This window comes from Xyrauchen texanus, chromosome 35, assembly GCF_025860055.1.
Source record: "Xyrauchen texanus isolate HMW12.3.18 chromosome 35, RBS_HiC_50CHRs, whole genome shotgun sequence".
In the NCBI taxonomy this organism is placed as follows: domain Eukaryota; kingdom Metazoa; phylum Chordata; class Actinopteri; order Cypriniformes; family Catostomidae; genus Xyrauchen; species Xyrauchen texanus.
The window spans coordinates 32,308,447-32,551,639 of record NC_068310.1 but is presented as its reverse complement, the minus strand read 5'-3'; the positions used below and the strand labels follow the sequence as shown (position 1 = coordinate 32,551,639).

The following is a 243,193-nucleotide window of genomic DNA, read 5'->3' as shown; positions in this document are numbered from 1 at the left end:
CACAGCCAGGATAACCAAGGAGTGGCTCTGTAAGAAGCATATCAAGGTTCTGGCGTGGCCTAGCCAGTCTCCAGACCTAAACCCAATAGAGAATCTTTGGAGGGAGCTCAAACTCCGTGTTTCTCAGTGACAGCCCAGAAACCTGACTGATCTAGAGAAGATCTGTGTGGAGGAGTGGGCCAAAATCCCTCCTGCAGTGTGTGCAAACCTGGTGAAAATCTACAGGAAACGCTTGACCTCTGTAATTGCAAACAAAGGCTACTGTACCAAATATTAACATTGATTTTCTCAGGTGTTCAAATACTTATTTGCAGCTGTATCATACAAATAAATAGTTAAAAAATCATACATTGTGATTTCTGGATTTTTTTTTAGATTTTGTCTCTCACAGTGGACATGCACCTACGATGACAATTTCAGACCCCTCCATGATTTCTAAGTGGGAGAACTTGCAAAATAGCAGGGTGTTCAAATACTTATTTTCCTCACTGTATATTCAAATTGCTTATTACATCTAATGTATCTGGAACGACCTCATGTGTTGTGTATTACTGTAACATGTTTATGGATAATTCATACTGATGTTTATAAGTTATATGCATTTCTCTGAATTTCAGTCCTTTTTGCTACCTCAAATCAAATTCAGGAATTGAAACCGAGTTTAAAATGCATTCTCCATGCATGAGAGAGAGATAGAGAGAGAGAGATGGCTGCTGTTAGCAACTCCCCATCACAGACCATCTCTCCCTCTCTCTCCGTTTCAGTCCACTCTTGAGTTTGCTTTTCAAACTTCTAGTAGGACTTTTGCTATCTGCATCTTGACAGGTGGTTAGCCCTGTTTGGGCATATGGGCATTCATGGAAAGGAGAGAGAACTGGCAAGTGGCCCATCCCAGAACCCGAGTGTGCTGACAGGATGGGGGTTCGCTCTGCTGAGCACGTCCAGAATCCTGTTGACCGGAAATTCAAGGAAAGCAGACACCTTACAATGCACATTTTACTCACATGAGTGTGCTAAAAACAACAACCTACAGTTCAGAAGAAAAATCTGAGCCAAGTAAGGCCAGACTACCGTTTAGCATATTAGACCAGCTCCACTGGTAGATTTGACATCTAATTTACATGATCACACAAAAATGTATTTCCTTACATTTTAAATTCAACGGATGACCTACAAAGCGCTTTCAGAACTACACGATCCATTTATTGTGGCCACTTGTTACAATAAATGATGTGCAAAGCTCATCAGTGTAAACGTTATGACTTGGATATTATAAGGTCATATGAAGAAGCTGAAAAACAGAATAGAATATATTTAACTACAAGGACAGTTTTGGACCTTTTTTGTATTCAAACAAATTAATCAATATAGTCATTGTGCTAAAGAGACCGCTTTAAACCACTGAGGATGATTTCACGCATGACAAACATCAACATGAGTTCGAGCATAAAAGATCAACTAGATAAGTGAAGTTGCTCAAGACAAACTTTGATGTTGGCTTGACAAAGCCAGTTTCTGAGAGTTTTAAAAACAAACAAACAGACAGATAGATCTTTTAGATGGATATATTTTGTTCTGTAACCTAAAGCCATGTTATGGCAGACCATGTTTGTGTTTGTTTACATTTGATTTTTTTGAAATTAGTTTGAATTTAAAAGCATTCCGTTGGCCTTTTTGAACATTGTGTCAATGCAAATAGGATATTTGATGGCCTGCTGTGCAAAAACTGTCATTTCAATCAATTAGAAAAGATACAGCAACTCAAGTCAGAACAGTCTGAAGGTCTGTGCCAAGTTTGATGGATGTAGCTTAAAACTAGGAGGATTTAGGAAGAATAGTCTGTAGAATTACAATAAACATAATTAGTAAACCTACAGCAGTTAATTGAAATTCTATTAAAATGCCAGTTTAAGAGTGAAAATACCCTCACTTTATAATTTCCAAGACAAAAATTGGGTCTTCTATTTTGATAGTATGTTGCCTTTAAGACATTACAAACCAAAGTTCACATTTGCAGCAACCTAACATATGTAGCGTATTGTCTTTCACTAGGGGAATTGTTAGATAGCACTATTTACAGTAAAGCATTGTTTTGACACAGTCATTTTACACATCCGACTTAACCAAGATACATGACCAATGAAAGCAAAATAGTTTACAAGAATATTAAAGCTTTAACACTGACAAGTGAGTGGTCGTGAAGTTATAGTACTAGGATGGAGACTGAGAAAGAAAAGAGGATTAACATCATGTCATAAGTCACAGATTATTAGCTATCAAAGTAAAATGGTGAACCACTCATACAAATACATTTAATCACATAAACATACGGTTGTCTGTTGTTTCAACAAGCTTGTTTTGCTATTCTAATCCAAAGTATGAAACTGTACAACACATATTGAGTGCATTTACATGCATGATTTTACACTGATTCGTGTGTGCTCATGCAAACGGTTGTCCTTCATAAACCTTTTAAGCATAAAACGATTGGCACACAGAGATTTTTGCCATTACCCTGATTTCACATTGTATGTAAACACCGTTACCAGGTTCTTACAGGCTTAACCAATGTAAACATGCCCGACTACATTCTGGCATATAAAGCAGGGACTAATTTGATCATTTCAAATGTCATGTAAACAAGGTTTCGAAGTCCATTTTTGGTAGTTATCAGCATACTGACATGCTCATTTACTTTCTATGATTTTATTCTGTCTTACCAATTCAAAAATAAGACACGCACAGGTATCGATCTAAGAAAGAATTTTAATTGGAAAAGTCTGTTTCAAAAATACAAAGCGAATCCTGGGAAAATGGTGCTAACAGCTCACCATGTTGGGTACTGCGACTTTCTCTCAACAGCAATAAATAACTACTATAGCACTGACATCGATTTCATTCCTTCAAAATCCATCAGTGAAATACACATGACCAAGTGAAGCTGAACACATTTGAGCTGTACTGAGTGATGCTCGAGTGTTCCCATTTTCTTTATTCTGTGGAGCGGAAAATAAAGCAGTTAAGACGGAGAGTGAAAATTAACAAATGGACATATTGGGAAGACGGAGGAGAGGAAACATAAGTAATGAACATATGTACATATACATAAGGTTTTACAAATGATCTACCTACCATAATAACACATTTCAACATAAAATGTAAAATAAAAAGCCTCACTTGAATGGCAACTTAACACTATTAAACAAAAAAGAAAACGATTGCAAAAATAACAAAAAGGACTTAATGTAAATAGCACATTATTTAAAGGTTAAAGGAACATAATGCAGATAGTATTTTCAAAATAGCTTGAAACAAGCAACACTGGACACATCATGAAGCACGGAGCAAAAAGCACAAGCAATTAATGTATGCAAATGATAAAAACTAATTAAGTGCATGAGTGTTTTGGCTCAAAGCCATCAGATAACTGAGTAAATCTTGCTTACAGCACTGAAATAAATGGCACGCTGAGATTATTCCAACACAAATGTCCACAAAACAATGCATAAGATATTAAAACATTAAATCAGTAAGTAATACTAAGCTTCAAAAGACATCAAGAACCAAGGAATAGTTTACCCATAAATTGAATTTTTATCAACATTTACTAATTTAACATGATTGACTTTTAACATCTAAGATCTCCTTTTGCGTTCCAAAGGAAATAAATGAATATGGGTTTGGAATAACAAAGTTGAGCATCGGTAAATGATGACAGAATGTTTTGGTGTACAATCCCTTTAAAAAGTCCAGTGAAAGTATCAAGACCCGGCTGAGACAGTAGGATCTCTGTGGTATAAACAAGGCTGGAAAAGAAGCTGTAAATGCGTGAACATTGACCCCGTCACGTTAAAGACTATTTACAACAAGAGGGCTGCAGTCCGTCGGCAGGGAAAATCCTCCCATTCGCATGGCTCAGTTGCACAAGTTCTTAAATATTTTTGTTCTAAGTCTAATTCCTAAACTAATATCCCAATGTCTGGACTGGTCACCTCATTGAGACGGATTTCATAGGCACTGCACAAAACACAGATGTTTATCAGGTTGGCACTAATTCTAGGCAGACCTGGGAGATGAATTATGTGACAAAAATTTCCCCCTGACTACTTCATTAACAACCATGGATGCCAACTAACTTTATAAACTACTGCTATACACTATATAGCCTGAGTGGTGCAATATCCTTCAATTAGACTGATCTAAGGATATGAACATGCAGACATCGATGACGTTTACGTTCCAGGTTCTTGATTTGCATACACAGAACAGGAAGTCTCTCAAATCAAGGATGGGGGAGTGTCAATGTAATCATCCTATCATACATGATGTTTCCTCCATCCTCTGCTGGTTTAAATTTGCCTGTCTGCAGACCTTGGAAAATGGGTCAGATCTAACATTAAAATGGATGGGTTTGTGTTTATGCTGCATTTGTTGCACAATAATTCAGTTCTGAAGCATGTGAGCGGATTTGAATCTGTTGAAACAGTTGAGGATCAGTGCTTGTGTTCTGTGTTTAATGCCTGAATGTCTTTCGGTGAGCTCCACTCTACCTGGGCAAAAGGGATCTGGGATAGCTGGACTACACTACACGTAGTTTAGGAAAGAGGGTTGGAGAGACTATAAGAAAGCACTGGGGTTTGCGCTAGGGTCCTTTTGGTTCCTGTAGCGCATGGCTAGCCAAACCCCTAAGATCTGAAAGAAAAAACAATGTATTATAGAGTGTAAGATGCAATAACATAATTAATAATAAGAAGAAATAAGTCATGATTGGCCATGGATTTTTTGCTTTTAAAATATGGAGGCAGTGGCAGAATGTTAAAAGATCATCTGACCATCATTTTGAAGCAAATTGACTGCAGTCCAGTATTTGTTTGAATATTTTTACATTTAAATGATATATGTTTTATATTTCTTCACATTCAGATACCCAAGTATGGGGTAGATAAATTTGTGACTGTGGAATGATACTGTATGGGGGTTCTGGGGTATCCCCTTATATAAAATTCAGAAAATGTAGAAGTCTGAATGGACCATTTTGTACCAGCTAGTAATTTTATTGTCTTTCCTTGTCATCCATGCCAGAGATGATGACATCTGATTAGTGTTCACAAAATCCTTTTGTTTATTATTAAAGGCTTGTAACATACTGATTAATAAAGCTAAATTTAAAAGGAAAAAACATTATGGTCTAAAGGTGCTCTGGAACTACGTTACTTATGCGGCGCCTCATGTTTACGCACACGCGTGGAAAAGAGGCAACGCGTGCGGAGTGGGACAGGGCATAAATGAAGCACGTTCGGTGCTACAGAAACATATTCAAGAATACAGTGCAGAAAGATCAGAGCTGTTGTACACATCACTGTTATTTTGTCGTGCTGCTCTCTAGAGATGATGAGAGGGTGCAACTGTCATCATGAAATCTAAACCGTTAATTGGCATAGCCTAACTGTTAGCGACAGCTAACGTTAGCAACTTCATACAGTCTGAGAAAGCCGAACTGCTTGCATTTTTTGTGACATGTACCTGACTGTCTAGATGTAGAACATTGGCTAAATATCGAAAGTTACTCAAAAGCTCATAGTTATCATGGATTTCGCTTTATCACGCTAGGCCTAAATATCGAGATTGTTGAAATTATTATTATTATTAGGGCTGAGCGATAAAACAAACACAATTCTGCCAAATAGTGGCTTTTTGCTTTTATAAAACGGAAGCATCTTCAATATGATTGACAACAATGTTCAATAAATTACTTTTTTTAAATAAAGTTTTCAGCCAAGTAATTCTAGTAGACTCTAGGCCATTTAATTTTTCCAGTATCGCAGCAAATATTATTATTAATTTTCCACTGACTTAAGGTCACAGATGTGTGTATATTCCAAATTTAATAGGGTTGGGAACTGAAGATCGGTTCTTATTCCGAACAGGTTCCATTTAAAAAAAATTATAATTCAGGAACTGCGAGACTTTCATGACATTTAGTTCTCGAACATGTGTAACAGCATGATAAAATACTGACAGTGTTTCCTGTTACCACACAGCAGCACTGCAACACCACTATTGAATCAGCAATTCATTTGTATCTACAGTGCGAAACATACAGTGTGAACAGTATAGTCCGATTCTCGAACAAATGATTCTTATGATCCAGTTAAATTGTATTTAAAGTGCAAAACAAACAGCGAGACCAGTATAGTCTGATTCTCTAATGAATTACTTTTATGAGTTGGATCTTTTGAATCTACAACACAAAACATACTGTGCTTACTACAGAGAGGATGACTCTTCCCAGACGATTCTTTTTAGTGAATCAAAAATGTACTAAACCGCAAGTCATTAATTTCATCATGTCCGACTTGAAATGTACCAAGAATTCAAAGTATTTACTGGATGGCTGCTGATTTGATCAAGTGTTAAGATACAAATAATGAGTTTTGTATTTTATAACAATGAATGAATAAATACAATATTTTAATATGAATTATTGTAAAAGTAATCACTTATAAAAATGTTAATAGCTTAATAATCATCACAACAAACAATTATTTCGCCAAGTAATACAGTTCACTTTCCCAAGAAATGCAGTGTATATTCTTGCACAATATACTGAGTTTAGATGGTGTGTCACAGGTGTGCATATATTGGCATTTTACGACAGCTTCATACTTGGCTTATCCGATCAGAATTTAGAGCCGGAACAACAGTATCTGTTTTATAAGATAGTATTTTGTAGCCCGTGGCTTGAACTTACCTCTGTAAAGCTGAAAAAGAGACCAACTCCTCCCAGGATTTTCAGAGACTCTGAGGCATGCTGGAGCATCTTTTGACCACAGGTGATACAGGTGTTTTTTACACATGGCTGCAGGAAGAGAAAGGAAATATTCAACATGTCATTCATTTCAAGTGTGGAGATGCAATGTTACTTTTAACTCAACATCAACCACAGAGGCATATTTATCAGATATAAAGACAGGAAACAGATAACAGAAATGCATATGCAAGCAGAGAAAAAGGCAGAGGAAGGTAGACAGGACACTTTTATTTTAAAAACACACACACACACACACACACACACACACACACACACACCCACCCACCCCCTTCAAAAGAGTAGCTTGCTCAGAAAATTGTGTCATCATTTATTCACCCTCATGGTGTTCCAAACCCATATGACTATCTCTCATGGAAAACAAAAGGAGAACGTTAGCTTCAGGCACTTAGTTTTGGAACTCAGTTTTGGATTTATGATGAACTTCTGAGTCTGGAATGATCAATAAAATGAGTTTTCACACAAGTAATTCAATATAACAGTCACTAGCCTAGTTTCCATCCACCTTTTGCACTATTTTGTTATCAACAAAGCAAAAATGCGAAAAATAAAGTTGCGACATTTGCCGCTTTCTGCCCGTTTCCATTCAAATGCCTTTTATCAATAAAAAGGGTGTGCGTGATGATGTCATAGGTTTTGGTTTAGTGCAAAAGAAATCAGCCCTGAAGCCATTTCAATTCAGAAACGTGTGTTTATCGCTAATTCACCTCCCAGATGTCCCTAATTTTTTCCTCCAAAGTTTTGGTAAAATGGGGAGAGTATTGAGACAATTCATTAAAATTAGCCAGTTTACTATAATTTTAATTTCACAAATAAATGCAATCAGAAGAGGAATTGCTATCAAAAGAGAACAGTCTGATAGGACTGTAATATTGGTCCTGATGTTGCACCTATCGCAGATTGGCACCAGTTCAGACCTGAAAGCAGATCGTCATGGCCCCGTTCAAACTGGCAACCTGCACCAAGAAGTGGGGGAAACTTTCTGTCTCAGTATAAGGACCATCAATCGATGTGTATATGCTGTGTGCACAGCTATTAAAGAAAAATAAATGTGGTGTAATATCAGGGATTACATGATACATTCCTGATATTCAATATTTTGAACAATCATCAAATCAAAAGCATCGTCATCACAACTACATTATGTCCCACAAATTTGTCCAGCAACTTTTAACGACCAACTGAACTTGATTATCATCTACAATTGATTTTAGCTTCAAAATGCAAATTTATATTTTCTGAAGCAGCAGTAAATGTGATCCAAGTTAAAGAAGGTTAGATTTAAAATATTTAAATGTTTTAAAATGTTCAAAAGCTCGTTTTCTGAAAGTGAACTTAGCATTGGACAAATAGTTTGGATTTTAAGTTTATAGTCTTGAAACAAAGTGCTGAATATTCTGAGAATGTCAGTCAGCCGACTGTTTTCATCTACAGAACAGGGTACATACAAAGGCATATTTAGGTCTAAAAATATTTTTTTTTTTTGTTTGGTAAATTATATATTGTTTTAATTGAATGCTTTTTTCGTTTGGTCATTTATTTTATTTAATACGGAGTATTTTGCCGTCAATTTTTCTAAAAGTAAAACTAAATAATAGTTTAATAGAATTGGACTGCAAGTGTGCTAAAAAAAATTTAAACACATGCCTTTCTCTTAGTATAGTGTATTTAGTCTTGATTTAAAACATCTTTGTGCACATAAATGATATGTTTTATGTTTTGCTAATTCCATGACTGCTGTCTATTTTTTTGAATGGTGTGGAAATGAAACTTTAATAAATAAACGGATGGATACTGCGATTAAATTAATCGCAAACAGTGGCCATTCATTTGTTCAACGTGCACGAGATATTTGTGTTGGCACTCCTGGAAGTTTCATATTTGCAGATCGGCTCTATATGCCATAAAGATCAATCCATAATCACGTACAATAAATTGGCTTTCAATAGTGTCGTCATGATTAACACAGGCTAACCATTGTGGCAAACTCTGTCATGTGACACAACATTTTTGCGTTAATGCCAATTTTATCGACAAAAAGTGTTTCCAAACCAGATTTTCACGACATTTGATGTATCGACATATAGTTTATGCGCTCGAGTTAAAAAGAAAAATATAATGTCGACATTTTAGCGATAATGTGCATTTCCATCAGCTTTATTTTGATGCGTTAAAACTTTTTCGCAAAAAATCCTTGGATGGAAAAGTACTTACTGTTTACTTTCATTGAATGTAAAAATTTGCAATGACAGTGAATGGTGACTGAGGCTAACATTCTTAACATCTCATTTTGTGTTCCACAGAAGCATGGGTTTGGAACAACAAGGGGGTGAGTAAATGATGACAGAATTAAAATGTTTGTGTGATTCTTACGGCCTGACAGAGGACGAGGTCAGACACAAACTCTTCGTTGTGTTGAGTATTGTTGAACAGGCCACAGCAGTCCAGCTTCTTCTCCAGATTGTCTCTGGTTTCGTTACTCATTATTCCCCAGGATGAGGACAATAGTTTCTCCTGTTTGATAATGTGACAAAAAAACAAAAGTTTTCAACATATAAGCATGCAACATCAACAAGCGTGCTTTAGAGATGGTTAGGCATACCTGCTGACCCTGATTCATTGCCAGACACGAGCATGACACTCCAAACTGGAAGAGGAACACGATGAACAGAATGACCATGTACTGTGAAAAAGATTTGGGGTCAAGGGCATAATAACTTTCAAAGGAAAGAACCATAAAAACATAAATAATGGAGTACAATCATAACTACATTTTCTATGAGCAGAGAAAGAGTACAACAGCACTGCAAATGAGAGCTGGAAGACACCAGAAAAACTACCAGTGATGGATCTAACTGAAATATTAAAATGCTAAACTAAACAGTGTAGTGGGGCTAAGATCAGAGAGCCTCAAGAGTCAATTAAATCATTATAATTAAGTTACCTGCGAATAACACCATGCGAATCCATCCCGCTCCCACGAGTTTCAATCCCGCACCCTCCCACTGAATTTTACTCCATGTTTTCCCGCCCTTTGCTCTTTTAATATACTAAATTATCTATATTTGGGGGCCTTTCTCGTAAATACTGGTATATGTGATTATTTCGATTCATTAATCGGCGCATCATAATCGATTGACAGCCCTAGTATTTAACCTGGCGTATTTGTTGTCCTTCCTTCAAATATTTGATTACGCATTGTGAAATGTATGCTTGGACAGACAGCTGAAGATTGTAGCTCGACTATAGCTCGATTATGATTGCGCTTGTAAAAGTCAAACTGTAAAGATTTGACAATACTGTCAAAATGTACTGTATCTAGCACAGATTAGTGAACACCTCAGAATCTGAAAAATGGTACAGAGTGCATATGTAATGCTTTTAAAGGATACAAAGAAGAGCATAACTTGGTGATGGCGGACGGCTCCAATGAGCCCCACAATGGCGATGAGTAGGAGAAAGAATCCCACAGCGATCACGCCGCCAATGATGTGAATGCTGGAGACAATCCCAAAGCCTTTACCCCATGCTGCTACGACAATCAGTAAGAGGCCAACCAGCTGAGGAAGAAAGAGAAACCAATCGGACAGAAGCAAACAGAAAGTAAAAGTTCCTGTAATTACTGTGAAACAATTTACAATACAGACAATAAATAAAATATATGAGAAAACTCTGCATTCAGCTTAATTACACTTAAAAGTATGAAATGGCATTCACAACTAATTTTACTTTAAAAATAAAATTATGTATTTCCAACTCTCCAACTCAAAACAAGATATACACACATTTAAACAGAAAAAGTAGGACGGAAGTTGATTTAAGCCATCAGGAATGGATTGGATGGTGAAAAGTGGGCTAGTGCAGCTAGCTGGGTGAAATCTTTATAGGGGAGGGGCAGGAAAATAAGAGGACTTAGTGATGTCAGCCTAAAAGAGAAGTTGTTTCAGAGGCAGAGCAAGTTATATATACTTTTACGTTATTAAATTTGTTTATGTGTGTGCACTAATGAATTGAGCACAATAAGACTAGGTATGTGTACTAAGAATGTTGTTACGGTAGATTCGATTTCATGTTGATTTTAGTGACTTCAACAGGTTAGAAGACAAAATGAGAATTGTGTATACCAAGATGACAACACTTTATTGTAGAGGTACAGATTAATCAGTGCTGAAAGTTGCTTTTTGGAACTATCGGTTATTGGCAAAAATCAACGCCGATAGTTGCAGTCTCGCAGTAATTTTTTTATTCCTCTGTTATACTGTTTTACAGTATAACAGTAGCCTTTAGAAGTGAAATAAAAACATGACACCATGCAGGGATTTATTTGCTGTCTCTAAATCTTTCACCATTGACAATATTCATAATTTTTTATTATCTTAAATTCAATGCATATTTTGTCATTTTGATTAGATTAATCAAGTGTTCTAGATTGAAGTGAGGGCATGCAAAGAAAAATAGGACTAAATGGAAACATGCTCCGTCAGCAAATACATTGTCTCCAACTTCATATCTTATAAATAATAATTCAAAAACACATCAGCTGATTTATATTCAAAGTTCTTAATCTGGCAATTGTATAAGTTATAAAAATATTAATTTAGAAAATACTTAAAGATGGGCATTGTAACAAGCCATTGTATGGAGCCAAGTCTCCTTAATTTCAAAATAAGAGTCCCCCCAAAAAATTATTTTATAGCTTAAGTTACAGTATGCAACAAATCTTCATTTTTTTTCTGTTTACTATTGGGATTTTGGTTGCTTACTGAACTGTATCAGGGATTTTATTCATTTTGCAGTCTTGTAACCTCTATGTCTGTGCCTGTCACAGTATGGAAAGACTAAGATTTGTTTTGTTTTTTAACAATCTTTAAATCGATTTTAAATACTATCTGCAAATTGATCAGTTAACGGCATTTTCCACTACCTTAGACATCAGTATCGGCAAAAAACACTATCTTCCGGTCAACCTCCAACCTCTGTGTATAAACAAATACATTAAAATAGACTAAAAACAATAAATCTATTGACAGCTCATGGGACACCTACAGTGACTACAAATTTTAAGCACAAGCAATACATAGTATAGTGCGTTACAGTCATCAAGAAGTCAGCAACATATGGGCAATAGTGCTGGCCAAGCCCTGAGCCAACTGAACAATGTACATACAGTCCCTCCTTAAATGTCAGTATGAGGGCTACAATTATGATTGTACATTGAAAATCAAAAGCACTTAAAAACTAAAACCTGGTCAAATATGCCACAAAGTGCCCCAATAAGATGGTTTTTCCATTTACAGGACATTTTTGATTTAGCCAATACTTTTATCAAAAATGACTTGAAAAACTGTAAAATTACAGTAAACTTATTACAGGTTCAGCAGCCCTGGAGTAACATGAGGTTAAAGGAATAGTTCACCCAAAAATAAAAACGCTCTGATCATTTACACACGCCTTCATGCCATCCCAGATGTGTGACTTTCTTTCTTCTGCAGAACACACATTAAGATTTTTAGAAGAATATTGCAGCTCTGTAATATTCGGACAGAAAATTGAAGCCAAAAAAGCACATAAAGGCAGCATAAAAGTAATCCATATGACTAAAGCCATATTTTTAGAAACTATATGATAGGCATGAGAGTGAGTAACTTATGTCAGAATTTTAATTTTGGGGTGAACCATCCCTTTAAGAGTCTTTATCAAAGGCACTGTGCTAATGGTTCAAAGAGCAACCCTTGCAGGGTTTGAACTTTCGATTACTAGCCCAGATCATTAACCACTAGGCTACACCACCCAAAGTAATTTTGCGAATTACTTTTCATTTACAGCCAGGTTGTCTTACCCTGTTCAAAGTCTTTTATTTTTGGCTTAGTATGACTATCACACCATGATGACACTAGGGCTTATTTTTCTTCAGCACACTCATCACATGTAAGTCATAGGCAGTATGGAAGCATGATCAGTGACACAGTCCTTCTCAAAGCATGCAATTTATCATATTAGACTAGTAAGCATAATGACTCATTCTGAAGCATACTGAATAATACTTGTATTGTCATTTGAACACTTAACCTACATTCAGCTATTAAAATTAAACAAATGAAGCTACAAGCGAACAGTCTGCTAGATGAACAGGGTAAACAATTGACACGGAGAGGTTCGTTGATAACAAGGGTGTATAGTTTATACACGCACTTAATTCTTAAAAAAAAAATACAACAAATAAGTGTACATAAATATGTAAACACAAGTGATTACACAAACACATGCGGTTACGCAACTGTAGATGACGAAACTTAATTTACGAGATCAAGCTACAAACAATTCACAACAAAAATATGTTCACGGTTTATTCCTTTATCATTTAAAATAATTAAAATACAGCAAGATAATTTTCTTCAGCTAGTATAAACCAATGAAGAACAACAGCTAGCCGATACATCTACTGATATATAACAAAGAGCTCACCTACGTACCGATCAATGAATGCCTTTATATTGATGATAAATACAGCTAAACTATAATTATAATAATAACCCTTAAATTGAGTCAATCCCCTTAGATAAAGTATTCGTTACTACTGATGCTTGATTAGCCGCTGCTAACGGGTTAGCTGTATTCATGTATTTGCGCGTGACTCACCATGTAAACTACATTTAGCGAACAGATGGCGTTTTTCGAGCACGTAAATCCTCCGCAGACCATGTTGAATCTTCAGTCATTTACCGATGAAATGGAAATGATTTGTTATTGGTGATGGTTTCACTGTAGTATCTATGCTAACGGCTGCTCTTCTTCTCCCGGCTATCGAACTTGCCGGTGACGTCACCACAGCAACACATTTCCTCTCGCGGCGGTCGAGATTATTCACTCACGTGCTCTGCTTGTAATACATGGAATTAGACGCTAGGAGATACAATTTCCTAAACACAGCCTTACTACGAGGCGCCATGCTCACTCAGAGTGAGGAGGTACGGCACATGCCCATACGGCTACAAACGAGTGTGGCAGAAATCTTTATTCACATGTTTAAAATGTGTCAGTTAAAATGTAATTGAGTCAAACATATTCCTCTATACGCGACGGCCATTGGCTACTTCAGAGATCAAATTTATGGGGAAGGTTGAGCACCACGGGAAAGTGCAGTGTTATGGTGATAAAAACTAATTAGCAGGTGGCAACTGCCTAGTTCGCCTATGCCTAGAAACAGCCTGGGTGCTGAAATGCATTTTTGTCAGGTTTTGTGGCATCTTTACACTCTCTTAAGATGTAAAGAAAGCAGCAGCTTGTTCTCTTTTTTCAGCATGAATCATCTGTTTTTCAGTCATGATAAAAACGGTAGCCGCATGTTCCATATTCTCAATGGGAGAAAGTCGACGTGGGTAGCTGAACTGATCGAAGCAGCAGCGCTTGTGTTCACCAGACATCAGCCACTTTGTTTCATGACTGCTTGGCACACACGCAAGATAAATCCTCCTATAGTACATGATTGGGTTTATCATGGGAAACAAAGACAATAAGGCATATTATTAATTGCATAATTATACTGGGCTGGAAATTAGTTTTTACATAAAGCTAAATTTACTATATTTGTTTTGTACTTCATTGAGATGTATTAAGAAGAAGAAAGCCAGCTAAGCGAGTATTGATGCTGACTACCACCCCTGGGGGTCATGCTCTAATTTTGTTAAGGTCAGCCACTGCAACCCCAATCCAACCCAACTATAAATCAAGGGAAACAGTATCACTTTTGTTAATAAATATTAAATTTGCAGCTGTTTGTCAATAATTATGTATATGAAATGGATATATTTTGTTACATGGTGTGTGTTGGCGTGCGTGTCTGACATCTTCAGGCGGTTGCATGTACTTTACATACGTGACAGACAACAGCATAATGGTAAAAGAGGACAAAAAGAAGAATGTAATTCCAAGGCTTTCTAATAAATTAAATCATTTAGTGGCATTCTTCTTTTTTTATTTATTTATTTACTTTATCCCTTTTATCTCCCAATTATGGAATGCCCAGTTCCCACTACTTATTAGGCCCTTGTGGTGATGCGGTTACTCATCTCAATCCGGGTGGCGGAGGACAAGTCTCGGTTGCCTCCGCTCCTAAGACAGTCAATCCGCGCATCTTATCACGTGGCTCAGTTGTGCATGACACCGTGGAGACTCCCAGCATGTGGAGACTCCTTCTACTCTCCGTGATCCACGCACAACTTACCACGTGCCACATCAAGAGTGAGAACCAACAATTGTGACCATGAGGAGGTTACCCCATGTGAGGTAGAGACCCTCCCTAGCAACTGGGCAAATTTGGTTGCTAAGAAGACCTGGCTAGAGTCGCGAGTTTGAATCTAGGGCTTGCTGAGTGACTCCAGCCAGGTCTCCTTAGCAACCAAATTTGCCCAGAGTAAGGCCCCTGGCCTTACTAATACATTCAAATAATTGATTTTAATCATAACACAAGATTTCACAAACAACTGACAGAGTAAACAAAAAGTGATCAATATTCAAGAGTTTTCTTTGCTTCTTATTTTAATTACTATTTTATCATTCTCGTGATATCAACACTTCTGCTGAATAGCTTGTGTCTGTTTTCATGATGGGGTTCACAATTAAAGGTGCAATCTGTCATTTTTTCCTTGTTTAAAAGGTTTTACTTCTAAAGAAATTAATTGCGATTTTAAAACATATGAATAAAATCATGATCACTCACATGAGATGAAGACTCCAGTCATATCAGTAACCTTATAAAAGCTGTTTTATTCTGCATCGAGAGTGTTCCCCTTAAGGGGGCTGCCATGTTAGGATCACATGACCAGCCAAACCGACTTGTTATTGGACACTTTCACTCGTGGATTAATGTGCCCTTCAAGTGGAGTCGGAAACATCATAATTACAAGTTCCGAGCACATGAATGATCAACTGAAGTCGTACTTACAGTTTGGGAAACTCAGAAATAGATGATATCAGAGTTAATGTTTGAAGGGGAATATTGACATTAGAGATGATGGAAACCAATGATTTTTGGAAGTTATTTTGATTTCACTGCTTTATTTCAATAATATTAATATGTTAAATGTGACATTCAACAAAAGACTCGCACTTCGTTGTTTGTTTAACCCTTGTGCGACTTTCGGGATATTTTTGTCTTTTTCATTTTCGTTTTTTCGATCATTTTGGCTGTGTTAATGCCAAAAGCAAAGATTTTGCCAAAGGTGTTTTGTGGGGAATTTTGATATTTCAACTTCAGTTCCTATAATACATCTATAATACACTGTGTACACAAAGTAGTTACACTCAGGACTTTAAGGACAAAAACCCTTGAAAACCATTAAAACTGTATTATTTGATCCTAGTGCCATTAAAACATAAAATCATGAATTCAATGATATTATGCTTTCATTCTGGAGCACTGGCTTCAAAATGAATTAATATTGTCCACCAGATGGCGCAATTTCCCTCATGTTTAGCCTATGGAGCAAATACATGCTTTTTTCTATTTTCTGTTTGTTGTATTATAGAGCACTGCAGGCCAGAAGAATTAACGATGCACCTAAAATTGTGTGGATGTGTTGGTATGAATGTCAGAGTGTGTTTTTCTTATGTGTGTATTGAGAAATTTGTGTTTGTGTGTGTGTGTAAAAAACAACAGCGGCATTATATAAACAAACTGGTATTTAAAGGGTTAAAATCCTGAAAATGAATGAATATTTGGTAGTTATGATCAGGACTGATGTTGGTTAAAAAATATAAAGTCTGCGAAAGTGTAAAATAATACTAATATATAATGTTACGGCAGTTTTTTGACGCTGACATTTTTGTCCTTTAAGGACATCCGAGTAAATTTGTTATTGACACACAAGGGTTAAAGGAAGTTTATTAATAATTTGTTCCACAGCATGCATTAATACATCATATAAGTCGTGTAAAAGTGATGCAGGTGTGATCAATTATTCTTATCACTGGAACAAAGGAAAAAAAGCTTTTGCCATCGTTTTTGTGTATTTGTTTAAGTCTGGCGTCTTCCGTATTTTGTTTCCCACTTGAATGTGTGACGTCATTGTGACGAATGCCCGACTCGGAGGTACGAGAGTCCCTCGTGCACTTGAAGGCAGGATAATTTAATCATGACTGACTGTGAATAGTGATTTTCTACTACAAAGGCACCAATTAAGTGAAAACTATCGCATTAAAATAATTCTGCACACATACACACCCACCCATAGGTGTCAGTGTTAGTCCAAGACAACCTGAAAAACTTACTGAGTGCACCTTTAATTAGTCCACAACGAAAAACATCCTCAATTAAAAACCTTAGACTAGACTAAAGACTTGAGATATAAAGGGGTGTTCTGAGACGATTTCAGAGTAAAACTGTCTTCCATTATTCCCAAATATGATGATGATCTTTAAACAAACATGCTCGTCCATCACACTGAAAGAAGGTAAGTTCATCTTTATCGTTTGCAATGTGTTTAAATAGTTTCAGGTAGACAACGCGATCATTTTATTGCTCAAACTGAATCTGTTTATCATACCTCTGGATATTATCATGGTTAGGTGAGATGGGCGGGGCGGGGGTGTTTGACAAGTAAATGCAGATATGTAAATGCGTAGGTCTCTACTTAAAGCGTAATTGTGATGATAAAGATGGTGCGGATTGAAATAGTACCCTACAATGAATAGAGGGGCCACTCTGCTCCTCGTTGACTGACTCTGCTTGAGCATCTTTTGGCTGAGCGCTGTAGCAACAAACTACGTCACACTTCAGTCCGCCCACTGACGTCACACAGGATGCTGCATTTTGGACTGATCGATTAAGACCCACATTCATTAGACGCTATGAAGCTTTCAAAACATTTACACATTATCATTGTAATTATTAACACATTTGACAATGCTGCCTATAATTTAACATGTTTGGAATTTTACCATATAGAGATAGGGGAGGCTGGGGCTAATTGTAACACTCTAGTAAATACCTCTCAGGGTTGGTTTATTTTTGATAGTCAGTATAGGCACATAACTAGCCCCAAACTTTGCCTACAAAACAGCATTTGAAATGTTTACTGTTCTCGACCACGAAAAAAACTACAAGTTCATTTAGCATACATTGACATCAGTGTGAGAGATTAACACTAAGGGGCAATACCTGCCCACTGAATGTGATTGTCATGGGCATTGTTTACCTTTATGAGGGCAACTTTGTTTGTAACCATATAAAACAAACAGTGTTTCATCCGTTTACATCAAATCTGCTTTAATCAATTAATAAATACAAATTCTCAAAATTTCGAATTTATTAACTCTTACCCTTAAAATTAAATCAACATTGACTACATGCTATAATATGCATAACTAGGACTGTAATAAAATACTAAAAACTGTACCAGACTAAAAAAAACAACAACAAAAAATGTGCCCATTTTTAAGATTTTCTCATTTCATTTTCATAACAAAATTCTATCAAACTGAATTGTGTAATGTTTAACAAACGTTAAAGTAATAAAACAGTATTAAAGTCCTTTTTAGTATAAACTCCGCTAAACACCAGTAGGTGGAAATATGCGCGATAAAAAGTGAATCGCCAGAAACAAAAGAAGAAGAATGTGAAAGTGAAAGGGGAGATTTATAGTAGTAACAAAAGGACTTAAATACTGACCTGTTTCTCACCCACACCTATTATATCACTAATGAAGAAATTGGTTTAACCACTGGAGTGGATTACTTTTATGCTGCCTTTATGTGCTTTTTTGGAGCTCCAATATTTTTGTCTCCAATCGCTTGTATTGTGAGGACCTTTAGGAAAGAGATATTGTAAAAATCGTTATTTGAGATGAGCAGAAAAAATGAAAGTCAGACACATCTGGGATGGCATGAGGGTGAGTAAATGATGAGAGAATTTTCATTTTTGGGTGAACTATCCCTTTAATTTCTGTCACTGGATGACACAATGCGAACCTGCCATTAAATAGCCTAAAATGCTAAAATGTCCAACAAATATTACAATAAATAAACAGTAAAAAAATAAAATAAAAATACAATATTTAAAACACGTTTGACACCTTGCCCCTAATATATGTGACAGCCTACCCCAACCTGAAATTTATGAGAAATAGTCAGGCTAGGTATTTGACAACTAGCCCTGCTCTCTCTATTTGTATAATCATAATAATCAAATTATTTGTTTTGTTCATATCTACAGTATGGTTAGTTTCACCATTCCCAGCTCTAAATCTGAAAATAAACTTTAGGCTGCCTTCTTGCAACCTTATCTGCAGTTTGAAACCAAGGCTTACTCTTACCACAAAATCCTGTTTGTGACAGAACAGCCTATGAGATGGTGACACTTTTTAAAATCAGGAAGTGAATTCATAGAGACAGAGGAAATACATGCAAGCAAAACTACTTCTGCTCGTGAGGCTTTTTGCTTTAGAGTTTTACACGACTATCTGCTGTTGTACGTGACATTGACATGAAAGAACGTGCAGGAAATGCTGATGTGTTACAGGAGAGACTCCGTGCAGTTTGAACAGTCTCATTGGTTTAAATATGAATAGCACAATTAAAGTTACAAACTCAACTGCAATTAGAGCAGAGGTGCGAAGGCATGAAAGCTTGCAAAAAACTCTAAATAGGTTTCTCAAACAGCTGGAAAGGGTTGAAGACCAGCAGATCAGAACAGGACTAAAGGTTTTTCTGCATAGCATACAAGGTGAGCTTGGCTGTTTATATGAACAGTACATAAATACTGTACAGTGGGCTTATTCTTGTTGTCCCCTGGTAGAGATAATGATTTGCATATTGTTTTGCGAGGTTGAATGTTTACTTTAGAGATGTTTAGGGTCTACACTTACCAAAGAGAAGCCCTGAGTGGCAAAGATATTGTAAACTCATCTCCACATAAACAGCATGATGTTTGAAATGTTGGAGCCAATTTCTTCTCAAAAAAGCATCTGTTTTCTAATCCTACTGGAAACGGGTTTGACACAGCAGTGCTTCATTGTCTTATTATTATTACACCTTGTTTTAATGTGGCTTTAAACCGTAAGAAAACTATATATAAATAATGGTTTAACCGCAATTGATTTCTCCATTTACGACTATTACATTTGTTATGTCCAGCTTTGCTATAATGTTGGCATTTAAAATGGCATCATACCCTCAAAACGTTTATTTTATAAAAAACGGACAAATAAATCTGTTTTATCTCATTTTAAATTAAACGATACATCCAGCATACATCTCCAAATACCTATGCTCCTCCCATTAGACCGTGATAATGATAACTGTTACTACAGTTTGAATGTACAATAAGAATCATGGATGTTACTTCAGAGAGGCCCAGGTTTAAACATTAGCACCATCTTAGAGACGTTGTCATGGTGGTAGGCTTTTTGAACAAGAAGTGCTGGTCCATTTCCTGTCTGACGCTGTTTTGCTGCCCACGAAAGCCACATCCTCTGCATCTCAGGCACCACCTGTCAACAGTGCTACACTTAAACTCCGTATCTGACCTAATTATTTTTAGTTTTCCACAAGATTCCTCTTTCTCTGAAATGATCAGTATCAGTGATTAATTAACAGTAACTGATAATGAATCTGTCATCCTTGCAAATGGGATAGTTTACCAAGAAATTATAATTCTGTCATCATTTACTCTACCTCACTCAAACTTGTATGACTTTCTTTTCTCCGTTGAACATAAAAGGAGATGATAGTCTCAGTCATCATTCACTTCCATTGCATCTTTGTTGCATACAATGAAAGGAGACTAATGCATTCTGCTTGAAGTCATACAGGATTGGGATAACATGTGATGACAGAAATTATGACAGGAATTTTCATATTTAAGTGAATTATCCCAAGTTGACATAAAGGTAAATCCTTATTTTAGGATGCAACATATACAAAATGGTCCAAAAAGTGTCCATGCTGTGCATATTCACAAGGTTGAACTTATGGTGACAGTGACTAATTCACTTTTAATATAGTATTTGTTTATACTCTGTATAATTTACTTCCTCCTCATACTTCCTCTCGAGAGCGATTATGAGTCCGTTGATCTAGATTGCAGCTGAATATTAAGACAATATGAAGTGAATCTTATGCTCTGTTTCTTCAATGCACAACATTTAAAACTAGATTTTTACATTTTTTTGATAGTACATGTCTGTGTTTATCTGTGCAAAACTCACCGCCATGATGCTAGGATGTTATGAGTGGTTGCTAGGTCATTGCTAGGATGTGCTGGGTGGTTGCTAGGTGGATTATTACATCCCCATGTCAAAAGAGCCCATCCCCAAGTCTCTATGGTTGCTTAATATGCGGCTTGGGTCCCTTCTTCAATGTAAGTTTAGAAGATTTTGACACCCGTTTTATCGTCCCCCAGGCAAACATCATAAATCTGATTACTTTTCTTAGCAAGCAACGCTAATCCTTGAAGAACAAGTTAAAAACAAGATATTAAAAACAAGTGCATGGTCTTTGAATATCATTCATTAGCCCAAATAGTCAAAATTGTATATGGATTAAAAGGCAGAAAGGATGCTTGATGGGAAAACAAAAAGTAAAGAAAACTGGAGAGAGAAAGACTTGCTGTTGACTTCTGAGCACAGAGGTTTGGGAATAGGACTGACATATTTAAATCTTGCTCACTGCAGGGTGCCAAGAGAGTGGGAGACTGGCAGAGTGACAGCGATTTAAGGGGGAAAGAGAGACAGGGAAAAATATGTTTATGAGTGTGAGATCTCCAAGACAGAAATGGGCACCATGAAATTTCAGCACACAGAATATACTACAGTAGAACATATATATGTGTGTGTTACAGAAAGAAATAAGCTAGATTTTTATATTTTCTGAAGATTTGAGAGTTGCTTGCCAGATAGAGTGTTCTGTGTTGTTGCTAGAGCATTGTTGTGCAGTTGCTAAGGTGTTCTGAGTAATTGTTAGCATGTTGCTATGCGGTTGCTAGGGTGATCTGGGTGGTTGCCAGGGCATTGCTAGAGTGTTCTGGGGGTTGCTTACTGCCCCAAGTTAAAAGTCTCAATTTTATTTTGATCCTTAGATATGATTGGGGTCCATTATTTTAATGTATATCTGGGATTTTGTTCACCTGTTCGATCTCCACAGCCACCACCATTGTCTCCTTGAGTAAGGCACTTAACTCCAGGTTGCTCTGGGGGGATTGTCCCTGTAATAATTGCTCTGTAAGTCGCTTTGGATAAAAGTGTCTGCCAAATGCATAAATGTAAATCAATCAATCTATCTATCTATCTATCTATCTATCTATCTATCTATCTATCTATCTATCTATCTATCTATCTATCTATCTATCTATCTATCTATCTATCTATCTATCTATCTATCTATCTATCTATCTATCTATCTATCTATCTATCTATCTATCTATCTATCTATCTATCTATCTATCTATCTATCTATCTATCTATCTATCTATCTATCTATCTATCTATCTATCTATCTATCTATCTATCTATCTATCTATCTATCTATCTATCTATCTATCTATCTATCTATCTATCTATCTATCTACTCGGGTTGGGGAGTAACAGAATACATGTAATGGGATTTCGTATTTAAAATACCAAAAATATAAGTAACTGTATTCCACTACAGTTACAGTTTAAATAATTGGTATTAGAATAAAGTTACATTCAAAAAGTATTTTGATTACTGAAGAGATTACTTTGCATTTTATTGTCATTTGTTTAATTTAATATTTAGTCCTTTCAGATGGAAAACATTTATACATATAAATGATGCGATCCAAAGTGCATTTGAACAGCGGTGAAACACTTTATTATGATGTGTTACATTCATACGAGCAGACAGAGAAGTAAGTTTGAAGTAAGTTTGGAGCAGAAGAAATAGAAATAAACCTTGTGTAAATTGTCAGCTTTACGCTAAGCTAAAATGTTATTTCTAGCCATTTTACATGCCCATGTTACCAGACACAATTATATTTATTTATCAAGAAAATTCACGTTACATCATAATTAATTTTTTTCTAGTAAGACCTTTGATATTAGGGCAAAAATCATATTCTTGATAATAATTTTTGTATTGTTTTCCTATAAAAATATCAAAAAATCCTTAAAACATGATCAATTTGATTCATCTTGTTTTAGAAACAACACTGCATTAGATATATAGGTTTTTCAGAGAATTTTTTAACATGAGAATTTTGTCTGTACTGTAGAGATTTCATAGTCAAAACAAGTGAAAACATCTACCAGTGCTGAAGAAGTAATCCAAAGTATTTAGAATACATTACTGACCTTGAGTAATCTAACAGAATACTTTACAAATGACATTTTAGAGCATGTACTCTGTATTCTGTAAAAGTAACCCTCCCAACCCATATAGCTGGACAATTTGACAAATCATTCATGTTTGTAGTGCAAACAGAGTAGGGTGAGTTATGTGACAACATTTTATATTTAGAGATTTAAACAAACTATTAATCTTGAAATATCTACAATAGTAATACTTAACCACTCATAAATCAATTGAAAACGTTTTCTCTAAATCTTATATTGAATTGTGTTCTGTATGACAACTGTCCTTATGAATGAAAGCAATCAATATCATGCATTATTGATTTGCCCTAAATGGCTTCTGATTAACTTTTTTAAAGTAATTCTTTCCGCTTCCAGATGCTACCAAAAATCATTGACAAAAAAAGAAAGTCAGTGTTCTGATACTCACTTCCTTAGTTATTGAGTCAATTCAAGTTTAGTATTACACTAATACAGCCCACTTGACAAACAGATCAATCAATGAAGTCATCAATAATATTGCATGCCCTCACACACTCATTCATACACACCTTAGTGAGGACAGTGAATACACAGTTCTGGGGTTAGATATGGAGGAGATAAGCAAAAAAGAGGCAGAGACTAGATGGAATCAGTACACGGAGGAGGTGGAGTTAAGTCTCGGAATACCCTGGTAACAAGCAAGCTCAGTGTCTGGGAAGGAAACGGTGGGGGGACTCTTGAATCACTGTACTGACTGTGACTGTGATATGTGGCACATTGCTGCCTGATACAGCACTGGATCCAGTGCAAAACTGCCTCCTTTTCTGCATTGACATGACTTGATCAGCTTTGCACATCACATATTTGTGTTTTTCTTGTGTGGTTGACCTCTCTTTCTCATCAGATCTTGCTAGCTTTATGAGTCTGCCTTTATTCCTCAACACATCACTGATTCTTGCTTTTTAAGCAGGGGAGAGAGTGTGCGAGTGAGAGAGAGAGGAGAGAGAAGAGGGGAGGGGGTAGCAGGCTGTGGAAAGCAAGGGCTGGGAGCTGTCTGGCTGGTGACAAGGGCAGAGAGAGAGAGAGAGACAGAGAGAGAGATAGAGAGAGAGAGAGAGAGATAGAGGCGGGAGATGGAGAGAGAAGCAGGGTATTCCTGCTCTGTGCTGTTCTGCGTGGGTTTGAAGAAGACCTTCCACTGGAGAGATCCGTGAAACCCCTGTTCATCATGCGTGTTTCAACTGAACCTTTGGCATGAAATGCTGCTCTCTTGAATGGAGCATGATCGTTTTGGTGTCTGCTTTATTGACATCCCCTACTGCTTGACGCACAGATCACTGAAGGCGTGATGGATAGACTCTCTGTGAGGACATTAGGATTTCTGTCTGTGGACTTGCCAAAACCATCTCCACTGTTCCATGTGTCATCCAGACTGACTTCTACAATTCACTCTTCACAGGTGGAGCAGGTTGGTGATATGCCTTGATGTGAGGGTAACAGCTCTGCACGTCTCCCAGATATAATTCTACTCTGTCTCGCCCTTGACGTTTTTTGTTTCTCTTCTGATTTCTATTGTGTCATTGTCATTTTTTGCCTTTGAAACGGCATCTTGTTGAATGTAGTCAAAGAAATCGGGAGCATGCTTTTCATGCAGGTGACGAGACGTGGGCATATGTCTGCATGCTTAAAATAGGTGTGAGAGGAATCGAGAATAGCAATACGGACAGAATGACATGGAACCTGAGGTTTGAGAAGAAACGCAGTAGTTTGCAAGAGCAAAAAAGACATTGAGATAATTTTTGTTCAGTCTGGGGAACGGGGTCACGCTTCATCACTTCTCATTGACATAGTTGCCTGAATTTCTCTCCATCTGATGGATTTGCTGTAGAAGCCTTTGAACAAGTGATTGTTTTGTGCTTTAAATTAATTTCTGTCTGAGATTTGTTGGGAAATTCTGGACCACATGAACCGAACCGGCCCATCCCAGTCAAAAACCACCTACCTTATCTCCCTTACCCTTGTAAAAGTAGAGACCACTGAGGAACATGAATTGGAGAAGTCCAGGCAAACTTTGGAGGAAACAGGGTGTGATGCTGGTGGAACGAAGCATCTTAAACACACTGAATCCAATAATGAAGGCCAGGAATGCCAGAAAAGGGGTGAGGCTGTGGAGCTGGAGGCTGGAGAATCCATCAAATTCTCAGTGGAACAGGAACTACTCCAAAGCCCAAGTGAGGATAAAGCACTTTTTACAGATGGCGTTTCCCCCAGTGATAATCAAAAATCAATAATTTCACCCACCACAGAAAATGGAAGAGCCAGAGTATCCACTGGAATATCTAAAACCAAGGTTCCTCTGCATCTTGGTGATATCCCAGTTCGTGCAACCCAACGACCTGTGTCTCTCCTAAAAGCTCATGGTAGTAGTCGTGAATTCAAGGAGTCCAGAGAGAGTATCCATGCCTCCTCGAAGAGCCTTGACCATAAGGACAGTCGGACCAGGATTCAGTCCCCGAACAGCCCCACTCCTGGATCTTTCCGGGCATCATGGGCTGTAAGTGAGGTCAAACCCTGTGATGAAGACATTAAAGGAGGTGTTGGAATGAAGAGGCCCACTGACGGTGATATAATAGCCATGCGAATCCAAAGTCCTCGAGCCGAGAGATTAAAGGCAGGATCTACATCTTTGCCAAACCCTGTCGCATTGATATCCAAGCCGCAACGCAAGGGAAAGAGTCGAACCTTGGACAACAGTGATCTGAATTGTCTCTCAGAGGACCTCCTGAAGAGCAAAGCTGGCCAAATGACATCTGACTTTAGAACAGCTCACTCCCAGGGGGCTTCGGCACGTGATCGCAAGATGCTGAGATTTATTAGTGGCATTTTTACTAAGAGCACTCCAGTGGCAACCAGTACAACCATTGTGACCCCAATCTATAGCTCCATTCAGAGGGAATCCAGTGAGGAGGAAGGTAGGAGAATATTACTCTCCCATACACAACTCAACATCTCAGATCTCTTGAAAATGAGAGGGGGGTCATCTTTAGACTCATGCTCAATCCATAGAGTACTACATTTACAATAAGCTCAAGTTTCTATCTTGATTTACAATTCACATTCATTTTGATGTGGGAGATTTCACACCATTTACAGAATTCTGGTATTATTTAAGGCCAAATGATACTTTGGGTTTCCATGTGCTGCTAAGTCTTGCACACATTGCGCATGACACAAATGTCATCATCAGCACTGTACTGTCTGTGCGCAGCCCAGTTTTTCTAGACATGCAGAGAGAGTGCATGATCTGCACATGCACCTGCTGTTGACTGTGCTAAAGTGGATCATAAAGCATGCGTAGTGTACATGTGTCAAGCGTGTCCGTAGGCGCTCACAGCCAAAAGCGTATTCATTGAAAAGCTGAACGCTCCACACCACGCCAAACAGAATGGCATGCGGAAAAGAAGCCTTGGGTTGTAGAGTTAAGAGGCTGAGAAGATCCTGGTCTTTTCTTTACAGCCTACCCCTACCGTTTCTGTTTCTGAACTGGTATAATTGGAATGAGAAACAAATTTGATTATACCTACGCCACAGGCAACATGATTTTACCAAATGTCCTAATCCCATCTTTGATGTTCCACCCACTTCCTGTATTCTGATCTCATTCTTCCACAGACACTTCAATCCTTTCATCACCAGCCTTATAATTCTGAAGCTTGTCCACCACAATTTTAACACCCTCAACTGCTTTCATTTTACAGTGGAAAAACTCACTCTGCTTGCTTTTTTGACATCTCATTTTGGAATATCTGAATCTACATACAGTTAATTGATGAGCTTTACCCTGACCATCCTACATTTTAAGAATAATGTCTGAATATTTGGATTAAATCTCAAGCAAAACAAGCATAGTTTTTCTAGCAATCAATTCTAATTAGGACCTGTCAGAAGAAAATGAAGATACCGAGGGTGCCTTCAACTCGTTTGTGTGCATCAAGAGAACATGATTTACTCTCTTTAAAGGGATAGTTCATCCAAAAAATGAAAATTCCTTTATCGTGTCCTCCAAAACCTGTAGGACTTTCTTTCTTCTGTAATGGAAATAATTCTGCCAAAAATCTTTTGTGTTCCACGCAAGACTGAAAGAAAGTCACACGGGTTTGGAGTAATATGAGGGTGAGTGAATGATCTCTGAATTTTGGGGTGAACTATCCCTTTAACATCATGGACAAAGGCTTTTTTTGTAAGCTACATACGTATTCTGCAACAGTACAGATTTTAAGAGTAGTCTTTGAATACCATTGCGGTAAAATAGTATCAGTCCATTTTCATCATCATTGGTAATTTTACAAGTGGTTTTATATTGGTGTGCATATGTGTGTGGTCTATATGCTGCAAGCAAAAGGTCTGATGCGTCTGTACACACAACGCATGCGTGCACAATATTTACGTATGTGTTCTCCGAGTGAACAGAAGCAGCGGCTGGAGGTGGGGTTGTCATGGCAACAGGGAGGTCTGAGAGAGTTGCCTGTTGTGTGGCTGTGTTATGCCAGGGAGCGAGCCACAGATGAAATGAATGGGAGTGAGGGTATGCGAGGAGGGGTCCTTTTGAAAATCTTTTGAAAAAAAAAAAAAAGAATGTGACACATAGAGCATCCTTTTAGAGGGGGGTAGTGTGCCATATATGAAGGGCTTCAGAGAGCACATAAGGATCGCACTGTCTGACCTCACTGGCTTGAGACCTGATGTGCCCTGGCGTACAATGACCTCATAGAATTGCGCTGAATTCGGAGGGGTTAAACCTCTTCCGTTATGCCGTGGGTGGCGCAAGAGAGAGGAAACTGCTCATGACATGAGTGTCAACTCAGATCGTACTCTATTCTAAGCTGTGAACTCTTGCATCTGTGTGGCATGAGCTGCTTTAATGCACCCGTGCCCAAATGCAACAAAAGCAGCATGCTCTTCTCATTCGTCGCTTGATGCCCTAATAGGGCGGCACAGCTGTGCGGCCTCACAAGATGCAGAGAGAGATCTGAGCAGAGAGTAACTTGGTGCTGACAGCATTGCTGGGTATGAAACCCTGCAGAAAAATAGTGAGAGGACGCTAAGTTTTCCAATAAAATGCAGAGAGGGGTGTGGATGCTCCATGCTCGCTGCTGCATGGATACACCTGCAGTCCTTCACACCCTGTGAATTAATAGAGATGTATAGCACTACAAGAAACTGAATGCAGCATAGAAATGTGCAATTTGTGTTGAAATTTGGTTTGTGTTGAAATTTTAATGGTCTTGAAAAAAAATGTGTCTTGTCATATGAAGAGACAATAATGTCATTTTTCTGATCGTTGTTTAAAGGGATAGTTCACCCACTAATGAAAATTCTGTCATCATTTACTCACTCTCATGTTGTTCCAAACCTATATGACTTAGCCTTTTTCCCTCATAGAACACAAAAGGCAGACCGTTAGTGATTGACAGCCTTAGTCACCATTTACTCTCATCTTTTTTTTTTCTGAATGCAAACATCATCTTTTGTATTCCATGTTCCAAGTTTGGAATGATTTGACATTATTTCCATTTTTGTGGTGAACTATTCCTTTAATAGATCTGAGAGTTGTGTTCAGAGTTCATAAAATGGTGTTAAACTCCCTCTTCCTGTATGTGACTCATCTGACGTTCATATCACTGATGTCAAGTCAAGAACAAGGGGATTTGAACTGTAGATCAACATCTAAAAGATCTTTTTTAAAAAGGGATATAATTATTATAAATCAGCACATAATCTTGTCTCCATTCTGTGCTGGGATTCATTCATTTATTTTTCTGCTATGAGGTAAGCATCACCATTACTATTGCTCAAACTTAAGAATTAGTTATATGAACACACTCCTAACTGTAAGAATTAAAATATGTTCTTGCACCAACATACATTTTTTTTGCCATACAGTGGGTGAAAAAAATCCTATTGACTTACATTGAAGTAGGAACCAGAGCTATCAGTGACTAGAATATTAAAGAGACGTTGGAGGATTATTTTGACTTGGTCTGTAAGCAACCACTTAGCCACCAGAACACCCTAGCAACCACCTAGCAACGCCCTAGCATTCTAGTGAATTTTTTGTTTTGTTTGCTTTTTTAATGTAAAAACTCTAGTTCTATTACACCACATTTGAGGCCTAGACTCTGAGTAATGACATTACTGACTTTTGTTCTTCAGCTTCATGCGCCAATAGCCAGGAATGGACCCTAACCCGTACTATTCCAGAGCTGAGATTGGTAAGAGCTAGCCAATTCTTTTAGTATTCTTTAATCATCAATATAAAATCTTTCAAGACACTAATTTATGAAACAACATTTCAATGCATAAGAGCACTGAAAGAAGTTTTCATTTAAATTGGTGCCATACTTTTAAGTGTATGTACTGTATATGCCCATAGGAAAGAAAAATCACAATTTTTTTTCATCAATCTTTTTAATATCTAATTTTTTCTCTCTCTTAGACATCAGTTACATTAAAAGAGAGCAAATGTCTCAAGCTTTGCTAACATTTGTGAAAATATTAAATTTGTCCGAGATTAAATGATCTAAGCTATGCTATCAATGTTAATTTTCTTAAATATAACACAATTATAACACTGTATGTCTGTCTGTATTTTGCCTAACCCTCAGAGACTCAGAACTGCAGAAATGCAATGTTTGTTTGCAGCAATTAAACAATTCCAATTTTTTTTTTAATTAAAAATGGAGAGAAACTACACAAAACTGTAGTTGGCACTCTAAGCAATATTAAAAATATATATTTAATTAAAATTAATATTACAGCTTGCTTAATTCACACAATAGTCTCCTCTAAGCAAAATGTGCTTAAATATCAAGGTTTTTCCCATAGACTAACATTGTTTTCGGAAGTCGCACAAAAGCGATCCCCCAAAACAATATGTAAAATCAATCAAATCAAGATTTTATAATTAGTGGCTTCCTAAAATCTAACCCTAAAATACATCATTAATCACTGTGCTTGAGTCTCTGAGGGCTAAGGAATTTTGGGAGAAACATTTGAGTCAAAGTTGAAACATGAGTAACCTCTGATCAAAACATTTTCTTCCGAGTACTTGTAATTATAGCATGCGGAATAACAGCAGAATAAAACAGGTGCACTTCATGCATAATCACATGTGAAAAGACGATTAAAAATGTGTTTCTGGCACTTGCAGGGGGTTCTGGGGAGCCTTCGCAGTGGAAAATCTGCACTGGTAAACAGATTCATCACAGGAAGTTATCTTCCTCTTGAATCGCATGAGGGTGAGAGACTTGTGCTTATTTTCATTGCCTCTTTTAAGAGTGTCATTTTAATGTTTTTGCTGCATTAAAGCTATCTTATCTTTGTCCTTTTTCTTCTCTGTAAGGTGGAAGATATAAAAAGGAGGTGTTGGTGGAGGGACAAAGTCAGTTATTGCTGATCCGAGAGGAATCTGGCCCTCCGAGTGCACAGGTGTGTGTGTGTATATATATATATATGCAAGTATGCAAATGCAGACGAAAATGTACTTGTTGTGCATACGGTAATAAACCTCAGTACTCAAAGTTATGTTTTCTTTTATCCTTTATATTTTTACATTATTCTTTTATTACTGAGAAGTAATTTGGGTAGCTAGCTATAAAGTTGGTGACAGTTAAGTATTCTCAAATTTTTGAGCACATTCTGTTCAAGCTGTTGCTGCTCTTGACAGTAATTGACCTGAAATAGCTGTACCGTAGAAGCTATAGTGGCAATGCTGAGAATGCAACACGTATTTGCGTTGCGTCATGAATTACGTTTTGACACATTTTGGAAAGCAACAACCAGGTATGGGGATTGATCTTGTTTTAGAAACAACACTGCATAAGATATTTAGGTTTTTCAGAGAATGTATTTTTAACATGTGTATTTTGTCTTACTGTACGGGCAGAGTTTTTAGAGTCAAAAGAAAGTGAAAAAAATCTACCAGTGCTGAAGAAGTAATCCAAAGTATTTAGAATACATTACTGACCTTGAGTAATCTAACAGAATACATTACCAATTACATTTTACAGCATGTAATCTGTAGTGGATGCATTTCAAAAGTAACCCTGGCAACAACGCATGAGCTTGTTTAGCACAAAGCATCTGCATTTGTGTAATTGTGTAGACTAGAGCAGGGGCTTTCCAACTTTTTGATGCCAAGGACCCCCCAAATATGACAACCACCTTGCAAGGGACCCATTTCTAAAATATACTAAGGTCACTATACATTTTTAAGTATAAAGACCAGAAAAATATTTAAAATGTGATTTATATAAAAAGACAATTTAAATAAATAGCTTTTAATTTTGTTATTGTAGTAAAGCCAAAATAAATTCTTAAAATTATTATATGTAGGAATGTATTATGTATCGGCCAATTATTGACCAAATAGCCATCGGCTATTTTTGCCGTTGGCTATGCCGTTGGCTATTGCCGTTTTCATGCCTATGACTGCAAACGCATGAAAATTGCAATATCAAAAAACTGATGGTTTATTTATAAATAATTACATAAATGTATTGCGTTGCATTACGTTTATAATCATTTTTCTGTGTGGAATCTTAAGAAATTCCTACCAAAATAAATGAAATCCAAAAAAGAATAGCATGTCAAAAATAATTATTTATAATAGATATTTCTAATGTTCTTTCATAATATGTAAAATGTGAGTTCTGTTGTTTAGAACTGCAAAAACAGAAGTGCAAAATAGCCTCTCTCTCTCTCTCTCTCTCTCTCTCTCTCTATATATATAGTTTTTTTTAAATCAGTATTGAATCAGCCAAAATTTTTTATTTTGGTGCATCCTATTATCTGTAATAATTTAGCAAACTTTTTTGTTCGTTGACAGCAATCCTTTTTCTACTCAAGAATTGAATAGTTAAATGTAAAAACCTGAAGAGAAACATTTCGATTAAACTTAAAAGAATGTTTTGGGTTTAAAACGAATCAACAGCATTTGTGGCATAATGTTGATTATCACAAAAAAATTTTTGACAAGTTCCTATTTTTCTTAAAAAAAAAAAAAAGGAAAAATCAGGTCCTGGCTAGCTCAGCGAGTACTGACGCCTACTACCACCCCAGGAGTCGCGAGTTTGAATCCAGGGCATGCTGAGTGACTCCAGCCAGGTCTCCTAAGCAACCAAATTGGCCCAGTTGCTAGGGAGGGTAGAGTCACATGGGGTAACGTCCTTGTGGTCACATTATAGCGTGAAGCCTCCACATGCGCTATGTCTCCATGGTAACGCGCTCAACAAGCTACATGATAAGATGCATGGATTGATGGTCTCAGATGCAGAGGCAACTGAGATTTGTCCTCCACCACCCGAATTGAGTCACTAGGCCACCACGAGGACTTAGAGCACATTGGGAATTGGGCATTCCAAATTGGGGAGAAAAAACAAAGGACATTTTACTTATCTTTTCCTTATTAAAAACATCTCTGACATGCATGAAATCAAGCTTGCTTAGCATGAAACCTTTGCGTTTATGTACTTGTGTAGAGTAGAGAGTTTTGGGCTGTATTTAAAACAATATTAAAAACATCTGTCTTTGCTTCTTATTCCCAAATTTTGGAATGTAGTTCTGCAACTGGCTCGATGGCATCATCCTGGTTTTTAGCCTGGAAAATGAAGCAAGTTTCCAGGATGTGTACAAGAACTACAGTGAGCTAAGCACACATCGTAACATAGTAGAAATCCCCATTATAGCGGTTGGAACACAAGGTAAGAGCTTCATTCATCCAGCCTTTGTTTCAGGAATGTTTTATTGAGTAAAATATCGTTGCCTAAAAACTGTGAACATTTTTCTCTCTACAGATAAGATTAGTAGCACTAACGCCCGTGTGATTGAGGACAAGAGAGTGCAACAGCTCTGTATAGATGTGCGCCGCTGTACTTACTATGAGACCTGCGCCACCTACGGACTCAATGTGGACAGAGTATTTAATGAAAGTTAGTGGCATCTAAAAATAGTGGCAAAAATAGCACATAACCTCTAAACGGGATGCCAGTGTTTATTGGACAAACTTGTTTCCCCTTTAGTGACCCAGAAGATTGTCTCAGCCAAGAAGCAAGCCGCCCATCTGGCCTCCTGTAAATCGCTCCCAAACTCCCCCAGTCACTCTGGGGCCTCCACTCCAATGTCAGGTCCAGGACAGGTATTAGGGATATGGGTCTCTATGCTACATGAAAACTGTCAATGCATATCACTGTCAATGTATATGTCTATATAGTCATATTTCATAAATATTCATCATATTTCACCCCCAAATATTTTGAGACCTGTACATTTTTGCATTGATAAGAAAAGATGTAATAGTAATCATTTAATGTAGTACTATATAGTTATTTTAATTATTAATATTTTTGAGTAGGGGTGTAAATATTTGCACTTACAGTGATTCAGTTAAATTACATTTCTGTAATTTCGATTTTGAATTGATTCGGTCATTTTGGTATGATTCAGAGTTCTACAGCTGAAAATATGTCATTAAGAAAATGAATGCATAGTACAAAGTGTATTAATAAAGTAATTATAGTCAATATTAAATACTGTAATCAGTGCATACATTTTCATTTACACCCCCATTGTGTATTATTTTCAATGATTGTGAAATAGTTTTTTGTCTTCATCATTATGTCTGCCAATCAACATTCCCCATGGTGTGTGCTGTTTTGTCTCTGTGTGTCATCATCCTTTCTCAGGCCAGTAATGGTGCTCAGAGTAGCGATTATCCCTCCTCTTTGCCATCTACCCCTGTCATAAGTCACAAAGACGTAAGGGGTGGGGCAGGTGGAGAAGGGGGCTCGCAACGAAATCTGCCCCGACGACGGACCTCTTTATTTGGGGTTAGTTCTTTGATTGTAATACTATGAGTGTCGAAATATTGCCATTTGGATTATTTATGTCCATCACATTTAAAACTGGATGTGCAAGATTTGAGACTGAAGATTCATATTTTAAAATATAGTTGGCCTATATCTAAAGGATTATAATTAAAGGTGGTGTGTGGAATTTTTTGATGTTAAAAATACTTAAGTGAGCAATTTGTAGGTCAATTCCCCCAAATCCCCATGAAAACCTGTATATCAGGGAAGTTTTAAATTGTGATTTCCAGGACTGATTAATTAATTCCAGAAGGATTGTTACTTGAAATACAAACAGAAGACCGCCCCAGAAATTCTTCTTAAAAGTACCAGAAAGGTTGTATAAATTTGTTGTTCAAAATGTGTGGGGAGCCTCACTGTTGCTCTGTGGCTTTAAACATTGCTCTGTTTGAGCATCCCATCCAGCCCGACACAGCAACATTGGCTCAACCAATGTCCTGAGCTTTAGGCGGGACTGTCTGTTTGTTCAACCAATGAGTGTTTGAGAAATCTGTTTAAAAATAATCATCATTCTTCCAGTTCCATTCGGTGATGCTAGTGGCCTAGAAATTACACACTTCACCTTTAAGAGCTCATTTTCTGTTTGTGAACTCTGTTTGTTACTCATGTTCTCATGTCATCTCACAAATCACGTCTGTCTTCCTTCCTTTTACAGTTTTCACCTTCCTTTCATCTGTACTCTATCTAATGCATGTGTTTTAGAACCGTCGTGGGAGTGACTCAGAGAAGAGAACGTCTGATAGCAGAAGTGACATGAGCAGTCGATCAGTTCTTATAAAACAGGTGTGTGCAAGATCTCAGGGTTGATTTGAGGAAATAAAGTGAATGCTGATATCTCCTTGAGTAGAACCGGTGTTGTGCCAAAGTTTTACCTGAATGGTCCTAATACTTAAAGCCCACCCCTGAACATAAGGCTACTAGGGAGTCAAATTTCGGCACGACATTGGCAACTGGTCACTTAAAATGCAGTGTTTTAAAAATATTTATTCTGTTAATTTTATTGTGTTGTGGATTATTTCTGTGGTGTTGTGGCTCATGTTATTGTGTTGTGGATTATTTCTGTGGTGTTGTGGCTCATGTTATTGTGTTGTGGATTATTTATGTGGTGTTGTGGCTCATGTTATTGTGTTGTGGACTATTTCTGTTGTGTTGTGGCTCATGTTATTGTGTTGTGGATTATTTCTGTGGTGTTGTGGCTCATGTTATTGTGTTGTGGATTATTTATGTGGTGTTGTGGCTCAAGTTATTGTGTTGTGGATTATTTATGTGGTGTTGTGGCTCAAGTTATTGTGTTGTGGATTATTTATGTGGTGTTGTGGCTCATGTTATTGTGTTGTGGATTATTTCTGTGGTGTTGTGGCTCATGTTATTGTGTTGTGGATTATTTATGTGGTGTTGTGGCTCATGTTATTGTGTTGTGGATTATTTCTGTGGTGTTGTGGCTCATGTTATTGTGTTGTGGATTATTTATGTGGTGTTGTGGCTCATGTTATTGTGTTGTGGATTATTTCTGTGGTGTTGTGGCTCATGTTATTGTGTTGTGGATTATTTATGTGGTGTTGTGGCTCATGTTATTGTGTTGTGGATTATTTCTGTGGTGTTGTGGCTCATGTTATTGTGTTGTGGATTATTTATGTGGTGTTGTGGCTCATGTTATTGTGTTGTGGATTATTTCTGTGGTGTTGTGGCTCATGTTATTGTGTTGTGGATTATTTATGTGGTGTTGTGGCTCATGTTATTGTGTTGTGGATTATTTATGTTGTGTTGTGGCTCATGTTATTGTGTTGTGGATTATTCATGTGGTGTTGTGGCTCATGTTATTGTGTTGTGGATTATTTCTGTGGTGTTGTGGCTCATGTTATTGTGTTGTGGATTATTCATGTGGTGTTGTGGCTCATGTTATTGTGTTGTGGATTATTTATGTGGTGTTGTGGCTCATGTTATTGTGTTGTGGATTATTTCATGTGGTGTTGTGGCTCATGTTATTGTGTTGTGGATTATTTCATGTGGTGTTGTGGCTCATGTTATTGTGTTGTGGATTATTCATGTGGTGTTGTGGCTCATGTTATTGTGTTGTGGATTATTTCATGTGGTGTTGTGGCTCATGTTATTGTGTTGTGGATTATTCATGTGGTGTTGTGGCTCATGTTATTGTGTTGTGGATTATTTCTGTGGTGTTGTGGCTCATGTTATTGTGTTGTGGATTATTCATGTGGTGTTGTGGCTCATGTTATTGTGTTGTGGATTATTTCTGTGGTGTTGTGGCTCATGTTATTGTGTTGTGGATTATTCATGTGGTGTTGTGGCTCATGTTATTGTGTTGTGGATTATTCATGTGGTGCTGTGTCTCATGTTATTGTGTTGTGGATTATTTCTGTGGTGTTGTGGCTCATGTTATTGTGTTGTGGATTATTTCTGTGGTGTTGTGGCTCATGTTATTGTGTTGTGGATTATTTCTGTGGTGTTGTGGCTCATGTTATTGTGTTGTGGATTATTTCTGTGGTGTTGTGGCTCACGTTATTGTGTTGTGGATTATTTCTGTGGTGTTGTGACTGATGTTATTGTGTTGTGGATTATTTCTGTGGTGTTGTGGCTCATGTTATTGCGATTTTGGATTATTTCTGTAGTGTTGTGGCTCATGTTATTGTGTTGTGGATTATTTCTGTGGTGTTGTGGCTCATGTTATTGTGTTGTGGATTATTTATGTGGTGTTGTGGCTCATGTTATTGTGTTGTGGATTATTTCTGTGGTGCTGTGGCTCATGTTATTGTGTTGTGGATTATTCATTTGGTGTTGTGGCTCATGTTATTGTGTTGTGGATTATTCATGTGGTGTTGTGGCTCATGTTATTGTGTTGTGAATTATTTCTGTAGTGTTGTGGCTCATGTTATTGTTTTGTGGATTATTTCTGTGGTGTTGTGGCTCATGTTATTGTGTTGTGGATTATTTCTGTGGTGTTGTGGCTCATGTTATTGTGTTGTGGATTATTTCTGTGGTGTTGTGGCTCATGTTATTGTGTTGTGGATTATTCATGTGGTGTTGTGGCTCATGTTATTGTGTTGTGGATTATTTCTGTGATGTTGTGGCTCATGTTATTGTGTTGTGGATTATTTCTGTGGTGTTGTGGCTCATGTTATTGTGTTGTGGATTATTTATGTGGTGTTGTGCTCATGTTATTGTGTTGTGGATTATTCATGTGGTGTTGTGGCTCATGTTATTGTGTTGTGGATTATTCATGTGGTGTTGTGGCTCATGTTATTGTGTTGTGGATTATTCATGTGGTGTTGTGGCTCATGTTATTGTGTTGTGGATTATTCATGTGGTGTTGTGGCTCATGTTATTGTGTTGTGGATTATTTCTGTGGTGTTGCGGCTGATGTTATTGTGTTGTGGATTATTCATGTGGTGTTGTGGCTCATGTTATTGTGTTGTGGATTATTTCTGTGGTGTTGTGGCTCATGTTATTGTGTTGTGGATTATTTATGTGGTGTTGTGGCTCATGTTATTGTGTTGTGGATTATTCATGTGGTGTTGTGGCTCATGTTATTGTGTTGTGGATTATTTATGTGGTGTTGTGGCTCATGTTATTGTGTTGTGGATTATTTATGTGGTGTTGTGGCTCATGTTATTGTGTTGTGGATTATTTATGTGGTGTTGTGGCTCATGTTGTTGTGTTGTGGATTATTCATGTGGTGTTGTGGCTCGTTATTGTGTTGTGGATTATTTATGTGGTGTTGTGGCTCATGTTATTGTGTTGTGGATTATTTCTGTGGTGTTGTGACTGATGTTATTGTGTTGTGGATTATTTCTGTTGTGTTGTGGCTCATGTTATTGTGTTGTGGATTATTTCTGTGGTGTTGTGGCTCATGTTATTGTGTTGTGGATTATTTCTGTGGTGTTGTGACTGATGTTATTGTGTTGTGGATTATTTCTGTGGTGTTGTGGCTCATGTTATTGCGATTTTGGATTATTTCTGTAGTGTTGTGGCTCATTTTATTGTGTTGTGGATTATTTCTGTGGTGTTGTGGCTCATGTTATTGCGATTTTGGATTATTTCTGTTGTGTTGTGGCTCATTTTATTGTGTTGTGGATTATTTCTGTGGTGTTGTGGCTCATGTTATTGTGTTGTGGATTATTTATGTGGTGTTGTGGCTCATGTTATTGTGTTGTGGATTATTTCTGTGGTGCTGTGGCTCATGTTATTGTGTTGTGGATTATTCATTTGGTGTTGTGGCTCATGTTATTGTGTTGTGAATTATTTCTGTAGTGTTGTGGCTCATGTTATTGTGTTGTGGATTATTTCTGTGGTGTTGTGGCTCATTTTATTATGTTGTGGATTATTTCTGTGGTGTTGTGGCTCATTTTATTGTGTTGTGGATTATTTCTGTGGTGTTGTGGCTCGTGTTATTGTGTTGTGGATTATTCATGTGGTGTTGTGGCTCAAGTTATTGTGTTGTGGATTATTTCTGTGGTGTTGTGGCTGATGTTATTGTGTTGTGGATTATTCATGTGGTGTTGTGGCTCATGTTATTGTGTTGTGGATTATTTCTGTGATGTTGTGGCTCATGTTATTGTGTTGTGGATTATTTCTGTGGTGTTGTGGCTCATGTTATTGTGTTGTGGATTATTTATGTGGTGTTGTGCTCATGTTATTGTGTTGTGGATTATTCATGTGGTGTTGTGGCTCATGTTATTGTGTTGTGGATTATTCATGTGGTGTTGTGGCTCGTGTTATTGTGTTGTTGATTATTTCTGTGGTGTTGTGGATTATTTCTGTGGTGTTGTGGCTGATGTTATTGTGTTGTGGATTATTCATGTGGTGTTGTGGCTCATGTTATTGTGTTGTGGATTATTTCTGTGGTGTTGTGGCTAATGTTATTGTGTTGTGGATTATTTCTGTAGTGTTGTGGCTCGTGTTATTGTGTTGTGGATTATTTCTGTAGTGTTGTGGCTCATGTTATTGTGTTGTGGATTATTTCTGTAGTGTTGTGGCTCGTGTTATTGTGTTGTGGATTATTTCTGTAGTGTTGTGGCTCATGTTATTGTGTTGTGGATTATTTCTGTAGTGTTGTGGCTCGTGTTATTGTGTTGTGGATTATTCATGTGGTGTTGTGGCTCGTGTTATTGTGTTGTGGATTATTTCTGTAGTGTTGTGGCTCGTGTTATTGTGTTGTGGATTATTTCTGTAGTGTTGTGGCTCATGTTATTGTGTTGTGGATTATTCATGTGGTGTTGTGGCTCATGTTATTGTGTTGTGGATTATTCATGTGGTGTTGTGGCTCATGTTATTGTGTTGTGGATTATTTATGTTGTGTTGTGGCTCATGTTATTGTGTTGTGGATTATTCATGTGGTGTTGTGGCTCATGTTATTGTGTTGTGGATTATTTCTGTGATGTTGTGGCTCATGTTATTGTGTTGTGGATTATTCATGTGGTGTTGTGGCTCATGTTATTGTGTTGTGGATTATTTCTGTGATGTTGTGGCTCATGTTATTGTGTTGTGGATTATTTCTGTGGTGTTGTGGCTCATGTTATTGTGTTGTGGATTATTCATGTGGTGTTGTGGCTCATGTTATTGTGTTGTGGATTATTTATGTTGTGTTGTGGCTCATGTTATTGTGTTGTGGATTATTTATGTGGTGTTGTGGCTCATGTTATTGTGTTGTGGATTATTTATGTGGTGTTGTGGCTCATGTTATTGTGTTGTGGATTATTCATGTGGTGTTGTGGCTCATGTTATTGTGTTGTGGATTATTCATGTGGTGTTGTGGCTCATGTTATTGTGTTGTGGATTATTCATGTGGTGTTGTGGCTCATGTTATTGTGTTGTGGATTATTTCTGTGGTGTTGTGGCTGATGTTATTGTGTTGTGGATTATTCATGTGGTGTTGTGGCTCATGTTATTGTGTTGTGGATTATTTCTGTGGTGTTGTGGCTCATGTTATTGTGTTGTGGATTATTTATGTGGTGTTGTGGCTCATGTTATTGTGTTGTGGATTATTTCTGTAGTGTTGTGGCTCGTGTTATTGTGTTGTGGATTATTTCTGTAGTGTTGTGGCTCATGTTATTATGTTGTTGATTATTTCTGTAGTGTTGTGGCTCAAGTTATTGTTTAGTGGATTATTTCTGTAGTGTTGTGGCTCATGTTATTGTGTTGTGGATTATTTCTGTGGTGTTGTGGCTCGTGTTATTGTGTTGTGGATTATTTATGTGGTGTTTTGGCTCATGTTATTGTGTTGTGGATTATTTATGTGGTGTTGTGGCTCATGTTATTGTGTTGTGGATTATTTCTGTGGTGTTGTGGCTCATGTTATTTTGTTGTGGATTATTCATGTGGTGTTGTGGCTCATGTTATTGTGTTGTGGATTATTTCTGTGGTGTTGTGGCTCATGTTATTGTGTTGTGGATTATTCATGTGGTGTTGTGGCTCATGTTGTTGTGTTGTGGATTATTTCTGTGGTGTTGTGGCTGATGTTATTGTGTTGTGGATTATTTATTTGTGTTGTGGTTTATTTACATTGTGTTTTGGTTAATTATATTGTGTTTTGCACTTCTGGACCAGTGTTGGTTTTGTTATATTTCTTTAAAGTAAAAGCTATTTGGTTTAATATTTTGTTATGTAATAAATACATTATTTCACATTGTATTCAAATAAAAGAATCATGTGTTTTCTTCCTTTTTACTTAATTAGGGGACTTTGTGGAAACGTAGTGAGCGCTCTTTAAACAAGGAATGGAAAAAGAAGCATGTGACGCTGTCAAACAGTGGTATGCTGACGTATCATTCAAATATAAATGTAAGTATTACTTTCTTTAAATACATTTTATCAGTTTTCATCAGTGCATTTGTGTATTTGTACAAATACAATGTGTTTCTGTTTTTTATAATCATATGTTGTGTTGTGGGTTTTTGATTACAAAAATAAATGTCTCTAAGATGAAAATGCATGATAAGAAGATACATTCAAAACCTTTCAACATTAAAAGCTTGAATGTATTGCTTTTTTTTTTTTTTTGCCTTAACCAGAGAAGACAATAGAGTGGCAACTTTTTCATTGGCTGTGTCCAGGGTTGGGAGATTTACTTTTGAAATGTATTCCACTATAGATTACAGATTACATGCTGTAAAATGTAATTTGTAACGTATTCCGTTAGAATACTCAAGGTCAGTAACGTATTCTAAATACTTTGGATTACTTCTTCCTCACTGGCAGATGTTTTGACTATAAAAACTCTGTTAAACAAAATGCACGTGTTAAAAATACATTCTCTGAAAAACATAAATATCTTATTCAGTGTTGCTTCTAAAACAAGATCAACTCGTCTTGTATGAATGTAACACATCATAATAAAGTGTTTCACCGCTGTTCAAATGCACTTTGGATCGCATTATTTATATGTATAAATGTTTTCCATCTAAAAGGACTAAATATTAAATGAAACAAATGACAATAAAATGCAAAGTAATCTCTTCAGTAATCAAAATACTTTTTGAATGTAACTGTATTCTAATTAGCAAATATTTAAATTGTAACTGTAGTGGAATACAGTTACTTATATTTTGTATTTTAAATATGTAATCCTGTTACATGTATTCTGTTACTCCCCAACCCTGGCTGGGTCTAATAGTAATTTGTATATTCTGTATGTATTTATGTGATTACAGGAGTATTTGCAGAATGCTCAAGGGAAAGAGATGGATTTATTGCGAGTAACAGTAAAGGTACCAGGAAAACGTCTGCATCGCGCAGCTACTCCTGGTGGCCCGTCCCCTGGTCCTGCACTTGTTCCTGTGGCCGGGGTTAATGGACTTAGTAAAGACAAGCAGCCATCTGAAGGGGGCGCTACATGTAATTGAAAGCATTTTATTTTATTAAGGTAGAAGTTAATATGAAGTCAAAATTTAAGCTGTTGAAGGTAATGTAGCCTTTCTAAAATCTTGCCAGTAGTTATTGCACCAGTAATGTAATGCCAGTTAATGTTAATGTGACAAAGATTACAGCAATAATAGCAATTAACAATAAAAACAGTATATTAAAAAATTATAAATACTGGGTGCCGGCAGTATTTGACAATTGACTGGAAACTGAAATTCAGATTCGGCTTCATTGTAGTCTGGAATACCCATTTGTTCTTGATCCAACCACTTCCCAATGCAATTTAGTATTTTTTTTTTCTTTCTCATTAAATATCTTGTTTCAGTCTGAAATACATTACATGTACATTAAGGCTGTAGCGTGCCATGGGTGTGCCAGGGAGTGCAAGTGCCATCCAAAACGTCAGTTTGTACACTCAAAATACCTTTTTGACAATTTTTTTTCCTTTTCTCCCCAATTTGGAATGCCCAATTCTCAATGTGCTCTAAGTCCACGTGGTGGGGTAGAGACTTGCTCCTGCATCTGAAATCGTCAATCCGCACATCTTATCACGTGGCTTGTTAAGCACGTTACCGATATAGTGCGTGTGGAGGCTTCACACTATTCTCTGTGGCATCCATGCACAACTCACCCTCCCTAGCAACAGGGCCAATAGTTACTATTAATACTATTAATAGTAGTATGTATGAGTGTAAAAAATGCAACGATATGATGCAGAAATTATGATGCATCAATTACGGAATTTAATAATTGATTTTAATGATTGTAATAATACCCAGTGTGTTACAGAGGCCATCTCAGATTAGACACACACTCTTGCACAGTTTTCTTTATTTACTATCAATTTTACTAAGACCTGAATCAATACATAAATGAATTAACATTAAGTTATTAGCATGCTCTTATCGAGATTTATTTAAATATCTTTTTAAAAAGAAAGAAAAACACTGAGTGTATCCTCACTGGGTACTTTCTATCACTGTTACAAGTGACCCAGCAACAATGATTTATTTTATTTTTCATTTCGATAAAATTCTTCTAAAATCAGATATTACACCCATAGGCTCTATCTGAAAAACAGCAAACGCGTGTCATAGAAATGGCGGCGAGCAGCTATTGCCAAGGCAGGATTGGTCAGAAACTCTTTTAAGGTGGGGCTTAGAGAAGGGACACTTACGATATATTATGTATATTATGGAACATTTTAATGTGCCTTTGCTTGCAATGTTTGTTCATAACGTGCTATAGTCTCTCCAAAAAGTCCTTGAAAATTGTCCCTCCGTTTTCATTTGTATCTTCAGCAAATTTTGGAAAATAATTATGAACCACTCCAAAATAACTACTAAAATAATGACTAAATATTAAGCCTATTATTTGGAAACATTAGTCATATTTTCATAATTTTTTGCAATTTTCTGTTTGTTCACAGCAAATCTACTGACTGTAGAAGAGACCTCCAGAACTGGTTTGTCATTTCATAGCGACCAAAAGGTGAAACGTTGCCCATCATCTGTGTCTAATAAAGGGCTAAGTGTGGGTACGTAAATATTCCATATGCAGCACATCTTAAGCCGGCGCCACACTAGCGGACTCCAAACAACTATAGATTTTGGCCGAGGGTGTCACACTTTACGACCGATTTGCAGAGACTTCGCTCTCTTTAGTCTGAGGTATAACGCACTTACGATACAAAATGGTGGAGGGGTGACAGACATACCAACTCACTGCAAATCTTTCTCTCTGACTTCTGCATTGAAAAGTACCTGTTCTCACGGTCACATAGCTCTGTCTCTCCCTCTCGCACATACATACACATCAAAAGAGTGAAGCCCTGTTTTTATCTGTCAAAAAGTTATCTCGCTATCCAAAGAGAGAAGTGGTCGGGAATCTCGCTATCCAAAGAGAGAAGTGGTCGGGAAGATACCCACCGCCAAAAGTCTATTTCTGCATTTTGATGATGAATTACAGTGACAAGCTGACCTGCAGATTTCTTCTTCTTCCAGGTGGTCTTGAACCGATTGTTTTGGTGCGATTGCCGTGTTTACGTATGTACGCCTATACGAACGAACCATGGGAGAAAAAGCACCATGTTCCGAAACAAATGCTACAAACGAAGTGTGAAAATGCACTTAGGAAGCGATTCATGGAGTGACTACCTTTTGAAAGGGCGTGATTGTATATTTACCCCCTGGAGCCTTGCAGTAGAACCCGTATGTCCATATGCAGCTTTCAGTGAGTAAAGAAATTACATTCAATGAAAACAGACTGTTGTGGCTCTGCCTTCTGATGTCACTTTAGTGTTGGCAAAAAAGGCAGGAAAAAACGCTTGGTGACAGAATCACTTTGGATTACAATCACGTTTGTGATGATATGCAGCTGAGTGTGATGAAAACGTTCAGAAAAGCTTGATGTCTTGTCAGTTCTTCAGTGAATTTAGCCCATTGGTCAATTGACGAGAACGCAAGAGCCCGCCTTGGCGACAGAATGATTTTTTCAAGCAAGCCTGATGTGCTTTTGCAGTTTTTGAAGCCATTAACTCAGCAGGGAGTCCAAGCGGTCAAGTGATTAATGACCTCTCACTGGCAGATGCTAATGCTCGTTTCGTCTCCCTCCATCTAGCTGGCGATTATGTTAATTAAGTTCACATATGAAAATTACAGGGAAACATTGTCTTGTGTGGTGCCGGCTTTCCATGAATGAGATTAAATGGTTCTAGAATCACATTTTGGGTCAGGTCATGTCATCAGATAAAGTGTGCCTCAGAGTTTTAAAGATTGAGATCAAAATCATATGCAAGACATTTTTTGACTAAGTTCTGGCCTCTGTATTGAATGCTTTCAAAAGACTCGACCGTTGAGGGGGCTACAAGTCCGCCTTTAGGAAAAGACCACATCCCATCTTCTCCAATGACTGACAGGAAGAAGAAAAAACGAAACAGGAGTATTAACTTGAAAGGAGACGCAGCGGCCGGGCAGGCTGAAGGTAAAACATTAGATTTATGAAAGATTAACAGTTGCCATATTGATCCATTTTTCACTTGCGACACAATTTCAACTTATTTTTGCAAAGAGTTTAGGCGAACTTTTTTGTGACTCTTTTGTTTCTTTACGATTCCACTGTGGACCTGATGATAAACTGCTTTCTCTAAGGTCCTCTTACAGTCTCTTTCACTTCTCTCCCCATTCTTTCTTCCTTCCTTCTTTTCTGCCTTTCTTTCTTCTTATCCTCTGCTGCCCTGGACTAATTTCTTGCACTACAAGCCAAGCGCAAAATGTGGAAATTAAAAAGCTTTGGTAGCTTGAGAAACATTAACAAAACAGGTAACTTGAATGTATGAAGAGAGTGGCTGAACTGACTCCGGGTGTGTTAAGAATGCAGGACAAGCTTACTATTTACAGTACTGAATAATGCACAGTATATACTCTATACTGCATACTTTATTCCATGCTAGATGTTTTTAAAGCATGCTATATTGTTGTCACATGTCATATTCCATCCATACAGAAAATGCGCTTACTGCCCTGCTTAAATAAACAGTTTAAAACACCCTAAGCTGCTTTACTGGTTTACGATGGTTTTAGCTGGTTTAAGCTGGTCTCTTAGCCTGGCCTGCTAGCATGCTATTCCAAACATAGTCTTGCTGTCTTTTCTGCAGTATGTGTCAATGTCCATCTCTTGTCACATTATTAGATTAGACCAAATGGATGTGAGGATTCCTGTCTTTGTTCTCTGTCTCAAAAACACAATTATAGTGAGACTGATACATTAGGCTGAGCACACAGTGGGTGTTTTTATTGATTACTTCCTCTGGTGTAAATAATTGTTGCTCTTGACTATCAGAAGAGGAGAGTGCAGACTTCATCATCATATCGAGTACAGGACAGAGCTGGCACTTTGAAGCCCAGAGTCAAGAGGACAGAGATGCTTGGGTTCAAGCTATTGAAAACCAGATCCTTGCTAGTCTACAGAGCTGCGAGAGCAGAAATAAGGTGAGCCTGGGAATATACATGAAACACGAGCATTATAAATGTGTGTGTAACTAATTCATGAATATTCTTTCATAAAACATCAATTCAGAAAAAGTTAGGATAGTTTGGAAAATGGTAAAATCAAAAAAGAAAGATATGTAAATTCTATTCACTCTGTGCTATATTGAAAGCATTACAGTAACACATTATTTATGTTTTACCTTGTGAATTACATTTTATTTTATTTTTTTATATATACACTAATTTCAAATCAGATTATTGCAATATGCTCCAAAATGGTTGTGACAGTCAAGTGTTTACCAATGTGTAACATCACCATTTCTTCTAATAACACTTATTAAAGGAATGTTCAATAAGAAGGTAAAATAGTGACTAAATGATTTGCAAGCACAATGTAAGATTTGTAAAAGTGTAAATCAAATTTCAAGTGTAAGAAAAAATATTAGTAATACTTTAATGCTTTCTTAAGTGTAATTCATGGAATGTGTAATTTTGTATTAACACAAAGTAAATGTGTTCTGTATTCTTCTGACTTCCTTTTTCTCACGCTTACACTTTTGGCATTGTTTTTGCGACATGGCCAAAAACATTACAAACCTACAATCAGCAAAATGGATTGACCGCGTAGAATCAGCCTGTATGTGTAAAATAAACTTCTGCAAACATGTAAATGACTTGTGTTTGTGGCATAAATATTTCCAGACATAATCTGATATACATGCCAATGATAATACACAGGGACGGATTATGACTTGCAAAGGCTCTGGAACCAATTATCTCCAAGGGCCCCTCTCCACCCAAAAGTTGTTGAATATGGCCATCATTGCCATATTGTTTTTTTCATAATGCAGCACACATTCTCAATTGGAGATAGGTCAGGACTGCAGTCAGGCCAATCTAGCACCTGCAATCTCAGCTTCCGGATTACAAGTGCGTGGCTGCGTAAGCAGTAAAATGTTGCTAGATTGGCCTGCCTGCAGTCCTGACCTGTCTCCAATTGAGAATGTGTGCCGCATTATGAAACAAACAGTATGGCAACGAAGGCCCTGTACAAGTGCGCAGATGAAGAAATGCATAATGGATGAATGGGGGAAAATTCCACTTGCTAAACTTAACAAACTTGTGTCTTCAGTGCTCAAACTCTCAGTAAGTGTTATTAGAAGAAATTGTGACGTTACACAATGGTAGACACTTGACAGCATGTTGCAATCAACTGATTTGAAATGCGTGAATATAATATATATATATATATATATATATATATATATATATATATATATACATTTTCCATACTTCCCCCACTTTTTCGGTATTAGGATTGTACATTGTCCCATTGAATTCAATATAACATTTGGCAATATACAAATAAAACGTTTGCTCTGTATTTGTCACATAATACCGATCTCGATTTACCTCTCAGGCTCGAAGGAATAGCCAAAGCGAAGCTGTTGCTCTGCAGGCCATTCGTAATGCCAAAGGGAACGACCTTTGTGTGGACTGTGAAGCACAAAGTAAGTGTACCCCCAAAATGACACATAATCAAAATTGAAACAACTACCAGTATATGTAGAAAGTGATTGTATACCTCTGTAAAGAACATTATGGTATAAATGAATAAGGGGAAATCCTTTTCTTTAGATCCAACATGGGCAAGTCTTAATCTTGGGGCTCTGATCTGCATCGAGTGTTCGGGTATACACCGGAATCTAGGGACACACCTGTCCCGTGTCCGCTCGCTGGACCTGGACGACTGGCCAAGCGAGCTCACAAAAGTGCTTACAGCTATAGGGAACCATATGGCCAACAGTATTTGGGAAACATGTACACAAGGATGCCAAAAGTTGACACCTGAAGCAACAAGGTGAGCTGAAATGTCATTTCTGTTAAATCCTGTAAACTTTGTATTTCATGAATACGTTTTTGTATAAAGTTAATTTGACACATTATTGACTGTAAACAAAGCAACTATTCATTGATCAACAGATGTTAACTATGTCCATATAGAATCGCCAAAGAAGCATACACTGCATAAATGGTTGCTTAAAAATGAGAAATAATAAAAATAAAATAAATAAAATACAATATACTGTATATATAAAAAAATGTAACTTTAATTTTATTTTAAATATTTAGATATAAATAAATAAATAAATAAATAAATACATTGATATGAAATAGAAATGGATAGTTTATGCTATTGATGTTGTTTATATAAAATAACCTATTGAAATATAACATAAAAAAATAGCGGACTCTGCAAATGTGGCTGTTAAAAATTTGATTTATGGCTTAATAGTGAAATAAAACTGCCATTAAAACAAAATACTTTTTTCCAAGTTTATTAGTATTTTATACTGTATGTTATGCTCAAATTAATCTTGTTTTGAGGATGTGTTACAAAGATACTGATTAGGAATATGATTTTTGCAGTGTTGTCATCACAACGCTTTAGCCTCATGAGGTCACAGATGTAAACAGATCTTGGTCGATGCAGTTAACCAACTACAATAATAATGTGGTCTTTGCTTTGTGTTTATCTCAGAGAGCAGAGGGAGTCGTGGATCCGTGCCAAATACGAACAGCGTGCATTTGTGTCGCCCTTGCCCGCTCAGTGTACAGAGGACTCAATGTCAACTTGGTTGCTGAGAGCAGTGATTGATCGGGACCTACCAAGACTTCTGCTGCTGCTTGCACACAGTAACAAGGAAGTGATCAACATCCCACCTGATGGAGCAGCACAGCAGCATCACAGCGCATTACATGCAGCCTGCCAGCTGGGTGACGTGGTCATGACACAGCTGCTGGTCTGGGTGAGGCTGTAATTTGCTCTCTTTTACAACAAAGATTCATTCCACAGTCATTCATTTCTTCAGCATGAGTTATAAAACAGAAACGAAAGCCAGATTCATACTGTTGAGTATATCTAACAGGTTAATTCTTTGCTCAGTTGTGCTCTCTCTTTCTCTCGACAGTATGGGAGTGATGTGAAATCAAAGGACCCGCAGGGCAGAACTGCTTTGACGTTGGCACGCCAAGCTGGGAGCAAGGAGTGTGCTGAAATTCTTCTGCAACACGGCTGCCCAAATGAGATCTCTCCCACCACCCCTACACCCGTTCTGTCTCGTAAAAGTAGCATCAAAAGCCTCGGACGTGTAAATTCCAGGAGGATGGTCTCATAACCCATGTACATTCATGACAAATTTTGCATTTTGACAAAAACAGGGCATTTTTATTTCTTCATCCGAAGTTGTGTGTTCTGTGCGTCTGTGAATTTCTGTCCCAGGGCATCTCCAAAAAACGCTGTATTTATATACATGTATCCTTACGGATTCCTCAGATAGGGATAAATAAAAAAGATGGAAAAACTCTTAATAGTCCATACTAGAACAAGCTTAGAACGACAGCTACAAAAATGCCTTTTTTTAAATATGGAAACTGTTTTAACAACTAAAAAGCAATATTATTTATAATATGCTGATTATAATGTAATATAGATGCATTACAAGGTCAAATGTAGCTTGAGAGTTTCCCAAAGCAATCTGAGGGAATGTATTTACCATTATGACTTTCATTACCATTGTTCTTTAAATTTACATCATGGCTGAGGGTAATGTAATGTAATATCATGTTTATATGCAGAAGAAATAGTATTTGTCATTGTACATCATTTCTAAATACCATAAACAATAAACTCTGATCAAACTCCTGTTGTCGCTACCTGTGAAGTTCCCCTCTTTTCTGATCAAACAGCCAGTGAAGCTTTTCTACATTATAAACCCTGAAAGGTTCGTGTTCATTGAAAACGTGTGAATTCAGCAATCTCTTTCCCTGTCTCTCTTTAAATTGCCACAATATGGACTGTTATTAAAACAGGTAAGCAACACAGAGCACTAAGGAGCTTGGGTGATTGCATTATAATTTCAAAGCCACAGAATATGCAGAAATGTACTTAGTTTCCATTCATTTATGCTTGTTGCATTATGCAGTTACCTGAACGTTTTTACCCATATTCACATCTTTGATCACACATTAGCATATGAAGTAGGTCAAATAAAATGATGTACCTAATAGTTTTTCTTTATTCAAGATAATGTTTCTTAAATGAGGAGTTAGGTATAAGGAATTTTACGGATCATATTAAACATTATACATGGATTATATTACATTAAATATATTATATAATACTGTATGGTGCATTAAATATATTATATAATACTGTATGGTGCATGAATTAACAGCAGATAAAAATAAATTAATAAGAGGTGATAGGTTTTATTAAAGGAATGTCAAATTTTATTAATAAAGGTATCAAAAATATATTATAATGTATTATTTTATAGATGTCATAACGTGATCCATGAAATCAGAGCAAGTCAATGCCCAGTGTCTGTATGTTTCTTATGCATTTAGATTACTTAGTAGGTCCTCGTGGTGGCATGGTTACTCTGTTGCCTCCGCTTCTGAGACCGTCAATCTGCGCATCTTATCACATGGCTCGTTGTGCATGACACCGCTGAGACTCACAGCATGTGGAGGCTCATGCTACTCTCCGCAATCCACACACAAGGAGGAGGTTACGAGGAGGTTACCCCATGTGACCCTACCCTCCCTAGCAACCGGGCAAATTTGGTTGCTTAGGAGACCTGGCTGGAGTCAATCAGCACATCCTTGATTCAAAGTCGTGACACACCCACCCTCCCATGCATTTATTCTTTAAATATTACATTTTATAACAGCACAAAGTAAAATGTGAAAAATAAGGATGGATAGATAGATAGATAGATAGATAGATAGATAGATAGATAGATAGATAGATAGATAGATAGATAGATAGACGGACAGAAATTATAATAAATCATCAAAAATTAAAATTGTATAACAAAATAAAAAAAAAAATACATATAATATCTAACAATATTAGATATAATCAAATAAATTTGAGTTTTAATAATTATATTCCACAATGTTGCATCTGATTAGTTAAAGTGGGGGCATCTTATTTATTTATTTATTTATTTATTTATTTATCATATTTCATACCGGGGTGGGAGGCGCTCCCTCGCACACAATGTCTTAAAAAGCTAGTGAGCTGCCTACGTAGACATCATTTTAGGGCATTATTGCCGCGTCCCGACACAACTGATCTGACTCAAACACACATTTGATAACCAATAAAAAAAATACAACTGTTCTAAAATGTTTAAAAATGCTACTAAAGCCTATGATGCCTCAAAATATTGTCTAGTAAGGCAGCTCGATTAGTTTTGAGACACGCCCGTGTCTCCTGTGTGCATGGACGACAGTCTGGGCTAACAGGATCCGAGAGGACTTGTCAATCTTCCGTTCTCTGTCAAAAACCAGCAGCACTCTATGGGTAAACAAACATGTAACTACTACTTAAGCGGTTAAAATGGAGTAATGAGCCAGCACGGTGGTTCATTGGTACATTTGGTGCTAATGTGGTAGTTAGCCTGACATGCTAATGGAATCCAATGACAACTAGTTAGCTTCTGCTAACCTAATGATGCTCTAACTAAGGATTGTTGAACATTTTGGGTCCATCCTAGATTTTGTAGTGCACATATAATACATTTTCATGGTGTAAAGAGGGGTGGCAAATGTTGTCTTAATGTTGTAGTCTAATTTAGTGTCCTGTGCTGTCTTTGTTAGGACTGCCATTGTTTTGAGTCGTTTGTGAACACATTTGTGGATATATGAATGGTGTAATGCATTTGTGAATTGTTTTTTCGTCGATATATGAACATAAATGTGTATTTAAAGTTGGTGTGATGCATTTGTGACCACTAATGTCTTGAAGCTTGTCAAACTTATACAACAAGTGATAAACGTGAACATTAGTTAAAGTCACTGTAATGTCCTGTTATTGTGGAGGAGTGACAGTTAGAATGCATTGAGGCTATTCATTTCTATTTTTTTTTATTTTGTTGTTGTTAAATAAATCAGTTGCTTCATTTCAGGTTTTAAGGTGCAGGGTGTGTTTTGTGGACAGGCAATCCCATGTCTACACGTTTTCATTTGCAACTTCAATGACACGCATACAGTTTTGCAATAAGCCACGAGAGGCTGTACATTACAGTGATTTTAACACATGTAATGGGTACTAGAAGATGCAGAGTGGAGTACCTAAAACCCTGTTACCATGGTAAAATCACTGTAATGTACGGCCTCTCGTGGTTTATTGCTTGAAGCTATAAAATGGTGGTAATATCAATATAATAAAAGACACCAATTACATTTAATACTGATAATTATCAAAATAAAAAAAATGTCTGACTAGTAAGGGGTCATTCAGACCGAACGCATCCTTGCGTCAAATAAAGCTAGACGCAGCACAATGTGTAGAACTGCCTCGAGATGTGTTTTTTAACAGTTAAAGTTCTTTTTAACTTGACACAACATCAATAAAAAAGTGACTCTTGTGCGAGACACTGAAAAAACAGCTAGGTGTGAAGCAGTGTTTGAAGACGTCCAGTTAGCACATGTTTACATAGAAAAAACATTAAAAAGCCAGCACAGATGGATGCAAAAATGCTCTAATGTAGTTTATTAGCTAAACTGTTTGCGGTTGCCTGGCAGGTACATTTACGTCAATTTGGAATTACCATAAATACACTTCTTCGTTGAACTCGTAAAAACTCAGAATTGTATGAAAGCTCCTACTTGACAGTCCGGACGTCATGTAAAAAAGAACCAACATGGCAGTTGCCTCAATAGTTATAGTTAAAGATGCACCAAGTATGTTTTTGCTAATGAAAAACATTTTACACATAAAGACATGAATAGCATTTTTTTTATATATATAATATTTAAAATAATGTACACTCACATGAGATGAAGACTTCAGTCATATCAGTAACCCAATAAAAGCTGTTTATTTTTACATGACCTTTTAGATGGTCGCCCCCTCATGGGTGCTGCCATGTTGACGAACATGACTCTGTACAATTCAGTTGACTGGGTTATCAACACCACTAATCTGACAATAATAATAACATGTTTACTTAATATAGTGCTTTTGGCCAATGCTCAAACATAAAAATACAACAACAGAGCCCAAGTCAACCAGAAGTGTGATCCACCAGACAGTCCAAACAGAATGAGTGAAAGTTATACTAGTCCCTGTTGGAGTGTAGAAACAAATGGATATGAACTGCAGCTCTAACAGCGCAGATTATGGACAAACGGGTTGACCTCAAACGCCAAGTGCGAGTTTATGGCAGTGTTCAGATGCTGTTTACAGTCTAGCACACAACAACGTGCAACAATTTGTTTGAATTAAAAACAAGAATGTCCATAATAATGATAATAGGTATATGACACAGAGAAAAACACAGACTAAAAGTAATAAAACAGAATATAAACAAACAAGTGTAAAACGGAAGCGTTTAATAAACAAACTACTAATATCCAGGATGATAGGTGTCAGTATAGAGTCCAATACCACAAGTTATATTGGGACTGATGGGATGAATAAGAGCCAGCTAAACTCTTACTGAGTGCAGTGTGCACCTTTAATAGAGAACACAGTTGTGTTTGATATGCCATGCTATTTTGCCATTGTTACCTAGAGCTTTTTCTTTGTTCTTAAACATTTTGCAAGAACATATAGAAGTGAATTAATGTAGTGATAATTGTTTTGCTGTTGTCAGCAACAAATAAATTTTTCCCTTATGAGTGTTTCCAGAATCTCCAACTTATTATAATTACAGTAATTCCGACATGATGTGAACGCAGCATTAATGTAGTGATTAAATATTGTGCTACTATCAACAACAAAGCCATATATGGATCCGTTTTGGCATTGTAAGTGTTACCATAAAAACGAATAATTTCTCAATCTGATGATGTGAACACCTCCGAGTAGAATCTTTAAATTGTCATCTTGTAATCTAATTACAGTAATTCCAACAGGACGTGAATGCAGCAAAACATAGAATGTGTGGTGACAGTTGTTTATTTACAACAGCTTCAAACATGACTCATCCAATCAGAATTTAAAGTCTCTGATCTGTTTTGAGATGATCTGTTTTATTAAGTCGTAGTTCACTTGAAAAGTACACAATATATGAAGTGCATCTAATTATTTTAAATTGATACAAATCATGTTATTACCATGTTTTGATTCATGTTTTCATCATTTGTCTTTTAGTCCAATTCCTGGCTTTTCTCGGAATCGCCAGGCATGCGGATCCGGCTGCAGCGCTCTGGCCATGCGGCCCATCTCCTTTCCGAGCTTAACCGCTGCCGGCTGTCTCGCCTCCTATGTGACGTTGTCCTCCAGGTTGGTGGGCGATCCTTCCCCTCTCATCGCGCAGTGCTGGCGTGCACTTGCACATACTTTAAGAGCCTCTTCTCCAGAGTTTCCCGCAACCAGGGTGGTTTTCCCACCACCTTCTCTTTGGACTTTGTCTCTGCCTCCAATTTTGAGAAGGTGTTGACGTTCATCTACACTGGTGAAATTTTCACGGACTTGATAGATGTGGGTGTGCTTTATGAGCTGGCAGAAAGACTTGGAGTGAGGGAGCTGGTAAGTGCTTGCCATGCCACATTCCCAGACCTGCAGAGCTCAAATTCTGGAGACCCGGTGACCGATGAGGATATTGAGAGTGAAATGGTGTCTGCCAATCCTGTGGTTACATCTGTTTGCTCGTCCTCTGCAGCATCTTGCTCTTCGCTGTCTTCTTCAGCCGCTCCCACTCCTGTCACACCTTCTCCGGTTTCTCAAGTCCGGAACAGCAGTTTGAATCGGTCCCACTTAGCCACTCTTTCCCTCTCCCAGTACCCTAAAAATGACTTGCAAGTACATTTGGGGCACAGCCAGGAGACAAACGACAAGCCAAGCCCCTTGGACACTAATCGTTCCGCAGAGGTTCTTCCTGGTCTTGCTTTGCAGCTCAAGACCGAGCAGGAAGAAGATGGAGAAGATGGAGGAAACAGCTCAGAAGATCAGGTTGTTGGAAATGGTTGCAAGTCAACGTTTGGACCTCACGGTATTCAGGAAGTGAGTTCCATTCCTGACTCTTCAGCCCAGCTTGGAGCAGAAACCTGTGCTCCTTCGTCATCCTCCAGTGACCCCTTGGACAATTTGCAACTAGGGGCTGTTTCAGGTGCAGTAGGAGCAGTCAAAGACTCAGGGTTTTTTGAGGACGAACTTTCTAGCAAGAGGCACCACCTACAGGAAGAAGATCCAGAAGCTGTCGATCAGTGGAGAGGGCTTTCAGTTGACATCATTGAGCTGAGCGATGAGGAGGAGCACTTCATTGTGGAAGAAGAGGATGACGAAGACTTGTTGTGTATTGAGAATGGTGAGAACGGGGCATCTATTGGCCAGTTAGCGTCAGCACAGCCGTGCAAAGCTTGTGGAATGCTGCTACCCACCAAAAATGACATCATTCGGATCCATGCGGAGACGCATCTCTCCGAAACGGGATCCTGTCAGGTGTGTGGTGCTTCCTTTTCTGATCGCGCCGCTGGTGTCACGCATGCCCTCACACACGTTGGCATCTTGTTCTTCTCCTGCGATGTTTGTGAGCAGCAGTTTCGGAGTGAGTCAGCACTTATACACCATCGACGTCAGTCGGCAGCAAAATGCCTCCCTCAAAATCCTGAACAAATGAACGGTACCACCCAACGACAAGGAGGGGAACTGCAGTGTACTGTTTGTGTTAAATCTATGGCAAATGATTTCAAGGTTTGTGAGTAAACTTTTGGTCTATTGTTTTTTGTTTGTAAGCCTTAAATGGTCTCCTAACCAGGTTTGATACGACAACATGACAGTGTTGTGTAATTTGTCTGTTTTCACTAGGGTTGTCATGATACCAACATTTCAGTAGTCCAGTGTTTCCCAACCACTGTGCCAAGGCACACTAGTGTGCCATGGAAGAATGTCAGGTGTGCCGTGGAAAATTATCAAATTCCACAAAATATTTTTTTTATTTTGAATGAGGGTGAATGAGTCACAGTGTAAAGCGCTTTGAATACCGTTAAGGCTTAAAAAGGTGCTATATAAGTGCAGACCATTTAATAATAATAATAATAATAATAATAATAAACAATTATTGGTTACATGCTGCTAATAAACAAGTTAAACTGCTAATTTTACAGATTATATACTAGCACACAATAATCATTAGTTTATCTAGCCTCAATGCCATAGTTTTTGGACAAATACTGTGGGTGGAACTTCCCAGCATACATAAACATAAATAAAAATTAAGCCACATATAAAATATCTTGTTGCTACGGGGCCCCTTAGAGGACAGTGTGGTAATATATTTTCTGAAATAGTTTTGTGTTCCCTCACAATAGTTTGCATTCCCTCAATAGCTTTAGTCTACCCTTATGAAAATGAATCATAGTTTTACTCCAGTAACCATAGTTGAACAATGATATTCATGGTAAAACCATAGTAATAATACTGAAAAACCAAAACTGCAGTAATAAAAATCATAATCATTATGCCAAAAAAATAAATAAAGTTTTACTATAATAAGATCATGGTTAATTTGTGAAACATGTACTGTTTTGTTTTTTTGTTTTTGTTATGATGATGAATAAATATGATTTTTATAAGCTATACAATAGTTACTGTAGTAACTATATAGTAATTATATTCTGTATACAGTACTGTAGTAACTTTATACAATTATAGTTATTGTGGTGAAACATTGGCCAATTTTGTGGTTACTATGGTTTTACTACCAATAACATAATTCAACAATGGTTACTATAGTAAATCCATCGTTAATTTTAGTAAGGGATGGGTAAAGCTATTGCCCATTGCGGCTGGTTGTGACCAAGACTTGGATTAACGTATGAGATTGTGCCTGGTTAGGACACTGTGATCTATTTGGGTGAATCTCTCAAAACCTGTCAAGAACATCTGGGGAATATTTCACCCCAAAATCAAAAGAATGAAATAAGAAATTTGATTTTGCATAAAGAAAATGAAGCCTATTTTAGAAGTATTATGACATTTTAGATTTTCCTGACATTCACCCATTTTATTGTTTTGTTTATATTAATAACTGATTATTATTTGGTTTTCACCCAGGCTGTCAGGGACCACATTCAGAGCCATGCTTGCTTGAGGACATTACGCTGCGGAGTATGCCAGCTGTCTCAGCCCTCTCGATGCGCCCTCCTGTGGCACACACTGACACACCTCTTTCCTATTTACACTTGTCCGCAATGCGCCAGCCCCTTCCTGGAGAGTCCACTGCTAGAAAAACACCTGGCTCTTCACGCAGAAGAGGGAGGGCCCGCGAAACAGGACGAGGGGAGTCCAGAGACCAGCGGAGAAGGCCAGGGCGAGCTGCGCTGCTTCCTGTGTCCTCAGACCTTCCGCTCCGAAGCTGCTTTTCATTACCATCTCAGCGTGCACTCTAATGAGCTTCAGGGCAGCCAAGTATGGCCAGCCAAGCGCAAGGCAGACCAGCTCCTGGATTATTCCTCATCATCTTCCTCGCCGTTGGAAGCAAGTGGGTCAGGTAAAGCAGGAAATGCAGGTTACAACATGGGCCTGGGTTTTAGCCTCCAGGACAAAATGGTGCATGGTGGGCTTTCGTTTCCTGCAGGACTCGTCATGAACGGCAACTCCTCTGGAGCCGCTCCCACCGGTGCAGGTGTCAAGCAAAAATGGTATCGCTGTCGGTACTGTGGCAAACACTTTGCACACTCAGGCGAGTTCACCTACCACCTCCGCATCCACACTGGCGAAAAGCCCTACCAGTGCAAGGTATGTTCGCGCTTTTTCCGTGGCCGTTCCACTATGATTTGCCACCTAAAGACGCACTCAGGTGCCCTAATGTACCGGTGCACTGTCTGTGGACTGTTCTTCTCCACACTCAAGATGGTTTCCTCACACATGGAGATCCACAAAGACCAACTGCCACCTGATTTCAACATAGAGGAGACCTTCATGTATAACGACCACTCCAAAGAACCCGTACCCAACCTGGAGACCTGAACGTCAAGCTCCAATTGTTCCGTTACACTGTGTGCACACGTTTACTTGCTCAGTATCAGCCACTGTTGTTTAAGACAGGTGACGGTAGACTTAGAATGTAACTTAGTGTTTAATGTGATTGTCTTTGTGTCAGTGTGTACCGAATGAGAGCGATTATTGTTCTTTTTTTTTAAAGACCAAATTAACTGTAAAAATGTATTTTAAAAACGTAGTGTTGTTACTTGACCACTTGATGGCAAGAGAGACTGATCAATATTACATTACCTGTCAAAAGTTTCAACACACCTACTTATTCTTTGTTATAACTATTTTTCACATTTTAAACTAATATTAAAATCATGGAACCTATGAAATAACACAAATGGAAATATGGGAATTATGTAGTGACCAAAAATATCATATATTTTAGCTTCTTCAAAGTAGCCATTTTTTATCTAGATTAAATCTCTGCACATTCTGGGCATTTCCTGGAATTTGAACCAAATTCATGAGGTTTCCATCTGCAACCCTTTTTTTAAACAGTATTGAAGAAGTTCTTATGTATGCTGGACACTTTTTCTGATCCTCTTCCATTTCAAAAGTGTATTTATTCAGTAACAATTTTAGTTTTTAAAAGGAATTCATATGCATGGACTGCATATATTTGTCTACAAAACTAATCATTAAAGCATTTAGGCATATCAGTTCAATCAAGTGCATCCAAACTTTTGACTGGTAGTGTATGTAGCCTGGGATGTTGTTGCAAGTGCTGATCTGTGATTATACCTCTATATACTCTTCTGGCAACTCTATCATAATAAGCTAAACATCTCTGGTTTTTCTGAAGAAGCACAAAGTATTCTTTGTTCTTACACAAAGCAAGTGCACACTAAGAACAAACCAAGACTTTTTCTAAAATATAAAGCAGTGCTCTGGGGTAAGGATATAACAAATGGTCCATTTTTAAATGAAGGTACTTTTCTTTTGCAGAGTAGACGTTATTCTTATAGCAGTGTTGTGTATAACTTGACAGACTAAATTAGAAATAGTTACTGGTTTATGAGATATCACATTGTTACATAAAGGAACCACAAAATACTGCAAAGTTCTGTTATTGTTGCATTTGGAATATTAGGGGGAAAGAAGGGATTTCGACTAAGGTGCTATTAAATCAGTTTAAACTTTTCTTTCTCCGGTCATATCAGAGTATTGCAAAGCATTGTTAGGAATAATCAAGTGTTCTGAAAGCTGCAGTGCCATTTTCCCAGAAGTTCTATAACTTTTGTTTCTATTCTTGTGTCTATTGTTTGTATTATTGCTATACTGTCTAATGTTTTACTCCGATGTCTTATATGATACAACTCTACATTTTAAACATTTAATTTATATTTCTTGTTCACTTCAAAATCAGTTTCATTAGCCTTATTTGCTATGTAGCTCAGAAATTAGACTAAGCAACATGGCCTGATTTGATTAAGATTTTGATCATTTCATTTTTTTGGTAAAACAAGGACTTCATTTTCAGTGCTTTGCCACGGTAAGCTTGTAATAGAGCTTGAGTCTCTCAGTTATGTTGAATATACGATAGGAAATACCATTTTCATAATACATTTTATTCAACATAAAACAATTGCCTTATATCACTTGAATGTTATTTATATGATTTCAAAATGTTCAGTGTTACTACCCACAGTCTGTTGCCTTTTACTTCAGTTGTACTTGTGTTCTGATTAAAATCGGTTTATAAAACTTGTCAAGAGGTTCTTATATAGGAATGGAATTTTGGTCACTAGGGCCTCGTAGCAACCGCTGTTGACAGCACACGTTTATGCGTTCTGCGTGCTATTGCGCATGCGTGACTAAGTTATTACGCGTATAATTGCTGCTTTTATGTAGTTGGTACTACGTAAAAGATTAGGTATGTAAATGTAACGTTTTTCAAGAGACTATGCAAAGGGAGCACATTACTTAGCCTACACATTCTCCTCAAAACTTATAGACCATTTCAAAGATGTAAACAATAACAAATTAATCGGAACAATTAAATTGTGTCATAGTTAAGATGCTCACAAATATTTCCTTAGCAGAAAGATCTGTAATATTGGATCGCTTCTATTATGAAGCCGATTAATTAAGCTGTCTGCGTAACCTGCGTACAAGGTAAAGGTTTCTTTTTTTTTTTTTTTTTTGTGCGTTCCTAATTTATAAGTCGTTTTGGATAAAAGCATCTACGAAAATATTAAAAGTAATAAGCTCATCTTCATTCATTATATTGGGAGCGCTGTAGTCACACGTTAAGCTCTGCCTCTCAAACTTACAATAGTTTGCAAAAGCCTAGTTCACTTAGCAGAGATAATAAGATGTGTGCTACAGTTTTTAATACTGTACTTATTGTAACGGTTGGTAATGTGACTCACATTCGTTTATGCGCTGCGCCTTTAAGACTCTAGCCATTGTCATTTGCATATTACATGCAGGGTATATATATATTAAGTGACTGTTTACAAACAAACCCTCCGCCGCTTCCGGTTATTTTGGTTGTCCAGAAAATAACTGCTGTCTATGGGCGCTTCGCTCAAATTGTGCTGAAACTACCTAAACAGTGCTATTTGTTGTGTTCAAACACCCCGATGTCCACAGATTAAAATTCTTTAAATTTCCACCAGGTCGTTGCATCAGGAAAAACTCAGAATTTTACATAAATGATGATAATTCATGGCTCACCGTCATTGTTATCGCTTAGGCTGAGTTCACACCGCTAGCTACTTTGTAGCTGCATGTCGCCAGTGGCTGGCGGTTAGGTCGTTAGTGGTGTGTATCGAGTCTAAACAGCAATGTTTCTTTACCATTAATATTATTATTAAAATATTAGGATCACATGAGCTCTACCATCTTCTCTCGTATTGGCTGTCGTTCCCGAAAGTCGCTCTTCATTTGCATAAAGTTAAACATTTCTCAACTTTGTCGCGTCGCTGGACACGCCCACATCCGGTCGCCGTCGCGCGTGTTGCCGGAAGTCGCCAGCTCTCATTGAAAATGAATGAGATGATGTCGTTTTTTCGCTTCATGTCGATGGCAGTGTGAACACAGCTTTGCTCTATTATACACAATTGACCCGCAGCTGCTGTTGGTGGATATTAACTTTTTTTTAAACGTTAACTCTGATTGCAAACTGCTTTTTTAAATGCCCTAAATGTTGTCGCTGTGACAGATATGAGGTCAAATAGGATCGAACAATCGTCTTATCTGATCAAGATCACCAAATACAATTTAACAGGAAAAACAGATCCCGTGTCCACCACCGCAGCACATGGTCTACTGTTTGTGAAGGGATAAGTGAATACAAATAATCTCATACTGCTAAAATGATGTATTTGCTTATTTTAATGCAGTAAATAATATTGTTAAATTTTAAACAGCTGTTATTAAATTATGATATGGTATATGATCATATTGAAATACAAATATTATGTTTATTGTATGTGGGTTAATAATATAAGCAGTAAAGACATGTATATTGCATGTCTAGTGGTAGTTCTTATTTGTATATCACATATCTTAGAATTTAGAAGCATGTTGAACATGTGAGGATGTGTATTCATCAACCTGTTACATATCAGACATAATCATACAGGCTCATTGAACCAAGTTTAAACTTGTTTTGCTGATATTTCAGAAATGAACCCACATAGTTGCTTCACTGTATACCATAGATAAACAATTTACAATAACTTTCATTAACATTAAAATACATTATTACATTCTATAAAGCTTAAACGATTATTAAAACTGCAGTGCTGCCTATTTCCACCATTGAAATCTGCTGATCAAAAGAACATGGAAACGCCGTTTCCTACAGTAGTCGGAGTAATTTCATCTATTGTAATGCTTTTTGTGTGTCTGTGCCCAGAACGTGCACACAGGTGAAGAGTGATGGCCACTGATCTGTTCTGATGCACCCCCTTTTATTTCTTTATTTTATTTATAACACTCAGTGCCTTTTACTTAACTCTCTTGCCAGCCATTAGATGTGTGGATTACCAACACCTGCCAACAATCATCTTTCCCCTGGGTAAAAGCCTTACTGTATCCAGCCGTCTGGCTTCAGTGCTGCAGGGGTTCATTTGTGTTTGCTTTTTCAAAAATCTAAGCATTTTAATATCCGTTGGTTCCAGGCATACAGGGAGCATCCAAACGCTGAACAACATGGGCCACGTTTTTATTATGAAATTTTATGACAATCGTGTTAACGTTAGTAACGTTAATTATGTTAAAGTTGCTATGAATGAAGCACCTCTCCCGCTGTTGTTTTGAATGAGTAGCAGATCAGTGGATTTCATTTCCATTTGTGAATATCCCAGGAGATCAGCAGTTACAGAAATGCTAAAACCAGCCCGTCTGGCACCAACAATCATGCCACGGTCGAAATCACTGAGATCACATTTTTTTTCCTCATTCGAATGGTTGATGTGAACATTATCCGAAGCTCCTGACCCGTATATGTATGATTTTATGCATTGCACTGCTGCCACACAATTAGCTGATTAGATCATCACATTAATATGTAGGTGTACAGGCTTTCCCAATAAAGTGCTTGGTGAGTGAAAACTGTATACTGTTGACAGAGATCATTTCTCTGTCAGAAAGCAATAGGATGTCCTCCAAAGGAATGGCATGGGCCATTTTCCTACCCTTGCAGTTTGCTGGACAAATGTACCCCTTTCACAAAAACAAATGTTAAAACACTGTTATTCTATTTATATGATTTCACTTATCTATCCAACAATATGTACAAAGTAGTAGAGCTCAAAAGCCATTTAAATAGCATTCAATGTTTCATTTGAGCAATTAGACACTGATGGAACATGCATGAACGTTTATGAGTTTAATAGAACAATCAAAACAGTCTTGAACAATGTGGAAAGAGCTTTTATTACATATTTCAAGGAATTCCTAGATGTGATCCGAGGAACTGGTGGAAATGAAGGTTATGAGAGGCTGACAATATTTCCTTCCTTGTACTCTTAACAATACTGAGGTAAGAAAAACAGGAGACGATATAGCTAGTTACCAGGCAATTGGCCAAAAAACATGATCTGTTGTTGTTTGGCACCTTTAACATGGACATTTTAGAACATCCTTTTTTCCTAGTAATTTTAAGTGTTCATCAAATCAGCATTCAGGAAGCACTCTACATAATTCTATTGGAATTTCCCTCTTCAAGCTCCAATTTCTGAGTGACTAGTGCTGGTATTACTGAGCTTCCGTTCTTTTTCATTCGCGGCTACATTGTTAGTTGGAGTACTAACTGCCGGTGAAGAGATACGGCTGATCACTTCATTTATTAGATTATTGCAGAAGCTCTTACTGAGGAAATTGTAGAGGATTGGATTGGCGATGCAGTGAAAGAGCGACAAGCATTGCACGACACTAAACGAGAAGTATAGCACCCCCACCGTGTTGCAGGAGAACAGGTGTGGATCCATGTCATCCACTGTCAACATGAACACCACCAAATGGTACGGTAACCAGCAGGCCACAAACACCAATGAGTACACGTGTACCAACCAAACGTCCCGGCGATTTTGGACCTCTGGAGCTGTGCGGACGGCTCGGGCAATCAAAGCATTGCAGGTTATGATGACAGATGCTGGGCCCAGGAACTGGAATATGAGACACAGGAAAGAAACAGACACAAACCATTCCGTGTAGTAATGCTCGGGAATCATGTAGCAGCCCGGCTCATCCCATTCCAAAAGATCAACGTGTACGTTCTCCAACAAGGCCAGCACAAGGGACAGCAGCCAGATTCCAGCACAGAGCAACCAGCGACGTTTGTTCTGTGGCGGAAAGCAGGCAGGCGCGTTGGGCCGTGTTAGGGACAGGTACCTCTCCAGAGTCATGAAGGCCAGGAAGAAGGAGCTACTATAGAAGTTGATGACGTATACGAGATGCGTGACCTTGCAAAGGAAGCGTCCCCACAGCCAAACCTTGTTCATGGTCACCTCCAGCATGAAGAAGGGCATGGTGAAGACCACCATCAAGTCAGACAAGCTCACATTGATAATGCAGAAGAGCACACCGTTTGCGGAATGTCTTCTTCGCCAGTTCACCCACACCACCAGGCTGTTCTCGGCCAAGCCCACCATGAACAGCACCAGATAGAGGAGGAAAAGTGCAATCCGACGATTGTCCTCATCCAGCTGGATGGTGCAGTCGTAGACAAACCATGGTGTGCCGTTGTAGTGGTCAAATGAGGAATTGTGTAAATCAGCAGTCATGTTCTGTGAAGAAAAAACATTTTAAGAAGTTGCTCAAAGATTATTCACAAGGATCACCTCCTGAGGCATTATACAAGTTGTGTCAAATTTGCTGAGTTTTATAGTGTGGAAAAGTGTGAAGTTTATAAAAGAATGTTCTTGTGAAAACAATCCTCAATAAAACAATGCTCCTGTGCTAATAAGATTTTTGGCCCACAACTTTTGTCCACTCAAGTCACACTTTAGCATTAGATAACAATCCCAAGTATCCAAATGTCAAACCAAGTGGCTTCAGCAAACAAAGATGCCAAACTTTTTCTCAGAAATTTGTTTCCACTAAATTATGAGTACTTTTTTAAGTGCTTAGATTTTAAGTGGATGTACTGTATTAAGTCAGTTTCCCTCAATTTCACACAGGTGTAGGACACCAAATTACCTATGACATGTTCCGCTAACGTTTGACAGCCAGAAAGCTTCAAGATTATTTTTGTCTTAAAAGAATATTCTGTTTCAAAGTTAAGCTCAAATGACAAAATTTGAGACAATGTTGATTACAACCACCATTTTTTAGAGTGAGGTACTTAAATTGGAATTGAATGGGGCCAATTTGTGCAGGGCAAATTTTTGAAGTGATGCTACTGAATTTAAAAGTTTCTCATTTGAAATTTACTGATCAAACATTAACTTTAACTGAAAAAAAAAAAAATCTTATTCTGTGAATCAAAAAAATACTTTTGTCAACATTTTATTGACCATACATACATTCCCAAGTTTTTTTAAGTCTCAAATTAGATATTCAAATCAGGAGACCACAGCAATTGAATCAAGAATCAATACAAATCTGAAACATTTTTGGAGACTCACCTTGCTTTGTGGAACGTGTTAATAAAGCTCTTGGTGTTGACTCCTATGAAGAATCAGTCCAGGAAAAATAGCACTTCAGTGCTTTACTTGACTGGAAAATTGTGCAGGCTCCAGCCATACATTGGCTTGTGGGGCAAAATAAGCTCTTCCCTCTCTCACGCGCCTGGATGCACTATCATCACACTCACAGGACATCCTCACAGGACAGGAGGGGGTTGAATTCGGCAGGAAAGATTCTGAGATTGCTGCCTTGTTTGCAGATAGTATCGAGTGTAGGACCGGGGAGATTGTTTGTTTTTTGCAAGTATTGGTCTAAACAATGTGTGGAGCCAAGATGGAATTAAAGAGGTTGCATGAGGGTGTGGTGCAAGAAGTAAATAGGGATAATGCCCAAGCCCCAGGGTGTATATGTTACACATCACCCTATGAGCTGCAAATCTGTACTGGTATTTGCAGAATCTGTGCACATTCTTTGAAAAACTGTGTTTACGGAGAAGAGAATTACACTGTTTTTGGTAACTGAAAGCATGCTCAAATTTGCATAAATATGCAATAAACAAACATACAATGGTGCTGGGGTTTGTGTAGAACTTTGTGAATGACATGTTTTTGCAAACATCCGTGGAGCTTTCTGGGGACTTCTGTGGGTGCAAATCTGCACAATGTTTCATGTGCTTTGCACCGATTCTGGGGAAAAACATCTGCAGAATTCCGTGGACCAGTAAAATGTGTACAACTGAGCTCAGAGTTATACATTCTTAAGGCCCAAGTATACTTCGGGTTTCTACTTCCGCGAACAGTATGCGTGATGTAAATTTCATCATCAGCACAGTCCACGCAGTCTTTCTAGACAATTCTCGTCTGTGCGTGTCGTCGGCACATGCGCCTGCCATTGACTGTACTTAAGAGTGTACTTAAGACAAAAAGTCATAATGCGCATGCTTCGAATGTGTCCATATGCGCTCTCGGTCAATGTCTGAGTGCTCGATTGTGTGCAAGACAAAAACAAAGTATGCCCCAGCCTTAATTGGTAGCTAAAAGCATATCAAATTTGCCAAAATATGACAATGTTAATTTCAGATATATATATGTTATTGTAACTACTGTAGTAAGAAAGCATTTTAAGATATCTTTAATTACTCTATCCAAATCCATTTTCAGATATCTGAAATAAAATGAAAAGAAATTCCAGATATAAACAATTTGTATTTTACTGTAATATATATATATATATATATATATATATATATATATATATATATATATATATATATATATAATTATAATTTAATTGTTGATATCAGGAATTGACTCTTTCCACACATAAATATGTGGTCTCAAAATTGGTGTCAAAAGGGATCATTTTTACTAGTAAGAAATATATAGCTGATATGTATATTTAGAATTCCAACAAAATTCATTATAGATATGAAAATGCAGTTACAGATATCAATAATTATGTTTTTTACTAGTTGAGATTCCATTTTTGATATCAAGCATGATTGGTACTAGTGAAAACCTAATTACTGATATCAAATATATGCACTTTTACTAGTAATTCCATTGCTGATATAAAATAAATTAGTCTTTTAAATACAATCCTTATCCAGCACGATTAAATGTTGAAAGGGCTTGTAAATTTGCACTGATTTACTCTCATCTACACATGATGAAGCTGAATCTGTATCGGTGCTGATCAGTGTTTAGTTTTTCACAGAATATTTTCACAGTTATTAAAGTTTAAAAGGAAAAAGAAACATTTTGCTGGATTGTGCCTGATATGCTGAAAAAACATAAACTCCACTAGGACAATAGCAGGAAATTCTTCCACCCCCCCCCACCCCCACACACCCCTATTTATTAAGTGATATGTATTGGTTGGGTTCTTTATTTAGGTTAGCTTTAATGTTGGTTTACATAGCCATTTCTATTTCAACACCCTCTATCATATGCACCATATGATATATATGCATCATATGAAATATATATATATATATATATATATATATATATATATATATATATATATATATATATATATACCCAGTGACCACTTTTTTAGGTACACCTACTTATTCAATGAAATGCATAAAATCATGCAGATACAGGCCAGGAGCTTCGATTAATGTTCGTATTATCCGTCAGAATGGGGAGAAATGTGATCTCAGTGTTTTCAACCGTGGCATGATTGTTGGTGCCAGTCGTGTTTGAGTATTTCTGTAACTGCTGATCTCCTGGAATTTTCACTACATCAGTCTCTAGTGTTTACTCAGAATGGTGCCAAAAACAAAACATCCAATGAGCAGCAGGTCTGTGGATGCAAATGCCTTGTTGATGAGAGAGGTCAACGGAGAATGGCCAGACTGTTTCGAGCTGACAGAAAGGCTATGTTAACTCAGATAACTCCTCTGTACAATTGTAGTGAACAGAATAGCATCTCAGAATGCACAACATGTCAAACCTTGTGGATGGGCTACAACAGCAGAAGACCATGTTGGGTTCCACTTCTGTCAGCCAAGAACAGAAAGCTGAGGCTGTAGTGGGCCTACCATCTGTTTAGCAGAAATACAGATTCATCAGACAAGGCTGTTTTCTTTAACTGTCCAGTTTTGGTGAGCCTGTGCCCATTGTAGCCTCAGTTTTCTGTTTTTGGCTGACAGAAGTGGAACCCAACATGGTCTTTTGCTGTTGTTGCCCATCCACAAGGTTTGACATGTTGTGTATTCTGAGATGTTATTCTGCTCACTACAATTGTACAGAGGAGTTATCTGAGTTAACATAGCCTTTCTGTCAGCTCGAAACAGTCTGGCCATTCTCCGTTGACCTCTCTCATCAACAAGGCATACAACATTCCACACAATTATGCTGATCATCATCCAAGTATTTAGCAGGGTATTTAGCCAAAAATCTGATATACTCAAAGCGTATAATTAAAATGTACCCAATCTTCTCTGATGTATCATTCTCATATGGCCTACTATGGATTTTACACTTGAAAATGTTAAGGTCAGTTTTAACCTTGGGTCAGTGTAATCCTGTTATCTTGTTCCATGTTTCACACTGTTTAACCCTGGCTTTTTAGGTAGGCTTCAGGATTTGTACATTAACTGTTGATTCTAAACCCTTGGTTGGCTTATTATAGAGTTAACCCTTCTCTGAAAGATGTTACCATGTTTAAAAAAAGTGTGAAATGTTGTTTAACCAAATGTATTGGGTAATGCCTTTTAGAGAATAACATGATTTTCTGAACTCCGTGTTCCTGCTACACTTAGTTTCTCAAGAGTTCGTCAGCAAATTGCTGGACGTTTGTTTTTCTCGTCTGATTTTTCTGCACACTTCCCATTGTTATGAGCACATCTTTTCGTCAGTGCAACAGGAAAGAGATCGTCAGCAAAATCATGGCTTCTGGAAAAGGCTAGGTATCCTGTCCTCAACCCCTCTCTATGTAAGGTCTAGACCTCACTGAGGCCCAGGCTTAACTCCAATGACCTCAGTTCTACTTAATTATTGGGAACTAAATCAACTTTGACATGAACAGGAGAACTGTGTAGATATTATAAGCGTGTTTTCCATTCACATATTTTTATGCACATTTTGGGATATTGGGATGAAATACCAAGATGTCCAAAATGTGCATAAAAAACGTCTACACTGGCTTGAGGTGGATACATTTTTTATTCAAAAATAAATGCGGATAAACTATGATGGAAACACATTTACCGAATAACCCCTATTTAATTTATCTGGAATACAAGACGTGCATTAAAAACATCATGCGTCTGAATAAATCGGACCAATCATTGCATCTGAAATGTTGATCTGGTCATCCTGAAATAATGGTGTCTGGGAAATCCAAAGCCTGCAAAGAGTTTGCAGAGTAAATAAGTTGAATACAAATGTAAACTCTACCGAACAGCAGGTTTATTATATCTTTGGAAAAATATCTTATAGATCCGCACGGTATAAGCCACAAGGATGGGGGACCGCACGCACGTAGTGCTCCCAGAACCGTGAAGCACTGTCGCTCCCAGACATGACAGTGTGTTTTGTCTGCATTTTCCAAACCTTGAGTATTTCATTAATAAAAGTCACAGTGACTACAACTTCTCTGGAAGTGATGATTTTGTTCTTTTGAACACATGGGATGAAAATGCAGCTTTGTTTTTGTGATATTATGGATTTTCACATAAATAAAATTCCAGGGATGCAAACTAATGAGCGGTGAGAAGGTCATAGTAGATGCTCCAGATGTGTATTTTTCCTTTGATTTGTTTGTTTTATTTAAAGCTTTTTGTTATAATTAAATGTGCACTCAGTAACTTTTTGTGTCATCTTGGACTTACAGTGACACCTAGTGGTGTGGATGCAGCATCATTCAAAGTCAATAGTTTTCAGTTACAGATGACATTGTAGAAATTCACTATTCACAATCAGCCATGATTCATTTAACCCAAGAGTGAAAGGGTCCAATAACAAGACAGTTACTGAGATTAAGGGAGTAATATTCAACTGGTTATGTGATTCTAAAACGGCAGCACCCATTAGGGCCCCAAGTAGAATAAAATATCTTCTATAAGGTTACTGATATGACTAGAGTCTTCCTCTCATGTGAGAGGTCATTTTTTTTATTTTATTTATGCATTTGGCAGATGCTTTTATCCAAAGCGACTTACAGTGCACTTATTACAGGGACAGTCCCCCCAGAGCAACCTGGAGTTAAGTGCCTTGCTCAAGGACACAATGGTGGTGGCTGTGGGGATCGAACCACCAAACTTCTGATTAACAGTTATGTGCATTAGCCCACTACGCCACCACCACTCCATCATGATTTTTATACATTCATTTCAAAATTACAATTCATGTCATTCTGAGTGCACTTTGTTTTTTACAAGCGTTTAAGCTTGAAGTAACCATTTCAAGTGAATTTAATTTGAAAAGCTTCCAAAAAGGTGACATTAGCTGAAAGGTGAGTAAGTTTGCATCCCTGAAATTCACAACTTGGTTGGAAAAATAGCTATTGGCAGTATCATAAATACATATAAACTTAGTTATACAGTGTGCATTTCATGAAACCAAATTTATATATGAATTCAACTGCTCTGTGTTACCCAACATATAGATAAAAAATGTGTTTTATTGTACATTATTAGTAACTGCAGTTGGTTGTTACTTGCATTGTTAACACAATGTAACATTGTTTCCTAAAGTAAAAACATCTTGAGGTGTTAAAACAACTCTAAAAATACCATTTAAATTCAAAACTATTATGGACATACAGTAATTGTGCCTGACAAGCCTAAAATGAATAAATAACAGAACAATTTGTTTATATCTCTGGAAAATATAATCCAGTGACCAAAAGTTTGGAATAATGTACACTGAAAACCCTAATAAGTTCATTACACTCATTTGATTGAATAAACTCATTCCCTCAATTCCATTGAGTTATGGGATCTCCCAAAACTTGAGTATTTAATTTCAATTAACTTGGTTTTCAAGTAGAGTGAAGTTAACTATTTAAGTTGAGTTAACTACATGCAAGTAGTCTGTGGCAGAGATTTGGGTGGCCCCTAATCAAGCCGGAGAGGGATAAAGGCGACAGGAGTCAGCGGTTCGAGAGAGAGTAACGGGAAGCTGTCCGGCATGTGTTTGTCTTTTTGCTTAAGTTAATCATTAAATGATTATTTATGTTAAGCCGGTTCTCGCCGCCTCCTTTCCCTAATACCTCGTTACATGGACTCAGATTTGAATTTAAATATTGTTTTTTCTACTGTTGTACATTTTAGTTGATTCAATTTTAGATCAAACAACAGCACAGCTCAAATAAAGATGATAACTGATTATAGGTCAGTTATTAAATAATTCTTGACAGAAATGCATATATGCACGTCAGCTGCACATGCACAAAGAGAACTGAGATAGTGTGACCAGGGTCCAACTTGACCAAAGAGACACAGTTCGCCCTAATGGTGACATTACACCAAACATCTATTTGCAACAAAGCATAAATAATAAAGCTTAAACATCTATTAATTTTTAATAACAATTATTTAAATTCCCCAATCTGTTCCCCCGGACCAAGAAAACATAATTCAAGAAGCAAGGGATTGTGGGTATTCTCCATAGCCTCAATTTTGTACTCAATAGTTTGAGTTATTAACAATCCAAATCTTAAGTCTGAATATTTAAGAAAAATAAGTTCAATGAAGTTAAATATTTGAGTTTTGAGTCCAAAACGACATTTCAACAACTTGATTTTTACAATAATGACAACTTTAAGGTTTTGATCTTATGTAAAGAAATTGGTACTTTCATTCACCAAAATAGCATTCAACTGATCACAATGTAAAGTCAGGACATTGATAACGTTAAAACTTACTATTACAATTTGATTTAAGCACTTAAACAACTTCAAAGAGTTTTCATCAAAAAATCTTCCATGTGCAGCAATGACAGCTTTGCAGATCCTTGGCATTCAAGCTGTCAGTTTGTCCAGATACTCAGGTGATCTTTCACCCCACACTTCCTGTAGCACTTGCCATAGATGTGGCGGTCTTGTCGGGCACTTCTCACACACCTTACAGTCTAGCTGATCCCACAAAAGCTCAATGGGGTTAAGATCCATAACACTCTTTTCCAATTATCTGTTGTCCAATGTCTGTGTTTCTTTGCCCACTCTGAACTTTTCTATTTGTTTTTCTGTTTCAAAAGTGTATTTTTCTTTGCAATTTTTCCCATAAGTCCTGCATCCCTGAGTCTTCTCTTTACTGTTGTACATGAAACTGGTGTTGAGCGGGTAGAATTCAATGAAGCTGTCAGCGGAGGACATGTGAGGCATCTATTTCTCAAACTAGAGACTCTGATGTACTTATCCTCTTGTTTAGTTGTACATCTGGTCTTCCACATCTCTTTCTGTCCTTGTTAGAGACAGAGTCCTTTGTCTTTGAAGAACATACCTTTGTATGAGATTTTTGGCAATTTCAAGCATTGTATAGCCTTCATTCCTCAAAACAATGATTGACTGATGAGTTTCTAGAGAAAGTCATTTCTTTTTTGCAATTTTTGAACTAATATTGACCTTAAGACATGCCAGTCTATTGCATACTGTAGCACCTCAAAAACAAAAACAAAGACAATGTTAAGCTTCATTTAACAAACCAAATAGCTTTTAACTGTGTTTGATATAATGGCAAGTGATTTTCTAGTACCAAATTAGCAATTTAGCATGATTACTCAAGGATAAGATGTTGGAGTGATGGCTGCTGGAAATGAGGCCTGTCTAGATTTGATCAAAAATGACTTTTTTCAAATAGTGATGGTTTTTTTTTTTTTTTTTTTTACATCAGTAATGTTCTGACTATACATTGTGATCAGTTGAATGCCACTTTGGTGAATTAAAGTACCAATTTCCTTCCAAGACAATCAAATCTATACATTATTCCAAACTTTTGTCTGCCAGTGTATTTGGTCCAAACACTGATTTGCACAAGAAATAAAATGCAACAATAAGGCATTTCTTAGTAAATCAGCTCAGTATTACTGGAGTATTTATACTATAAACTACAAAATTCTACTTTTGCGCATTAAGGCTAACTGCTCACATGAGAGAAAATAAGATTGTGTGCTCCATTCATCCATACAGTCAGCATTCATAATATTTTTAAAACAAGACCCTTACTAAGGGGCACTGGTACCAATTTTAACAAAGTTTCTTTCATGCCTCCCCACATAACATTCTAGTGCAGCATTTATCGAGTGAAACAAGCATGCACTTTAAGCATTGGACAACATGAGTTACTGCTATTCCTCCATAATCGGTTAAGACTGTTTCTCTCTCTGCCATTCCAAAGTCCAAAGAAAGAGAGAGAGAGAGGGAGGGAGGGAGGGAGAGAGAGAGCACACCAATAACAAGTTATGTCATTGCTACATGTTCGGAGTCATATCTCCTTAAAAGATTAGGAAATGTTCCCATGATTGTGGGTTGTGTCACAAGGTGATTCATATGAATCTAGTTCTTTTCATTTGTGAATACACAGTTCATAAGTGTAGTGTGGATGAGAATGTCAGGTTGGCCACCATATAATAACAAAATATCAACCTATGTGAACTGTGAAGATCTTTTGGGTAAATCTCAGGAAAACTGTCAAGTACATATCCGAGTTATATTTCAGCCCCAATTCAAATGAAAGAAATTATACTTTGTTTACAGTAAAAGAAGCCTATTTTTAGAATCACAATTTTTTTGCATTGTGACAAGATTTTCAGGACAATTAAGCATATTTCCCCCCATTTCTCATTACTGTAATGCAAAAAAAATATTAAAAGTACTAGTGCATCAAAGTATAATTTGTCATACTGCTTTTAATATATGGTGATTTAAATCAAATCAATGCATTACATTATTTTTAATGTAGCAAAAAACAACTAGTACAGTAAAGAGAATAAGGAATGATGAGAATTACAAAAGTAGAATTTTTTTGGGATAAAAACATGCTTAAATTGTCATGAAAATAATATCAGATTGTAAAATATTGCAATGTTCCTAACAATAGGCTTTTTGGGTTTAAATGCAACCTGGACATGTTTTTGTGAGATTGGCCCTGTTAGGTGTAGATAAGGATACACAGAAGTGGTTATGCAAAAATGTTGGAGATGAATTCACGGAACCGTTTGGCATACTGTTCTGGATGAACCGTAGATATTTCAGCACCAGCCTGAAAAGAAAAAAACAGGATGAATCGTGTTGTTTTAACCTCAAGCAAAGTATATTGGACAAGTGTCCATTAAAATAATTTTCCACTCACGCCATGTTTAACGGTCTTTGCTGCATGGGCAGCTTTCTTCTTAGTGTCATACTGCGTCAACACATCAATGAGGCCCATGAAGTACACTTCCCTCTGCGGTGCTCCTAGAATCCAAAGAATCACGCATGTGATGCAGTGTTATTATCGCTAACGAAAACTACAATGAAAAGTAAATGGTAACATTTTCGTTAAAACATAATTGGAAAAACTGAAACTAAACTAATATATATTTTCACAAGTTGAAAATGAACAAAAATCTAATTAAACGGACAACAAATTAAGTTTAGTTCTAGTTTTTTTTAAACCTGTACAACTCGCCTTCATTAAACAGGAAAATAACACTAAATAGCGATAACACTATTAAAGGGATAGTACACCCAAAAATGAAAATTCTCTCATCGTTTTCTCACCCTCATGACATTCCAGATGTGTATGACTTTTATTTCTCTGCTGAACACAAACAAAGATTTCTAGGAGAATATTTCAGCTCTGTTGGCCCTCACAATGCAAGTGAATGGTGATCAAAACTTAAAAGCTCAAAGGAAGCATAAAAGTAATCCATAAGACTCCAGTGCTTAAATCCTTATCTTAAGAAGTGATATGATAGGTGTGGGTGAGAAACGGATACAGTTTGAATTTTTTTTTTACTATAAAACACTTTCACATTCTTCTTCCTTTGTTTTTGGCAAATCCTTTCTTTGTGTACTATCGCCACCTACTGGCCAGAGAGGAGTACTTAGAGAATACTGATTGAATATTGATCTGTTTTGCATCCACACTTCTAATCGCTTCTGAAGACAAGAGAGGCATGGATTACTTTCATGTTGCTTTTATGTGTTTGTGTTTTTTGGAGCTTCAAAATGTTGGTACCCATTCACTTGCATTGTATGGACATACAGCTCTGAGACATTTTCTAAAAATCTTCATTTGTGATCAGCAGAAGAAAGAAAGTCATGCACATCTGGTATGGCATGAGGGGGAGTGAATGAAGAGAATTGTACATCTTTGGGTGAACTATCCCTTTAAAACTAATTTAAATTCTTTCAGCGAATGCATGAACTTTGGCAGCTTCAAAACTAAAATAAAAATGAAATGTACTAATACACTATAAAAAACTGAAACTTAATGAAAACAACAAATTGAAAATAAAATAGAACTACAACTTCAATTAAGAAATACCAAACAATAGTAACCCTAATATGATGTTCTATTCAATTTCTCTCATCCGGGTGTTTCCACTACACTTCCTCAGTGACAACTCTACTTCCCCTTCCCCGCTAAAACTTACCTGGGGCGCTTTTGACGGCGTAAACGTCAATGTAAGGGTCAAATTCTCCAGGGCCCAGAGGCTTGAAGGAGTTCATGTAACCGGCGATGCCCTCTGGCGATGTGCCATAAGAGCCCACCTGTGCGGCCGAAGTGAGGCCGTTCTCAGACTCTGCATCCTCTTCACAGCTGGGCTCCTCTGCCTCCTCCTCGTCTCGCTCGGCACGTGCAACATCATGGATGCCTAGCAACAGGCTGTAGTCCATTATCTTTAGCTTCACCAGGAACTAGATCACAATCATGTAGAACAGGCATTTTAGCATCCTTGCGCAAGAACAGTTTAAAAGGAATTGTTCACCCAACAATTAAAATTCATACTGCTCTGTAGGTCCATACAATGCAAATGAATGGTCACCAAAACTTTGACGCTCCAAATAGAGTTTATCAATTGAAAATGAATGTTAAAAGATCATCTGTTTGTTCTGAAGCATAGTGACAGCAGTCCAGTATTTGATGGAATATTTTTATATTAAAATGAAATATTTTTTATATATCTTTAGATTCAGATACCCAAGTTTGGGGTATAGAAGCCCTTGTGACTGTGGAATGATGCTGAATGTGGGTTCAGGGGTGTCCTGAGAGAAAATGTAGAAAACGTTTTTAAAAAATATTTTTATATTTTCATTAATGCGAGAGACTAGTCTACCAATTTTAGTCTTTCCTTATCCATTCCAGACATCTAATTAATTTTCTCAAAATTAGAACAGAAATCGATTTGTTTATTATTAAAGGCTCGTAACATGCTGATAATAAAGATACATTTAGAAGGGAAAAACGTTTTGGTCTAAAAGGTGCTTTGAAACCACGTTAACTCATGCGGCGCTTCATGTCTACACACATGCAGGGAAAAGAGGCAACGCGTGCAGAGCGGGACAGGGCAGAAATGATGCATGTTTGGTGCTAGAGAACAATATTCAAGATTACAGCACAGAAAGATTAGAGCTGTTGTCGCGCTCTTCACTAGAGACGATGAGAGGGCACAACCGCTGTCATGAAGTCTTGCGGTGCGGATGGAATCAATCTGACGTAACCTAACCGTTAGCAAGGCAGCTAGCATTAGCAAGTTCATCCAGACTGACCTTACGTTACCACTGGCGCGTTGTGAGCGAAGCTGAGAGCGTTTTCAATTCATTCCTATGAAAGCAGAGCGTCATGCTTGCAAGGTGGATCTTAGGATTGGCAGCGGTGCGGAGCAAGCTCTCTCCTAGCGCTGTGAGCGCCTTTGAGTGGATTCCGTCCGCCCCATTGGAAACGCAGCCTGAAAAAGCCGAACTGCTTGTGTTTTAGCGACAGGCAGTAAATATAAAAAAATTCCTCAAAAGCTTATCGTGGGTTTTCTTTATTGCGATAAATATTAATATTGTTTTATTGCCCAGCCCTAACGCATAATAGATGATCGCCAAGGAGACTACTGATCTCAAGATTTATAACAAAATAAAAAGAGAGTAAAATGTTGGTTTGTTCTTACCAAAGACTGACTGAATCATTTCAGAAGACATGGATTTTACCACTTGAGACTTTTATGCTGCCTTTATGTGCTTTTTTGGAGCTTCAAGGTGTTGGTCACCATTCACTTGCATTGTATGGACCTACAGAGATGAAATATTCTTCTAAAAATCCTTGTTTGTGTTTTTCAGTAGACAGAAACTCATACATATCTGGGATGGCATGAGGGTAAGAAAATCATTATTTTTGAAAGAACTATTCCTTTAAGTTCTTTTTAACTTGACTCCAAAAAAACAGTGCTCCAGCACAAGACACACAAAAAAAGAAAAGCAGAGATGCGGTGCAATGCATCCATCTAACGCATGTTTACATAGGAAAACAACTGAAAAACAGTGCCGATAGATACAAAAACATGTTTGGTGTGAACAGCCCCTTCCTCCTCCCTAAAGCACAATCTGGTTGATGAATATTTTTAGAGCAGAGTGTAACTTTAATGACATCTATTCAAAGAAATGTCGATGATTTTAAAGATTTTATTAATTTCCTTGACATTTTTTATGAAAAATGTCCTGATTTCTCTAGGTTTTTCCTTGACCGTGAAAACCAAGAATCTTTTTTCTGAAATTCAGAAGCTCAATCTTCAGTCTTTACCTCAACATCTCGGTTCAACTTCTCCATAATCTTCTCCTTCTGTTCCTCAGTCACATACACCTTCTGCATGTTGTTTCTGAAATCCATGTCCTTAAATGTGGGCAAATCTTTCACCTGCCATGAGTAGAAAGAATTTTTCAGCTGTGGTATCTGGCATCTTTGAAATTCTCTTAACAGTTCTTGGAGTGATATCTTACCTTCTCTTTGTCGCTGGCCTCACGAGCTACCAGGGATCCCTGGATTAAAAAAAACACAAAGTTAGTGCAAACCTTATCAAAACAGCGTTCAGACTCTATCATGGAATGTATATCCGATTCTCCGACAGACCAAAATAATAATGGAATATCAATTTGTTCTGCACATGATGTGGGTAAATCACGCCCCCTTGTGGCATCAAATCAAAATGGCAATAAACACATGACAGTGGGTGCAATGGCCTGTTGACAAAGTGTTTGTCATTTTGGTCAGAATGCTTAATTGCTTTCATTGAACAAACAGAAAGAAAAAAAACACCTACAGGATGAAAAACAACTTGCTTTGTTATCAGATGCATTTCTGACATATTCATAGCAAACACTTACTCATTGTGAACAGACCTTTATTTCTTTGAAAGCAAGCCTCAGCGAATGGTTCCAGAACTGTCCCCAATTATAGATGCAAATGAGCTACTATTTATAAACTACTCATTAATCATGTCCACCAAAATCTCCTAAACCTGGTCTAACAGGATGTTGCACTTGATTTTGGTGTGGTTCGCTCTTAGCTTGAGAAGTTAATGATGGGCGACGAAGCAAATATCATTTATGCCAAGTCCACAGTCTCATTAAAAGCCAAAAACGTTCTGATAATATACAGTATCTTAGAATAACTCCTACCTTCAGATCGTATTTTCTGTAGACCATAAGTCTGTGGCTGAACATGTTCCTCATGATGATCAGGTACGTGTCCTCACTCTCCACAGTTACACGATACATGCCCAGAAACTGAGGGAGGAGAGTATTGCCATGGCACTTCACTATATGCTGCAAGAGAGCAAACACAAACTCTATGAATAACTCCTAGTATGACCACAAGCATACACAAGCTTCAAGTTGAATTTCAAGAAAACATGTTCCGGTAACAATACAAAGTCAAAGGGATAAATAAGGGAATGAAATAAGAAATGACATTATGTGCAAAGTAAATTAAGCCTATTTTACGAGCATTAAAGGAACATTCCGGGTTCAATACACGTTAAAGGGGACCTTTTATCCAAAATTCACTTTTACAAAATTCTTTTAATCAAAAACAGTGTGTCAAAATTAACGGTTTTCGTTTCTGCTCTAACGTGACGTCAGGTTAGAGCAGGCCTCGCCCACGACTGGTGATGGACTCCACCCAATATCATAGAGATCCTCCCCTGAGTGATCTACACACAGTCCGCCATTTTTTCTGCGCTGGAGCAGAATAATGAGAAGAATAATGTCTCAGCTTCGTAAGCGTCAGAAACAGTAAGTGTTCTGTTGTTGGCTGTAAAAGTGAATGGAAGAGTCTTCATGTACTCCCGACATGAGAGCCACTGAAGTGGACAAGCTGTACTGTTAATCTGGCATACCGCGCATTTTCCCGATGGGCCGACGCACTTTGGCCGATCAGGGGCGGACTGGCCATCGGGAGAACCGTGCGGTCCGGTGGGTCGGCCATGAAACGGGACGAATGTGTCATGATAAACTAAAAGGATCCACCGCGTTTTGCAGAATAGACCACAAAACGGTGCCGCGATATGCAGAAAAGGACAGCAAACAACTTTAGGTAGTGTGTGGTATTCAGTCATAGGCCTCTTGGCTTAATAATTACAGTACAGTATTTTGTGTTTTTTTGGGGGATAATCTTTGATACTTTTGGGTGCCTTTTTTTTTCTTTTAAGTCACTATGCTCTGCCATTGTATTTAAAGACTGACCAGGATATTAATTAAAACACCTCCTTTTGTGTTGTGCATAAGCAAGTCAGTCATACATAATTGGAATGACATGAGGGTGAGTAAATGTTGACAGAATTTTCTTTTTTTTAGTGGACTATTCTTTAATTAAACCCCCAAATCAACAGAGCTGACCGTCAGTATAAGAAAAATGAATTTTCTTATTTCAAGGAAGTGAGATGAAACATGAAAATGATTTCAGTGATGGAACAGGTTTGCATGACAGCTAGAGGAGGAAATTAATCACAGAGCGTGTGAACATCAATTGAGTATTTAAATATCACAATAGGTGGAGAGTGAATTCTTCAGTCTGAAAACTTGTCCAAGACAAGCAAAAAATGTTTTAATTTTAAATAAAATAATTTCCAGACCAGTATTTTTTATTTTTTTTTAAATACCTGGTGATACTCGGTCAGAATGTTATGCATGTCGGCTACATCTTCACTGTTAATCTGCTTCACTACCAGTGTTCGGTCGTAGGACGTGAAGAGAAGACCTTCACCCTGTCCCTCACCTCTCGTGGGAGGACTGCGAGCCACTGACACCTGATGACTCCATCAGACAAACACAGGCATAAAACTTCAGATCAGATTTGCTCCAATAATAATTTATATACTTATGCATGTACATTCAAATCTTCTAAAAACATTACCTGTCCAGGTAAGGTAAGAAACAAGAAATTAAATTATTCATAAAGGAAATAAAGTCTTGTTTGCTTTATAAAGTTATTTTTTTTTTTATAAAAATGGAAAATTAGGCCTATTTAATAAATACGTTTCATTTTAAAACTTTAATTTTAAATGAAGAATTATAAAACTTTTAATTTGATTGTCATTTCTGTTTTGTATTTAGTGCATTTCAGTAATCAATCTGTAAATTTTAACCTAAGGTGGTAAAACTATTATGATATTGTTCATATACTATACGTAAAGTTGAAGTCAGAAGTTTACATACACCTTACACAAATACATTATGGCGAGTTGTGCATGGATGCTGTGGAGAATAGTGTGTAGCCACCACACGCACTATGTCTCCACGGTAACATGCTCAACAAGCCACGTGATAAGATGCGCAGATTGATGGTCTCAGACACGGAGGCAACGGAGATTCGTCCTCCGCCACACGGATTGAGTCACAACGCCACCACAAGGACTTAGAGCACACTGGGAATTGGGCATTCCAAATTGAGGAGAAAAGGGGAGAAAAAAAAGTGAAATGTCAGAATAATAGTAATTTATTTCAGCTTTTTTTTTTTCCTTTCATCACATTCACAGTGGGTCTCAAGCTTCTCACTGTAAGTTGCTGGAATTTTGGCTCATTCCTCCAGACAGAACTGGTGTAACTGAGTCAGGTTTGTAGGCCCCCTTGCTTGCACACAATTTTTCACTTCTGCCCACAAATTTTCAATCGGATTGAGGTCAGCGCTTTGTGGTGACCACTCCAATCTCTTAACTTTGTTGCAAACTGTAGTCTGGCCATTTTGTAGTGGTTTTGGAGCCGTGGCTTCATCCTTGCCAAGCAGCCTTTCAGGTTGTATCGATATAGGACTTGCTTTACTGTGGATATAGATACTTGTCTACCTGTTTCTTCACTAGCATCTTCACAAGGTCCTTTGCTGTTGTTCTGAAATTGATTTGCACTTTCGAGACAGAATGCGTCTCCTTGCTGAGCGGTACGATGGCTGTGTGGTCCCATGGTGTTTATACTTGCGTACTATTGTTTGTACAGATGAACGTAGTACCTTCAGGTGTTTGGAAATTGCTCCCAAGGATGAACCAGACATGTGGAAATCCACAATATTTTTCTGAGGTCTTGGCTGGTTTCTTTTGATTTTCCCATGATGTCAAGCCAAGAGGCACTGAGTTTGAAGGAAGGCCTTAAATTACATCCACAGGTACACATTCAATTCAGTACACCTCCCATCAGAAGCTAATTGCCTAAAGGCTTGACATAATTTTCTGGAATTTTCCAAGCTGCTTAAAGGCTCAGTTAACTTAGTGAATGTAAACTTCTGACCCACTGGAATTGTGATAGTCAATTAAAAGTGAAACAATCTGTTTGTAAACAATTGTTGGAAAAGTTACTTGTGTCGTGCACAAAGTAGATGTCCTAAACGGCTAATCTATAGTTTTGTAATATTAAATTTGGAGAGGATAAAAATGTGTTTTAATGACTTCAGCCTAAGTGTATGTAAACTTCTGACTTCAACCTCATATACTGTATAAATATAAGTCAGGCCACCTGGTAGTCAAGATCTTCAATTCCAAATCTCTCCCTGAGGTTCCTGAAGACTTGCGGACAATACTCCTTAAATTTGAAATGGCCTGGAAGATTCTCCCTGTAAGAGATATAAGGGTAATTTCATATCTGTTGCTGTTACACCTGACAGATCTAGCAAATATTCCTATCACCTGAAGGCAAAAAAGCAGGGTGCTTTCAGAGCAATTCCTTACACATCCTCTATCATTACAAGAAAGATAAACATGTCCATACTTATAAGATCAGGTTTACATGCAACTGTAGAATTACAGCACACACAGATCCAACTGTGCAATGAAACAGAGTGTAGAGTAATTATGTGCTTTTGATAAATACTTGTTGAAGAGGTGATTGTTCACTTTGATTTTGGTGTTGGCTTTGAAGTCATCAGGAAGCAGCATGACAGGCACCGGAACTTGATTTAAATCATTTATCTGGAAAAACAGAGAGGAGGGGGGAAAATGACTTTTTTCTTTTTCTTTTTACATATGAAATGAACTTTGCACTTGCAGTTTTCCCAAATCCCAAACAGTTATGCATGATTAGTTCCAGTCTCTAATTGTGCAACAACCAAAGCTTTAGACAAAAATGTAACACTGACGCTTTTACTTCCCCAGAATCCCCTAATAGAATGTCCTAAATTAATTTGGAACAATCGTAATGTAATCAAATAGGCACATTCCAAGGATCAAGTAGGATTCTTTGGCAAAAACTGAAATTAAATGTTTTTGTTTATTTTTTTTTTAATTTTCAAAATGTCAGTTTATCCAGTAGAATCTTATTTGATTATTAGAGAATTAAAAAAAATATATATGTGATTTTGTTTCCAGATTTATATGGCAATTGCAGAAGAAATGGCTAAAAGCCTAAAACTCCCATCGATTTAATCATGTCCAATGTAGTTGTTGTGTGAGGTAGGAAGTTAAACACATAACGCCCTACCGAATGATTCACTCCCCACATGAACACGCTGAGCATCGGATCACTCGCGCGGAACACTTTCACCTTCTGCTGCACGAAATGTTTCTTTTTGGTCTTTGTTTTGGGGGCGAGAATGACCATCGGGCTAGAGGCGCTGCCGGTGTTACCGATGGACGCCATCATCGCGGTCGGTCGCTGCCCTGCGGTCTGTTCTTCCTCTCGGATCCGCTTCTCTCCTAGTTCCTGACAGACGATTAAAGGTCGCAAAAACACAAGCGCCAAGGCACGCGGGCCTGTTTTCCGCTGAGTGTTTTCTAGGGCCCGATGGAGCGATACTTCCTTATGGAAGAGAACTGGACTAAGTTGCTGAAGTTTGCCAGTGATCCAGATGCTCCTCCCACGAGTTCAGAGGAACAGCCTGCTCCATAATGACAGCTCAGAATACGCAAGAAGAATGCGTGTCGCGCGATTGTGGGTCATGTGCTTTCTGGATAGACAGGTGAGATGGGACTAGAGGACATATCTCTATTTATCCATTATTTATGGAAAACACCATATTTAGTACACAGAAATTGGCAAATGGTAAGCATATCCATGGTATTGCTACAACAAGAATAGTTTGCCTATTCTGTCAGTTACTATTTACTCACCCTCGTGTTGTTCCGAACCTGTTTGCTGTTATTTTAACCTCCTGTGTAACATTCAAAGAGAATTCAATATTTCACCTAAAAATGAAAATTCTCTCATTATTCACGTACCCTGATGCCATCCCAGATGTGAATGACTGTCTTTCTTCAGCAGAACACAAATTAAGATGTGTTGGTCCTTATAATGCAAGTGAACAGGTGCCATCAGGCTGCTGGCTATTTGATGGCCCAAAGGCATATTTAGGCAGCATAAAAGTAATCCACATGACTCCAGTTGATCAGTTTAATTCTTCTGAAGCAAATCGATGGGTTGGTGTGAGAAACAAATCAATAATTACATTTATTTTTAACTTTACATCGTTGCTTCACGCCAGCACTGGGATGCTGTTTGAAATGAACTAACTCTCGCTTAACGTTCGTTCCCCGTTGTATACAAAGCACAGTTCCATCTTCTCACATGAACGCGCCACTGCGTTTATGTTACTGATGTGTTACTGAAAGTGATTTTTAAAGTTAATAAAGTTTTATGGAATGCACAATTAAACGGAATGCATTTAATTGTGCATTCAGCCTTATGTCATTCCAAACCCATTTTTCCATTGATCTCATAACTTCACAGCTATTATCCGTACAAAGAGAATTCATAGTGACTGCCACAGTTGTATGGCTTCAGAAGAATGGTAATATAGTGCAGAGTCGTATGGACTACTTTAATGTTTTTGGGGGGTTATTCGTTTTTGCTTGCATAGCAATAGATGCCTTAAATTCAGCACACATACATACAAAAATAAATAAATAACGTATGTTGCTTACTTTAAAGAGTGAAGCCACTTTAGTCTATAATTCATACTGAAATATAAAGTAGGGCATGATAAAAGCACTGGCAAATGCTATATTCTGCTATATGTTGTTACCTTGGAAACAAGCATAAGTTCTTGTTATCGGAATATTCATACTGAGATACAAAGTAGGGCATGATGTGCATGAATCTGATACGATCCATAATCTCCTGTATTTTACAAATTGAAAGTAATAATCTAGGTTCAATACAAGCTAGGTACAATCAACAGCATTTGTGGAATAATGTTGATTACCACAAAGATTAATTTAGACTCGTCCCTCCTTTAAAAAAAAAAAGCAGAAATGGAGGTTTACAGTGAGGTACTTACAATGGAAGTGAATAGGGACAATGTTTGGAGGGTTTAAGGCAAACATGAAGCATATAATTTTATACAAGCACTTACATTAATTCTTCTGTTAAAACTCATGTATTATTTGAGCTGTAAAGTTGTTTATATTGTAATTTCTACCGTCATTTTAGGGGTTTAGAGGTGTTGACATTACATCATCATGGCAACAAAGTTGTAAAATTGGTTATAACTTTACACAGAAAAAGTTAGTGAGTTATTTTATCACGCTAAAATCATTTTAACACATTGTTGGGGCTATACTTTTTAAAAAGGGAGCGCTTTTAACATTCAAAAATTGGCCCCATTCACTTCCATTGTAAATCTGGAACCCAGATTTTTGCTATTTTAAAGAAAAGGAGGGTCAAGTCCAAATAATTTTTTTTAGTTAATTAATATTATGCCACAAATGCTTAAGCTCAATTGTGCTTAACTTGTACTGAACCCTGAATATTCCTTTAAGATTTCTATTTGCAGGCCAAAATCAAAAGAAGACATATGTAACCACTAGATATACATGTAAACCACTTATCTTTAGTCATAGTAAGCAAAATATGTTCTGGGCTGACAGAATTGCACCATCACCATATAGCTAAATTTGTTCAAGACAATATTTGTACTTCTAGTTTGGCACAATATGGCTGTATTTTTGCAGCCAACAGCAAGGGACATCTACTCTTTCTTATTGTTAATTCAAAGCAAAAAATAAATAATATATATATATATATATATATATATATATATATATATATATATATATATATATACACACTCACCTAAAGGATTATTAGGAACACCTGTTCAATTTCTCATTAATGCAATTATCTAATCAACCAATCACATGGCAGTTGCTTCAATGCATTTAGGGGTGTGGTCCTGGTCAAGACAATCTCCTGAACTCCAAACTGAATGTCAGAATGGGAAAGAAAGGTGATTTAAGCAATTTTGAGCGTGGCATGGTTGTTGGTGCCAGACGGGCCTGTCTGAGTATTTCACAATCTGCTCAGTTACTGGGATTTTCACGCTACAACCATTTCTAGGGTTTACAAAGAATGGTGTGAAAAGGAAAAACATCCAGTATGCGGCAGTCCTGTGGGCTGAAAATGCCTTGTTGATGCTAGAGGTCAGAGGAGAATGGGCCGACTGATTCAAGCTGATAGAAGAGCAACTTTGCCTGAAATAACCACTCGTTACAACCGAGGTATGCAGCAAAGCATTTGTGAAGCCACAACACACACAACCTTGAGGCGGATGGGCTACAACAGCAGAAGACCCCACCGGGTACCACTCATCTCCACTACAAATAGGAAAAAGAGGCTACAATTTGCAAGAGCTCACCAAAATTGGACAGTTGAAGACTGGAAAAATGTTGCCTGGTCTGATGAGTCTCGATTTCTGTTGAGACATTCAGATGGTAGAGTCAGAATTTGGTGTAAACAGAATGAGAACATGGATCCATCATGCCTTGTTACCACTGTGCAGGCTGGTGGTGGTGGTGGTGGTGTGGGGGATGTTTTCTTGGCACACTTTAGGCCCCTTAGTGCCAATTGGGCATCGTTAAATGCCACGGCCTACCTGAGCATTGTTTCTGACCATGTCCATCCCTTTATGGCCACCATGTACCCATCCTCTGATGGCTACTTCCAGCAGGATAATGCACCATGTCACAAAGCTGGAATCATTTCAAATTGGTTTCTTGAACATGACAATGAGTTCACTGTACTAAAATGGCCCCCACAGTCACCAGATCTCAACCCAATAGAGCATCTTTGGGATGTGGTGGAACGGGAGCTGGATGTGCATCCCACAAATCTCCATCAACTGCAAGATGCTATCCTATCAATATGGGCCAACATTTCTAAAGAATGCTTTCAGCACCTTGTTGAATCAATGCCACGTAGAATTAAGGCAGTTCTGAAGGCGAAAGGGGGTCAAACACAGTATTAGTATGGTGTTCCTAATAATCCTTTAGGTGAGTGTATATATCCCAATTGTGCATATTCTTGCAATTCATTGGAATGCTGCCATATTATTTAATATAGTTTTCAGTTTTCCACATTCCGTTTCATTCATGTGAGCTTTTAAACAAGATACTGCACATAGTCGATTGTTATATTAACATATGCTTTTATTTGTCTTTGTATCAGTTTATTTTTTTCTCATAGATCTTGCACACTTTTTTGTTTTTTGCAGATCTTCCTTTTAAAGGGCCCACAATGACTGGCACATTATAGATACAACATTATTTTGTACTTACTCTCAATGAATTTGTGGGAATGAGTAAATGCTGAATTCTGAACAAAACTGAAACGCAAAACAAGATTAAGCTATATAATAACACGTTCAAATACTGAAGGGTCTACAGATCAACATAAATAGTGAAACAGTCGTGAAATGAAATAATCATTTTATAGAAACAAACACATGTACAGCAGTAATTGCTCTCTAAGGGATGTGCTTAATTTGTGTATTTGTCATAGTTTGCTATCTCTTATTAAGGTGTCACAAATACATGGCGCTCACTCTCTTAGCAAATCAAATAAACTCTGTTAACAATGAAAAACTGCTGACAATATAAAAATACATGGCATTATAGTTCATTAAATAAACCAGCAATTTATATTTATATATATATATATATATATATATATATATATATATATATATATATATATATATATATATATAAGCAGCATATTGAAATATATAAAAATATGCCTTACAACTTCTCAAAAAAGGTAACAGCCATCAGCATTCAATAATAGTTCCACCTTATGACACAACCAACCACGAAAACCTCACTTATGTACAAATAATCCACAACACGTATTTGCAGTCAGAGTGTCATAGTAATGAAATTGAATAGAGTTCCCAAATTATTTGAACACATGATAACATTTTGATGTCTTGATATGTCAATGTGTACGATTTAAAAGTTATTTAAAGTCTTCAGTGAAAGTATTCAAGGGAATTTTGTAATAGTTCAAAATAAATTAGATCAAAAGGTATATTCCATTTTCTTAAAGGAATAGTTCACCCCAAATTGAAAACGCTGTCATTATTTACTCACCCTCATGTTGTTCCAAACCAAATACTGTTATTTTTCCATGGAACACTAATGAAGACATTTTGAAGAATCCAATGACAAAAAGTGGCCACATCATGAACATATCAAGCTCCAAAAATGACAAAAACACCAATAAAAAAACAACATAAAAGTAGTGCATACTAAAAGTATAGTTCATGCACTATATTCCAAGTCTTCTGAAGCCATACGATAACTTTGTGTGAAAAATAAGTCTTTTTCAATTGAAAATCTTCACTTCTGCAGCTATTAAATCTCATTCTGCATCCTCAAATTGGCGTGTTGTGTTTGGTTATGACATATTCGAGAATCAATGATGTTTTGGCATCAGTAAGCCTATGTTTAACTAGCACAATTCATCAATGTGGCATTTTTGACTCTGAACTCATACATGAATGAGATTTCATAGTGACATAAAACAAATGTAATATTATATGGTTTCAGAAGACTTGGAAAATAGCACATGAGTCACATGGACAACTTTTATGGTGGGTTTTGTTTTCCTTTTTTTAATGGCTTGAAAGCTGCGATCAATTAGAATTTCTTGGAATGGAGCTGCACAAAGATTCTTCAGAATGTCTCCTTTTGTGTTCTTTGGAAAAATAACAGCATACAGGTTTGTAATGGCATGAGTAAGATGAGTACATAATTAACTATTCCTTTAAGCATAGTCAGTGTATTGTTGGAGAGGGGAAGAGGGGACGATAAGGGGATAGAGGACATCATCGCCCCATCTGCGTAAACGTATTAGAGCCCACTGAGAAAGAAAAAACAAAGAACATAATGAGAGAACATGCACTGAAAGCTATCACACACAAGATGTTGTACTATAGGGCCCCAGATTCAATAGCTCTCCGTAAAAGCCAACCTATCTCAACTTAAACTTGAAGTGGTTATTGTTTCTATGTGCTTTTACTGTCTGTTTGTGACATTGAGGACTTTGAGGTTTATGGCAGTGATGTGAACCTTCCATATGAAGGTCTGGACAGTCTGGTGAGGGCCCTTTCCATGTGAAGTGGTTTATCCCTGGTGTGTCCTGGTCAGGCAGTGTTTGCACCGAGCTGAAGTCATCCCCTCTCCCTGTACTCCTCCTCGTCCTCTTCCTCCAGGCTCAGAGCTGTGGAGCCGTCGCTGACCTCACTCTCCATCACATGGTAAAATGCCATCTTCCCCAGCACGTGATGGCACAGCGTTGCCCAGCTCGTCGACACACCAGCAATTTCCACGCTGCATACCTTTAGAGGACCAACACTGGAACACAACAGGAGAGTGTATGTTCATAAGCTTTTGTTTCATTCAGTCATTCTTCAACATTTTAAAGGATTAGTTCACTTATAAATGAAAATTCTGTTGTCAAGAAGAGATTTTAATGAAGAATGTTCATATTGCTTCTTTCCATACTACAAAGGCACATTCTAATATTGCAGATTTAAAGGAATACAGTATTGCGGGTTCAATGCAAGTTAAGCTCAACTAACAGCATTTGTGGCATAATGTTGAATTCCACAAATAAATAAATAAACTAGTTTCTCCTTTTATTTAGAAAAAAGCAAAAATCGTGGTTGCAGTAAGGCACATACAATGGAAGTGAATTGGGCCATATATGTTAAAATAAAATATTTTTAAAAGTATCCCCACAAGATGGAAACATTATATATTTTAACATGATTTCAGTGTGATAAAATTGCTTCCTAACCTTATCTATAATTTATATCCAATATTACAACTTGTTGTCATGACAACGAAACCCTGTAATCCTGGTATTGGATGTAACTTTACACAGATTAGATTATGTAGTGATTTTATCACACAAAAATCATGTTAACCTGTATATGTTTATGTCTTTTGGCTATACTATTGAGACTAAAAACTGAACATAGTTGAGCCAAACCCATCTGTCGCAGGTCAGATCATAGTGAGATCTGATTTCGCTCAAAACTCAGTACTGACCAAATGCGTAGTTACAGCATCTTGCCTTGGGAGGCTAATAAAGTATTTTATTCGCATTGGTCCGTGTTGTTTTGCATCTGATTCCTTTTTTCTTTTTTTAAGGACAAGTCAGACTTTTTTGGTAATCAACATTGTGTCACAAATGCTGTTCAAGTTTTATTGAACCCGGAATATTCCTTTAAGAGCTGTGAAAGGGAAAGAAAATCAGTGAATAACTACTTACATTTTGGTCTGTTCCTCACACAAAGCTATCATATTGCTCCTAAAGAGTTGGAATATTGCACACAAGTTGCATCGACTTCTTTTATGATACTTGAATTATGCTTTTTTTTTTTTTTTGGAGCTGGGTGACAGCCCCACTCACTATTCATTTTCATTTTATGTAAAAGAGCAGCATGAACATTTGTTAAAATTTCTACAAAAATCTTCTACAGAACAGAGAAAGTCATACATGTTTCAAATGACAAGAGTGTGCATAAATTATAACTGAATTATTATTTTTGGGTGACCAATCCCTTTAGAATCAGTTTGCCACTAAAAACTATTTCTTTTTGATCAAATACCTGCTTTTTCCTGTAGAACCCTCGAGTGTCACAGTTGGGGATGTAGATGTCACGATCGGACTGAAAAATGGTAAGCTCAAGACCTCGCAACACAGTGTTGAGCCGCTTACGACATGGAGCCTGGTAAAGAAATGAACGTGTACAGAGAAAAAGATGAAGGAATAGCCCATATTACATCTTTCGAGTTTGTAGGATTATAAGATACAATAAAAATTTTCCATTTAGCACAGACTTTATTCTACACAGCACAACCCGAAGGTAAATAGATGAGTTTTGCCCAAATAATATCATAACATATCATTTGCCTTGTGACGTTACTGAATCAGAATCAGGTTACTAATCCGACGTGCCATTAACATTCATCTGCCTAATGGCAAGACTTTAAAAAACAAAATATGTTTTACAGTAGCTTTTTAAGTAGGTTAAAGGTTTAGTTCATGCAAAAATGAAAACTCTAATCATTTACTCACCCTTGTGTTGTTCCAATTCCATGTAATGAAAGTCAATGTTGAGTCATATGGGTTTGGAACACATGAGGGTGAGTAAATGATCATGGATTTTTGGTTGAACCATCCCTTTAACTTTTTAGCAGATTTCCCCCTTGTTCTGAGATAGTCATGAGAAACATTAATGACAGTACCCTAAAACCAAAAAAATGAAAGACTTACCTTTTCTATTTCACCACTATGTGAAGGATGGGGCCCTGTGAAAAAAATTATTGAATTAAAACTAAAATATGTCCAAGCATTTCAAGAAAAAGACACATTAGATCAAATAGAATTAAAACAACTGAATAAATGCTATATACGGTATGTTTCCTGTGGTGGCTTACTTGGGGAAAAAACAAAAACATGTATATAAATCAGGTAATTTAACTATTCTCAGGTATTCTCTCATGCAAGGCCCCTTGAGTTGCAGTTACCTAAAGTAAACAGCAGATGGAGAAACCTGCTATGTGAAATGTCACTACTGGAATTTGGGTGACAGTGATATACGCTCAAGAACACACACATATAGACACATTTTCTAGCCTTCTATTTCTGCTCTCATTTGCTCATATTTTCACATTCATACAAGCACATATTATAACAACAAGTGATGTGTTAATCATCTGCATATTTACACTATGTGAAATCACTGCACATAGGAATTTACAGGCATTGCATGCAAACCGGCAGCTATTCCCGGCACTTTATGCACATGTCCTTGGTTCAGTTACAATTCTGTCATACTCCCAAGCTTTTGATACAGACACTGCAGTTCATTCGCTTGCCAGCACATCCCTGGAACCTGAAATACATCCTTGTGCTATTTCGCCGTGGTACTTAAAGCAGATTACCTATCGCATTCTATTACAGCATGCGGCACGGCACGAGCGCAACAGAAAAAGGGCACACCGGGAACGTGCCACAGATGAAGCTATGGAGGAAATGCTCCCAGGGAGCCCATAGGCATCCGAAGTCTTACCTGTGGGGCGGGGCCTGTCGGTGGGACTGAATTTGCTCTGTTTGGCGCAAAGCCCTCTGCCCTGCAGCAGAGCCTGGAGGGGGCTTTGCTCACGCGGAAGGGGCACGCAGCGAAGCCCCTTGGCACAGCTCATGGTGTATACCCCGCAGGGTTCCCCTAATGCCAGGATGGTCGTGCTGGCCGCCCCGGCGTGGTCTCTGGAGGCCCTACCCACACCCAAGGAATGGCTGTCTTTGCAGGTCAGGCAGTTATTGTGGGGGCCCATGCGGCTGGCCAGGGACCAGGAACTGCAGTGGACGATGAGCAACAGGACAACAGACATCAAGTTAAAGAGGAGAGACATCTTGCGTCCGGGTCTCTGGTCCTCATGCACTGTTCGGCCGTACGTGGCTGCTGATGCTATTTCTGGAAGTCTATTTCTCTTTCCCCTTCTCTGTTTTCTTTGCTCGCTTTTCAGCTTTGCTTGGTGCTCAGCCTGTGCAGTGGCGAGGCAGCCAGGACTCCCCTGCAGTGCCAGAGGATACAAACGGAGAACGAGTGAGAGACAGCAAGCAGCAGCTTTTAAAGATCTGAAAGGCGGTGATAGAGAGCGATAGGGAGAGAGAACAGTTATGACACCTTCAGGGGCTGGGACTGAGGGAGAGAGAGAGAGAGAGAGAGAGAGAGAAGGAAGGAGAGAGAATGGATGGGGGGGTGGAAAGAAAGCAAGAGATTATTTTTCCTTTTATAAATGATCAAGCTCTGGTCTTTCTCTCAACCATTATTGTATCTGGAAACATTCCTTTAGCCAGGATACTAACTCTGGCTATGTGAAGCTTGCCGAAAATCCTGTCATGTGTACTTATTATTCATCTTATGTGAAAATGATAGCGCATTCTACAAATGTTAACCATGGTAACAATGAAGGTGAGGGATTCTATTTCTCTGGTGATTTGCAGAGTCACTTAATTTACCTTTTTGCTCCTAAGAATGCAAAAACATTATCAACAGATTATCTGACCTTTACAACTGTAAGAAATACATTGATAGAATACAATTCAATAATGTGGCTTTCTGAAAATACACAGGACCTGGAGTAAAGATTTTTAATGTACCATTTTATTTTTAGCAACTTTTGAAGCTTTTTAATTCTTCAAATGCACAGAAAAACTACTCCGCATATTTCACCCCAACATCAAAAGAAATAAACAAATTCTATTTTTTTAGAATTACCATTATTGGGACATTATTTTCATGACAGTTAAGCACATTTCTACCCAAAAATCTCATTATTGTAATGTGTCTGGGGTGAAATGTGACCTGGACATGTTTTGATGAGATTTACCCTATTACGCATTAGAGAGGTTTCAGTCTTTAAGGGCCCAAACATTCCCTACGCAAGCTCGATTTCACGCGTCGTCGTGTTGGAAAATGTGTCAGTGCTCAATTCATAACCCAACACAAGTCATACTCAGCGTTGCGCAAGGGGTGCTAGAGCAGATTTTCTTCTTTCAATCAACAACTGTCATGGCGGACTCAGGCAGCAATTTGAATTTAATCTTTTTGAAAAATATATACGACTTTTTGTCCCCAGTCCGTTCAAACTAACTTGTTTTTTTCTCCATGTCACTCCCCACTCCTCAACTATCAACTCATCTACTACATACGGGCTTCATCTGAAATTGTAGGCAGCTGACTTGCTGCCTAATCAGTTAATGGCTTAACTGACAGCTGTTTTGAATGTATGGAACTCTTAACAATTTGAAAAGCAACTTATTTTCATCCTGTCTCCGTAAACAGCCTCCGAAGACAGCATTTTCCTGGTTTCGGACATGGAGCTATAAAATACAGGTTTTGGACGCAGCACTGGTTTCGTGGTCACGCCTAAAAAATCTATTGCCCTCTTATAGTCTGAGGTTTGTTACCGCCAGCAAGAGCACACGTAATGTACAGTATGTACAATGGGATAATGTGTTGGCCATGCATTGGCCAAGCGCTCACATCTGCGTTTGCGTACTTGTGTGAAAGATGTTTCGGCCTTAAAGGCCCAAATATACTCTATGAAAATCATGTATGATAATTATATCTTTCAGCTTTTATTTCTTTCATCACATTCCAAGTGGGTCAGAAATTTACATACACTTGGTTAGTATTTGGTAGCATCGCCATTAAAATGTTTAACTTGGGTCCAATTTTTGGGTAGCCTTCCACATCCTTCTCACAATAATTTGCTGGAAATTTGGCCCACTCCTCTTGACAGAACTGGTGCAACAGGGAAAGATTTGTAGGCCTCCTTGCTCGCACATGGTTTTTCAGTTCTGCCCACAAATGTTCTATTGGATTGAGGCCACACCAGTAACTTGACTTCGTTATCCTTAAGCCATTTTGCCACAACTTTGGAGGTATGCTTGGGGTCATTGTCCATTTGGAAGATCCATTTGCGACCGAGCTTTAACTTCCTGGCTGATGTCTTGAGATGTTTCTTCAATATAACCACATAAATCTTCTTCCTCATGATGCCATCTATTTGTGAAGTGCACAAGTCCCTCCTGCATCAAAGCAACCCACAGCACGATGCTGCCACCCCCATGCTTCACGGTTGGGAAGCTGTTCTTCAGCTTGCAAGCCTCACCCTTTTTCCTCAAAACATAATGATGATCATTATGGCCAAACTGTTAAATTTTTGTTTCATTAGACCAGAGGACATTTCTCCAAAAAGTAAGATCTTTGTCCCTGTGTGCACAAACTGTAGTCTGGCTTTTTTATGGTGGTTTTGGAGCAGTGGCTTCTTCCTTGCTGAGCAGCCTTGCCGGTTATGTCGATACAGGACTTGCTTTACTGTGGATATATAAATTCGTCTAACTGTTTCCTCCAGCATCTTCACAAGGTCCTTTGCTGTTATACTGGGATTGATTTGCACTTTTCGCACCAAACTGCATTCATCTTGAGAAGACAAAATGCGACTCCTTCCTAAGCGGTATGATGGCTGCATGGTGCCATGGGGTGCTTTGTGCAGGAGGGACTGGTGCGCTTCACAAAATAGATGGCATCATGAGGAAGAGAGGAAAATTATGTGTATATATTGAAGCAACATCTCAAGGCATCAGCCAGGAAATTAAAGCTGGTCACAAGTGGGTCTTCCAAATGGACAATGACCCCAAGCATACCTCCAAAGTTGTGGCAAAATGGCTTAAGGACAACAAAGTCAAGGTATTAGAGTGGCCATTACAAAGCCCTGACCTCAGTTTGATTTGTGGCAGAAGTGAAAATGTGTGTGCAAGCAAGGAGGCCTACAAACCTGACTCAGTTACATCAGTTCTGTCTTGAGAAAAGGGCAAAATTCCAGCAACTTATTGTGAGTAGCTTGTTGAAGTGTTTGTAAACTTCTGACCAACTATGAATGCGATGAAAGAAATAAAAGCTGAAATAAATAATTCTCTCTACTATTATTCTGACATTTCACATTCTTAAAATAAAATAGTGATCCTAACTGACCTAAGACTTTTGTTGTTAATGTTTAATGTTTTCTATGATTAAATATCAGAAATTGTGAAAAAGTGAGTTTAAATGCATTTGGCTAAGGTGTTTGTAAACGTGTGATTTCAACTGTGTGTGTGTGTGTGTGTATATATATGTATATATACACTGACAGCCACATGTTTGGAATAATGTACAGATTTTGCTGTTTCGGAAGGAAATTGGTACCTTATTTCACCAAAGTGGCATTCAACTGATCACAATGTATAGTCAGGACATTACTGATATTAAAAACAGCTCCATCACTATTTCAAAAATATATATATATATATTTGATAAAATCTAGACAGACCCCATTTCCAGCAGCCAATACTCAAACACCTTATCCTTGAGTATTCATGCTAAATTGCTAATTTGGAACTAGAAAATCACTTGCCATTATTAAAATCACTTACCATTGTATCAAACACAGCTGAAAGCTATTTGGTTTGTTAAATGAAACTTAACATTGTCTTTGTTTTTGAGTTACCACAGTATGCAATAGACTGGCATGTCTTAAGGTCAATATTAGGACAAAAATGGCAAAAAAGAAACGGCTTTCTCTAGAAACTTGTCAGTCAATCATCGTTTTGAGGAATGAAGGCTATATAATGCTTGAAATTGCCACAAAAATTAAGATTTCATACAAAGTTGTACTCTACAGTCAAAGACAAAGGACAACTGTCTCTAACAAGGACAGAAAGAGATGTGGAAGACCAGATGTGCAACTAAACAAGAGGATAAGTACGTCAGAGTCTCTAGTTTGAGAAATAGACGCCTCACATGTCCTCCGCTGACAGCTTCATTGAATTCTACCCGCTCTACACCAGTTTCATGTACAACAGTAAAGAGAAGACTCAGGGATGCAGGACTTATGGGAAGAATTGCAAAGAAACAGATACTTTTGAAACCAAAAATCAAAAAGAAAAGGTCAGAGTGGTCAAAGAAACGCAGACATTGGACAACAGATAATTGGAAAAGAGTGTTATGGATCTTAACCCCATTGAGCTTTAGTGGGATCAGCTAGACTTTAAGGTGTGTGAGAAGTGCCCGACAAGACCGCCACATCTATGGCAAGTGCTACAGGAAGTGTGGGGTGAAATGTCAGCTGAGTATCTGGACAAACTGACAGCTTGAATGTCAAGGATCTGCAAAGCTGTCATTGCTGCATGTGGAGGATTTTTTTTATGAAAACTCTTTGAAGTAGTTTAAGAAGTTCTGAATGTTTTATTCAAATTGTAATAGTAATTTTTCATGTTATTAATGTCCTGACTATACATTGTTATCAATTGAATACCACTTTGGTGAATAAAAGTACAGATTTCTTTCCATAAGAGCCAAATCTGTACATTATTCCAAACTTTGGTCACCAGTGTGTGTGTGTGTGTGTGTGTGTGTGTGTGTGTGTATATCACACATACTGTACATATCTCAAAAGATAGTTCTTCACCCAGTCAATATCCCTTGTGAGCAGAAACATTTTATTGGTCGTCATTTCCAGTCAAGATGTAATATTGCTTATGCAAAAAGTGTGAAGTTGTGTATATTTAGGATACATAAAATGTTAGCTATGAAATTAGCAAGACAAATGAGTTGTCTATTTCATTTAAAAAATTTACATAACTATCATAACCACCACTGTATTTTGTTAAACACAAAACGAGATGTGGAAATGACACTGGTGGGAATTTTGTGACATTCAGAAAAAATTAATAAAAATACACAAATGACAAATCTCAAGTGATGCATGTACATTCACCGTTGGACATTGTTAGCAGACAAATACAAAAAATAAAAATAGTGAGAGTGTGAATAATGTTTCATGAGACTTTATGTTTTTAGAAATAGACGGTGCTAAAAGTGTCCGAAGTTGAAGACTCACCCATAAAAGTACAAACCTATACAGACTGGAACATAGGCTGATTTAATAGAACAGGCACCTGCACTGCATATAAAATGCTCGGTTTTGATGAAGCAATGCAGCCAAGGGATTTTGCCACTTAATCGTTTATTTTGGAGAAGGGATCGTCTGCATAATTGGTGCAGTGTTTTCACTGGAATGTACACACGACAGTATATGCCAGCAGCTAATAATGCAATCCATCAGCCCAGTCAACCAGACAAATCCGATCTCTTTGGAAGACTCCATAAAATTCTTGTTGTCCTTTGGCCTAGATACCATTAATCGAGAATTTATGAGTTGTCTTAGTCTAAAGTTTAGACGAGATGTTGGCTAAACATTATTACAGATTTGCTTTTGTTGAAGATGATAATAATGGCATATTCAGTGCCAACTGCAACATGCACCTTTTAATGGACTGAATTCTATTAAAACAATCTAGAAAGTCTAGGAAATATGGCTAAAAAGAGCTTTTAAACAATTATAAATGGTAGAATATCATTCAATCTCTCCAAACGGATGTGTCTGTCATTGTTAGAAGGGATTTCTTGTAAATCACTGTCTTTGTAAATCTAAATCGCTGCCTTCAGAATAATCTCAAGTCACACCCAGATATAGGGGTGCCATAAGGACAGGCCTGTGTTTATTTGTCGTTGTCATGAAGCGGGATGGAAGTTAAGATGTCAAAGACGGGCTTGTATGAGCGCAGAAGCCAAACAGGATTTAGATGTTTATCTGACTGTATGTTTATCTTGACGTGTGGTCATAGCTCTCTTTAACACAAACATGTTTGCCTGCATAGTCTCTGTTTTGCCATACAATGAAGCGCCACAGAATATATCGGTGTATGGCTCATAAATGGCAGTAAACGATCCTTAAATGATCTCTCAAGCTCTTTAAACCCAACGTGTTTGAAGTGTTTCTTATTACTGTAGATGTTGACTGGATGATGCTCTCTTATTGGAGTTGATTAGTCTTGGCAAAGCACTGCAAAATCACATGCCGTCTGACGTTCCCATCTGCGGCACAGCACGTCCCCATTCTCTATTTCCACATGCTCTGTCGGGAGAATGTTCCAAGAAGCATGCCAGACCGATGGGGTCTTTCTTTTCTGAATTCACCAGATTACAACCTCCGCCTCTGTCTGCAAGTCAAGTTAGATGGTTCCGACCCTTGTATTCTCTTCATTACTTTACATTTGTGTGCGCCACCACCTCATAAACTCTTTAAACTTTGCTGCTTTATTCTCTAAGTAACTTATTCTCAAAATTTGATGCATGCATTATCCCATCTTGTAGGTGTTGGGCTGATGGCAGTATAGTACATTTATCTATATGAGTCATGAGTACAAGGGGGCCTTAGATTGTGCCAAATGTTCTGAAACTCATTTTTTAGCTGTGTGAGGTGGAAGCATGCCAGAGCATTTTAGAGCACTGGAAACCCATCCTCAGAGAAAGGGAAATGGAAATAATAGACCTTTTTCACACTCCGGGTTTTGGAAAGCGGAAGTAAACGTTTGCAGGGTAAACTTCAACAGCGGTGAATGGGAGATCACAGCAAATATTATTTTAACTTACCAATTTGCTCCAAGAACAAAAGAAAAAGTCTAATATTACATTTGAATGGCTTTCCAGAAGAGGAAAAAAAAAAGAGAGCGGTGGATTAAGACGGTCAGATGGGACAAGATGCCAAATTTACTGTCACTCTCTCAGCAGCTGTAATAGAAACCCCCTCACAGCTGTGGTAATAAATTTTTCAAAACTAATTCCAGGGTAATATAAAACAAATAATAATATTTTAAACTTACATTTAATATTTAAAAAATTATCATATTAAAAAGTTTGCTAGATTTACGCTGCTAAAAAAAACACATCATCACAGTCTGTGAAAAAGGTCTATTGGATAATTAGTCAACACTAGTTACTTGATTCAGTTACTTTCACCCACTGATCAAATAAAAATGAATTACACCTATAATGAAAAAGCCACAATTGTCCAAAAAACTTGAGATTGTAATAATTATATCCATATGAACACCAAAAAGCTGTATTCACCTGTGAAGCACGGCCCAACAATATATGTTTTAATTTCTATTTAATTTTAAAAGCATTTAAAATACTTTCCAAAGTTAATATTTACACAAGGTCTTTAAATTACTGTGTAAAAACGATGTTGGAGCCCACTGCGACTTCTCATTGGCTGCGTGGCTGTCAATCATCTTTGTGACGCCTTTCATTGGTGCGTCCGTTCATTCCTCAACTGACGTCATCCCGGAAAAGCCGTAACACTTCTGCGAAGTTTGTCAGGTAGCTAATGGAGTCGGTAGCTAGAAGTAAACACAAGTGCCCTTAAATGTTCTAATGTCTTAACCATTGATGTACATAAGGTACGTACATACCTTAAATGTATTTAAATACGTTACACTTGAACGTAGTTATCTAGCGGCTGTGTCATTTTGACATTTTGTTTCGAAAACGCCTCAAACTAGCTAATAATGTGTTAGCCAGCAAGGTGATTAGCAATGACTGAAACTAACCTACTATAAGGGGTTTTTAGCTTATTATTTAGTAGTTAGTTTGTCTGTGTGTCAGTTATGAAGATAACATTCTTTAACTATATGTTGTTATAATAGACAGTGTATTTTGATAGTAAATTTGGTATCTGGTATTTACTTACAGATTTCTGTCAGCTAGTTAATAGAAACAAGACTTGTACTAGTACTACGTCTGCATGTGTTAATTACGGTAACTGCAAGGGCACCAATTTGTGTGGGCTTGATTAATATCTGTCATCCTCTATTGTGCTACTCAGACTTACTGCCGTGTGTGTGTGTGTGTGTGTGTGTGTGTGTGTGTGTGTGTGTGTGTGTGTGCGTGCGCGTGCGTGTGGAGATTTTACACTAATTCCTGTACAGCTACAGAAAGGTGCCTTTAGATATAATTCCCACTGTAATCAGTAAATTCTCATATCAGTGTCTGTTGCAGTGTTAATTACTATTTTATTAAATATTTGCATATACCAAATAAGCGATTTAGTATAAAAAAATATATATGTTTTTTTTATTTTAAAATGTGTTATATTTTGTTTATGGCTGGTCTAGGAGAGCTTCAGACAACTGAGTCAATATGAAGTATTTTGTTCATGCTTGATAATCTTTTGGCCTTATGAGTGGAAAAAATCTGCACAGGAAATTTTTGACTTGATTGGAAAAAGACCAAAATCCATTTATAAATCTAAACAAAAATATCATGTTTGCACAGATGTTAATTCTATGGCTATACATGGTCAGTGAGTCAATAATTTAGTACTCCTTCATACTGAGTCTACTAGTTCCTCTTCTCATGTTCTGAATCAGATTAATATTTGGTCCCCATACCAAGTCTTTTAAACTTTACGGCATCTGTTTCCCACTCCACAGCCCTCTGAGATGGATGATATCAATTTACACTACAGATTCCTGAACTGGCGGCGCCGGATCAGGGAAATCAGGGAAGTACGTGCTGTTCGTTATCAAGAGCGCTACAAACGAATGTTGAAGAATGGAGACACGCTAAGGTAAGGTTGCCCAGTGAGTGACCCATGTTCTTTTTCCACTGTGTTTAAGAGCCAGCACCTGGAGTGGAATTCATGGGTTGACCCCCCTTGCCTTTATGGAAAATTACAGCTCTTCTTTTCATTTTTCCTTATTTGTTTGTTGTTTTGAATTGCGCAGCCACCCATCCTCGTCAGAATTAGTGAGATGGGTTTGCGAGCGAAGAGCATCGGGTGTGCATGTATTTGAGGCATCAGTCTGTACTAAAAACTTAATCAGCCTTGACGCACTCAACCTTACTGATTGAAACAATTAAAATTGCAAGGAAAAATCAATGGTTACTTGTTTTATTTGTCCAGAAAAAGATGAAAAGCATAGCAAAATCCATCGAAAAAATAAACAGGCCTTGCACATGTGACGACGTACCCTTGTTAATTTTTTTATTTACCAAGTCTTTCCAACATAGTCAGAATTAACTTTTATCACTATGTTTGTCCATTTTGCGATATAAAAGACTACGTCTTTGTTTTCTTATTGTAGACATGATTATGTCTGTAAGGTGTCCTTGAGAGTCTTGAAAGGCACCTATAAATAAAACGTATTACTACAGCTAAATGTGACCAGAATCTTGACTTTTTTTGTATTTTAGTTTTTTGGAAGATGAAAAATTGTTGACTGCAAAATATTTAATTTCATTCTGTTCCAATTTCTTACGTGGAAACACATCTAAATATGTTTAACAGTTAACACTCAGCTTGGAATAACTCAACATTCATCATAATTGTTCACTTGATTTACTGTGAAAAATCAAAAACGGCCATTGGTGCAATGGCAAGGTGTTTATGCTTCATTAATACATAGAATTGTATGATATATTTCATATTTATATATATATAAATATATAATAAATTATGCTAGTAATAAATGTATTATTATAAAAATTTAATTTATCATATATTTATATATATAAAAATATATAATGCAATTATTTTGTTTACATATTTAATAATTTTTAGAATTTATATCAAATATTTTATTAATCAAATATAAATTCGAAATAAAATGTAATAATAAGTAAAAATGTCAGGGCAGATTCAGAACGTTACCTTTTCACACTTGTTTGATATGTACCACATATAAAAAGATCATGAGACCAACCTTACAAATAATCTAATTTGAGCAGAACATTTTATTGTACACGTAGCCTAAAATAGCAAAACAAGCGTTTGATTACTTTTTGAAGTAATGTTTTAATGTACATTTTAAGATGGCTTAAATTTGTGTTGTGTCTTGCGTTAGGATCAGTGTCTTTGGCAGCTTTGTGTTAAATGTTTTGTCTCAAATAGTTTTTCACTTGGTGTCCTTCGTAAATCAGTGGAAAAAGGTGTAAATGCCAGCAAAGGTAATTCTTTCTCCGGTCAATGTGAAAGATCAAGAAACATGTAGAAACAGAACTGACGCTGATTTCAACAGCTAGTCCACGCATCACTGGGCATTTTAATTATGTACCTATAGCAACAGTGCTCTGGTTATTAGAGATTAAGCTTTTTATTACTTCTCTGCTGTAGTTACCAAGGGAACTCTGATGAAGTTGGCTGCTACGTGGCTCCACGCCCCTTATCAAAGGGAAACTGTTACTTTGAGGTAAGCAGCACACCTATGTTGTTAGGTTGCTAATAACATCAGAATGTGAATCATTTCAACACCCTTTATTTTACTTTTGATTTGAAATGCAATAGCCTAGAGCTAAAAGCTTTATGTAACTTTGTGTGTTCAGAGATACTGTATGAAGTTATTTTCTGCTATTTTAACGTGTTTCCATTTTTATGATGATTTTGTAGATTCATTAAGTCAATTGTCACTCCTAAAAACATTGCAGCATTTACATGGTCAAAGTCACAATTGTTTCTTAAAAAGACCCTTGTACTGTAGGTGCACGCTCAAAATTGAAACAGCCGGATGACACGATTGCTATCTTGCAATTTTGCCATAAAATACAGTTTGGAAAATAAGCTCCCTGGAGATTTAGTACTAGAAAACTCTGAGGGATTGAGCTATAAATCAGACTTTGGCAAAGGGCAAACATTATTTAATTTATGGAGCATAGCAGAAGCTGCCGAGAGACAGCTCTGATGGGTTTTGTGCTACTGGCAGGTGGGGCTGGTTTGATGAACTTCCTCTCTAGGGCATTGGAGTTGGAAAGTAACACACTGCACCAGTGTTTCCTACAGAATTCAGCTCTTGCTGTGGTGGAAATGCCCCCCCCATTACAATTCTTGAATAACAGAACATTGAATTACATTGAATTACACTGATTCAGTGAGTTCATTCAGTGAAGGATTCATCAGACTATGCACTTTGTAATGGGCCCACTTTGACCTAATTTTTTTTGGAACCCCTGTTTCCCAGCAAGACGTAATGCAGTCATTTGTTTACTTACATTTGTTTACTTACGAAACTGAAACCAATGAAACACGTCTGTTATTCTGTGCACGAGATAAGAACCGCCTCACGTGTGCTCACTAACAACAGAGCTGTGCACGAGCATTACGTGCTGGCTGTTTGATTAAATCACATCACAGCCCTTTGCGGTTTAATATTCACAAGGTCATATCTTGAATTAGATTTTATTTTGATGGATTTTTCAGCCCTACACAATGCAATAGAAAGATGTGTTATTTTTGCGGAATTCTGCGGCACGCGCTAATTTTGTCTCATCACATTCAATTCAGACTGCAACCTCAAGTTGAGTTTCTTCTTTTGCTGTGGTGCTGGAGATTCAGTAGCAGTGTAGCGCGCTGCTGAGCAGCAGTGCTGGAAACGCTGCACCGTACATTACCCAATGAGTCCTATGTTCAGCCCTGCACAAAACACTTTGCTCTCAGGAAACCCCTTTTTTGATCAATTAAGTAAGCATTTTTGTCTAAGCTTTGCCCAACCTTGGTTACTGTCGCTCACTCAGATAAGCTTTGCAGAATTTCCCATTGCTATGAATGGGAGCTTGCCATGAACAGAGCAGTTTTTGGTAAAATATTTAATGGAATGGACAGTATTCTTATGTAGGCTGGAATGAAGAGTGACATTGCAAGGCATTTTTAATCTGATGTTTTTGTAAAACTGTGACTGTGAATCAGAATTGAGGCAAACGATTATCACAGTCACTTGAAAAGAGAAAAGCTTTATTTGATAGGGATTACACCCCTGATAACATTAGTGTAAGTGAACAGAACTGCTCATACCATCTCTTAACACACTCACTTTAATGCTTTGAACTCTTTATTTACTATCGACTTTACTTAGACCTGAAAAAATACATAAACTAATTAAAGTTAAGTTATTAGCTTTAATTTACCTTGGATCAAATGTAGGTGTCTTTGCTGATGTTATACATATTCATTTGGGAATGTGGGCTGACACAGTTTAATTATTTGCATGCTCTTCTCGAGATTTATTTAAAGATAAAAAAAAAGAAAGAAAAAAAAACCACTACTCGTGTCACTATTACATTTAATTTTTTTATTTTTTTATTACCATTTCTATAAAATTCAGCTAAAAACTCCTGTAGGCTCTAATTGAAAAAAGCAAATGCTTGCCAGAGAAATGGCAGGCGGCAACAGTTGTTAAGATAGAATTGGTCAAACACTTTTCAGGCGATGCTTCGTTAAGGGTCAGTTTGAGTTATTGATTTGTTAGTAGGCATATTCTTCTTTGAAGTAGGGACGCACAGAACTATGTATTTTCAAAACCGACTAGTCATTGGGTTGCCTGAACTACTAGTCAACTATTCAGTCTTAAGCCGGTGTCACACTCAGTGATATTCATGTGTAAAGGCCTTTGCACACTAGAGGAGACTCGATAATGCGAACTGAATGGTGGACAAATGACCCTTTTAACCTTAAAAGCGAGGTGCCGTTAACACATTCATGCCTTCACAATAGGTGCTGCAAATCGACAAGTAATTTACCTGGGCAGAGTAGGTGGTGTAAAGCAACTTTCTGCTGGTCTGTCCTTTGCCCATCATGTATACTAATGGTCAAAAGTTTAGGGTCACTAACTCATTTATTTATTTATTTATTATAGTAAAATCATCAAAACTATTAAATAACAGAAATGGCACAATGGGAATTATGTTGTGATTAAAAAATCTATCTAATCAAAGCTGTTATATTTTAGCATTTTCAAAGTAGCCACCTTTTGCCTAGAATTTGCAGAAATGTCTTTGTAGAAAACTCTTGGCATTTTCTCAACCATTATCTCAACTTCTTGAGGTATTACCCTTGTATTCTTTTTAAATCGTATTGAAGGAGTTCCCATCTATGCTGGGCACTTATTGACTGCTTTCCTCCAAGTAATCAAATTCAAAACTTATTTTATTTCAATAATATTTTAGTTTTGTACTGGAATAAATTAATATGTTGGCACAATTATATATTTGTCTACAAAAATAATTTCAAACATTTAAGCATATGCCTTCTGATTAAAAGGTTTTTAAGATCATGAGAAACATTTCAGCCAAGTGACCCCAAACTTTTGAATGGCAGTGTATGAGAATGACAAGTTTGCAATTTAACAACCATTAAATTTCAATAAGAATGACAAGCAAGCGAGTTCTCTAATGAAGAGATTGAAAAAAGAAAACTGATCTCTCTATACAAGCTGCAGCAACGATGACTGGTTTGTTGTTGATTTGCTCAATGAGAAAGAAAACATTCAAAACACTTTTTCAATTCACCTGCTGGATAAGATGCCTGGCAGTATTATTATGTGTACATAGACTGAGGGGTGATTAGAAAGAATCTAGGGTAAAAAATAATATTAACGGTTAAAACATGTTATTGGTTGGAACAATACTGATTATATGCCACTGGCACGCAATCTGAATCTACTTTTGCTATGTATATTTGTTTAAAATCACTGTGTAATGCACACATATAATGACAATGGACCTTATTCATGAAACTTTCTTAAATATAGGAGTAAATTCGGAGTAATCTGGATCTAAAATGGACCTTCCCGAAAATTTTCCTCCGGATTCACAAACGCTTCATACACCCCAGATTTGTTAGTTAAATGCGTTTTAGTGTTGTCAAAAGTACCGGTACTTCCGTACTAAGTCGATACTAAAATAAAAAAAGATGTAACGATACCAGTGTTTCTGCAGTGCCAGTAGAACCGACTCAGTTCGGTACCGGCACACTGTCTGATTGACAGATGGCTGCTGAGAAATTGTCACATGCTTGTTTGAGCATGTGCTCTGTTACTCTTTTTATGCTGAAATGGACAAATGATAAAATTTTAATTGTGACATGTCCTAGTGTGATTATTAAACCACAAATGGATGGCATTTAATTAAATAAATATACAGTCTACATGTACTGCGTGCTGCAAAGTGAATGTGTGAAGCTCTTCTTATGCTGAAAACAACCCAATTTTTTGAGCATCATGTGCTGTGCTTATTGTAGTAGATGAAAGGAAATTGTGCACACATACACTGTGAAGTGAGCAGCACCTGCAGACAATGTATTTATATAATTCAATCACAGAATTTTGCACTTCAATAATCACACTTGGTCATATTACCAACTTCTTATTTGGAAGTGTGAAAGCTACTGTCACAAACACAGAAACAGAAAAGCCTTCACATAAAAATAAATGTTCATTTCAAAATAAAAGGTCGACGCTTGAAATTTAAGAAAATGTGACAGAATTTTTTTACTAGTGTTTAGTAAAATGTATTTTATTACTGTTTTTATTTTTAACTTATATCTCACAAGCAAGAGTGCTGTTGGACTGAATAGAAGTTTTCATCAGTGTTTTTATTTAGAATGTGAAGCTCTGTTGTTCAGCACTTTATTTGAGCCCTGTCTGTTTTGACGCGAAACTGTTTGCTATAAAAACAGGTGCACAAACACCATTTCCTCAGAATTTCTGATGAGAACAAGGAGCGCTCGTGCCTCAAGAACTTTGAGTCTTGTAGTGCGGCGAGCATTATCAATGTCTCGTTCACTTCGTCTCAGGGAACCAAGGTGAAGTACGTAACCGAGATATTCCCTTACGACTCCGTACACTTGACATTGCATAGCTACTTATATGGGGAACAGAATCCCATCCCATCACGACACATTACACAACATAACTTCCCAGAGAGGAAACATGGCGCCGCAGTCTTATGGAAAGGCGTCTGACATGAGTACGCTGCAATGAGTGATCCTCGTGTTGGCAGGAGGAGAGCACTCATTACGAATATATGAATTATAGTCATATATTATTAATTAACTACCTATGAACCCAGTCGGGAAGGGAGTTTATTTATAATGAAAGTGCTTGCGACTTTATGGTAAATTATAATGGCCTGAATGCAGGCGGTTGTGCAAATGAGGGGGGAGCCCATACTTAAAGGGAAGCGCAGAAGTATATATATATATATATATATATATATATATATATATATTTATTTTTGGCTAATGAATAGCAAGTGCTCTAAACAGAGAGGACTTGTGAAGAAAGAGACATAATATCTAGGTTGTAAAATCTTGCAAACGTGTTTTGAGAGGACCATCCTGCTGCAAAACATATGTCTTGTAAGGACACGCCATTCGTCCATGCCCATGATGAGACAATGCCTCTAGTTGAGTGTGCTTTAACACCAATTGAGCATGTCTTACCCTTGTACTCATAAGCCACAGCAATTGCATCAACAAGCCAGTGAGAGAGTCTTTGCTTGGAGACAGACATTCCTTTTGTGCATCATCCATAGCATATAAAGAGCTGATCAGACAGTCTGAACTGGCTAGTGTGCTTTTAGTGCCCGCACAGGGCATAACAAATTCATTGATCGTTCCACATCTAAATTAAATGGAGGAGGGAAGAAGGCCTGAAAGTGAACCACCTGCGTTTTGACGGGTGAGGATAGGACCTTGGGTACATGGCCTTCCCTGGGTTTCATAGTGGCTCTTGAAAGACCGGGGCCAAACTCCAGACATTAATAAATTAATTGTCGATTGATAGTGAATGGAGGTCACAGACCCGTTTTATTGAGGCCAGAGCCAGCAGTAGTGCGGTCTTAATGGAGAGCATGCTTAGTTCAAACTTGCAAAGGCTCGAAGTGGGGCCCTGCGAGAGCTTTTAGGACTAAAGTTAAGTCCCAAGTCGGGACTATAGCCGGCCAAGGTGGTTTTAATCGTCTTGGTCCTTTTAAGGAACTTTTTGATTAAATCATGCTTGCCTATAGAGGCTCTGGCTTCATGTGTGTGACACGCAAATATAGTTGCCGCGTTTTACCAGAATTTCATGTATGGGGCAGTGTACTGTGTCCTTGCCATGTAAGAGACCCCAATCAGTGAACACCTTCCATTTTAAGCATAGAGTTGTCTCATGGATGGTGCTCTGGTCTGTAGAATGGTGTTCATGACTGAACGTGCCTGAAATACGAGATCCCTCCTCAGTGGTATTTCCCATGATGAGCTGTTCAGAATCTTCATCCTTTCCAGAAACCATGGCTGGTTGGGCCATTTCGACTCAACTAATAGAACAGTTTCCTTGTCCTCTCGGACTTTGCATTTGACAGAGTGAATAAGGCATATTTGCATTTTGCCGGCCATTTGTGTGCCATTGCATCCGTTCCCAGCGGGGCTTGGGACTTCGAATACCAGAGAGGACAGTGGGCGTTCTCCACTGATGCTGCTTTGTCAAATATTTCCCAAAGCCTCAGTTAAGTTTGAGGATGATGTCTCCATTCGCCTGGTATCACCCCTTAGTGTGACAGTAGGCCCGCACCGTAATTCAGGCAGCCTGGGACATATGTCACTCTTAGGAAGAGGAGATGATGCTCGGTCCATAGGAGGCGACACTGTCTGTCTCAACAGTGGCGTTGAATTAATTCCACCTTGGTGGTTTATATATGCCTCAAATGTCATGTTGTCTGAGCAAACCAGGACATGACAGTTTGCTATTTCTGACTGAAAAGCTTTAAGGCTTTTCTATGGGTGCTGCGTGACAACTTGCCCCAGCATGACACCTCGCTGCTAAAACGCAGGAGCTGTCCATGGTGCTAAAACAGCTATATCGCGGCGGAATATAGTGATGCGCATGCACCCTTTGCTCCAAGCACGTAGTGGTACATTGCGCTTCAGCCTGCTCTGAAGAGGTCTCATGTCTAAGAGACCGGATGCCGCCGCCATAAATCCCAATGCTTTCTGAAATGGCTTCGGTGGAAGTGTTCTCCCAAGTTTGAACTGAGACAGACACTGTCGAATGGCTGAAGAAATACGTTTATGTGCTGTCATAAAGCCTCTGATTGCGCAAGTAACAGCCAATCGTCGAGGTAGTTCAAGATGCGTACACCGCGCCGTCTCGGAGAGGCTAGAACCGCATCAATGCACTTTGTGATCGTGCGAGGTGCCAGAGACAGTCCGAAGGGCAGGGCTTTGAATTGATGGGCTGTTCCCGCTAATGCAAATCTCAAAAACAACCTGTGATGTCGTACAATTTGTATATGAAAGTACGCATCCTTCAGATCTATCAACGTAAACCAATCGTGTGGGCTTACACGCGATTAGATCCGTTTCTGAGTAACCGTTTTGAATGGCCGTTTTATAAGTGCGCGATTTAAATGTCTCACATCCAGGATTGGCCGAAGTCTGCCGTCTTTCTTTGGAACAAGAAATTAACGGCTTTAAAATCCTTTTTGTGCTTGACAATTCGGCACAATCTCTATTGCTTTTGTCACGATGAGATTATGTATGACACTGTATGATATGATGTGACTCTCACTATAGGGAACCGATTGTGCATAATGTGTGTGCTTTGAAGAGGAAAAAGAGGCTCTTTATTGAGAATGCGTGAGCATCTCGTACATTTGCAACGAATGCTGTATTCTGTTTTGCCGGAACACTGCAGGGGAGCGTAAGACGATTTCCAAGACGATTCCACCTGCTGACTCGTGTATATCAACGTCAAAGTTAGAGGGCATCTAGACAAGAGATGATCGTCGTCTTGAAGGAAGACTGAGGAAATGGTGTTTGTGCACCGGTTATTATAGTGGACAGTTTCGTGCCAAAACAGGCATTATCAAACATTATAGCCAATATTCAAATATTGCCATTATTGTAGAGTTTCTTCAACTAGGTCATACAAGAATGCGCTCCTGTATGCGTAGCTACGCAATGTCAAGTGTACTGAGTCGTAAGGGAACCATTTTTAATTTCAGTCAATATGCCTGTGTGTCCTGTATCATGTTGATGTATTCACATACTCACACATTTAACACACTTCCAAAGCCTGAAAAACATGGCATAAAAATCAAAAACTACTATCAGACATGCAGTATGTGTCTTTACTGCTTAAATTATTGTCCCACATACAGTAAATTACAATATTTGATATATTCAGTAGTCAAACTGAACAGCCGAATTGAAGTTACTTACTGCGTTGAAAATCCTGTATTGTGATGTTGTTCACATAAGATCATCGTTAGATCATATTTGGCCTCATCTGTCACAGAGGTTGCACTTTGGAAGGTAAGATCAGCCGGTTTGAGAGTTTTTGTGATTAGTTAAAATTTCAATCTACCTTCAGCAGTTGTGGGTCAAATAGGTATTTTTTTGAGCAGATGCGATAACAAAGAAGATGGTCCGTAAGATATGATGTTCAAGACTTTTTACAACTGTTATTCTTTTTTTAATAAATTGTACACAAAAATCGAGCAGAGCAACTATTCAAACGGTCCCATTATAATGACTGAAGCTGTCACTCACTGTTTGAGCCCTGTAGTTCATTGCGAGCTCACTGACACAGAGTTCTGCTCTCACAAATGCTCACATAATAAATATAGCTGTTTAAACGGCACAGTAAATCAGTTATTTAGACCCTGTCGGTACCTTGATAATAACGGTCAGGATCGTTTTAGTTTTGGTGCGTTTCTCGTTTGTGGTTTGTTTAACTACAGTAAATAAAATGGAGCAACATGCAGCAAATTGAAAATAATTCAAAATTGCACACCTTTGAGTGTCAGATGATGTTTCTTTAGCACTAATTTTCGTGTGCCATCACAAACAGATATGAAACATACTGTAAGCAAGTATCTGGACATCAGATTATTTAAAACTTGTGCATAAGGATTGGTTGTCATGACTGATTGGACTGTAGACACACTGCATCTCTGACTGGCCACTGTCGTTTCATTGCTCAGTGCACGCATCTGGGATTGGTTAGAATCTTAACCGCTGTAAAAACATGTTCTAAATAGAAACCATTTGATTTGATTATGAGTCGCAAGCTTTAAATTCCAATTCATTTGGGTCTGTTTCTGTTATATTCTGATGTCTGATGAAGATGATGTATCTTGAAACATCACATATATTTTTCTTTGTGAGTTCATTAAATTGATTTGGGGTTCACAGTGTGCCAACTTTGTTGTGTTTACATGATATAAATACACAAATAGCTGAATAAAAAAAATCGATACAGGGGTCTAAAGTATCGATATAATATAACAAGAAAAAGTATTGCTATATATCTATATTTGATTGGATCATCACAACCCTATTAACTTAATATAAACATTTTCTGACAATCACCTGTGGCTTATAAAGAAAAGATCCTGTCAAAGCAGATGTTTTAAAACCGAAACCCTACTCCAATCATATTGACCAATAACGTCACTCCTTGCGTCTGTTTGCCAGGGAATCTACAGTCCCCGTAAACAAATGTGACATCTACAGCGATGAGCTATAAAGCAATCAATAAATAATCTTGATTTATACGCCACAGTTCACCTGATTGTGACGCAGGAACCAAGAGAATCCTTCAGATTGTCAAAGTCTGGGAAACTTTTTTCTCCTTAAAGGTCATCTGCCAGCCGGGATATGCGTCAGTGGCATCCTCATGTTTCCTCATTACGCTTTCACAGGGGTTTTATTTCAACCTCTGTGGGTCAGCCAGCCAAAGCTCTGTCTTATTCCGACTGTTGCTGTACCTTTACCGTTCTCCTTATTTCAACATTTGAATGGTTTGCCGTGATTAACCCCTGCCCTGTTTTCTCAGGGAACCCAAGTGTGCATTTGCAAATAAATTTTTTCCTTAGTCGAGTGGAAATTTCACTTAGTGTAACTGATTATTTTGTCTGGAACTCTGCAGTGGAATTTTGCAGCCGCTATGCTAGTTGTGGTAATAGAATTGAGTGTCTTCAGTGTTCATTGTGCATAAAATTCACAGTAGGAAAGACCAGCAGCAAGCATTCAAATTTAGTTTTTTTTAAGGATTTACGAGAGCTTCTTAAACTTGGAAAGCAAATCCTCGAAAGAGACATCAAGGAAGATTAGGAAACTTGGACTTAAATCTGTGGGAACCAGAAGGATCCCATTTTTAAGCTTGCGAGTGGTTTTGGCTCAGGGCGCTGAGTTAAGTTTAGTTTGAGGATCAACAACTGGATAAATGTGTCCATACATGGCCTCCTCCAACGTACGGCTCCAACCATTGAGTCACGGATTTATCCTGCCTTTTTGCATGATGGTTTTGACTTATGCTGTTGCACCAAGTTTCCTCAAAAACAATGAATACATCATTGTTCTTAGACAACAATGGCTCAGTTTCTCTGGGAACAGATTGAAAGGAGTTGTTCACCCAAAAATGAAAATGCTTTTATAACTTACCCTTTTTTCTTCCTCCAAACCTGTATGATATTCTTCCCTCTGGGGAACATAATATAATTTTAAATAACATTTAAAGATGTGTATTCTAGTAATTAGTTTTAGTGGATTGTATTTTTTAATAATTTTATAGATCTAGACAAAAAAAAAAAAAACCTGTCACGTCATTTATCCATTAATAGGACTTTATGGTGCTTTTTTTTTGTTGCTGGAATTTTTAGAGCTCATTGCCCAAATGCCCATAATAAAGATCAGTCTGAACAATCTGAGATATTTTGTTGTTTGTGTTCCACAAAAGAAAGTCTCATGAACATAAAATGTACTGACTTTGAGGAGTTTGCCGCATAGAGGGTGTGGCCCTGCTTGGGTTGGGCAGAGGTGCTTTGCATACAAATTGAGAGATAAGTTAAAATTCAGAGATATTACTATTCTTAATAGTAGGTTATCTGATGTTTCCATACTGTGACTCATTCAAACACTCCTTGTATACCACAGATTCCTTTGCCGGCTGTTATTTTTCAATCATTGCCATTTGTGACACATATTATTGGCATTTGCTTGCAGGTGCCTGAAAGCCATTTACTAGCCTTTAGTCATTTCAAAATAAACAGTGTGTTTGCCTCAAGCTTTGAAAAAACACAATTGCTCAACTGTGATGCAGATATACTGTACTGTTGTGTGTTCTAAAAAAAACTGACAGGTGACCATTATGGATACTGGAGTGAGGGGAACGATTGCTGTCGGTCTGGTTCCACAATATTACAAACTTGACCATCAGCCTGGCTGGCTTCCACATTCAATTGCTTACCATGCGGATGATGGAAAGTAAGTTTGCTTTGAGCATTGTACCTGTTCTTTAGTTATTTGTTTCTTAAAGGTGAAGTTTATAATGTATGCGCCACTAGCATCACCAAACAAAATTGCAAAAATTATACACATTCCTGCAGTTATTGATAGCGCCACTGCATTTACACTTGTGGGGGAATCAACCTACGAATAGCTTTTTTGTTGTTGTTGTCTCCACATGTTATGCTGGTGTTGAAGTATTTTAATATAGAAAGAAAATGCACACACTCATTTTAAATCAGAATCAATTGTTATTTATTTATCTTTTAACTGGCTTGATATTTCATTCGTCACTTCCTCTTTTCCTGAACTTATGCAACTAAAAGTCACTGGCGACTATCTCTCCCTTTCACAGGCTATACAATGGCAACCCTGTCGGTCAACAGTTTGGTCCAAAATGTAACCGTGGTGACCGAGTAGGTTGCGGTATCTATGCAGACAATTTTGATGCCGGACTCGTAACTGTGTTCTTCACCAAGAATGGCAATGAAGTGAGTCTGCATGCCTTTTATGAACTCTAATGAAGATTTTTAGAAGAATTGCTCAGCTCTTTTGGTGCATACGATGCAAGTGAATGGGTGTCAACATTTTGAAGCTTTAAAATTCACATAAGTCAGCATAAAAGTAATCAATAAGAGTCCAGTGGTTGATTCAATATGATAGGTGAAAAACAGATTAAAAATAAATAAAAATCCTTTTTTACTATAAATTCTCCACCCTGCTCAGTCAATCTCCACTTTAACTTTCAATTTTTACATTCTTGTGTTTTTGGAGATTCACATACTTCAAGCACTTAAATTCTTCTCCCTGTCCAGTAGGACCCCTACTGGACAGGGAGAAGAATTTAACTACTTAAGATTATGTTTAAGATTGAACTTAAATACTTAAATATTGATCTGTTTATCACCCACATCTACCATACCACTTCTGAAGATATTGATTAAAACACTAGAGTATGGATTACTTTTATGATGCCTTTATGTGATTTTTGGAGCGTCAACATTTTGGCACGCATTCACTTGCATTGCGTGGACATACAGAGCTGAGATATTCTTATAAAAATCAAAATTTGTGTTCTTCAGAGGAAAAAGTTATATACATTTGGGCTGGCTTGAGGGTGAGTAAATAATGAGCGAATTTTCATTTTTGGGTGAACTATTCCTTTAACCAGTAAAACTAATGTTAAAATGATCCAACTTTAAAGTTCCAACTCTAAAGTCATGCTTTAAATCATTGTAATATAGCCAATATATGAACACCTGTGACCACTTAACAGTAGAATTGTATATCAGTGTGCCCAGATGCAACGTTTTTTGGCAAGCATCAAATGTGCTTTGTGTTTTTCCTTATTTTCATTCACTTTTGCAGATAAGATTCATTCTAAAATAGTGGTTTACTTATTGAAATCCTGTAACAGAGCCCTTTTCATGTGTATGTGTGTATGGTAGGTTGGGTCAGTGGTGGTACCAGTGGCTCCAGATGGGCTGTTCCCTGCCATTGGCATGCACTCCCTCGGTGAGGAGGTACGGCTGGACCTGCAGGCAGCGTGGGGTTCAGAAGAGGAGGACAGCGTCATGATGGTGGACAGCCATGAGGATGAATGGGCAAGACTTTATGATGTCAAAGTCAGTGGTACGGTAAGTGCAGGATAACCCTTGGAAACCCATCAGACCGGATGCAAAACCAACCAGTTTTGTATTCAGACAATATTTTTTTCACTTGAGGAGGCATGAGGAGTTCGTGTACTTTGAGAAAAGCTGTTATAGCAAAAAAAAAAAAAAAAAACATTTTTAAATACGGCACACCTTTTAATGTGCCCACACCAACCCCATGGGACACCAACCACTGAAAAAATTATAAATCAACAAATATGCTATTAAAAACACACTTCATTTAAGAAGTTTAATATTAACAAATTAAATTAAAACAATGTAGCCTTCAAGTGTTTCTTAAGTAAACACTCACTATGAGACACAGGCACATGCAGGCGCATAGTGCGCATGTATGTGAGTGGCACCCAGTTTTTGAACCACTGCTTTACAGAACACTGATGCCCGATTTGAAGTCCTATATTTTTAGTAAATAGTAGAGGTGGGTAAAAATATTGTTTTTCCAATGCATCATACTCTTCATTTGAACGATATTGATTGCTAAATCCCAAGATCGATCTTTTACTCTATGCGCAACCCTTCACAACATTGCGAGGAAATCGATCGCATTTTTAACTAGGTTTGGGTATTGAAACAGATTTCCCAATTCGATTCCGATTAACAAGCTCTCGATTAGATTAGATTTCAAATGGTTACAGTATCGATTATTATGGGTTTATTTCCCTTTTGCTTACATATAAAAGAAAACATCTCCCAGCTAATGCTGTTAATTATACAGGGGACATTTTAAGTTGATGCATTACGAAAATATTCATTTGACTAATTCTATTTTATTACATTTGTTCACATTTATTCAATTAATAAATAAGATATTATATTTCATATATTATTTTTGTTACAAGTCAGAAGTTTACATACACTTAGGTTTAAGTCATTAAAACTAATAACCACTCCACAGATTTCATATTAGGAAACGATAGTTTTGGCAAGTTGTTTGTGAATCTACTTTGTGCATGATATAAGTAATTTTTCCAACAATTGTTTACAGACAGATTGTTTCACTTTTCATGGACTATATCACAGTTCCAGAGGGTCAGAAGTTAAATGTGCCTTTAACCCTCTGGGGTCGACGGACGCGCCGGCGTGTCCTGCTGGATATTTTCGTCATTACAGCAGAAACAACTTAAAATACTCCGTCATTTTTGGGTATACAGATAAGTGTAAGACATCATTAGAGACTATAAAGGGTCTACTTGTATTCGTGTACACTCACAATAACAACAAAATCTTGTGCTTTTGTAAAATAAAGAAAATAAAAAAAGGGTGAGCTTTCAGCTGTGTTCATGAGCATATTTCAGAAACACATCACTAAAATGAACTTAAACTCTGCGAATTCTTCTCACACAAACATGAAAGCCCCCGACTGCGATATTTAATGTAAACAAACACAACTAAACTTTTCTGCGTGCTTATAAGCTCCTGGATGTAAGGATGAGTTAACATTTTCCTCAGAAGAAGAGCGGAACTCCGATGAACATTTGTATTTTGAAGAGAGATTTGATCCAGCCAAGGATACAATTTCAAACGAGTAAGTGAATTAGTTTTCATTAGCTGGCGTGCTATTTTATATAAACGTACATATTTTACTAGTGGGACTGTTTCCAGACAGGATTCAAAGTATTGACATTTGAAATATGTTCTAATAGGCAAGTTTTAGTTACATGTAAATGTTGTTATTTACATTGTATGCTGTATGATATAAATATGATATGTAATATGATATAAAAATAATATGAATGTTTAATTATATTTTAACGTGTTTATGCTGCCTCGTTATCATCAACAAAGCTTGTGCTTGCAAATATGTGTTCAGGTTAAATGAGTAAAATGCACTTTAAATATGCCCATATTAGAAAATCTGCATCTTATAATGATTTCTGAAGTATCATGTGACACTGAAGATAATGATGCTGAAAATTCAGCTTTGATCACAAATTGCATTTTACGATATATTCAAATAGAAAAATGTTCTTTTAAATTGTAAAATGAGTTCACACAATGTTTTTACTGTATTTTGGATCAAATAAATGCAGTCTTGGTGAGCAGAAGAGACTTCTTTTAACGGTAGTGTAGATCTAAAATTAAGTAAAGTCTTTATGTAAAGAAAATATATAGTCAGATTACTTCTTTTAACTTAAAACTTGATTTTGATCATTAAGTTTCCTCACATTCATTCTCTCTCTGTCACATTCCCCATTGATGGGCCCAGAGGAGGCGTCTTTGTTTCCTCAGGTGTGAATGACATAAATATTTGTGATAGTTCACGCCTCCTCGCATATTACCATTCAACACTAAAATTGTCATACAAAAGTTAAATGACTATATTGTTTTGTATGAATGCGTGATCAATGATTTTTACATCATTTTGTAGCAAAAACTCTAGGCTACAAGATCCAGTTCTCAAAAGTATTGTGGACAAATATTTAGTATGTCTTATATGGCCTTATTTCAGTGACTTAAAATTTTAGTTTTTTCAAAAACCAGGCATAAACGTTATTTTCTCAAAAATACAAACCTGTACATACATGTTGCTCACATATTATTGTAGCCCAGTTTGTGCTGAATACAGTGTTATCAGACTTTAGCCATTAATATGTTTTTAAGCAACTGAAAATAGCATAAATGTCAAGGCATGTCAAAACTTCTCCAGGGCCCAAAACGCCCTCAGACCCCAGAGGGTTAAGCATCAAATTATGTCAATCCTAATTAAGCTTCTGATAGGCTATTTGAAGGTGTACCTGTGAAAGTATTTTAAGGCCTACCTTCAAACTTAGTGCCTCTTTGCTTGACATCATTGGAAAATCAAAATAAATCAGCCAAGACCTCTTTTAAAAAAAAATTATAATAAAAAAAAGAGAGTGAAAAATTGTGGAACTCCACAAGGTTCATCCTTGGGAGCAATTTCCAAACGCCTGAAGGTACCACATTCAGGAAGGAGACACATTCGGTCTCCTAGAGATAAACATAGTTTGGTGCAAAAAGTGCAAATCAATCCCAGAACAACAGCAAAGTACCTTGTGAAGATGCTGGAGGAAACAGGTAGACAAGTATCTATATCCACAGTAAAACGAGTCCTATATCGACATAACCTGAAAGGCTGCTCTGGATGGACATAAAAAAGCCAGACTACAGTTTGCAAGTGCACATGGGGACAAAGATCTTACTTTTTGGAGAAATTTCCTCTGGGCTGATTAAACAAAATGTAACTATTTGGCCATAATGACCATCGTTATGTTTGAAGAAAAAAGGGTGAGGCTTGCAAGCTAAAGAACACCATCCCAAACATGAAGCATGGGGATGGCAGCATCATGTTGTGGGGTGCTTTGCTGCAGGAGGGACTTGTGCACTTCAAAAAATAGATGGCATTATGAGGAAGGAAAATTATGTGGATATATTGAAGCAACATCTCAAGAAATCAGCCAGGAAGTTAAAGCTTGGTCACAAATGGGTCTTCCAAATGGACAATGACAACAAGCATACCTCAAAAGTTGTGGCAAAATGGCTTAAGGACAACAAAGTCAAGGTATTGGAGGGGCCATCACAAAGCCCCGATGATAGAACATTTGTGGGCAGAACTGAAAAAGCGTTTGCGAGCAAGGAGGCCTACAAACCTGTCTCAGTTACATCAGTTCTGTCAAGAGGAATGAGTCAACATTTTTGTGAGAATCGTGTAGAAGGCTACCCAAAATGAGACATTATTCAATGACAAATGGTTTTCCTCTCATTGTAGTAGAGGGTTCAAATGAAGATCACGATTAATCGGAAAAATAATAATTTACACACCCCTATTTGCTACAAAATGTTGTGCTATGCGGCTAAAATTTATATATTTGGCAACTGGCTGTTAAATGTTTAGATTTCACTCACCAGTGACTGTGTAGTGTAGTGGTGAATAGTGAGTATTCAGCAGCGAGAGCTTTTCATTGCGTGTTGAGAGTAAAAGTTGTTCCATGTAATGTGTGTCGAAAGACGAAATCCATGCGACCCATTTTTGTCATTGAATAATGTCTCTTTTAATATAATTTCTGTTCCAGAAAGCCAAAATGTGACTTAAATGATGAAAAACGAACGTAAGTAATGTACCTGGTTTGAAGGTCCACTGTATAATTAACAGCATTAGCTGGAAAAAAAATTATTTCATATATAAGCAAAAGGGACATTATAACTGAAATGACCCATATGAATCGATATCATATCGAATCAAATCTTAATATAATTGAATCAAGAGCTTGTGAATCAGAATAGAATCAGGGAATCTGTGTCATTAACCAGCCCTAGTAATTAGGGGTGTTTGCTAAGGCAATATCACTGTTGTGTATTGATTGTGTGGCACAGTGGTCAACGCTCTGGACTACAGTTCCAAAGTTTGCAAGTTCGAGTCCAGCAAAGGATGGTTTTAAGGGTTCCAGTAGCTCAACTGATAGAGCATGGCGCTAGCCATGGTCAAGGGTTTGATTCCCAGGGGGACAAAAAGTTATAAAAAAATACGTATATATGTATTCTTTGAATTCACTTTGTATAAAAGCGTCTTCCCAATATATAAATGGAAATGTGTTGCTTTGGTTTAGTTAATCTGAACAAACCTCTAACCTTAATTCAGTATGCATCTCATCTTGCTCTGTTTGTGGACATTAATGATACCTTAAATTGAGCAGCTTGTTCTGGAGATGTGTGCTGCTACTTTTCTAAGCAGTCAGACTTTGGGGGGGGGGGGAATACCATACATTTACATTGAAGCAGTGACCCTAGTCATATTTTGGGACCAGAATAGCATAGAGACTTGAGGTGAGCTCTTTTGGCTAGACTCAGTAAGGAACTACAAAGAACACTCTTGTAACCACATAACAACATGCTGAAAATACACTTGGAACTCTTTAGCAACCACATATTAGTGCCTTGGCCTCAAGGCCCTAGCTTCATGGGTTCAAGCATTACTCACATTTTCTTCAGAATGCATTGCAATGGTATTCAGAGTTGTGAATAAAATGTGACACAGCCTAGCCTGTTTCTTGGCCCCATGACTTTACACGGGATTGCTCTCAACTGAAGCACCATGGCCTATTTTCCTGTTGAGAGATGATCACAGCCATTGTCACTAATTCTGAATACCCATGTTTGTTTTTACATGTAAACTCAAGCCCTACTATTTTCATTCAGATTCTTGTCTTAGTTCTAAGGTTATTGCAATAAATAAGCTCTATGGTCCCAGCATCCATCCCTTTTAAAGAAAATTACTTTGATGTAATCCCCAGTTTATATATTTTCAATCATTATATCTCACAGAGCACCAAATTATTAGGTTGCCCTGATAAATTACAACAAGAATGAACTGAATTACAAGACCGCTCATTACTTTACTTCCTGGGAATATGTTACCAAGTTTACATCATATTCATTCTTGGATAAAACACCTGGAGGAACAAAGCCGAACCCAACTGTTTGCCATTTGACCTAGAAGAGAAAATTGTTTGCTGGAGGCAGCGTTTTTTCCACCCATAATTCCTCAAAAATGATGTTTAGATAAAGTTAAAAGCAACATGCACTCCTGTGTTTGGGTGTAGTTATGGAGCAGAGACCTCCCAATAGAGTAAAACTGTAGTTCCAAAAGAGCAAAAAGTGCAGGGTGCAAATGTTCTTCTAGGAAGAGTTTGTGCACTCTTCAGACACCCATCATACACTCCTTTCCATCTGATGCTCTGAACCTTCCTCCGGCCTGCTAATGCTGTACTGAGTTCACGAAAGCATAAAGCGCCTCACATTCTCTCTGCTTTACTGGGTTGGTGGCATGGACTAGGTAGAGTGAGCCAGAACTGGCAAGGACTAGCTTGTAAAAACTCAGTATGGAGACTTGCAGCCTGCCAAAGATTTTTTTTGCCTTTCAAAATGCGGTCAAAGGTTTTCTTAGCTGGGTTGTTCTCCACAAATCTTTTTGCATTGGCTTTTGGATGGGTCTGTCTCCTTAAACTGTTAGTTCACCCAAAAATGAACTTTACAGAATGTATTTCAACATTTAAGAAGTCAGTTCTTCATCAAAATCAGTACATATTATGACGGTATAGGAATTCGGACACAGCCATAGTCTCTGCTGATAAGGGCAGGTTTTGGCAAGAACTTGAACATCTGGGCAGATGGAACCAAGTCTGGATGCCTTGTGATTTAGCTTCCACATTAGTCACCACTGAGTAAACTCATGTAATTAAGTTTCTTTCAGAATTAGCGATCTCGCCACAAGATAGATTTTCTGCTAAGCACACTTTGTATCCATTATAAAATCATTCTCAAATAGGCTTAAGAGCAGAGTGTTGTCTCGTCATTTTCTGAAGATACTTATCTCCAGGCTCCACTCTAGTTTTCAGGCACAATCTTGTGTAAACCAAGACTTAAAATGTTCCTCTGCAGTCTGTCATAGGAGATGTGAGAGCAACAGCCATTTTGTTTCCTGTCTCTGATGGATCCAGCATACTGTATGCAGCTTGAGTCATTCTCTCCATTTATGGGGTAGCTCTTGTCGTTCATTGATGTCTGTTTCTTGTAGCAACACATTTCCGTTCTGCGGTAAAATTAATTCAGAAAGTCTGTCCTTCAATAAGTCCTCGGAAAGACAGGCTCTGGGTCTTCACCATTAGTGCAAGTTAAGAGCCTATGGAGGTGTGGCGACTTTTGTGTATTACAGTATCAGTATTGATATCAGCATACAGTACCAGTCAAAAGTTACAACACACTGACTAAATGCACATTTCTTGTGGTTTTAAAGACCTTTTATCTAAAGGCTTGTGCTTAAAGGCATGACATTTTATTGGTAAATGTAAATTGTGCCTATGAATGAATTCCCATAAATTTGTTCAATTAAATAATTTATTAAAAAAGTAACTAATTTACAAAAAAAACAAAACAATACTGGGCCAGATTGTGGTGGAATTGCAGCCAACAAGAGCCCAACATATATTGTATGTGAACTCCTTAAATACTGTTGGAAATCATCCCAGGTGGGCACCTCATGGAGTTGTTTGAGAAAATGCCAAGAGTGTGCAGAGTTAAAATCTAGGCAAACGGTCACTACTTTGAAGATGCAAAAAGATAAGATGGTTTTGATTTATTTTTCTGTCACTATAATTCCACTCTATACATCCATTTGTGTTATTTCAAAATCTTTATTTACTTAATACTGATCTAAAACGTTAACCATTGGACAAAAACTACCATTAAAATTAGTAGGTGTGTCAAATAACTTTTCTGGTCCTCTATATTATTGTTAAAGTGCATTTCCCTCCACTAAACCTTTAAGGCTAGGGTAAACTTCGCTTTGCGACGTACCGTTCCGTCTTGCGCATTGATTTGCACTTTGTAGGAGTGTACCGATTCACTCGTTTTCTCGATGCATCGATTACTAATCCTGCCAATTTTTTCGAGTTGGAATTGGATTTTTGAATCTCGATTCAGCAAAACATTGTACAGAATTTTCAAAAGTATTAATTTAATTTGATTACATGTGTGATTTATTGGAGACATGTCCGATGTCGTTGCTCCCTCACAGCTCTTCCCTCACACTCACGACTCTAATTAAAAAAAATTATGAGGGGCTTTCCGAGGCTTTCAGGCATTTCATGTCTGATAGGTCTTCAGGATGGTCTATCACATGAGCAAATGACAGCATGCTCACAATAGCGTTCTTGTCTTTAGTCAAATGCGCTCAAACCACTAATACAGTTGCCAGCTTATTGCGTGGCCACTACTGAAATAAAAGGCTTTTGTTGCTGGGAAACTTAGCTGTTATTCTCTATTAGATTAAATAGGGCCATTTTACTGGTCTAATTGTTTAGTTGGGGACTTTGCATTCAGAAGACATTTAAGATGAAGTCATTTACTCACCCTCATGTTATTCCAGATTTGTATGACTTTCTTTCTGCTGAACACAAACAAAGATTTTTAGAAGATTATTTCAGCTCTGTAAGTCCTCACAATGCAAGTGAATGGGTGCCAAAAAACCAAAGTATACTTTGTCCTTTAGGAGAAAGATTTTGATGTCAGTGATGTGAAACTCTTTACATTTAGCTTAGATGATTGACTGTTTGATTTTTTTTATTAATTAAAAAAAGAGCTGGCCCATACATTTTATAGATCCCAATACAATAGCACTTATTTGCCCTTTAAGGCGGTTCTGTTTCTGTTCTGTGTTTACGTTCATTGTGATTCGAGAGCCACTCCTGTTTAGATAAGAGAGTATCACATTGTGGCGGGCTGCTAGCTGTCATCATAGCTGTCGAAAAGCAATCCCAAACACTCCCTGATTTCGTTTGTCTACGTGCTTTATTTGGCCATCTCTGTCATCCATCCTTATGCATGTGATAACAGGGAGAAACTTTAATGGACATAATAGCATACATCACTGTTATAATAGATTGCGTGAGATGCATGTTTTTTTTTTATTGACTACACTTAAGACAGTTTAAGATGGGTTTTTATTCTGATATGCATGTATGTAGATGATGATGAAGTGTGATCTAATTTGGAAAGAAGTGATAGAAATGATCACATAGTTGTTCAGAAGTAGGCAACCTTTTAGCCGACACATTTATCCAAAGAAACTTGTACACATATTACATGGAGAATCTCTGAATCCCAAAGACTTGAGGTGTCTTGCTTAATCACACAATGATAGCTTATGGCTCACTGGTTCAAACTGTTTCGTAGTTTAGATGCTCAGTTATTTCCTTAGCAGAAAGATGGGGAATATTGGATCGCTCCTACTATAATCAATTAAGCCATGCAATAAAGATGTCTGCATGACCTGCAGACAAGTTAAGAATGTATTTTTTAATTATAAAAATTTTTCTTGTCTCTTTCTGATACTCCATCTACTCTGAGAACTTAGCAGTTTGATAATGCCGATATTGTTGACTGACAAATTTCTTCTTTCATTATAATGGGAGCAATCTAAAGTCAATTTAAAGGGGACCTATAATGCAAAAAATTTTGTACATAAATGTAAGTCAGCAGTGTGTGTACACAACCACCCTACAATGTTAAAAGTCCACCCACTCCTCTTATATTTCTATTAATCAAAAACAGTGTGTCAAAATGAACGGTTTTCGTTTCTGCTCTAAAATGATGTCATTTTAGAGCAGGCCTCGCCCACGACTGTGACGGACTCCACCCTATTATTATAGAGTGATCTACACACAGTCCGCCATTTTTTTTCCGTGCTGGAGCAGATACAGTGAGAAGAATAATGTCTCAGCTTCGTAAGCGTCATAAGTGTTCTGTTGTTGGCTGTAAAAGTGAACGTAAGAGTCTTCATGTACTCCTGGCATCAGAGCCACTGAAGACGCAGTGGACAAGCTGGACTGGTAATCTGGTATACCGGGCATTTTCCGATGGGCCGACGCACTTTGGCCTGCGATAAGCTAAAATGAGCCGCCGCGTTATGCAGAACGGACCACAAAACGGTGCAGAAAAGGACAGCGAACACCCTACCCCGCTCAACTTTTGGGCCAGTTGCTATGTAAAATCCTTTGCTGATTTCTCTTCCCAGTCTAGCCATGCCTGAACTCCAGTATTTACAGTGAAAGTCATATAGATTTGTTGTTGCTGTAGTAACCGAAGCACGAGCTGTAAAGGCACAGCCCTCTTCAGGAAAGGTGGTGGGGAGCAGCAGCTCATTTGCATTTAAAGAGACACACACAAAATCAGCGTGTTTTTGATTCCACTCAAAAAGAGGCATTTACAACATGGTTAAATAATGATCCGTGGGGTATTTTGAGCTGAAACTTCACAAACACATTCTGAGACGTATATTACATCTTGTAAAAAGGGTCATAATAGGTCTCTTTTACGAGCTCTACCTCTCAAACTTAACATACATTTTGTTTACCCACCAGAGATAAGATGTGTGCTACTGTTAATAAGATCTAAACACTTTAATTTCCGTTAGTTCAGGCATCAAGGGAGCATCCAGCCACCGAGCAGCATGGTCCTCACTTTAATAGTGGCATTTTATTACAAACGTGTTAACTTTATTAACGTTAATCGTGTTAAAGTGTTTATGAATGAAGTGCCTCCCGCTGTTGTTTTCAATGAGTTTGACAACGAGCAGTAAATGTTCAGGGGACAAGTAGTCCTTGAAATAGTCTATAATAATTGTTAAAAGAACTGTTAAGGAACCAGAATTGTTTTGAAGAAATGGAATCAAAACTGGAATTATTAAATTCTTTACAATTATCATCCCTAGCTTTTAGGCACTACCACCCACGGATATGGTCTTGCTGTGGTCACTCTGTGCTGCTGCACACAAACGATGCCAAAAATTTGCTGACTCATTAACTTCTCTTTGGAGTTAGCCAGTGCCAGGCCATTTCTCATTTCAGAGGTGTTGATGAGAAATTACGGGTTAAATTTAGCAGTTTAAATTTAGAGTACAGTAGTTTAGTTTTTACTTGTTGCACTTCTGTTGTACATCTGCTGTTAAATTTAGCGTATTAACATCCTGTTGCAACATCAGTCTATATGCAGAGAGAAAATCACTCAATCTATATGGAAACCAGCATGGATTAGGATGATTAAGACCCATAAATCTCTAGATTAGCCAGTATGTATGCTGCAGCATATAAAAATCTTAGTCTGTTATCACGGTGAGGTGCATTTGTGCGAAATCAAAAGATGAATTGACACATCAAATCTTTACCAATGGTCTCCCCTGCTTTTGTGTGTGTGTTATGAGGCAGCGTTTGGCTGCTGCCACTGTTGCGTACGTGCTGTTCTCTGCAAACTTGTGGCAGAGATCAGTTTAGCTGTTACTACACCAGAGCCTCTGCCCACCGACTTAATCTCCTCTACGCTCTACAGCCGCCAGACTGCCCCTGGATTACAGCTCACTTTAACCTAAACACACACGCAGTACACCAACAGTTTCTTATGTTCACACCATTGCTAGCACAAGTGCCAACATGCACCCATACACATACTCACCTACACTGCTTTAAACACTCATTCATACTCATTATTTATTTAATTATTTGCAAGTAGTCTTGTAATAGGCTGAATAATGAGGAGTCAAAGTCATCTTTACAAAGTAAATACCAACAGAATTCCGACTCAAACCGGAGGTGGATTTCAGCTATTCAGCTAATTATTTCTTCTCACATGATTACAGTTTCAACACAAATCAATATTTCATGGCCATTTATTTGTTTATAAGGCAAGTAGTCTTGTAATAGCCTGAATAATGAAGAGTCATACAGTCAGTTTCACAAAATAAACACCAACAGAATGCTGACGCGAACCGAAGTTTGATTCCAGCTGTTCAGCGATTATTTTTCTTCTCAATTTCAGTCCTAATCAATATTTTATGTCCATTTAATTATTTATTTATTTATTTGGTTAGTATGATTTATTTATTAGGGGGATAATATACAGACAGCTGGTTGTTATCGCATAATAAACCTTGGCAGGGAGATCAGGACCCCGTCACAAAGTAGAGTCATTTTATGAGTTTTTTTTCTCTTTCTACATATTTCTCAACACAACTTTGGTGAAGTGTGAGCGGCAGGGAAACTATCAGGGGTCGCACACCAGACACATTTGGCAGACGACATGTCGCGTTCTAAAATTACAAACAGTTATTTTCTATGAATGTTCACACACCATCGCTGTTGCTCAGTGCCCAGCTACGAATCTGGAGGCTGTTCAAAATTCTGCAGTGGCATGGAGTGCAACTCACATAGTTTTCATTAAATTCGTCCCAAATCATTATCGAAGAACATAGATTATTTACTCAAGCTTAGTTATATATTTTTACAATATAGCATACACTATGTTTTTACACTAACATGTGTATCTTTTTGTGGTTCGACAGCTTGAATGAAACCTATTCAAGGTTACTTATGGAGAAATTGCATAATAACCAAAGCCATTTTTAATTGGTTAGTTTGCACAGTTACACCTGTTTCATTCAATAACTTTTAAAACTCATCAATGGCTATGTTTACATGCACACATTTTCGTAAATCTTAATAAATTCAATTCGATTGCAGATTCTAAATGCACTGTTTATATGTCCCCAAAATTTAGCAATCCTAAACAAATGTTCGTTTACATGTACATTACATGTATTCCAAACCAAACTTCTGCGCATGCGAAAAGCGTCAGTTGTTGCTTTCTGAAGAAGCAGAGAAAGGCTGAGAAAGTGAGAATGGCACCAAAAACCGTAATTGGAATATTTGCTTTGTTGGGTTATCTAAAAAATATGCCAGAAAAGCTTTTTACTTATGTTGCTGTACTCAGCAAATGAAGAATTAGAAGCAGCAACTAATACCCTGTCTGACTTAACCATATATTCGCCTCATGCCCATACCTCATCCAATGTAACCGCAGGCATCTCTGGATGCTAGTATGAAGTAAAGACAGGTGGGTGAGAGTTGTCCTTAAAGTAGTTTACAGATGTGTAATGGAAACAAAATAATAGGGACTTTAAGCAACATCTGTGGATGGGATGCTACACAAAAATCACGAAGCAACATTGACGGCAGAACGGAGCATTTAATCGTTCAAGAAAAAAAGGTAGGCTATACATAACAGCAAGAGAAGGAATGCTTGCAGTGTTAAATAACTGTCAGAAAAAGAGTTTTACTCTTGTAAATAGCCTACGTCTAAAACCTAGTTATTATTATTAATAATATTAACAACATTTTTCGTTTTTTTTATTTCAAGCCTATAACCATGTATAATTTAACATCAGTCTTGAGGCAGTTTAGGCTTTTTAACTGTTTTTTTGTTTTTTCTTCTTCTGTTTATTTGACAGGGACAGCGCACAATTTAAACAATTGTACCAGAGTTAGCTAACAGCTAATTTGCATCTGTTGTCCCTGGACAGGTAGACAAAACCATAACAAAAGACACAAAGCAACCACTAAACAACAAATACACTACATACATTTACAAAATACATATTATCCCTCAATTCAAATTTGATAAAAACGGTTTATGTATACACCAAATACATTATACAGAAAATACAATACAATCATTAATGGTGACACTCTTGCGCTGATTTTAGCCAAACTTTAAGGCTGGCTTTAAATACTGCGAAACCTGAGTTTCTAATGTTTGTGGGTATTGAATTCCACTTCCCCACTACTTTAACAGAGAATGCGGATTGACCAAAGGTTGTCTTTCTAAAATGCGGTACCAAATCACCCCTAGTTGATGCTCTAGTTCTACTGGCACTGCCACTGCCAGAGCATACTATGCATCCTCTAAGAGGAGGAGGTGCAAGATCATGAATAACTTTAAACATTAGACATGCGTCCGAATAAAATAAGAAATTATCAAAATTTAGAAGATTATATTTTTTCAGGATGTTACAATGATGATAATCCTTAGGTTTTTTGTCTATTACTTTTAAAATTTGTTTGTAAAGTGAATACATAGGCCTGAGCGTAGTCACGCCTGCCTGTGACCAGGTTGTTATACAGTAAGAGAAATGGGGAAAAATCATTGTGTGTACAAAAAGTTTTGCAGCAGACAATGACAAATTATGTCTGATACTCTTAAAATTTTTTAGATTAAATTTAACAGTCTTGATGACCTTACTAACTTGTTTTTTGAAGGTCAAATTTGTGTCAATTATGATGCCTAAATATTTAACGTGTCACAGATGTAATGACTTCACCGTTAATTAAAGGTGGGGTATGTGATTTGCAAAACGGCCGGCAGATTTTGAAAATACACAACTCTAAGGTCCTACCTTCTCTCCTCCAACGCTGGCCCTGACTCCACCCATTCGAAAAACATGGACGCGCAATCATGCACGAGCGAAAACTCAGATGCGCAGTGTTCTAGCAGTGTTCTAGACTCACTAGTCAAACAGTGCATTCACCTGTCAGACAATTTTTCAGAGCAAATTGTTGACACAGCAGGAGGAGGGGTCGCATACCACTCTTGAAAGGTGTAGAGCTGATTTTCTCATAACTGTAAAAAAAAAAGAACATAGCCAGCCCTGGCGTCTGTACAGCGGTCTTCTATTCAAAACAGGATTCATAGAAATGTGGAACAACCCCACTAGCACTATAAAAGCTCTATTCTCCATACATAAATACAATCGCTTCCTGTTACTGGGTCACGAGCTTTAAGTATGCGCACTGAACGGGACACGCACGCCAGGGTGGTGGGGGAGGGGGCATGGTATGCGACCGTTTGATTGACACATTTTCTGTCAAATGATTCTAGATGGTCTTGAAAATGATTGGCTGGAGTTTTTCGAGTCCTGCCCGTTCCACAGATGATTAAATTGCTTAATTTTCATTTCAGTGCTTCTAATTTACAGCCAGTAAGTGGGTTAGGAATAGGATTTCAAGTTATTTTGAAAAAATGGTCAAAAAAGAAAATCACATACCCCACCTTTAAAATATCAGGATTAACTGAATTAATATTCCTCGCTGTAAAATACATGCAAACTGTTTTACTTAGATTAAGTGTCAAACATGAATTTGCCAGCCAATCCGACACATTACTCATCGAAGCTGTCAGTTTGGCTGCAGCGTGTTCTTTAGATCTTGCGTGGGTAAAAATCACAGTGTCATCAGCATACATTTGGATGTTAACATCTGTACACGCTTCTGGGAGATTATTTATATATATACAAAATAAAAGAGGTCCTAAAATAGTCCCATGAGGGACCCCTGAAATACAGTTTGCAAATGAGGAACACTTATCACCCACTCTTGTACACTGTTTTCTGTTTTTCAAATAGGATTCCATCCAGGTCATGGTATTAATGGATAAATTAAATTTAGAAAGTTTCGATAGTAAAACGTTGTGATTAACGGTATCAAATGCCTTCTTAAAATCTAAAAACACAGCTCCGACGACACCGCCTTTATCAATTAGACTTTTGATTTGTTCCACAAAAAAACAATTTGCTGTTTCTGTCGAGTGATGCTTTCTGAAGCCAAACTGCATCGGGTGCAAAGTAAATTCACCTTCATTTAGATGAGAGACTAGCTGATCACAAACAACCTTTTCTGTAATTTTAGAAATGATTGGAAGTATACTAATGGGTCTATAATTTGATTTGATTGTTCTATCACCTGTTTTTAAAATTGGGGTCACTACTGCAGCCTTCCAGGATGAGGGAAAATCGGAGTTTGTTATTGACAAGTTTATCAAATGAGTTAAAGGCTTACATAGTATTAATTTATAATTTTTTAAGAATTTTGCATCAAAATCAAAAACATCCTTAGACTTGGACCCTTTCAAACAATCAAGTGTTTTCATTACTGTGTATTCTGAGACATTTTTGATTGTGAAAACAGGGAAGTCATCATTTGCCGATTCAAGTACTTTTGGTCTTAGACCAAAATTATTGGCCATACACTGTACTGAATCAACAAAGAATGAATTAAAGATCGTAGCTATTTTTCCTTTATCTTCTATCAATTTTGATTGTTCGTTTATTACCCAATTTTGATCTAATTTACGCTCCTTCTTTATAATGTTATTAATATTTTCCCAAATTAATTTACTATTTCCCTTAGAGTCATTGATTAATTTAATAAAGTAATCAGCTTTAGCCTGCCTTGTTCTTTTACCACTTTATTTCGCAATTCTTGGAATTTTCTCCTGTCATGTGGTAGTCCAGATTTAAGAGTTGCCTTCAGTCTCTTTGCTTCATTAACTTCCAAAGATTCTCATTTAACCATGGCAGATTATATTTTTACGTGAATGTAAGACTTTTTTGAAAAACTCATTTTTAGTCTCACTAACGCTGGCCATCATAATATTAGATGCCTTTTCTGTATCATCAGACTGCAGAACATCATTCCAGTCTAGGTGTTTTAATTTATCCTCAAATGGACCGACTAAGGTTTTTGGTATAACGTTAAAATAACTTTTTCCCTCTTGTCTGTATAAGAATCTTTGTTTTGTCAATTTTCTAACGATTAAGGTCAGATTATGATCTGACATGCCAGTTATCAAATTGAAATATTTTGTAATTCTCTCAGGCTTATTACTAAAAATAAGATCTATTTGTGTTTGTGATGATTGAGTAACCCTAGTTGGGCCTTGAATCATTTGGGCGAGATTAAACTGATCTGATATACTTTTGAGTTTTTTCCTGCTTACTTTCTCAGCCCAGTTTATATTAAAATCACCTAATACTATTAGTTCTGTCTTAGTACCAATTTCCTTTAATAAGGATTTTAATATGTCATAAAAAATATTATTAGAATTTGGGGGTCGGTATATACCTGTAATAGTAAAAGACATATGAGGGGACAATACAATAGAGACAGTAATGCTTTCAAGTTCTTGTGAGGAATTAAGATGCACTTCTACACATTTTAAGTGATTTCGAACATACAAAAGAACTCCTCCTCCTCTACCTAATTTTCTGTCTTTCCTAAAACTTGATACCCAGGTATAGCAAAAACAGTCCTTGGTGATGATTCAGTTAACCACGACTCTGAAATAAAAAGAAAGTCTAAATTGGAGTCTATCAGCAAACCTTCAAGTTGCTCAGTTTTTGACACAATGCTTCTAATATTCAAATGTCCGCCAAGCAGTCCTTTAGGTTTGAGTCGTTTGTCCCACAAGGCTTTAGTCTGATTTACTGGTTGAAAGAGTTCAAACTTCCTTTTAACCGCCATTCTATTTAAATGTTCTTTATGTGTACAGTCACTCGGATTAAATATTGCTTTTTGCAGGGATGCGTGTGAACTTACAGATAAATTGTTGCTTCCTTGATGTAATTCAGCAACGTTTGCAAACTCTGGTATATCCGACAACAGCGGCTTTCCTTCGATGTTGCAAACAGGTCCCGGATTAGAATGGACATCACATGCCAGTAGAAGCGGTGTTGATTTTGCATTATCTCTTGAAAAACATATTCTAACATTTACTTTCCTAATCTGTTACGTACGATCAACTGTCACTATGGCAAAGATGATGTTTTTTAGAAATTATGGTTTTGAGATCAGGAAGTGAGTGATGTCATGTACACTCAATGGAACACAGAACTCCCGTACCTGCTGCTTAAAGTCCCTATTAAGGATGGCACAACATTATTTATTGCTTTATTTGATGTCATGAAAGAACATACAGTATGTGCCCTGCAGAAAATTTAGTGTGAGCCTGCAAACCCTTAATAATGTGTTTTGTCATTACTTCGTATAAATTAGATTCCCGCAAAGAGTATCGTATAAACGTACATATGCACCACATCTTGAGCACAAGGTATTTTAGAATACGATTGAGAAATTAGTCTGATTCAAACATTTCCATGGCTGATATTTTTCTTTTAAACTGATTTTTTTAGGTCTTCACCACCCCTTCAATCGGATGGAAATTTCATCTGGCTCAATTGAATAATTTGTATGTTTACATGAAGGCTTTTCAATCCGATTGAGCGATTAGTCGAATTATAAACCAATTATTTGGTTGCATGTCTTTTGTGTGATACCTGTGCCTTGTCCTACCCGCAACCGGCATCACCCCCTTGTGGTTTCCAAGTGAATTGAAAGCACACAAATTATACTTATCAAAACATATTGAGAAAATAACATGCTGATCAATAATACATATACACTCACCTAAAGGATTATTAGGAACACCTGTTCAATTTCTCATTAATGCAATTATCTAATCAACCAATCACATGGCAGTTGCTTCAATGCATTTAGGGGTGTGGTCCTGGTCAAGACAATCTCCTGAACGCCAAACTAAATGTCAGAATGGGAAAGAAAGGTGATTTAAGCAATTTTGAGCGTGGCATGGTTGTTGATGCCAGACGGGCCGGTCTGAGTATTTCACAATCTGCTCAGTTACTGGGATTTTCACGCACAACCATTTCTAGGGTTTACAAAGAATGGTGTGAAAAGGGAAAAACATCCAGTATGCGGCAGTCCTGTGGGCGAAAATGCCTTGTTGATGCTAGAGGTCAGAGGAGAATGGGCCGACTGATTCAAGCTGATAGAAGAGCAACTTTGCCTGAAATAACCACTCGTTACAACCGAGGTATGCAGCAAAGCATTTGTGAAGCCCCAACATGCACAACCTTGAGGCGGATGGGCTACAACAGCAGAAGACCCCACCGGGTACCACTCATCTCCTCTACAAATAGGAAAAAGAGGCTACAATTTTCAAGAGCTCACCAAAATTGGACAGTTGAAGACTGGAAAAATGTTGCCTGGTCTGATGAGTCTCGATTTCTGTTGAGACATTCAGATGGTAGAGTCAGAATTTGGCGTAAACAGAATGAGAACATGGATCCATCATGCCTTGTTACCACTGTGCAGGCTGGTGGTGGTGGTGTAATGGTGTGGGGGATGTTTTCTTGGCACACTTTAGGCCCCTTAGTGCCAATTGGGCATCGTTTACATGCCACGGCCTACCTGAGCATTGTTTCTGACCATGTCCATCCCTTTATGGCCACCATGTACCCATCCTCTGATGGCTACTTCCAGCAGGATAATGCACCATGTCACAAAGCTCGAATCATTTCAAATTGGTTTCTTGAACATGACAATGAGTTCACTGTACTAAAATGGCCCCCACAGTCACCAGATCTCAACCCAATAGAGCATCTTTGGGATGTGGTGGAACGGGAGCTTCGTGCCCTGGATGTGCATCCCACAAATCTCCATCAACTGCAAGATGCTATCCTATCAATATGGGCCAACATTTCTAAAGAATGCTTTCAGCACCTTGTTGAATCAATGCCACGTAGAATTAAGGCAGTTCTGAAGGCGAAAGGGGGTCAAACACAGTATTAGTATGGTGTTCCTAATAATCCTTTAGGTGAGTGTACATATTTTGTGACATTCCTAGTTGCGGTTGATAATGACAAAGAATGCTGGCTTCAGAGCGACGATTTACTGCTATTGCTTCCCTGACCATTTTATTGTAAGAAGTTTTTTTTCTTTCTTTTCTTTTTTTTTTAACACCTCAGCTCATTGACTTTTTGTGGTTTGCCTGGCTTTATTGCTAAATATCTGACACTGGGGGAGTGATTCAAATGTTTTGGCCCATTGCTAGTTAGAGCAATAATTTAGGCTCAATGTCATACTTTACATAAATGGAATGACAATCCTTAACCCTTTGGCACACTAGATGTGGCTGAGGCCTAATTAAATCTGGTTTGGCTTTTGGAGCCACACTCTTACAGTTAAGTCAGGAATTCATTATCATTATGGACAGTCTAACTGTATTACAGTAACATTAACCACTGGAAGACATTCTTCATATTTTCATTTTGAATAAGCTACCAGGACATCTGTTCTTGCTCTGTAGTTTTTGCGTAACATCCCTTCACTTCAATGGGAATGGATGAACCTTAGTTTCCATGTAAGTGGGCAGTGAGGCTTTGAACAGTCTTTTCAGTAAGGGTCAAAATTTGTTTCCCATAACAGAAAGATTTCATTTGAACTATTAAGTAGATACTTGGGAAACATAATTTCACCCCCTGAAAGAGAACTTGAGAGTGTGAGAAAGAGGAAACACTGACTTATCTGTGGCAGGGAGAGGCTGGTAACCATGACATTTCCACTGGGTTTACATCCTTTTTACTGGTTTTGATAAAAAGAAAGAAAATTTCGTCCAACGGCATGGGTTATTCCTTTAGGTAATGCTTATGTCACCTAAATTGCCGTGAAAATCGAAGCAAGATACTATGCATATTTACACATTTACATTTAGTCATTTAGCAGACACTTTTATCCAAAGTGGGACATATAGACTTTGTCATACAAAGTTTAACAACATCTGCTGTATAGGACTGTCAGGTTCTCACAGTGGCTGGTGTAGGAAAGATCCTAGCACAGAAGAAAGAGACAGACAAGTCTCTTTATATATATATTTTTAAAAAGATCTGTACATTTAAGTGCAGTATTAAGAAGATACATCAAGTTCTATGACAGAATGTTGAATGTAATGTTGATGTAATGGTATTTTTGGGCTAGTAACTTGGCAAAGTGCTGGTTTTATCACTTCAAAGAGCCAACCATGAGCCATCAGCATTTTGTCCTTTAGCAAAGGCATTCAACCCCAGCTTAACCCCAATTTCCTGGCATCTGTGGAAAGAATGTACGAAAATAATGAAAGTAATCATGTGAAAGTCATGAAAACAAATTTCATGGTTCAGCAAGACCAAAATCATGGTTTGGTCTTGTTAACCTTAATCCAGTTAAGACTTTGATCAGCAGTGACCTCTGCTTAGTTTTAGTTTTAGCTTGCTTTTATTTTTTACTTTATTAATTATTAGTATTATTTATTTCTATTTATTTTTTTATTTTGTAATTTTCACACCATCTATCGCATTTTTGGGAGGTGCTGACAGAAAAGTCAAATATGTTGCGTTTTTTTTTTTTTTTTTAACTCCCCTGTAATTTCAGTATGAACTAATCAAAAGAACCCAAGAATTTTGTGGCAAATGTTATCTTTAACTCCATAACTCCATAACATGCGCCAGTGTGCGAAACCATGCAAGTGTAAATGTCTTTTATCACATTAGGTCCAATAGCATCAGTTGTATCAGTCCTTTGGCAAAATCAACTGATTATGGTTGGGCCACATCTTCCCTGCAACAATAACTGGTAGTGATAGTTCAACGGGATCTATTAAAAAGTGGTGAAAGACTTCTCAGTCCAGACCAGGGCACTGATGACATTTTCCAGCTATTCTCCAGTATTTTTATTTTGTATAAATACACACGTTTTGATTACATGCCAGCCACATTCCAATTCTAGTTCTCAGCCAACTGTTTATATATTTATGTTAATATCCAATTTTTTACCCTTCAGGTAATGACTTGATTCCTGTATCGTAATGACATTAAAACATTCAACAAAGAGATTAAGCAAGATTTCATTGTATAAATATACAAATGTGCTTTATTAAAATCTGTATCAGATTTTGGTTATTTAAAGATTTTTGGTTGATTTTATTTTCGGGGCTTTTTTTTACCTTATGTGGGATTTTTTTTCTAACCATATAAAACAAACTGTGTGCCATCCATTTATATTAAATACTTAATCCATTAATTAATAGAGATTTTATTACCTCTTACCCTTAAAATTAAATCAACATCTACTTATATTTTATGTGAAAATAGATTTAACTAGTACAATAATAGAATATAAAGAACTATGTCAGAAGTTGCAAATAATAAACAGAATAATTTATTCCGGGGCATATATTTATGCCTCCATATTAAAATGTTTGCTTTCTGTGGAATTTTTGCCCCAAGCCCCCCTTTATTTCAGACCTGATTATAAAATATCCATTTAAGCAACATGTTTTCAGGTCACTTTGTTTTGCTTTTGAGGAACTCCTTGGAAACCCAAGAGATAGGAATTCCTTGTAGAACTCTGGGAATTCCTGGCAGCGTTCCTCAAATAAAAATGAGCCTAGATGTTTGCATGAGACTTTGCATGGAAAATTATGTGAATTATACAATGAAATGCCAAGATCAACTGAAATTTCTGAAGTGCAAAGTGAATCAAGGACAAAATTGACTAGCATTTAGATCACCAGACTACAGCCTTGCTGTCAGCTGCTAATAACTTGGTTGAAGGACAGCTCGTAACGATATACATTTCAGCAATTTTGTCAGAGACTGTCAAAAGAAGATGTCTGTCAACAACTTTAATTGGCTCCTCTTGTGGGTGTATCCCATTTGTGTTTTCCATCTTTTCCACATTCTCTGTATTGTGACAGGGAGTTGTGGGGCTTGCTTGCAATGTTGCACCTGTTGCCGGGGCAGCCATTCAACAAAACAAGCTGCCACCCCCAAGTAGGTCTTGTGATCATGACGTTTAAGATCATGTTGGATCTGTCAACACTGTCATTCAAGCATGCTGGGAGCTGTTGAGAGCTATTGGGATTGGTAGAAAGGTAGACAGCCTCCCCATTACTCAGCATCAAGGAGATGTGACTAAGTGCAATTTTGCCTCCATCCTCAAATGAACAGGCTACTGTCCTGGCATGAAAGCTCCAGGTTGATGTGAAAAGAAGAGCCAGATGGGGCAGGAAAAAAAAACCTGCTCACTACTAAAAAAAGCATCCCGCTGTTAATACGGATTAATGGACAGATCAGACCGATGGTGCATTCGTGAGACAGCATTACATAATACGCAGAAATACGCAAGTATTTCTTTTGTCACATCCACCTTGAAATGAAGCAAGAACTGTTTTGTGTACTTCAAGGTTCATGATTACATTTGTTGTTCATATCACAATGTAAATTTGAGAAATGTCTTTGTTGTATATGTATATACACAGTATATATGTTATATTATCATTTTAATAAAACGAAATAGAACTTTATAATGTTACCAAAATAGGAGTGGGAGCTAGTTGTCACACATTCACTCCGGTGAATTTTTCTCAGAGTTTGTTTGTTTTGAAAGTCAATTTGCATAACCACATACCTTAAAGTCTTGGCTACAAAAAAGCTATTGATTTATTAAATACATGCCACAATAGCAGGCATATTGTCAAACTATTTGGGGTAAATTGTCAGGCAACGTGAACATGTCTCAACCATCACAATCACCAAAACAAAATCTACACCTCTCTTTAAATCTACACCAGTATTAAAAAGCCTGTAATAGGCTTTTCAGCTAAATTTAACAAGTAAAAGAGTTATGGCACAAAATGATTAATTAAACATCAAAACTGGAACAGGTAGTGTCTGTTCCAAAACCTAGTGTGCTGCCCCCGGAAGCAGCATTTTAAGACATTATGGACGCGCTCCCGACGCGAAGGCTGTTTCAGATGGTTGGTATCTTAATTATGCTGTCTGTTTAGATATCTGGTGTTGGTCAAATTCTAAAGTAGCATCATATGTATCCTTCACAGGGTAGACAATCCCAGATTGCACCATGATGAGCTTGGAAGAAAATTAAATCCAAGATGGCAGAACACAACCTATTCAATACTGAAACTATCGATAAAAATACTTTAAAGTCATAGAAAACCCCAAAATGTGTGCTATGCGTATTTATGCTCATTAGATTATTGTGTCTTTCCTCTTACATCACCTGTAGTGAAAAGAGTTGTGCGTCGAGACACGTTGCACTTTGTGTGAGGAGTGCTATTTGAATGTCGCGTGGAGTTGCTGCCAGTCATTACAGTAAGGATGCTGCCATAGAGGGTTATGTTTTGAAACGGACCTGTAATGTACAAAACAATCAAATCATCATTTTGACTAACAAATATTGTATTAATTGTATACTTCTATGACATTTAAAACACAGACAACATGCCCCCCACCTGACTTAAAAAAAAACTTTGTCCAAAGGACACATTTAAACCTTTTGGTAAAAATGTGCCTTCTTAATACATAGTTGAAACTTAACTTTTTTGCTTGTAGCTATAACAGAAGATAATAACAGAAAATTTACTTTGGATGAAATTCTCAAAAATTCTTCTAATTTAAGAGGTTTTTGTATTTGGTGTTTGAAACCTAGAGTTTGAAAGGCTAGAGAAAATGCACATTGGATTTTTGACTCCAAAGGGGTACTTAAACCATGCATTTTTACTGATCGGATTGCCATCTTATTAAATAATCACATTCCATTTCCACTTGGCCATGTCAATGTGTCTCCGCCAAATAGATATAAATCAGATCTTTAATTCCCACACTATATGCAAATAAAACAGGTTTCACTTCAGTGATTATGCTAATGCTGGGCAACAAATTTAAAGGACTTAATTTATAATTTGATTCCAAGTGACTTTGTCTCGTGCATGGGTATCTGTGTGTGTGTGCACGCGCTGTGTGTTTTCCCTTTCAGGCTTATTATAGGTAAAATGCGTTATACGCATCATATGTGCTCATATTTTCAGTGTTTAGTTTCAGTTTCGCCAGAGATCTCCATCAAATAAATGAAGAAAAAAGTTATGTTTTTCCTACAACGTTCATCCGTTTAATAATTTATATACTGCTTGACACAAGCCCTATGCAAATTCTGCAGCTGTTACTGTATATTTAGCATTTTCCCTATTCTAATGTAGTGCTATTTGGGCAGAGTAAAGTATACTTAAAACAGTAGCTTAAACAGCCAGATGCATTTACACTTGACCAAGTTTTGAAAAGATCGGATTTATATCCATCTTGGAGGGCATTTACACCTAGGATTGCAATCCAATCGTGAAAAATGCATGAACTGACCAAGTGTAAATACTCCCTACATCTTATCATTACTGAGAGTCTTTGTGACGACTCACCCCTATATAATGGGGAAAAACTGTTCTCCATTTTGCAAAGTGATCAGCTTAATTTATTGGGCAAGTCTGTCAAGATCAAAGTGTATACTGATTGTTTGCAGGGATGTGCGTATTTCTGTAATTCATCAGTGGGTTTTGATGTTCTTGGAGAACTGATAGCAATCTTTACATGATCTGAAGTTTCATATCTGTATTTCTCTTCGGCATGTACTTTGTCGTGTGTGTGCTGTTGTTTTCGGGAGTGTGCAGGATCACATATGGACTATCAGTATTCATTAACTGCATATGGTTTGAACCGGCCCCCCTGGCCTGTCTGAGTCTCTTTCTGACCGACAGTCCTCTACAAATGTAAACAAGGATACCAAAGGTTGTTGTACATGGCGTTGGAGAAATGTTTCCATTGCCCAAGCAAGTGCTGATTCTGTCTTTGCAAATGGAAATTTCTAGGTAATTAATGACAACCAGTTGAAATCTGAAAGTAATCACTATGCTTTGGTCAGAACAGAACATAAAACAAATACCATATCTGTGTTTCAAAACCTAGTGAACCCCCTACCTGGACAGCATTTTGGGGCCTCCATAAGCATATGTTCAGGATTTGACATGAAATTTTAAAGACTTGAAATTTGTGTTGAAAATTTGAATGTGAAAAAAAGAAATGCTGTCTTGGTAAGCGGCTCACTTGGTTTTGACTTGAAGTTTTAAAGATTTGGTCTTTGAATTGATCATTCGAACGTGCATATGATGGCCAAAAATACTGTCTTGGTCGGCAGCTCTCTAGGTTTTTCTTATGACTTGACCTTTGAATTGAACATTTAAATGTGCATATGATCTCTCTATAGGCAGCTCAGTACGTTTTGACTTAAAATTGCAAAGTTTAAGTCCTTTAAATGAACATTCAAGAGTGTGGTGGCCATAAATGTTGCCTAGTTAGGTGGCTTACTAGGTTTTGACATTCATTTTTTGTTTGTGAATTTAATATTTGAAAGTGCATATGATGACCAAAAATACTCTCTAGATAGGCAGTTTACTAAATTGTGACTTGTATTTTTCAAACGTCTGTACTTTTGAATTTTGTAATGTTCAGAAGCATATACTGTATGATGGCAAAAATGCTGCCAAAGTAGATGGATAACTAGGTTTTGACCTGAAATTTCAAAGTGTTAACTTTCAAGCATACATATAATCCCAAAAAAGGCTGCCTTGATAGGCAGCCTTACTAAATTCAGACGCAGACTAGGAGTGCTGGCTCACACTTTGCTGCACCATTTTAAAAGTCTAAGTAAATCATTTAATCTACCCTATTCAGCCACATTTTCTTCCTTAAGGCAGTGTAAATAGAACTTTACATGTTCTCCATTGGTTTTCATAATTTCAGATTTCTGGTACACCATTGAATTTAATGTTATGGATATGAATGGTAAATCTGAAAGTTGGCATACTTTAACGATGGCAATTTAAAAATGAATCCATTGGTAAAATTTTCTTTTCAAGGGTAAATCTACAGGTGGGGCCGCTGATAACTTGCCACTCACATGTCTATAGCTAAAAGGCCATGCCCCACCTTCGTTCCATGAACTTATTAAAGGGGTCAATCTTTTGTCTTCCCTAATAAGCTTATTATATTAGAGTGTCTCTGTTAACAAACCTGATGGAAAAAATGTCAATCAAATGATGTCATCACTCATGTGTGCTCAGGTTTGCCCATACTTGATCGGGTGTCTTGTAGATGATTATTCTTGTAAGTAATGTTGAATTGTACACAGGCTATACACAGAACCTTGCAAATGTTTTAGGCACTTGTTAAAAATGTTGCATAGTGCATAGTCTTAAAAATGATGCCATAAATAGTTGTAATTTATCAATTAATGCCATACAAAATCCAGTAAACTGAAATAAAGCAAAATCAATATTTGGTGTCACAACCCTTGCCTTCATAACGGCACCAATATGACTGAATTACCCTGTTTACTCCTGGTATTAAGATGCGTCTCGGGTGATCCATTCACATGTGGTCAGGAGAGATGCATCGCTGCTTAAACCTGGTTGCTTAAATGCATTTCCTGTTACCAAATGTAATCAGATTTCGAGGGGAAGGACTCTGTTTCATGACTCAATCAATCAATATGTCAATGCGTTACTGCATGACATTGAAGTTTCAGACATTTTAAATTCAGAAAAGACAAAACAAGGAAAAAAACAGCGTTATTTCTCCCAGATGCAGCTGAAATTCAATTAAAGCATTTCAAGTATTAAAAGAGCTGCAGATTGATATCAGACACACTATAGAAGATCTGTGAAGTTGTCAGCGAAGTGTTTGTGTATGTGTCAGCTTTTTGTAATTTTTCAGATCGGAGGGTTATTTCATTTTAAAGACACTCGTAACCGGCAAAGTTTAAACACTAGTTTTTGTGCAGTGGTTGATTGACATGTGACGGGTTGTGCTTCACTGCGCTCTGGGATGCATACAAGATGGATTAGCGTTTCCACCTCAAATGTGATGTGGTCACATGCGTTTTTTGACCACATTTGTATGTGGTTTTTGTGATCCGATCTCAAAACATTTTAGACCATTTTTAGACCAGTAGTTAGCATTGACTACATGTGATCGAATCATCCAAAATGCATCTTAATTACGGCTGTCAAACGATTAAAATATTTAATCACGATTAATCGCATAATTTTCTTTAGTTCATTGTGATTTAATCGCAATATCTTTATAAACATGTGTTGACAAAATATGCTTCATCCAGATGTATTTTTCAGTCATCCACACAAAACCTACCCCACCAACAGAGTTGAAGAACAGAAAATTAAACTCAATTAAATTTAAGTACAAAATATGGTAGTTGTAAGTTTATTATGGCAGGATTTATTTGCTAGTGCACTATCAACAGACACACTGTGACAGAACCTTGTAGACAGAAGCAGGGTTTCTGTTAGCCAGTAATCCGTACTGCCGCTCCCTATACGCATATTATGCAGTCTGCGTAGGGCACCAATTCCCTAGGGGTGCAACAAACTCAGCTGGCTGCATTTACTGGTACGTTATATGTTATTCAAGGACACGGTAGCATTCCCGGAACACAAACGATCACCCCACATTTTCACTTCATGCCCACGTCTCGCATCTACTTTAAAGCGCCTCACAGTGCAAGGCAGTTCAAATGGCAGCTGTCTTGCCGCTGCAATCACGTTACAAAGTTCCAAGCTCTATCTGTGCTTTGCAGGCATGTTCTACTGATATGCTACATTGATAAAATGCTTGGCGCAGGTATCAGCATAATGTCTCCCACCATCTGTTTTCCCAACAGTCAATGCATTTGACATTAGCGGCGTTTGTGTAAATTCACTCACATCAAATGAACTACGGTTAATTCAAAGGGTCATATTACACCCTGATGGCGATTTAAAAAATGTGTGGCGTTAAAACAATCTTGCGTTAGCGAATTATTAATGCGTTAACCTTTCGCACGTACGATCAATCCGGTGTGATTACGCTAGGATGGGCTCAAACACATACGATCAAACCGGTGTGATCTCAATTCATTGCTGTTTACCAACAAAATCGGTTGTCATAATGACTGAAGCAGTTGTCATTATGAACAATCTGCTCATATAGTCTTTTCAACATCACAATATCTTTTATTTTTATATGTTACAAACATTCAATCAATCACTAAAAGTATAAAGCTGTTTGTTACCATCTGAGTTTTGATGCAGCAATTTTTTGATGCACCATGTCTTATGACGTCAAAGAATATTCAAACTTTCTCAAACCTATTCACTGGTAGCCTAACTATTTCAGTAGATACACAAGTTATTCTAATAGAAGAACCCTGATAACTTAAGTGATAATTCTACATGAGCAAACAGTTTGAGAATCAGAATAAACCCATTTGTCTTTGATTTATCTGAATCAAGTCTATGATGTGTTATACCACAGCTTCTTGAATATGTTGGGAAAGGGAAGAGCATCATGGACGTAGGTCTGGCTCAGGCTCGGCAGCCCCTTACCACTCGAAGTCACTACTTTGAAGTGGAGATCGTGGATCCTGGAGAGAAGTGTTATATCGCCCTGGGCCTTGCAAGGAGAGTAAGTAATTTGTTGCTTTATTCCTCCCTGGCAAGTCACTCTCAATAAATGCATTTTAATATTTTTAAGAGTATGCTTAAAGGCATAGTTCACCCAAAGGTGAAATACGGTTTTGGAATAAGATGAGGGTGTGTGAATGATGGCTGAATTAAATTGTTTGGCTGAACCATCCCTTTAAACTTTTAAAGAGAACTTTAAATAAAAATAGCCCCTGTTTAATTCTTTTAAAAATGTCCCTATTCTCATTGTTGATTCTTATCAAAATGTTTTAACTTTCTCCATCTGTGAAACAACTGTTCCTCTAAAACTATGCCCTAATTGCACTTCGATGCATCCATATCTACTTTTTTCACCTTGAAATATCACTAACGAGGCAAAGTGAACAAGCAAGGTGGAAACAAGAATGCTGCTGCAATGTTTTCTTGTCATTTTGTCATTTTGGACATGGCCATGTGGAAAGTGAAGGGTAATTACTCTCAGGTTGGGAGCTCTAGACAGTAAACAATCTGTTTTGTCAACTTGTGCATGGCCACTACACTACCGGCTTCTCCAAGAAACGTATTGATTTTAACTGGACATTTTTTCTTTTTGCATCTGTTTCATTACGCATCAAATATCAGTGAAGCATAGCTGCCTAATTACTGTTTACTCGCCTTGGACGTCAACCCTGTTCCCAGCATCCTGTGTCTTGAGAGACGTTTACAAACAATGCGGTTGTTAATTGTTTTAACATCATGTGCACGTCTATCACCTCTGTCCAAGTCTGCTGTTTGATGATGTGCCACACACATTTATATGGAAAAAAATGTGGAATGGCAATCAGCCTGGGTAATAACAGAATCTCCGCTGTGGCGGTAACTTCTGATGGGCGGAATTATTACTTAAAACTGCTCTTTGACAGTCCCGGTTTCAGTCTGAATATGACGGCGGATGTGGGAGAGGAAGAGCTGAATTCTTATCTGGGATCAGTGAACACTCACCCCCTCTGCATGAGGACTGGAGCTGGCCTGCTGTAGACCTGGCTCCCCTCCCTATTTTTGCATCCGGAATATACACTGCGTTGCTAGGATGCAGGACAAAGATCTTCTGCATTCTAACGAGGGGTGGAGGTGCGCACTGGAGCCTCGGCGACCACGTCTGTGAGAAAAAGTTTGACCCTTATCACCTCCTGACCTTCCCCTTGTACACCATCCCTTTCCTCTGCTCTCATCCGGCCTCATGGGTTGGGTTTGAGCTGCTTATGTAGCTCTTCCTAAGGAGCAATCCCGATTGACTTTTGGAACATCCACGTTTCAAGTGGAGTAGAGTGCTCCCTCAAAGCTGAACTGAAACTCAGCAGTCCATCTCTCCAAAATCCATTTGACCTCTTAAGTTGCTCTGCTAAATTGTTTATTGTTTTACACTGACAGAAGAATGTACGAATGCCCGGATTGTGGTTGTTAAGGGCAGGTACCCTCTTGGCCTAATCTCTACGTTATATGTTGTGCAGAGATGTGCATCTGCCTTCATCGGCAGCCTCTCTGCTACTTATTGACTTTGCCACAGTGTGGAAATGCAGGCAGCTCGAGTATCGCACATAAAAGCCCTGGGTGGATCTGATAGGGCTTTGCCATGGGCACATGTGCTACTGTTTGTGTTTCTTGGAAGCTCAATCCTCCTCTCTAATGGCTTTTGCAGTCTGTACGCATGAACAGCACCTCTTCTCAAACAGGAGTCTCGTGGTATATCATTTCAGTTGACGAATTCACGAAAACTGTTATTGGGTTGCTGTGGCATGCAGGGTGATTGATAGCTTGTGTGATCTTTATGGCAAGTTGAAGTGTCTGTTTTGCTTGTGTGTGTTTATACACGGAACACAGATGTAATCGTACAAATGCATGGAATGTACTCGCATTCATCATGGTGTCAGACCGCAGATGTATACTCGAAATGAAGTCATATTTGAAAACTGTTCACTTTGTTGTGTTTAGTTCCAGAGAGTGGCACTCCATTGTTTCTACTTGTTTTTTTAATAACACTTTTATTGATTCATATATATAAAACAAACAGAATATACATATACAAAATTAACTTTAACCCCCATTGGACTCAGCTTTTAGTATATTTGTCACCTAGTTTAATAACCGCCCCATCACCCAATATACATAGTCTGGGGCAAAATGAAATTTGAGTATCTAAAACCTCACAGATCAATTTCTGGACTCTTGGCTAGAATTCTTGAATCTTAGCACAGAACCACAGAGCATGGACTATGTCTCCATCCTCCAACTAACATCGCCAGAAGGTAGGTGTGTCTTTTAAACCAAGCTTAAACAATCAAAAAAGTATTAAACTGAATAAGGCATACCCTTGCGTCCCTAAACATAGTTTTAACATTGTTTTTAATTCTTTCACACTCCCCAGTGTCCAATACTAAGTTCAGATCTCTTTCCCATAAGCTGTTAAGGCCCCATCAACAAGACTTTGAATCAATGAGGAATAATACACTGAAGATTCATGCCATTTCCAAAGGCTGTGAGAACCATACAGAGGTTGTCTGCAGCCTTAGGGGGCTGTGTACTGCCACTATAATACAGATTTTAATAAACCAAACACAGACATAAATCTTCTTTTCAGCATAACCAAAAACACATGCTCACACACAAACACTGATGTGTGCGTCTCTTTCCCTCTGGCGTCTCCGGCTCTTCCTTATCTTCCTCTCCCGCTGATTGGGGCAACTTGTCGCCAGGCGCACACCCTCACGGCCCTGCCGCACCCTCCTCGTCACAATCAAAATACTATATTAGAACGGTGTTTTGTGGTTCACACTTGGATCATAAATCAGTAAATCCTCAATCCCTGTTTCCTCCTTGTCCTACACAGATCTAAAGATCTTAACTTGAACCCTAAAGGCCCGGGTATACTCCGGTTGACCGCATTCCAGATCTGATCGTGCCTGGTCAACCACGGTGCTTTCCTGAGTATACTACATTGACCCTGAGTGCAGACAGACACGTTCAACGCATGCGTACTACGACCGCTTTGTGATACTCTTTCAGTACTTTCTGTAAATTTCTGCTCTATGCGCCAACGATGCACACAGATGATGACCACATTCCCGGTTGTGGAAATTTGGCTGTGCGGACTGTGCTGATGATGAAATTTGTGGCACACATACTGTGTGCGGAGCTATCAGCAAGTGAACAACCGAAATATAATCGGGCCTTAACACTGGACTAATCCACATCCCACTTTCAGCCTTAACTAACACAGATCCTGTGTAATCCCAAAAACAAGATTACAAAAATGCCTGGACATGATGTTGGGACTAGAATATTTGCTTCAAGGAAGAGCAGAGGTGTAGTCAAGACCAGACCCTCCCAGACCAAGACTAGACCCCTGAAGACCCAGATCCAGACCAAGACTAGACCTAGATCCAGACCAAGACCTTTTCCCAAGACCAAGTACCAGACATGTCGGTCCAAGTACTAGGCTGTAAATTTTAATTAACCTAGAATCTGAATTAATTTTGAAGAATCTTCTTTAACCCTTTCCCCGCCAAACACGGAATTTTCCGTGTTTTACACGGAATTTTCCGGGTTTCCGTGTTTTAGGTGTTATACGGTAAGGAAGACCCCTCCGCATGTTTTGAAAGAGTACGCAACTCTTTGATCAAAGAAACAGACTGCGATCGTCTCAAACATGAAGAAGTGGAGTATGAGAAGCTCAAAATATCAGACATAAACATGCCTTTTTCTCAGCTTTTTGTCTGAAATGTTGTTTTTTGACAAAACCTACCTCTGTTCAAGTCGCAATAAAAAAAGAACAAATGAAGATAAAATAAAATAGTTTTTTTTTGCCTAAAAGCAGAGGCCCAGATCTTTATTTTGATATATAGCATCTTCATATATTCATGGAAGAAAATATTCTGCGGGCCATTAAAGTTTAGCGAAAATCGTCAAAAACCCTGGCGGTGGCTGGCAACTTTTTTTTAAAAACGCTGGCGGGGAAAGAGTTAAAGTTTAAAATACTAATTTTACCACTGCAGGCTCAGAAATTTTCCAGACAGCTACAGTTGAATTTAGAAGTTTACATACACCTTAGCCAAATACATTTAAACTCTGTTTTTCACAATTCCTGACATTTAATCGTAGAAAACATTCTCTGTCTAAGGTCAGTTAGGATCACTTCTTTATTTTAAGAATGTGAAATATCAGATTAATATTAGAGAGAATTATTTATTTCAGATCACATTCCCTAGTGGGTCAGAAGTATTTGGTAGCATTGCCTTTTTAAATTGTTTAATTTGGATCAAACATTTTGGGTAGCCTTCCACAAGCTTCTCACAATAAGTTGCTGGAAGTTTGGCCCATTCCTCCAGACAGAACTGGTGTAACTGAGTCAGGTTTGTAGGCCTCCTTGCTCGCAAACGCTTTTTCAGTTCTGCCCACAAATATTATATCGGATTGAGGTCAGGGCTTTGTGATGGCTTCTCCAATACCTTGACTTCGTTATCCTTAAGCCATTTTGCCACAACTTTGGAGGTATGCTTGGATGTCATTGTCCATTTGCCCATTTGTGACCAGCTTTAATTTCCTGGCTGATGTCTTGAAATGTTGCTTCAATATATCCACATCATTTTCCTTCCTCATGATGCCATCTATTTTGTGAAGTGCACCAGTCCCTCCTGCAACAAAGCACCCCACAACATGATGCTGCCACCCCCATGCTTCACGGTTGGGAAGCTGTTCTTCGGCTTGCAAACCTCACCCTTTTTCCTCCAAACATAACAATGGTTATTACATGTTCATTACAGTTCTAGTTTTGTTTCATCAGACCAGAGGACATTTCTCCAAAAAGTAAGATCTTTGTCCCCATGCGTTGGCTTTTCATGGCAGTTTTGGATCAGTGGCTTCTTCCTTGCTGAGCAGCTTTTCAGGTTTTGCCAATAAAGGACTTGTTTTATTGTGGATATAGATACTTGTCTACCTGTTTCCTCAAGCATCTTCTCAAGGTCCTTTGCTGTTGTTCTGGGATTGATTTGCACTTTTTGCATCAAACTACATTTGTCTCTAGGAGACAGAATGCATCTCCTTGCTGAGCGGTATGATGGCTGTGTGGTCCCATGGTGTTTATACTTGCGTACTATTGTTTGTACAGATGAATGTGGTACCTTCAGGTGTTTGGAAATTGCCCCCAAGGATGAACCAGACTTATTGATGTACACAATTTTTTTTTCTGAGGTCTTGGTTGATTTATTTTGATTTTCCCATGATGTCAAGCAAAGAGGCACTTAGTTTGTAGGTAGGCCTTAAAATACATCCACAGGTACACCTCCAATTCAGTTCATCTTCTATCAGAAGCTAATTGGCTAACTGTCTAAAGGCTTGACATAATTTTATGGAATTTTCCAAGCTGTTAAAGGCACAGTTAACTTGGTGTATGTAAACTTCTGACCCACTGTAATTGTAATTTAGTCAATTAAAAGTGAAACTATCTGTTTGTAAACAATTGCTGGAAAAATGTCTCATCATGCACAAAATAGATGTTCTAAATGACTTGCCAAAACTATAGTCCAACCTAAGTGTTTGTAAACTTCTGACTTCAACAGTATATAGAGAACAGTCCAGTTTTTACAAGATGTCTCCATAACCCAAATGCCTATCTAGATAAATAATACATCTAAAGTGAAGTCAATTGAATTGGTTAGTGGACAGTAAAGAGGATATAGCTCCTAGGATGTCCACCACAGCAAAGGTCTGTATGACATTGGTCTGATTTTCACTGCATGTAATCCTATTCCTTTTATTCCCCCATTATATTCATTATATTAATCAATATTATTAATGGCGTTTACAGTATCAGGGGAAATAATCTTCAATTATAATTTTTGTCATAATCGGTTCCCCTACTCCCACCAACAATTCATAAGACTACCGTCCACTCCCGCATACAACTCACCGCAACGTAACAAGCTTATTGGGTCCCACAGCTACCACGAGTAAAGTCATGAACACTACATGGCAGTTAGTATGAGGTGCCCCTAGGGACATTATTCAGAATTACCATGCACATACATGTACTTTTCCTCTCACATACACATATGAAACCAAATTCATTCACATACTATAGTGAAATGCTCACACACATACAAGTGAAATGCTTTTACAAACACAACTGAAACGCTCTCATACATACAACTGAAAATATTACGCTCACACACACAACTGAAATGCTCACACACACACAACTGAAATGCTCTCTCACACACAACTGAAATGCTCTCACACACACAACTGAAATGCTCTCACACACACAACTGAAATGCTCACACACACGCAACTGAAACGCACTCACACACACAACTGAAATGCTCTCATACATACAACTAAAATGATTACACACTCACACACACAACTGAAAAGCATTTCAGTATGTTGTATGCAAGCATTTCAGTATGTTGTATGCAAGCATGTCAGTATGTTGTATGCAAGCATTTCAGTTGAAACGGAAGCACATTTCAGTTGAAACGGAAGCACATTTCAGTTGAAACGGAAGCACATTTCAGTTGAAACGGAAGGTGGTTAAAGTACCCACTCCACTCCAGTTGGTGGCGGTAGTGCACCTCAAGACGAATAACTAGAAGCTGTTGAAAGAAAGCATAGTAGAAAACCGCGCCTTCCACAACATAAGCGACTGTTGACCGTTAGTTCGCCCGCCAGCTGCGCTACACCAATGTCTTCCCAACAACAGCAAAGAACATTAGTCGATGCAGCGGGCTTGCTGAACACCATATTGGCTTCAGCGGAGACCATCAGAACACTGTCAAATGCCACAACAATCGGGCAGCAGCCGACCGTTGCAACTCCAAGTGTGGACACGTCGATGGATGATCACCTAGCGTCGCTCTTCCCTTCCCGCCAGCGTAGCAGCGTTGCATTATCAACTGCAGGTCCAGTCAGGAAGAACATGCTCCACCACGTTATCAAGCACAGCAATGTTTCAGCCCATGGACGTCAGGCAAAAGGAGAACAAGGTAAGTTAGCTAGAAACCAGCTTGCTTCAGCTTGTCATTTTAAAACTAGGAAGACCACTAATCACAGCACCTAACTTAAGTTAGCTGTAGATAACGTGATGTATCCTCCAAACACCCATTTTCGTCCATTAGGAAATAAAAATGACAAGCTGAAGCAAGCTGGTTTCTAGCTAACTACCTTGTTCTCCTTTTGCCTGACGTCCATGAGCTGAAACATTGCTGTGCTTGATAACGTGGTGGAGCACGTTCTCTCCTGACTGGACCTGCAGTTGACAATGCAACGCTGCTACGCTGGCAAAAAAAAAAAAATATTAAGAATATATTTATAAAATGTATAAAAATATTATGTGAATTTAGGATTGCAACTTATAACCACAACTAAAACATGGGGATTTTTTTAAAGACAATCATCCCGCACATCCTATTCAATATTCTATAATAAAATCAACTAATCGAATATTCGAAAATCGTGACTCATCCCTAATTAATATAGTATTTCAGTGCAAGTGGATGACATGACAAGTAGCAAAAGGCAGTGCAATATGTGTGTAAGTGGGGTCAAATGTTCATAGCAAATTTAAAAATAAAAAAATAAACCAATGTAGCAGCATCATAGTGTAAACTACCAGTGTATTTGTGCAAGAGTCAATCAGCTGCCCTTAGGTTATTGGAGGGTGGGGGTGGAACGAAGAGGCTCTCTATGATTCCCCTATAGAAAGTTAAGGGGATGGATTTGTGGGAGATGAGCCTTCCTCAACTGTGGGAGGAAGTGCAGAGGTTTTTGGATTTTCTTGGCCAGGTTCTGTTGGTGGTGTCGATAGATCAAGATGGGTCATCTGTGATGTGGATACTAAGCAACTCCGTGATCTTGACCTGCTACATTCATGGTGCTGTTGATGTGATGATTGTCAACGATCACCTCTGTAGTCATTTGGGTGTGGAGAGATATGATGTTGTCCTGTCCGTGTCTGTGTGATAGATAAACAACTGAATTATATTCAGATAAATAGCACACATTACTAGATAATTTTAAATCACATAAGCTACCATGCACAGAATTGTGTCATTGTATAAACTGTGACGATCAACCATAAATGGCTTATATAACTCCATGACTACCACTATAAAGTTGATTTGAAATAATTTCTTTGTTTTGCTTTGCACTCTTTTTAGCTGATAATTAGTCTAGCTTACTTGTAGCCTAGGTAGCTTGCTATAAACCAATCCAACCTTGACATACCTGTCAAATTATTTCCTACTGTCTTCCCGTTTAAATATTTACCGTAATTTCCGGACTATTGAGCGCACCCGAATATAAGCCGCACCCACTGATTCTTAAATAAAATATTATTTTGAACATAAATAAGCCGCACCTGTCTATAAGCCGCAGGTGCCTACCGGTACATTGAAACAAATGAACTTTACTCAGGCTTTAACGAAACACGGCTTGTAACAAAAATAAATAGGCTTTAACGAAACACGGTGTGGCAGCGGGGGCATGGTCAAGCGCCCGTCCGGGAGAGAAAAGCGGTAAGGGCGCTTACACCTGAGCTAAATTATGTGTAACACCGGTGTCTAATTTCAGTAAGCATGGGGAGAGCGTCATAAAAAGGCAGCAGCCACAGAGCTGAGAGAGTGACACAGGTCAGTCTAGTGTTGGCGCATAGAGGAATTGAGAAACTTTATAAAATTGATTGTAAACATTGCTGTGGCCATTAAAAGCCTTACCTGGAGCGTCAAGTGCCCTGCTGAAAACTGTCACACTGGTGCCCGTGTGACAGTTTTCCTAAGAAGGACATGTGAAGCAGGGCACTTGAAATTAGACACCGGTATTAGACATAATTTAGCGCAGGTGTAAGCGCCTTACAGCTTTTCTCTCCCGGACGGCGCTTGACCATGCCCCGCTGCCACACCACGGCTTGTAATAAAACATTTGCAGTAAATAGTAGCCTACCAAGAAAGTCATTGGTCACTATCTTCCTCGTCCTGTGCACTGAAACCACTGAAGTCATCTCCTTCAGTGTCGGAGTTGAATAGCCTCAGATTTAGTTGTATTTTTGCACTGAGTCAATTCATCACGCTGCTGTTTCCAACGTCTTATCATCGACTCATTAAGACCAAGCTCCGTGCAACAGCCAGATCAATCGCCTTCAACTTGAAAGCAGCATCATATGCGTTTCTCCATGTCTTTGCCATGGTGAGGGTGACAAAATTACTACCGTAATCAGAATGATGGGAAGTTTGAGCCGCTCGATTTAATCTAAACAGTAAACAAAAAAGTTGTTTTGACCTTAACCCGTTCGGCAATTTCATTGGTCTAATGAAAGCTTCACGCCAAAAAACTGAGCACGTCACAGAATGTTTTTTTAATATATATATATATATATATATATATATATATATATATATAAAACATTTGAAAGCGGGAAAAATCCATATATTAGCCGCGTCATTGTATAAGCCGCGAGGTTCAAAGCGTGGGAAAAAAGTTGCGGCTTATAGTCCGGAAATTACGGTACCCGTAATTATCCCGTATTTGAATACTCTTTGCTTAGTTCATTGTGTATGTACCGAATGATTTGGATTAGCCTAAGCAACATACCGTTAGACCTAGCTTTACTGCTCCACTACCATCATTCTTTCGTGGCTACTGTTCTCATCAACGACAACGCATATATTCACGACGAAGTATAGCTTGCAGTCTTAAATACAACTTATATGAAAAGCATTAAGATATAGGGGTGTATAATCATTGTAAAACAAATCTTACCTTGACGTTGTCTTGCCGAGACACACCGGTCTCTCCAGGTTGGGTTGTACACTCATTTGGCTTCAGACTGACGCGAGTCACGCGACGCCGGTTCAATGAATAACGTGATTGGCCAAATCAATTCAACAAGGTAACAACACAAGCGTTGATTGGATCTCACTCCGGCCAACGTTTGTGATCAGCTAGCGAAATTAAATCTATTTTTATACTTTAATGTGCAACAATTGGCGTTGGAAACAATCTGTAATCTTTTTGTGAATTATTCATACAGACAAATAAAAAAAATGAGCCAGACAGCTGCTGGGTAACTATCAAATCAAAAACTAAACGAGATAGACGGACTCGGCCCACCGCCTATATGCTTTCTTTCAACAGCTTCTAGTTATTTGTCTTGAGGTGCACTACTGCCACCAACTGGAGTGGAGTGGGTACTTTAACCACCTTCCGTTTCAACTGAAATGCTTGCATACAACATACTGAAATGCTTTCATACAACATACTGAAATGCTTTCATACAACATACCGAAATGCTTTTCAGTTGTGTGTGAGAGTGTAATCATTTTAGTTGTATGTATGAGAGCATTTCACTTGTGTGTGTGAGAGCACGTTTCAGTTGTGTGTGTGAGTGTGTTTCAGTTGTGTGTGTGAGAGCATTTCAGTTGTGTGTGTGAGAGCATTTCAGTTGTGTGTGTGAGTGTGTTTCAGTTGTGTGTGTGAGAGCATTTCAGTTGTGTGTGTGAGAGCATTTCAGTTGTGTGTGTGAGAGCATTTCAGTTGTGTGTGAGAGAGCATTTCAGTTGTGTGTGTGAGTGTGTTTCAGTTGTGTGTGTGAGAGCATTTCAGTTGTGTGTGTGAGAGCATTTCAGTTGTGTGTGTGAGAGCATTTCAGTTGTGTGTGTGAGAGCATTTCAGTTGTGTGTGAGAGAGCATTTCACTTGTGTGTGTGAGAGCATTTCAGTTGTGTGTGTGAGAGCATTTCACTTGTGTGTGTGAGAGCATTTCACTTGTGTGTGTGAGAGCATTTCAGTTGTGTGTGTGAGTGTGTTTCAGTTGTGTGTGTGAGAGCATTTCAGTTGTGTGTGTGAGAGCATTTCAGTTGTGTGTGTGAGAGCATTTCAGTTGTGTGTGTGAGAGCATTTCAGTTGTGTGTGAGAGCATTTCAGTTGTGTGTGTGTGTGAGCATTTCAGTTGTGTGTGTGAGAGCATTTCAATTGTGTGTGTGAGAGCATTTCAGTTGTGTGTGTGAGAGCATTTCAGTTGTGTGTGTGAGCATTTCAGTTGTGTGTGTGTGTGTGTGAGCATTTCAGTTGTGTGTGTGAGCATTTCAGTTGTGTGTGTGTGTGAGCATTTCAGTTGTGTGTGAGAGAGCATTTCAGTTGTGTGTGTGTGAGCATTTCAGTTGTGTGTGTGTGTGAGCATTTCAGTTGTGTGTGTGTGAGAGCATTTCAGTTGTGTGTGAGAGCATTTCAGTTGTGTGTGAGAGCATTTCAGTTGTGTGTGTGTGTGAGCATTTCAGTTGTGTGTGTGAGAGCATTTCAGTTGTGTGTGTGAGAGCATTTCAGTTGTGTGTGTGAGAGCATTTCAGTTGTGTGTGTGAGAGCATTTCAGTTGTGTGTGTGAGAGCATTTCAGTTGTGTGTGTGAGAGCATTTCAGTTGTGTGTGTGTGTGTGAGCATTTCAGTTGTGTGTGTGTGAGCATTTCAGTTGTGTGTGTGTGTGAGCATTTCAGTTGTGTGTGAGAGAGCATTTCAGTTGTGTGTGTGTGAGCATTTCAGTTGTGTGTGTGTGTGAGCATTTCAGTTGTGTGTGTGTGTGTGAGCATTTCAGTTGTGTGTGTGTGTGAGCATTTCAGTTGTGTGTGTGTGTGAGCATTTCAGTTGTGTGTGTGAGTGAGCATTTCAGTTGTGTGTGTGAGTGAGCATTTCAGTTGTGTGTGTGAGAGCATTTCAATTGTGTGTGTGAGAGCATTTCAGTTGTGTGTGTGAGAGCATTTCAGTTGTGTGTGTGAGCATTTCAGTTGTGTGTGTGTGTGTGAGCATTTCAGTTGTGTGTGTGTGTGTGAGCATTTCAGTTGTGTGTGTGTGTGAGCATTTCAGTTGTGTGTGAGAGAGCATTTCAGTTGTGTGTGTGTGAGCATTTCAGTTGTGTGTGTGAGCATAATATTTTCAGTTGTATGTATGAGAGCTTTTCAGTTGTGTTTGTAAAAGCATTTCACTTGTATGTGTGTGAGCATTTCACTGTAGTATGTGAATGAATTTGGTTTCATATGTGTATGTGAGAGGAAAAGTACATGTATGTGCATGGTAATTCTGAATAATGTCCCTAGGGGCACCTCATAAGTTAGAACCATAAATCACTAATGATTGCTTTGTGTGTTAGACAATAGTTCTTGTACTTACATTAAATAATGAGCGAGACAGTGCTTGTCGAAATATGCATGATGACACAGAGGCTGAAGTACTTGCAAATTCTCAGTAATGGTGAAGATGCCACACCAGCGGTTGAAAAAATTATCACATTTAGTGCACTGGTAATAAATACACTGCGGTCGTGACTAAGACCATAAGCTGAGACCAAGGCACTGGGTATTGAGACCAAGACCACGTTTATATGGTTTCAAGAGGTCTTGAGACCAAGACCACAAGATCAAGACTTTTTTTTCTTGCTGGTCAGATTTTTTCCTGACCAGCAAGATTCTCACTATTGACTTCAGTAAGAAATTATTTTAGGTATTAAGGACAATTTTGTAATGCTTTACTTGAAGCCTGTATGCGTAACTCATAAAGGTTTTCTTAATAATAGTAATGCTTAAAATACACATTATCATGTATTATCTTAAAACTCATTGTAATTACTGTTATAATAAATTATTATACTTGCCTAGTCATATACTAGGTACTAATATACTATATGTGTTGCTCATGCATTTCAATTAATTATACTCATTACAGGTGCCAATTATAATTGTGACAATTATTCACAACAATTTACAACTGAGTACAAGTTCGTTATACGAGGCATTATGAACACATATTTCTGCTCAAAATCAAAAGAAAAATAGATTGTTGACATATGACACCTTTATAATGCATTTTATTTTCATACTTCAAATATGGAGTGGTGGTGGCGTTGTGGGCTACAGCACATAACTGTTAATCAGAAGGTCGCTGGTTCGATCCCCACAGCCACCACATTGTGTCCTTGAGCAAGGCACTTAACTCCAGGTTGCTCCGGGGAGATTGTCCCTGTAATAAGGGCAAAAGTCGCTTTGGATAAAAGCGTCTGCCAAATGTATAAATGTAAATAACGTCTAAGGACATTGTTTGACATAACTAGATGTTAATGACCTTTAATAGTCTCTTTAAGTGTAAACAGAGAAATACAAAAGCATTTTTCCATGGTAGTTAACTCAGTCTTTTTTAGATCTTATCCAAATATTGGCCACTATTCATGTTTTTGCTGGCTTGGTGCATCTGTACACAAAAAACGTAACATTTATAGCTATGTGACAACCCTCACAATATATTTATTTTTAACTCAAAACAATCAACTGTGATGCTGTAATTGCTTATAGAACTCAATTGTATCTTCACCACGTTAAAGTGAATGTGTTGAGTGAAAATGTTGAATGTGATATATTGCAAGTTCATGTTTTCAAATTCTTGCATATTTAATTGTATGCAAGTGCTTTTTGCCAACATTATATATATATATATATATATATATAATATATATATATATATTTTAGGGCTGTCGATTTAACGCGTTAATTCAGTGCGATTCATTTGACTAATCGCAATGCCACCGGACTGTAATATGGAAGATTCCTGAGAAATGCAAGCTTGTAGTACCACCTGTTTACTCCAGAGGGCAGTAAGTGAAACTTCAGCTGTGTGGCAACGAGCAGTTTATATAGTGAAGAAAAACACCCTTGAGCAGCAGAACAACACAAACATGCGTAAGGTTCTTGCATTCAAAACACTAAATGGAGTGTAAATCCGAACTAAGGGATCTCAAGATGTGTTCCAAGTATTAAACTATATTTAACTTGACACAGTGACCTAAAAATGTTATGTTTATGACACAATGCACCCGAGACGCTACACAAGCATGTTAGACGCAGGTGTAAATTGACGGGTCCTTAACCAAGCCCTCATAATAAATCTCCAACTGATTGACAAATTCACTTGTGAAATGGATTCCTGTGAACTGTGTGCCAATGATTGACTTATGATCAATAATATGGTAGTAAACAATACATTGTATTCTAAAGCCACTTTTTTTATTGACTTATCAATGATTAATAACTCTTCTACCACAAGAATGTAATGCATTTTAATTATCTGAATATTTTTTTTTCTGGGTTGACTTATTTCAATCAGGATGGCAAGGAGACTTGATTAGTATAACTATGGTAACTGCCTAGCAACCAGATGGGGTTACCCTAGCAACCGAGTAACAAATCAAATATCTCTGCACCAGAAAATAGTACAGACTTCCGGGTTGACTTATTTCAATCAGGATGGCAAGGAGACTTGATTAGTATAACTATGGTAACTGCCTAGCAACCAGATGGGGTTACCCTAGCAACCGAGTAACAAATCAAATATCTCTGCACCAGAAAATAGTACAGACTTCCGGGTTGACTTATTTCAATCAGGATGGCAAGGAGACTTCATTACTATCACTATGGTAACTGCCTAGCAACCAGATGGGGTTACCCTAGCAACCGAGTAACACATCACATATCTCTGCACCAGAAAATCGTAGAGACTTCTGGGTTGATTTATTTCAATCAGGATGTAAAGGAGACTTGATAAGTATCACTATGGTAACTGCCTAGCAACCACATTGGGTTACCCTAGCAACCGAGTAACAAATCACATATCTCTGCACCAGAAACTCGTAGAGACTTCTGGGTTGGTTTATTTCAATCAGGATGGCAAGAAGACTTGATAAGTATCACTATGGTATCTGCCTAACAACCAGATGGGGTTACCCTAGCAACCGAGTAACAAATCACATATCTCTGCAACAGAAAATCGTAGAGACTTCTAGGTTGATTTATTTCAGTCAGGATGGCAAGGAGAGTTGATAAGTATAACTATGGTAACTGTCTAGCAACCAGATGGGGTTACCCTAGCAACCGAGTAACAAATCACATATCTCTGCACCAGAAAATCGTAGAGACTTCTGGGTTGATTTATTTCAATCAGGATGTAAAGGAGACTTGATAAGTATCACTATGGTAACTGCCTAGCAACCAGATGGGGTTACCCTAGCAACCGAGTAACAAATCACATATCTCTTGATTTGTAGATTCAAAAGAACCGGCTCATTAGAGTCATTCATTTGGGAATCAGACTACACTGGTCACACTGTATGTTTCACACTGTAGATTCAAAAGAACCGGCTCATCAGAGTAATTTGTTTGGGAATCAGACTACACTGGTCACACTGTATGTTTCACACTGTAGATTCAAAAGAACTGGCTCATTAGAGTCATTTGTTTGGGAATCAGACTACACTGGTCAAACTTTAAGTTTCACATTATAGATTCAAAAGAACTGGCTCATTAGAGTCATTAATTTGGGAATCAGGCTACACTGGTCACACTGTATGTTTCACACTGTAGATTCAAAAGAACTTGCTCATTAGAGTCATTTGTTTGGGAATCAGACTACACTGGTCACACTTTAAGTTTCACATTGTAGATTCAAAAGAACTGGCTCATTAGAGTCATTAATTTGGGAATCAGACTACACTGGTCACACTGTATGTTTCACACTGTAGATTCAAAAGAACCGGCTCATTAGAGTCATTTGTTTGGGAATCAGACTACACTGGTCACACTGTATGTTTCACACTGTAGATTCAAAAGAACTGGCTCATTAGAGTCATTAATGTTGTAATCAGATTACACTGGTCACACTGTATGTTTCACACTGTAGATTCAAAAGAACTGGCTCATTAGAGTCATTAATTTGGGAATCAGACTACACTGGTCACACTGTATGTTTCACACTGTAGATTCAAAAGAACTGGCTCATTAGAGTCATTAATGTTGTAATCAGACTACACTGGTCACACTGTATGTTTCACACTGTAGATTCAAAAGAACTGGCTCATTAGAGTCATTAATGTTGTAATCAGACTACACTGGTCACACTGTATGTTTCACACTATAGATTCAAAAGAACTGGCTCATTAGAGTCATTAATGTTGTAATCAGACTACACTGGTCACACTGTATGTTTCACACTGTAGATTCAAAAGAACCAACTTTAAAATTCAAACTAATTTAAACTCTAAACTAATTTAAACTATAAACTAATTTAAACTATAAACTAATATAAACTTCAAACTACTTTAAACTATAAACTACTTTAAACTATAAACTACTTTAAACTTCAAACTACTTTAAACTTCTTCAAACTTTCTGGTCCAAACTTTCACAAGCCAACTTAAAGTTTATACTCAAACTTTTTAATCTAGTTTCTTATTACTTTTCCTTTCTCAGGATTATCCAAAGAACAGACATCCGGGCTGGAGTCGAGGTTCTGTTGCATATCATGCAGGTGAGTTCTCATGCTTCCTCATTTCCATATAGCTCAGTTGCATATAAAAGTTGGAGTCAAATATTTTCATGCCCTCAATAAAATTTTATTTTGTCATGGGATTTTTCAAACCCCCTAACCCTATATTTGCATAAATACAGAAAATGTAAAAATGTAGTTCCACATAAAATTATATTTTTACAAATGATTCCACACAACCAGATCCTGTTTACATAAAGTTTATTTTGTTTTTTTCCATTTTATCATCTCTGGTTGTATTCCTATCACTGTGGTTATGCATGGATTATCCTAAATTCTTTCAGGTGGTGATTTTTTTTTAAGCTTCGTTATTTGGCTCCTCTCTATCTTTGTGCATCTCTGTAGTGCGTTGAGGGGCTGGGACCTGATTGTGGAGATGAGATGACAGTGTTGATTAGAAGCAGATCCTCTTGAGAATGAATAGAACTATCTCTCTCCACAGGTTCCATCTTTCAGAGGAAGTCGATGTCGGATAAGGTTGTACAACTGCTCAATATAAAGATTGCAATCTTTACACTCAACCTCTCCTCCATGCCCCTATGCCACTCCACACAGCAGATTAGTCACCCTGAATGAAACAATATTGTTCTTTGGTGACTCAGAGCCTATGGTCCTTAGTCAGAAAAGTGGCATATAACATTTTTAACGGTAATAAAAATGAAGCTGTGATGGATAGAATTAAGGAGCGCTCTGTTTTCGGAGTTCTAGTCTGTATTTGAGGCATAAATTAAGTGAAATGAATACAATCATTATCAAACTAAAACTTATTAGTGTGGATGTGGCATTAGTGTGGATCTGTTTCTGTTTGAAAACTGCTTTCAGTTACAGTACCTAATGTCATTGTTTTCCAAAGTATGCATTCATGGAGAGTCTCTTCGAAGTATTTTTAGTGGAGGAAAACACCATTCCAGTATGTATTAAGGGTATATAGTTAGCAAAATCAATGTGTTTTCAAATGGAAATGTATTAGTGTGGGCATTGCCTTAGTGTGCTGTATCATTTCTGAGTGATCAGAATTACGCTTTTTCCACAGCCAACGATCAAAAATTGTCAAAATCCCAAAGACTTAAAGGGGTCATGACATGGTTTTTTTATTGTATTATTATGTTCCCTTAGGTGCAATTATAGTATTAATATATATTTTTTTTTTAAGAAAAACTTTTAAAATCTAGTGATTTATGACCTTTTCCCACCCTGTTTCTCATCCTCTGATTCAAACAGTCTGTTTTGGGAGCGTTTTCCATTTAAGACTTCAGTGTTAACGCCCACTGTTATGATTGGCTAACGTCAGTGCCTATGTATCAATTATTGACGCCCCAGCCAGAACAATATGCAAGTAAACTAAGTAAAAACACTGTGATTATTCATAATGAATGAAATTGCGCTTTAAAAAGTAGTTTAAAGTTTAAAATAGATTACTTACAGTTTGCGTCGTCGTTGTTCCCAGAATAGTCGGCACGGACTTATCTTTGAGCAACAGTTTTCTGGCAAAGCCAGCATCATATTGAGATTTGTTCTCAAAACAGTCATCCTTAAAATGTACAGAACAAACGCTTAAGTTAACACTGCCGTGACTGGAGCGTCCGCAAAAAATAAACTGCATCCATTTTTCCCTGGCGTCTGGATCTTTCGGCAGCTTATTCAGAGGTTTTGTTTGACCACAGCCAGGAACAGCACATCTGTGTGGCATCGTAATTTTCCTGTGCACAAGTAGTCTCTGTCAGAGCTCGCTGTCCATCGACTGAACACTTGTGAGGCGACGGCGATACTGAAATGAGCGTAGCTGTCTTGCGCTTAAAGCGTAGTTATCTTGTGCTGGAGGCGGTCATATGCAAACGCTGGTACGTCACTTCTAACCAACACGTCACTTCTAACCATGAATCCAGAACGAGCTGTATTTTGAGCTTGATTAAATAAATGATTCGTTTAGAATGGGGAGGACGTCTTAAAATATTAAACTTGCAGGACGTTTTAATGATACAAAGACCTCTTATATACCAAAAGATCAAGGCAAATTTGGTTTCTCATGTCATGACCCCTTTAAATTGGCAAAATGTTCAAATAAGCCAAAAGTCTACATCAAAGACTATTTAGCAGAGATGTACCACTTCTATAAAAATGAATCGGAGAAACTGGAAAGCACATTGTTCAACATATTTAGAAAGGTTCCACCTTACAGATAAAAGAGCCAATCAGCTTTTAGATACCGGGATTGCTTGTCAATCAACTCGAGAACGCACAAGCGCATAAGCTACACAAGCTGGAAACATTTTGTTTTTAGCGTAAGCTGAGGTGAAGAAGCACAATTTATGATACCAGTGTTTTCAGAATTTACTGCTGATTTTACTACTGTATACGTACATGACAGCAAGGCCAGACTGCTTCTGTGTGTACCTTTAACTCAGTGGTTCTCAACTGGGTTTGCTTCAGGACCCAGATTTTACATCGGAAATCAAGTGGCAACCCACCATAGTAAAACCGTAACCTGTATTTAATGTATCTTAGGTCGCATTTCCTTTTATGTTGCATAGTTTTGTTCATGGTTTTCAAATACAAGAACATGCATCAAGTGACATTATTTTTGTTGTTGATGTCAACAACAAAAGTGGCAGGAAGTTTTCTCTCCCCCCTTTTAAAAATTGAAGAGCATAGTTACTTATATGAGCCCATTATTATCCTGTTTGTTTCCTAATTTCAAACATAATTCAAACAGAACATACATATTTCACAGGAGGAAAGGCTCCTCATTACCATGGTTATGTCAGTGTAGCTTGTCTTAAATAATAGTAATAATAATTTTTTCATAAATAATATATTTATGAAAAAATAAATACGAGCTGAAACACATCTTGAAACTTTAACTACAACTGCCACTGTTGATATAAAGTGAGGTCTAATAGATTCTACCTTGAGATTATTTCATATGAAACTATAACATTTTGTCAAAATATAGCAGTTACTTTTACTCATGTAAAATTGTGAAACAATTTTGTAAAGGTGATAATGTATAATGAAAAATTAAATTGGCACATAGCTCAGTGTTGCTCTTTTCCTCTGCTGTTTGGCATGTCAGGGCTACCTTCTGTTTGATGGGTTTGACTTGACTTCCTCCATAACACTTTAAACTAGAAAAGTCTCACTAGAATTGAAATTGGTCACATCAGTTTTGAGGTCTGCACTCCGCAATATAGAGGGAAGCCTGGTTGTTGCACATGCGCACCAGAGAGAAGTGCAGATCATGATCGTGAGCTGGTTCCGTTATACTTGTGCGAAAGTGCAGATGAGAAGCCTTTAGCTGATTACAAGATTATCATTAAATCTGCCTCAGCAGTCCTAAATAGGCTATCACTTGGGCAGCTGCCAAAATATCTTCAATGGGAGAACCATGGTATTGTTCTTTCCCTGCTGTCTGCGACCCAGTCCGAATAGACCTACGACCCACCAGTTGAGAAACTCTGCTTTAACTCACACACGCACTCACTTATGTCAGACCCCCTCTCCTCGCTTCTCTCTGACATCCGCTGCATGTGTGTGTGTGGCGCAAGTTGATGAGTCTGACAGGCAGACGAGTAAAGGAGATGCACACACGCAGGTGAGATTCTCCATCCGGTTGCGTTTTTGTTTTTCTCAATACTGAAGATAAGCAAATGTTCATGTTATGATAACCGTCAATTTTCATACCGTGGTATACCGTGAAACCAGTATACCACTGCAACCCTATAGCCAACTATCCCCGTCTCACACCAATTTTACCTGACTGAAAATCAAGGTGTTTAAGTCATGTGTGTAAGCCAGTCTTAAGATGCTATATCTATCTATCTGTCTATCTGTCTGTATGTCTGTCTGTCAAGTTTAAATTGGTGTTGATTGTTCAGCTGGCGAAACATTGAAATACATAGTTCCATACAACTGAAACCCATTTTGTGTCTGTCCATTTTAGGCAGCGATCAAAAATGCATCACGTCAAGGGATGTAGAGTGATGTGGTAAAGTTACACCTCTACCACTGATGGTGGGTCATTTGGATTCGTGAGGTTTGGCTGCAACGATGGTGATGCCACAAATAATATGCACACCTCAACTCCACTCATAAAATGTATTTGTTAGCTGGGGCATTGATTGTTTAAGGTTTTCCACAATTTGTCTGAGCTGTGAAGTTAAGCCAGACCTCAAAGTGAGCACACTGATGATGACACCCATAATCATCCAGTGAAGTGATGGAAGATTGCATTTATTTCCTTGTGAATTCACAGTGGCCTTGTATTGCCGTGTTGTCTTCCTAATTGTGAAGACTTCATATCATCACTCACAACAGGGTGGTGCCGTTTGTTGCTGCTTGAGGAGTGACAGACTCTGTTGTCGGCTTGTGCGATGCTGAATGTCTTTTCTGCGCCTCATTGCGGCACTTGCTGATGGAGGTTTTGGCATCGAGTCTGACGCAGGTCAGATAAGGGGGTGCATGATTCATTGTCCTACCCTGATCTATATGAGGCCCACATCTATGACTCATAATACTGTGAGTCATTCGAAGAGACATGTAAGGCCACTGCCAGGGGCATTTATATTTTGCTCTGGGGTCAGTGTCTTCACTCACATTATTGCCAAGGACAGCTGGGCTATTTGTATCTCAATTTGACGGAGAAACGAAGTTGGATGACAGCGTAATAAATTTGTTTGGGATAAACAGAGTAACTAGTCTTGCAATTTGGAACCGAAGACTTGCGGCAGTAAAAACTTGATCATCAAAGCTCATGCGATCAGGGTATGACACTGCTCCCCCACCTTCTTTCTTAATGCATCAGCTAACCAAGCCAAGTGGGTCGAAATTGTTGAGTTACAGAGCCCCAAATCAGTCTTTGTTCATGTCAGATATGGAAATTGCGGAAGTGGGGTGCCTGACCCTTCCTTGTTTAGGTTTCTGTAAACAGAGAATACTTGTTGATGATATGAACAACCAAATAGATTTTCCATACTTGGCCCCAATGCTCATTAAGTGCCCTGCTTGTTTGCGGAAGCGATCAAATCGACGCAATCATTCTTAGTCTTTTCAAGACGGGACTCTGAGAAAAGCTTTGTCATTTGAGGAAAAACCTCTCTGCACTCCGGTGTACAATTTCGTGTCAGCTTAGGTGCCAACGGATCTGAAACCTCTCCAGCAAGCCCATTGAGAGAGTGTGCCCAAGCCCCAGAGTCTATTTTTAGTAGCCTTCCTCTCCCACAGTGTTTGCAAAGAGTGTGGTGTTGGGACCGGGGCCCACATGGGAATCATAATGATACAGTGTCTTCATCTCCCTCCGAGTGTTCAGATAGGGATTGTTTAAATGGTATCCTGAGCCGGGAACGGGTTCCATGACAACTCTACAAATATTTACCAGCCATGCACTGCAATAGCATTTTTGTCTGCAGGCTACCTTGCCATGTTTTTCTTTTTTTTTTTAGTTTTTTATTGTTGTCTCTTTCTTGGCATCTTTTGTTTTGTTGTCTGCTCAAATACGGAGAGCTTAGACTTGTTTTTGCTTTCGAGAAACTCTGAGAAGCACGAGAGTTTTTCTCTGTTTCAACTTGTCAGGTTTTGGATAAAGAGTGTACAACATCTTTGGATCATTAAAAGCAAATGTGCAAGGAATGCAGAGCTAGTGTGGAGCTATTCGGGTTCACATCAGGTCTTAAAAGTGATGCTTCTGACAAAAAGTACATGCCGTATCCTAAAATTCTTTCCAACCTACTTTTGGACTTTTAAACTCCATTACTTGGTCCAAGGCTATATCTGGGGCAGCTCAAAAGATGTATCTAAATCCTCTCTGTAACCATATAATTGCAGGAAATTTACAAGATTGTTTGACAACTCACTTTTGAGTTCTTTCCCAAATTTCCACATCATCAATGCCCATAATGAGATAAAGAATCTGTATGGAGGAAATTTCTATACCACCCGTCAAATCCTACCCCATAGAGCACAATTGTCCCTGTTTTGTTTTTTGTTTTTTAAGTATTTTTCTCATTTTTTCTTTAGGGATTTCATCAATCACTTTATAAAAAAGTTGTGAACCAAATCAACTAGCTCCAAGTTGAATCACAACATTGTAATTTTTAATCAAAATTGTATGGTATTTGAAAATCAGACAAAAGTACAAGACTGTGTACTTAAGGTCTTTAATGAGGGAATGGACTACAATCTCATGAAGAACTGCAAATGATGTAATCAAATCTCTTTTGCTGTGATTCTCTGATTGGTGGATTTTCCCCTTTAGGGTCCTGGGTGGTGTAGTAGTTCACCAGGAATGAACTATTTTGTATTTTATTTCACGATTTAAAACAAATGAAGTTGAAATAGCTGATGCCTTCAACAGAAGCATATACTGTACAATTGATTATCAACCTCAAAGCTCATGATAGGTCTTTCTATGAAGGTTCTTTAAAGTTTGTCAGTTGCTATTTGTATCCTGGTGCAAATAATGGTATATGTTATTTACACCCCAGTGCAAATAGTGGCAGATATTCTATGCACCCATATTGAAATACTAACATACAATATGGGCATCACTACAGTGTGTTTATTGTGTTTATTTACAGTTGAAGACAAAATTATTAGCCCCCTATGAAATATTTAGTTATTTTTAAAATAATTCCCAAGTGCTGTTTAATGGAGCAAATCTTTTTTTCAACATAGCATTTCTAAACATAATATTTTATTTAGAGAGTTTATAATACAAATAGAAACAAAATTATAACCAAGAATAAAAAAATATACAGGTCAAAATGATTAGCCCTCTTAAGTTAATAGTCAATAGTGTATCCCTTTTGCTTGATAAACAGCCTTTAGTCGTTTGTTGTAGTTCTCAACAAGTTTTAGGCATTTCTCCTGAGTCGCCGCAGCCCATTCCTCCTTAGCAAATATCTCAAGCTCTACTCTAGTCTTCAGTGTGGCCCACAGATTTTCTATGGGATTCAAGTCTGGGCTTTAGAGTCTGCAATTTGCTCGTTTGGGGGTAGTTTTTCACCAGAAGTGAGGTATGCTTTGGGTCGTTATCATGCTGGAAGACGAAATGTTGACCCAAAACAACTTTTGTTGCAGATTGCCTGAGGTTGTCTTTCAAAATCTTCTCGTAGTCTTCCTTTTTCATGACACCTTCGACCCTGATGAGATTCCTTGTTCCAGATGCACTGAAACATCCCCACAGCATTATACTCCCATCGCCATGTTTCACTGTGGGAACGGAGTTCTTTGGGTTGAGCGCCTCTCTCTTCTTTCTCCAAACATAGGCAACATCTCTATGGCCAAGGAGCTCTAGTTTTGTCTCATCTGACTAAAGGACACATTTCCAATATGCATAATTTTTCTCTAGGTTGTCCTTGGCAAAATTCAGTCTAACTTGGAGGTGTCTCTTCTTCAGAAGTGGAGTTTTTCTTGGTCTACAACCTCGCAGTCCATTCCTGTGCAGGGCTCTAGTGACTGTCTTCGTTGAGACATCAATCCCAGACTTGGCTAAATCCTTCACTAGTGTCTTGGCAGTTGTTCTTGGGTCTTTAGAAACCTCTCTAACCAGTTTTAATTCCAAGGTTTTTGAAATCTTTTGCTTCCTGCCTCTGCCAGTCTTGTTCTCCACTGTGTGGTTCTCTTCAAACTTCTTGATAATACTTCTCACGGCAGTTGTTGACACCTGAAAACGCTTTGATAAACGTGTATATTCTTCTCCTGCTTTGTGAGCATTAACAATTATTTTTCTCAAGTCTAAAATGTATTTTGTCTTTGCCATGATGACAGTTTTATATTACTTCACTAGTTGTTTTGAAAGATACTAATCCTCAGTTTGAAGTGCAACTTAAAGGCTTGGGGGATTAATTAGGTTAATTAAGCAAGTCATTGGATAACAGTGGTTGGTTCTGTAACAGATAATTTCTTAAGGGGGCTAATAATACTGACCTTAGCAGTTTAAAAAAATTTTAAAGAATCATTTTATTCCAGGCAAATTGAAATAAGGCTTTCTCCAGAGGAAAAATATAATAAGAAATACTGTGTTAAAATCCCCTTGCTTTGTTAAACATCACTTTTGAATTGAAACAGAATTGAAATTTCATAGGGGGGGCTAATAATTTTGTCTTCAACTGTAGATTTCCAGCAGCACACTAACCCCTACCCCATACCATAATATTTTTGGTTTCTGCCAAAAAAACATGGTTACTACAATATTACTAATGTATTATGCAATCAACACACAAGCTATGCCGAGCCGTGGAAACATGTGCGATCGACAGACCTCGCCTACTGTTCAAACCTTCTCTACACTTCCCGATGTTCACCATGACCAAATCACTGCGCTGCACATTAATATTAATTTCTATCTATTATGTTATGTTTTTTTTCAATTCCCACTACTTTAGTAGGTCCTCGTGGTGGCACAGTTACTCTCAATCTCACCAACAAAGTCTCATGTGCCTCTGCTTCTGAGACCATCAATCCACGCATCTTATCACGTGAAAAAATAGCTTCACTGTGTGGCAGATGCTAGTTATACCGGAGTGCAAATTGACACTTTGTTAAAGTTATCGTTAATAATCAATGGATAACATAAATTGAATTTTACCTCTGGAACCAGAATGTTGCACACTTAGACCCCTTATTAATTATATTGACTTAAATAATTTTTTGGACATTATATTTGGTGTATAAGCTTGTTGGTCAAATAACTACTTTTAATAATGGTAAATCTTCATAGAACTTTTGTCTGTCTGAGTTGGATATTGTAATACAATATTTCCTTTAATTATAAAAACCTTTTGCATTGATGTTCAGTTGTCAAAGAGTATATAGTTGTATTATTTAGGCATCACAACAGATACAACATTATAGTCAATATCCAGACTGTCCAACTATAATACAGTAAATTCATCATTCAATTAAATTAAATAGAATTTAGTTTGATAACAGTCATAGATTTTCATGTGTTTTGTAGTACGGACATGTTTTGCCAGTAAGAGGAACCTCATGTGAACTCATCTGTCCTATCTGCTTCATAGATGATGGGAAGATCTTCCATGGCAGTGGAGTTGGAGACCAGTTTGGCCCACGCTGTTTTGAAGGGGACATCATGGGCTGTGGAATTATGTTTCCCCGGGACTACATGCTGGACTACGAAGGTGAGGACCCTTGCATGATGCTTAGTTTCTTTTCATAATGGCATTCTGTGGGTTATAATGAGTTTCATAAGAAACAAATTTAATGCAGTTAAGCAATCATTTTTAGGACCATAGCACAAGTTTTTAGCTGTGTATGTACCTTAATTGGTTTCTTCATCAGATGAAATTGATGACTGGGAAGCGGTGGATGTGCGGCCGAAGCAGGGGCGTGTTGAAAACCTAATGTATTTGAATGATGAAGATGAGGAAGAGGGAGACGACCCAGAGCAAGAACACGAGGGCCAGAAAGTCATGGTAAACAACTTACTGAAATGAACTCACACATATTTACATGTCTACCTATATGCAGGGTTGGGCGGATTATTTTAAGAAAGTATTCCGGGCTGAATACTCTCTCAATAAATTATTCTGAATACATACAATGAAAGGTAGCGTATTCAGAATACAAGAATACTTTTAGAATACATAAAGGCAAGGCACAATCTAAGTGAATCTAAATAGCTAGTTTCTTTAAATTAGATGTGAAGTTGGACACTGTTTTTCTTTATGGAAGGAAAAAGACAAACAGAAGGCAGTTTGTGGTCAACTATGATATTTAAATATTTTAACAAAATTAAAAATAATTCTTAACCTGTTATTTAATTGGACTGAAAGAATAATACATTTTGACATAAAATTAGATAAGAAATCCAAATAAACCGTATTTATTTTTTATATGATAACTGGATGACATAAAGTATTGAGGTCATGTGACAACAATGTAGTATATTAATGATTTTTAATTGGCTTGCTTGCATATTTCTATATTTAGGCAGATTTATTAATGGAGTTTTTTTTTATGTATTATTTGTTTTATTAACAACAATTTTTATTTTTGGGTGCTTTATTATATTTGTGGAAATAAAGTTGCCGACTGCTGTTTAGCAGCACAGCTATATATTTATATATTTATATAAACAGCGATGATTTTTAAGATGTGCTGGTGCGGTTGACAGATTTTTAATCCAGGAATCGTTATACATGAGTAAGACTTGCATTTTTTATTCTTTAGTGCCTACCATCAGACCTTTTGGTGACCATGGTCCATTTTTAAAGTATCCCAAAAACACAACCCACGATTCTTTGATTTTAACTCGCGATTATGTTTTAAAATTTCGCATATAACCCTGGCAACACTACACGCCCTGCTGCTGATCTAAAGAAAGAGAGAGCGAGAAGACGTGTTTGCAGCACACGTCTGCACTGTTCAGAAAAACAATCAAGTTTTTCACTTGATTGCCAAGAATGTTTTTTCTTGTCTTATGTCTTATTTTGTGGTCATTTTGAGAAAAGTATTCTACATTTATTCTTACAAATTTGTATAACTGTATTCTGAATACATGTGCTTGAAAAAATAACGGAGGCTGAATACAGTTACTTTTTTGTATTCTGAATATGTAACACCTTTACATGTATTCCGTTACAGCCCAACTCTGTCTATTTGAAGACATACCATTGAAACCTTCTGTTGTTTTCATATAAATCTAATCATATTGACATATGCAGACTAACCTTAACCCACACCCAACTCTTCCCACCAAAAAAAAATTGTATTCCCAAAACAAATCTTCAATTTTACCTTGACATCCCTAGACGAGCCCTAAAGGATGGTTTTGTCAGATTTAGCTTCTGGGGATACATTTTTGTCTAAGTATAGCTCAGTGATGGCAGTTTTACCCTACATTTTCTCATAATATTTGACTGACAGATCAATCATAATTTCATGAAAAGTTTGTCTGTGCTCCTTTCATCATTCATATAATTAATGCAGAACGGTTCTTTTTTTAAAACCACAAACACACAAATTGTACTTGTTACCAAAGACCCCAAAGCCTTTGTTTGACAGCTAGACAAATTAATCATCATTATTTTTGATAGTTGTTGTTTTGAATACACACTAAAGTTGGCTTAAAATTCATTTTTCAAGCCAATGATTTTTCAAGTCCTTGCAGATGAATTATGCATCAAGGTTTCCAAGCAGGACGGTATGCTTTTGAGAGCCTTCTGTGCAAAACATTGGGCTGCGTGACTCTGTTATCGTGAACTTTTTGGCCGTTGACTCAACGCGATGGCTTAACCACGGCACCGTTTGTCATTGGCTAGTGGGTAAGAGTTAAGGTGATCGCTTCTCTTTGAGTTCACCAGCATCAAACAAGTTTATCAAGGATAAAGGAAAACCCAAATACATTTAAAATTAATTTGCTCCCAGAGATTTCTGTCAATCATCTTGGAGAGGCTTATTGGAAAATAAAAGAACACTAAAACCTTGTCGGTGCCCAAAGGTAGATGTTTGCAGAGTATTTATCTTTGTATACTTAAGAGAACTACATGATGAACAGTGTTTGGGCCGCTGTGCAAGACACCAGTGTTTCGAACTGTCGAACACCCTGTCTCAGCCCTGTAGCTATGGAAATGCTGACTCACTCTGGCCGATTTTTGCTCTCAGACTATGGAATTGCTGACTCACTGCCGCCCCTTTGTGCTCATCTAGGTGTTCTTCACCCGAAACGGCAAGATTATTGGCAGAAGGGAGGTGGTGGTTCCAGCTGGGGGGTTTTACCCCACCATCGGTATGCTCAGCACTGGAGAAAAAGTGAAAGTGGACCTCCACCCTCTCAGTGGTTAATAAATACAGAACTTAGTGAATCCATATCACCAATCCTGCTGTCAGCCAATCGCCACCTTTGACTAACCCACCATGCTGAAGTTCAAAGACAGATTTGATACACATGGAATCATGGGAACGGTTTATTTATGCTTTAAACAAATGATGGCTACACAAATAGATAATTCTGTAATCCAGAGACAAAAAGGCACTTGAGAATGCAACAGTGTAAAGCATTTAAAAGTTTAATATGTTCACATTAATGCATGTTTCACGGCAAAGCTCCTTACTTAAAGCTTTAGCTTCAAACGGTTTACTTTGAGATTATTTTGAAGGTTATGGCGTCAATATTGGGCCTCAAAACTGTTGAACCTAATGACGAATTAAAGCAGTGCTCCAGGTTCAATACAAGTTAAGGTCCATCAACAGCAGTTGTAGCATAATGTCAATTACCACAGAAAATATTTTCAATTCATCCCTTGATTGTTTTTTAGAAGAAAAACATTGCAGTAAATGACAGTAAGGCGCTCACAATGGAAGTGAAGGGGGAAAGTCCATAAGCATTAAAATACACATTCTTTCAAAAGTATAGCCAGAAAATGTAAACATGATATGTTTTAACATGATTTTAATGTGATAAAAATTGTTACATGGTTTATTGCCGTTATGACATAATGGCAACAAAGTTGTAAATGTAATATTGATATAACTTTACACAGATTAGGTTAGTGAGTGATTTTATCACACTAAAATCATGTTAACATGTATTGTTTACATGTTGTAGCTATACATTTGAAACTGTGAGTATTTAAATGTTTATGGACTGGCTGATTTTTGCTATTTGTTTTATAGACGAGGGACATACAAACGGAGTTAGAATTATTTTTTGTTGTAATAGTCAATAGAGTTTGTATTGAACCTGAAAAATGACTTTAACATTGTACGAATATACGTTTTGTTTATTAACAAATGCATTGAAAATATGGAGCTATATATTTTTGAAGTATTTTGCTATACAAACGAAAATTCAAAAACAGAATACATTGATCAATGTGAGATTCGCAGGGTACAAAGTACCATTACACCCTAAAGACGGTTAATGACCAGACACATCTCTCATAGCTGAATAGCTCATATGTGGCAATTTTCCACCCACACTGCCTCTTGCCAATGAATCTTGAAGGTGATTGAAAGCAGATTATGGCCATTTTTTCTTATTGTGAATTTGTTTTCTTCTGTATGTCGTATGTAATCAAGTGCCACTTGTGCAATTATTTCTGTCTGAAAAACCGGTTGAGAAAGGTGCTTGCCAGTAAACAGCATGAAGTAATTGTGATGTCGGTGGAGGCGAGTTGCATCGTCTTTAGTTGTATATCTTTTACTCTCTTCTGTCTCACTTCTGTCATCGGTTGCAGAATGCAATTCAGCAGCTCCAGACCAGATACAGTGCAAGAAATGGAACGTAATGCACTGAATAGGCTACTTAAAGTTTTATAAATAAATGTCTATGAATGCAACATAATGGATCAGTCTATCTTTATTTAGTTCAAGTGGATTTCTCCAAGCCTTTCTGTAAATGTTGTTCTAACAAGTTTGTTGCTGTTTATGTATGTTTTATCAGATTATGCAGGGCAGACGCCACATTCGAGGCGCTTTTAATTTAGCGAAAAACATTGAGCTGTTTATAAGCATTGTCCGCTGTAATGTGAACTGGTCCTGTTCACAAATGCCACAAGCACTTTACAGATGCGTCAAATTACACTGGGCGTTCAGTCATGAACCTGTTGCCCTCTAGTCTTCTAAACAGATGCCATTCTGCACACCTCACTGCAATAATGTTCTACCTGTTATTTTTACATATCACATATTGGACGAAATGAAATGTTTAATAGATGTACTTTGCCAAATGTAATGTCTGTTTTTGTCACCATCAATGTGGTTTTTTCCTTAGCAGGTCTTGTCTAAATATTGCATATCTTTTGAATGATTATATTAAACCGTTCTCTATATTGCCCCAAGTAAGGTGACTCAGTTTAAGTTGTATCATTATAGATTATTAGCTGAATGTCAGGATATAAGCTAGGTTTGGAATGGAGCACTGGTGTACTGGATAACACACAGTGAAGCAATATACAACAATGAGCATTTCAAACAAGTTGTATACTGGATTTTTGTCACATAACATCAACACAATTAATCTTTTTTTTTTTCAGTGCTTTGCAGATATCATCCTGGAAGTAAATGTGGTTTAGTATTTGAAACTAAAAATTTGGTTCAAGTTTGTGTAAAAAAATAAATTGTCTTGACATTTGGAAGTTGATCATATCATGAGTGAAGGAAGATTGTTGAACAACAAATACTATGCACTGTGTACATACTAGAAAATACAGAAATAGTAATATGGTAGAATGCTATTCCAAACCTAGAGTTCATTAAAAAAAACATCAGACAACACAAGTAGTCATTCATATCATGTGATACTGGGACTTAGATTGTGGATAATGAGCTTTGGTTCATTCATTTGATTTGAAGTTCCTCAGTTTTTATATACTGGTGTATAACACGCAGCATGTTTATCACAGAGTTATTTTCTGCCATCTATTTTTGAATTTATATAAAACAACAATCATTTGAGCATGCATGTGTTGAGTCAGTGAGTAAAATTGTCACTCTAAAGAAATGAATATGCATCACAGGCTTCTAAAGCAATTCCACTGAGGTGGTTTGATGGTTGCTACATGGATTGAATTCAGTATTCCTGGTCAGACCATTTAACAAAGAATTTCTGTATTCCAGACATAAATTGACAGTGCAGGGAAGCCAAAACCAAATACCTCTATCAATTAAGCTTATGCAAAAAGCCAGGAGGCTATCATCTCCAAAAATTCTGTGAATTCCTCTGCTGGAATGTGGTTGCTTGAAGCATTTATGGGTGATGATGATCAGTTTTGTCACACATTATTCAAACTGTAGATGTTAATGCTATGTGTTGCTCTATTTGTAGCATGTACTCTTTTGCTAATCTGTGTACATAACTTGTCAATAAAGAAATGGTTATTTCCACACAAACTACTTGGGCTCTGATGTTGCTGTCAATATACAAATACAAACTCGATGCAGTCACTTGCACACGTGGACGCTCTTTGCCTCAGCGTGCATACTTCCGGCACACTTACTACCATTTACACACGTTTCTACGGATGACAGTTAACAATGACGCAGTAATTTGACACAATAGCCTAAATATAGATTAAATTGTGTTTTAACACTTTTAAAGTTCCATTCGTTAACATGCTTTCATATATTGGGTATCATGCTCAAACAGTTAATGTATTTTTACAGTATTCATCTTTGTCAATATTATTTGATAAAAATAGAATTGTTTATTGTTAGTTCAGTGTTAGCATATACAACTTTTGATTTTTTTTATCTGTATGTTGAGATTAATAAATGCTATAAAAATACTGTTCATTGTTAATTTATGTTACCTAATGTTGTTAACTAATGATATACTACAGTTAATTCCAGTCCTCGAATCTGATTGGATGGGAGACGTTCCACGAGTACTGATGTCTCAGAACATCAGCACTTGGACGCGGCACTGTGTGTGTATCACTCAGTTTGTGCTCGTGCTGTTCTAAACTAAAGTGTAAGAGCAGTGCATGTGTGTTAAGAGCTATATGTCGCTTTACATTTATTTTTGTGACATTACTGATTTTAGCCAGGAGGTGGCAGCAGAACACCGTTTTTTGTGTGTGTAATATAAGCCAGTTCAGGTGACGTGAAGTGAGTCAGCGCTCGGATCACTACTATACTATTAAAGCTAAAAAAAACAGCTATAAACTTACAACTTCAGCATTAAGGCTCATCACAGAGACATAACAGACTGATTAATTACACAAACTCAAGGCACTTACCTCTTATTGGAGTTTCCACATCGGAGAGGACATACTGTTCAAAATGGCCGAGGACAATGTGGTTTCTATAGTAGTGAATGATTCTTGCGCACCGGCTACTGCGAAATATGGAGGAATACTTGCGGGGATGCTTGGATGGCTATTATTCCACTTAGAAAATAGGATGCATTGGACCAAAATGACATTATCTTCAGAAAGCTTACTAACACACTACAGCATCTCTGCTTGGAAGTGGCAACAGGTGATCACACATCTCTCTCTCTCTCACACACACACACACACACACACACACATTTCTCCAGATACTTGTTAGGAACAGCCCGAGCCGTGATACTATTTCTAAAGTGACATTTTTGAATTACTATCGGAGGCTTGGCGCATCATTTGGTTTGAACCAGCAATGGCAGATTCTGATCTGTCGCTTACAAAATTAATTCCATGCACAAATGCATTTTATGAGTTGTTTGGAGGAAATATTAAAACATCTGCACAAGATCTTGAGTACTAAATTTATTTGAAACAATAGTATTCCAAGATATTTGGTCCCATGATAAAACCAACATTTAAAATAATAGTATTTTGCAATAAAGTAAAATATTAAAAAGTTACAAGTTCATTTAAATGTCATACAGGTGGTAGATTTATAGCATACAAAGTACATCATAGTGCATTACAGTAGTGGTAGACCAAATAACGTGTTTTAACTGAACAAAAACCCTTCTTCCAATCTGCGAAAGTGAAGCCTCCGAGTCCTTAAAGGGATAGTTCACCCCAAAAATTTAATTCCTGTCATTATTTTCTCACCTGTATGTTGTTTCAAACCATTTCTTTCTTTAGTGGATAACAAAACACAAAAGGAGTTGTTAGGCACAATATTAGCTTGTCACCATTGACATTCATTGTGCTGAAAGAGAACATAAAGCAGCATAAAATATTCTACAGTCCATTCATATATAAAAGAACATAGAAAAGGTACCAAATTATTTAAAAACTCATAAAATTATACTTGCAGATGTCTTAATAGGGATAGCCCACCCAAAAATAATTATTTCACCAACTCAGTCTCATGTTGTTCCAAACCCATATAACCCTTCTTTTGTGAAGCACAAGAGATGTTAAGCAGATTGTAATCCTCAGTCACCATTGACTTTCATTGCAGTTTTTTCTCTCCATATAATGAATGTGAATGGTGACTGAGGCTGTCAGTTCTCAACATTCTGCCGAACATCTTTTGTGTTCCACAAAACATAGGTATGGAACATCATGAGAGTGGAATTTTTCTTTTTAAGTGCACCATCCCTTTAAGAACTATCCCTTTTGTCTCTTAAGAGACTTTCTAAACAACTACTAGATTTGTTGCTCAATTACATACATTTATAGGCACATGTAAAAGCTTAAGAAATTAATTGCACAAAGAAGGACAAAAACTCCCAAGACAACATAATACATGGGTGCTTCTAGAGAAAAAGAGAAGAGGAACGGCAGAGAAAGGAGGAACCACCATTTATTTTTTTTTTTCACTCAGACAACGTCATCTTCGTCCTCATCATCGTAATGACGGTTCCTCTTAATCAGATCTTCAACAGTGGTGTAACTTCGATCTTCCCCTGCCTCCTCTCCATCCCAGAAGCCCACATCCTGAGAGGCCTGGTTCTGCTCTGAATCCAAGCCAGACTCGCTCTCAGACGATGAGGCAGGACTGTTTTCCAGTGGGCTGCTTTTGCTTTTCAAAGAGGAAAGTTCTGCTTTACACTCTTCCTCTTGTTCCATTCTTTCCTCATCATCTTTCTCCTTGTTTCCTTCCACAGTTTCCTCTTCTGATTGGTTCATTTCAGTCATGTCCTCAGAAGAGATAAGAGTGTCTGTGGGTGAGGAAACGGGTGACATTTCCTCCGAGTTGGGCTTTTCATTTGATGGAGATCTTTTGTTTGGAGATCTTCTGGGCTGAGCAACTGGTACATCAGCAGAGCTGAAGATTGAAAATGGTTTGCTTCTCTCTTTGAGGGAGACGCTCCTGCGAATCTTTGGAAGATCAGAAGCATCCGACTTGCTTGAAACAGCATCGCACTCTGGAGGCCACTTTGGCCGGATGGGTTTGACAGCACTACCATCAGTACACGCAAGGGTTGTGCTTTCTTCTCCTTCAGACTGTGGGGGCCAGGCTATTTTCAGCCGTCCTGTCTCCAATAGCTTTTCCATCCTCTCAGAGGCAGTCTGGGCCCGGGTCTCCAAAGTTGCCGCAAGAACGTTAACCTTGACTAGAGGAGACTCCACTAATGTGGGACTGGAGGTTGTTTCTGTGGGAGATTCCTTGACGTGTTCCTCAACTTCCTCTCCTCGCACATCCCAAAGCTTCTTATGGGGTCGGTGGCCGAAACCCTCATCATAGTTTCCCTTGGCTTTGAACAACTGGCAGAAGTGTGCCTTACAGTAAACGTTGTTGTGCAAAGAGGCGTAGTTCACCAGACTGGCCAGAAGAGGGTGGCAAAACATAAGTTGAGAGGTTAGAAATGAACCATATGAGCAGATCTGCAGTTACTAAGCAGAACATCACAGAGTCTTTTACCCTTACTTGAGTTTAGTGTGGCAGTAGGCACAGCGGAAGCAGGAGTTGTGGTAAATCAGCTGATTCGCAACAAGCTTTTCTAGGGGGTACACAGTCTTATGGCACATCACGCAGGTTTCGCGAACTGGCAAACGGAACATCTACATGAGCGTCAACAAGCATACAGATTTTTAAGTCAGTCACACAAGTTAAGTCTGAATTTCTGGATACAAACCATAAAAATACAAAGAGTTTTTTTAGATCAGATTTTATTTATTTTTACTGAGTACTCACCCTGACAGCTTTAGGATGGTTTAGTTCAGGACTCACAACAGAGTCTGTAAATGGAGATAAAGGTAACTTTTGATAATGGATAGAATTCAACACTAGAGGGCATTAATGAGATTAATTGACTCGTCCCTCCTTTTCTTAAAAAAAATCCCAAAACACTGTTTCAAAAGTTAGCCACAAGATGTAAACAATATGCATGTCAACATTTAGCATGATAAAAATCACTTCCTGAACTTTTCTGTGCAAAGTTATTGGCCTATCCAATTTTATAACTTTAAACTTGTCAACCACAAAAACGTAGATTTAAGCAACTTTACTGCTTAAGTTTTTACAGAAGAATTAAATGCAAGTGCTTTTATAAAATTATGAGCTTCACATTTTTGCTTTTAAACCTTCCAAAAATTGGTCCCATTCACTTCCATTGTAAATGTCTCATCTTTCTTGATTTCCTTTTTAGGATGCTGTAAGCAAATTTAGCGTTCTGAAGCTTTCAAGTGACTGAGCCGTTGAATAAGCCACACCCTCCAAAGATACTAAATGAGACTAAAACGGAGCAAAAGAGCAGCATTGCTCATTCCTGTGGCTGTCAAATTCAACAGTGGCACAATAGCGCCCTCAACTGACAAACATTATGAATCAAAGCCTCAATGACGCATTTCAAAGGCAACACTATGAGAATGAGCAAAATGATTGACAGCTGAAAAGCATCAATGTCCGGACACATTTTTGTTTGTTGTTTACAAAGTCTACAGCTATCACAGAGACCAGTGAGATATCTCATGACACTTATTTCATTAATATCTTTAAGGGAGTAGTAATATTTTTTGCACATTTTCCATTAAAACTGTCTTGCTTACAGCACCTTTAAAGGAATGAAGTAAATTAGTGATATATATATATATAAAATATTATAATTTTTTTATTTTATTTTTTGCATTATTCAACATTGACACACGTTATCGATTTTACTTTAAGGTGCATCAGCAATTTTTCCCCCATTAGAAAAGTTTTACTCCTAAAGAAATTAATTGTAATTTCAATTGTAAAACGGATGTATAAAATCATGACCACTCACATGAGAGGAAAACTCTAGTAATATCAGTAACCTCGTAAAAGACATTTTAGTCTACATGGGGCAGGGTGCTACCATTTTAGAATCACACGACCAGCTGAATATTACTCCCTTAATCTCAGTAACCATTTTGTTACACTTTTGGATTAAATGAATCATGGCTGATTGTGAATTTCTACAATGTCATCTGTAACTGAAAACTATTGACTTTGAATGATGCTGCATCCACACCACTAGGGGTCACTGCAAGTCCAAGATGACAAACAAAAAGTTACTGAGTGCACCTACAACTTGTTTTGAACCTGGAATATTCCTTTACATAAACCATGATGAGCTCCATTAGATGGTCACATTAGTACCTTAAAGTTCTCAATACAAAACCATAGAGATATACATGTCAAAGAAACTCACCATTCCTGTCTGTAATGGGGCTATTTCTGATGGTATCAGAACCCTGTAGACACAAATAGAGAAAGAGACCAAGCAAGTGAGACCAGCAGTGCCAGTACCCTTCACAATAACAGATCATACACCATCTTTAGTTCAGCTAAAACGCAATGACGGTTCTCACCACATCAGCAGAGAGTGGCGGCACGTTTTCCTTCTGTTTCTCACTGTGACTGCGAACTTCATTGTCTGCTGGTTCACTCTAGTACAACACAAAAGGGAAAGGGTTATCAGACACGAATGTGCATCTAGCACATTTCACACCATGCATGTTACATAGAGTTTATGGTGTTGATTTGAACACATTAGGGGAACACTTTACAAAAAGGCTGTGTATGTTAATGCATTAGTGAACATGAACTAAGGGTGAGCAATACTTTTACCGCATGTATTATTCATTTCAACATATTGTAAGTAAAGGAGTGGTGGTGGCGTAGTGGGCTACAGCACATAACTGTTAATCAGAAGGTCGCTGGTTCTATCCCCACAGACACCACCATTGTGTCCTTGAGCAAGACACTTAACTCCAGGTTGCTCCGGGGGGATTGTCCCTGTAATAAGGGCTCTGTAAATTGCTTTGGATAAAAGCGCCTGCCAAATGCATAAATGTAAAAGGATAAATGTACAGTCAGTCCGTCATTATCGCAAAAAACCTGATGAGAAGCGGAGGGGCCTTGCATCACCCTGAAGTGGTATATTTGGCAATAATGACTGGCTGACTGTACATTATACTGCTTATTACATGACCAGCTACCAAATAAATGGATATGAAAACATTATTTGAGTTTAAATAACATCTTACACTAAATGTATTGTTAAATTACAATAAAGTGATTTTGAAAGTGTCCTCTCTGCCCAAAATGCGAACCTATGGCATTTAATGAAGACTTATGGAGGGACAGCAATCGGGGAGTGATGTATTGTGAAGTAGGGCGTAGTGGCATACTCACAGTTGGGGAGGAAGAGAGATCAAGCTTAGTCACAGCTGCCTTGTACATGGCCATTCGGTGCCTGAGAGGGGTGGATTCCACCATTTTCACTCCAGAGTCAAGACTTTCTGTAGATCATGGAAATAAAGCATGAAATCAGTCAAGGGAGTTTTGGATAACTAGCACACAATTAAGAAAAGAAAAAAAACATGCGAGCCAGAGAAAATAAGAGCCACAAGGTCAACGAGAAACAATGGAAGAACTGCGTTCAGCATGTTCATAAAAGGTGATTCTTACAGTGTTGCAAAAAGGAAGCAGGATGTTCAGGATATGTTGGAAAGGGGCCATATAACTGGAAACATTTCACAAACTATTATAAACTTTGTGTGTGTTTAGTGATGTCCTCTGTACCTCTGTCTCCTGGTTCCATATTCTCAGATCCACTGTCTCCAGTCTTACAAGGCTCTCTGGACACCTAAACAGACAAAGAAACAAGTGTTAATGAAGTGGGCTACACACAGAACAAATACACCATTAAAAAGACTGTAACAACAGAGCTGGGGTGCAAACATGCTTCCAACAAAGTGACGCAGGCGGCATATGAGCCGCATCACAACATCCCTCGTATCCATTTTAATAGCAAAACTTCCAAATATTGACTATATGTGCAGTAGAGTTTGAAATGCAGTGTATGTCGATGTATGTAGCGTAATAGTGCAGGTATTCATTTATTAGAGAAAATTATTTATTTTAGTTAAAAGACCCCAATGATAATGAACCATGGTTTTACAGTAGTAATACTGTAGTTTCCATACAGTAACCATGGCAATTTTGTGGTTACTATGTTTTTACTACAAATACCATAGTTAAACTATGGTTACTGTAATGGGGCTTTTCCACTGCACGGTACGACTCTACCCGACTCTGCTCGCTTTTTGGGGGGTTTTCCCATTGTGGATAGTACCTGATACTTATTTTAGTACCACCTCTTCGAGGTTCCAAGTGAGCCGATACTAAATGTGATGTCAAAACCCTGCAGATCACTGATTGGTCAGAGAGAATCGTCACTACCAGAGTCACTGGATTTGTGACACGGGACATCAACCCGCTAGATTTAAAGTTAGCAACAGAAATAACTGTACAATTTGTTCACATGACTTTCAAATTGTAAAAAGAAATGGCTGTGCGCAAAACCACGCCGTAGTCAATAAATGAGGGGCAGACTGTCCTCTCGTTAGCGACGAATAAAATGACGCGAAGCGAAAAAGTCTTTCATGAAGTGTCTCAGCTGTTGGACGCACACAGCTACCACCGGACCTACCAACAGTGTAGGGAAAAGTAAAAAAAAAACTTAAGTGACTACAGAACCATCAATGAAAAGTGGAAGTGGTTCAACCAAATGGACGCTATCTAGACCAGTGAGCAATGGGAGGGAAAGTGCTCTGGACTCAGCCACGGCTGGAGTCCATGATGGAGGATGGTATGTTTTGTTCTGTTAACTCTATACTCTGCTTGAAATCTTTACTTCACTTTATTTAGTTGACCAGCTACTGGAAAGCTTCTAAAACAACCAGGCCAATTTAAGTGCCATCAAACAATGATTTTTATTATGGGCAAACCTGTTGAAGTGTTACTTTGGATTTGGCAGTAGTATATTTTTTTTTCTGAACATGGCAAATATCGAACTGTACCGAAACCGTGACCCTAAAACCATCATACAAAACCAAACCATGAAAATTTGAACATTACACCCCTAAAAGGCAGCATAAAGGTAATATGACTCTAGTGGTTTATTCCATGTCTTCTGATGCGATCTGATAGGTGTAAGTCCTTTTTTTTTATTTTTTATCCTTTTTACTAGAAATTCTCTTCCCTGCCCAGTAGGTGGTGATATGAACAATGAATGCTTATCGACAAAAGAAAAGAGAGGACTTAAACATTGATCTGTTTCTCAAGCACACCTATCATATCACTATTGAAGACATGAATTAAACCACTGGAATCGTATGGATTACTTTTATGCTGCCTTTGTGATTTTTGGAGCTACAAATGTCTGATCAACATACACTTGCATTGTATGAACCTACAGAGCTGAAATATTCTTCTAAAAAAATCTCCGTGTTCTGCAGAAGGTGGTCACATTCACATCTGGGATGGCATGATGGTGAGTAAATGATGAGAATATTTCATTTTTGGATGAACTATCCCTTTAAAGTCAACATAAAATCAAAATTGACCTCATTTAATTAATCATTACATGTTCCTGGTCTTATTGTGCATGAATGCTCAGTCATATTATCCCAAATAATTTATAGCTTTGCTTTTCAGTCAACAAGCCCTCTTATATTTCCAACTCCTCCCCTTCCATCTGCTGGCTCCATTTTGGTAATGCCCAAGTTTCACAATCCAATTAATTTTCAATTAATAAAATTAAGTCCTGCCCTACATCTTTTTCCTGCTGAATATCTGTTTAACTCAGAAATACATCACAATATGGAAGCGGTTGCTTGCAAATGCCATTTCGTGTTGACTTTAAACACTGTATAGCACACGTATACTAGATATTCAGCAAACTGATTAGTGCATTGATCTTCAAAGTACACAAACATAACACCAATGTTATTTAATAGCCAAAGCAATTAATTATTTATAAGAAAAATTACAATAAGCAATTATATATGTCAACCCTGAATAATATATGACAACATGGCAGTATAATGAATATGAATTCAAAGAAACAAAGTGAAATGTTAAAGGTGATGAAAGCCACTCTCAAGTTGTGACAGTGTTTAAACGTTTTTCCCTGTGCTGCCCTGCCAGCTTCTCCTCCGCTGGTATTAATAATCCTGTAATGAGCTCTTAGAGACCTTCTGTGCTTACTGAAATTCAAACCACTGCCCCCAGTGGACAAAGCTGGAAGGGTTGTTGAATGGTTGGGCTCCAGATTCCATGTGATGTCCAAAGAGTGGCACCAAAAGAAAGTTGTTTTTTAGTTATATATTATATAATGCGGGTGCCTGGGTAGCTCAGCGAGTATTGACGCCGACTACTACCCCTGGAGTCACGAGTTCGAATCCAGGGTGTGCCGAGTGACTCCAGCCAGGTCTCCTAAGCAACCAATTTGGCCCGGTTGCTAGGAAAGTTAGTGTCACATGGGGTAACCTCCTCATGGTCACAATTAGAGGTTCTCGCTCTCAATGTGGCACGTGGCAAGTTGTGCGTGGATCGCAGAGAGTAGCATGAGCCTCCACATGAGCATGAGTCTCCACGGTGTCATGCACAACAAGCCACGTGATAAGATGCGTGGATTGACAGTCTTAGAAAGCGGAGGCAACTGAGACTTGTCCTTCGCCAACCGGATTGAGACGCGTAACCGCACCACCACGAGGACAATTTAAGAACATTTGGTAGCAACATGTCCAGTTCTCATGCGAGCATGTTGCCCATCCAATTCAACCTCACACTGGATGTATGGTTTGATGCCCAGTTAAACTGGATACTAAGTAACATACATATTTGATAAGACTTAAGCTATTACAAAAACTTTGAAAATAAAAAACGCAACAAAATATGTCAAAGTAATTTCTTTATCATTGGTAACATTTAGTCATATAATATATAAAAACACCTTTTAACTTCTGCTCATGCTTGTTTTTCAACATTACAACACAATAAAATTTGTGATTAAAATGGGAAAAATAAAATTTATTTGCCATTTTTGGTGGAGTAAGGTATAATTACCTTATATCTTGAACTGTCTTTTCGGTTTTAGAAAACTGTCATAATTAGAGAGCTAAGCTCTTCAAGTCATGAATTTTTAAAGACATGGTTAGCATATATAATTCTGCAACATTGTTAACATTCTCAAAACAAACAACATATCCAACACAATCATTAATATTTCAAAAAGTGCCTTGCAAATATTGTTCTGCAACATATGCGCTGTTACCAATCTCAATACAAATACATCCTTGCAAAACTCTGCTGTAACCATTGTCATTGTTCTCAGGAAAGCTGCGAAACAGGAACTAAACCGAAAGCCCAACTGACATCATCCCACATAACAAGAGTTTCCAGATACAACAATATCATGATTAAATGTGAAAGCCACATGGTCCTACCCGTTTAAAACCAGTCCAGTGATTCCTGGAGATTTACAGAGCGGAGTCTGTCTGACTAAAGCCCAGCAGTGTTCAGAGAGCCAGATTAGAGATGGGATCATGCCAGTGTTTTGCTGGCAACAGCAGGAAAGATAGAAGGGGGAGGACTGAGAGGGTGGGGTTTGAAGGGGGGGGCGGGGGGGCAGCTGCTTGAACCTCTAAATCCAGCAAGGGGGCTGAAACGTCTCACCCTCTAACCATGGATTAGACATCACCAGGGCAGAGAGGGAACCAGCGGGCCAGACATGAGTGTAGCGTCTCCCGGCTGCCATTCTAACACCATGCGACAGGGAAACAAACAGTACAAAAGGCAATGGCAGCTCAGCCACTGGGGGCACGGGTTCAGACAAGGGACACAAAATGCACAAAAGATAGGAGCCATGGGCTGCCAAAAATTAAGAGTGTCCTTTTGTTGTCTGAGGATGAAATCTGTGACAAAAGATGAAATGTGTAGGGCACATCAACACGTGTGTCATACATATGCTTCTGTGTCTCTACTGAATTTTTTTTTTTTTTTGTACATTTCTCACTAAATTGTTTACTAACAATCTTCAACAGAGATATGTTATTTTTTGGTTTTGTGGTGGTTAAATCCATATCTTCAAAGGTGATATGATAGGTATTGCATAAAGCAAACCTCTGCAGCATATAAAAACCAATTCACATATTCTCTCTCGCTCTCTCATATCCTTCAGGTTAAAAGGGGAGAGTTTGAGTTTTCAGAGAGATATCATTCCTCCAACCCAGTGGCGGTCATGTGGAGGCTGATCCCATGACATCAGCCCCCGGTGAGAGCACAAATCACAGTCATGTCTCAACGAGAGCAACCTCATCCTGGTCAGATGATGGAAAATCTTCTGGGAGGTTGGGGAGCTCTGGTTTAGCCGGTTAAACTCAAGTGCTCCTCGATTTTTAAAAGAGGAATGTTCTGTCTCAGCGCACACAAGAGCATCTCATGACAGAAGGAATGAAGCTATGAATCTGCTCTTTGAAGACAAAGACAAATGAAGGGAAAAAAACTAAGGAGAAATAAACTCACCAAGCACTTTATTAGGAACACCTGTACACCTAGTATAAATACTCAGAATGGTGCCCAAAAACAAAACAAAAATCCAGTGAGCGACAGTTCTGAGGATGGAAACGCTTTATTGATGAGAGAGGTCAACGGAGAATGGCCAAACTGGTTTGAGCTAACAAAAAGGTTACGGTAACTCAGAAACCCCTTCTGTACAATTGTAGTGAGCAGAATAGCATCTCAGAATGCACAATACATCAAATCTTGAGAATGGGCTACAACAGCAGATGACAAACGTCAGTTTCCACTCTTGTCAGCTAAAAACACAAAGCGGGGACAGCAATGGGAACAGGCTCACCAAAACTGTACAGTTAGAGACTGGAATTACATAGCCTGGTCTGATGAATCTTGATTTCTGCTGAGGCACATGGATGGTAGAGTCAGTCTTTGGAGTCAACAGCATGAATCCATGGACCCAACTTGCCTTGTGTCAACAGTTCAGGCTGGTGGCAGTGGTATAGTATGGGGAATGTTTCGTTGGCTCACTTTTGGGCCATTAATACAAATCAATCACTGCTTGAATGCCACAGTCTATTTGTTGATGACCATGTGCATCCCTTCATGGCCACAATTTACCCATCTTCTAATGGCTACTTCCAGGATGATAATGCACCATGTCACAAAGCAAAAGTAATCTCAATCTGATTTGAGATTTGATGAACATGACAATGAGTTCAATGTTCTTCAGTGGCCTTCCCGGTCACTGGATCTGAATCCAACAGAACACTTTTGGGATGTGGGAGTACTGGAAATTTGCAGCATAAATGTGCAGCTGACAAATTTTTAACTACTATTAGTGTAGTGTTCCTAATAAAGCCCTCAGTGAGTGTAGATGTTTACATCATTTGAATAAAATGTGATTGGTTTCCACAATGCTAAGGTGTTCTGGGTGGCTGTCAGTACATTGCTATGCGGTTGCTAAGGTGTACAGACTGGTTTTTGGAGCATTGCTAAGTGGTTGCTAGATTGTTCAGGGTGGTTACCAGGGCATTGCTATGTGTTTGGTAAGGTGTTCTGCATAGTTTTCAGCATGTTGCTATGTGGTTCCTATGGGTTTTCCGAGAGGATGCTAGAGTGTTCTGGGTGTTTGCCAAGGCTTTGCTATGCGGTTGCTAAGGTGTTCAAACTGATTTTCAGAGCATTACTATATGTTTGCTAAACTCAAAAAAATGTTTAGGCAATTTTTACAGTTTACAAATTTCAATTTCATAACAAAATCACATTAAATTGAAATGCGTAATCTTTAAATTAAATTAATAAAACGTACATTTATTAAAGCAATTTAATAAATAAAAAAAGCTATTTCATTTGAAGGGATTTTGTTATGAAATTTAAATGTATTAATCTTAAAAAAATAGGCTAAAATATTTTTGAATGTAGGGTGTTTCTAGCTGGTTGCTAGAGTGTTCTGGGTGGTTGCCAGGATGTTGCTATGCAGTTGCTAAGTTGTTCAGACCGATTCTCAGAGCATTACACCATGTTAGCAGGGATACTTCTAGGTGGTTGCTAGGACATTGCCATGTGGTTGCTAAGGTGTTTTGCATGGTTTTCAGTGTGTTGCTAAAGTGTTTCTGATAAGTTGCTAGAGTGTTCTGGGTGGTTACTAGGGTGTCGCTAATAGGTTACTAAAGTTTTGACAGCACATTGCCATGTGGTTGCTAGGGCATTTCTAGGTGGTTTCTTTCTGGCCCATGTAAAAAAAAAAAAAAAAAGACTATGAAATTCTGGACACTGCTCACATCCTTTAAACTTAAGTTTATGGGACTTTTTTTGCTTGTTTTATTGTCCACCAGAGGAATCTCGCAAGTCTGAATGCTTACAAAAGTAATATCACACCTCTCCAACAACATTGTTTGAGGAATCAATCCTGTCTGTAGCACAGTGCAGGACAAGTTACCTACCAAAGTTTAATACTTAGGGTTAGGGTTGTTTTAAACTCTCAAGGATAAGCAATAGTAATAGTGATGCTTGCCTTAGCAAGCACCACTTATTTAATGCAAAGCTACAGACGGCAAAAAACAACAATAGCTGCACAGCAGGCTATGTAGCAGAGCAGTAAACTTACTGAAATGTCTACAGGGCCCAGAGGGAGAGCTGGAAGAGAGAGAATGTTGGCAGACCATGTGACTAACAAAATGATCAGTCTCTGCTCTTCCAACATTTTAAATACAAGGTTTTCAGCAAGCAAAACATAATACAGAATAATAGTTGTACAATAGTATCTCAGTTATCCTCTTCTTGGGAGGCATCTCGTTCAAACGTACCAATAATGTGACTTTCTCATCCAACAAGCTTCCCATTCTAGACTCTAGATTCTCTTCTAAAATTATTATAGTTCCACTTACTTTGTTCTGGAGGGTCTCTCCTTTCTCAAACATCATCTTCAGATTGTTGAGAGGCACGGTGGGTTTTTCAATGTGCACGGTGGACACCACTGCAGCCCCTGGAGTCTCCACATCTCTCTGCTTCCACTTTTCCATCTGCTGTTCACTGTCGTTGTCTAATAGGGTTTCTGTACCGGCAACAAGCTGGACTTTTTGTGTGATGTCCGTAGACTCCTGTTGGGTGTGAATAGGCCTGAATGAAATGGGTTCAGTGGTCTTAGTGTTCATAGGCTCATCCGAGGAATTCACAGTCGTTGAATCGTGTTGCTGATGGTTCTCCTGTAGTCTGGATTGAGGTTTTGGCTCTGGAGATGTAGGTTTTTTGGCTGGAACGCTAGACGCAGCTGACGGCTGCTCCCACATCTGTTTCAAGACGCTTAGATTGCCATTGCGCATGGAGGGAGTTGATTTCTCCGGAGACTGTACAGAACAAAGAGACTCACTAAGACTGAGGAGTTGCTCAATTTTTACAGTCTAAACTCTTGAGACAAGACAATCTAGACAATGGACTCTGACTGCATCGATCATGTTCATACAATTCTCCCTGCTAATGACCTAAACTCCTCACAGAAACCAATAGAAGAGAAACACAGTAAGCTGCAGTGTTTTGTCAAGGTGGATTAATAGCAACTGGCAAAAAACTACAGTTAGTTTGTTAAAAAAGAAGGCAGCAGCACCAGATGCTAGTGTTTAGAAACTATCTGCATGAGGGAACAAGGCCAGCCCCCTTACAGCAGGTCAGAAAAACAAGAAACAACATAAAAGGGGGAGTAGTGTCAAGAAAAAAGGAAAGAGATGGTCTGTGAAAGCATAAATAGGTCTCCAATAAAAATTTACAAAATGATCCAATTAGTTGAAAAAAAAAAAAAAAAAAGTAAAATATCTGTTTTTATTGTTAATGAAATATAAATAGGCAAAATTAGACTAAACTAAAAATATCTGCATCCAAAATTCTTATCTCACACACACACACACACACACACACACACACACACATATTACACACACACACACTTTTAACACTTAAAGTTGAACTGTGTAATTTTTTCAATGTTAAAATACTTTCTCATAGTGCCAAGACAACTACAAGTAAAGCTACTGTACTTATAAACTTTATAGAAATGCTCTACAAGTTCATGTCCCTTATTTTAGACTTTGACTTCAATTTCCAATTACAAAACTTCAGCCTAAACATCCAAAAAATACATTTTCAGGCCGTTTTAAATACAGTCCGTCCTACCTACATCCACACAAAGGTCATTCTACACATCTTCATTCCAGTAACTCCTTCATCCTGACAAAGTCTCTCACACCATTAAATTAAGTTTTTCCAAGTATTTATGGAGCGGTCCAGCTCCAGACACACACTACCATACCAAGGATGCAGATTGACTAGACCAGTTATGTAAAGCGCATGGGAATTACCTGCAGCTTAAGACGTCTAAACAGGGATTAAGATGACTGGACACAGACTGCATGTGTCTAAGAAGCAGAAGTTGAATGGAGAACTATTTGAGTTTGTTGAGAGTTCAAAATGAGATTGATAGATAGATAATTCATCAGGAAGAAAGAAAGAGAAAGATGGATGGGTGATAGATAGATATTCATAAGAAAAAAGAAATGATGGATGGTTGGAAAAGATAGTAGTGATAGATGGATGGACAGACAAACACAGAGAGAGAGAGACAGACAATTCATAATTAAGAAAGAAGAATGGATGGATGGATGGATGCAGATGATAACTCATAAGAAGAAAAAGGAAAGAAAATTAAATAAAGGATGAAAACTAACTTTTTTCTTGTCTGCACTCGTTTCCTCCGCTGCCTTCTGGTACCTGTGAAGAGATGCCGTGGTAAAGTTAAATCAGCTTTGTTCTCTAGTCTCCTGTTCTCACACTCTTGAACAGTGGCTGGTTTCTATATATTTTAGGCACTGTAATTAAAAACGGACCACACAACAGGGGGTGTTTGTTATTGTTTTACTTCTGCTCGGAGTTTAAAGACTTTATCGAACTCTCCTTTAACCTGACAAATAAGGGAGGATCACCTTTGATCACTGGCGGCCTCTAGCGGTCATGTGTAGCAGCGCAACTTAAATATATTTATTTAAGATTTTTATGCCAAAAACAAAACTGAAAGTCAGCCTGGGGGACTTTTGGGGGATTTACAAAATTCACAGCAACTGAAAACAGGGAATTCTATCTGACTTCAAAGGAATTCCATGGCATTCCTATTCCAAGCAAGTTGAAAAACGGGTTAAAGAGGTCCAACCGTAACCATGACACAAATACCTGTAACTGTTGGCTTTGAATGAAGGTTAATTGGAAAGATAAACAAATGAAAAAAATAATTATTTAATCTTAAAATATGTTGCAGATATGCATGAGGAAAAACAGCCCTATGCCAAAAAACAAACAAACACTGTAGCACAGGTCAATGGTCAGATTGTAAAATCATTTAATCCTCAAATTTGATTTCTTTGATGCGGACTAATTCAGCTTGCAAGTCAACAGTCCTTGATATTTTGAAGTCACTGATGTATGAGTGAAGACGACGCCAGAGCTAGAAGTCTGGAAAAGACATTCTCTTGAAAAAGAAAGGACGGACTGGAGAAAATCCAGACCGATGATCTACACAGGAAGCACGCTAACTTAGGCTATGTTCACACAGGCAGGAAAGAAAAATCTGATTTTTTTGGACACAGTCACTCAGATCCATTTAGGTATTTGTAGTCACAAATTAAAAACACATTAAATCCAATTTTTACAAGCCTCATCCAAACCACATTCGCAAATCCGGTTTGGAATCCGATAAAAATCTGATTTATCTTAAGTTTGAATGATCAGATCGGATCTTGTGTTTTTTTTGTCATTTGCTGTGTGCGATGGTTGTTTTACGTCAGGTTTTGTGATGAGAAAACGCACTGCTCTCTCCGAACAGCATAATTAATGCCTTCACAAGGCACTACGAATTTAATACAATAATGATGGCCAAACAGTAGGATCGTTACAAACAGAATTTTCAATAAAAATGACTTCAAAAGTGAGTTTTATTACACATTTCAGCCCTACAAAGTTCTCACAGTGGAAGGTAAACCGGGCGTAGAGATCATCACTTCTGAATTAATCAGAATGAGCTTTATTGCCAAGTGTTCTCATATACACAAGGAATGTTTTTGTTGATAGGAGTAACAAGTGCACACAGAACATTACAGTAAGACACAAAATATAAAACAAGTTAAGAGTATAAATATACACAAAAAAAATAGGACATATAACATAGAATGGCATATGTACTAGTGGTCGCCCGATATGGGTTTTTTAATGGCCGATGTCGATATCTAGAGAGCCGGGTGGCTGATAGGACAATACAATACAATACCGATATTTATAAACCAATTTAATATAGTTAATAAACAATCGATATTTAGCACTATATTTACTCAATTTCACACAAAAGTAAAAAATATTAGATTATATTTGAAATGGTAGATAGCAGTTTCTTCACATTTCTGTTTAGCCATCAAATGTTAGTAATTTATTTGCACATGAAGCAGTTGTTAATATATTAGGAAGAAGGAAATAACAGTGCACACAGTAGTCCAACAACCATGGATTGCATGTACGCATTAAAAATCACATTTACTCAAGAAATACCAAATCAAACCAATTGTACATACAGTGCATAGTGAATAAGACATTTACTTATAGCACACGTGAAGCACTTTTACCTTGGGCTGCATCTGAAAATGTAGGCAGCTGACCTAATCAATTAGTGCACTAAGCAATTCTAATCAATACACTTTGTCAAGTACTGCAAATATCTCCTCACAGTCTGCTAGCTATTTATTCTGTGGGTGGGCTGAAAAAAAAATCTAGTATTTGTACACAACCCTGGCTCTGTAAATGGGACAAAAACAAAGTGGATCAGATCGATCCACACAACACTACTCCAGCCAATCAGCAACAGGGGCTGGTTCTTGCACGTTCACAGGATGGGGGGTAGGGGCAGAGCGAGAGGGACATTTATTAGGAGAGCGATGTCAAATCTGGCTGATGTGAACTTCTATACTCCAAGGAGAACAAATGGCTGAGAAATTAACCAAGAGTAAAAGGTCAGATGAATATAAACTAAAGGAGCACTAAAGGGAGGGTGTGTTTGTTTTGGCAGTTGAGTTTGAATATCAACAGTGTTTCTCAGGAATCGCTGACTGCACCTTTAACTGACATCTGTTTTGAATGAATGCAACTCTTGAGGAAATCAATCTCCAAACAGTTTGAAAAGCACCTAATTCTTATCGCGTCTTCGTATACAGCCTCCAGCAGCAGCATATTCCTGGTTTCGGACACAGCCTTGAAGATGCACTGACGCATTCACGCACTTATGCAGATCCAACACGATTCTCAATCTCCTGACAGTTTAAACGGCCTGTATGACTTGCTTGGATTGTTACGGACTGACCGCTATGTTTTGTGAATCAGAGGAACTTTTGATCCTGATCTTGAAGTTTTTGATTCTGGCTGATAAAATATGCGCTTCAGAGGAAGATATTAGATGAGGCCTCGGTGGGAAGAAAACACAGGATTTCCATGATGTTTGTTAATGTCATCTGTTTAAATTAAGATTTCTGCATATTTGCAAATGGTATATAATACAAGTTTTAATCATTAGAAAAGTTACAGGGAACTGCTGAGGTGAGACTGATATACATGCTTCAGAGGAAGATTTATAAACACTCCACAGGATTCAGGATCTGCTGAAGTTGTGTGAGGTTGGTTTATTACATCCGTTTAAACGAGATATAAGCATATATGCAGACAGTATATTCTATTAGTTTTATTGATATTTGCCTTTTTATTATTAGACAAAACATTTAAAAGGGAACTGTTGAGGAGAGAGGAGAATGAATCAGGCAAGCACTTTAACATCGAGTTCAAACACGTGTCGCGACTCTGATATGTGGACCGTTAAAATGACTGTGTTGCACACTGGCCTGTTATTGTAGTAACATGATGGTACATATCAACAAAATGAACCATGACTGGACGTTTACATGTCACAGTTGCTTCACTTGCAAGCAGCCGATTCTCAGCGCTCTCAAGAAACGAATCAGCCAAACAGAAAAAAGTATCTGCTGATGCCGATAATGAAACCTCATAATATCAGCCTCGCCGATATATCGGTCGACCACAAGTATATACATGTGCAAGTGGTAATATATGTGCACGGTAGGGGTATGTGCAGTTATTGAATTAAATAGAAGTGAATTTACATGACATATTTATACATTATTGCACAATGGGGTAGTCCTGAAGGCAGTTTAATTGTTCATGTGGTAAATGGTCTGAGCACCGTAAGTACTAATCTCAAATTATTTTTTTGCTTAGGAGACCCGGCTGGAGTCACTCAGCACACCCTGGATTCGAATCTTCAGGGGTGGTAGTCAGCGTCATTACTCGCTGAGCTACCCAGGCCCCAAGTTTTTACTATTCTTACTAGTTTTATTTTAGTTACCATTACTCTCTAAATCCTAAAGGTCTTGGAGAGTGGGCAGTAGGCACCAATAATACTCTCATTAGTCAGAAACACACCTATATGTTATTAATATGTTACAGGGCATGCAAAGCACTGCAAACCTCTTATAAAAATACAGACATTGGCCTAACTTGCCCAAAGAGATGCACTAAGATGCAGTAACTCATACAAAACCACAATGAGATAAAGTACTGAATATCACGCAAATACGGGACACTTGAACATATTGAGCATTTCATCACAGGATGCTGGTCCTCGTCTAACCATCCAACCTTTTTATGCTTTTCTACAGGACACAAATCCTTCAATACGGTATGTTTCACTCTCTGCTAAAATACAGGATCCCAAGATAAAAGGCGTCCTGTATGAGATGTTGTAATTTCGGCCATAATAAAGTTGTTCCCGCTAAAATGGGCAGCAACAACACTAGCAGCAGCAAACTATATGCCACCTCTCCCATTTTTAAGTGGTTGTCTGTGAAGAATGTTCCTTTTTAGATATTGCCCCAATGAAAAGCATAATCAATGGTAAAACATCCATCGCTAAAATGTCATGCATGGTAAATATACACCAGTTTGCTGCATTACCATGACAACTAATGTGGATGTGATAGCAAAAGCGACTGTAGTCTGAACAGAAAAAGTCTGATCTGGTTACATATAACTTGCAGTTTGAATAGTTGCTCAAAAAACAATATATCAGATTTTAGCAAAAATCTGATTTTTCCTGCAGTGTGAACAAAGCCTTAGTGCCAAGAAAGCTGCGTCTAATGAGTTATTCAGTCGGGTGTGAGGTCTCTGCTGGGGGGTGGTCTAGAGGGAGCACTAGATTTTCCTACCCAAAAGTTCCTGACCTTTGTTGAGCAAAGGCTTGAATAAGCCAATTTTATAGATATCTGAAATTAGATTGGAATATTTTTCACCTATCCCCAATTAAAATGATAAGACAACCATAAGCCTTGTACTATAGTTCCCCTGAAAAATATAAACACGTTTGTTTGAGCATTACAAACAGGTGGACAAAGCAACACTGGCTCAACCAATGGTGTGAGATTGGGGTGGGACTATCTTTTTGACTGACCAATGGAAAATGGGGAAATGTTCTGGAAACCTTTTTGAAAGCAATATTTATTTTTTTTGTACTTTGTTTTGGTGACTCTAGTGGCACACAAATCACACACTTAACCTTTAAAACAAGAAGGAAAGGATCTGAATAGGTAGTTAGAAAGGCATTTGCAGGCACCTGGAGTGAAACCAAAAGATGGGTGTTTTATAACACTACAAGATATGCTAAAGTGAAAGCAAATGAGAGAGCACAAATGACAAGACAAATGAGATAAGATTTAGATATGCAAGTGTAATGCTTTGCTTACTTTGAGAATCGCTCTGCAATAGCAGTTTTTTTGCCACGCACACCAACAATGGTGAGTTCCTTTGCTGTTACACGCAAGGACTGGGAGGCCCATTGTCCACGATTAAATGAACTGACTGCCATCTCTGTTTCCTGATGTCTTCTGTACAAGCTCTGTTGGAAAGAAACAGTGACATAAATTTTAAATAAATTAACACAAAAGGATTAAATTATTGGAAAACCAATAAATCTGCACCAACATTTGTTCAGATTTGGCATTTTAATACACAGAATATTAATAATTAATCTTCCTATGATACACTGGTTGTGTATCTGTGGCAAGAGTTTTATCACACACAAATCAAATTGTGCAATGAGACTCCAAAGACACCTGCAGAACTTAGGGGAGTGGGTCGTCCTTCTCTTGAAATGAGTCATCATTTGTCTGTTGAGGCTCTGACAAAGTTTAAAGGAAATAGATTGTCTAGGGGAAAAGCACAAACATCTGCCTACATATGAATACTTCACATACACAGGGAGCCTTTAATAAGATAAACAGAAACTCTGAAGAACTTTATTGGAAACATATTTCAATGAGGTCTACTTTGTTGTGTTATTGGTTTTCAGGCATAAGCATGTACAGAATGGTGCAGAAGTATGGTGGAAATACTTCTATTTTACCTTTGTAAATGATTTTTCATTATAGATTATGTACTCAACATAATTTGAGCGAATGTTCAATGGAAGCAAGGATATCTCGACCTTTTGTACAAAGCAGTAAACATGGTCAATGTCGCTTATTTATTCAAATATATGCTTATTTGTATTGTAAAGTAGAAATAGCACAGAATCTTAAATATTTCTTGTCCATTTTACGTAATAATATTTGTATTAAAATGTATTAAAATTAAAAAAACTAAATCCTTTATGTATTTCCAGGTATAAATGAAATAAAACCCCCAGATTTCAATATGGTCTCAGACTTTTGGATGCCACTGTATTTTTTGTTTACTTCTCCAGCCTTCAACTAGACTTGAAATCTTGAAATCTGAGGCCTGTACCATGAAGGTTGCTGAACGAACGAACTCAGGATTGGTTTCAGGTTGACAAATTCAAACCAATCAGTTTTAATTGGTACCATGAGGCAGATCATCAACTTTCTCTGTCAACTCAGGCTTCGAATTTATGAAAATAAGAATTCTATATACAGGTGAAACTCGAAAAATTAGAATATCGTGCAAAAGTTCATTAATTTCAGTAATTCAACTTAAAAGGTGAAACTAATATATTATATAGACTCATTACAAGCAAAGTAAGATATTTCAAGCCTTTATTTGATATAATTTTGATGATTATGGCTTACAACTTATGAAAACCCCAAATTCAGAATCTCAGAAAATTAGAATATTGTGAAAAGGTTCAGTATTGTAGGCTCAGAGTGTCACACTCTAATCAGCTAAACACCTGCAAAGGGTTCCTGAGCCTTTAAATGGTCTCTCAGTCTGGTTCAGTTGAATTCACAATCATGGGGAAGACTGCTGACCTGACAGTTGTGCAGAAAACCATCATTGACACCCTCCACAAGGAGGGAAAGCCTCAAAAGGTAATTGCAAAAGAAGTTGGATGTTCTCAAAGTGCTGTATCAAAGCACATTAATAGAAAGTTAAGTGGAAGGGAAAAGTGTGGAAGAAAAAGGTGCACAAGCAGCAGGGATGACCGTAGCCTGGAGAGGATTGTCAGGAAAAGGCCATTCAGATGTGTGGGGAGCTTCACAAGGAGTGGACTGAGGCTTCAAATGTCGTATTCCTCTTGTCAAGCCGCTCCTGAAAAACAAACAACGCCAGAAGCGCCTTACCTGGGCTAAAGAAAAAAGAACTGGTCTGTTGCTCAGTGGTCCAAAGTCCTCTTTTCTGATGAGAGCAAATTTTGCATCTCATTTGGAAACCAAGGTCCCAGAGTCTGGAGGAAGAATGGAGAGGCACACAATCCAAGATGCTTGAAGTCCAGTGTGAAGTTTCCACAGTCTGTGTTGGTTTGGGGAGCCATGTCATCGGGCTGGTGTTGGTCCACTGTGCTTTATTAAGTCCAGAGTCAACGCAGCCGCCTACCGGACATTTTAGAGCACTTCATGCTTCCTTCAGCAGACAAGCTTTATGGAGATGCTGACTTCATTTTCCAGCAGGACTTGGCACCTGCCCACACTGCCAAAAGTACCAAAACCTGGTTCAATGACCATGGTATTACTGTGCTTGATTGGCCAGCAAACTCGCCTGACCTGAACCCCATAGAGAATCTATGGGGCATTGCCAAGAGAAAGATGAGAGACATGAGACCAAACAATGCAGAAGAGCTGAAGGCCGCTATTGAAGCATCTTGGTCTTCCATAACACCTCAGCAGTGCCACAGGCTGATAGCATCCATGCCACGCCGCACTGAGGCAGTAATTAATGCAAAAGGGCCCAAACCAAGTACTGAGTACATATGCATGATTATACGTTTCAGAGGGCCAACATTTCTGTATTTAAAATCCTTTTTTTATTGATTTCATGTAATATTCAAATTTTCTGAGATTCTGAATTTGGGGTTTTCATAAGTTGTAAGCCATAATCATAAAAATTATATCAAATCAAGGCTTGAAATATCTTACTTTGCTTGTAATGAGTCTATATAATATATTAGTTTCACCTTTTAAGTTGAATTACTGAAATTAATGAACTTTTGCACGATATTCTAATTTTTCGAGTTTCACCTGTATATATATATATATACAATAAAAGTGTTATGAATTGTAAAGAGTGCACTTGAAATAGATATACAGGACACTCTTAATAAAATTATATGTAGATGGGAAGATTAATTACAATAAAAATGAGTCAGCAAGACTGGGAAGAAATATCATATAATACAATCTGTACTACTCAATCCAGAGTTTATGGGGGAATATGCTCGGACGACACAAATGAGATATTTTATAACACCTGTTATTCAAAGTAAATACAATAGCTGGTAAAATGGGATTGTTGGAGAAATTGTGGGGAGAAAAAAAAAGGCTCATTACAGTCAATTTCTATAGGAGTACTCTAAATTGACAACTTATTGGAATTAATTGATTAGACAGGTTAATTTATTATTTAACTGCACAATAGAAATACATCCAGAAAAATTTATTGTGTAAAATGCAATTAAGAAATAAAACTGAACAAAATACATTTAGGGTAATCAGAATAGCAGCTAGCAGAAACAGATTACAAAAATGTGGCTTAATCAAGAACGCCCACAATTTCAAAGATGGAGAGAAACGATTTAGGAAATATTTCCAATGGAGAAAATAACATTTAAAATTAATCATTAAAGTCAGGGATGTGATTGTGAACATATATGGGATTTGCTTAAAAATATTATAAATTAAATTAGATAATTTCCTTCAGATTCTTGATTTTTTTTAACAATATTTTTTAACAATATTTTTTGCTATGGCTAAAGAGTGTAAATTAAAAGCTATTAAATAAAATACAACACTATCTGCTGAAAATCTACATTTAGATTCTCAAATAAATAGTTTATCATGAAGAGTCGATTTTGTGGATTTCTAAGATGTTATTTGTACAGTGTGCTTAAAGAGACACAGGGAGTGACTTGATTGTGCCAGAGGTGTCATTTTACTCACAGCTGATTGGTTCTGCATCTGTTAGCTCTGTAATCCAAAACTACACCTGCTACAGAGCAGGTTAGCCATGTAGCATAAGTTACTATGGCGATGAACCTAAAAGCTGACCAAATGTCATGGTCCTTAAAACCTGGGTTGAACTAAACTAAAACTTACCTGGCTAGCCACCGAAACCAGCTTCATGGTACAGGCCTCTGGTCCATGCACACATTAGGATCAAGGAATGCATTCAGTTAATAACCCTAATTAGGTTTCTTTAATAAAATGCTGCAAATTAACACTCCTACAACTTGATTTGTGTAAAATAGCAACTCAGATTTGTTCTCTCTGACTGTACAACTGAGCGGAGATCATTGGGTTGGGTAATAAAAAGCCCAAAATCAGGCAGATTCACTGCTGAATTAAAACATTGGTGTCCTTCTCTTTCCTCACACTGCTGACACAGCAACTGAGTCATCATTGCCTCAAATTACTCATGCATTATGTTTGTACAGTGACACAAAACAAAGCATGAATGTACAAATGGCACGCATCTTAAACTAACTCAAGATTTTTTATTTACTTCAATAGCTTCCTGATTTTCTAGAAATGTCAAAGGAGCCCCAAAAAGAGGAAATCTTGGGAAGAAGCAATTGAGTAGATCTTCGTTATGTTAGTGTCTCATATTGAGATGTTAGGATGTGACTTTCTCTCATTCAGAAACACAGAAGCAGTTGAGTCATTTCCATCATAAACCATCAAACTGAAACAGAGGCTATCCAAAATGGCTTTTTGTTGTTGTTGTTGTCATTATTAAGTCTTAGGTCTTAATAAGGTTAATTTTGCTGTATTGTATATCCCAAAGATGCTCCAAGGTGACACTCAGCCATACAGCACACAGTAAATACTTCTGTTTTAATGGGAACTGTTCTTCAAGTGGGTCAGTGAAGCACAAACATCACACAGAGGTCACATCAACACTTCAGCGTGCTAGGACAAGCCTTTACTCGGTTCCCAGAAGTCAGATTATCCTTCAGCTCTCCTTTTAATACTTAAATTATATACCCAACAGAGTTCCCAGACTTCCCACACCTTTTCACCAATACATTTCAAAGACTTTTCTAATCATTCGTGGTTACTGTTTAAGGATATCTAAAAATACATTTTAAATGAAAAAGAAATCATATCAAATTAGCTGTTCTTTCAGAGTGCTTAAAAAGGCAAACTCTTAACAACACAAACTTGATTCTCAACCAAAGCTCAAAGCATGCCCTCTCAAAATACATGACAATCTTGGGTCAGCTTTGAAGTTAGACACCAATACAAACAGATGCCATTAAACACAATAAAAGCATACATACCCTTAGTTGGTGGTCTTATCAAGTATCCACTTGCAATCTTTCAGTTATGTGGCACAGGTTTCTCTTAATAGCCTGGTGTCCTACTCAATGCTCTCTCAACTCACTCTACTCTGTTTGTGGTTGAGGAAATATACTGACTCCTCTCAGCCAATGAGAAGAGAGTTCATTTTCACCTAGCAGGTAAGCCCCCACCCACTCAAGGATCTCTCCAATTCATGAGAATGCCACTGGATTCCTGGAAGTACAAGTTATAGCCACGCCTTCTTTCAGATGAGATCATTAGATAAGAAAAAGAGCGTTTATAATCAAAATGTGTTACTTTTGGGTTCACTTATAAGAATATATACTATATAAGAAAGTATAGCAGTAAACAGATCACAATTAAATAGTTAGGAGCTTTACACACTGTTGGGGAGGTGGATAGTGTGATCTAAATGCCTGCAAAATGTGTGCATTAATATAGTAACATTGGAAAAACAACATGCTGTATAGAAACTGTGGGACTGAGCCACAAACCAGTGGTGTCTTACAAAGGAGCCTTTCCATGAAGGTGTCATCAGGCCCACTGGACCAGTTTCGTTAATCCCAGTCACATGGAAGTCTTGCTTGAAAACAGGCTCTGCATTCCATTCTTTCAGCATGTTTTTGCATGTTAATTGTCCAATTACTGTAACTTTAAATGTGTTTTCCCCTACCACTTCTCCATGTTGAACATATGCATTTCTCGGAATTTGTGCAATGGCACAAGTCAGAATAAAACGCTAAGCTCTGTTATATTTATATACATTTTTCACATGTTAAATTTGTAATTTGGTTATGACATTTATGAAATATTGTCCCGGCTCTGGTAATGAAGTGGGGCCCTCTAAGGACCTCTGTAGCAGGGATTTTCAATCGTTTTGATGCCAAGGACACTCAAAAATAATGATCCCCCTGCAAGGGACCCCCTTCATAAAATAAAAAGCCAGCTACATATTCTCATGTATAAATACCCAGTTAAACTGTGAAAGAAACATTTTAAGTTTGATGTAAAAAAAAAAAATATGAAAAAAGAAAACATGTTTCCAAAATTTGTCCAAAGCAAAATAATTGCCTTTTATATTGTCATTGTAGTAAAAAACAAAAACACACAAAACTATATAATGATCAGTTTTATTTTTAAAAGGTAATACTGGTAAAAATTAAATAAGTGTGATTAATCTATTGGTCTCCAACCACACGCAAAAAAATTATTTTAAGATTTACACATTTCAGTTTTATAACAAATTTCTGCTAAATTATATTGAGTGATTTTTTATAAAATACAATAAAAACTAAATATTACAATTTGTATTAATTTAACGTTAAAACATTATACAAATCAATTTGATGGAATTTTGTTATGACATTGAATTTTGTAAATATTAAAAATAGGCTAAAATATTTTCTTTGAGTGCAGTTTTTAGAAAACGGAATGAAATTATCTAGGTTTAAACTTTGTTAACCTAGATAATTAATAACTTAAGTTACCATGTTGTTATTAACTATTTTTATTGATTCCATTCACAAGACAAACAAACACAACATAAAATATGGAGTCAATTATATACATTAAACCTCTCCCCCCGAACATTCTTATCAATACATAATTTTGAGTTCAGCCATATGCACAAGGCAACATTTAAATAAATGTCTGAATTAAACACTCTAGACACTTTTGTCCATACCGAGTGCAAATGTGAGATAACGGGGTGTAACTTAACTTGTCTGGTTAGTTTGATAGAAAAGCTTTGCAATGGTGAAATAGGGGCAAGAACTTCCTGTTCAATACAAAACCAGGGAGGGGCTCTCTCAGGTGGAAGCCACCAATGAGCCAAATGTCTGAGACTGAATGCATAATAATAAAACAAAATCTTGGGTAGGCCCAGCCCACCTTTGTCAATCGGCCAATCGGTTTAGACCAGTTGACTCGTATCCTGAGAACTTAGAAAAGGAATGAATAATTATGTGGCGGCAAGGCATAGATCTAGTGGGGTCAGAGACGATTAATAAAATATCATCTGCGCAAAGCAAAAGCTTATGCGCCATGCCTCCCGCCACCACACCTGGAAAATCATCTTCCTGTTATCAGAAGAGCTGTGGCCCCGAATAAACCCCACCTGATCTATATGTATAAGAGATGTGATATCTTTACTTCATCGGTTAGCCAATATTTTTGACAGTATTTTTACATCTAGCTGGATCAGAGAATTTGGTTGGTAAGTCTTACACTCACTTGGATCTTTGTCCTTTTCCCCTCTCCGATGACTCCAGATAATCGATCCATTTCTCAACATATGCCACACTTGTAACCATATCAGTGAATATCGTCTCCATGGCAGTGCTCGATCGACATATTATAGCAAGTTCCTCCAAGTCTGCAATGACCTTCGCCAGCATTGCTGACACCTTCAGCAATTCACACCAAATCTCTTTCACTTCTTCGGCCAAATTGACTCCATTGTCAGCTTGAGCATGTAGGATTTTGATTTCTTTGACATATTGTCTTCCTAGAACAGTTATGGATCAGGGTGTATCAAATCTCACTGGTTTATGACATGAAAAGTATTAAAACTAGCAAAGTGCACAGAGCTCGCCGTTCACGCATCCAAACATTGCATGGCATCATGTGACTCCCCCTTAAATTACCATGTTAACTTTTATAGCCCAGCTTAATGTAGCCTGCCTTCCTCTTTTATATATATAAAAACTTTTTAGATTTCTCTCCAATATCATTATAATATTTCTCCTTTGTTACTCTCAATCAGTTATGTGTTGGATTATGATTGTCAAAGGTTGACTGTAGCTATTTTCCCCTTCTTATTATAGGCAGGGTAGAAAAGTGCAAAGCTACGTTTTACCAAAGAAGGTGGACACGAAAGATGCACCAATGCAAAGTGAATGTCGCCATAGCAGAGTGATTTCATCATTACACACTCATTCATGACTCATTCTTGGGTTGCATATACAGTAGCCTATACTTCACAAAATCATGGGTCAATCTCAGAGTTCAAGTTCTGCATGTTAAGACTCTAGAATATGGAAATGTAAATAGGGGAAGGGAGGAGCACTTATACGAGTTGTTGTTGATATTGTACGTTTACATCCTGCTCAAATGAAATTGTATTGCACTCTCTGCCCAGGCGGTGGCATAAGTAGTAGCCTACATACATCAATATCATATTACTCACGGATGTGGTGGTGTGGATGAGGAAAATTTCCCTCCAGCAAACTGAGGTAAACAAAATGTACTTTAATGTAACATAAAATATTATTTCTCTCGTGTACGTATAGAGTACTTCCGTTTGGTGCTTTCTAGTTGAAAACACGCGCTGCATTGTATCCTTTCAGTTTCTACGTCACAATAACATCCATTTTAAAAACAAAGACAGCACGTGCAGACATAAAACAGCGAACACTTGTTACAATTTAAAAATGAAAAGGAAATTTTAAAACTGAAGTGAGCGCGCGAGCGCATCGACAGATGAAATGAGATTATCTTTGTTCTTTTACGTTTCCCGCTTCTTCTTACCGCTTTAAAAGAGATGCCAGTCAAACGATCGATGTGGAGCAATGCACTTGAAATTGGGTCAGTGTATTATGTGGCTGGTGTGCAAAGAAGCCAAAAACTGTTTACTAATATAATGCAATGTAGCCTATTTGATAGTCTTTTCGGAAAGTAAACAGATTAAAGTAGTGAAGCGTTTACACCGTGGAAAGTCCCCACAGATATGATCAAGAGAGATTGTAAAACATTAATAGGTCTAAAATAAGAATTGTAGTATTATATGTGCGGGTTGAAAAGTTATACATAATTCATATTTGGAAGTCTAATAACAAAGAGCACCTACATCTTAAAAACAAGTGGTTCAAAATCGCATACTACTATTTCTGCAGGATGCATACAGTGTACATGCAAATTGTCTGTATGCGTGCAGCATCCAAAAGACCTACTGCTTTCTTTGTTTGTTTGTTTCTTTATATACAGAATTGGATGAAAATGGCGGAAGTTTTTATTCTTCATAACTGGAGTCTGGACACCACTTGCTAAATTAAACAAGCAATATAATGAGATCATATGACAGTAATGTGACATACTGCTTTGAACATTTATTATTAAATTCTGCATACTACTTAACCCAAAAATGAAAATTCTCTCATCATTTACTCGCCCTCATGCCATCCCAGATGTGTATGACTTTCTTCAGCCGAAAATATATATATATTTTTTTAGAAGACATTTTCTGCTCTGTAGGTCCTCACAATGCACAGTGAATGGGTACCACAATTTTGATGCTCCAAAATGCACATAAAGGCAATGTAAAATGAATCCATATGACTCAGATGGTTAAATCCATGTCTTCCGAAGTGATGTAATAAGTGTGGGTTTGAAACAGATCAATATTTAAGTCCTTTTTCACTATAAATTCTCCTCCCTGCGCAGTAGGTGGCGATATACACAAAGAATGTGAATTGCCAAAATCAAAAGAAGAAAATAAAATGTAAATATTGATCTGTTTCTCACCCACGCTTATAATATCCCTTTTGTAGAGATAGGTTTAACCCCTGGATTATTATGAATTACTGTTATGCTGCCTTTGTGTGCTTTTAATCCAAAAATGTTGGTACCCATTCCCTTGCATTGTATGGACGTACAGAGCTGAAACGTTCTTCTAAAAATCTCTGTTTGTGTTCAGCAGAAAAAAGAATTCATTCACATCTGGGATGCATGAGGGTGAGTAAATGATGAGAGAATTTTTATTTTTGGGTGAACTATCCCTTTAACATCCTATATAATAAAAAATTGTAAATAGACACAGTGTTTACTGCACATTATGCAGTATAGTGTTTAATTCCTAACATATGCACTCATACAGAAAGATAACACTCTTCCTGTAGCTCAGTGATGGTGAGTCTCATAGAAGCGTAATAGATTGATTATTTTTAAGGCTATGCTTTCTCACCTGAATTGTTTTAGTCATGCTCTTTAGTTCAGACATTTTCTGTGTTTAATACATGTCACAATTGTCCATGTGATGTCTTAATATGAATCAAATGTATGCAAAGCTTGTACTGCATTATAATAATGACCACATGAGGTGCTCTCCACTTTAAATTTGTATTCAGTGGAGATGTGTGGAGTGTGGAGACTTTTTTTGACATGTAAACAAGTGCACTGGCATGTGAAAGGTGATGCCACATGCTCTTGTTACCATTTAATTTGGTTAAGACAGAGATGTTGCTTCATCAACACCCATACAATATACAATATCCAGTTCAGTGTAGGTTGAGATGCGTCACACTGTTTTTTATACCTTCATTTTATTTCTAATTTCATTTTTGTTACAGCTGAATCTGGTTTCAAAAACATTGTAAAGAAGATTTGCACATCCCTAACCAAGGATTAACAGGCAATGGATGGACCAGTAGATGGCACCAAGCTCATCCTGAGTCTCAAGCCTGAACTAATGGACGCCCTGATGGAAGATCCAGACTTCTTGCTGCAGCATTGCCATTCTCTTGGCATATTGTCCAATAATCAGTACAACAATATTAAAGACATAAACAAGCGATCACAGCAGGTACGGGATATCTTGGATTATGTGATTTGCAACAACAAACGTGCCCTGAGTTTCCTGAGGTTGCTGAAAAGACAAGACATGCAAGAGACATTTCCGAAACTTAAAAAGCTGCAAATCAACAAACGAAAGATGCAAAAAACAACCTCAGGTATGATCTCGCACAGTTCATACACATGCAAGCATACACATGCAAGTTTTAGTCAATAATGGTGCTTGATTAAAAATATATAAAGATGTTTAATGGCAATAATTTTGTCCCAGATGTATATTAATTGTATTAATATATGACAGGGGTGTCTTCTTTGAAGAAAATAACAGGCAACAAAGTTGGGGAGATATATACAATAACAAAAATAAGCACATTTTTGCTCCAAATAACAATTGTATTGCTAATACTGTAGTTTTGTATATGTAAATAGAATAAAAATTACAAATATTTTTGATTAACATTGTAACTGTATGCCACCTTTGTGTTATTTACACACCATTATTGCCTTCAAACTTTAAAATACATATGTTATAATTCTGTCTTTATCATTTGAATTGTGTAATTAATTTATTTGCACATAGTATTTAAGATTGTTTTTAATTGTGTTTAGGATTTTATTATTTATTTTCAGATTATTTATCATATATATTTAGGCTTTTAATGTTTGATACTATTGAGTAGAGTGGCATCAATAATTCCAATTTTCCACTACTTGTACATGTTATATAAGAAATAAACTTGAATTTATTTCTAGTAATAATTCTAGTATTTTGGGGAATTATGTTGTCTTTTATCAGAGACGACAGCAAAGAAGAAGCCAGAGATGCTGGAAAACGATGTCCTCCAGGAGCAGCCATGCATAACCAGTGAGTCATCCGCAAACACACCTCTCATTTGCATCTTTTGTAACAGCCTCATGACCAAACCATCACTTTTGCTGTCCTTAAATCTTCCCCCATAGACTCCAGGATAGTGACCGAGAGGGAAATGATGAAAGTGGCCCGCTACATCGGGAAGATCTGGAGGGAGGTGGGCATTATGGCATTGGATATGAGCACCACCACTCTTCAACAGATAGAGGAAGATAACAAGCTGCACACCGAACGGGTTTTCGCCATGCTGCGAAGATGGAGCATCCGCGAGAGGGGCGGGGCCACCGCAGCCCGCCTGTATTCCCTTTTAACGCAAGAGGAGAACGGCATAGACCCTCGGAATATGAGCTTCCTGCTGGAAAACAGCTGAGGCCCATGAGAACAATCATTAAAGGAATAATCCGGGTTCAATGCAAGTTCAGCTTAATCGATAGCATTTGTGGCATAATATTGATGACCACAAAAAATTATTTTGGCTCCTCCCTACTTTTCCTTAAAAAAAAAAGCAAACATCGAGGTTACATTGGAAGTGAATGGGGCCAATTTTTTTAAGATTTAAAGGTAGAAATATGAGGCTTATCATTTCATAAAAGCACTTACATCGATTCTTCTGTTAAAATGTCCTGTATTATTTGAGCTGTTAAGTTTAAATCAACACTTTTAGGGTTTATAGCATTATGTCGTCATGCATTGAAGTTGTAAAAGTGGATATAACTTTGCACAGGAAATGTTAGCAGGCGATTTTATCATGCTAAAATCATGTTAACACGCATATGGTTATGTCTTGTGGCTATATTTTTTATTTTTGTTGAAGAAAAGGAGGGACAAGTCGAAAGTCATTTTTGTTGTAATCGACAATATGCCACAAATGCTGTTAATTGAGCTAAACTGGTATTGAACCCAGAATACTTTGGAGCACTTTGCATGTGCAGACATGCAAGAATACCACTAGAGGGAGTTATAACTGCAAGTCAGTTATAATGAAGAATGTTTACTCATTTTACTGTTGTTTTTTGTTTGTTTTAGTAAAGAGGATTTATATAAAGTAAGCAGCTTAAAACAAAATGAGAAATGCTCAAACGCAACAAGCTAAAATATAAATCGGGCATTTCAAATATTTTGATTTGTAAACCTATCTTTTAGGCAATTTATTTTTTTAACTTTGAAATACTGATTTCTTTTGTATAGGTGCTGGACCGAATTGACTGTTTGAATAGTTTTTTTGTGTATTATTCCTTTATGGCATTATTACCTGATTATTTTTGTTATGCTTAGTTTCATGTGAGACCGTTACACAACGTAACATTCCTTCTTTTCAGCTGTGTTTGCACAGTGCATTTGCGTCCTGATATATGATAATATTTTTGTAACTATTCCAGGTGAGCTGAGCTGTAGCAACTGACTAGCTGAAATACTTTCTACAATTCTTATTATTTTTTGAATTAACAAATGTGAAAAGTTTTATTTAAGTCTTAAAACTTGAGCTGATTCCATGGACAGATAAGTAAGGCCTATGTTTATGAGGGAAGTTTATAAAGATTCCAGTAGAGACCGTTATCTGGCAACATTATGGCAACCTTTGCTCTCTCTCGGCAAGTATCACGTTGTTTCACCCTGATGCAATTTTCACCCTGGTGTTTCACCCTTGTTCACCCTTGTTTTGCATGCCAAGCAGGTGATAGGCTTGGAGGTGGAGCTTTGTACTATTCCATTGTACAAGCTAGTCATTAAACAGCGTCTAGTCTTGCCAGATTTCAGTTTTTATTTTTGTATTCCTTGCAACCTGCAAAGGAAAATTTATTTCATTGTAAACAATGTTATCATGCTTAAATTTATTGAAGAAACTTCATGTAACTTCCTCCTGCATGTAAATGTAATTTTCAGTTTGCCATTTTTTTTGTATTTGTGAATCTCGTTTTTGTTTTGTAGATAATCGGATCATGCTTCTGATGATGTGTTTAATTGTGAGTCAAATAAATAAATGAAGATAATTAAATGGTTAATTATTGTCAGTTTGATGTTATCCAGTAAAGTTTTTTATTAGGTTTTATTACATAATTTAGATAATTGTCAGATATGGTCTTGTATGTATTGTTCTATAGGCTGGAGCATATAAAATCCAGCTCCTGGAGAGTCTCTTTCTGAAGTTATGCCACCCCATCTGTGTTGTGCTTATTCAGAATCTCTGCATAGTTTTTCCATTTCTTTTGTTGTCCAGTTCAGTTGTCATTGATATCATAATCCATTCAGTTCTTTAATTTTTAATTGATTAGGTGTTTGCTTTAGTGCAATGTTTTTAGGTTACCATTGCCTAAGTGTATGGTATATCTTTCATACGGAAATTAATCCATTAGATGGAAATGGATCATAGGGGCTGATATATTGGCGTTCAAAATGTAATTTCCAACGTGCTAATTTATTATGTATTTTTTTATACGATGATAACAATGACCAACATGCCCAGCCTAACAGATAATTACAAAACATTTGCTTTTTATTAAAAAAAAATAACAATTCTTTGAGACAGCAGCTTGCTTTTGGTCCAGGGATTTGAGCCTTTTTCAACTCTGTGACCTTCCATCTCATCTTGTGATCGATTTTGGGCTTATTGCACAATCAGACAAACATACGTGGAGGCATATATCTTTCTTTCATCAGCAAACTCACAGAGTGTAATGTGAACTTAGAACAACACTGTAGAGTTGGGAAGATGTTGAACGTTGTACCCCTGTTTTCCAACATGCATTACCTACATTTACGAGCGTATTCCATTAGAAGCATGTAGATTGTTTTGTTGCATTGATTATTCCTAGTAGTTGCTTCTGTGCATACCACGATATTACCACTTGTTCAACAGATAATATGTCTGTACCACTTTGAGGAAGAAAAAAAAACACAAGACCCTATCATTAGCCTAACCATCCAATGACTGTGCAGCAGGAAAAATCAATTAAACAAGAGCATTATTATAATTAAACCACCATAAAACAATGAATTCTGAGTATGTTACCTAAAGATGTATTTAAAATAGCAAAGAAACTGATACACTTTCGTATCTCCTGGGCATTTATTTTTGAGTTAACGATTGATTTTTTGTTGACACACCCATATCACTCTAATCCAATTAGGCTGTCAGTTGAATGACGATGCCGGGCGTGGGTGAGCACATATATGAAAGCTGCATCCTACATTTAACCACTGGGGTCTCGAGGTATCCTTAAGGCATCAGATACGGGCTAACATTTTCATGTATTAAGCAAAAAAAGAGATTAAGAATCACAATGACTTCGAACGTTCCTAAAGGTGAGAATTTTTATAGTTTTTTCTGTTTTTGGATGCATGCATAACGGGCTGTTAACTTTTTTAATACACTCGTTTGTTAGTTTTGCTGAATCGTGCATTTTTGGGTCTAACTTACTGTAGCCTACTGTGCGTTTACAATTAGTTTCACAATATTTAGAAGCAGGAAAAAGTTGCAATCGTTTGGGGGTTGTGAGTGGAACATTTTTCGAATATGGGGAACAATCGAGGCATGATAGACAAAGAATGCATTGTATAGATTGCATTACATAAGTTGCAGGAACTGCAACGTGCAACGCTACTTGAGCGCTTTTATCGATCTCTTGAATATTCAAAAGTGTAAAAAAAAAGAAAATGTAAAATTTAAAAACTAGTTTCTTCATTAGAATGTTTTTATTTAAATGTTTGCATGTTTCGGCTAAATCTTAGATGAGCAATCCTCTTTTGGTGTCATATTTCGTGAACAACACGAAAAAAGGATTTCGTGTCGTTGATGACGTAACCTGTTGCCTTGGAATTTATAACGCCTATTATTATTATCACATAGCTCCGACTCTAGATTCTGAATGAATGAGACACATTCGAAGGCGTTTTTTAAATCGTCTACGATTGCTACGTTGCTTGGCAACCGTTGCAATTAAACGAGATCTGGCGTAAGAATAGTTCATTTGGATCTTTGTTAGCTGTTGCCGCTGTTTTATAAAAAATACAATTAACCAAACTTTTCCGTTATTTTATAAGAGATGTCACATTATATGAATCCCATATAGAATATACGAATGGTCATGTCCACCTAGAAGAATCCGACTTGTACAACTCAGATGGGAAGCTGTTCCTTACTGAGGCTTTCCAAGTGATTATGGAGGACATACTTCACAAGGGCACTGACATAAAGGAGAAGGTCTGTCTTTTGAGAATGAAGCTTCTCATTTAACGACTTCTGTGTCTTTCTATCTTATCTTGTATCGTATGATACTTCTTGGAACCCACAATTCCAACTACATATATTTGTAATCAAGGCCGTAGCAAGGAATTCTGGGCCCCCTGACTGTATATTGGTCTGGGCCACTTTTATAAAAATAAAAAAAATACAGTAAAAAATTTGTTGTGGGCCTCCCTTGATCTGTGGGCCCCTAGTATCGTTACCACCATTCACCCCATTAGCTACGGCCCTGTTTGTAATCACAGGTGTGCGAGTGGAAAGATCCTGATCAGCTGAGAACTCTTCTGGACCTGGAGCTCCGAGAACATGGAGAATCTCACCAGCAGTTACTGCAAAGGGTCCGGGATGTGGCGAGATACAGCGTTAAAACCTGTATGTTGGATTAATTCTTTGCTCAAAAAGTCCACGCTGACAGACAGCAAAACAATGAACTTTGAGACACACACACCCACACACACACACACACACACACACACACAAACACACACCAAAGACTGCATTCCAGTACCGGTCCTGGTCCTGTGGGCCCCCAACAATGCACAATTAATTTTGGGGTACACCCAATTCAGGTCTTGGAGCTTGAATCATGTTTGTCAGATTAGGAACATTCAAAGTATGTAGTGTTGGGAGTATTAACATGACGAGGATTGGGAATTACTGCATTATAGGATGTTGTTTGGAATGGGCGGTCTACTCTAAAGACAGGGCCATAACCATCATAGACCCCCACTCCCCCCTCCATATTCAAATTATTGATCTATCGATGGGGTTTTCAATGGTTGAGTCTTAAATCAATACATTTCCTCTGCCAATTCATGATTATAAGGTAAAAGCCTTGTTAAAACTTCTCCTTCACAGGTCATCCTCATTTCTTCAATCAGCTGTTTGCTGGGGTGGACTACCATGCCCTGACCGGACGACTGCTCGCTGAAACTCTGAACACCAGCCAGTGAGTGTGGACGAGCTTATTTTAGAAGATATCTAGTTCAGATAATGTACACTGGCCTCAAAAATATTTGGACACTTAAAAATGTCTGAATGTTTTGGGATTAGATGAAAAAATTAAAAAAATGTGTATATCACATATATACTCCCCAACCCTGTCAATACGCAACATACTTAGTGTGAAGTTATTACAGATACACCTATGAAGTGGCTCCGGTGTTTGTCCTAATGGAGGAGGAAGTACTTTGTAAACTACGCGCTCTGGTTGGATGGTCAAAAGGAGATGGTATATTCTGTCCTGGGGGTTCTATGTCCAACATGTATGCCATGAATGTTGCACGCTACTGGGCCTTCCCCCAAGTGAAGACAAAAGGCCTGTGGGCTGTACCGCGACTGGCCATATTTACTTCACAGCAGGTAAAAAGACAAGATATACTTATACTAACATTAGATTTGAAAGGGCAATCGGGCATGTAACCAAAACATTACGGTGCAATTATTGTTACCAACATATTTTGTTATTGTGTCATTTTTGTCTTTCAGAGTCATTACTCCGTGAAAAAGGCAGCTGCTTTTCTTGGTATCGGGACAGATAATGTTTTCCTTGTACAAGTGGATGAGAGGTACAGGTAGTTTTCATCTCTAACTTGTGTAGCCAAACTGGTGTTTCACTTTATAAAGTTGTTTCTTTGTCCCGTCACAGAGGCAGCATGATACCAGAAGACCTGGAAGCTAAAATTTTGCAGGCAAAATCCCAAGTAAATATTTAAATTCCTACTATTTACTTTGGTAAATTGAAGCATTTTGTTATAAGTGGACATTTTTTAAAGGGATAGTTCATCCAAAAATGAAAAGTTCTCACTCACCCTCATGCCATCTCAGATGTGTATGACTTTCTTTCTTTAGCAGAACACAAATTATGATTTTTTTTTTTTAGAAGAATATTCCAGCTCTGCAGGTCCATATAATGCAAGTGCACATAAAGGCATAATAAAAGTAATCCATACGACTCCAGTAGTTAAATCCATCACTTCAGAAGTAATATGATAGCTGCGGGTGAAAAACAGATAAATATTTTAGTAATTTTTTGCTAGAAATGCTTCTCTCTGTCCAGTAGGGGGTGATATGCATGAAGAATATGAATCACCAAAAACACAAGAAGATGAAAGTGAAAGTTATCTGTTTCTCACCCACACCTATCACATTGCTTATTAAAACATGCATTTAACCACTAAAGTCTTATGAATTACTTTTATGCTGACTTTTTGAGCTTCAAAATGCACCAATTCACTTGCATTGCATGGACCAAAAGAGCTGAGATATTCTTCTAAAAATCATCAAGGTGAGTAAATTATTAGATATTTTTAATTTAGTGAACTATTCCTTTAAGGGAAAAGTTCTAAAAACATTATTTATTAATCGTTCATGTTGTTCACAAACAGTATGGCTTTCTGTCTTCTGTGAAACAAAATAGGAGATATTTTGCGGAATGTTTATGCTGCTCTTTTTCATAAAACGAAAGTAGACAGTGACCACGGGCTGTCAAGCTCCAAAAAGGACCTAGAAGCATCATAAAAGCAATTAATTGGACTGATGCTCTATACTCCAAGTTTTCTGAAGATCTATGATAGCTTTATGTGAGGAACAGACCAAAATATTTGTCATTATTGACTGATAATGGCCCCCTCCATTGTAGCTTGTAAGTCGTCAAACCCTGAAAGAGGCATTTACGCACCCCAAGTTTGAAATATGCGCAATTGTGAATGAGATTTGAAAGCTACGGAGGCAAGATTTTCAGTGAATAATGATTTGAAAAAAAAAAAAAAATGTATGAAAAAAGCAATCACACAGCACACAAGTCATACTGTATGGACACCATTTATGATATGTCTGCTTCCGTTGTGTTCCACGGAAGAAAGAATGTCATATGGGTTTGGAACAACATAGAGGTAAGTAAATGATGACAGAATTTTTGGGGCAAACTCTCCCTTCCAGGATCTGAAGGTAAAATGTTAATTGTGTTTGACCAATCTCTGTCTTTCAGGATGCTGTCCCATTCTTTGTCAATGCCACAGCGGGCACAACAGTGCTGGGTGCATTTGATCCCCTCAACCGTATCGCTGACATAAGCGAAAGAAACGGCATGTGGATGCATGTTGACGTAAGTGTAGCATATTTTCCATATATAAACAATTTTGCGAGACTTCTTTGAGCATTACAGCTTAATTTTCTGTTACAGCATAATTTTCTGTAAAGATGCTTTGAGACGGTGTTTGTTGTGAAAAGCGCTATACAAATTAAAATGACTTGCTTCGACTAAGATGTTGTTTGCATTTAAAATGTTCATGTTTAGAATGTTCTCTCTTTCCTAACTGTATCCCATCTTCTGACCATAAAAGGCTGCTTGGGGAGGAAGTGTGCTGTTTTCCAAAAAACACAAGCCTCTGGTTTCAGGGATAGAAAGGTTTGAACTCTCGGGCTGAAAAAGCCAGGAAATGTATTTTAAATAGTATGTTCATTCTATGTAAGTTCTTTTTAAGGACAGAGTGGCCATCTTTGACCGTAACATTTAAATATTTTTTTGTACTCAGAGCCAACTCTGTGACTTGGAACCCCCACAAAATGCTTCTAACTGGCCTGCAGTGCAGTGTGGTTTTGTTACGAGATAACACGGTATGAAAAGCTTGTGAAATTGAACATTTCCATACAGAAATCTGATATATGGCAGATAATACATGTAAAATACATGCATGTTCATATACACTACCGGTCAAAAGTTTTGAATCACTTACGCATTCTTGATTTTATATATATATATATATATATTATATATTTTTTTTTTTCACATTTTAGAATAATAGAAAAGTCATCAAAACTATGGAATAACATAAATGGAACTATGGGAATTATGTTGTGACTAAAAGTTTAAGAAATTCCCATCTATGTTGGGCACTTATTGGCTTCTTTTCTTTATTATTTGGTCCAAGCCATCAATTTAAAAAAAAAAAATGTTATTATTAAATTTTTGTTTTATAATGAAATAAATTAATACTGGCGACACAATTATATTTTTGTCTACAAACATAATTTCAAACATTTAAGCATACACCTTCAGATATATATATATATATATATATATATATATATATATATATATATATATATATATTTTTTATTTATTTATTTATTTATTTATTTATTTATTTTTTTTCATGGTCATAATTTGTAAAGGCAAATAACCCAAGTTTCAGTTAATTTATTTTATTTTTACGTGTTATACAGTCCACATTAATAACAGAAATGAATGCGTTCAGTTTCCCAGCCCTAATTCGAAAATGTCACGAATGTATGGAGTATGTTTTAAAAATATTTTTTTCAATAAAACTATTTAGATTGACATATATGTACATATGCACAAACATTTCACTTTATGTTTTTATATTTTTTCTGAATCCAAATTGTCTCTGCACACATACAGTATACAGTCAAATGTAAATCAGTTCACGCACTGTTTTTAATGAATAGTAAAATAAATATTTCCTACAATGTTCAGAATAGATGTTTAAAAGTCAATTTTGCACTTGTCTTTTTAGGCTTCCTAAGCAGTTTCCATAGCCATGAAGACAATATAGATTTGTAATTTGATCTTAATCTTTAGAATTTGCTGATGCATTGTCACAGTGCCAACGCAACTTACTTGTTCCAACAAGACAAGTTTTATGATACAAGTCTGGACACAGGAGACAAGTCTATACAGTGTGGGCGTAAGGTTGACTGTTTGAAACTCTGGTTGATGTGGAAGGCAATAGGAGCACATGGCCTTGCAGAACGTGTGGAAAAGGCCTTTGCCCTTTCGAGGTATTAGATGCATGGCTGTTTTTTTATTATTATTATTATCATTATAATTATAGATAGATAGGTATATAGAAATAAATTATAATCATATAGTAATAATATAGTAATACAGTGTCACTGCAATAGTTGTCAAAATGTATTGTTTTTTCTGCACTCTTATTAATTCATGTTTGCACCAGGTATTTAGTTGAAAAAATGGAGAAACGAGAGAATTTTCAGCTGGTCTGTAAGGTAATATACTGTAAATAGTGAGCATGTTCATATAAATCTAATAAATGTCTAGATATTTATATATGCCGTATGTTTTTCTAACAGGGGCAGTTTGTGAATGTTTGCTTCTGGTTTATACCACCAAGTCTGAGAGGAAAGGAGAACAGTGCGGATTACCTGGAAAGCTTATCAAAGGTTGGTTTTGTTTAAATGTGTACTCAGTCATTTTTTCCCCATTAAAAAACATTTATTAAATTATTCGTGGCTGATTGTGAATAGTGAATTTCTACAATGTCATCTGAAACTGAAAACTATTGATTTTGAATGATGCTGCATCAAAACCACTAGGTGTCAAATCCAAGATGACACAAACAAAAAGTTAATTTTTTTATGTATGCAGTATAGGGCAGAGGATTGAATTACTTCAATTACTTCAATTACTACGCAAATCTTAATGTGATGCCCAATCTACACCACCAGGTAGCGCCAGTGATCAAAGAGAGAATGATTAAACGTGGGACAATGATGGTGGGTTACCAGCCCATGGATGGACATGTCAACTTCTTCCGTATGGTTGTTGTTTCACCTCAGCTGACCACCAATGACATGGATTTCATTCTTGATGAGATAGAGAGACTAGGAATGGACCTGTAATTAGTTTGTCTTTTCACCACAATATTGGCTATATCCAATCACATCACGCCTCTCACCATACCATGGTACTTTTATGTCCACTTTTCAAATGAGCTTATTTTTTTTAAAGGTAACAAAAGCTCTCTGAATTAACATTTTGACTTGGCAGCACAAAATACTTACTACAATGATAATGCCAGCAAGATAACAGGCATCCAAAGAGGACAATTCATCCTTATTTTTAATGAGCTATGTAGGGTAGGAGCAAACAGTATTTTCTTGGTAGATTATAGAGTGCTACCTCTTGTACTTCTAATGTATGCATACTCTGCTAAATGTTAATGTCTGTATATGTTGTGAAGCGGTTGATAAAGTGAATGAATCTAATAGATTCTGGCCTACATAAGTATGAAAGTCACTTTAAAGGTGCTATAAGTAATTTCAATCAACTGTTTTGTTCACCAAAAAATGAAAATACACTCATCATTTACTCACCCTCATATAATTCCAGATGAGTATGACTTTCTACTGCAGAACACAAAAGTAAATTTTTGAAGAATATCCCAACTGTGTAGGTCCATAAAATGTAACTGAATGGTGACCAAAACTTTGAAGCCCCTAAAAGCACACAAAGGCAGCATGAAAGTAATCCATAAAACTCAAGTGGTTTAATCCATGTCTTCAGAAGTGATCCAATTGTTTTTGGGTGAGAACAGACTAAAATAGAACTCCTTTTTCACTGTATATCCTACATTGCAGTATCTATGATCATGGTTTCTAGCTCGATTACACTTCATAGTGCTTGATGCATGTGCAGAGTGCTAAATGGCACTAGGAAGTATAATCAAGCTTGAAATCATGATCACCAAGTAGACTGCTGATGTCAAGATTTATAGTGAAAAAATTGTTGTATTTTGGTCTGTTCTTACCTAAAATCAATTGTATCACTTTGAAGATATAGATTTAAACAATGGAGTCATATGGATTACTTTCATGTTACTTTCAAGTGTTTTTTGGAGCTTCAAAGTTTTGGTCCCCTATTCACTTGCATTGTATGGACCTACAGAGCTGAAATATTCTTCTAAAAATCTGTGTTTGTGTTCTGCAGAAGAAAGAAAGTCATACACATCTGGGATTGCAGGGGGGTGAGTCAATGATGAGATAATTTACATTTTTGGGTGAACTATTCTTTTAAGTATGAGTTTTCTATTACATTTGTTTGTTTTGTGTAATTTGTTTGTACTCTTAAATGGAAATGAGCTTAATGACAATTGTAAATAGTAATAACATTCTTTCATTCCCCCCACAATTTGCCAAGGATTTGTATAAAATAACTTGGAATTTGTGTGTAAAATGATAGTCTTTATGCTATTTTATTTTTGCTTCTTTTTTCTAGTGATGCCTAGACTGGAGGTCAATAAATGATAGGTTGAAAAAAATTTCCTCAAACCTAAAGCTCTATTTTATGTTTTCACTTTGTTTAGAAATGTGTAAAATGCCAGTCACTATCCAAAGTCATCTTTTTATATTTACCCTTTTCCCATATGCATAATAAAATTCAAAGACTACACAAATTTGTCAAGCAAAAGCAAAACAACAGTTGTACCGCTCAACGTTATACACATCAATAAAATTATTTCTTCTTTTTGCATAACGTGGCCTTTGTTTACACCGGAAGTTGCCTGTGATGCCAGTGTGTTGATCACGTGAGAGACGCTCTCCCCATAGAGCACTTCCTGTAACGTTTCCTGTGTTTGTAAACTGAAAAATTGCTAGTCCGACAAGAAAATCTCTATCTACTGTAAGCGAGGAAGACGAAGGTAAAAAAAAAAACATTCAACGTGCGATGCTATTTTTATTCCACATATAACTGTATTAAAACGACGACTTGTTGTTTAAAAGCATTGCAATCTGAAGTTAAATAGACGGTGAACTCACGCCCTGTTGTGCTTTGTAGAGGATGAATGGATGTGAATTAGTATGTTTACATCAACATTGTGTATACAGATTAGATTGAAGAAGAATGGTTATACAGTTCTGAATGAATGCACTCTTGCTTTTAATATTTGCCTTGATATGTACGAATATATTGTGGTCTATATTCAGCACAACCTGCAAGGCAACTTGTTTTATTTCCCTTGATTTCTATTAACTTGATTACTTTTAATGGCGTGTATTAAATAGGTGCTTTCTTGTAAAATGTGTTTTCTTTAGTTTGACTTGCTTTGCTTTAGATTGCATTGTGTTTGCCATGTGATAATACTGATGCAATCTAATGTTTTATCTCTTGAAATGCATTTAACCTGGTTGCCAAATCCTCTCAGAAATGAATGTATTAGGTCAGGACTTTACATCATAAAATATAGCCTATTCACACACTCGCATGATTTGTTCATTTTGGACAGTACAACTACTTTATTTTACCAATGCACTGCGTCTGTGGCGGCATATGCGCCTCATTTCTTTCATTCAAACCGTGTCTTCATGTTTTTCATGATTTATAATTGTGCTGAAGAAGAAATATAATTGTGCTGGAAGGAAAGTGGGTGTTATTCAAATAAATCAGCTTTTTCGTTCTATTGAATCCCAGATCCTGACTGATATGATCCAAAATCAACAGGGCATAAACGCTTGGGTGTATTCCTACCATTCCAGTTTGACAGAACCAATGAGAATCCACTTCATTCAGTTTCAGTTTTGAACTGCTTTGTTTCCAGATGTCATTTAGGGGTTCTTGACGCCTGGAAATGTGAAAAACCAATTACAGAAGCCAAACAATATGGCTTAAAAACACAGTCCTATAAGCCTACACAAACAGAGGCTTGGCAATATGAACATGGAAAAAGTATGATTCTAGCTAATAAAAACTGTGATTTTCTTTCCTTCGGTTGAAAACTTATGTTAATGGTGGGCTGGATGTGTGGTAACATCATGGATAGAGATAGATATTCCCCTTGCTTTATATCACCCCTTCTGTTTCTAGGCTTTGGCCCCTGATGTTTTAAACAATCTCCCTGCCCAGAGTGAAGTTCTGTCCTCCAACACACACACGCACACACACACACACACATACTCTCACCACTGCGATGTCACACCTTTCCAGCAGCTCAGTGCGAGATCACATTAAATGGGTCAGTGTTTCCAACCCCCCCATATTTAATTTCCTTTAATTAATTTCCAACAAAAATGCACATTTGCCTCATTTGCGACTTATAAGGAACATAAGCAATGTGTCATACAAACAAGCAATTTGTCATAATTTAGCTTTAAGAAAATTAAGCTTCAGGATCATTAGGATATTTGCATTGTGATATTGTTTTCTTGATCATTGTGACATGATATCACATCCACAACCATCATACATGTAATAAGAAATCTCATTCTAATGACTGTAATGTAAAAATCAGTTATGATGATATATTGTTTTAATTATAAAGTATTTATACAGCATAATAATAATTTTTGTACTGCCTAATATATCTGGATTTTAATAAAAAAAACAGAACTAGAGGTCGACTGATAACAAAGGTGGTGGAAAATGCCGATAACCGATTAATCAGTCAAAAGTTTCTAAAAAACAATTAATAGAATGTAAAAAAAATAAATAAAGTCTTTCCTTAATATGACTCCAGATGGAGTTTATTGATCGACTAACAGAACTTTCAACTATAATCATGCCTGAAACACACCGAGGACTGTCATTTCATTTTGAAATGACAGAGACTTGGATCTGTTAAAATGCTTCATATTAAAGTATTTACCAAATTCAGCTTTTTATAGTCTATATATTGACCAGATAAAGGGATGTATACAGCATATATGTGTCTGTGTGTATGTACATATATATATATAAATAAAAGAGAGAGAGATTTAGACTAGATTATATACAACAAAATATGCATTGAGGTGAGGTTAGAAATATGAATGAATATTTTCAGTAATGAAGGATTTAGATACTGCAAATCCCCACATGATTTTCTTTATTTCTCCTCTAGAGGCCGCTGTTATAAGGTTCTTACTAGTCGTTCCAAGTCATTCTTACTGCAGAATGTTCTAGTGCACGGCATGGACAAACATTGAGAAATACAATTATTTTTATTTTAAATTGGCTTAAATTGTGCCTTTCTATTTAAATGCGTAAATATATCGTAATCGACGAAAAACGTTTTGTCAAGAATATTGCAATATACATTTTTGCCTTTTAAATTATTGCCCACCCATTATCATTTTGGGGTGGCAAATAGTAAAATGTTACTTTCTTAATTTTTGTCCCAGATTCACATATCAAGTCAAATTTCAAATCCATCTCAGATTAGTGGTTAGAAAAAGAGGTGACTTTGGGAAGAATGAATGAGTTTACTCCGCTTCTCTGTGTGTGTTTGTTGTCATGCTTGTGTACACAGGCTGGGGTGCTGGGCTGTGAAGCGGTGCTGTCCAGCATGGCACTCATGCAGGCTGGTTCGATGCCTAGTCATAAGAAGATGGGCTCTCATATGGGCCAGGGACAGAGAGAAAACCATCACAGCCACAATCACAACCAGGAGACCCACCGCCAGCTCGGCCACATGGTGCTATCCTCAGGAGTCAGCTGCCCACCACTGGTAAAGAGGAAACAATTATTAAGAATCAATACAGATCACAGGACTTAAGTTTGTAAAAACAGGCTCAAAATGGTTTTGACAGTAATGGATGTCTAGTGGCAAGGTATTCTGCAATTGTATTCGTTTGTACATTTGTTACAGCAAAATTTTCTGTAAAGCTGCTTTGAAATGATGTGTGTTTTGAAAAGTGCTATGCAAATAAATAAGCCTTGATTAGTCTCATGTTAACATGTATAAGATTAATATATATATTTATATTGTGGCTGTGCTATTTCAAAAGTGTGTATCTTAGCAGTTATTCAGGTGCACTGCCTTGCCCAATAGACTTCTATTTTGAGGGCAGTTCTGTATACACATTTTATTTATTTTTTTACAAACTGGAGAAAGAAACTAAATTATTTTCTGGACAGTTATTTTAAGACCTTGAAGTTGGATATGTTTTTGTAAGAAGTACGTCATAAATTTTGCACGACTCTTTGCCCTCGGCATTGCTTTCTCCATATTTCATAAAATGGTAATTTTATTCAATCTGGTGACTTATATCCTCTGTTATTCGACAGCTTATCCGCAAGGACGGAGAGTTTCACTCGTCCCGGCTTATGGATGAAAAAAACACACAAGCCAGCCAGAACACACAACCAAAGAAGAAGAACAGGAAGTCTGGACTTACCACCAAAATGAGAGAAAAACCCCAGGCAAGCATTTAGACTGTCTGCTTATTACCCTGCGAGTGTGCCTGTTTATGACATGTAGCAATGCCTTTCACATTCATACCATCACTTAATGTCTTTTCTGCTGGTTATGTGTAGGTGGAGATTGCTGATGCTGACGACGATAGCTCACTCGGCTCTCAAGTGCAGAAGAACTTCATCTGTGAGCACTGCTACAGTGCATTCCGCAGTAGTTACCATCTAAAACGGCACATTCTCACCCATACGGGTACACAATGAACATTTCAGATCTGAGATCTTCTTTACTTACTGACATACACTACCAGTCAAATGTTTGGACATATTTGATCAAATTTAGGTTTCTCATGATCTTAAAAACCTCTTAATCTAAAAGGCTTATGCTTGAAATTTACATTTACATTTATGTATTTGGCAGACGCTTTTATCCAAAGCAAATTACAGAGCCCTTATTACAGGGACAATCCCCCTGGAGCAACCTGGAGTTAAGTGCATTGCTCAAGGACACAATGGTGATGGCTGTGGGGTTCGAACCAGTGTCCTTCTGATTACCAGATTACCAGTTATGTGCTTAGACCACTACACCACCACCAAAATATGTTTTGGTCACTACATAATTCCAATTTTTCCTTACTTTTGACTGAGAGTGTAAATACAAAGAGAGATGTTGGTTGATAAGTGTTAAAAAGTGTGTGTCTTTGTGTGTGTTTAGGGGAGAAGCCATTCGGGTGTGATATGTGTGACATGAGGTTTATTCAGCGCTATCACCTGGAGAGACACAAGCGTGTTCACAGTGGTGAGAAGCCTTACCAGTGTGACCGCTGCCAACAGGTGAGATTAGAAACAGTGACAGACAATGGTTGGACATTAGAATGAATTCCCAGATTATTCTGGTCATATTGAAGCATTTACATTTTCAAGATATTACGGTATGTGTGTTAGTAATGTCTGAATCTTAAGAAAGTGGTTCTTTTGAACTGATTCTTTTTAATGATTTGGTCAAACCGATTTACAAATCCTTTGTCAGTCTAAGCTGTAAGTGAGAAATTTGTTTGATAGGGCTGGGGGAAAAATTCCAATTAATCGTGATCTTCATATTAACAATCACAATATTGATCTTTTACTCAGTGACAGCGGAGTCACGGTAATGCAGATATGCACCTAAATGGTAAAATACAGTTCAGAATCTTGGAGAGGTGTAAATGGATAGTTCACCCAAACAAAATAAAAACAATCTCCCATCATTTACTCCCATCCCAGATGTGTATGACCTTTTTTTCCTGCAGAACACAAACAATAATTTTTACAAGAATATCCTAGCTCTGTAGCTCCATACAATGCAAGTGAATGATGACCAAAATTGTGAAGTTCCAAAAAGCACATACATGCAGCATAAAAGTAATCCATATGACTCCAGTGGTTTAATCCATGTCTTCTGAAGCATTTCTTCCAACAGACCAAAATATAGCTCCATTTTCATTGTAAATGTTTGCATCTACGGTCTACTTGACTATCATGATTTCAAGCTTGGTTACACTTCCTAGCGCTATCTTGTGCTCAAGCACTAAGAAGTGTAATCAAGCTTAAAAACATGATTGTGCCTAGTGTAGTCAATGGCAAGATGTACATTAAAAAAGGAGTTATATTTGGGTCTAATCTCACCTAATACCGATTGGCTTGCTTCAGAGGACATGGATTAAACTACCAAAGTTGCATTAATTACTTTTATGCTGCCTTTGTGCTTTTTGGAGCTTTTAAGTTTTGGTCACCATTCACTTGCATTGTACAAACCTACAGACCTGAAATATTCTTCTAAAAATCTTTGTTTGTGTTCTGCAGAAGAAAGACAGTTGTTCACATCTGGAATGACATGAAGGTGAGTAAATGATTATGAATAAAACATTTTGGGTGAACTATCCCTTTAATGTAAACACAGTCAGTTATGTATAAAGTGAATGGAAACAGTGGGACAAAAGATTTATACCAACATTTTGGATTTAAAGTGTAAGTCCAAAAGATTTGTACCAAAATTTTGGACTTAACGTGTAGACCTGCTGCTGTCTAGGATGTTGTTAATATTAAGCATATAAGAAAACCACTCACTTCTATTGGCTGAATAACTAATTATACTAGGTATATTACGGAAATATAAATTTACAAACTATATTTTACTATTTAAAATTTAGTCACATTTTAGGTTTTTAAAAATATACAAATCCATGCATTATATAAATATGATTATATTTTGTTACATGTTAATCGTTTATTGCATAATTTATACTACAGTGATTTGTAGAAGATTTGCCAAAAATGGGTACTGTCTCTTTAAGAAAACCGGCAGTTCTGTAAAGAGCATCTGTAAAGAGTGCATGTTAATGATAGAGCACTCAAATGGCTTTACTTCAAACGTGCTGTTCGTTTATTGAATTATATGTTTTTTTTTTGTTGTTTTTGATCAACAACTTACTGTAAAGAACTTTAAAAAGAAACATTATTCAATAACAAATGGATTGCGAGGATTACATCTTTAGACACACATTACACAGAATGAGCCAAACCATACTTTTACACTCAACACATAGTGAAAGACTTTGGTTCTGAACAATTTTGCCACAATTCTACTTAATCACTGGGCATAGTGCAAAATGTGGTCTCATATGCGTGATTTAGGCTACACAAGTTACACATAGAGTAAAAGATTGATTTAGGATTTAAGAATCGATATCAAGATCGTTCAAACGAAGATCGCAATGCATCAGAATATCTATATTTTTACCCAGTCCTAACATTTAACCAGATAACTACAAAAATGAACACTGTGTGAAGAGTTCTGGGACCCGTATTTTGAGTTATGGCTAGGGCAGGTGACGATTCATCGACGTCATCGATTACAGAAATACGTCGATTTGCGTAACATGCGTCCGTGCCTCGCATTGGAATAATTAAAATGGCATCACCCAGTTTAAGCATGGATTCCCCAAAGAACAAATTGCAGCTAAAAAAACTTGCCCATGGTGATCTAAAGCGTGGGAGTATTTTAGCAAGAGATCCACCAATGTGGTGCTGTGTAAGATATGTAAATTGGAAACGGCTTATCACAGCCGTACAACCGCCATGAACGAACACTTGAAGCGAAAGCATCCCAGAGCGCTTGTCAAGACTGCAGCACCCTAAATCCTGTTTAAGTTTTTGTCCCCACCCACCCAAACATGATATAGTATTACAACACGTGTTTCTTTTAGAAGTAGTCACTTAAAATATAAATTCTAAATGTTTCCTCAACGCCCCCATGTTAAAAGTAATTTCTGCACCACTGCTAACGTAACTTTACAACATGCGTCATCTAATTTTGTTATTTGGCCGTTCTATATTTTCCGTTTACTTTAATGGCCATGCAGCCTTCTACATTGCGAGTAAATTTCGCACTATACAACCAAAAAAACGCCTGTTATTAGCCACTGGCAAGTAAATTGTAACATTTCACTCGCCAGTGATAGTTGTGTAGTGTCCGAGGCCCCTTTAATGAATAAAAAGCATTTGATTAAGAAGCTGGACCCAGCCTCATCTTTCCCTGCATGCAGTCTCATGCGCGCGCAGTAAAAAACACTTCTGTCAGGGAACCGCACCGCTGACGTCACAAGAGCAGCTCTCTTGAGAGTGTGTGAAGATGAACCACTACTCAAGCGCTCTGATGAGCACGCCGTCTACAGAGACTTGCGCCAAACTCCCGCGAAAATATAAACAAAGTATACAAGTATTAATTTTGTGAACGCAAAGCGCTCCAGTTTCACTTAACGTCCATGTAATGTCAAATATCCGTGGTCATTGTGGGTTTATTCACGCAGTGTTAATAACAGGCAGTGATTGAGAGGAGATGTCCTGCTCTATTTCTGTGGAGATGATCAAATGCATGAAACTGAACCTTGTGCGTTAATCAGAGAGCCTTAAAATAATGTGTGAAAGTGAAGAATTTAAGGCAGAAATATTTTACTATTGCATAATATATTATAATATAATAGCTATAGACAAAAAAAAAATACAAAAGAAGCTGAAGAAAACAAAACATTGAAAGTCCAATGGATCAAAAGTAAATCGGACAAATAAGAGAGATATATTTGAGTTATTTAGACATATTTTGATCATTAAAATATTATTAAAAAATGTATACTTTTATATTTGACTGTCATTCATATGTTTTTGAAGCATACCTTTTTGAAGCCTTTGAATTTTATTATATGACCCAAGCTATATTTGTATGTATAGTCATATTCGTGAAACACCTAAAACAGACAGTTAATCATCATATTCCTATAACAGTAATCGTAGTCATAATCGCAATTATTTGTTTGACTATTAATTGTCAGCCAAATTTCACAATTGTGATCCCTAATTTTCATTATTAGGTTCCTACCTTGTGAATTGTTTAGTTAAAAATGTGTACGAAATTTCAAAAAGTGACAACAGCTTGTATCATTATTAAAAATGCGATTTCATGACATCTTATAAATTGAAATTTGTACAATCTTAAAAAGCTAAAATGAGATTAAAATCATAAAGCAAAATAAAAACAATAATTACAATATACTATGTTGTGTGAATATATATGAAGAGGACCCCTCTCTCGGTTTGCTTAATATATTTTTTTGTTACATTATGCTTACATGTCATCAAAAGTCTGGCGAGTAAAAACAAAAATGTACTAGCCAATGACTATTCTTTCTCTATCACGATCGTAGAGGGTTGCCATGTATGAGTGAGAAAATGGAGTAAATTGTGTGACTGTTACAGTATGTAAATCATTTCAATTATATTCCTTGCCCCACTGAGATTTAATGCAGATTGCAATAGTTTTATTTATTCCTGTTAGAAAAAGTTAACTGTTGCTCGAATTCCACTAATGTTACTGAAATATATGGGGGAGGGAGAGAGGAGGAGAGGTGAAATGTGGAGGGAGGGGGGGAAAGAAGGAGTGAGAGAGAGATTGTGTGTATGTGGTAAATTGTATGTGTGTATTACTGAGAGTTGATTAAGAAAGCAAAACTTTTAGATATTCCTGTTAAAAAAACATTTAAGTGTTACTCAAATTGCACTAAATTTACTGTAAAATGATTTTATGTTGGACTGTTAAACTCGAGGTTGCACAATGTTTTGATATTCTAACATTGTGCAACCTCGAGTTTAGAAGTGCAACATAAAATCTCTCCAAAATAAAATTAATGTTGGACGGTAAAATGGAGATTGCCAGTTAAAACAGGGCTATTTTTGTTGCAGAATAATGCCCTGCAGTGCACACTTTTTATTTATTTATTTATTAAAATATAGAAATATTAATGAAACAAGTTTTTTATATTTATTTTGGGTTAATTAATTGTTATATTAATCAAGAAATAATAAAAATAAATCTTTAGAAAAATCGTTCGATTAATCGACTAATCGGAAAAAATAATTGTTAGGTGCAGCCCTAGTTATGGCTCAAATGAATCTGGGAATCAGTTCATTTTAATGACACGCCGGAATTAACTGATTCGTTTAAATGAATCGGTGCAATGGTGCCAAAATTTGCCTTTATAATTTTGAATCGCTTCTCTCGCACAGAACTTTTCAAGAACTGACAGGTTACTACGACATCGGCGTTTGTGTGCTGTGGGCATCCCTAAAGAGGAGAACCAGCCGTGCATTGAGGGAAGGCCGTATTCTCAGGATCCCTCCCAGCACAATCCATCCTGGGGCCCACTGCAGACAAGCAACAGCAGGCTGGCGGTGTGACAGGAATTCTGTCCGCTTATACAAATCTCTCCTCAGCAAACCCAGTGGATTCTTTGCAGCCAACATACAGTCCAGCACTGTAGCGGAACGGACATGAGTCTGAGCCTGTAAGCTGTTTAAAGTGACACATCCAGCTCACTAACAGTGGACACTTACACTTGTTAGACTCTGGGAAATAGTATTTTGTATACCTAATAATCGTAGATGGTACTGTCATCAGCAGGTCGTTTAGTTATTCATTCAGTCCAGGCAGTAATGCCTTCTGTGTATAAAATAGAGAATTTCTTCCTTTGTAGCTATAGTAGAGGGTGTAGTTAGGGGTTAATGCATAGCAGGATTGTTCGCAGTGTTACAATAAAAGAGAAAATGAACATTCTGTCATAATTTACCGTACTCACCCTCATGTTGTTCCAAACCCAATTGACTGACTTCTGTGAAACACAAAGGGAGATGATAGATGGTATGTTACAGAACTTTGATTTTTGGGAGAACTATCCCTTGAGCATGAGCGACCTCACATGTCATCGCACGTTGCCTTTTCTGTCTGTGCAGTGAGACGTAGAGACAGTAGACACAATCTGATTGGAGAAGTTTTCTCAATGTGCACATCAATGGATCATTATCATTTATAGTATTTTCCAATTAAAGGAATAATCCTAGTTCAATACAAGTTGAGCTCAATCGACAGCATTTTGGGCATAATGTTGATTAGCTCAAAAATGTATTTTGAATTGTACTTTAAAAAAAAAAAATTGAGGTTACAATGGAAGTGAATGGGGCCAATTTTTGCAGGGTTTAAATGCAGAAATGTGAAGCTTATAATTTTATATAAGCACTTACATAAATTCTTCTGTTAAAACTCATGTATTATTTGAGCTGTAACGTTGTTTAAATCATAATTTTTACATCCATTTTAGAGTTTTAGGGTTTACAGTGTTATGCTGTCATGGCAACAAAGTTTACACAAAAAACATACTTGATTTTATCACACTAAAATCATGTTTACAGTGAGTATTTTAACATTTACGGATTGGCCCCAATTCACTTCCATTGTAAGTGCCTCACTGCTACCCAAATATTTGCCTTTTTAAAAGAAATTGAAGGATGAGTCGAAATAATTTTTTAGTTTTTTAAAGAAAAGGAGGGGCAAGTCAAAATAATTTTTTTTGGTTATCAACATTATGCCACAAATGCTTTCAATTGAGCTTAACTTGGATTGAACCCGGAATATTCCTTTAAATACTGTGATAAAAGGCTTGTGGTCATTGAGAGTTTTACACAGGCTGTGCAGTTTTAGCAGAAACACCTGGAACATCATAACTCCATCCTATATCCACAGGAGAGATCATGTTTTGGACTATGGTGTCAAGCTTTTGAAGTTGGCTTTTCGGTCAACATGAACACTGACTTTTAACAACGACATTAGACATATTGTCACAGTAATGATGTGACATTTTTACAGTATGATGGGACAAGTTTGTTTTAGCATTGCATTTCAGTTTCTCTTCTTAAATCACTGGATTGATGAAGTTGAGCCCCAGAGTAGTGCTGAAAACCTTGTAATAGGCTGTATAGTTCGTAGAGAGACAGATGTTTATATAAAGGTCTCGCTATGTTTCGTATTTCGCCAACCTCTGCCCTTGAACACAGACTTCTTGCACAGTTTTCCACTGCTGTGCTTGAGTTCATATATTTTTTCCAGCATTTTAAATAATTTTATTAGAAATTGTGGTAGGACTAGACTGCTGCCACTGTGTAATGTAGTGATTTCACTGTATTCGTTTTTATGTGCGTACATTTATTTGCATGATTTTTCTTTTGACAAATTAACTTTCTACGGTTCATGTATTGTGATTGTTTAAAAGAATGAAATGCTTTGATCCATTGTTCATTATTTCTTTTTCCACCATCCTCAAATGCAAACTACAAATGAAGTTTGTTGTCCTCCTGTTATGCACCATGTAGTGAGCAAAGGCATAGGACCTCACATTTACAATAAATTTTGTTTTTAAAAAAATAAATGCATGGCTTCGGTTTCTGTTCACTTAAGCTATTTGTTTATTTAAAGGAATATTCCGGGTTCAATACCAATTAAGCTCAGTCGACAGCATTTGTGACAATGTTGATAACCAAAAAAATTTATTTTGACTTGCCCCTCCTTTTCTTTAAAAAACAAAAATCTGTGTTCCAGTGAGGCATTTACAATGGCAGTGAATGGGGGCCAATTTTTGAACGTTAAAATGCTCCCTTTTTAAAAGTATAGCCACAAGACATAAACAATATGCATGTAAACATGATTTTAGTGTGATAAAATCACTTTCCAACCTTTTTTGTGTAAAGTTATAGCCAATTTTACAACTTAGTTGCTGTGACGATGTAATGTCAACAAACCTAAAACCCTAAGATGACTGTAAAATGACGATTTAAACAACAGCTCAAGTAATTCATGAGTTTTATCAGAAGAATTAATGCAAGTGCTTTTTTGAAATTATAAGCTTCAGGTTTTTGCCTTTAAACCCTCCAAAAACTGGCCTCCACTTCAATTGTAGTGCCTTACTGAAGGCTCAATTTTTGCTGTTTTTAAGAAAAGGAGGGACGAGTCTAAATTGTTATTTTTTGTTAATCAACATTATGCCACAAAACTTGTATTGAACCTGGAACATTCCTTTAGTTAGCACTATTTTAATAGCTGTTATCTACTTTAATAGCTATTTAGTCCTGCTATTTTTGATTTCCTGTAGTTCAACAGGTTGAGCGTGGCATAAAGACTCCGGGTCATGGGTTTGATTCCTGAGAACACATAAACTGATCAAATGGATACCTGGAATGAAATGTAATTATTTAATTTTTTTTTTTTCTTTATTTTTGTGCAAAGTGTCTGACATTTTTTTTAAAAATAGGGCTGTCGATTTAACACGTAAGTTCAATGCGATTAATTTGATAAAAAATAATGCGTTAAAGAAATAAACGCAATTAATCGCAATGCCCCCGTATAATGAAGATTCCTGAGAAATGCAAGCTTGTAGTACCACCTGATTACTCCAGAGGGCAGTAAGTGAAACTTCAGCTGTGTGGACAATGCGCAGTTTATACAGTGAAGAAAAACACCCTTCAGCAGCAGAACAACAGAAACATGCGTAATGTTCTTGTGTTCAAAACACTTGATGGAATTTAAATCCGAACTAAGGGATCTCAAGATGTGTTCCAAGTATTAAACTATATTTAACTTGACACAGTGACCTACAAATATTATGTTTATGATGCAACGCACCCGAGACGCTACACAAGCATGTCTGACGCAGGTGTGCATTGACGGGTATTTAAACAAGCCCTCATAATAAATCTCCAACTGATTGACCTATTCACTTGTGAAATGGATTCCTGTGAACTGTGTGCCAATGATTGACTTATGATCAATAATATGGTAGTAAACAATACATTGTATTCTAAAGCCGTTTTTTTGTATTGACTTATCAATGATTAACTCTTCTGCCACAATAATGTAATGCATTTTAATTATCTGAATATTTTTTATTTTACATATATAAATATTTAACAATTTTGTGTGTGTGTGTGTGTATATATATATATATATAATTGTTAAATATTTAATGTATACTATGTATTATACTACGTATAATTATTTCATCATTATATATTTAATTATTGTTATATGAGGGGCTTTCTCAGCATATATTTGTATATGCAATTAAATGCGATTAATCGGGACACCATGCAATTAATTCGATTAAAATTTGTAATCGATTGACAGCCCTAGTTTAAAATGCAAACTAGTTTTTGAAAGAAATACCAGCAGGCAATGCAATCTCTTAACTGGTGTATTTAAGCAGATTATATATATATATATATATATATATATACATACATACAGTGGGTACGGAAAGTATTCAGACCCCCTTACATTTTTCACTCTTTGTTATATTGCAGCCATTTGCTAAAATCATTTAAGTTCATTTTTTTCCTCATTGTACACACAGCACCCCATATTGACAGAAAAACACATAATTGTTGACATTTTTGCACAATTATCAAAAAAAGAAAAACTGAAATATCAAATCATAATACTTTCCGTACCCACTGTATATATATATATATATATATATATATATATATATATATATATATTTTTTTTTTTTTTATTTTTTACTTCAGCCCAAAACAATCATTTGCTTTCTATTTTTTTATTATTTTATTTTTATTTAGCCTTTTAGTTTGGGTTGCAGCATACCATCATGCAATGCCTACACAACACAGTATATGGGCGTGCATGCGGTTTAGATGCTATTTCTATCCAGTAGATGGCGCTCTATTCTTTGGCATTACTTCAGTCACTAGAGTGGGGACTATTGAAGTCTTTTTTTTTATATTGTCAAGGCAAAAAATTTACAGATGTACGTTTATAAATTGCATATACAAAAAGGCAATAACAATATAAGAAAAAAAAAAAAAACAGAAAAAAAAAATAATAATAATATAATATATATACACTATTGAAGTCTTGATTGTGGACAGTGATGTTATGTTACGGGGGTATTTTGACTGCAGCCACTGATTGTTCAAATCGAGATATATATAGGCCTATATATATACGGCATGGAAATAGCATGACTTAGAGGGATTACAATTGATAAGATCTTATAAACTGATATTTTCACCCAGGGTAGCTCAATTAACAATGCCGTCGACGAGGACAGACAAAGAGTCTGGCTTTCTGTTGCTCCAGAGAGGCCATAACCCTCTCCATTCTAGTCTGACTGTTAATCCTGATTTACAACACCCATGAGCTGAGAGCACTTCACACACTATCTATTTAAACCAAGGAGGACGAAAAGAGATTCCTAGACATGATCATGGGCGCAAATCACAACATGCCTTCGTCATACAATTCAAAGATTTATTTAAGTGCGTTACATGCACACCGATATGCTGACAACTACGGAAAATCATCTGACAAACGCAAGAAAACCGCGTCTGCAAATTGAGAAATAATCTGGTAGCCAAAGGCAACAGTCTCGCGCACATGCCCGAAATGAGCGATGCTGATGGATCGTTCGTGAATGATTCTTTTTCGAACGAATCTTTTATGTGATTCGAAAGAACGAGTGGTCACAGAGAGTGATTCATTCCTGTTGTCGTGGCCGTGCTCGTGTATCATTCACTTGACGTGGGACAGCAGCATGTGATATGGCTTTGTATTGGAAACAGAAATTAGTTCATACTCCCAACCTGTCTTAAATGCAAGCGGTTCTTATGATTGTATTTTTGCCTTTACAGTTCACGAAGCGTTTCTGTCATGATGGATCGTTTCCATAACATTGAATCTGGTAATAAAGTGTCAGTTTAAACTTTAAACTTTCTTATTGATGGGGGAAAATAGCATTTATAAAGCTAGGTGCCTTAAATTCAAGCCCAGTCACCAAATATCATGGACTATAAAAGCTATTAGAAAACCTCATATTTTTGGCTTGACTACTGAATTGATTTTTAATTAACTCATTTATTTTTTGCTCATGATGCATCCTCATGTTGTTTATTTATGTCCTTATTGTGAACTGTAGACCCATATCAAGTATGACATAAATAATTCCCCTTTGAATGTACTGATAGTCATCGAAGACTATTTTACTTTAATTTTAAACTTGGCCGAAAATATCTTGTAAACACTTCCTGTATTAAATACATGAAAATAGCTCATCATGACAACTCTTATGATTTTAGAATGTATATATATATTTTTTTTGTCACACTACATGTATTTATCACAATACAAACATCTGCAATACAATGAACTGTAAGCTGTTTAGAGAAAAATTAACATTGTCTTCTATAAGGAGCCTAGTAGCTGTCACGTGACTAATGAACAAAATTACGTGAATTTTGCTGAATGAGATTCAATGATCCGATCTTCCCATTACCTAGATGAAATCTGACTGCCCGTCAGATTTGGACTCCCCTCTACCTGATTTTACTCTTATCCCTAAAGCCCACCCATGCACCCATTTATAACTCTAACCTCATTGGCCCCTACCCCTAAAGCCTATCCCTTCACTACCCTTAAGAATACTAGCCTAGGGAGTGAAATACATATGTTCATTAAAAACACAGCTAAAGGTGTTTACATGCCATGTGAAATCGGGGTTTACTCAACTTACATAAAAAATGAGAAAAGCATGTGCGATCTATTTATTCTACAACCGTTTATGATCTTATCCTGATAAAGGAAAACCGTTTAAGGCGTTTACATGAACTTACACATTGTTGGCTCCACTGATATATAATGTAGAACTTGATTGCTCATGACATAAGTTCAGCGCCACCATATTGCTATACCCAAATACTCCAATGTCCCTATTGTGTAAACATGATAGCAAGCTGTTGTGTGTGACAGAAGCAAGTAATTGTCGCATATTAGATGGAAATTATGTCCAGCGACATCATTGACAGAAGTAAAAGTCGTAGGAAATCAAACGAGTGCAGTTGCACAATATCATGCGAATTAGCCAAATTTAGAAAAGTCATACGAATCCTGACGAATTCGCCGTGAGAATGTGTTGGATAGGTTGCACGCCGGAGCAGGTGAATGCTCTGACATCGCAATCCGCATATATCTTCTCCCTCATAACGAATATAATGCATAATGAGCAAATTAATCATTATTGACACTATGGGGCGAAATGCGACTGTCGTATCCACAAGTCGGAGATGGTGAAACGGGGATGTTTTTGCCTGTCAGTCATTGATCTATGATAGTTACCAAGATGGCCGCTTGAACACTTTAGGTAGGGTGACCATATTTTGAATACCAAAAACCAGGACACTCGGCCCGACAATGAGATACTCAAATGATACTCGAATTTTACTCAAAGATGCCTTGTTAATTTCAATACATTTAAAGTAGGCTATGCCTCTGTATGGATAGAACATTGTTATTACAAAATACTATCTATCAAAGACACAAAAAAGAAGGCCAGGACAGTACGTGAAAACAGGACATGTCCTGGTAAAACAGGACGTTTGGTCACCCTACTTTAGGTGGCTTCACCTCCTGCTGACAGTTTACCTTTGCGTCAGCGATCCAGTTCTATATATGTATCAGTGGTTGGCTCATTAAGCATAATCGATCGTAAGATCGTGCAAGTAATGCCAACAACCTTCTTTTTTTAAGTACAAGTTAAATTTTGGACAAACTTGACTTTATATTTGTCATGATTTTAAAAACCTTTTGACCTAAAGACATATGCCGGGATCACAAGTTGTCACGGTTTACTACTATAGGATTGATTCAATATGACACATTGTAAAGATAAGAACGAATCATAAATAATATTTACTTGAAAGCTAGATCATTAATTTTTCCATTTGAAAGTAGAATTGACTTAATATCTTCAAGTTCATGCTTAAAACATTTTAAACTTAGAGGCAAAAGTCACCAAAAATAAAAATTCTCTCATCATTTACTCACCCTCATGCCATCCCAGGTGTGTATGTCTTTCTTTCTTCTGCTTAATTCAAATGAAGATTTTTAAAAGAATATTTCAGCTCTGTAGAATACAAGTAAATTCAATACAAGTGAATGGTGGCCAGAACTTTGAAGGTCCAAAAACGACACAAAGGCAGCATAAAAGTAATCCATAACTCCAGTTGTTACATCTATGTCTTCAGAAGTGATATGACATGTGTGGGTGAGAAACAGATCAATATTTAAGTCCTTTTCTACTGTAAATCTACACTTCCACATTCTAGTGTGGAAGTAACTTTCACTTTTAGTCACCTACTGGTTGGGGCTGTTCAAAGGTGGAGATTTATATACTTCTGAAGACATGGATTTAAGCACTGGAGTCTTATGGATTACGTTTACGGTGCCTTTATGTGCTTTTTGGATCTTCAAATTTCTGGTGACCATTCACTTGCACTGTGAGGACCAATAGAGCTGAAGTATTCTTCTAAAAATCATTGTTTTTGTTCAGCAGAAGAAAGTTAAACACATCTGGAATGGCATGAGGGTGAGTAAATCATGAGAGAATTTTCATTTTTGGGTGTACTATTCCTTTTTCAATGTAGAAAGTAATAATTTCTGCTATATTTACTTTATATTTACCAAAAATATCTATATTTTTTTATCAGTGTAGTTTTGTAAACAAATTTCAATTGTGCCTATATATGAATTTCTTCCAAAATGAAACATTTATTTCACATTTGGGTACAAGTGACGCAATGTATGGCCTGTTGTCAAAATCTAGGCCTTACTAAGAAAATCCAGCTAGCCTTATTTCACATCTGACCCTCCCCAAACCCCTTGATGTAGGGCTTCTCTCACGTCGATCTGAATGTGCAGCATTATTTAATGTTTAATTCATGGATTAATCAACCCTCTTATGCACTACCACAGCCATCTGTCATTCTCTTGACAGCGTACCTTTGCATGTTAATTAGTGGTGATATTTAGCCAGGCAGAGGTGTGCTGTGGCCGTCAGCGAGGCAGTCATCTTCATTAAAATTTCAGTCTCCCCAGACACAGCTGCATACATGGGCCATGAATTAATACCATGACCCATAATGGAAATGTATATTAAAGTCTAGCTGCATTATAGGCTATTGGCAGTGTAATGTATGAGTAAAAATACGAGCTAATAAGAAGGTTGTAGGTTCAATCCCTGCAAAGGTTCAGCTATGAACAATCAAAATACTTCAGCTTGCTTCATGGTGAAATTGTAGTAATTGTACTGTAAGTTTCTTTGGAGGAAAAATATCAGCTAAATGACAAATTAGTAACCGATCAAAATTTATACTCGGCCAATACTCAGTGACCATCTGTTATTTTACTAACACATCAGTTCACTGTTAACTATCAAAATCAGCTATTTGAAACATTAGAAACCTGATGATTTTTATATAATCTGATATTTGATATAATCAGATTTTTTGATGTCAAAATGTAACAGTATGCTACAGCACTTTTACACAAATTCTACGTGTGTTGATTTGGTTTGCTAAACCATTTATGACCTTGCCCCATCAAAAGGAACACAAGTAAGGCATTTACATGAACTTCACGATGTCAGTGGTGTATTCCCAAAGGAATATTCAGGGGTTCAATACAAGTTAAACTCAATTGACAGCATTTGTGTCATGATGTTTACCACAAACATGTATTTCAGCCTGACCCTCCTTTACTTTAAAAACAAAAATCAAGGATACATTGAGGCACTTACAACAGACATGAATGGGGCCATTTTTTGAAGGGTTTAAAGGCAGAAATATGAAGCTTATAATTTAACAAAAGCTCTTATATTAATTATTCTCAAGTTGATCTGCATGGCAGCTCTGCCACCATTGGTGTGTGATTGTGAATGTGTGTGTGTGAATGGGTGATTGGGACACAGTGTAAAGCGCTATATAAGTGCAGACCATTTACCATTCTGTTAAAACGTGTATTATTTGAGCTCTACATTTCTTTAAATCGTAGTTTTTGTGGTGAAGTGATGTTATAGGCGGAAGTTATTTCTAGTTATTTGTCACCGACGTTTCATCTTCATGGCAACAAAGTTGTAAAATTCCATATAAATTCACAATAATCACAATAAATTAATGTTAACACAGCCACATCTCGAGGTTAAACATTTGAAACAATACTTATTTTAACATTACAGATTGCCCCCTTTCACTTCCACTGTAAGTGCATTATTGTAACCCAGATTCATAATAAAGTTTTGTGGTAATTAACATTATACCACAAATGCTGTCAATTGATCTTGACTTGTATTGACACCTGAATATCACTTTAATCTAAGACAATTGATCACTGCTAATCCTGAATATAAGCCTTGACAGAGGAAGAAATTTTCATGATGATAGCAATAGCAGGACAGATTTAGGAACTTATCAGTCCTCATAATGCATGTATAGCCATGCTTTGTTTTGCACATGTTCTACTTCTTTAAATTAAATTAAACTCAAGCAATCATGCCCCTCCGGACATGTGTCATATAATTACTACTGAATTAAAGGAAACTTGAGTTTACTGTGCTGATTGAACATTTGTGATATAGAGTGATTTTTATAGTCATAGATTTTACAACATATATATATATTTCAGTCTTTTAATACACTTTCTTTAACAACAGACACGTAGAAAATGACTGAATCAGAACAGAATATCCCTTTTCAAAGCGCTGATGAAGATTAATTAAGCAGTTCATTGTTATTATATTTGCCATGTGCACTCAATAAAACAAATCACTGTCACTACTTGCTGATGGCAAACCAGGGAATTAGAAACACATTCTTTGAGTTATACAACTGTGAAAACAATTCATGCATATTCATGTGAAAAATAAAAACACTTTTATATTCAGCTGCACAATTAGTTTTCTGTAAGCACTCTTACTGGCCTCACACAGTGCAAACAAGAAGTTGAGAGATGATAAATGACCCACACATTTTACTCTTTGGTGGCTGTATTAATATCATGATCAACATTAGATTAACCTGGTTTTAGTTAATAAAAGCTGCCATGAGGGTCAAGATATTAGCCCTAAATTAGTTTTGTGGTGATAACCAGGTTACATAAAATTTGCAACAAAACAAGTCAATGGTTTGGACACACCTGAGCATCATTTACTCACCCTCATACCATCCCAGATGAGTATGACTTTCTTTCATGTGCTGAACACAAACCAAGATTTTTAGAAAAACATCTCAGCCATGTAGGGTCATTAGGACTATGTTTCCTTAATGTGATTATTGAAGCTACAGATGTCTTACCACCATTCACTTGCATTGTGTGACCTAAAGAGTTGGGATATCGTCACTTGTGTTCTGTTAATGAAAGAAAGTAATACACATCTGGCATGAGGGTGAGTAAATGATGAGAGAATAAAATGTTTTGGGTGAACTATCCCTTTAAAATGTGGAAAATAGTCATAAAAAATAATGAGCAGGTATATCCAAAGTGTATGGTTTATGATAGACAATTTATTGTAGTTTGAGACCTTGTTACAAGTTATATCGGAATGAACTGCTCATTTGATATTCTGTTTATCGCACTAAAAAAAATAAAATTTGATAGGAACAATATGACTCATGAATGACTACAAAACTGCATTGATGTTCACTGTCTCCCGCTATTTTGTGTGAAGATCCCATTATTAAACCTTTATTGAGGAAAACCCAAAGTGGCGGGATGGGCTCTGTTGACCAGCACCTCATTGTCAAGATTTATCTTGCTCAAGAGTCATCCACATTCCTGATGACAGGACGAATGCCTCGGCGTCCTGCCGAGAGCGTTAAAATCACTCTCAGACAGAGGCACATTACGCCTCGACAGATACATTAACATACAGTGGCCCCATGCCACCCCATCAATCTGCGGCTTGTTGGGACTCACATAACTGCTTCAGGCATCCCTAGAGAAGCCCATGGCCTCACTCCTTCTAGAGATCCAGTGACTCGAGCTGTGACTTTTAAATGGCGGCCCTTTTTGAGCCAAGACCTCTTGTCAAAGGGCCATAGATGATGTTGTTTAGGTCACAGGAACATTCCTGGGGCCTCAATGCAGGTTATGTGAAAGGCAACTTAAATGTGGACACAACTGCAAAGACTCCCAGCTTGAGTGTTACTCAATGTTTTATTTACAGCACATAAGTGTTTTTGTGATCTTTGTGTCACTAGCCAAGATCCTTAACTACAAGGCTAATGCTGCTATATTTTTTGTAAATCCTATATTAATAAGTATCTGACCCCTCAGATTATAATATATCTTGGAGGGCTAATTTTCCCTAGATAACTTAGTGTTTTATGGGAAGTCTTTAACTTATCGCTTGGGTGGTCTTTTGTAGGTGATTTGTTTGTTTGTTCTGTGTCAAAACAAAATGCCAACATAGCAGTTTAAGCAGGGCTGGACTGGTAATCTGGCATACCGGGCATTTTCCTGGTGGGCCAACAAAACTTTGGGCCGTTCAGGGGGGATTGGCCATCGGGAGAACCGAGCGGGCCAGTGGGTCGGCCGTGAAATGTACTGAATGGGCCGCGATAAGCTAAAATGAGCCATTGTGTTATGCAGAATGGACCACAAAACGGCGCCGCAATATGCAGAAAAGGACAGCGACACCTCCCCCCAGCTGGTCCAGTTGCTATGTAAAATCCCGGGTCGATTTCTCTTCCCAGTCCAGCCCTGATTTTAAGATATCACAAAGGTTCCTAAGATACCCTGTTTTGGCCAAAATCCAAGGCCACATCCACACTAATCCATTTTCGATGAAAACTCAGTTTTCAGTTTACTAACATGGCTGGGCCCCCCTAGATTTTGCTTGTGCCACCAGAAACTTTTGACACCTCCCTTCCGGTCTGACCCAAAAATTAAACGCATATTAGTACTGGCCCTGTATCCTAACGTCAATGTTTTCTGAAACATGTGGTAATGGAGAGCATTTTCAAAACACCCCTAAAATGCCATCCTAGAATGAATGAGGTGTAAACATAGCAAAATGAATGCATTTTCAAATGAAAATTAGTGTGGACGTGGCCTTTGTCAGCATTGCAAGTTTTCTTACGTGAAAAAATAAATCCAAGATGGCAGACAAGGAGTGTCGCTCCATTAGTTTAGCAAAATGTTAACTTCAAAAATATATCGGAATCAATTGTAATCAAAGCATTTGTGTGGTGAGCAGAGTAGCTGCCTTTGTAGATCGTTTAATTTCAGTCACTTATGAGGTTCTTGGTTAGGATGCTGCCTAGAAGGCAGTAGGCAGTAGGGAGTATACAGCATGGCAGCTTAATAAGTTTTGGAACAGAGCTATTATTGGTATTTTATTTTACTTCAAGACTGAAAAATAAACTTGTCATATAAGTCAAGAACTGAAGAACTCAAAAATGAATAAACTATATTAAACGTTGTCTTTTAATTGTAATTTTACTTTTGCATGAGTGTGATTTCAGATCCCTGGTGTGATTTGTTTATTGAGTCGCTGTTTTTATATTAGACTCAAAAAATTATTAAACTAATAAAGGTTTGAACATTTGCACCTCCCTGACCTTCCATAAACAGTTTGTGTCATTGTTTCTTCCACTGAGACATTTATGAGTTCTGTTATTTTCCGAAAGCAACAACATAGAGAGCACAAGTATGCAATATGCCTCCAGCAGAGAGCTATGAACCCCGGCGAGTTCACGCAGTGTCTTGCATGCTGGCACGCATGTTAAAAACCCATAATGCGTCTCTTTAGATGTTATGCAATTATGTGTGATGATGGGAAGGCCTCTGCGTGCCTTCATACCGTCCCACTGCAATTTTCCACCTGAACGGGCAAGGTGAACTAAGAGGTGAGCTGGAGGTGCACGTCTGAAGAATCCTTGAGCTTTTGACAGACGACACAGGCCTTGCTATTTACCCTTAGAAATTTTCACGGGTCACGGCTATTACGGGGGTTCATGTGTGCCAGCGCTGATCTCCACAGCATTGGCTGTGTGGCTGATGTAGAAATAAAGGGGATAGATGGATAAAGAGAAAGCATTTAGGGAGATGAGCATACAGATAGACAGTAGGCCAAAGTGACTTTGGCAGTCCGCTGCTATTGATCAGCTTTATGATACATTGATTTATACGAGACAGTTTAAAGTGCTTTGAAGAGATATGAGTCATATTCAACCTCACTAATCTCGGGGGCAGCAAGAGAGAACTATGGTTAAAAACAGTTTCTGATATGAGTAGACGTTCTTATGATGTCTTAAGACCAATGCCGTACAGTCATACGGACAAGAGATTTAGTGAATATCTGTAAGGAATAAAGTTATACAGGGAAATTAATGGTCGAGACAACGCTGGAGACCTGCTTTTGATCATTTCAGAGAAATTTTCAAGGATACCATGATGCATTCTCATCATTCAAAGGAAAATGGGATCCAGGCAAAAAGATCATAAGGCCAAGCTAGGGTGAGAGAGTACAGTGACACACTTACGCATACACACCCTCACACAAATACATACGCATTGACGCACACACAGATAAAGAGATAGAGTTAAAATTTATGTGACAGTGAACTAATTGCATGCTGCCATTTATCTTAAGGAACTGTCACCCGATCCTTTCTCATGGGTTTTAACAATTATATGAGAAGAAATATACTTACTACACACCATTATGTTTGGAATTATAAGACAGTTAAACCTGGAGTCCAAGAAGAGGCATTCGTGAGGCTAGATTTCATATCAGGATATACACAGAAAGTATTTTGCATAAGATACAGTAAAAAACAGCAGAGTACTGCGAATAAAACTAAATTAAAGGAGACATCTACACAGAACATGAGTGCATTGTCTGGAGTTTTATGGGTATCACATATGGACATGCTGTTTCAGATGAGGCTAGAGGAAGTTGAAACAACATGCAAAGAGGTAGTTTATTGCCAGCATCAATTGTAAAGGTATCTTTCACCATGGAAACATTATATTGCAATCTCTTGATGCAGAAGCTAGCTACATCATTAAAACATGTACACTGTGTTTCTGTATGCAGAGATTTGTTGCATATTTTAGCACTATTGCAAATTGGGAAACTTGTGTGTTATTACTTTTCTGAGTTACCTGACTTATGGTTTTCGGCTGGGGTATGACAAAACCCCAAAGACCTACATTGGAGGAGTGACCCGAGGCATATGGGACCAGAATATCACATTTTGACTTTGGCTATTAGGCAACCTCCTACAACTCCAAAGAACAAGAAAAAAGTAATAAAATGTCTACATTATCTACCGGTTCATTCTGAAACCATGAGTTTAATTGCAATTATATTATTCTATTGACAGCCATAGTTTTAAACCATAAGAAATAAAAACAAATCTGCATATAATTTCACACACACACACACACACACACACACACACACACACACACACACACATATATATATATAAATCTTAATTGTAAGAAATAAGAGTTATACTTCACTATTCTCTTAAAAGCTGTTTTAAAACAATATTTTGTTTGTGTGAAAATTGCTATACAAATGAATTTGAATAGAAAAATGTTTATCTTCATGTTTAAAAATCTTACATTACTATAATAGAAAAAAAAGACACATTTTCAAATAAAAATAATAGTATATATTTTCCATTTAAAATTTGAAAATGAATTTTGCTTTGTACAAAAGCATTATAAAAGCCAGTTATTTTAATTTGTAATTTGCAAATAAACATGTCTTTATAATATCATGTTAATGTTTTACTCACACAGGGGGTCCCATGCAAGGAGATCATCATAGGACTGAGGGTCCTTGGCATCAGAAAGTTGCACGGCTAGAAACCATCCAGAAACCCCCATACAACACACACACACACGCGCACGCACACACACACTCAGAACACAGGAACTGCATAACAGTACCCTTGTAACCATCCAGAAAACCCTAGCATTGCAATCACGTTATATTAGGACATTTTAAAAATTGGCCTAATAATTTTACAATTGTACTTCTTCTCTATAATGGTTTGTGGTGACTTGCAAATTCGACATTTTGTAAGGGGTTTGGGGGTGTGAATGCAACTTTTTGCCCAAATGCTCCATTGTGTTTACCAAATCGTTCTGTGTGGATTTAACCATGAGAATTACAACATGCAGGGTGTTCGGTTATCATTGGCAGGCCACAAATTGATCGTAAGGAAACATAAACCCAACAGAAATGGAATATGTCGATGATGGTGACTCGAAAATGTTATTTACATTTCTAATAGACTGTCGATTGAGATAAATCACCTTGTTTTGGGGCATTTAGGCATCTACATGTTTCCATTGATCATGGTATAAATATTGGGGGTGGGGGGTTGTACATGCTTGTTTTGATTATTGGGGTGGGGGTTTAATCTATGCCTCTGGATGTTTTCATTTGAGTGATACAACAGGATATTATTTTTCAGTCAGAGAGTTTGAAACAGAAGCAGGCCTGTTTGAGTGAAAATGACTGCAGTTACAAATCATTTCTCTCTTTCTCTCTCCCTCACTCTCTCTCCTCTTCTTGCTCTTATGATTTCAGGAATGTTGAGCGCTCCTTGCATGTTCCCTGGGGAGTGCGTTTTACGATTGAAACCTGACACCGCTTCTTCGTCGCATAAGCAACCGAGCGGTAACTCACATCAAAGACAACCACCGTCGAATCAGAGCGCAGCCATAAATTTGCCTGTCACTCCTGAGCCAATCAGAAACGAGCATTAAATCAACCTGTCATGCAG

General features: G+C 37.5%; 11 protein-coding genes across 15 annotated transcripts; 6 read left to right on the top strand and 5 right to left on the bottom strand.

The window, feature by feature from the left end:
* Window positions 1-2,752: 2,752 nt before the first annotated feature.
* LOC127628825 (tetraspanin-31-like) lies at window positions 2,753-13,644 on the bottom strand. The gene is made up of 6 exons (XM_052105739.1): window positions 13,469-13,644; window positions 10,222-10,389; window positions 9,432-9,512; window positions 9,203-9,343; window positions 6,752-6,859; window positions 2,753-4,692 (listed from the first exon to the last, which is right to left on the bottom strand). Exons 1-6 carry the CDS (start codon window positions 13,529-13,531, stop codon window positions 4,618-4,620), a joined length of 636 nt encoding a protein of 211 aa, XP_051961699.1. The 5' UTR covers window positions 13,532-13,644; the 3' UTR covers window positions 2,753-4,617.
* A 5,618-nt stretch (window positions 13,645-19,262) lies between these two features.
* Window positions 19,263-49,608, top strand: agap2 (ArfGAP with GTPase domain, ankyrin repeat and PH domain 2). Of its 3 annotated transcripts, XM_052105722.1 has the most exons (19): window positions 24,238-26,090; window positions 29,332-29,390; window positions 30,329-30,416; window positions 30,521-30,606; window positions 32,738-32,879; window positions 32,973-33,107; window positions 33,198-33,313; window positions 33,861-34,004; window positions 34,746-34,826; window positions 40,734-40,838; window positions 41,708-41,891; window positions 43,348-43,455; window positions 44,763-44,900; window positions 45,179-45,238; window positions 45,759-45,907; window positions 47,328-47,418; window positions 47,546-47,768; window positions 48,450-48,717; window positions 48,880-49,608. In XM_052105722.1, exons 1-19 carry the CDS (start codon window positions 25,082-25,084, stop codon window positions 49,084-49,086), a joined length of 3,393 nt encoding a protein of 1,130 aa, XP_051961682.1. In that variant the 5' UTR covers window positions 24,238-25,081; the 3' UTR covers window positions 49,087-49,608. The 3 variants fall into 3 exon arrangements, with proteins under 3 accessions (XP_051961684.1, XP_051961682.1, XP_051961683.1); XM_052105724.1 differs by lacking the exons at window positions 24,238-26,090; window positions 45,179-45,238 and adding an exon at window positions 19,263-19,550; XM_052105723.1 differs by lacking the exon at window positions 33,861-34,004.
* Window positions 49,609-51,064: 1,456 nt separating this feature from the next.
* Window positions 51,065-59,580, top strand: LOC127628815 (zinc finger and BTB domain-containing protein 39). Its single transcript, XM_052105726.1, has 3 exons — window positions 51,065-51,281; window positions 54,078-55,619; window positions 56,982-59,580. The coding sequence occupies exons 2-3, from the start codon at window positions 54,111-54,113 to the stop codon at window positions 57,894-57,896; spliced, it is 2,424 nt and encodes an 807-aa protein (XP_051961686.1). The 5' UTR covers window positions 51,065-51,281; window positions 54,078-54,110; the 3' UTR covers window positions 57,897-59,580.
* A 3,174-nt stretch (window positions 59,581-62,754) lies between these two features.
* Window positions 62,755-65,248, bottom strand: gpr182 (G protein-coupled receptor 182). Its single transcript, XM_052105733.1, has 2 exons — window positions 65,000-65,248; window positions 62,755-64,159 (listed from the first exon to the last, which is right to left on the bottom strand). The coding sequence occupies exon 2, from the start codon at window positions 64,154-64,156 to the stop codon at window positions 63,095-63,097; it is 1,062 nt and encodes a 353-aa protein (XP_051961693.1). The 5' UTR covers window positions 64,157-64,159; window positions 65,000-65,248; the 3' UTR covers window positions 62,755-63,094.
* A 4,867-nt stretch (window positions 65,249-70,115) lies between these two features.
* LOC127628818 (phosphatidylinositol 5-phosphate 4-kinase type-2 gamma-like) lies at window positions 70,116-82,829 on the bottom strand. Its single transcript, XM_052105728.1, has 10 exons — window positions 82,386-82,829; window positions 81,780-81,877; window positions 81,426-81,522; window positions 79,583-79,729; window positions 78,102-78,248; window positions 77,424-77,462; window positions 77,227-77,340; window positions 75,092-75,356; window positions 73,804-73,907; window positions 70,116-73,713 (listed from the first exon to the last, which is right to left on the bottom strand). The coding sequence occupies exons 1-10, from the start codon at window positions 82,545-82,547 to the stop codon at window positions 73,633-73,635; spliced, it is 1,254 nt and encodes a 417-aa protein (XP_051961688.1). The 5' UTR covers window positions 82,548-82,829; the 3' UTR covers window positions 70,116-73,632.
* Window positions 82,830-86,318: 3,489 nt separating this feature from the next.
* Window positions 86,319-91,872, bottom strand: igfbp6b (insulin-like growth factor binding protein 6b). Its single transcript, XM_052105742.1, has 4 exons — window positions 91,264-91,872; window positions 90,465-90,499; window positions 89,797-89,916; window positions 86,319-88,534 (listed from the first exon to the last, which is right to left on the bottom strand). Exons 1-4 carry the CDS (start codon window positions 91,604-91,606, stop codon window positions 88,421-88,423), a joined length of 612 nt encoding a protein of 203 aa, XP_051961702.1. The 5' UTR covers window positions 91,607-91,872; the 3' UTR covers window positions 86,319-88,420.
* A 7,058-nt stretch (window positions 91,873-98,930) lies between these two features.
* spryd3 (SPRY domain containing 3) lies at window positions 98,931-173,282 on the top strand. 3 transcript variants are annotated; one of them, XM_052105730.1, is made up of 11 exons: window positions 98,931-99,044; window positions 100,077-100,213; window positions 101,759-101,834; window positions 112,539-112,663; window positions 113,040-113,175; window positions 114,133-114,321; window positions 142,523-142,672; window positions 158,981-159,038; window positions 168,074-168,193; window positions 168,354-168,487; window positions 173,051-173,282. In XM_052105730.1, exons 2-11 carry the CDS (start codon window positions 100,086-100,088, stop codon window positions 173,087-173,089), a joined length of 1,155 nt encoding a protein of 384 aa, XP_051961690.1. In that variant the 5' UTR covers window positions 98,931-99,044; window positions 100,077-100,085; the 3' UTR covers window positions 173,090-173,282. The 3 variants fall into 3 exon arrangements, with proteins under 3 accessions (XP_051961690.1, XP_051961689.1, XP_051961691.1); XM_052105729.1 differs by having other exon boundaries at window positions 170,724-173,282; XM_052105731.1 differs by lacking the exon at window positions 142,523-142,672 and having other exon boundaries at window positions 170,724-173,282.
* A 1,974-nt stretch (window positions 173,283-175,256) lies between these two features.
* LOC127628767 (LIM domain and actin-binding protein 1-like) lies at window positions 175,257-199,664 on the bottom strand. The gene is made up of 11 exons (XM_052105635.1): window positions 199,549-199,664; window positions 194,564-194,715; window positions 189,449-189,491; window positions 187,619-188,077; window positions 180,450-180,513; window positions 180,060-180,166; window positions 179,234-179,311; window positions 179,074-179,116; window positions 177,594-177,637; window positions 177,327-177,460; window positions 175,257-177,221 (listed from the first exon to the last, which is right to left on the bottom strand). The coding sequence occupies exons 2-11, from the start codon at window positions 194,683-194,685 to the stop codon at window positions 176,276-176,278; spliced, it is 2,040 nt and encodes a 679-aa protein (XP_051961595.1). The 5' UTR covers window positions 194,686-194,715; window positions 199,549-199,664; the 3' UTR covers window positions 175,257-176,275.
* A 3,046-nt stretch (window positions 199,665-202,710) lies between these two features.
* Window positions 202,711-207,985, top strand: LOC127628998 (uncharacterized). The gene is made up of 4 exons (XM_052106004.1): window positions 202,711-202,803; window positions 204,916-205,296; window positions 205,935-206,003; window positions 206,099-207,985. Exons 2-4 carry the CDS (start codon window positions 204,981-204,983, stop codon window positions 206,377-206,379), a joined length of 666 nt encoding a protein of 221 aa, XP_051961964.1. The 5' UTR covers window positions 202,711-202,803; window positions 204,916-204,980; the 3' UTR covers window positions 206,380-207,985.
* Window positions 207,986-209,182: 1,197 nt separating this feature from the next.
* On the top strand, window positions 209,183-216,504 carry LOC127628706 (cysteine sulfinic acid decarboxylase-like). The gene is made up of 14 exons (XM_052105513.1): window positions 209,183-209,312; window positions 210,080-210,210; window positions 210,498-210,624; window positions 211,111-211,201; window positions 211,392-211,614; window positions 211,741-211,820; window positions 211,901-211,955; window positions 213,242-213,358; window positions 213,597-213,661; window positions 213,789-213,870; window positions 214,856-215,055; window positions 215,232-215,283; window positions 215,368-215,457; window positions 215,743-216,504. Exons 1-14 carry the CDS (start codon window positions 209,291-209,293, stop codon window positions 215,914-215,916), a joined length of 1,509 nt encoding a protein of 502 aa, XP_051961473.1. The 5' UTR covers window positions 209,183-209,290; the 3' UTR covers window positions 215,917-216,504.
* Window positions 216,505-217,613: 1,109 nt separating this feature from the next.
* LOC127628884 (zinc finger protein 740-like) lies at window positions 217,614-228,968 on the top strand. Its single transcript, XM_052105836.1, has 6 exons — window positions 217,614-217,715; window positions 220,299-220,496; window positions 221,057-221,191; window positions 221,306-221,435; window positions 221,898-222,016; window positions 226,781-228,968. The coding sequence occupies exons 2-6, from the start codon at window positions 220,335-220,337 to the stop codon at window positions 226,949-226,951; spliced, it is 717 nt and encodes a 238-aa protein (XP_051961796.1). The 5' UTR covers window positions 217,614-217,715; window positions 220,299-220,334; the 3' UTR covers window positions 226,952-228,968.
* Window positions 228,969-243,193: the final 14,225 nt, after the last annotated feature.

Coding starts and splice junctions, on each gene's coding strand:
- igfbp6b (XM_052105742.1), bottom strand. CDS start 91,606: ATGTCTCTCCTCTTTAACTTGATGTCTGTTGTCCTGTTGCTCATCGTC. Junction 90,500..91,263: donor CGACAGGCCCCGCCCCACAG/GTAAGACTTCGG, acceptor TTTTTTTCACAG/GGCCCCATCCTTCACATAGT. Junction 89,917..90,464: donor ATAGTGGTGAAATAGAAAAG/GTAAGTCTTTCA, acceptor TTTCTTTACCAG/GCTCCATGTCGTAAGCGGCT.
- LOC127628767 (XM_052105635.1), bottom strand. CDS start 194,685: ATGGCAGTCAGTTCATTTAATCGTGGACAATGGGCCTCCCAGTCCTTG. Junction 180,167..180,449: donor TATGGAACCAGGAGACAGAG/GTACAGAGGACA, acceptor CATGATCTACAG/AAAGTCTTGACTCTGGAGTG. Junction 179,312..180,059: donor ATCTCTCTTCCTCCCCAACT/GTGAGTATGCCA, acceptor GTGTTGTACTAG/AGTGAACCAGCAGACAATGA.
- agap2 (XM_052105722.1), top strand. CDS start 25,082: ATGAACCGAACCGGCCCATCCCAGTCAAAAACCACCTACCTTATCTCC. Junction 47,769..48,449: donor TTGACACCTGAAGCAACAAG/GTGAGCTGAAAT, acceptor TGTTTATCTCAG/AGAGCAGAGGGAGTCGTGGA. Junction 48,718..48,879: donor TGACACAGCTGCTGGTCTGG/GTGAGGCTGTAA, acceptor TTCTCTCGACAG/TATGGGAGTGATGTGAAATC.
- LOC127628706 (XM_052105513.1), top strand. CDS start 209,291: ATGACTTCGAACGTTCCTAAAG. Junction 209,313..210,079: donor GACTTCGAACGTTCCTAAAG/GTGAGAATTTTT, acceptor AATCCCATATAG/AATATACGAATGGTCATGTC. Junction 213,359..213,596: donor GCATGTGGATGCATGTTGAC/GTAAGTGTAGCA, acceptor TGACCATAAAAG/GCTGCTTGGGGAGGAAGTGT.
- gpr182 (XM_052105733.1), bottom strand. CDS start 64,156: ATGACTGCTGATTTACACAATTCCTCATTTGACCACTACAACGGCACA.
- LOC127628884 (XM_052105836.1), top strand. CDS start 220,335: ATGGCACTCATGCAGGCTGGTTCGATGCCTAGTCATAAGAAGATGGGC. Junction 220,497..221,056: donor GAGTCAGCTGCCCACCACTG/GTAAAGAGGAAA, acceptor GTTATTCGACAG/CTTATCCGCAAGGACGGAGA. Junction 222,017..226,780: donor AGTGTGACCGCTGCCAACAG/GTGAGATTAGAA, acceptor TCTCTCGCACAG/AACTTTTCAAGAACTGACAG.
- LOC127628998 (XM_052106004.1), top strand. CDS start 204,981: ATGGATGGACCAGTAGATGGCACCAAGCTCATCCTGAGTCTCAAGCCT. Junction 205,297..205,934: donor GATGCAAAAAACAACCTCAG/GTATGATCTCGC, acceptor GTCTTTTATCAG/AGACGACAGCAAAGAAGAAG. Junction 206,004..206,098: donor GGAGCAGCCATGCATAACCA/GTGAGTCATCCG, acceptor CTTCCCCCATAG/ACTCCAGGATAGTGACCGAG.
- LOC127628815 (XM_052105726.1), top strand. CDS start 54,111: ATGCGGATCCGGCTGCAGCGCTCTGGCCATGCGGCCCATCTCCTTTCC. Junction 55,620..56,981: donor CTATGGCAAATGATTTCAAG/GTTTGTGAGTAA, acceptor GTTTTCACCCAG/GCTGTCAGGGACCACATTCA.
- spryd3 (XM_052105729.1), top strand. CDS start 100,086: ATGGATGATATCAATTTACACTACAGATTCCTGAACTGGCGGCGCCGG. Junction 159,039..168,073: donor TTCTGTTGCATATCATGCAG/GTGAGTTCTCAT, acceptor TCTGCTTCATAG/ATGATGGGAAGATCTTCCAT. Junction 168,488..170,723: donor ACGAGGGCCAGAAAGTCATG/GTAAACAACTTA, acceptor GTGCTCATCTAG/GTGTTCTTCACCCGAAACGG.
- LOC127628825 (XM_052105739.1), bottom strand. CDS start 13,531: ATGGTCTGCGGAGGATTTACGTGCTCGAAAAACGCCATCTGTTCGCTA. Junction 9,513..10,221: donor ACCAAGTTATGCTCTTCTTT/GTATCCTTTAAA, acceptor TCTTTTTCACAG/TACATGGTCATTCTGTTCAT. Junction 6,860..9,202: donor ACCTCGTCCTCTGTCAGGCC/GTAAGAATCACA, acceptor CTCTTCCTGCAG/CCATGTGTAAAAAACACCTG.
- LOC127628818 (XM_052105728.1), bottom strand. CDS start 82,547: ATGATGGCGTCCATCGGTAACACCGGCAGCGCCTCTAGCCCGATGGTC. Junction 77,341..77,423: donor AGGCCAGCGACAAAGAGAAG/GTAAGATATCAC, acceptor TACTCATGGCAG/GTGAAAGATTTGCCCACATT. Junction 73,714..73,803: donor CAAAGACCGTTAAACATGGC/GTGAGTGGAAAA, acceptor TTTTCTTTTCAG/GCTGGTGCTGAAATATCTAC.